Consider the following 223,448-nt stretch of genomic DNA (forward strand, 5'->3'; position numbering starts at 1 on the left):
AACAAGTAAAAAACCATTCTTTGTCCTCTGATCCAAGAGTCTTATGTTTTTTGTTATATCCATGAAACTCTGGGCAGGCTAACTTCTTTTTAGCTTACAAATACAATAAAACCACAGACCTTTGACAGTTCTTGACACAAGTCTTCTTTTATGAAGTTAGTGCCTTGAAATGGGAGCCATTGCTTTTAGTAATTGTTAATAGAGTTAAATAACAAAAATTCAACTAAGTAAATTTAAAAATCAGATTGGCTTCATTCAGTGAATCATGAATTGGGCAACATCCCAATTAGCAAGGGAAAGGAGCTCCACCAAGCTGTAGAAAAAGGAGGTTTTATTTTTTTTATTTATATTTATTATTTTTTTAAGATTTTATTTATTTATTTGACAGAGAGAGATCACAAGTAAGCAGAGAGGCAGGCAGAGAGAGAGAGGAGGAAGCAGGCTCCCTGCTGAGCAGAGAGCCTGATGAGGGACTCGATCCCAGGACCCTGAGATCATGACCTGAGCCGAAGGCAGCGGCTTAACCCACTGAGCCACCCAGGCGCCCAAAAGGGAGGTTTTAAAGACAGATGGAAAAAAGAAATTATTTGCAAAGAATGCCTTGTTTCAGGCAAAGTCGCCTTTCTGAGGGGAAGGGTAGGGGTTTATTGGGTGAATTATTTATTTCTCTAGTGCTAACCAGGTAATTTGGTGTTCACTTGTTAAAGGTTACATACATTCAAGGGGGTTGAAACCGTAGTTAGGTTAGGTATTACATTTTGGTTTACTGATGTGGAGTTAGCACAAGTGACTACATTTTGGGTGTTCTTTCTCTTTTTTAACAGTAGGAAGCATGGTATTGCATGCAACATGAAGCATGGTATAGAAAAAGCTTAATGTATACTAAGACATATTTTTCAGTGTCAAATTTTAACTTTCAGATATTCTTTAGCATGTCTCCATTCACCTAGTTTCATTTCTGTTTTTTAATTTTCATTAAAAGAACATTTCTACATTGTCCTGTTTGCTCCTTCTTTTTTTCAGATTGTGGCACCATTAGAACCTGGGTTGATCCAGAGACAGACAGATGGCTGAAAATGGCAGAAAAGAAAAAATAAAATGGACAACGACTATTATTATTAGCTCATCTCTTAAGGTAAAGAGGCATTTGGCCATTGATCTTTAATTTAAAAATTAAAAGCAATGTTTATAGCAGCAATGGCCACAGTTGCCAAACTATGCAAAGAACCAAGATGCCCTTCAACGGATGAATGGATAAGGAAGATGTGGTCCATATACACTATGGAGTATTATGCCTCCATCAGAAAGGATGAATACCCAACTTTTGTAGCAACATGGACGGGACTGGAAGAGATTATGCTGAGTGAAATAAGTCAAACAGAGAGAGTCAATTATCATATGGTTTCACTTATTTGTGGAGCATAACAAATAGCATGGAGGACAAGGGGTGTTAGAGAGGAGTAGGGAATTTGGGTAAATTGGAAGGGGAGGTGAACCATGAGAGACTATAGACTCTGAAAAACAGCCTGAGGGGTTTGAAGTGGCGGGGGGGTGGGAGGTTGGGGTACCAGGTGGTGGGTATTATAGAGGGCACGGCTTGCATGGAGCACTGGGTGTGGTGAAAAAAAATAATGAATAATGTTTTTCTGAAAATAAATAAATTGAAAAAAAAAAAAGCAATAGTACAATATTTTTAAAATATCCTTAGCTTGATTTCCAAAGTTCTGTGGATCCACAAGTACATAAACTAAATATATTTTAAAGATAAATTCTAAACTTTACTGCATCCATTTTCAACATCTTACTTCTCTAATTATTTGAAGGCTGGAAATTTTTTATGGTTCTTTTTTCTCTGTAAGTCTGTTCTAATAGAGATATTAAAGGATTCGAGAAACAATAAAACACACATTAATGTTTTGAAGAAATAAACCACAGAAACTGATCTGTGTACCTTAGTGGCATTAGGGGGAAGCTGTCTCCATACAGTTGGGTTGGGGAAGGGATAGGAAATTGGATGCCTGAAGGCAGTTGGTCAGTCCACAACCATTTTAGCTCCTCAGCCAATAGGATTTCTCCATTGCCTTAGTATTTATCTGTGGACACTAGTTCATGTCTAGAGGGAAGGGGAAATAAATGATTATTCCATAGTAAATATGAGAGAGGCAAGAATAAGACTAAAAATATTTTTTTAATCCATTCTATCCTCCCACTGCTACCTCAAGCAGCACTTTGCCCTATTGGCTTTCGCCATCTAGCTCCATAACACAAACCACTCTAAGACAGCCTTAAGTCTCATTGTTTTTTTTCTTGCTTCTTTTTGTTAGGTTTCTGGAATTCCTGTTTTTCTCTTAATCCTAAAGTTTTTGAGACTGATACTGAGAGACGGAGCCAGCAATCCACACTGATTTGCCAAGAACAATTACTTTATAATTCGTTTATTATGTTTAACCATCTTGCTTTGCAATTAAAATTTTCATACTGACATTCTTTTAAATTTTCTATCAGATTGAGTACCCTTTCCCATTTCTGTTTTTGTTTATATTTCCTTTCTTATGAGTAGATTTGGTAGACAGAAACTAATTTTACACAATATTAATAGGTGTTAAATCTGTAGAAGGAAGTATTGGATTATATTTGGAATGCTTGTGGAAGAAATTTTTATGTTTGTTTGTTTGTTTTTTACAGCACTACTCTTAAGAGCCTTTCATATGCCTAAATTCATGGTAAATCCTCAAAAGGAGACAAAATAATATTAGTGTTTCCCAATATTATTTGAATACAAGGAACATCTTTTAATATTTCATGGGACTAATATTCCATGAAACATGTTTTGGAAAATCTGGTCTTAGCTCCTGGTTATTTTGAAAAATTAACTCTTGAATTCAGCTGGTTTTTTTTTTTTTAGATTTTATTTATTTGATAGAGACACAGCGAGAGAGGGAACACAAGCAGGGGGAGTGGGAGAGGGAGAAGCAGGCTTCCTGCCAAGCAGGGAGACCATTGTGGGGCTCGATCCCAGGACCCTGGTATCATGAATTGAGCTGAAAGCAGATGTTTAACGACTGAGCCACTCAGGTGCCCTTGGCTGTTTTTTTTCTTGATTCAGTATCTCTATTTTTATCTTTATTATTTTCTTTTATTATTTTTGTCATAATTCTTTTAGTTGGCACCCCAGAGTATGATTTTTAAAAAATTTATTACTTAAAAAAAAAAAAGATTTATTTATTTATTTGACGGAGACCACAAGTAGGCAGAGAGGCAGGCAGAGAGAGAGGAGGACCAGGCTCTCTGCTGAGCAGAAAGCCTGACATGGGGCTCGATCCTAGGACCCTGAGATTATGACCTGAGCTGAAGATAGAGGCTTTTAACCCACTGAGCCACCCAGGCGCCCCCAAAAATTTATTACTGTTTTTAATTGAAGTATAGTTGACATACAGTATTAACATTAGTTTCCAGTTGTACAGCGTAATGATTTGACAAGCCTTTACATTACTATATACTCAACACAGGTGCAGTTACTGATAGAATATGATTGAAATTCATTAATATGGCATATTAATTCATTAATATTGGGCATGGGTCCTTAGGATATGCCAGCAGTTATTCCTAATATCATCTCCAAATTAGCTGACTTGTGTACACCTTATACACTTATAAGAATCATACTTTTGGATCTGAATGCCTCTGCCTTTACTCTTTCTGTCCATGGTCTTCTCACATTTGCCTTCTTCCTTCACTTGTCTGCTTAATAAACTCCTTTTCACTTTAAAGTTTCACTAATATTTTATGAAGCTTTCCTGACTCTTTGACATCTATTATATCCTTTTATACTTTGTAGGTTTTTTTTTTAAAGATTTTATTTATTTATTTGATAGAGAGCACAAGTAGGCAGAGAGGCAGGCAGAGAAAGGAAGGGAAGCAGGCTCCCTGCTGAGCAGACAGCCCCATGCGGGGCTCCATCCCAGGACCCTGGGACCATGACCTGAGCCGAAGGCAGAGGCCTTAACCCACTGAGCCACCCAGGTGCCCCTTTGTAGGGGTTTTTGCCAAATTCTCAATCTTGTCTTTCATCTCCTTGAACATAGTAAACATCACTATTTAAAGGCATGTATCTGATGTAACTTCACTATATGTAACAGTCCTTGTGAGCCTGTTTCTATTGCCTCTTTTCCCATAGTTCTCTTTCAATTAATTTTGTCTCTTGGTATGTCTGATTATTTTTGGTTGTGTATTGGAATTTGTATTTGAAAAATTGTAGAAATAATTTGAGGCCTAGAATAGTGTTCTGTTCCTCTAAGAAGTCTTAATTTTATAAGAGAATTAAATCCCCAAAGCCCTAAGGGTTGCCCCATAAAATACAGGACATTTAGTTACAACATTTGGGTTTTAGGTAAACAATGAAATTAGAGGAAGTGGGACGCCTGGGTGGCTCAGTTGGTTAAGCAGCTGCCTTCGGCTCAGGTCATGATCCCGGGGTCCTGGGATCGAGTCCCGCATTGGGCTCTTGCTCAGCAGGGAGCCTGCTTCTCCCTCTGCTCTGCCTGCCTCTTTGTCTGCCTGTGCTCGCTTGCTCTCTCTCCCTCTCTGACAAATAAATAAATGGAATCTTTAAAAAAAAAAAAGATATTAGAGGAAGTACCTCTCAAATATTGCATGGAAAATCCTTACACTAAAAAAAATGTTGTTTATCTGAAACTCAGATTCAACTGAGTTGTATTTTTATTTGCTAAATCTGGCAATCCAAGCCCTAAAGCAGCTATTGTGTGTAATAAATGAACTACAACTAGAATGGTACTAGTTATGTGAGAATTGAAAACAGTCACTCAAATAATTTTCTTTGTAGTTCATATGAGGAAACCTGATTGAGAAAGGTTACTCTAGGGATTGCTTCTGCAAGGTGGTTAGGAGCACTAGTAATACAGTATTACCTAAAGACAATTTCAGGGGTTGAAATGCTTTGAAGCTAGGCTGTAGTCCCTGTGAGAGCTGTTCTACTTTTGTCAGAAGCCGTGTTCAGCCTCTCATCTCCTTCTGTATTGGCAGATATCCTTAGGGAAAAGGTGGCCTAAATGCTGGTCTCATATCTCTGAATTTCTGTGTAGATTTTGACCTTAGAACTTTTCACTATACTGATAGCTCTCTGATGCATTCAAGCACATTTAAAAAATTGTCCAGCTTTTCTAGTTGCCTCAGCAGGTTTGGCCTAAATTACATAGTCTGCCATTGCTGGAATCAATGTATAATTTTAAAACAGCGGAAGAAAACTCATGGGAAGATCCATAGTTGTACTCTAGGTCAGGATCTGTTTGGCACAAAATACTCTCCTTAGGCTAGAAAGGAAGCATATATTTCATACATAATTCCAGCCTGTATACTTAAAATTCCAGCCTGTAATACACATGTTCTAAAGCAGAATATACAATTAATGTACCTAAGGGATTTTTTCTACTCTGAGAACAGCCAGCTTGAGTTATAACCAATCAGGAAACACTATTAACCACTTATATCTTAGTGGCTTGGAAAAAAATGATCTGAGTAATTACTTCAGATGGAATAGAATAGGAAATGAGATGATTTTTTTAAAAAGATTTTATTTGACAGAGAGCAAGACAGGGAGTACAAGCAGGGGGAGGGGCAGAGGGAGAGGGAGAAGCAGGCTCCCTGATGAATAGGGAGCCCAATGCAGAACTCGATCCCAGGACCCCAGGATCATGACTTGAGCCGAAGGCAGTCACTTAACCAACTGAGCCACCCAGGCACCCAGAAATGAGAAGATTTTTAAAATGGCATTTAAAATATAAGCCTTGTTGCTGTGTTTATACACGTTTTCTGTCTTGTCTAAGGCTTAGGGTGGCTCAGTCAGTTAGGCATCTCTTGGTTTCAGCTCAGGTCATGATCTCAGGGTTGTGAGATGGAGCCCATGTCAGATTCTGTGCTAAGCAGGCAGTCTGTTCGAGATTCTCTCCCTCTCCCTCTGGCCACCTCCCTCCCCACTCATGTGTTCTGTCTCTAAAATAAATAAATACATATTTTTAAAAAGTATAAAATTAGGGACACCTGGGTTGCTCAGTTAAGTGTCTGCCTTTGGCTCAGGTCATGATCCCATCCTGCTTCGGGCTCCTTGCTCAGTGGAGAGTTTGCTTCTCCCTCTGTTAGCCACACGCCCTGCTTGTGCTCTCTGACAAATAAAATCTAATAAAATCTTAAAATTAAAAAAAAGTATAAAAGTAACTGTAATGTACAGAAATGAATTGGTTGTGTCCTTGTGTTATTCTATATGTCTGGCACTTAACGGTATTGTGAACCATCTAAGAAACTCACCACCACCATGAAACAAGATGGGATAGGGAGGGAGAGAAACCATAACTGACTCTTAAACTCACGAAACAAACTGTGGGTTGCTGGGGGGAGGGGGGTTGGGAGAAGGGGGGTAGGGTTATGGACATTGGGGAGGGTATGTGCTTTTGGGTAAATTGGAAGGGGAGGTGTACCATGAGAGACTATGGACTCTGAAAAACAATCTGAGGGGTTTGAAGTGGCGGGGGGGTGGGAGGTTGGGGTACCAGGTGGTGGATATTATAGAGGGCACGGCTTGCATGGAGCACTGGGTGTGGTGAAAAAATAATGAATACTGTTTTTCTGAAAATAAATAAATTGGGAAAAAAAAAAAAGAAACTCACCACCACCCACCTTCCAATTTACATTAATGCACGTCAGAATCTGTCTCCAAGTTGTTTTTTAACGAAGTTTGCATTTACTCTCTTATAGTTCTTTAATATTGTCTTTGGATTCACACAGTTCATTTCCAGACACAGTGTTTCGGTAGAACCAAATTATTTTTGCTTCAATTGTTTTTTTCACCAGAGAGCAAATTTACTGTCTCCTTTGATGAGCAACTATTTAAGTGGTTATAAAAGAAGCTATTAAACTTAATTTTTTCATTAGCTTTAATATAAAATCATTCATTCTAAGCATGTCTTAAGTTTGTGGTTTCTAAAAAATATTTTTTTTTAGAGTTACGAAGTTGCAACTGCTCTAGAAAATCGAAGCCACAAGATTCGGTACTCAGATTCAGTGGAAAATGGATCAATTATCTTTTCTCTTTCTGGTACGGTATATTTGTTAACTATCTTGATTTAAGCCTCTTATAAAATATGTGAGTATAAATTCTAATAGCTGTAGTTCAATAACCAGGTAATAAACTTAAGATATTATTTTTTGTGGGAAGTAAATGTATAAAACTCCATTACTATTGCAAAGTAGTGCATGTGGCCAACCACAACATACATTCCTGTTTAGATTATAACTGGGGGCACCTGGGTGGCTCAGTCAGTTAAGCATCCAACTCTTGCTTTTGCTTCAGGTCATGATCTCAGGGTTGTGAGATCAAGCACTGCCTCAGGCTCTGTGCTAGGCATGGAGCCTACTTAAGACTCCCCCCTCCATTCCCTCTTTAAACAAATGGAAAACTAAAGCTGAACCTGTGGAATCTGGCAGAGGACAGTAAAAACAGCATACTTTGGAACTAAGATGCAAGTAGAACAAAGCCATCTCTCCAACAGTCAGTACGTAAAGTGTTACCAGTATTAACAAGGAAGCCAACATCACAACATTGGTCAAAAGCTATTTATAAAAATAATATAGGAGAATGTTTTTTCAGGATTTTGTACAAGAATTTGCTGAATATAATGGAAACAAATACTAACTAAAAAAAAAAAAAAAGAACCAAATATAGACAAATAGAAATTCCTCAAATCATAAAATCGTAAAATACAGGGCCATGGGTAAAATACAGGAAGGAATTAGATTAGGATGTGAGAAGGCTAGGGTGATGGGAAGGGAGCAGCACAGAGCACAGGTTTGTGGTAGGGAAATGACTAAAGTGATAAAAGAAGCGAAGTGAAGTATTTTACCAGGAGGGTTGCAGATAGAATGGTAACTTTAGCAGAGACTTTGGAAGACAGGCAGATTTCAAAACCTTCTAGAAATAGAACTAAAGGCTTAAAGTGATCCAACTTCAAACTCATCCTTCCTGGTTGAATAGAGAGCCCTCTAGGGAGAAGTGAAATGTTTTTGATTAACTCCTGTGTCCCTTGTCCACTTATATATACTATCTTACTTAATCCTCCCAATAAACCTATGAAAGAATTATTATTACATTCTTTTTCTTTTTTTTTTTTTAAGATTTTTATTTATTTATTTGACAGAGAGAGGGATCAAAAGTAGGCAGAGAGGCAAGGCAGAAAGAGGAGGAAGCAGGCTCCCCACGGAGCAGAGAGCCCGATGTGGGGTTTGATCCCAGGACCCCAGGATCATGACCTGAGCTGAAGGCAGAAGCTTTATCCCACTAAGCCACCCAGGCACCCCTATTACAGTCTTATAGATGGGAGAACATAGGTTCAGGAAGGTTTATATAAACTGCCCAGGTTCATTCAATTAGCATATAATAATATAATCACTGTACTCAGATTGCCTTCTCTTTTAAAGAGCTATAATTAGATCAAATTTTCCTTCAGGACTATTCTTATAGGCCTGATACTATTTCAGAAATCCTAGATTATGGGATGCCTGGGTGGCTCAGTTGGTTAAGCTTGGTTAAGTGTTTGCTTTCCGCTCAGGTCACAATCCCAGGGTCCTGGGATTGAATCTCAAATCGGGCTTCTTGGCTCAGCAGGGAGTCTGCTGCTCCTTGTCTTTCCACCTGCTTATACTCTGACAGATAAATAAAATCTTAAAAAAAAAAATCCTAGATTATCTGCTTACAGAGTGTTTTAATTTAATAATAATGTTCTTTACAAAGGTTTCTCTAAGAAATAGTTGAAGGCTCAAGATTTTGATTTCCAGTTTCTAAAAAAGTCATTATAACATACACAAAAAAACTTTTAACTAAAATTAGACATTACTTTCATTGTTAAGTGCCTTAATTTGAAAATTGTTACTGACCAAAGTTGTTTCCTCTAGAATGTCATACTTTTATATAAAGCATTTCAAAGAATTACCTAAATCATTTTGTAGTATAAGAATTTTGTTGTAACAAATTCTTTTCCTTACAGGTTTGGGTCCTGGACATTTAGAGCTACATTATAGCCACTTTCGTTGATTCTACAGAGTTTACAAAAAAATTTGCTTATTATAACAAAGTGATGTTTTATATTATGCTCACCTTCCCTAGGACTTGCATTTTTATTGATGGATGCTAAAGAATGCTTTATATCAGCTGAAGAAATATTCCTAGCCAAAATTGAGAAGTTTATTAATATTCACCAAAAGAGTTTTTTGGTTCTGTCTGCTGCCCTCCATGGGCCCGAGGAATGGAAACTGATGTTCAGGATTCAGCAGAGGTACGGAAGAATAGTACTATAGACTTTTCTTAAATCACATGTATTTACTTTAGTTCTTAATCCTTTTCAAGTAGGTGAGTTATTTTGCTAAAAGGTAAACACTATAATGTTAACTTGTCATATTTAATAAATTCAGGATTAATGGCTATTCTAGGAATCAGGGTGACAAGTTTGAGTTCATGCTGATTTCTGAGATTCTCCCTACAACACCAAAACAAAAGTGAACACTTTTTAGTCTCTTAAATTCTGGATATAAAGCCGTATCATATCCTCTGTGGAATAGGGCAGGGCATGACAGACAGTAAGGTTTCTGTCTCCTTTCTGCTTGACAGATGTCTGTGTAAGTTATATGATCTATTTAATTTATGAATTATTTTTCAGATTCCTGGGTAGTAACTTACGGATACTTCCAGTACACAACACAGTAAATGCTATTAATCTTATGTGCACTATGGCTAAGGTGAGTCACTAGGAAAATGATGCAAATATAGCACTCATAGATTTTAGGGTTTCTGACTTCAAAATGCACACCCTCTTGAGCAGAATTAACAGATATTATGCTTCTTTTCCCCTCTGAGAAGTTGCTTTTTCAGCATGCAGTGCAGCTCTTTGAAGCATGAACTCAGCCTTTCTTCTCAATTCACTTCCAGTAGCCACTCCAAGAATGACTAACGTTAGACCAAAAGAACATTTGGCATATATACACTGCATTGGCCGTACTGGTTTCTTAAATCTTCCTTCAAATTCTAAAATATAATTATTGATCAGGTTGTAGTCAAGAACTTTCAAAGTGCAAAATACTATTTTATAGAATGATCTTCACAAGTTGTCCACTTTCTTTCCATGCTTGTCCTCCCCTATGAAGTGTACCCTAGGCAGAGTTAGGTGATTTTTACTCTTATACTTGGAACAGATCTCCATATTAAAGCGGTTCTTAAAGTATTTTACTTTTGGCTTGTTTGGAATGCCTTAAAGACAAAGACCAAACATTTTTCTGTTACTCATAATTAACTCACATGTAGTATTTAAGCACAAAGAAGGTGATTAGATACTTGTTGAGTAAGTGAAAGTTTTTTATATGACCCTTATTATAAAATGATCCTAATATAAAAAATACTTACTTCTATAAATAATGTTGCATGTTTATGACTTCTTACAGACTGCCTCCAAACCATACACAGATAGCATTTACTACAGAATGATAACAACTGAGGCTTACATCATTGAGCAAAGTCCTGTTTGGAAAACACTTCAAAAGTTAAAACTGAGTAGCGATTCCTGTAACCCAAATTAGAATAGCAATTACAAAAGTTCTTTTGGAAGAATGTTAAAATAATTAGACCGGTTAAATTAAAATGTTCAAATATATATTTAAAGATTTTTTAATTTAAAAGAATAAAATATATGATTAAAAATGATTTTCAGTTTTGTTGAGTAATTCCTTTAATAATGTTTAGAAAAAATTGGCACATACACATATTATAAAACTCAGATGCAGTTTCTTGGTGATACAAGTTAAGTTGGAAGGAAAATATTTACTACAAAGTAAAAACACAGCATTTTCTAACTAGCCCCTTAGACTAAAGGAAAAGTCATGTACACTTTTTAACTTTTCCACAAGGGCTGCCAGTATTTCTAAAATTAATGTTTGCAGATGTGTTCATATTATAACTGCTGCTAGACAGGTGGTGATGGGACTGTGCTCGATAACACTTTTGAGATAGGGAAAAAAAGAGAAATTAAGAGAAGTAACCAGCTGGCCTAATTGAAAACCTCTCTGTACACTTTTGCAATGGTGTGATATTCCTATTTGACACCAGGAATTCTAAAGTATAAGAAGGCAACTAATTGGAACATAAAGTGTAAAATGTATTTATAAACTCACTACAACTATATGAAGGAAGGCAATACAACTATATTTTATGAGATAATAATAGAATATTATTAGTTTGTATTAGATTTTCAACTAAGTAGGATTCAAAATAACGTACGTGGGCATTATTTACCATGTAGATTATCTTTTTAAAACCAAAGACTACTACTGATCCATAATGTGTCATCACAGAAGCCAGTAAATGGGAAAAGCTACATTTATTTTTCTAGCAGTATTTTACAGAAAAGTCTTTATAAAGGTATTAAATAATCATAATGGAAAATAAAGTATTTTACTAGTTTTTATTTAGGAAATGGAGGTTTCACTTTATCCCAATATTTTCTTCAGGGGTAGACTTTGTTTTTATTTCAATGAGTTCTTCTACTCGAGCCAGAACACTTTCAATCAAATCAAATGTGAAAAGTGCTGAATGTAGGACCTGCAGTGCCAAAGGAAATTATTATATTAATGTTGCTGTTAGAGCAAAAAAACCAAAAGTCTTCAGCTGGATATAGCTTAGGAAAATTTCAGATCTACCTTAAGCTGCATTTCAGGAGGCATATTAGGGATCTCTTCTCCACCTACAGTTACAGAACAAAGATCTTTAGACTTTTGGACTTCTGTAAGAGAAGAAAAAAAAATCAGGTGTCACATTTAACCATTAAAAACAACTCCCAGATTTCAATAATGAATTTATAAGCTACTTTCATTATTATACCCATTACAGTAAAAAAAAATTTCTAGTAATGCCTTTAAGAAATACCCCATAGCTATACAGAAAAGAGCAAAAGATTATTATAGAATTGTTTGCTGATTTTTAAAAGTAATTCTGGATCTAAGATTCTTTTTTGTAATTTGCACAGATTTACTTGAGGGTGAGGATGGACAGAGCCATACCCAAGTTAGTGTAATATCCAAACAGAAATACTTGTAGTATAATTAGATTCTTAATCAGAATTTGATTTTAATCTGGTTTTAAACTAGAATATGCTTCACAATTTGGCTTAAATCTTTGTTAACCTAATTTCAGTGTTAACTGGCTTACAGATCTGCTAAAAATAATTTTAATTATAAATAACTTAGGTGTCATGTTTCCTTGTTTGTTAGAAAATAAACAAGTATGAGATGAAAAAGTTCTTTATTTTGAATATAACTGACAGTTCTAAAAGTTGACTAATTTCTAGACCTATCCAAAAATAAAAATGCACATTACCAACCTTGGCTATTTTCTTGGCTGTTTTTAATTTCTGCTTCATAATGTGCTTTTGACATATTAAGTCCTGTATGGAGGGGCTTTAAGAAATTATTCTCAATCTTTCCAAGTTCTGTCCATAATCCAGTCTATTCAGAAGAATTAATGAAAGAATTAGTTTTTGGCTCAACATTTCTTGATTGCCTACTATTATTAAACCCATGTTAAGAGTTAGAGAAACAAAAATAAAATCTGATCTTGCCTTTCAAGACAGTTTCCTGTTTAATACATTCATTACATCTGGTTATTTTATGTGAATACCAATAAGAACCAAAATGTACTTTGGACAGTGTACTCATTATTAATACACCATTTGGACAGCTCCTAATTTTGAGATCTGTAACTTATAAGTTTCATTCATGAGAAAATTATTTGAGAATAATCCATATGATGAGACATTTCTTTTCCTGTAAAAACCATCCCTATAATGACTACATTATATATTCCTTCAACTCATGAACTTTGAATTGATATCCTTGTCATAGATCTAGTTTTAGAGGATTTCTTTCCTTCCCTCTTGATGGAAACATTTTTCTTTCTCTCTTTTTTTTTTAAGAGTTAGAGAGGAGAAGGGAGTTGGGGGAAATTGGAAGGGGAGGTGAACCATGAGAGACTATGGACTCTGAAAAACAATCTGAGGGGTTTGAAGTGGTGGGGGTGTTAGGTTGGGGGAACCGGGTGGTGGGTATTAGAGAGGGCACAGATTGCATGAAGCACTGGGTGTGGTGCAAAAATAATGAATACTGTTATGCTGAAAATAAATTAAAAAAAAAAAAAAAGAATTTCCCTTTCTGTATTTTCATTGTTAGTGTATAAGAAAGCCACTGATTTCTGCACATTGACTTTGTATCCTGCCACGTTGCTGAATTGCTGTATGAGTTCTAGTAGTTTGGGGGTGGAGTCTTTTGGGTTTTCCATATAAAGAATCATTTCTTATACACTAACAATGAAAATACAGAAAGGGAAATTAGAGAATCGATTCCATTTACTATAGCACCAAGAACCATAAGATACCTGGGAATAAACCTAACTAAAGAGGTAAAGGATCTGTACTTGAGGAACTACAGAACACTCATGAAAGAAATTGAAGAAGACACAAATAGATGGAAGACCATTCCATGCTCTTGGATCGGAAGAATAAACATTGTTAAAATGTCTATACTGCCTAGAGCAATCTATACTTTTAATGCCATTCCAATCAAAATTCCACCGGCATTCTTCAAAGAGCTGGAGCAAATAATCCTAAAATTTGTATGGAATCAGAAGAGACCCCGAATCGCTAAGGAAATGTTGAAAACCAAAAATAAAGCTGGCGGCATCACCTTACCTGATTTCAAGCTTTATTACAAAGCTGTGATCACCAAGACAGCATGGTACTGGCATAAAAACAGACACATAGCCCAGTGGAACAGAGTAGAGAGCCCAGATATGGACCCTCAACTCTATGGTCAATTAATCTTTGACAAAACAGGAAAAATATACAGTGGAAAAAAGACAGTCTCTTCAATAAATGGTGCTGGGAAAACTGGACAGCTATATGTAGAAGAATGAAACTCGACCATTCTCTTACACCGTACACAAAGATCAACTCAAAATGGATAAAAGACCTCAAAGTGAGACAGGAATCCATCAGAATCCTAGAGGAGAACATAGGCAGTCATCTCTTTGATATCAGCCACAGCAACTTCTTTCAAGATACGTCTCCAAAGGCAAAGGAAACAAAAGCAAAAATAAACTTCTGGGACTTCATCAAAATCAAAAGCTTCTGCACAGCAAAGGAAACAGTCAAAAAAACAAAGAGGCAACCCACGGAATGGGAGAAGATATTTGCAAATGACAGTACAGACAAAAGGTTGATATCCAGGATCTATAATGAACTCCTCAAACTCAACCCACACGAAACAGACAAACACATCAAAAAATGGGCAGAAGATATGAACAGACACTTCTCCAATCAAGACATACAAATGGCTGAAAACAGACACATGAAAAAATGCTCATCATCATTAGCCCTCAGGGAGATTCAAATTAAAACCACATTGAGATATCACCTTACACCAGTTAGAATGGCCAAAATGAACAAAACAGGAAACAACATGTGTTGGAGAGGATGTGGAGAAAGGGGAACCCTCTTACACTGTTGGTGGGAATGCAAGTTGGTGCAGCCTCTTTGGAGAACAGTGTGGAGATTCCTCAAGAAATTAAAAATAGAGCTTCCCTATGACCCTGCAATTGCACTCCTGGGTATTTACCCCAAAGACACAGATGTCGTGAAAAGAAGGGCCATCTGTACCCCAATGTTTATAGCAGCAATGGCCACAGTTGCCAAACTATGCAAAGAACCAAGATGCCCTTCAACGGATGAATGGATAAGGAAGATGTGGTCCATATACACTATGGAGTATTATGCCTCCATCAGAAAGGATGAATACCCAACTTTTGTAGCAACATGGACGGGACTGGAAGAGATTATGCTGAGTGAAATAAGTCAAGCAGAGAGAGTCAATTATCATATGGTTTCACTTATTTGTGGAGCATAACAAATAGCATGGAGGACAAGGGGCGTTAGAGAGGAGTAGGGAATTTGGGTAAATTGGAAGGGGAGGTGAACCATGAGAGACTATGGACTCTGAAAAACAGCCTGAGGGGTTTGAAGTGGCGGGGGGGTGGGAGGTTGGGGTACCAGGTGGTGGGTATTATAGAGGGCACGGCTTGCATGGAGCACTGGGTGTGGTGAAAAAATAATGAATAATGTTTTTCTGAAAATAAATAAATTGGGAAAAAAAAAAAAAGGAAAAAAAGATTTTTTATTTATTTGACAGAGAGAGCACAAGTAGGGGGAGCTACAGGCAGAGGAGGGAGAAGCCCTGAGCAGGGAGCCCGATGCAGGGCTTGGTCCCAGGATCCTGGAATCTTGACCTGAGCCAAGACAGCTGCTTAACTGACTGAGCCACCTCAGCGCCCCTATTTTTTTTTTTTAAGATATTTTTTTATTTGAGAGAGAGAGAGAAAGCAAGAGAGATTACAGAGGGAGAAGGAGAATCAGACTCCCTGCTGAGCAGGGAGCTCAATGTGGGGCTTGATCCCAGGACCCTGACATCATGACCTGAGCCAAAGGCAGATGCTTAACTGACTGAGCCACCCAGGCACCCTGATGGAAATATTTCCAACACAAATTTGTTATGAACTTTCTGGTGATCAGTGTAGACAGAGATTTTACCTAAAACAGCTTAGGGTTATTCTGTCATCCATATTTTAAGCTTTGACTCCAAGAGTATTTCCTCCTATATACTTAAAGGAAGAGTGTCATAAAGTCTTAATTTTATTAGGAAGAAAGGAAAATGGGAGTGGAGGGGCTGGAGGTAGGGGAGAGAGAAAGGAGGAGAGAGAATTGGGGATAGAGAGAAGGAGGAGACAGAAGAGGAAAGAGAAAATTCAGTAGTAGTATTAAGTTACCAGGTACTCTTTACAAAGGAAAATATCTTAGGTAAAAAAAGGGAAACTTAGGAACCCAATTATCCTTAACTAGAAGTGGACCACTCGAAAACCTATTTTGTAATCAACTTTTAATTATTCAGTTTTAAATAGTTAATATTTTTTACCTTGTATACAAACATCTCATAAAATAGATTTTATTCATTATTATATAGAGGTTCTCAAACTTCACTGTGTTAGTTAAAAATGTAGATTTCTGTGCTTTACTTGGAGACTGAGTAGATTTAGGGCTAACCCCAGAAATTTGCATTTATATGCATAAAAGAACAAATACCCAGGTGATTCTCATTAGGAATATATGTGAAGTTACAGAAATCTAAAATGGCCACATCCAATGCCAATGAGAAACTGAATTTTTTTTCATGATATGAATTTATCTATTTAATTAACATATAATGTATTTTTTGCTTCAGGGGTACATGTCTGGAATCAGTCTTACACAATTCATAGCACTTACCATAGCACATACCCTCTATAATGTCCATAACCCAGCCACCCTATCCCTGCCCTCCACCCCCCAACAACCCTCAGTTTGTTTCCTGAGATAAGAGTCGCTAATGGTTTATCTCCCTCCCCAGTCCCATCTTGGAGAAAATGAATTTTTAATTAAAAATTTTTTAAATTCACATTTTAAATATTCAGATATGGCTACTAAATAAGTATTTTATTTATTTGAGAAAGAGAGAGCAAGCATGAGTGGGGGAGGGAGCCGAACTCAGGGTTCAATCCTAGGACTTTGAGATCATGACCTGAGCTAAAGACAGATGCTTAATTGACTGATCCACCCAGGTGCCCCTTGTTTTTGTTTTTTAAAGATTTTGTTTATTTTAGAGAAGAGAGGGAGAGAGAGTAGGCAAGTGGGGGAAGGAGCAGAGGGAGAGGGAGAGAGAATTTCAGTGAGACTCTGTGCTGAGCATGGAGCCCAGTGAGAGGTTTGATCTCATGACCCTTAGATTATGACCTGAGCCAAAACCAAGAGTTGGAGGCTTGACTGACTGAGGCACCCAGGCAACCTAAGAGCTTAGTTGTTTTTAATGACAATAATCTAATATATGGCCCATAGCCCTAAAACTTATAAGGCAATAAAATTGTGGCAAAATTAGGTTACAGAAAATCTGTTGTGCATTCTATTCAGCATAATTCTACAAATCTTCCATATGATGAACTGTAATAATTTTAGAAGCATGTAGGAGTGTAGAAGCTGTGGAAATAAATTTTCTCTTATAATAAGTTTACTAGATCTTTAAAAAATACTACAAAGAAAATCATTTTAAGATTTATATTCAGTGTCTAGAAAAAGTAACTTAAGAATCAAAAAAAGTAGTTATAAGGATAAAAATACAAATGTGAAGTTTTCACAAACGTTTGCTTTTAATTTTTCCCAAGTAGACGCACTTATGTAGTAATGAAAGTTTTTTCAGTTTTAAAGCTGACCTATATAATTCAAAATGCACCACTGAAGCCTGTCTCAAAAAAAGGAAGACTAGGGGCACCTGGGTGGCTCTGTGGGTTAAGCCTCTGCCCTTGCCTGGGATCAAGCCCCGCATCGGGTCTCTGCTCAGCCACACACCCCACCCGCCTGCCTCTCTGTCTACTTGTGATCTCTCTTACTCTGTCAAATAAATAAAATCTTAAAAAAAAAAAAAAAAAAAAAGGAAGACTAAATAATTTTAAAACCTAATGAAATTTGTTGCCAAAACAGACAGGAACCTCGCAAAGGATAGTTAATCATGATAATGAAGAAATAAAAGAAGGAAATGAATTAACACCCAATTTTCCTCCTCCTTTTTTGGAAAGGATTCTGATTTATGAAGTAATGCTACAGAACTTCTATTATTTCCATTATTAATATTGTAATAATAAGGAATGTGTATCACTGAAGTCATCTGGCTCTGCAAATATTATACAAAGCATATGTTTCAATAAATGAAAACCCAAAATATGGATGATACGGAATTATATATACATGTATATATATGCCAGATATTATAGTATTTTTCCTAAATGAAAAGCAAATCTACAAACATTACATAACTCAGTTTTTAAAAATTCCTGATACTTGTGGCCTTTATAATCTTCCGTGGCTTCCCTTGACCCTACTACTTTCAGTCAACATACTACAATATGGTTTAGGGCAAAAATGGGTAAGCAGGCAGATGGGAACGTATGTAAGTAGATAGGATAGAAGGTGAGTGATAAAATTATTATGGGCTATGTATTAGAATAAATTACTGTAATTCAAAACAATTAACATTTAAAGATACTTATCAAAATAAATAAATAAATAAATGAAGATACCAAACAGAACACTAGGTATAAAAACTAAGTTGGTTTTACCAGTACAGATGGAGGTTCAAGAACAGTTTTATGAAGCTGAAGTGTGGGAGAAGGTACCTATAACTTATGCAGATATAATAGGGTGAAGAGAAATAGGATGAAAAGGAAAATGACTTTTGAAAAGACTAAATCAGCTCACAGCCACCCAAAATAGCAGGAAAAGAAATGGATTATTATTCAATTATGAATCATTTTGTTTTGTACTTAAATGATCCTGTTCTTAATTTCCCTGTATACCTTCTGATTCCTTTTCAGCTTTTCATCTGACTAGTTCACCTCTCAGCATGCTTAACTGGTCAAAAATAGGTACTGGTAAAGGGTGCCTGGTTGTTGGCTTACTCGGTTGAGCATCTTTTTTTTTTTTTTTTTTTAGAATTTATTTATTTGAGAGAAAGAGAGTGAGTGAGAGAGTACTGTGGAGGAAGCAGAGGGAAAAGCAGATTCCCCACTGAGCTGGGAGCCCGATGCAGCGCTTGATCCCAGGACTCCAAGATCATGACCTGAGCTGAAGGCAAATGTTTAACTACCTGAGCCACCCAGGTGCCCTGAGCATCTGACTCTTGATTTCAGGTCATGATCTTAGGGTCCTGTGGCAGGCTCCCTCCTCAGCAAGGAATTGGCTGGAGATTCTCTCTTTCTCCTTTTGCCCCTCTTTGTGCTCCCACCCCCAGGCTCACACTCTCTCTCAAATCTTAAAACAAAAGTACTAGTAGGAGTCTTTGAATAAAACTACCCATAATTCAGCCTCACTAGGGTATTATTTTGTTTCTTCTTTAATCAAACTTTATAAAATTCAGAAACTGTCATTTTTTTTAATTAACCATAGCAAACAGATTTACCTTTCATGTATCTGTCTATATGACCTGTTAAAACTGCACTTGGGAGAAATGTTTCTGTGATGAACAAATAGGTTCTTAAGATGTCTCAAACATATCAGGTTGCCATCTTGCACTCATTTTTTCCCTAATCTCCTCAGTATAAGAATTCATACGGTAACTTGCATAGTAATACTTTGGAATATTTTATTCCCAAGAAATTTTTTTTTAAAGAGTTTATTTATTTGAGAGAAAGAGTGAGAGAGCACAAGCAGGGGAGAGTGGGAGAAGTAGGCTCCCTACACTCGGGGCTCAATCCCAGGACCCTGGGATCATCACCTGAGCTGAAGACAGATGCTCAACAGACTGAGCCATAGAGGCACCTCCCTAGGAAATTTTGTTAAACCATTAAATAAGAAAATGATCTTATAAACTGGTTATATCCTTTTCTTTACCATACAGCATTTGAGCCAAATATAAGTGAGGCATCTGTGGATATAAGAGGAGATATTCCACAATCCTAAACTGCTCTGCCTTCCCTCTCTGGGCAGAGTCCCATTTGCTGCCTCTGTAGCACACTGTGTTCCTTACCTAATAAATTAATCACTCTTAATCAAAAAGATTCTTTTTCTCTCTGTCAGGCAAATCAGATAATTTATAGGTACAGCCTTTCCAGATTACTAAAAAGGTAAACTCATACCTTACTCCAAGGACACCTTCCTAATGCCTCAGGGCCTCCACTGTTGTTGAATTTCACTTACCATCTTTTCTTTTTTTTTTTTTAACCAGAAGCTCCTTTAGGAGTCAGGATATACTTTGTGATTCAAAGGTTCTGGCCACTGCCTAAAGTCATAGCTATCTCTACCACTTACTAGGTATGTGCCCTTGTGCAAGTTAAAGATCCTTTCAATTCCTACATTATCTAAAAAATTAAAAAATAAAAAAGTAAGTTGAAAAGGACACAGCGTACCAATGTTTTGTATTTGATAAAGATTTGGATAACAGATCTATCCATTTTTGAAACTCAGAGATATACACTTAAAATCTATGCATTTCATGTAATCTCAGAAAAACTACAGACATATTTAACTGTTTACTGAAATATTTAGGGGAAAGTACGCTCTTAGTAGTTTACAAATAAGACACTGGTAAACAGAAGGTAGTAAGATGGATATATGATAAAAGTAGACTAAAATGTTAATGGTAGCAACTTGGAGGTGGATAAATCAGTGAGGGATCACTGTAAAATTATCTTCAACTTGGTTGTATGTTTAAAAAGCTTCACAATAAGATGCTGGGGAAGAATAAGCTCTAGTCAATAGTAGCAAATAACTTTTTGACTGAGGAGGGATAAACAGGAGGTCAGTTCACTGAATCTACTAAATTCAGTCAAAAGGGAAGGAAACTGCTACTTTTCTTATAAACTTTTCATTCCAAATCATGATTAAATTTTCTTTTAAAAAGCTCTTTGGCATCGGGTGCCTGGGTGGCTCAATGGGTTAAGCCTCTGCCTTCAGCTCAGGTCATATCTCAGGGTCCTAGGATCATGCCCCACATTGGCTCTCTGCTCAGCAGGGAGCCTGCTTCCCCCACCCCCTGCTCCCTACCGTCTGACTACTTGTGATCTCTCTCTCTGTGTGAAATAAATAAATAAAATCTTTAAGAAAAAAAAAAGCTCTTTGGCATCCTTATATAAAAGTCGGGGGCTCCTGGGTGCCTCAGTCTGTCAAGTGTCCCAACTTCTGATTCAGCTCAGGTCCACTTGACTTCAGGGTGGTAAGCTCAAGCCCCGTGGAAAAATACTTTAATTTTAAAAATTATTTTCTTAAAAAAAAAAAACAAAAAGCAGATTAACTACATATGTGATTCAGTTATAGTTAATAGAGATGACGCATTATGGGAGAGCAACTATTAGAATAGAAAATCGGTAGAAAGAAAGGAGAAGATAAAAAGCAAATCTAATTTTACTATATGACAAATCTCCCTCAAATAGTTTTGTCTTCACTGAATACCTCTAATGATGCACTATTAAGAAAAAAACAATAAACTTCCTACACATTATCCAGAAGGTGATATTAACAGATTTCAGTTTTAGTGCTGAAAATGCTTCAAATTAGTCATATCTGGTGAGGGGATATCAAGTTATCAGCTGATTTTATTTTAGACAGCTTACATGTAAATCATGACTTACTGGTGGAGGCAATTAAACAGACACCCAAACATCTGTACACTCCAAAAATTTAGTTAACTCTGGACCTGGAACATATCTATGTATATCTAACATATGCAACATATCTACATATCTAACATATCTAACATAACGTATAACATAACGTGTATTTAACATATCCAACATACCTACATTCAATGCTTGCAGCAAGATGGCAGAGGTTCAATAAGAAAAGGAAAGGGAAGCTGGGTGTGGGTGGTAAGGGCTCCTGGGAGTTCAGGTTTTAGAATAACTGCTGGTACTTCTCCTAGCCTTTGTAGCTGGGTAAGATATTAAATACTGGCTTGTGCACTTTGAATATACTGTTTCTTTTTAAAAAAAAAAAAAATCACTTACTTGATTATCTTTTTCATTATCTTTGATAACCAAGTATCTCAATAAATTTAATGACGCCATTATCCTGTTAATTAAAAATATACAATCTGTTACTTCCAGTACAGTTTTATATAATCAGCAATTCAATGAATAAAATAAGTTAAAACTTAGGGTAATTTACAATTGTGTTTGCCATTAGAAATTACTCCTCTTAAATCTTTTGGAGTAGTAATTATCACTCTTGTTCTCCAAGTTCACAAAATGCAATTGTGAAAATTGTTATCTTTCATACTTGAAGGAAACATCTCTTACTGCCTGAATTTTAAGAATCCTTTTATAAAAGCTTACAACCACTGCTCATCATCCATGCTAGTAGACTGAAAGTAAAATTAGTAAAAAGTAAGAAAGTAAAATTTACTTAAAATTAGATGTCCTAGAAAACAAAACAATAAAACCCAAACCAAGTGTTATACACATGAAATTCTTAGTTTTTTAGTCACCAATGCTATAGTTGCAAATCCCTATGACTTGTATATTATGCAGGGCACATCACAGGTATAAAATCATTCTGTTAATCATACTTTTGGAAAGAGGAATTTTTAATTTTGTTTTTACAGAGCATCTGATTACCTAAATATGAAAATCTTTATGTAGTTTTATGAAATAGCCATAGTTCATAAAATAACAGGAAAATACATTTTATTTGTTTAGGTTCGCTAAGCAGGGGTTTCACATTTTATTGTGAATTTACTATGTGAATCTTAGTAATGGTTACCTTACCTATCTGAGTTTTGGAGTAAATCTGTTTCAGCACCCTCTGGGAGAAAGAGTACCAAATCTAGAAGTGAAATCAGCTGTGGGCCTGTAAACCATTTGTTATGTGTTCTCTGAAAAAGCAAAATAAAAATTGGGAAGGGTTTTAAATAATAGTTGATTAACTCATGTTGTTCTTCTAATACCTTTATACTATAAAAAAAAATTACACATTTAAAAAATACTTTTTAACATTTCATTTCCATTCTTTCACACTTTTCTAGACCCTAGGACCAAGATGCCAGTTTGAAAGCACTGAAACACTCTTTCTGTTTTCACTATAGAATTACTATTCATAAACAGAGTAGACTTAAATTTTCAATAATACTTCAGAAGTATAGAGTGAAATGAAGTCATGGTCTCAGCTCAAAGAATTAATACTATTTCAATATACAGTTAACAAAATTTCAAAATCCAGGTTTTTAAAAAATAGAAATAGTGAAAAAATATGCCCTGATATAGAAAAAGTCCACAAGAAAAAGTCCACATTAATGTATCCTACAAATGAATCAATATAGCCTACAAAGTAAAAAAGATAATGAACACTTTAGCTATGCTCTTACCTTTAATGACACATCAATTTGATTTTTGATATTCTGAATAATGAAAGCCTCCACACCTGAATGATTGCTTGTATTCAATAAGCACCTTAAAAGCAAAATTTTAATACATTTGAATTTATCTTCAACTGCATTATACTTAAATGATGATGAAAATTTTAGAAATTCAAATGGGCCATGTGTTATTTCCAGAAATAAAACAATCAGTGAAGACAGCAAGGTGATCAACCAATTACCAAGCCACTTGTGGTTCTTGCCCTAACCAGCGAATTCTATTTTAACTGGAGATTTCCAACAAAAATTTCTATTAAACCAAATGTGAATCTTTTGGCATACAGTTGCAATGACTTGACACAGCAAAAATGGACACTAGTAGAATAGCCTAAAAACTCCCCAAATTACTCCCTGTGAAAGTAGATTAGTCTTGTTAAACTAACTTAATTACAATAAAAGGAAACTTAGTATGACTGGCTTAAGAAAGGGGGATCTCCTGGTAGGAATACAGGTAGATAAGAACAGGAAAGCTGGTATAAGACCTAAGTATCAAATTAAAATTTCATAAACCTGGTCTAAGTCTTATTAATAGAAGTGAAGATGGGATCAAGGGTGCTAATATTGGCCAATCCTTAAAAAAGAGTTCTTGGCACTTTGACGTTGCCCAAATCTATTTTTAACTCATTTTTATTTACTACCAGGTGTGTCAACAAACTAGGTCTGCAGGCCAAATTCAGCCTGGTGCCTGTTTTGTTTTATTGAAACACATCCATTCCCCTACTACAAAGACAAAGTTGAGTAGTTGTAACAGAGACTGTGTGATGCATAAAGTCTGCATTTGCTTTACACAAAGGTCTGCTGCTCTTTAACTCAGAAAGTTGCTAGAATCTTTTCCCCCTTAAATAGCACTATTAATAAACTCTATTAACTTACAGTAAATAGCCTATCAAAGTTATAACTCCAGAGCAATTAATTTCAACAGTGAATAATGGAGATTATGGATAAGAAAGTTCTAGCAGGAGCCTTATCAATCTCTTATGTAATCTCTCTTTAGTTTTTTAATTTTAGAATATTTCAATTAGTTAAAATGAAATACTATTTTTCATATAATATGTATATGATAATATATTTTCATATAATATGTATCCATAATATTTGACTAACCCTTCTTTACCTATAGGGATAAGAGAATTTATTATAATAAGGCTTCCAAATAGAGTCAACTTAAATGTAAAACATATTTAATTACTATAACCTGGAATAATTAAATAGCATTAATTCGGTGTTTAATCAGCTACACACTTGACAACCATTCTTGATACCTACCTAAATAATGTATATTTGCCTTGTGAATCCAACTTGTTAATATATAGTTGAAGCATAGCTAAACTCTTTTTTCTCTAAAATAAAACAAATAATACTGTTACATAAGGTGAAGATTATAGTTGACTCTTGAATACCAGGAGTTTGAAATGTGCAGGTCCACTTATAAGTGGATTTTTTCAACAGATACAGTATAGTACTGTAAATGTTTTTTCCTTGTGTGTTTTTTTTTCTTTTAATGCTCTTAACATTTTCTTTTCTCTAGCTTAATTTATTATATGCATATAGTATACAATACATCTAACAGAGAAACTGTATGTTAATCAACTATTTTGTTATCAGTAAGGCTTCTGGTCAATAGGAGGCTACTAGTAGTTAAATCTTTAGGGAGTCAAAAGTTTTATGTGACTTTTTGACTGTGCTGGAGGTTAGCATCCCTAATCCCTGTGCTCAAGAGTCAATTATAAATTATTCATTAAATTTGCTCACTGTAATTCATTATTATTTAGTCCCAAAACTTTTACATACCAATGTCTCAATGGGGCAAAGTGTCATTACTTTGACTAAGCCCTGGAAATAAAAAATAAAATTCAGAAGTTAATAGATTATACTGACAATAGGCAACTATAGTATCAATGGTGGATACTAAAATTTTGTAAGTGAAGATAGGATATTTAAAAATTAAGTAAATTTGGGGCACCTGGGTGGCTCAGTGGGTTAAAGCCTCTGCCTTCGGCTCCGATCATGATCCCAGGGTCCTGGGATTGAACCCCCCAATCAGGCTCTCTGCTTGGCAGGGAGCCTGCTTCCCTTCCTCTCTCTCCGCCTGCCTCTCTGCCTACTTGTGATCTCTGTCTGTCAAATAAATAAATAAATAAATCTTAAAAATAATAAAAATTATGTAAATTTTCCCCTGAGCCTCTTTATTCTTCTTCTTTTTTTTTTTTTTAAACAGTTTTATTTATTTGAAGGAAGAGAGAGAGGAACATGTCTTGAGGCAGAGGTTGGGGATGGGGACAGAGGGAGAGGGACAAGCAGACTCCACACTGAGCAGGAAGCCAGATGTGGGGATCCACCCCAGGAGCCTGAGTTCATGACCTGAGGTAAAAGCCAACTGAGCACCCAGATGCCCCTCCCTGAGCCTTTCATTCCACTGTTACATCAAAGGAAGCTAAGTTTGATCCATTTCATAATTAAAACTGAGTGGGGTGTTACAAAGTGTAAATTTAGAAGTCAACTGTAATTTACAATTCTGTCTAGATAGGCAAAAAATGAAATCAGACATGCAAAAATATAATCAATTCATTAAAAACAATCAGTGTTAATTTAGTAACAATAGCCACGTTTTTCTTTTTTCTTTTTTTTTTTCCCAATTTATTTATTTTCAGAAAAACAGTATTCATTATTTTTTCACCACACCCAGTGCTCCATTCAAGCTGTGCCCTCTATAATACCCACCACCTGGTACCCCAACCTCCCACCCCCCCGCCACTTCAAACCCCTCAGGCTGTTTTTCAGAGTCCATAGTCTCTCATGGTTCACCTCCCCTTCCAATTTACCCAAATTCCCTACTCCTCTCTAACGCCCCTTGTCCTCCATGCTATTGGTTATGCTCCACAAATGAGTGAAACCATATGATAATTAGTGGAAAAACACGTTTATACATCAACATCTTAAGACCCACTTGGCTATGATAACTAATAAGTAGTATGAAGTAAAATAAAATCACAGGAGGAAAAAGCAAAATGTCTTTCTAGTAACGAGTCCATGCATGCCTTGACGGAGTCCTTAAGACTTGAGTTACAAATAAAGGAACTTCATTTCTAAGGTTCCTATAGAAACACTACAGAAACAAAGTGTTAAAGAAGGAAATTATGTTTTTGCACTAGGTGTTATGCTATCAACTATGATAGCCATTAGCCACATATAGCTATTTAAGTTTAAAATAATTTAAATTAAATTAAAAATTCAGTTCCTTAATCAACTTTAGCCACATTTCAAGTGCTCAGTATGGCTAGTAGCTTCCATACTGTGTCAAAGCTAGAACACTTCCACCATCACACCAAGTTTTACTGGTAACGTGGCACCAGAGTTCGCAAAGGATATGAAGAAGAAAGTAGGGGAGGAGTCTGAAAAGACCTTTACTTAAATTTAGAAAAAGAAGGGGCTAAGACAAAATTAGAATACACATTTCACTTACCTGAGGTACAGTAAGAAAGCTCTTAATTTCTAAGTACTGGTGAAGTAGACTGTTGTCTTCTATTCTCAATAAACCATTCTCCAACAGATCCTACAGATTAAAATATATGCAGAGATACATATATAGCAAAATCAACAGCTATATTTATTGACAGTGGCTGTGTGTATATATTACAATGGATGCAAACAAATCTTACCACTCCTTTGGAGAAAACAGACTCTTCTGTTCTGGAAGAGAATATTAAAATTTATCAACATGGTTTTCTAAACTGTTTAAGAATGATTCCCCATTTTAGGAAAAATAAAGCAAAAATTGAAATTTAAAGACTTTAAAAATATGTATCATTAAGGAAAAATTCTGTTGAAGAACTTAGTCAAAATTCTTAATCCATGTTTGATTATCTTGTGACTTTGTTACTGACATCCGAATCTGACCACAATCTGCCCTCTCAGGGCTTCTTTCCTAGTGACCAACCAACAGATCTTCAACAACAAGTGCTAAGAAACCAATTATACATGATATACTATGTATTCCAGTTGATTAATCTGTAAAATCTTTTCAAATAAGAAGTAAATGCTTTCCATTTGTGATAGTATTTTTTTAAAGGTGTATAATCTTTAACTAAATATTTAAGCTGTATGGCAAAAAATATTATCTAAGGCCCAAGTTCTTATCCTAACCATGCAAGGAGTCAAAAGTGTTTTTGTTTAATGACTAAATAGTTTGGAAATCTTAAGAATATAGAACTTAAGATTCAAATCAATAGATATTCTGATTGTTTGATTATAACAGAGACTAAAAAGAATGTAAAATCATTAAGACATACATAATACAGTAAATTTACAGAGTTAATAACTACTTGTGCCAGGAGACCCTTGGAAATTCCTGCCTTGTAGGCCGAGGCTTTGGACATTTGCCATGTTACAAATCTTCCTTCACCTGGGAAGAGATGGGATTGATAAACTGTCACTAATGTTCCTATAGGATACTACTGAAGGTCCTGATTGATGACAAGAGTTAATTTAAACATGTTATAAGATAACACAAAGCGTATAGAGTTTTGCAATATCTATCTGGAAGAATTATACACATTTGTTACTTGGTAATTTTTTTAAAGAGAAAGACTTGCATTCTTATGCTTCAAATAAGAAAAGTTATTGGATATAATCACTGTCAGTAATTTAATAATCTTTAAATTATGAAAAGGTGGGGTCAAGACATCTCTTTCCTTTCAATGCAGTTCAGATTGTGTCCATGAAGCAAAATCATGGATGAATTTCTTTTACTGACCACCTCCTCTTAGATCGAGGAGGCTGCAGTGGGACAGAGGTGTTTTAACTTTATAGCTTTTGAAATAAGGGAAGAAACCACAGAAGCAGATGACTGGAAATTCCCTTAGAAGACAGTATTTTAATATTTAAAAGAGATTTTTTTGTTGTAAAACCTCTTTAACTCATTTGTCTCATATTTACATCACTGTTTTATAAAATAACCAATTAATTAGGGTCTGGCAAAGAGAAGGTAGTTTCCCCCACTCTTAATAAGAACTACTTTAATACTACTATTGAATTCTGAGATGCCGTCTAAATGATCTTACCTTTGCAAAAAGACTTCAATATGCCCCATATTAAATTGCAAAAGGTACGATGGGCTAAAATAGACAACATACATACATATTTGTATATATCACATACACATACATTTTTAGGAATTTTATATACACAAATACTGTTATGGGTTGAACTGTGCCCCCTCCAAAAACAACTGTTGGAATCCTAACCTCCAGAAAGAACCTCAGCATATAACCTTATTTGGAGATAGGGCCATCTTTTTTTTTTTTAATTGGGATGAGCAAGGACAGAACAAGAATTTCCCCACCCTGGAGATAAAGTGAGGTCATTACTGTGAGCCCTATTCTAGTACAACTCGTGTTCTTATATTAAAGGTAAATTTGGACAGAGACAGACACAGAGAGAATGCTCCATAAATATGAAGGCAGAATGGAGTGATAGATCTACAAGCCAAGGAACATCAAGAATTGCCAGCAAACCACCAGCAAACAGGGGAGAGGATGAAACAGACTCTCCCTCAGAGCCCTCTAAAGGAACCAGTCCTGCCCACATCCTAACCTTGGACTTCTTTCCTCCAGAACTATGGGACAGTAAATTTCTGTTATTTTAAAACTACCCAGTTTGTGGCAAACCAACATATGTACCTAAGTCATTCTGGTGGTAGTATGATTAAGAGTACAGGCTCTGGGGTCAGATAGAACTGTCTGGAAGGTAGCTATGCTCACCACTATATCACCACGACCTACTCAGAACTGTTTGAATCTACCTATCCCACTAATTAAGTAAGTATGTACTGACTTACATCCTAAATTGTCTAAGCCTGTTATTTTCATCTGGAAAATATGAATGCTCTATTTCATAGTACTGTAAAGATTAGATAATGCATACAAAGCTGTTTAGTACATGGTGAACATGGAAGTGGTAACCATTATTGCAGTATTTATACAGAAATACATCCCCAGGTATATTCACACATAAATATATAAATGCACACAGACACCTATGGCCTGCAAGAAGCACATTATCCTTATTATCATGGATATTAAAGTCCAAAAAGTATTACATTATAAAATTATATATTTAAAAAATAATTTTGATAAACTTTATAGGAAAAGGAAGATAAGGTTAAGATAATTACAGAAGAAAGATTCAACCTAAATTGGGTGATAAGAGACTTTTCATAAAGTGACATTTAAAGTTAGAGATGGTCTAAGCATATACAAAGGCCCTACAGCAGAAAGGTTCTATTTGAGTAAGAAACCAAAAAAAGGTCTGTGTCACTGGCGCATAGTAAACAAAAGAAAAAGCAGTAGAGGAGCGCCTGGGTGGCTCAGTGGGTTAAAGCCTCTGCCTTCGGCTCAGGTCATGATTCCAGGGTCCTGGGACCCAGCCCTGTATCAGGCTGTCTGCTCTGCAGGCAGCCTGCTTCCTCTTCTCTCTCTCTCTGCCTGCCTCTCTGCCTACTTGTGATCTCTGTCTGTCGAATAAATAAATAAAATCTTTAAAAAAAAAAAAAAAGAAAGAAAGAAAAAGAAAAAGCAGTAGAAAGTGAGTCAAGACAACCAAGCAGGGACTGGATTATGCATAAGCTTGTCTCATGTGAAGATTTTTAGACTTTAGAGCAACAAATAGCCACTGAAGTGTTTTCATTAAGAGACTACTCTGTGTTTTGAAAGAGCTGGATTAAAAGGGATTAAGGATATATAAATACTCAGGATTACGAGTAATCCAGTTAATAGATGATGGCAATTTAGACTACCCCGTGCATGCGTAACTAACCAGTTCCCTCCCTTATGGACCTGGGTGATCCCAACAGCTTCAAACCAAGCCCTTGGGTGTGTCTGGCTTCATACTTTCTGATTCTTGTCCCCATAATTATGTCTGTTTCAACCCTACTCCCCCCATCCCCCAAATACCTTTTCACTATTTGAGTACTACCAGCTTTAAAAGATGATAGGCCTGGGATGCCTGGGTGGCTCAGCTGGTTAAGCAGCTGCCTTCGGCTCAGGTCATGATCCCAGCGTCCTGGGATCGAGTCCCACATCGGGCTCCTTGCTTGGCAGGGAGCCTGCTCCTCCCTCTGACTCTGCCTGCCATTCTGTCTGCCTGTGCTCGCTCTCTCTCCCTCTCTCTCTCTCTCTGATGAATAAATAAAATCTTTTAAAAAATAAATAAATAAATAAAAGATGTTAGGCCATATTATTAATAAAAATAGCTTTTGTTTATACTTCATTTAAAATGTATTAGTACCTTAATAAACATACTGGAAATTAGATTAATGAGTTTGATACTCATTGATAATTTTAGAATTGCATGAATAAACCAAACATTAACTCCTACCTTAAGACCATTGGAAGCTGATCAATACTGATGCCCTGTACAAATACCAGATAGGCCAGAGAAGCCATAGAGTCTGCTAACTGTTTGTCTTCTTCTTCCTCAAATTCAAGATAGTCCCAAGTCCTCTTTTTCCTTCCATGATTAAAAATCATTCTGGGGAAAGGATGTCCAACTGCTGATAAAAAGCCCTGTAAAATAGATTTTTAAAAAATAAGCTATAGCAGGCAGGCTCTAGTATGTCCTTCCCATCCTCCCCAGCCACATACACATCATGTATAATCCCTTCCCCTTGAGTGTTAGTGGGACCTGCTGGACTTGCTTCTAACCAACAGAGTATGGCAAGATGTCACCACATGATGAGATTATGTTATGACAAAAAAAGGATTTTTGCAGATGTATTTAAGGTTCCAAATCACTTGATTTGGGGTAATTCAAAATGGTGGCTATCCTTGGTGGGCCTGACTTAAGCAGGCAGATGACTTTTAAAAAGGGACCAGGCCCTCCCTGAGAGTCAGAAACTCAACTCTGTAGGCATTAAAGAACTAAGCTGCATGTTATGAAAGGGCCTGCAGAGATTGCTGTGTGGCAAGAAACTACAGATAGCCTCTAGGAGCTGAAAGCGGTCGCTGACCAAATAGCCAACAAGCAAATGGGGACCTCAATCTATACCTTCAAGGAGATAAATTTGCCAACAACATGAGGGACCTGGGTGGAAAGATGAAAAAGTTTTAGAGATGGGTGGTGGTGACAGTTGCATGACAATTTGAATGTATTTAATGCCACTGAACTGTACCCTTAAATATGGTTAAAACAGTAAATTTTGTTATGTATATTTTATCATTTTTTTGAAGTGCTTCAGAGGTATTTGAGAGCAATCTAAAAATGTGAGACATACAAATAGCATGAAATGATAGTAAACTAACTATTCAAATGAATACTCTAAACAGTGCTCCACTGACCACTGTCTGATTAGACACAGAGTGGACAGGAGAACACTCATCAGTGGCACCAGAGACTTTGGAAAAAAGTGCTGCTATCTCAGGTCATAAGGGTTCTTGTGTCCTAAGAGAAAGATAAGCATGTGTAGATAGGACTACAGTTTTATCTTTTTTTTTAAAGGAGGGAAGAAGAGAGAAAAAGGGACACTCAGGAAACATAAGGCCATTCCTATTCCTCTTATGTTTGTTCTAACTAAAATACCCTAGAAAGCATCTGATCTTTAGAGTCCAATGGAATTGACCTGAATTTTGGCTTCACCACTTATTAGCTGTGAGATACGGACAAGTTACCTAATTCCTCTAAAGCCTCAGTCTCCTTATCTAGAAAATGACAGCATGTCTATATCAAATATTTATTGAGAAGGTCCACAAAAAGAGTAGAGATAAGGTTACAACAAACTACTGTATAGAGGTAAAAAGGGAATGACAAAAACAGTTACATCAGAATGAAGACTGACCTTCCACATATTCACTCATTTATTTTAATAAATACTTGAGTGTCAGGCACTGGGCCTGACACTGTGGGGAATTATAAAGCCACGTAAGACTTTTCCAGCCTTCAGGGAAGTAAAATCTGCTGATCCCAGATGGCTCCATTAGTCATTTCAGAACACAAAAAAGAACCGTGGGAAATCATCCTTAGTCACAAGAGACTGCTATTCAGCTACCAGAGGCTAAATATGTACTTGGTGTACTGATTTTCAAAGCCATGCATTCTTGTTATAGCTAGAAGACAAAAGTTTACCATACTTGGATTCCAAATGTCCCCTTAATCATGAAGCTCCATTTTTTCATTCTGCCAATACTAGATATGTATATATTTTTTTTCCCCAGAGTAGGGTTAGCCTTTTAAAAAATCATTATACATAACCAGATTCTTCAGTGCTGCTTTAGGGTATCTGGAGTCCACCTGTGTCCAAATTAGGGCCTCCACTCTCTACCGACACGCCGTCCAGAGTCTTGCTAATATCCAGATGTACCTGGGTACACTCTGTAATTTCTCATGGCAGCCTTGGCCCTTTTAGGCCTGTTCCTATGATGTCCTTGGACATTCAAGCACTTCTATATCAAAATAACTTCTGCCAAAGGAGGGATAGCTGAGGCTATCAAGCTCAAGCATGACACACTTATTTGAACTTCTCCAGCATAGAACAGAAGGCACCTCCTCACTTCATCCCCAACCCTCATTTCACCTCTACTTTTTTCTTAATTTCTAAAATTTTAATATACTTCAAATTAGTGTGCCAGGTTCATTTCAGCTCCTTCACTGCCAAAACTGAGGGCAGGGACTGCTTTTGTTTCTCTGCCTTTGTCTGTGATGACCAAGGTATACTAGGTATCTACTGCACTGAACTTTTAACTCCACATTATCCTTCTTTTTCTTGATCTTGATGGATCTGGCATCCTTCCACCTGGCCATGAGCAGGAAGTCCTTGGTTTCTTTGATTTTGGGAAGAATGGTTATGGTTACAGGGAAGCGTGTGGCTGGCACAGCAAGTGGCAAAAAAAAGAGCCACCTCTACTTCTCCTTTGCTTTGTGCTTCCTCACTTGTCTCTACTTCTAATGCTCCTTCTGCTGAGATCTTAAAACCTCTTCCCGGGCGCCTGGGTGGCTCAGTGGGTTAAGCCGCTGCCTTCGGCTCAGGTCATGATCTCAGGGTCCTGGGATCGAGTCCTGCATCAGGCTCTCTGATCAGCAGGGAGCCTGCTTCCTTCTCTCTCTCTGCCTGCCTCTCTGCCTACTTGTGATCTCTCTCTGTCAAATAAATAAATAAAATCTTTAAAAAAACAAAACAACACAAAAAACCTCTTCCCTACACCTTCAACCTTTCATAGGATACTTGCTCTTACTGGTGTAATTAAATATGACTTATTTCTGGTACATGCTGCTCATCCTCTAACACCTCTTATACAGCACAGTCAGGGAGGCAGCAGTGAGGAAGGCTGGTGTGGATAGAAGTTGGGTATTATCTTGGTCTCCTCTATTCTCAAGCAAAAGCACATTTTCCTTTCAGACAGGTACCACACTGCCTTTAGCTGTCCTCATCTCTGCCATATGCTGACTGCCCGGTCATTTCCCCCACATTCACTAAAGACTCTGGTATCTGCTCACAATCTTTTCTCTATCCAACTCCTGCTACCATATGGGAAAAAAATTGAATGTTCACATAGGAAACTCCTCTAACAGGCCAACCTCATGGCTCTTGATTTCTGTATTCCAGTGATCTTAATTTCTAACTCATTTCAGCACATAATCCCAGCATTTGCAGCTATTCCACATTAGATACATAAACCCCAACATCTCATTTTGTGACAACTTCTTATCCTGTCTCTCTTACCAGCCTGCTATTCTACCACTGAATTCTCTAGTTCTGGGATCCCTTCATCTAACCTACCTATTTGTCCCCTCCTAACTCCTTCTTTCCCTGTCCAACCAGCACATTATTGGTCATTTGAACTATTTATACTCTGTATTTCCTTTAGTTCCATCTATGCAATAAACGGCCAGCTTTGGGAAAATAGCTACAATACACCTCCTCTACTTCTACACCCAGCCACTTGAGTACAGCTGGCAAAACATCATACACAAATACAAAATGCTATAGCTAAAGTTGTGGTGTCCAACCACAGATGAGTGATCAGACTACTGACTAATGCTTTCATGGTCTTCTACCATCTCTCCTTCCTTTTTCTTCAGTATTTCAAACTCTTAAAAATTAGACTCTTAAGAGATCTCCTTCACCTAAAAATCTGACGCCACTGGGTTTGATTCCCTTCAACTTTAATATTCAATTCCTGCCACAAATTTCCCTGCATGCATATCCATTCTTACCTCCTCCAGATGTCCTTGATCCTGTGCTCTCTTGATCTGTGTGCTCTCGAGCCACATTATTTCAGTCACCCCGGAACACTTCTCTTTTCCTAATGGTTCCCACCCCTTCAGTCTATAAATAAATACACATACTCAAGACTCCCTATCTCCCTCATTACTTTCCTACCCCAGGCCCATGTCTTCCCACTACTCTTCTTTCTTATTCATCCTCTTTTGAAGAACACCTTATATTATCTGGCATCTTTTTTTTCATTGTCTATGTACTCCTTTAACCACTCCTCTATTTTTGTCCAATATTCTGCTTAAACTGCTCTTGCTAAGATTATCAATGCCATCTTCCTAAAACCAATGGATGCTTTTCAACTGTTACTTTACAGGCTACATTTAACATGACCAATTACTTTTTTCTTCCTGCAACTCTAATATCTGACTTTCTGTGATATTTGTCCCACCTCTGTGACCCTTCTTTCTTCTCTTTGGTGGGCTTAAGTGTCAGTATTCTGTAGGGTTCAGTCCTAAGACCTTTTCTTACACTTACCTACCTCTTTAGATTATCTCAGCATAATTTGATCATTCCAAACTTTCCCCTTAAAAACCTGCTCTCTGGGGATTAAATATATATAAAGAAATTACTGTTAATCTTGTTAGATGCCAAAATGGATTGTGGTTACATTTTTAGAATTTCTTACTAAAGAAGTATATTTGAAGACTTAGAGATGATAAGTCTAGAAATTACTCTAAAATACTATAGAAAAAAAAAAAGGAGAAAAGATAAAGTAAGATAGGCAAAATGTCAAAAATTGTTAAACCTGGGTAATGGGTACATGAGGTTACATTATATTATTCTTTCCACTTTTCTGTCTTTAAATTATCTTAATAAAAAATATTGTTAAAGCACAAAACACTCTGTTCTTTGCACCTTCATCAGCACAGTTACCCAAGCATACATCCACAAATCAGTTTTTTAACTAGTGTTCTAAATCCAATTAATGACCAAATTTTGCTGATTTTACCTACAATAAAATTTTTTATTTTGCCCTCTCCTCTTTTTTTTTAAGATTTTATTTATTTATTTGTCAGAGAGAGATCACAAGTAGGCAGAGAGGCAGGCAGAGAGAGAGGTGGGAGAGAGCCCGATGTGGGGTTCAATCCCAGGACTCTGGGATCATGACCTGAGCGGAAAGCAGAGGCTTTAACCCACTGAGCCACCCAGGTGCCCCTGCCCTCTCCTCTTTATCTCTACCACCATTTCCATAATCAGGATCCCATTATTTCTCACTTAACTCCCAAATCACACTTAAGGACCTCCCTATTTCTAATCTTATCTCAGTTAAATTTAACCTCCATTGATGTGATGAATCCAAAATAATCACATCATTCCCAGGCTTAAAATCCTGCAACAGTTACCAACTTTCATAGCTATCTTCTCAAAATAGAGTACATTTATTATATATGCTAATATTTATACTATATCCAGGGGATTATACTATAACACTGGCAACAATGAAGAGGCCCCAGTCTCTTATGTGCTCCTGGGAAAATCCCTCCCTTTTTCTCTCGCTAAATCACTCATAGACTCTTCTCTACTAATTTGACCATCAGTATTAACCCCTGTAACTATGTAACCCTATTTATATTAGTTACCAAATCATTTCTTATCCTCAGAATCTAGTTCCCCTAAATTTCTGGCATCTCCTGTTCTAAACCCTTCTCCTGCCTCTTCTCAGATCTCAGATACCCTTCAAAGTATGGCTTGTGAAACTCAGTTATTAGCAAAATCCATTCTTCGTGAAATGGTCTCTTACCTCTCTTGCTCTAAAATAATCTGACTCTTCTGAAAACAACTATTTTCTCTGCAAGCCTCCCAAAGGGTTGCTATTTTTTCACTCATATCCACTATGGCAAGCCTGGAAGTAAAAACCTGTTCTCCTTGCTGCTTCTAGACCATTCTCCCGCATCCTCTTTGAACCCCTCAGCTTTGAAACTCATTTCATGTGCCTATCCAACATCTACCCCAAGATCACTCCATTAATTGGGTTTTGGACATCATTCTTATAATTCTGTGTAACTTAAATGTACAACCAAAGATCTTCTAGTACCATGGAATCTCAGGTACTTCACTGTCTTGTCCAGTGATTTCAGCCTCCACCTGCTCCTCAGAACACTCACTTTATGGTCATACCCCAGACAATGTTATTAGTCACTGAACTTTTCCACAGTATTATTTCAAGCATCCTTTTCTTTAAGCTCCAATCTTTTCAGCTCATTCCTTTTAGTAACCCAGCTTCAACAACTTGTCAGTCACACTGGGAACTACAATCCAATGATCCCACCATCTTTTCCACTGTTTCTCACATTTAGTATCTCCTAACTCCCTTCCTTACTCAGCTTTAATTCCACTGTCCATCACAGTCACTTCCTTGGGTATATGTCTTTCCCCCTCTCCTGCTTTGTAGAACTCACAGTTCTAAAAACTCTGACCTAATTAAATCCAACTTTCTTCCTATGTTGCACCTACACTCCTACAGCTGAACATGGCTGAAGAAAACCCACAACCACAATGACTGCTCTAACGTGAAATACATGACTATCAATCTCAAGTACATATTTTCCATATTTCAGATTAGTTCCCTAATATAGAATCCAGCACACTTAAAAATACTCTTGAGGGGCGCCTGGGGGCTCAGTGGGTTAAGCCGCTGCCTTCGGCTCAGGTTGTGATCTCAGGGTCCTGGGATCGAGTCCCACATCGGGCTCTCTGCTCAGCAGGGAACCTGCTTCCTCCTCTCTCTCTCTGCCTGCCTCTCTGCCTACTTGTGATCTCTCTCTGTCAAATGAATAAATAAAATCTTTAAAAAAAAAAAAAAAGGATTAAAAAAAAAAATAAAAAAAATACTCTTGATTCATTAAGCCAAATTACTTTTAAAATAAAATTTACTTATTTCTGGAGTTATTTTGAAAATATTTATCATAAGCCTTACAAGTGGAGATACCCTTGGGCACAGAAATTCCACTTCTAGGAATTCAAGGAAATAACTAAAGAAATATGCAAAGATTTGGTTAAAAAAAATACTTACCACAGACTTAACAGTTAAAAAAGGAAGTTGGAATTATACTATAATACTGAAAAATTGGAGAAAACCTAGAGCTAGATGGCGTAAGTTAAACAAAAACGGAAAGACAATGGAAAAATATTCATAATATGCTAAAAGAAAGTACATTACAAAAAAATATGTATAATGTTATAGAATCCTTAAAAAATTATATTATGTATATATTTATTTTTGACTACAAAAGCAAAGTCTGGAAGGTGTTGATATCATTACCCAAATAATATTGCTGTTTATTTTCCATCCTTTTATCATTCTACAAAAAATACGTATCACATTAATATTGTATTAATTTACATGCCCACATGCAGTACATGAGAATATAGCAGGATAACATTTTAAATTATAGCAGATTTTATGGCAGATTAAATTAGCTGTACTTACTATTATTTCAGATGCAAAACATCTTAAAGGATCATTTCCAGCTTCTTTGGACTGCTCAAAGAACTGTGCTGTCAGCAAAGGGCATTTCAAGCTTTTGAAACAACTAAGGTATAAGAAATGGGTAACTGTGAATACAGCATTTCCCAAGTATAAAATATCTAGTTCTATAAACATATCGAAGTTAATTTTACATGAAAATTAACTCAACCACCTGTAAAACTGCGCATGTAATATCCTTCCTACTATGGGCACCTGGGTGGCATGGTCAATTAAGTGTCTGCCTTCGGCTTAGGTCATGATCCCAGGGTCCTGGGATTGAGTTCCATGTCTGGACTCTGCTCAGTGGGGAGCCTGCCTCTCCCTCTCCCTGCCACTCCCCCTGTGCTCTCTCTGTCAAATAAATAAATAAAATCTTAAAAATTAAAAAAAAAAAATCCTTCCTACTAGTATTGGGGAAAGAATGAGAACACCTTGCTAGACTCCATGTGTTAAGATTCACTTACACGTCTGGACTATACGGAGGGTTACTGAAGGTTTAAGGGCCGGTGCTATGCTATGATGTAGTTTTCATTAGTTCAAGAAAAAATCGGGATAATGTAATTTTTTTCATAAAGCTCTATTTGTTTTATTTAGAAAACCAAACTTTATTCTGTGATTAAGGCTTCTCAATTCTTTATTTTTACTTTCATGAAATAATGGGTTTTATAAATGGCAAAAAAAATTTTAATGTCTTCACCTGAAAAAATAGAAAGCTAACTATAGTTTTAGTCTCCAAAGTTTAAAAGATAAAATTACTAGTCTATAATTAGTAGTCTAAAACTAGTCTAATCCAATAATCTAGTCCAATACTGTCCAACAGAAATATAATACAAGCCCCACATATAACTTAAAATCTTTTAGTCACATTAAAAAAGAAACAAGGGAAAGTAATAACTTATCTTATTAACCCAATATATTTAAAATATTGTCTCAATGTGTCAGTATAAAAATTATTGGGGTATTTTATTATCTTTTTAATAGCAAGTCTTTAAAATCCAAGGAGCATTTTATACTTAGAGCACATCTTAATCTGAACCAGCTGTATGTCAGGTGCTTGACAGCCACACTGAAGCATGTTTAGTGTATAGTACCTCTGGAATGAATACTATTGGGTACTCTGTTACCATTTTTATGGTCAAGTTGGATGTTCAACTGTCTAGTGCTGCTTCTGCTGCTTTCAAAAGGAAAGTAAAAACACAATTCCCTCACAGAAAGACCAGATTCTCTGAGCTACACCTATTTCCACCCTTTAATTATCCACTTACTATGATGAATAAAAGTAAGTCATCGAGGAATATAAAGTAAATTAAACAAATGGATTTTGGTTTTTAATTTTTAAAACTGTAGAGCATGACATTTACTGAGGCACTGACCACCGTACCCTATAATCTTCTACAATTCAAAACCAGAAACTAGATTTATATGTCCATGGCAAATAAATGCAACAAAGAAACATAAAATAATTGATGGATTACTTAATTCCACTGTGAAATATTACCAAAAATATACTTACAATTTCAGTAATTCATCCTTTAACTTTTCATTTTCATTTTCCAGTGAGTTTTCTTTGTCATTAATGACTTCTTCCACAAAAGGTTTAGTGAACTCTATTAACGCTTTGCAACACTGACAAAGGCCATAGTCATCTGTTTGTATTTGTTCTTCTGAGTATGGAACAGGAAGGAGAGATAGCTGACTCCAGAGGGTGGACAATGCTAATCCCACTGAATATGCCTTGTTGTTATGAAGCTTCTGAATCACTAAAACAGAGACCAAATTATGACTTGAGGTAGCTTCATCAAGTATGCTACACATGGGACCACAAGTCCAGTAAATGTAGACTTCCGTGTAAAAAACATTGTAACAACTTTGAAATGAGGATGACATATCATAACTTAATTGGTAATGTTTTTATTCTTCCTTCTTAGTGGTGCATGAAATACTGGATCATCTTACAATCATGGCACCCTACAACAGATGCCACAAAATCTTGTTTTAAGTTTGTTTCTAACCATGGAAACACTTTGTTCCACATTTTTTGGTTATTTTAAGTATCAAAAAAGAGAAAGTGTCTTTAGAAAAACAATTATCATATGATCTCCCTGATAGGAGGAAGTTGAGATGCAGTGTGGGAGGTTTGCGGGGTAGGAAGAGAATAAATGAAACAAGATGGGATCGGGGAGGGAGACAAACCATAAAAGACTCTTAACCTCACAAAACAAACTGAGAATTGTCAGGAGGGGCTATATAGAGGGTGGTGGGGTTATGGACACTGGGGGAGGTATGCGCTTTGATGAGTGCTGTGAAGTGTGTAAACCTGGTGATTCACAGACCTGTACCCCTGGGGCTAATAATACATTATATGTTAATAAAAAAAATAAAAAATAAGAGAAAGTATGTTTATAAAATACAAAGTACTGTCAAAATGAAAGGTAGTATTACTATATTTTCCTTTCTAGGAGACTATTCAAGTGGTAAGAAGCTGCTTCATTCTCATTTAAGATTAATTTACTCTAACTTCTAGATTCTGGGTCCATCTACCAGACTCTGAGTTATATGTAAGTCATAAAAGGAAAAGGTAGTCTCTTCCCATGGATAAATATTGTCTGCTTTGGTTGCCAAGGTCCACTGCTTAGCAATAATGTTACTGCACTCAGTCATGGAGACTTTATTTCTACATTTGTTTCGTTCAGTAGTTCTTTTGCTCTTCCCAGCCCCAACTTCCCAGGGCAGAGGAAGAAGAATGCCTGAATACTGTTCTTAACCAAGATACAGGACCTATCACAATGCTAACAGACTGAGTAAAGCAGACATCACAAGAAGCAATTCTTTAAATATGTTTACAGGGAAAATTCTAGATATATGTTGTAGATGGGAAGGTTAGGCAGAAAGCTACAGATTATAACATAATGCCTGAAAAACAGCATGATATTCAACAAAATATATAATAGGTATCTGTGCCACGTATTGTTGTCTTCCTATAGGCAGCAGGACTCAAACTGGTACTGCTACTGCTAGTTTAAGCAGAGTACTCAATAATTAGTCATAAATTTTACTTTGGTATAATGCTGACATTTTGGAGTAATACCAAGAACTGAACACAGATAAAATAAGAAATCCTTAGATATCAAAATACGTATTACCTGTTTGTAATGGCTGAAGTAAAAGAAGAATAATTTGGGATATCTGTTTTCCAGAGGGCTCTTCAATCAGTTCAAGCAAACCCAACAATAATTCCTTTGGATTACATAACTATAAAAATATTCACAATTGAACCTGTTTAATACAAGTTGTATTTAAAGCCACATGATTACTATTTTTAAAAGACAGCATATACTGAGAAAATATAATTATTTTTGCTTAACAGTAAAAAACCTCACACAATTGTTTAAAAAAATACACTAACAAAACATAGAATCTGACTGTCAAATCACTGTAAAACTACAAAGCAGTAAGTCCTAAGTCTCTCAATAGACAACTATATTTGGGGCAAGCCTTCAACTCTTGGTTTTAGCTCTGGTCATGATCTCATGGCTGTGTGATCAAGTCCTTTATTGGGCTCTGTGCTCAGTGCAAAGTTTGCTTTAGATTCTCTCTCCCTCTCCCTCATTCTCTCTCAAATAAATAAATAAAATCTTAAAAAAAAAAAAAAAAAGACAAGGGCACCTGGGTGGTTCAGTCAGTTATGAGTCTGCTTTCATGTCAGGTCATGATCCCAGGGTCCTGGGATCAAGTCCGGCCTTGGGCTCCCTGCTTAGCAGAGAGTCTGCTTCTCCCTCTGCCTCTGCCCCCACCCCTTGCTTGTATGCTCTCTCTCTTTCAAATAACTAAGTAAGATCTTTTAAAAAATAGACAACTGTATTTTGGAGACTTAAATTCCTGACTAAAGGAAAAGTTAGAAAAATAGGGAGAAAGAAGAACTTGATTATCAGAACTGAGGTTTCTTCTAGCTTTGCCTGTCTACTCTGAAACCTACCTTGGTTCCCAGAACTTAGCAGATGGGACCTTTCTAGCTCACACTGCAAGGGTATTTAAGTGAGTACAGTCTCTTTTGTACTTTCTAAACAGATAAAACTTTGCAGTGCCTTCTGCCTAGCCAGAATTACCTCACTTGCCTTTTTAAAAAGTCCTCATAATTAATAACTACTATCTAGATGGAGTTTCCTCTTTCCAAGTATATATTTTTATTTGCATTGATCTCTAAGTAGCTTCTTAAAATGTTCTTTTCCTTAGAATTTATTCTCCTATACCATCATTTTTTTTTAAAGATTTTATTTATTTATTTGGCAGACAGAGATCACAAGTAGGCAGAGAGGCGGGCAGAGAGAAAGAGGAGGAAGCAGGCTCCCTGCTGAGCAGAGAGCCCGATGTGGGGCTTGATCCCAGGACCCTGAGATCATGACCTGAGCCAAAGGCAGAGGCTTTAACCCAATGAGCCACCCAGTTGCCCCAACCATCATTTTTTACATATAACTCTAGTAACCTTTTACCAAGAGTCTCTTAGGTTGCTGGTTATAACTGAATTTACTTCCTCTTCCTATATCCCCTGTGATCATTTGCATTCTACGTTTTTGATATTCTTTTAGAGAACATACCACACAGAAAAGAACCTACCACACACAAAAAACCCCTGATAGAACAGTGTGGCCTTAAACTAACTGCCTCTCTTAACCCTGAATTCCACATCTATACATTAAGCTATTATTAAAAATAGAACTTCTTAGGTATCTTCTTGGAGATTCTGAATCAGTGTGAAGCTATTATTAAAAATAGAACTTCTTAGGTATCTGCTTGGAGATTCTGAATCAGTGTGTCTGCGATGAAGTTAGATAATTCTTACACCCAGAAATTTGGAAAAATGGAAATGGACTTGCCCATCCAATCAATAAAATTGGATCTTTTCTCCAAAGAATTCTCTCCTATATTTTCATGAACTAAAAGCTTTGTCACCCAAAATGAGCATTTAACATTAAAGGGAATTACAAAATACTGCTGGCTATTGTGACAAAGAGAATGTAATTTTGTTAACTTACCTTTACCAATAAATCAAGCATCAGAAAATAGTATTTTCTCTTCTCATCGTCCTTATTCCACAAAAGACATCGAACAACAGGACCAACAAGATTCCAGCCCATATTCTTGATAATGACCTGTGAAAACATTTTCAAGGTAAAGAAAATACTGCCATCTATAGGACTCTTACAGTGAGCTTTCTTAACGTGAAGTAGCTTAGAATTTCCTCTGAAATAGCTAAGATGAGGCAAATGAAGCCTATGGCATTTCACCCTGACTTTTTAGGGTTAGCTAACAACTATCAACATTTTAAGATAGTTTTTAATACTCTCACTGAGGAAAGGTGAACGGGCATTTACTTTAAATCAGGTAAGTGTCTTTTTCACAATTTAAACAGTTCCTCTATTTCCAACAAGAGAGTTAATTTGTGAGCAAATACTTATTTTCATGGAAAATTTTGCTTTCCTGACTCATGAAGAAATCCATGCAATGATCATGAACATTTTAAAGTTCCTTGGAAAATTTGTACATACATTATGATTATGTAACTTATGTAAAAGAAGGGGATGCCACTTTTTCTCTCCTACATATAAGTTGCTTCTATTTTCAAAGATATTTCAGAATATTTACCAAACAAGTAAAAGTTTATCTTTTTAATTAGTGATTCATATTCATGATCAAAACCACTGTTATTGGAACTAGCAACAATATACTCCACTTTTCTGGCCTTTCTGTTTCAACTTTCCAGTATTTATCAAGAATATACTACTATATGTGAAGTACCTAAAATAGTCTAGTGCTTGGAATAAGGGAAGGTAAGATCTCCATCCTGATAGAGTTTACATTCTAGGTTCCCTCATAAAAACAAAAACAAAAAAACCACACATCTAAGAAGATGATAATTAGGTACAATAACCCCAGACCCATAAAATAATCAAGGCAGAGTATTAAGGTATAGCAGGAGAATTGTCACTTCCATCTAGGAAAGGCAGGAAAGGCTTCCCCGAAGAGGCAATGGCTAAGCTAAGGCTTGTTAGGGAAATCTGTCAGGCATAAATGGGTGGGAAATACGTTTAAAGCTCTGAAACAGCAATGTGTAAAGGTGTAAGACTTAACATGTTCTAGAGAACTAGCAACAGAATATGTTAGGGGACATGAACATATAGCTCACAAGAGGAAATACTGTTTATATTTTTGCTCATTTATCAGCTGGACATTTTAGCATCTGTCTTTACCAATCTGCATAAGCTTCCTACATGTTAATATTCCATTCTTGTATTTACAACAAATAATTTGGTTTTTTGGTTGTCCTTATTTTTTGTATAGCAAAATACACTTATTTTTCTTTGGTTCATTTCCTACTGGCTATTAGGTCTAAATGGATTTCCTCTTTTAGAGATGCATAAACATTCATTTACATTTAAGTATATATACACATTTCTTCTTATTCAGTATGATTAATGCTAAAAACATGAAGTTCAGGTCTGGATTTTGGCTCGGGTAGTGAGATGGAGCCTTGTGAGATGGAGCCCTGTGTCAGGCTCTGTGCTCAGTGGGGAGTCTGCTCGTCCCTCTGCCCCTTCCCCCCACCCTCCCCCACTCATATGCTTACACACGTGCTCTCTCTCAAGTAAATAAAATCTTTTAAAAAATGGCATAAAATGAAGACCTAAATTGATTTTTAAAAAATAAAAAATAAAAAATAGCAAAACAATTACCCTTTTTTATCCAATGAGAAAGACAGTTGAGCTGTTCTCTTTAAATATTTTTATGCTAGTTATTTCTGCCTGGCACAGTGTTCTTCCAGACAGCCCCATGGTTTATTTACAACCCTCCTTCCGTCAAATCTCTGCAATTGCACCTAGCATGGTACATCCCCCAACTATGCTTTATTTTTCTCTATAGTATTTATCACTTTCTAACACACTATATAATTTATCATGTAGCTACCTGTCTTCATTAGAATTTAAGATCCATATGGACAGTGATTTTTGTTTACTGCTCTATCTATTCCTGGCATCTAGACAACGGCCTGTTACAAAATAGGTGCTCCATACTCACAGGTTAAATGATGTCTATTATCTTAAAGTATAATAAACTATCCTTCCTCCAAAGATTTGATATTCTGTTCTGTTTTCTTCTATTTTTTGTGTGTGGCTAGACTTCTAATATTTAGGTCTTTAGATTTTATTTATTTATTGTCAGAAAGAGAGAGCACACTAGCAGTTGGAGGGGTAGGCAGAAGGAGAAGCAGGCTTCCTTTTCAGCAAGGAGCCTGATGTGGGACTCGATCCCAGGACCCTGGGATCACAACCTGAGCTGAAGGCAGATAATTAACTAACTGAGCCACCCAAGCATCCCTAATATTTAGGTCTTTAATCAGAAGCTTATATTACGAGCTTATTAATTTTTTGCCAAACTACTCTTATTCCACAATTATCTATTAAGACTATATTTGCTTTTTAAAACTTAACTAGCTCCTGTTAGACTCTACTTTTCCAACTAAGCACTTCTTTCCCTTTCCATTGGTGTACTTCTACCCTATAAGTGATTCTCTGAGAATAATTAACTATTTGAATAAGATTATATAACTATTTGAATAAGATTTGAGTAAGATTCAAATTAACAATTTAAATAAGACTTTGCATATCTGAAATGAAAAACAAATAATTTTGATAAAATATTTTACAAATATTTCAGCGGCAAGGTATCTAGTCATTATGTAAATAGTGAATAATTTTAAGGAAGGGGAATCAATACTATCCACAAACTACACCTTGTATAGCTTAATATTATCTACAGAGTAAGATTATCCCCAAATGACAGATGAGAATGCCAAAAGTTTAGAGATTACTGACATACCTCAATATCAACTAAAATGTGGCAGAACCAGGAACTGCATATTAACCTGCCCAGCTCCAAAGCCCCTGCGTTTCCCACTATACCTATGGTTTTCAATGGGGGCAATTTTGTTCCCTGTCAACCAGGGACATTTGGCAATCTGGAGACAATTTTGATTGTCATTACGGAGTTGTGGGAGGTGGGGAGTGGGGAGTTTTGCTACAAAATATCTTGAGTACTAATGTTGAGAAGCCCTGTTCTATAGGACAAACTATTCATATAGCCTTTTTTTTTTTTTTTAATTTACACAAAGCAGAGTAATAGTAAATCTTCATCGATTCTGACTGGCAAGAAAATGAAGCTGCAGTCAGTCTGAAACACTGTCTTATCAGTGTTAGAACCTCTGAATTTAGCAGACCACACATTATAAAAGTGATTTTCAAGCCAAGACAAACTCACTATGCTTAAAAATATCACAACCACCTAATTTTCTTTTTTTTGTTTCAAGTGTTTACTTAAATTCTACTTAACACAATCACCTAATTTTTTTAAAGGATTTATTTTTTTAGAGAGGGAGAGACAGTGAGTGAGGGAATGGGGGGGGTGGAGAGTAGAGGGAGAGGGAGAATCTCCAGCAGACGCCCAGCTGAGCACAAAGCCCTGACACAGGGCTCAGTCCCACAACCCAGAGATCATGGTCAGGAGTCAGATGCTTAAGTGACTAAGCCACCCAAGTGCCTCAATCACCTAATTTCTAATAATGATGCACAAATCTGCACTTTAATCTCCTGCTTCTTGACTGACCTCCAAACATTACTTTTCAACTGCCTGCCGCATCTTTAAATATTTCCAAAGTAAATTTACTTGCACTCCTTTAAGAAGGAGTTAGGTTACCCTTTTTCTGTTCAGGATATAATATATATCTTCCTGGGGGCTAGAAACCCAGTCATCACAATCAATTAGTCCCTTTTAACACCCTAAAACTTCCTTATAAGTGCTACACAGTGCCAACTGGAGAGTGGTTAAGAGCTCTGAAACCAGGCTGCAGAGGTCTGACCCTAGATGTTACATAAAAATTGAGTTACTTCTGGACTAGTCACTTATCTTTCAGTGACTGTTTCCTTATCTACAGAATGAATTTAACCGTACCTTATGGGATTCTGGGAAGCTAAATGAGTTAACAGATGTAAAGCATTTAGGACAGCATCTAGCACATGGTAAATGTTTAACAAATATTAGCCATTATTAAATTTATTATTACTAACTATAAATAAGGTACTCTGAAAGGTTACCCTTTGAGAACACAATTGGGAGACATCAAGGAGTTAAAGAAAATATTAAATAATCATAGCTGTATGATATCAGCAAGGCCATCTAGGTCTCCTCCTATTCTGATTCTACGTACCCAAATATTATCTTTTCCTTTTACTTAAGATTTTATGTATTTACTTGAGAGAGAGGAAGAAGCAAATTCCCTGCTGAGCAAGGAGCCCCAAGCAGGACTCAATCCCAGGACCCCAGGATCAAGGCCTGAGCAGAAGGCAGACGCTTAATTGATCAAGCCACCCAGGCACCTCTCCCCCAAATATTATGCTACTTATTTGGTTTTCCATATTCATTTGTCTGAAGGAAGAGAATGTGCTGATCACCAAAAATGGGTATCTAGGTTTCCTGATACTTATAGTACTAAATGTAAATTAATAATCTCAATGCCACTTTTGATCCCTAAACCAGCCATAATCCCTACTCCTTTAAAGCATTTTACTTACAGTTTAACTATCATTTATTCTGCCTTCTTATTGCTAGTTGTTTACATACTTATCTCTTCCACCAGACTATAAGTACCTTCAAGTAGGTGGATAGCCCTAATTCCTTTTTTGTTTTCTACTTTCTTACTGTAGAAATTTAATCCTTAAAAGTTTGATGAATAAATAAGTGGACAAATAATAGTATCATGTAGCTGTTATCTCTTAGTAAAGACTAAGACGTACTCATAAACATTGTACTTACCTTATTCTTTTCATTTTGAATAATTTCTAATAGCTGCTCTATATGCCCTTCATCTATGCATCTTTGGCCTGCTAACTGAAATAGGCCAAAATCTTCTTCTTTAAAGTCTTGTTCTTCTAGGATTTGCTGACAGAAACAGAATGAAGACAAACATGTTTTGGTGAATAAAAATTTAACAGCTACTTGACTTTATTCTCTCTCTGGAAAAAAGGAAATCTGTTTGAATTATAGTTAAGTTGCACATAAGCATATGTGTAAAAATTAGGATAAGCCTAAAAAGTACTTTAATGAATGATCTTGAGATCCAGTCTGCCAAAAAATCCTACAATAAGGATTAATATTAAAAATTTAAAAGGTTAGACAAGTAGGTCACTTGGAGAAATAATCCAATCTGCCTTCCAGCCCTCCTGCTATTTATTCACAGGTCAAACAAAGCAAGGATTAAAGAAGATAAGCAATTTGAGTGTCCCTAATTATAACTAAAAATAATCTGGTATTTAACTTTATGAAAAGAAAAAAAAATTACTTACACATCTCATTATTATGGACTGAAGCTCTTCTACAGCCATCCCTCCTTATTTTTCCTAGTTTTGATGCTGAAATATAAAAGTTAACTATCAGTGATACTAAAGTATTAATAAGTTATGTTTCATTCCGATGAATTACTATTAAATACAGTAAGAAAAAAATGTGAAGGTTTAATGCTGAAATATTTTTACAGAAAGCATCTTAGCCTAAAAAGTAAAAAATTTGAATCTTTTAAGTTTTCTAGGAGAACAGTTTTGAAAGACACTTGAAAAAAAAAATACTCTACGGTACATGCCCCACAGGAGCGCAGATATGGACTAAGTAAATGGCTTTAAAAACGCAAAGTATTTCTTTTCTGAAAAAATTTCCGAAAATAGTTCCTGAAGTCAATTCTAGTCATTAGGGAATCAAAAAAATTTTTTCAGTGTCCCACTTCACAAAAATTGGAACCAATAAAACATCCAGAGTGGGTGAAAGTTCAGATCAGATGCCTACCGCCCCAAGTGTGACCCGGACATTTTGCTGTTAAAGATGCAGTCCCCCAAATAATCCAGTTGGTGTAATCCCTGTATCGCACTGAGACCAAGCAACCAGCAGCCCTCAGGGGAGCACCGTTCCGTTCACGCAAGCCCAGCGGGAAAACCCAGCCCCAGGCCCGCAGCGGGGGTACGGGTCAGCCGGGTCCTCACGGCCGGGCGCTCCAGGGCGGCTAAAACTCCAGCGCGCGTGCGGAGTGCATCCAAGGGAAGCCATTTCTCCCGATTCCTGCTCGCCTAGGCATTCGGGCCCCATGACCTCGCGGGGCTTTGCAGGCCGTGGCGCCAGGTCCTCCGCGGCTCACAACTGGTTGTTATCCTGGACCTCCCGGACTCCCAGGGACGACCACTTACCCGACCGACCTCTAGCTGTTCTCTGCGCTCTCGTCCAGCTCCTCCGGCTGCGCAGGCCTCTCTCCGGGCCCCGCCCCGCCGGCCCCGCCCCGCGCTACGCGAGGGGAGGTGGAGCCTCAAAGGGAGAAGCCGGCGCCGGCCTAACCTCTGACGACGCTTCCCATGGCAGACTCCGCCGGGCACCGTTCTTCCCACCTCAAGGCCCGGGTGCCCCGCGCCTCCCGAAACGCCGCAGGTAGGAAAATGGGCCTCTTTCCACGTTTGCACCCTGAGAACTGAGCCCTACAAGGTTCCACACTAAGGCGGGGCACACCGGAAAGACCGCTCCAGTAGCGGAGGTCCCTAGGGCAGAGAAGGCCGAGAACGTCCCATCACCGTCCTGGGTCTTCTGGAAAAGACCTCCGGCCAAAGCCCCACCTCTTTGCAGTAGTGTTCCAAGATTTTCCCCGGAATGGGCTGTCTCTGAGGGAAAGGGAGTCGAGGTGCAGGAGTCTAGAGCTGGCTTGCCAGAGTGGGCAAGTGACCAGGACAGCTCACCTTGGAGATGTACTGCTGCTTTGGTCCCCGGTTCCTCTGAGGTTTCACTCCCAGCCTCGGTCTTTCCCTGTGAGCGACATTCGGGGGACAGAGACAGGTTGCCTCTAAAAGTATCCGTATCTCAGATTTTCAGGAGGACATAACTGTGCAGATGTGGTACGTGAGAAAATACAACACCCAAAAAGATACATTTTAACGAAGAGAAATTCGGAAATAACACAAGCAAACTGAATTTTCTGCCCATTTCATTTGTTTTACACGTAGGATTGGAAAGTAATGTGTGTGGGGAAAAGAAAAAAAGGTGGCAGTTTGAGTAGGAATCTGTCCTATAAACTAGTTTGTGTAGACTTGACCTACTATTTTATTATTATTGCAGGTGTTAAACAGACAAATGCCTTAAAACAAGAAGATGCTTCTAAAAGGTATGAGAACTACTTGGAAAACTGCATTAACATATATATCTGCTTGTCTCATGTTTAAAAACAATGGGTTATACCTTAGAAAAAATTATTATGGAAGAGAAGGGGAAGATCTGAGAAGCATTATAAATTCTCATACAGACTCATTGTATCTCTCCACTCGGGTTTTAAGAAAACTAAATCAAGACCCTATTAGATTGCTGGTGAAGGAAGGAGTATCTGTAGAAAGTAAACATTCTTGAATTAACCAGGTACTCCTTTTTCACTTCTTAGGTATGCTTGCCTCTCATTACTTTATGTGCCAGAGACCCCAAGAAGCTCTTACTTGTTTGTTTACATTGTGTCCATATTTTCAGCAAAAAGTCCTATTCTGTTTCTTGGCCTTTCCTAAAAAGGCTAGATTTATCTCCTGTAACAAAAAAGTTTCTAGAATAGGAGTAGTCTCTGAAAATGTTTAAAATAATATGTCTGTGGTTTATCCTTTTAAAAAAAAAAGATGTATTTATTTTAGAGAGAGGGTGAGCGCAAGTGTTGAGGGATTGGGGAGGGACAGAAGGAGAAAGAAAGAGAATCTCAAGCAGACTTTCCAATGAGCACAGAGCCTGATTCAGGTCTTGATCTCACACCCTGAGATCATGACCTGAGCTGTAATTAAGAGTCAGTGTTTAACCACCTGAGACCCCCAGGCACCTCTGTGATTTCTCCTTTATCAGGCAGATATTGGCTTTCATTTGCTCATTCTTTCAAAAATTATTTTCCAAATGTGAGATATGCCAGACCTATGTTAGGCCCTGAGGATATGGTTTTGAGCAGAATAAACACAGTTCCTTTCTAGTGGAACAGAGAAATACCAATTAAATTATCACAACTGAATACATAGTTACATACTATTATAAGTACTATAAAGGAAAAGACTATGATGTTATCAGGTGGAACTAAGAGGAGTTCAAATTAGCTGGGGATTATCAGGGAAAGACTTCTCCAAGGAAGTAATAAGCTGAGACCTGAAGGTTAAGTAGGCATTAACCAGAGAGTCCTGAGGAGAGACCTCCAGCCAGAGATGGCAGTGGGTATATAGACCCTGAGAGAAGAAAAAGCTCAATAAGTTCAAAGAAAGGAAGGATACTGGGGTAGTGTATGGCATTTTGAGCAAGGGAAGAAAGGAGCATAGGAAAAACTTAGACAGGATTCTATTCATGTAGTATCTGGTGGGCCGTGGTGATAAATTTAGATTTTCTAAGTGTAAATAGAAAAACTTTAAGAGAGTGATGGAATTTAAGTTAAAAAAATTTTTTTAAGATTTTATATATTTACTTGACACAGAGATCACAAGTAGGCAGAGAGGCCGGCAGAGAGAGCGGGGAAGCAGGCTCCCTGCTGAGCAAAGAACCGTATATGGAGCTCCATCCCAGGACCCTGAGATCATGACCTGACCAGAAGTTAGAGGCTTAACCCACTGAGCCACCCAGGCGCCCCATTTAAAAATTTAAGATGTTAGGAATGGTGGTCATCTACGAATGGAGAAATCGGATGTATTTGAGACCTGGTGGGTTTTTGGTTTTTTTTTTTTTGAAGATTTATTTATCAGAGAGAGAGAATGCACATGAGTGGAAGGTGCAGAAGGAGAGGGAGAGAGAATCGCAAGCTGATATCACCTGAGTGAGGAGTCTGAGGAGGGGCTCAATCCCATGACACTGACATCACGAACTGAGTGGAAACCAAGAGTCAGATACTTAACCGACTGTACCATCCAAGCGCCCCTTGCAATCTGTTTTAGAGAGTATTTCCCTGTGGAGCATCATGATTATACTAACTTGGTTTTATGGTACACTGCAAGAGTAAAGTTAATATTGATAATGATGGTAATTTGCAATGTTCCTCAATAGTGATCTGACCACAAACCCAAGGAGTCTTATTTTATTCTGAGCAGTCAGTGTGGGAAGTATAAATACACTGAGATATATTGTGAACAGATTATCCAGCATGATGAAACAATTAAAAATCCATGGGGGTAGGTAACCAAAAAGTTGTTGAAGGGAGTGATCCTTTATAAATCTATGCCAACTGAAGAATACTTCTACATTCAATCCAACCAAATACTAGTAAGCCAGAAATTAAGGAACTTTGCCAAAATATAAAATAATTCTACTGTTTTCACTAAGTTTTTTATTTAAAAATGTTATTAACATGCAATGGGTTTATTGTTACTATTTTACAATGCATTAATAAGTGCTTTAAATTTTTCTCATTTTTTTTAAGTTTTTTTTTTATTATTTATTTGACAGAGATCACAAGTAGGCAGAGGCAGAGAGAGAGGGGAGGAAGCAGGCTCCCCGCCGAGCAGAGAGCGCGATGCGGGGCTTGATCCCAGGATCCTGGGACCATGACCCGAGCCGAAGGCAGAGGCTTTAACCCACTGAGCCACCCAGGCGCCCCAAATTTTTTTCATTTTTTAAAAAAAGATTTTATTTATTTATTTGACAGAGATCACAAGTAGGCAGAGAGGCAGGCAGAGAGAGAGGGGGAACAGGCTCTCTGCTGAACAAAGAGCCTGATGTGGGGCTCGATCCCAGGACCCTGGATCATGATCGGAGCCGAAAGCAGAGGCTTTAACCCACTAAGCCATGCAAGCGCCGCTAAATTTTTCTCATTTTTAATCTAAGTATTACAAATATCAATACAGATAAGCAAAAGTTATAATTTTAAGAGTGTGAAGGAATACTGAGAGCAAAAAAATTGAGAACCACTGCTGTATACCATACTACCTGTCATCATTTAGGATAGAGGGCAAAAGCGAGATAGGGCTGTTCATGGGAAGCAGCTCTAGGCATCAGTTAACAGTGAGTGTGACTCTTACTTCAGGTTGATGTAGTTAATACTTTGAGCCAGCATTTCCTTAGTGCATGTTGTAGACTGATCCTAGTACCTGGCATAGCTTTTATTGGTGGGCAGCAATATGAGAAAAATAAAATAATGTTTTTCATAAAGCCAAATACATTCAAAATAAAGAACTGCTTTTTCATCTGTATTCATGTCTTTTATACTTCTTCGATGTAAGAATGGCCTTTATGAAATCGTAGGAGAACAGTTGTTAGTTGCAAATTTTTTCTTGTTTTAATGTCCCTACTTGGCAAAAGAAAGAGTTGGCAATCCAGTGTCATCCTTCTTTTTTGTAGAATATTATTAATACATATTATATTGTTTTTGTAGAATATTATTTTTCTAGGCAAGAAATTAGAGTCTAAAGTCTTGAGAGTCAATGAAAGTAGGGAGAAAAAAATGAATATAGATCCAGATATAGAGCCAAGTCGAAGCCCAAGAGACTGGCTGAGGTAGTTCTGGTAGGAAAGTAGAAACCAGTGCAGTATAGGACAAATAAGTTACCAAGATGGTAAGTATGTTTGGTCTTATGGCAAGGACTCTCAGCCCTTTTGCACATTAGGATTATCTGGAGCACTTTTAAGAAAACACCAGTAACTAGGCCCCATCCTCAGATATTTTGCTTGAGTTAGCCTGTACTAGGACCTAGGCATAATATCTTTAAAAGAAATCTCCTTAGATGATCCTAATGTGTAGCTAAGATTGAGAACCATTCTCCTAGAGCCATTGTCTGATCAGGTAGCCTCTGCTTTTATGTTCCATGATGTGTGGGGGCCAGCAAAGGCCTGGTCCTGTTGGTACCAGGGCAAGGACCAGCCCTTAAAGGAAGATTGTTTTCCTAAACTACATTGTCATGTCAATATCATTTTTTAATAAGACTTAATAACAAAAGTAAGTAAACACTTCTTTACAAATAGGACTCTATCTAGTCAATTGGGCTATCATTAACTTTTGAGACTTGAAACAAATACATTTTTACTTGTAAGAACAGCTGAAGTCATCTTTTTCCTCTCTAATCTTTCTGATTTCTAAGGATTTCAAAGGAAAAGTCCGTCTTTAGGTACACACAGGAGTGACTGAGGAGTATAAACACTAACTAGCAAAAAGATTTCACCTCATTTTCTTCCTTGTGCTGTAAGTCTTGGATATCAAATAATCCTATTATTGTGGCAGACTTCTATGTGTTAATACTTTGAAAAGTATTGGATCAAAAGTAACAATACAAATTTAAATAGCAAAATAGCACATTATGTTTGTGATGTGTTCTAAGAAAATTGGCTATGATAGGGCGCCTGGGTGGCTCAGTGGGTTGAGCCGCTGCCTTCGGCTCGGGTCATGATCTCAGGGTCCTGGGATCGAGTCCCGCATCGGGCTCTCTGCTCGGTGGGGAGCCTGCTTCCTCCTCTCTCTCTCTCTCTCTGCCTGCCTCTCTGCCTACGTGTGATCTCTCTCTGTCAAATAAATAAATAAAATCTTTAAAAAAAAAGAAAGAAAGAAAATTGGCTATGATAAAACATAAGTAGAATAACTTAAATTATTATTTTTTAATATTTTATTCATTCATTTGAGAGAGAGAGAAAGAAAGCAAGTGCGTGCGTAAGCAAAGGAAAAGGCAGAGGGAGAAGCAGATTCCCCCCTGAACTGGGAGCCGGATGCTCAGTCCTAGGACCTGGAGATCCTGACCTGAGCCAAACATAGATGTTTAACCATCTGAGCCATCCAGGTGACCCAAACATTTAAATTTTAAATAATTTTTTGTTTTTTAATTTTAGGAGAGCAGAACTAGAAGCAGCTGTGAGAAAGAAAATTGAATTTGAGAGAAAAGCTCTACATATCGTTGAGCAGCTTTTAGAAGAGGATATTACAGAAGAATTCCTAAGGGAATGCGTATGTGTTAATTTGGGAAATTATGACATTTGTAGTATTAGATCTTTAAATCTATGCAGTCTGACACTTCTTATATTATAAAAATCTTTGAATCTGTTCTCAGTCACTAGATGCAGGTAGCATGCTATATAATTCATGCATTTTAAAATAATCACCTATTATGCATTCCTTGTTGTATAATAACTTTAAAATACACTAATGAAAAATAACATACATATTTTACCCCTTAATAGTAGTTCTTTAAATAGGTCAGCTAATCTCACTTGATTTTCAGCACTTTGCACTAATTATCCTAATGTTATTTCCCATACTCTGAGTGTTGTCCTATTTTAGTAACAGAAAGTTGTTATTTTTTTAAATTTCTTAATTTTTTTTATAAATATATTAGCCCTAGGGGTACAGGTTTGTGAATCGTCAGGTTTACACACTTCACAGCACTCACCATAGTACATACCCTCCCCAATGTCCATAACCCCACCACCCTCTCCCTACCACCCTCCCCTGGTCATCCTCAGTTTGTTTTGTGACAGTAAGAGTCTCTTATGGTTTGTCTACCTCTTGATCCCATCTTGTTTCATTTATTCTTTTCCTACCCCCCCAACCCCCACGTTGCATTTCCACTTCCTTATATCAGGGAGATTATATGATAGTTGTCTTTCTCTGATTGACTTATTTCGCTAAGCATAATATCCTTTAGTTCCATCCATGTCATCGCAAATGGCAAGATTTCATTTCTTTTGATGGCTGCATAGTATTCCATTGTATATATATACCATATCTTCTTTATCCATTCATCTGTTGATGGACATCTAGGTTCTTTCCATAGTTTGGCTATTGTGGACATTGCTGCTATAAACATTCTGGTGCATGTGCCCCTTCGGAACACTCCATTTGTATCTTTAGAGTAAATACCCAGTAGTGTGATTGCTGGGTCATAGGGTAGCTCTATTTTCAACTTTTTGAGGAACCTCCGTGCTGTTTTTGGATACTAACCCTTTACCTGATATGTCGTTTGCAAATATCTTCTCCCATTCTGTCAGTTGTCTTTTGGTTTTGTTAACTGTTTCCTTTGCTGTGCAAAAGCTTTTGATCTTGATGAAGTCCCAATAGTTCATTTTTGCCTTTGCTTCCCTTGCCTTTGGCGATGTTCCTAGGAAGAAGTTGCTGCAGCTGAGGTCGAAGAGGTTGCTGCCTGTTTTCTCCTCAAGGATTTTGATAGATTCCTTTCTCACATTGAGGTCCTTCTTCCATTTTGCATCTATTTTTGTGTGTGGGGTGAGGAAATGGTCCAATTTAATTTTTCTGCATGTGGCTGTCCAGGTTTCCCAACACCATTTTTTTTTTTTTAAAGATTTTATTTATTTATTTGACAGAGAGAGATTACAAGTAGGCAGAGAGGCAGGCAGAGAGAGAGAGGAGGAAGCAGGCTCTCTGCTGAGCAGAGAGCCCGATGCGGGACTCGATCCCAGGACCCTGAGATCATGACCTGAGCCGAAGGCAGCGGCTTAACCCACTGAGCCACCCAGGCGCCCCCCAACACCATTTTTTGAAGAGGCTGTCTTTTTCCATTGAACGTTCTTTCCTGCTTTGTCGTAGATTAGTTGACCATAGAGTTGAGGGTCTATTTCTGGGCTCTCTGTTCTGTTCCATTGATTTATGTGTCTGTTTTTGTGCCAGTACCATACTATCTTGATGATGACAGCTTTGTAATAGAGCTTGAAGTCCGGAATTGTGATGCCACCAACTTTGGCTTTCTTTTTCAATATTCCTTTGGCTATTCGAGGTCTTTTCTGATTCCATATACATTTTAGGATTATTTGTTCCATTTCTTTGAAAAAAATGGATGGGATTTTGATAGGGATTGCATTAAATATGTAGATTGCTTTGGGAAGCATAGACATTTTCACAGTATTTGTTGTTCCAATCCATGAGCATGGATCGTTTTTCCATTTCTTTGTGTCTTCCTCAATTTCAGAAAGTTATTATTTGTTAATGTAGTTCTATTAGTGTTGATATTTTAAAAACCTGGAATATAGATAATTTTTTATTTAACACATAATGAGAATTATAATCTGCATTAAAAGTTTTTTTTCTTTTAATAGCTCTATTGCAATAAAATTTTGAATGAAAATTTCTGTTATATCCTCATAATCTTTAAGAGAAAAAAGAAAAGGAAAATTAAAACTCAGAGCTCCCATTGTAAAAATAATTATCAGTGTAGCTCAGAGATTTTCCTAAACAAGAGGAATATAAATAGGATTTTTTGGTATGATGTTATGTTAGTCACCATACAGTTCATCATTAGTTTTGGATGTACTATTCCATGATTTATTGTTTGCATTATAACACCCAGTGCTCCATGCAATCTTTGCCCTCTTAAAACCCATCACCAGGCTCACCCATTCCCCCACAAATAGGATAATATTTAAATCGATATAGGTAACTACATCAGGATCTGCATGCATGATGACACTAAAGACAAAGACAAACCAGAAATGCTTCATTTGAAAGAAATATCTTGTATTATTCTTAGTAAAAAGTATTTTAGCCTCTGGGAAAACAGAAAAACTTGTTCAAAATGATTTCACAGTTACGAAATAATTATGAGTTGAGATTTGAACATGAGGATATATCAAGGGGAAATGTTTGGTGTCTGCATATAACCACCTCATCAGTTTCCTGTACAGTTTTCCAGAAGCTGGAAGATTTTGTACAAAAACTTGACAGGAGACACAATGACACCTTTGATATACTTTGTTTTTTAAGATAGTTCTTTAAAAACACATAAATTTTATTTTATTCTACATGGTTTATTTTTTAAATAATACATTTTTTAAATAAACTTTTCAGTGGTTTGCTTTGGAATAGCAATCACTATAGCACGCCACTTCTTTGTCCTGCCTCAGAATTATTTCATGAGCTGTATATCTACAAAGATGTATAGTCTATTGCAGAAGTCTTTTCAGGTTGTTGTTGTTTTTTTTAATAGCTAACATTTTTGAGTGCTTACTATGTGTTAAATGCTTTTCTTTTTTTTTTTTTTTTTTAAAGATTTTATTTATTTATTTGACAGAGAGAAATCACAAGTAGATGGAGAGGCAGGCAGAGAGAGAGAGAGGGAAGCAGGCTCCCTGCTGAGCAGAGAGCCCGATGCGGGACTCCATCCCAGGACCCTGAGATCATGACCTGAGCCGAAGGCAGCGGCTTAACCCACTGAGCTACCCAGGCGCCCTGTTAAATGCTTTTCTAAGTGTATTTCTTTTCTTTTCTTTTCTTCTCTGATTCTAACATCATACTTGTGAGATAGATCTATTATCCCTGTGTTTTCAGACGAAATCAGTGAGGCTTAGAGAACTGATAAATGAACTTGTCCAATAATCTAGTGGGGCATTGCCCCTCTCATTTCATTATAGGGGAAGTTCATCACACCAGCTCACTACAGCGATGTCGTGGATGAACGTTCTATTATTAAACTCTGCGGTTATCCGTTATGTCAGAAGAAACTAGGAGTTGTAAGTAATGAATTTTTTTAAATAGAAGCTTAAATTTTTTATATTTAACAAATACTTTGTAGATAAGACAAGAAATGAAACTGAGGCCATGAACTAATGACATGAGTTAGCCAAAGATATGATATGTAGATGATTTAATCTAGTAATCTAGTAACATAAAGTTTATATTTATTACTTGAATTCTTCTTAAGCTATACTTTCTTTTTTTTTTTCTTTAGGTACCAAAACAGAAATATAAAATTTCTACCAAAACCAATAAAGTCTATGATATTACTGAAAGAAAGGTAAGTTTAAAGGCTATTCTCAGTGTGGCAGTTATTTTTTAATATACTAAATGGAATTCTAAAAAGAATTGTTTTTGAAAAGTTTGCCTTTTAGGAAGTAGCCACGTTAAAAGTTTATTTGAAAATATTTCATTCAAGGTGTTAGTAAAAATTGCTTGTACTTTAATTAATACTTGAACATTTAAAAATTAAAAAGGGACCTGGATGGCTCAGTCAGTTAAGCATCCGACTCTCGATTTCAGCTCAAGTCATGATCCTAAGGTAGTGGGATTAAGTCCTGCATCTGGCTCCCACACTAAGCGTGGAGTTGGCTTGGGATTCTCTCCCTCTCTGCACCCTCCCTTCCTGTTCATATTCTCTTACTGTCATTCTCTAAAAATAAAATAAAATTTAAATAAAATAAAAACTAGAAGTGCATAACAGCACAAATTCAGGCAAGTAAATCATGGAACAGAATAGAGAGCCAGATGCATACTTACCACGTGGGTGGACACTATGTGTGACAACAGAAATATTGTAGATCAGTGGAGAAAGTATGGATTTTTCAGTAAATAGTACTGGCACAAATAGTTATCCAAATGGAAAAACTGAAAATTAATCCCTGTTTTGGTAAGATTTAAATTTAAAAGATACGCTTTTCAAAGAGAATATAGGAAGGTATTTTTATAAACTTGGAGAGAGAATTTCTTAAATAAGATAGACAATTACAGACCATAGAGGAAAAATTGGTAAGTTTTTCTACATTAAAATTAAAAACACCTGTGGGGTGCCTGGGTGTCTCAATTGTTAAGCATCTGCCATTGGCTCGGGTCATGATCCCGAGGTCCTGGGATTGAGGCCCGCCGGTATCAGCTCCCTGTTCAACGGGAAGCCTGTCCTCCCTCTCCCACTCCCCCTGCTTGTGATCTCTCTCTCACTGCGTCTCTCTTTGTCAAATAAATAAAATCTTAAAAAAAAAAATTAAAAACATTTGCTTATCAGAAGTTTCCAACAAAGGGTGAAAAAATAAGCTATAAATCAGAAGGAGGTATCATTCCCACATATAACTGACCACCGATTCATAGCAGAAAACTTTGGAGAATTTTTTTTTTTTTGAAAGAGAATGAACAAGTCAGGGTGGGGGGGGCAGGCAATAGAAGAGGGAGAAAGAATCTCATGCTGAGCATGAAGTCATGACATGGGGCTCCATCGCACAATCCTGAGAACATTACCTGAGCCCAAATCGAGTGTCAGATGCTTAATTGACTGAGCAACCCAGGTACCCCTAGAAAATTTATAGAAGGAGCTTGATAATATATGAAAAGATGTTCAACCTTATCAGTAATCTGGGAAATAAATAAGAACACATTGATTTACATTCTCACAGCCCCCAAATTAGCAAAATATATTGTAAAAATCTGACAATATCAGACACTCTTTATACTACTGGTTAAATAAAATTGCATCCTTTTTGAGAAATTGGTATTATCTAGTAACGTGAAGTTCCCACATTTTTTATGGCCAAGCCTTTCTATTCTTTGGTATATATTTTAAGGAATTCCTTGCCCATTTGTACAACTGTGTATGTATATCAACGTTCCTAGTTGGATTAACAAAATATGCCACATAATTAGAATGGAATATTACTCATCCTTTTCTTTTTTTAAAGATTTTTTATTTATTTATTGTCAGAGAGAGAGCACAAGCAGGCAGAGTCGCAGCAGAGGCAGAGAGAGAAAGCTGGCTCCCTGCTGGACAAGGAGCCTGATGTGGGACTTGATCCCAGGACCCTGGGATCATGACCTGAGCCAAAGGCAGCAACTTAACCGACTGAGCCACCCTGGCGTCCCTATTCATCCTTTTAAAGGAAGGAAATTCTGACACATGCTACAACATGAATGTACTTTGAGACATTATGCTAAGTGAAATAAGCCTGCACAAAAGGACGAATATTAAATGATTCGACTTATATGAGATAGAGTGTCGAATTTATAGTTACAGAAGTAGGATGGTGATAGTTTGAAGAAGCAGAAATGGGGAGATGTTGTTTAATGGTACAGAGTTTCATTTTGTAAGATGAAACGTGTTCTAGAGATGGATGATAGTGATGGTTGTACTATAGTGAGAAGGTATTTAGTGCCACTGAACTATAACACTTAAAAATGATTAAGATGGTAAATTTTGTGTATTTTACCAGTTTTTTAATTTTAAAAATTCTTGAAAAAAGTTTATAAGCTCAACGTAGTGATAGCTGAAAAGTTAGAAACAACTCAACATTCTTAAACGATAAAGGTGATATACTTATACAATGGATTGTAATACCGAATACAAATATATAAGCTACATCTACATGAATCTGAAAAATATAACGTGGAACAAAAAACCCAGAAAACGTAGTATAGTTATATTTAGACAAAGTTTAGAATTAGGCAAAACTGAATGGTATCTTTTGTAGGTATGTGTATACAGATAGCAAAACTAAATGGAAGCAAGGGAATGAGGAACACAGAATTCATGATAGCGGTTACTTCTAGGGAATATGGAAAGTGACACTATCTGGGATAGACATATGCAGAGCTTCAAAAATACTATACATTATTTCTTACCTTGGCTGGTGGATTCATCGATTTTCATTATTTTCTTTGAACTATGTATTTATGATTTCTGTACATAACTTGTGTTGTACTATAAGAAAAAATAATTTGCTAATTTAAAAATGTTCCTTTCAGTGTTTTTGCAGCAATTTTTGTTATAAAGCATCTAAGTTTTTTGAAGCACAAATTCCAAAAACTCCAGTATGGGTTCGAGAAGAGGAAAGGTAATTTAAATCATTATATATACGTTTGTTGATATATTACTTTTTGAAATATGTAGAGAGTAGTTCTAGTTTTCTGTAGAATGTTACCATTGCACACATTTTAATTGTGGGGAAATGGTTGTATTTTAAGCATAGTTATTAAGGATTTTACAATTAAAATCAGAAAATTAATAAATATAGATATTGTTTCTTAGCTGTTCTGGCTTTAATCCCAAAACCTGAACTTTGCTTTCTGCTATGCCAGTTATTTTTATTAATCCTATTAATACAATAATCCTAGAGCAAGAATGTTAAAGTTTTCCAGTAGATACTAACTAGATCTCAGGATCCAACTGAACTGACTTTGTTGTTAGGAAACTGTATGTACTAAAAAACAAACAAAAAACCTGTGTACTAAAGTTACTAATTTACTCAGTCTTTATTAAAAATTAGTACAATATTTTATAAATTTAAAGAAATCCAATATAGGGGCCCCTGGGTGGCTCAGTGGGTTAAAGCCTCTGCCTTCGGCTCAGGTCATGATCCCAGGGTCCTGGGATCGAGCCCCGCATTGGACTCTCTGCTCAGCAGGGAGTCTGCTTCCTCCTGTCTCTCTCTCTCTCTCTGCTTCTCTGCTTACTTTTGATCTCTGTCAAATAAATAAATAAAATCTTAAAAAAAAAATCCAGTATAATTTTAAGCAAAAATGTATATGAACATAACTAGAGTTTTGCCTCTTGGGAAATGCTTAAACATTTACAATATTTTAGTTGCTGAATTTGAGAGAAAATTTATTATTGGGGGGCAAATGCCATAATACAGAAAAGGTAACAAAAATTGTTGCATAATTGAACCGTATTATCCAATTTCAAACAGGCTTAAATGAAATAATGTCCCAAATAATTTATGTTTCATAGAGAATATTGCAACACAAGGCATGTGGTAAAAGAATATCAATGCTATATAAGCTTAATGACATAAATGTAATGAGACCCAAGTTAATTAAAGGTCTTTGCCTTAAAAAAAGCTTATTAAAGTCTTATCTGCTGCGCAAGGTAATATGAAACCACTGTAGTTTAAACTAGAATCATTTGTGCTAAGGGACAGTCTCTTTGTTGGCTGACATCTTTGCTTGCAGATCCTGCTGTGTGGTTTAGAATAGGTCAAGGGATGCCTGGGTGGCTTAGTCGGTTAAGCATCTGACTCTTGATTTCGACTTAGTTCTTATCTTAGGATTGTGAGATTGAGCACTGAGCCAAGCTGTGTTGGGCTCTGCACTCAGCATGGAGTCTACTTAAGGTTCTCTCTCTTTCCCCCTCCCTCAGCGCCCCCCGCCCCCACCTTGTTCACTCTCTCTCTCTGAAAAAAAAAAGAGATTTTGTAAAATATACCACCATATAGCCTTTGTTAAGTGAATTACACACAATGAAGACTAAATTGTTCACTATTTCTCCACCAGCCTGACTTTTTTATTTGGAGGATAAAGGATTATGGCATTGTCCAAGGTGACTGGGAACCTAAGATCACCTTATTTACTATCACTTTTTTTTCTTTTTAAGATTTTATTTATTTATTTGAGAGAGAGAGCGTGAGAAGAGGAGGGTCAGAGGGAGAAGCAGACTCCCTGCCAAGCAGGGAGCCCAATGCAGGACTTGATCCCAGGACTCCAGGATCATGACCTGAGCCAAGAGCAGTCGATGAACCAACTGAGCCACCCAGGCGCCTACTTTTTTTTCTTTCTTAACATTTCTTTCAGCAGAGCTGCTCATCGCCTCCTTAGTCTTATGACAGCTACGTATTCTGTTCCTCAGCTATTAAAACCAACGTGTCCTTAAGTTATCCTTAATGTTTCCAGTGATATCTTTTCTACTTGTTAAATTTAGCCCATCCTCATATCTGCTTTAAAATCATTTACCAAACCAGCCTTTCTGTCATCTTTATATTCTTCAGATATAATTATTGGTACTTCCTTCAGCTAATTTAAAACAGTTCTTCCCTCTTTTTTCCTAAAATCTTATTCTGTGCTCAAAATGCCCACCTTTTCCCAGAATATGAAACTCTGTCACTTTATATTTGTGGTTCTTGAAATTCTACTTTATATCCCCTTCCCTACCTCACTAAAAAAGAAAGATGAAAATGGCCTTGGTTTCCTTAATCTAAACAAATCAACTTAGTTTATATTCAGTGTGTGTAGTACGTGCTTATTATATGACAATCTACCCACACCTGTACGAGCGCACACACACTTATGAAACCAAATCTGTGAATTTATGAGACTGACACACTGCCTACTACACTAAGGCACCTCATATCTGTGAATTTAAATGGAAATGTTAATGGGATGGTGTAACAAGTACACAAGTGAAAAAAATTGTGTTTATTCTAATGGGGACAAGTACTGGGGAACCTTCAAATGCTTTTGAACAAATTTGATCTGACATTGATGTACAAGTTGAATTGGGAAAGAAAAAATCATAATTAAAGAGCTGAAAAGGGGGCGCCTGGGTGGTTCAGTGGGTTAAGTCTCTGCCTTCAGCTGAGGTCATGGTCCTGGGGCAGGGTCCTGGGACCCAGCCTCTCTGCTCAGCAGGGAGCCTACTTCCCCCCTCTCTCTCTGCCTGCCTCTCTGCCTACTTGTGATCTCTCTCTATTAAATAAATAAAAATCTTAAAAAAAAAAAAAAGAGCTGAAAGGCCCTTAGAGACAGTTTAACCCAACATCTTTATCAAACGAGCTCAGAAAGATTAAACGTATTTATTTCTTAAGCTAATGATAGGGTCTGAACAATGCTAGGAATACACTGACTGGAAGTAACCTGTGAGTAATCTATAAATAGACAGTTGTCACAATGTACATAGTGTAACTGTAGCCCTTATTTATGTATGATACTTGTCAGTACATAGCCATATTAGTAGCTTTTATATCTGCATGCATAATTTATAAATTCTTATGGGCAAGCAGTATGTCAGTTTATTTCATGAATCCACTAGAGGTCACTGTGTCTTCAGAGAATGTTTGATATTTTTAAGTGTTCTAATGATAAGAATTCTAGAATTCAGTGTTCTTTTCAAAAGCCTTTCTAGCTGTTGCACATCTAAGCTCTATGGAAACGGGATTTTTAAAGAAAGTCTGTTCATAAACTGTATGGGGTATAATATTCAGATCCTTTCTTCTTTAAAGGGAAAAAAATTGTTCCTTTTAAATGGCAGCATTTATTTTTATTTTTATTAGCTGAAGCTGTCATCATAATAAATTACATCACCATCATAATTAAATCACAATGTAATTTTATTATTTATTATTTTATTAATAATAATTATCAAATAATAATAAATTTTAGATTTTTAAAAATTAAGAGCAAATTTTTAAATCCAAAGAATTGAATATTGCAATGACTTCCAAAATTTTTTACCGTGAGGATATTTTACAATGTGATCCAATGCATACATATAACTGAAACAAATTTTTATGAAATGACATTTATCCTTACAACACAAAAAGCCTCTGATATTTTCTACTCTGTTGCTTCTTTAAAATGCTGGTGGTAACCCACTTAATTGGTTGATTTTGATCCACAGTGGGTTTGTTTTTGTTTTTGTTTTTTTAAAGATTTTATTTATTTATTTGACAGACAGAGATCACAAGCAGGCAGAGACGCAGGCAGAGAGAGAGGAAGGGAAGCAGGCTCCCCACTTGAGCAGAGAGCCCGATGCGGGCCTCTTTCCCAGGACCATGACCCGAGCCAAAGGCAGAGGCTTTAACCCACTGAGCCACCCAGGCGCCCCCTGATCCACAGTTTTAAGAGTACTATTTTGTTATATCTAGTTTAGGTTTTTAGTTGTGTTACTGTTAGAAAGTCTGTTATCAACACTAAGCCTCAGTTTCCTCATTTGCAAAGTAGAAAGTAGCATTTAATCTCTTAGTTCCCTTTAATTCTAACCTTTTCCAGTTCTGAGTCAGTCACTGCCGCTGTAGTGAAAGTTTGTCAGATAGAAATATCTTACTTATAAAAGTGATGAAAATTAGAACTATCAGCATAAGACTAGGGAAAGTTATACTATCTTTAGGGAAGTCTGTTTCACTTAAGAATTTAGAATAAAAGTTACTGACTTAAATAATTTGAACTCCTCAGTCTGTAAAGATGAAGGTTGTTAAAGTATTGGATCAAAAATTTTCAATTATGAAGAAAAACAGGAGTATTTTATAGAGTGTCCAGAACAAATTTTGAAGTTGCTATCTTCAGGGACACTGCGATCTTGCACACTATTTGGAAATAGAATTTTGAATTTAACTCAGTATAGTTATATTGCTTATATTGTTTATATATTGCTTATATTGCTGTGAAAGCTAATATAAATTTCCTTAGCAGATACCAAATACTGAAATCTTTAGTGTCTCTTAACATCTCTAAGATATTATTTTATATTATAGAAAGCTCACTACCTCATTGGTAGATATGTATAGAAAGATTTAAGAAAGATTTAGACAAATTCATGAATTTTAGCTTCATATTTCTATTGAGGCTTTGGAGTCAGAAGGGGCCTTAGAGATTTTCTACTTTCTCATTTTTATTATTAAGGTATGAAAAAAATATCTGGAGTATAGCTTTAATGTCATGGAGAACAGCAGCGCTTCTCACAAAATGTCTCCTGATGCCGTGTCAGAGACAGAACATTGACCTAGATGGGCTGGGTCATGATGCAGTATGATACTTCTCATGTTGTGAGTTAGAAATTTTTCACCCACTTGGTGGCCAGAAACAGACCACATACACTTGTGTTCCTCTGAGACAGCATGCTCATTTAGTCATATAGTTACACTTAGAAATCCTGTTTTGTTTGACTGTAGGCTCTGACAGGTGTTAGAAGTTTCTTTGTAACCTAAAAAATCAGAAGTTAAAACTGAGAAGAAAGGACAAACATTGAGAATCAAATTATGGTTTAAAAGATAAAATTAGGGTGAATGGTTAATGCTGACAGAGCTAAAAGCGCCATCATGTGGCCCAGAGTAGGGGATTTTCACACATGCTTCTTGGCAATAAACAGAATAATCTCAGAGGTGCGGAAGCCAAAAACCTCTGCAGAACAACTTCTATAACCTCTTCCTGAACAGCCACTTCTGTTGCTTGGTATACAGAATAAAAACTTTCTGAAAGAGGTTTTAACATGTCTCAGATTATATTTGGAAAATTTCCACCACAGAGGGCAATTGTAGCCTGCTACTTCTGTTGGTTCATGTTTAATAAACATATTCTGACCGGCATGAACATATACATCTATATGCATACATTCACAGGTTTTTTGGCACAAGTCATTTCTAATTTTAGATTTCTTTTTGCTAGTTACAGTTAATCACCTAATTTATACTTCAGTGAAAATAATACAAAGTATTTATGAAGAACCAGTTTGAACGTACTCTTTAACAAGATTATTTTTGTTTCTTAAGTTCAGCTTATGTGAGTTAGATTGAGAATTATCTCTGGATAAACTTTGAAGGGAATGAAAGGTACATAGAGTAAAAAGAGAGATGATACTTTTAAGAAAAAGCTTTTGAATCTCATTCATCTAGGGATAAAATAAGAAAGCAACATGGTGCCTCATTCTTTCTAAAGCTCTGTAGCAAAACAAATTGAAGTTTTACACTGAACCTTTCTTTTAATACCTCATTAAACTCAAGTCTAATTTACTTTAGAGTCATGTATCATTCTCCATTTTATAGACTGGGAATCAGGGAGATGATTAAGGCTACTCATCGAGTATCTAGAAACTATGTTCCATATAGTTCCCTTTACCTGAAGTCAGAAAAAATGAAACAAAGGAGAGGAAAATAGTAGCTTGTGAAGTATATTGAGTTCCTATGAGAGAGGTTAAGCAAAGGTGTACCCTCACAACTTTGAGTCTTTTTTCTGAGTTCAGTTAGGGGTAGCATGTTGTAGAAAGAGCTTGGACTTTGAAAAACCCAAATTCGAATCCTAGATTTACTAGTTAATTAGTTAACCTCTCAAAGCTTCAGATTCCTCATTTTTAAAAATAAAGTCATAAGTTATGTGGGGATTAATGAAGTAATATAAAAACCAGTTAGCAGAAAATATGGGAAGATGAAAAAGCCCTGGGGATGGATGGTGGTGATAGCTGTACAATAGTATGTATGTACTTAATGCCACTGAACTGTAACTAAATGGTTTAAATGGCGAATTTTATGTAATGTGTATTATACCACAAAGAACCCTATCTACCTTATGGTAGGCACTTAGTATATTCTCATTTTCCCCTTGCCTTTAGAGATCTTCTTTTAATTCTTAGTGTTTTTCCTCAAAAGATGTCGTTGTATAGCTGGATATTTCTCATAAAACTATCTTAAATTATATTCATGATTTAGAATGTTTACATTTTGATTACCCCTTCATTCAGCCATTAGACCTGTTCTTATATGAGCTATTCTCCCTCCAAGATCTTGAAATAAGAGCTTCCCGTTTCTCACCACAGCCTCTATCTCATCTACAGCTATCACTCTTGAGTGTGCTTTGTGACCTCATTTTGACCTCCTGTCTCTACCTTAGCTCTGTTCCAGGTTGGCCAGACCCTCATTAAATTAGCTTTCTTGGGCACTGCGGTCAGCAGTTACAGTATTGTCCTTTCAAACAATCCCAGATTCTTTTTCCCTTAACCTTCTACCATGCCTGCTTTCCCAAGCTTCACTCGTTCTTTTTTTCTGTGCTTTATTGGATAAAGTTCTCACATGCTTAAATAAGCTGTCTCCTTTAGCACTTAAGTGCTTTAGATAAGCTGTCTCATTTAATTCAGTCTTTAGGAGATCCCTGGGAAATATTGTTACCCATTTCATGGGTGATGGAACTGAGGCTCACAGAGATTTCGTGACTCACTCAGGAACACTTGGCTCATATATACAGATTGGGAAGTTAAACCCAGATCTGTCTGGTACCAATGCCTGCTGTCTCTTCATTCCTCTGGCCCGATTCCAGTTTATTCTATGTAGTCTCACTTGTATGCTCCCATGGTTGTTTTGTTTGTTTCTTATTGGCTATCCGATACATTCAGAACTTCTCTTCTTAAACTTTGAACCCAATCCCCAACTCACAGTAGATAATTTGACCTACTGCTTACCTGAAAGGATTGAGTGCATTAGGCAGAATCTCCTTCAGCACTATTATCTTCTTACGCTCTCTCATTTCTCTGCCTCATTGCTAATACAGTACTTTCTCTGTTACTGATTCTTTTCTCACCGAGGCTTGCTTCACGATTTATTTGTTTTATTCCTCTTTCAAACTCTCCTTTCATACTGATTATTTTTCTTCTACTTTAAAAAGGGTGGTGGGAGAGATACTGAAAAATATCCATTAGATTTAGCATTTCTGTGGTAATTGGTGGTCTTAGCAAGAGGCTTATCAGTATAGTAATGCGTACAGATTCCAGGAGGCAGAAGGTCAATGACTGAATAGAAGATGTGGGATTGAAAACCAGTGCAGACCTTAAAGAAAGCTTAAAATGAAAAATGGAGGGGGGCTACATGATCGAAGGAAGGGTTTGCATTTTGTAAAGTTAGATTTAAGTATGAGAACACCCTAAAAGGGAAGAAAAAAAAAAAGAGAGGTTTATGGAGTAAAACATCAGATCCACAGATTAGCTTTTATAATACAAACTGTATCAAATCTTTATAGACCCAACTGAATCCAAGGCTTTTCATTTGCTCAACAAGAAATTTTTATTTCTTCTTTAATTTCTTATAGCAGCTCATGTGTATTTCATCATACTTGTCACATAGTCTCTTGAATTATATGATGCAAAATGTAGTTAAGAGCCCTGCTGTCTTGGTTTGATTCATGGCTTTACTATTACCGCTATGTGATTTTGCACTAATTGCTGATTCTTTTAGTACTCAAATCTTTTATCTGTAATGTGAGGATAGTAGTAGTAACTACTCATTCTTATGAGGATTAACTTTGTAAAGCTCTTAGAATAGCCATTTTCCTCCTACTAAATTGTAACATCCTTAAGAAGAGGAATCTATTCTTTTATAAATTTTTTTAAGATTTTATTTATTTATTTATTTGACAGACAGAGATCACAAGTAGGCAGAGAGGCAGGCAGAGAGAGGAGGAAGCAGGCTGAGCAGAGAGCCCGATGCGGGACTCGATCCCAGGACCCTGGGATCATGACCTGAGCTGAAGGCAGAGGCTTTAACCCACTGAGCCACCCAGGCATCCCTATTCTTTATATTACTTAGTATGCCCAGCGTAATTCAACATATAATAGTTCAGAATTTTATATTTGAAGGAATGATGGAATATACTCTGCTTTTGCAGGTTAGCTATTGAGTATAAGAATTCCAGTTGAGAATCACTAGCTACACATATTTTCTTCCCTGTAGTGATACTCAGATCCCAGTGTAGGACCAAATGCCAGACAGCTGCAAGGTACTGAACCTTGACAATTTTAGCCCAGAAGACTTGGGTGGGGATGTGGGATAGGAAAAATGAGAGAACTACAAGTGGAAGTGGGAGGGTGTAGTCAACAGGCAATAAAACTCTCTGTTGTGAAAGTTGGCATATTATTTTGGCCAAAAATGCTCTTAATGGGAGTTATAAATAATGCCTGGAGCAGTCAAAGCTAGTCACCATCCAAGTAGTGTCCTTTGCTTTGAGGAAGACCACACTGAGATAGCTTCTATGACTAGAGTTTTAGTGAGTGGGAAGAAGTAGGGTAAACAGGATAATTTGGATGATTGGGAAAGGTTAGCCTCAGTTGGCTAAGGGACTAAGGAAGAAACAAAAATAGATTACATTTTTACTCTCAGGCAGCTCACTGCCCATTACCTTGTTTTGCCCTTCCTTCTAAATTTTTCATTGTTGGTCTTGGGGAATTCCTGAACTGCAGGGGAATTCGCTAGAGCAGGGATGGTAAATACTGATTTCATCCCTTATGCCTTCTGATGGGAGGTACTGAGAAGGAATTTAATAGGAAAGAGTGCCTTGACCTAGTAGTGCCTCCCATAACATAAGGAGAAGATTGGTGAGAGAGCCCATTTCCTTTAGTGCCTCTGGTGCTTAAGGCTGACCAAAGAAGACTGGATTATCTAGATAATATTATGTGGTTGATGTTGTTAGGTTTAATTATATAGAAAAATACTTGCGACTCTGACATTTTTTGATTGGCAGCCTTTCAAGGTTCAAATGACCTCTGGTTCCATCTGTCCATTTAATTTGACTTTTTAAAATTGCAACCCTATTTTGTCCTTTAAATGGGATTAATATTCAATGCCTTATATTCTCTTTCATGTACACCTAGTTTATTACATTTACTTTTTTTTCTATTAATAGACTTTATTCTTTAGAGCAATTGTAGCTTCGTAGAAAAATGGAGAGGAAAGTACATATACCCCCTACCCCATTCGTGGGGTACATATACCTCCTCCATTACCAGCATCCCCCACCAAAATTGTACATTTGTTTCTAATAATGAGCCTATAGTGACAAATCATTGTCATCCAAAGCCCATGGTTTACATTAGGGTTCACCCAAAGCTTTGATATTCTGTGGCTGGGCAAATATATAATAACTTGTATCCAGCATTACAGTATCATACAGAGTAGTTTTATAGTCCTAGAAATCCTGTGTGCGCCACTTATTCATCTCCCACCCCCCTCATAACCCCTGATCTTTTTACTATCTCCAAAATTTTATCTTGCACAGAATGTGATATACTTGGAATTACATAGTATTCAGGCTGGCTTATTTCACTTACTAATATGGATTTAAGTTCTTCCATGTCTTTTCCTAGCTTAATGATGGCTCATTTCTTATTAGTGCTTAATAGTATTCTCTTCTCTAAACTTACTACAGTTTATTTAACCATTTACCTACTGAAGGACATCTTGGTTGCTTCTGCGTTTTGGCAGATATGGATAGAGCTGCAGTAAACATCCATGTGCAGGCTTTTGTATGGACATAAGTTTTCACCTCCTTTGTATAAATACTGAGGAGCGAGAGTTCTAGATTGTATGGTTAGAGTATGTTTAGTTTTGAAAGAAATCACCAAACTGTATTTCACAATGACCGTACCATTTTGCATTCCCACTGTCAATGAATGAGAATTCTCCTGCTCCAAGTGCTCACCACCATGTGATGTTGTCAGTGTTCTGGATTTTAGCTATTCTAATAAATGTGTAGTGGTATCTCATTATTGTTTTAATTTGTATTTTGGTGATGCTGTATGATGTGTACGGCATTTTTTCATGTGCTTATTTGCCATCCTTGTATCTTCTTTGGTGAGCTGTTAAAATCTTTGACTCATTTTTATTGAGTTGTTTTCTTATTCTTGAGTTTTAACAGTTATTTCATATTTGGGATAATAGTCTTTTGCAAATATTTTCTCCTAATCTATGGTTTTCTTTTTATTCTCAACAATGTCTTTCACAAAGCAGAAATTTTTGATTAAATGAAACCTGGCTTATCAATTTTTTCTTTCATGGATTGTGTTTTTGGTGTCCTATGTAAAAAATCATCTACATTTTCTCAGGTTATCTTGTAGAAGTTTTATAGTTTTGTGTTTTATATTTAGGTTTGTGATCCGTTTTGAGTTAGTTTTTGTGTCAGAAGGATGTCTGGTCTTTGTCTTAATTCACTTTTTTGTATATACCCACTTTTTCTAATACCATTTGTTGAAAAGATGGTCTTCTTCTTTGTATTGCTTTCACTTCTTTGTCAAAGATAATTGACTGTAATCATGTGGGTTTCTTTCTGGGTTGTCTGTTCTGTTCCAGTGATCTATTAGTCTTTTCTTTGGTAGTCCTCCACTACCACACTATCTTGATTACTGTAACTTTAAGTATGTCTTGAAGTCAGGTAATGTCAGTCTTCCAACTTTGCTCTTCCCCTTCAATACTGTTAGCTATTTAGGGTCTTTTGCCTCCCCTAAATCTTTAGACTCAATTTGGTGAGACCCCCAAAATAACTTGCTGGGATTTTGATTGGGATTGCACTGTATCTGTAGATCAAGTTGAGAAGAGCTGGCATCTTGACAATATTGAGTCTTTCTGTCAATGAACATGGACTATCACTCCTTTTTTTTTTCTTCTTTGTGTATTTACTTTTATTTAATCTGTTTTGTAATTTTTAGAAGGCACATATTCTGAGTCACTTCAGAAGTGTTTTACAGAGTTTTCCCATCTTCTTAGATTTACTATTTTATTTGTTCCTTTTTATGTTGGCTTTCTAAGAACTTTTTCTTCCCCTTTGTAAATATCCATGATATCCAGTCAAATATGATTTCTGGTATTACATAGCAAAATTGTTCCTAGAATTAAAGTAAATCACATTATATACATGGTTCATATCTGTACTGTAATACAACTGCTTTCTCAGAAATGAGAATAAAAATTGACTATAAAGAGGAAATAGAAGAGCATTATAGTACATAATCTCTGCCCTCAAGGAGCTTGTAGTTTAGTTAAGAAACCACACTAAAGGGCACCTGGGTGGCTCAGTGGGTTAAGCCGCTGCCTTCGGCTCAGGTCATGGTCTCAGGGTCCTGGGATCGAGTCCCGCATCGGGCTCTCTGCTTGGCAGGGAGCCTGCTTCCTCCTCTCTCTCTCTCTGCTTGCTTCTCTGCCTGCTTGGTCTCTCTCTGTCAAATAAATAAATAAATCTTTAAAAAAAAAAAAGAAAGAAACAACACTAAAGCATATGAAAATTAAGACATGTAGATAAGAATTCTAGTGTTAAGTCATAGAGGAATACCTGATTAGTAGGTATTAACTGAGTGGATAATACTGACTCTAGAATTTACAGAAGGAAGTGAGTTACTTTAGTCAGGTTATTCAGGGAAAATTTTACTGGGCTCATGGAAACTGAACTTACTCCTAAGATATGAATAAATTTTGGAAAAGAAAGAGATTAATCCAGATTTCTTACAGATGAGTTCCATAATACTTCGTCCTTCAAATTTTTCTTAAAAAAACTTAAAATGAACTATTTCCTTTTAGATATATTTTCTATCCAATGTAGTTATAACAAACACTCAAATGTTTGACATATCAGTTACTTTCAATTTTCTATTGCTGTGTTTTGTCACAGGCATCCTGATTTTCAGCTGCTACAGGAAGGACAAAGGTATGGTTGAATCAGTATTGCTTACCTTCTATGTATTCTTGTTAATAGAAACATTAAGAGTAAACCAGGTGATATGAGCTCTTAGACTTCCTGTGTTGATACATTATGTAAGTGCCCATTTTAGACTACACAAAGAAATATTTGCCTTGTACAGCTTTTTCTTTTGTGATAATAAGATGCTATGTTTGATCTGTATGATTTATTGTACAGCTGTTCCTACCAAGGCAGTCTAATTGAACCTGTTGAAATATGACACAAACAGAGCTTCCATCTGAGATACTGTGCTTCTTTGTCAAGTAGATTATACCAATTACATTTGTTGAAAGGTTTTTATAACCTTATTTTATAGGATTTTGAAACTTAATATATCATTTGTTATTTGGAAGAGTCTCTAAAGCATTAATAGAAATTCCAAGTTTTGATATTTTCTAAACTCTCTTTGTGGTGGTGTTTGCCCAACTATAACCATGTCTTAAAAGACATTTTTTTTAAAACTTTTATCAGGATAAATTTTCCTGGTTATTAGTAGCTACCTTAGCACATGGAATTGAGCACATGTGAGAGATAGTTATTGATAAATATTTTTAATTATGGCTTTAAAATAATATGGAAAAATATAATTACCTTAAATTTCTAAGAGAAAGTATAAAACCTGAAAGTCAAAGTGTTCTAATTTTTTTGAAATTATACTTCAGATGCAAGAGATAATCCCATGGCTATATATAGGCTAGCTTCTAACTAAAAAAGTGATATCTAATACTGAATAGACTTGTCATTTTTTCTTTATTCCCATCCACAACCTTATTTTCAACTCTGTTTTTCTTTTTCTTTTTTTTTATACTTTTACCTGGCACACTTCTTTTTTTTATTACTATTGCATTATTTTATTTCATCTTATTCTTTAACCATTTAAAAAAATTAATAGCACCTTTAGGGAGCAATTTTAGGTTTATAGAAAAATTGCCTGAAAAGTAGAAAGTTCCCATATACTCTTTTTTTCCCCATATATTCTTTTACCACCCAGTGCCCCCTCTTGACCCAAAATCCTTATCCTAATCTTTTAAAGTTTTGATATGTGCATTTCCTTGAAAGTACCTGCTTATCTATCATTGCATATCTCAAGTTTGTATAGAAAACTTGAGATATGCAATAAAAAATAGAAAACTATTTTTTATTGTTAGCCTTCTGTTGTAACTCTGAGTTTTCAAATATATCTTTCATCAGTAAATGTTAATTTGCTGACTTTATTTTCTGCTATGACTTTCTAGTGTTTTTTGTTCTATCTATGAAATTGTAGAACTATCAACCAAAATTGGAAAATGTTTAAATATGTCTTTTTAGCCTGTTATCTTTCATAATCTAAGCAGAGTTTCTGTAATACATTTTTTTGACAAAGCGAGAGTGAAGTTTTTAAAAGAAAACCTTTTTTTTCAAAAGGATATATGAGGGGCGCCTGGGTGGCTCAGTGGGTTAAAGCCTCTGCCTTCAGCTCAGGTCATGATCCCAGGGTCCTGGGATTGAGTCCCACATTGAGCTCTCTGCTCAACAGGGAGCCTGCTTCCCCCCACCTCCTGCCTGTCTCTCTGCCTACTTGTGATCTCTGTCAAATAAATGAATAAAATCTTAAAAAAGGATATATTAAATATTACAGAAATATAACAGGCAAAAATCAACATAATTCATTAGGATGGAATTATCAAAGCTTTTTTCTTTTTGCTGTACTCCTAACACTTTTTAAGTAATGGGGGAAAAGATGGAAAGATGATGGAATTATATCAAATAAGGTATAGAGAAATAATAGATTTATAGTAGTCTTTGGAAATGTGTATATATGTATGTGTATACATATATATGCCTATAAATAAGGCTTTGCCTAGGGAATACAAATTTTTACCTTGAAAGTTACAAAATATAAATGCTGTGGCACATTTTGCTTTTCCATTATAGTTAATGTTTTTTTTTTTCCTTCTACAGTGGCCATTCTGGAAAGGAAGTACAGTTATGCACTAAGACCATTAAAACATCAGATATTGACAATCCTGGCCATTCTGAGATGCATTATGAATCTAGTGCTTCTAGTTCTCATAGTGATAGTAGCAGTGATAATGAGCAAGACTTTGTTTCCACCATTCTACCAGCAAACAGACCAAATGCAACAGGTATAAGTCCACAGCTGCCCAAAAAAAGCATAATGAAAAAGAAAGCTGGTCAGAAAGCTAACTCCAAATGTGAAGACAAAGAAGAGACAGTAATAGCTGTCACTGAGCAGCTAGGCAATTGCAGATTAGATAGTCATGGGAAAGCTGCTGCTTGTGAACTTCCTTTACAGCAAGTAAGTACTCACATTTCTTCAAATAGTCCTTTGCAAGAAAAATTAGAAGCTACGGAAAATTCTGAAAATAAATACAGTAGTTCAAAAATAACTCTAGTAGGCATAAGTAAGAAAAGTGCTGAGCATTTTAAGAGAAAATTTGCCAAATCAAACCAAGTTTCTAGGTCACCCTCTAGGCCGGTGCAGATGTGTCCCGAAATTGCAAAGACAAACTTACTTAAAGTCCTGAAAGAGACTTTGACTGAATGGAAGACAGAAGAAACTTTGAGGTTTTTGTATGGCCAAAATTATGCTTCTTTGTGTCTGAAACTCTCTTCATCCCCTCTGGCTAAAGAAGAAGAATTTGATGAAGATGACATATGCTCTGACTCAGATAAACATTCTCCTGCCTTGCAGGAATCTCAGAACAGCTTGGATGAGTCTTTACCTTTTAGGGCCTCAGATACAGCCATTAAACCACTGCCAAGTTATGAGAACTTGAAGAAAGAAACTGAAACATTAAATCTGAGAATAAGGGAGTTTTATAGAGGACGATATGTTTTGAGTGAAGAAACCACCAAATCACAAGACTCTGAAGAGGTATGTCTTAACGATGATTTAAGTTTTCTGTGCTGCTAGCATATGGGACACTGACCATAACAAATCTTGAAACAGTAACATTAAAGAAATAATTGTTAAATTTTCAGGTTTGTTTAGTTTATCAGTTTTTTTGTTTAAAGTGCCATCTCCAGAGGCACCTGGGTGGCTCAGTTCCTTAAGAGTATGCCCTTGGCTCAGGTTGTGATTTCAGGGTCTTGGGATCAAGTCCCACATCCAGCTCCCTGCTTGGTGGAGAATCTGCTTGAGATTCTCTCTCTTCTTCTGCCTCCCCACCCCCACCACTTGTGTGCTCTTTCTCTCTCTCTCATAAATAAATATAAACTTTTTTTTTTAATGTCATCTCCAGTATTGGCATTACAATTTTCCAAATAAGTTGACATTTGCACCCAGGAAATTTCATAAATATGTAGTATTTTTCTCTAATATAGGAGTAGCCTAGAATTGTGGGATAAAGCTTTCTTTAAAACCTAGTTCTTTGTATAATATGTAAACTCTCTAGGGAGGCTTTTTTCCCCTCTACCAACAGATACTCTTTGTATTCTTATATTCTTTCAAATCTCTACATGGAGCATGTATCTTTGTATTTCATTTCCAATGGGTCTGTACATAGTGGAGTAGACTTACTAGTTGAATGGTAAAATATTTATCTGTATAGTATTTGGCCAGCATGCCCATTCACAACAATATCAATGAAAATAATATAGGAAAGGAGACGTATTGGGAAATAACAGATATAAGAGAAAATGGAAGGAACACATCAGACCTAGATTTTCATATCTGCTCTCTCATTTACTAGCTATATGAAAAATTGGTCTCTTAAATTTGAGTGTTCATCTGTAAATGGGACTATATATAAATAGCTTTCCTTTTTCAGTTGTTAAGAATTTAAAAGTAATGTTTGTAAAGCATTTATCACAGTGCCTCATATACAATTAGTACTCAGTAAATAATAATTATCTGTAGGGATTAAATGTATGTTGCTGAGATTAAGGGGGAGCGATTCTCTCAGTATTTCTCTTACCCATTTTTATGTTCATGTATAGCTTAAGAAATGAAGTTATTTGGCATGAAGAGGAGTGGGCAGTAACCTTGTTTTTCTGACAACTTTTGCTATTAAAGATTTCTGAGTAAATGTGGCTCTAAATTTAAGAACACATTTGGAGATTTAGAAAGAGTAGAAGTACAGTAATAATTTAGAAATTTTCTACTTCTGCAGAATGCTCCCTAGCCCAGTACTATTATTTTAAATCACTTCAATTGTATCATTATACAATATTTATAAGTTTTATAGTAAGCTTGGAGAAACCCTTTATCTCTGTCACTCAGCTGCGTAAAGCTACATTAATGTATCATTTATTTTATCATTTTTGTGCTATAAGCCTTAAACAGAAAAAATTACTTAAAAAAGAAAATTGACTATTCCTCTGTTGCATAATATTTTAAAACTTTTTCATTGAAGTATAATGCAAATAGTAAGTGTGCCATTTATTAATTATCACAAAGGAACACAGCCTTATAATCATTACTCAGGCCAAGAAATTTGAGTAAAACAAAAGCCCCACTATGTCTTCTCCTAATTATTACCTCTTTCCAAAATGAGTAACTATTATAATAACATGGATTCACTTTGCCAGTTTTGAACTGTAGTAAATTCACATAGTATATGTTCTTTGGTTTCCTGTTTATTTCATGCAATGTTAGTTCATGAGTCATTTTTTGTGTTGTTCCATGTGGCTATAGTTCATTCTTTTATTGCTGCATAGTATCTCATAGAAATAGGCCACAATTTATTCATGTTAATGAGCATTTAGGCTTTTCCAGTTTAGGGCTGTAGTGTTATGAACTTTCTTATTTATGTCTCTCTTCTAAGGTATGTGTATTTCTGTTGGGTGTGTATCTAGGACTTGAACTTTTGGGTCATAGTGTATGTGTATATGCAGCTATACTGGATGATGCCAGTTTTCCAAAATAGTTTTGCCAGTTTTTAGTCTAGTACAGCTGTATGAGAATTTCCATGATCCACATTCTTGATCGGTACTTGACATTGTTAATTCTCACCATTTCAGTGGTACTGTTTTTTTATTATAATACATTTCTCTAATGATTAATGAGTTGAGCAAGGTTTTATTTGCTTTTTGACCATTTGGAATGTCTTGTGTCTTTTCAAGTCTTTTTCCCATTTATCTGTTGGAATATCTAAGTATTTTTTCTTACCAATTTTGAAGAAATTCTTTATTCAGGATTCAAACCCATTTTTAGTTAATGTGTTTTGCAAATAACATCTTCTACTCTGAGACTTGCCTTTTCACTCTCATTAATGATATCTTGAGTCCAACTTATTCATTGTTCCCTTTAGTGACTTCTTTAGAAATCTTTGCTTAGCCCAGGTTACTTCATCTTCTAGATTGTTTTTCCTTTCATCCTAGAATTGATTTTTATTATGAGCAGTATGGGTCAGATTTCATTATTTTCCTTTGGAGAAATGTGTGCATATTAAAGTTTGAGAAACACTATTGATTGGGGAAAGGTGGAGAGAGGTGTTGCTCATTCTGTTAGTTACTAAGAGAAGTGGGAGAGGTAGGTCAAAAATCTTTCACCATTGGGGCACCTGGGTGACTCAGTGGGTTAAAGCCTCTGCCTTCAGCTCAGGTCATGATCCCAGGGTCCCGGGCTCAAGCCCCTCATGGGCTCTTTGCTCAGCAGGGAGCCTGCTTCCCTTTCTCTCTCTCTCTCTCTGCCTGCCTCTCTGCCTACTTGTGATCTCTGTCTGTCAAATAAATAAATAAATAAAATCTTAAAAAATCTTTCATCATAATTATGGATTAATTCTACTTTTGGTTTAATAAATTTTACTTTTAATATTTTGAGACCATGTTATATGGTATTTAAAAAAAGATTGTTATGTCTTCCTAGTAAATTGAACCTCTGTATTATGAGTGACCTTTCTCTACATTGGTTAAGTTTTTTTTTTTCTTACAGTCTGTTTTGCTAGCATTAGCATTCTTTTATTAGTATTTTCAGGACTGCCTTTTTTTACTTAGGCTGGTAATTGTTTTTATGTGGAGAAATTAGTTTGTTTACATTCAGTGTCATAATTGATATATTTGGGTTTGTGCCATCTCACTCATTGCTTTCTGCTTGTCTCATCTGTTCTATGTTCCTCTTTCTCTCCTTTCCTGATTTTGTTGAATTAAATAGTACTATTTCATTGTTTACCCTCTATTAGCTTGCTTTTTATACTTTATTTTACTAATCAGAAGTGGTTACTCTAAAGATTAAAATCTGAATTGACTGAATTATTATAAAAGTCCAATATAAGTTAATTTTTTTGCTTCCTAGATAGTACCTTAGAAACTGTAATTCTGTTTACCCTCTCTGGGCTTAGGTGTTCTTGTTGTCTTTTTTTATTCTCTCTATATTTTAAATCCTGTAAGATGATTTATAGTCCATATTCAGTTGAAGTTTTTCACTGACCTGAACCGAAGGCAGATGCTTAATGACTGAGCCACCCAGGTGCCCCTCAACGTAGGTATTTTAGTATATGTGCTGCCGAAGCGAGCACTCAACGTAGGTATTTTAAATAAAGTTGATAACATCATTTTCTGGATTCCCTGGGGGCTGTTTTCTATGGGATAATGTTTGAGATTTTGACTGTATAGTCCTATTTTCTTATTATTTATGGCAAACATTGTATGTTAAACATTACAGATAACTTGAGACCAAACTGATGTTATCTTCCTCGAAAACAGATTTCTCTTTGCTTTAGGCACATGATTTGTAGTTCTAAATCACTTCATTCAGTGAGGGATTAAGATTTGAAGCTGTACTTCAGTCCCTGAAAGAGCCAGTTTCCTATTCTTAGTTCTAGAGTTTGGTCCTTCTAAGTTGAGCTTGGAGGGAAGGGTTGCTAGTACCTCTTCCTTCTTGGCATTTCCCCAAGCTTTAATGCTTATTAGAAAAACAATGCTCAGGTTCTCAGTATCTGAATTGCTGCTTCTGGAATTAGTCACTGCCCTCTCTGGAATCACCTTCTCTAGAATCTCTGGCGTTAATTCTTGACTGCTTTGTTAGTCTCTGATGTTTTCAATCAAATGTGGGTATTTTCCCAGCTTTTTTTCAGTTCTCAGCAGGAGGAATGGTTAGAATTATTTTGTCTGCCATTTCTAGAAGTGGAATTCCCCATAATATATGTACGTGTATATGGTGTGTGTGTGTGTGTGTGTGTGTATATATATATATATATATATATAGTATTTGCTAATTTTATTTATTTTTTTGTATTTGCTAATTTTAAAAGCTTTGATCTCCAACATTTGTATAACATTTAGTAGTTTACAGAGTTCTTTTGTATACATTTTCTCGTTTAATAAAGAAGGTATTAGTATCCCTTGATACAGGTTAGAAAAAATTCTCAAAAGCAGGCATATGACTCAGTTCACATCAGCCCAATGACTGAGCCAATGCTCAAATTTAAATCTTCTAATAATTCTCAAGTCTAGTTTTTATTCTGCCATACCTCAGGTATGAATTTTTGTGCTTTAATGTTTATAGTTCTTATCAAAGAAGAATGTAAATTTATGACTTTGCTTTGTTTTGTTTAAAAATGTGATTTTAGCATGATCCCACCTTCCCACTGATAGATTCAAGTTCTCAGAACCAGATTAGAAAACGCATCGTACTTGAAAAGTTAAGTAAAGTGTAAGTATGTAATTGTCATTCTACTTTACAATATTTAAAATTAACTTGGTATTTGTGGGTTCATAATTTATATTAATTTTTATCCTTGAATTTTAAAGTTTGAAAAATAATTTGAAAAGTTACTTGAGAAGGTGAGATTTTTTAAGATATCCTGCCAAGGAAATATTGAAATTTTGTCTTGTGTAGAAGATACACAAGCACATAATGAAGAAGAAGGTTGAGATTATGGGAGTAGAAAACTAAACTGTGTCACTTCCACTTCATAATCCAGTGAAGTCAGGGAAAAAAATATCAAAGTTAAACCATTTAAATACTGATTTGTGGTATATGTGTCACATCAGTTTCACATGTGAATGAAACTTTATGAAGTTTTAACGGTCTGTTAACTCACTCTGCATACATATTTATAGAACCATTTCACACTCAGCAACTTAAGAGTTTTTGTTCAAGTCGACTTTGCACTTTAGTTTTAAACTTCCTGTGGTGGAAATTATTTTTCTTGTAATTAGCCCAGTCATAAATGACATTTAAAAATTGTAATCTTGGTTTGTCTTTCAAAAGAAGTTTGAAATCTTTTTTCCAGAGATGTGAGGGCCATCTTGAACTTTTTAATCTCTATTTTCTTTCTTTAGCAGAAAAAATGGAAAGGTGTTTTCACTCATTGTTTAAGGTCTGTATATGGATTAGGGGCACCTGGCTGGCTCTGTGGGTGGAGCGTGCAACTCTTGATCTCACTCAGGGTTGTGAGTTCGAGCCCCATGTTGAGTGTAAAGATTACTTTAAAACCTTTTTTTTTTTTAATTTTTTTTTCAATTTATTTATTTTCAGAAAAACAGTATTCATTAGATTACTTTAAAACCTTAAAAAAAAATAAGGCTGTGCTTATGAAGTAGTCTTAAATTTGTAGTAGTTCAATGGTAAGAAGAACATATTTTCTGGAAGCCTTCATATTTTGAGCAGCCTACTCCTCCAAGTTTTACATTTTAAGTAACTGTTTATTTATCGAGTTTCTTTTATGTTAGGCTCCTCCCAGATAATCTAAGTTTGTTATTAGTTTTGTCTTTTATATGGTCCTCATACTTAGACATTTGTTTGTCTAACAATTGGTTGGAAAACAGTAAAAGTCACTATATGTCTGATTCATAGGACAAGAAGATAACAATCCTTGATTGTGGTTACACAGGTTTTGAAAGTTAGGTTGGATTATTGATACTTGTATGTATTTATTATTTGACAGAGATCACAAACAGGCAGAGAGGCAGGCAGAGAGAGAGGAGGAAGCAGGCTCCCTGCTGAGCAGAGAGCCCGCTGTGGGGCTCGATCCCAGGACCCTGAGATCATAACCTGAGCTGAAGGCTGAGGCTTAACCCACTGAGCCACCCAGGGGCCCAAGAACTAAATTTAAGAAGAGGTAGTATAACTTGCAGAAACACACAAACACTAAAAACAAAGTAATTATTGACATAGAGGATTTTTTTGGTTATTAATGAAAGCATTTCAGTTTTTTCTCATTATAAAAGTAAGGCTTTTTAAAAATAATAATAATAAAAGTAAGACTTTTTTGGTTTCTGATTGGAGCAAAACAGTTGTAAATGACATTTTCTCTTAGATAATTGAAGAAAATGAAATATGTATTATGTATTAGATGATATTAAGAAATTGTTAATTTGGTTAGGTGTGATAATTTTATTGCAATTATGTAAGAAAATGCCCTTGTATTTAGAGATAGATAAATATTTAAGGGCCAAATGACTTGAAATCAGGGATTTACTTGGCAAAAAAAGTAAAGAAGGAAAGAAAAAAATGAAATAAATTTAGCAAAATATTAGGAAGTTGAATCTGGGAATAGATTTATGTGATTATTGCTATTTTCTCCGTTTTGAAATATATCTGAAACATAATTTTATAATAAGTTTTTTAAAAAAAGTAATGCATGCTTATTGCAGAAGATTTAGGCAGTACAAAATGGTTTAAAGAAGAAAGTAAAGATCATCTGTAATCCCACTGAGTAGTCACTACTATTAATATTTTGATATTTATCCCTGATGCATACATAATATATATGTGTGTGTGTGTGTGTATTCATTTCCTTTGGTTCTCTCTGTTATAGTATAAACCCTGGGAGGAATGAAGTATACTAAAACTCTGGGAGGAATGTTTGAAATATACTGTCTATCATGTATAGTGTCATTATATATAAGTTTTTATAAAAATGGGACAATACTACATATGCATTTTTCACTTAACACAACATGTATATCTGTCCGCGCTAAAAAATATAGATCCACGTTTTTGTTTTAAAGGTTTTATTATATTCCACTGTATGTTTATATCATAGTTTATTTTGATTTTTCACTACTAAAAATATTTTTTGCAATAAACATCTTTTTTATGTTTATCTGATTATTTCTTTAGGGTTAATTTTTTCAAGTAAAACTGTTGGGTCAAAGAATATCCATATTTACAATGTTAACATGTATTGGCAAATTGCTCTCTAGAAATATATCAGTTTCTACTCCCACTGTAAGGATTTCATAAGGAGAAATAGGTCATACTCCTAAATTCGACAGTTTAGGGGGTCCAGTTCCTCTGGCCTTGTGTTCTTTCCATTTAATCTAATTATTTGAAAGTAAAGGTAAGAAAAACAAGTATAAGAATATAGGTAGCAGCCAGGATAATATTATTCAGTGCCTCACACTGTACCATAGACTACATAGTGGAGTACGGGATTAATATGAAATGTGTCCTTATGAGTTCTCATCAGTCAGAAGCTAGTTTAACTGCTTCTACCTAAAGGCCATTATTACTTATGGAAAATCCAGACTTAGGCAAGACTCAAATAATATTTCTGTATAAATAAATTATATTATAAAGGAAATGTAATTTTTTCTTTTCAGAGTCCCTGGACTTTTGAGGCCTCTTCAGATCACATTAGGAGATATTTCTGCACAACTTAAAAATCTTATCCGAACTTTCAGGTCAGTGTTAATACTAAAATTTTCCTTCTCAGTTTTTTGACTTCTTGTGATTGCCTTGAAGAATCCATAGAAAGACTGTGTTCCTTAATAATGTATCATAGCCCCCAACTCAAGAAATGAATGGGTAAACCCAGGGCCAACTGCTCCATCCTAGGAAATCCCGAGGGGGCTGGACTAATCAAAAGCATAGCTCCTGGCTGGGTTTGCCCACACTTTTGTTGAACAAACTTGGATATACTTGTCCCAAGAGAAGGCAATAACTAAAGACACAAGAGTTTAAAAAAGACAAAGGGAAAGATTTATTTTGGGTGCCAGCAGCCAGGGGAGATGGCAGGTCTTAACAACCAGTCTCTCCACGCACAAGATGGACTCCTAGAGTTTTATGAGGAAAGATTTAGGAAGGTCCATGCAAGAAAGCAGCAGGGAGCATATGATCATGGATCAGGATCAGTATGTGGTCAGCCCATAATCGTGGGCAGAGAAGGACACATGTGGGATGTAATCGTCTAGGAATTCCTATCCTAGGTTTATTCCTAGGCATTTGCTATCATGGCTTTTCTGGTCTGGCAGTTTGGGTGTTCTGGAGCATTGCAAAACACCTTCATCAATGCCTCAAGAAAGTACAATAAGAAATAAGCACATTGGGTTTTAATTAAGACATGAGTTTTGTTAAGCCTATGTTAAGTCTTGTCTAGTTCTGATTTTAACTGTTGGGGTCTATAGTTGAGCAAGAGGGCTTTCTAACAAAAACGTGAAAAAAGTGACTTACCTTCAGTGTCTTAGATCTAAGAATAGTATTCTGTTTTCTTCTCCACTAAACATTATCTTTTATTAAATGCAGGATCTTCTTTGCTCAAACCTTGATATAGTTAGTTTTGGATTGTTTATTTATAGAGTAGCCTAAAATTAAGAAGGAAAATGGTGTCTCAGACACAAAGGTGGTTAGCCAGTAACATATTGAATCTTAGTGAATTAATAGAGATCAAATGACCAGCACTGTGCTGCTACACACTATAGGCAATGCAGAAGAAGCACTATGCCCACCCTCAAGGAAGAACTCTCCTGTTAGAAAATAAGTTGAGCACAGTGAACAGTACAAAAACAGTGGGTAGTTTAATATTGAATTGTGTGGAATGGATTTGAAGTGATAAGAAGTATAAAGAAAGGAAGAAACAGAGCAGTTGGGATTTTTCTAAAACCATCAAGGTGAAAATACCCAGGCTAAGGCTGTGTTCTGTACCAAGAAGCATAAGGATAGGCCTCTAAACACCCTATCAGTAGAGGTGCACCAAATACACATTTTGGCCAAATGCCAGTGTCCAGATATTAAAATCATTACTTGCCTATGGCTGAAACTAGATAGCACCAAAATTGAACAAACTTCTAAATTAGAAGAATCATTCCATCCAGTAAATAATCGTTAGGGTTTATTGTTATCAACAGTAGTAATAATATTTTAAAAGTTTAAAATTACACTACAGAAATTATTTCTTGGTATTGTTAACTGTTTGATTTCTCTTATAGTCACTGTACTATATACTATATACAGTCACTGTTAACAAAAATTCAATTCAGTAAAACCAAATAGCCATTCACTTTCAACCAACACCTTTAAAAACATCACTAACATTTTTGTATGCCATGAAGTGATTCAGGAAACTTTTTCAATAAGATATATACTAGAAGGATCTAGGATTCATAGTTTAGGCAAATCTCAAAAAACCTTATCTTAATCTTCTGAAAGGATCATTTGTACCACTTTATATTTAAATATTTAGCCTTTATAGACTCAAGACTTCAGGAGTTGTTTTAAGACATTCTTGTAGAGTCTTTTATTGTGAAGTTTGACTCAACAGAATGTGTTAAGGGTGCCTCAGTTTACTCTTAACAGTTTTGTCTTCACATTTTTATTATTTTTAAAGTATTTATTTATTTATTTATTTATTTGACACAGAGAGAGAGAGAGAACACTAATAGTCAGAGAGGTGGGGGTGGGAGGAAGCAGGCTCCCTGCTGAGCAGAGAGCCTGATGCAGGGCTCCATCCCAGGACCCTGAGACCATGACCTGAGCCAAAGGCAGAGGCTTAACCCACTGAGCCACCCAGGCACCCCAACATTTTTATTATTTTGATTAAAGATTGTATTAAGATTATTACATGTCTGTTTACATAATTTAGTACTTTTGCAGCTCAGGATATTTTGAAGTGATGTGATAAATTCATCATCGCAAGATTGTAAGAATTCCCCAATAGGCCATTTTCTTGAAGATTTATAACTTAAATGGCAGTGATTAAATAAAATTAAAATGTAACCCTTAAAGCTGTTAACAAAAATTCAATCAAGTCAGTTTTTAAAGAGCTAATTGACTTTATTCAGTGATTAATGAAATAAGCAGAATTTCATCTAACAAATGGAAGGATGTTCAGTAGGGTTGTACAAAATAGAAGGCATTTGTAGGCAGAAATGGGACAGGACAAGGAAGTTATTAGGAAGAAAAAATTAAGGGATTGTTTCTCTCAAGGTCACCTTCCCTTAGACGGAAAGGCAGAGGGTCTTATCATGCAGATTACCTCCTTACTGGTCATCAGAAAATTCCAGACTGCTGGGTTTAAAACTCCACTCCTGGGAGAGGCTAAAACTTCAGTTAGGTCCAGGTGTTAAGTCTTGGTCTTAGCATAAGGGACTCCATTTGGGGGCCTGTTGTTCCTTTTTAACCATAGTAATTTTCTTTAATGTGAATTCTGGTATATAGTAGATTTCCGCAAAGATCGAATTAGTATAAAATCTTATCTCTATTATTCTGTCCTAACAATATTTTAATTTATATAAGCATTTTTTTCCAGATACAGCATTCTCAAGAAAGTAATCTATTTAATGTATTTGCTATTTGTATTAACTGTTGATCTATTTTGCTTACTAATCAAAAATCTTTACTAATTATTTTACACATAAAATGAATGGTTTTCACAAGCATCATTGATTACTGCAACATTTTATTTTTCTGACTGACAAAAACATATAAGAACATTTTTACTTCATCTAGAATGTTTAGGTTTGAAAGTGAATGTCCAGGTAATAACAGTATATCTGAATGACATGATTGTTCTGATTACTGAGGTGGTTACTCTTATTAGATAGCATGGAAATGATGCAACAACAAGATCATTAATCACACACAAATATAAGAAACCTTAATTTTTTTTTATTTTTTTTAAAGATTTTATTTATTTATTTGACAGAGAGAGATCACAAGTAGGCAGAGAGGCAGACAGAGAGAGAGAAGGGGGAAAGCAGGCTCCCTGCTGAGCAGAGAGCCCGATGCGGGGCTCGATCCCAGGACCCTGAGATCATGACCTGAGCCGAAGGTAGAGGCTCAACCCACTGAGCCACCCAGGTGCCCCGATATTGGTTTTTTTTTTTTTTTTTAAGATTTTATTTATTTATTTGACAGAGAGAGATCACAAGTAGGCAGAGAGGCAGGCAGAGAGAGAGAGAGAGAGAGAGAGAGGAAAGCAGGCTCTCCACTCAGCGGAGAGCCTGATGCGGGACTCGATCCCAGGACCCTGGGATCGTGACCTGAGCCAAAGGCAGTGGCTTAACCCACTGAGCCACCCAGGCGCCCCCCGATATTGTTTTTTAAATCTTTACTCATTAGTACTTGCGGGTCAGAATCTATAGCTTTAATAAAAATTGCTTAAATTGGCTTTGCCACTTTTTAGGAAAATGTCAGTTATTTAGAGTATATAGAGTATCTCTGGTAAGATAACTCATGGGGTCTTCAGATTCTAGAAGGAACAACTTCAGAAGGTATGGGACTATTTGTGGGCTAGGACTTCTTCATGACATCTCTAAAAAAAAGTGCCATATTGATAACAGAGACCAATGTTGAGAGATCTTTTCAATCAATACTGGCAGTGGAAAAGAGTTGACATAAATAACCGTATCCTTCCCTTTGAAATGATAATCAATAATAGGAACTTGTAAAACAGTGATTCTCAAACCAGTTGTGCATCAGAATTACCTGGGGAGCTTTTAACAACTACAGATGCCTGGCTCCACCCCTAGAGATTGAGTTTCATTTGATTAAGGGTTGGGTTCAGACATCAGTTTTCTTTAAAAGCCCCCCAGGTGATTCTAATGTGCAGCCAGAGTTGAGAGCCTCTTAGAACTTACACACAAAGTAGCTTTTTCAGCTCTTAGAAGAATCTTTCCCCTGTGAATAGAGCTGTCCTTTCCACTGAATTGCATCACAGTCATTTATCCACAATGTTATTTTGATTTACCTGCCGTAGTGGTTCCATCAGAAGTTGCTTGGTAAAGATTTACTGTCATCAGTAAATATCAGTCAAGATATTTTTCTGAATCTGATTTTAATCAAAATTATTTTTTTTTAAGATTTTATCTATTTATTTGCCAGAGAGAGACACAGAGAGAGAGGGAACACAAGCAGGGGGAGCAGGAGAGGGAGAAGCAGGCCTCCTGCCGAGCAGGAAGCCTGATGTGGGCCTTCATCCTAGGACCCTTGGATCATGACCTGAGCTGAAGGCAGCCGCTTAACAACTGAACCGTCCAGGTGCCCTGAAATTGTATTTTGACACAAAAAGATCTTGTGTTTTCCTCAGTGCCTGAAACAGTGATATAGAGCAGGTACTTGATAAATTTTTTGGTGGATGAGTAAATGAACTCATGAAATCTTAAATTTGGCTTAACTTTGGGAGATTCATGTATAGCAGGAAGGAATTTCTTTAAAAAAAGAAAAGGAATATATTTTTAATTGTTTTTGCCATGTTTTACATGCTTATCCTTTGACCTTTTTTGGTCATGCGCTAGATTCTGTTTTAGTTGCTCCAGACAAAGCAGTGAACAAAACAGACAAAATTCCTTCTCTCATGAAACTATTCTAATAGAATGAATATGTAAATATTTAAGAACAATACATGTACTATCATTATGAGATGATGTGCCCTTTCCCCTTTCTCATTCCATTCTCTTCCTTTTCTCCCAGAAGCATGGAAAAGGATTGGTACTGAAGAGGGGGAGGTAGTTGGGATTTTTTTGTCTGTGACAGATAGGTTGGTCAGGGAAGACCTTATGAAGAAGATGCCATTTATAAAAAGAGCTAAAAATTAGTAAAGAAGCAAGCCATCTTGCTCTCTGTGAAAATATATTAGGTACAGCAGGCCTGGTGTATTCATAAAATATTAAGGATGTTAAGGAGGCTGGAGAAGTGAGCAGAGGCAAAGGTACACAGAAATATGGTCAGAGAAGTGGGGGGCTCATGTGGTGTAGATTATATAGGCCTTATAGCTGTGATCATTCATTCACTTTTACTCCAGGTGAGATGGAGAGCAATTGGTTGATTCTGAACAGAGGAATGATATGATCTGACATATATTTTTAATAACATCACTCTGCTAATTAAAGAATTACAATAGATGGGCAGAGGCAGGAAAACCATTTAGGATGCTGCCTTGGTAATCTAGGCAAGAAATGAAGTGGAACAAGGTAAAAGCATTGGAGGTAATAAGTAATCAAATTCTCTTTTGAAGATAGAACTGTCAGGATTTGATGACTGGTTGGGCACAGGACGTCAAGGGAGCCAAAGTTAACCACAAGATTTTTGGCCTAAGCAGCTGGATTCTGGAAGGATTACATAGCCATTTACTGAGGTTGACCTATCTGCAGGAGGACCTGGTTTTGGCGGAAGATGAGGAACTCAGTTTTGGCCATACTAAGTTCTGAGATGCCTATTACATAGTCAAGTGGAAAGGTCAGGGAGACCATTAGATATAGAAGTCCAAAATTCAAGGAAAGGGTCCAGGCTAGAGATCATAAATATAAGAGCTGTCATCACAAAGTTATCTAATATTTAAAGTTATGAGATTGGATAATAGCACCAAGGGAAGGAGCATATATAGAGGAAATGAGAGACCCAAGGGCAGAGGCCATGGAGTTATCCAAAATCAGAAGGTCTGAGAAAGAGTGCCAGTGAGAGGGAGGGAAATCAAGCAGGTGGAAAGCAGATAAAGAAAGTGTCCCAAGGAGAAAGGAAGTATCATTTGTGTCAAATATTGCTAATAGGTTAAGATAAGGACTGAGAAAGGTCCATTGAATTTGGCAACATGGATGTCTTTTGTACATTTAGTCCTCACAAGAACTCTACAAGGTGGGTAGTATGTTGTTCCTGTTTTATTGAATTTTTAAAAAGTTTCAGGGCTGTTAAATGTGTCCCAAGTACAGCCAAGTGACAGATCTGAGTATCAAACCCATGTGTCTGTCAGATTTTTTTTTTAAGATTTTATTTATTTATTTGACAGAGAGATCACAAGTAGGCAGAGAGGCAGGCAGAGAGAAAGGAGGAAGCAGGATCCCTGCCGAGCGGAGAGCCTGATGCAGGGCTCGATCCCAGAACCCTGAAATCATGACCCGAGCCGAAGGCAGAGGCCCAATTCACTGAGCCACCAAGGCGCCCCTCTGTCAGAATTTTTAACCACTATAGTGTACTTTATATCTTCTGGACTTTTTAAATTTTTGTAAAACATTTTAACTATGGGAAAAATTCAGATTAATATAATAAAGATACACATATTCTCTACTCAATTAATAGATATTAATATTTTGTAATATTTGATTCAGATGTATATTTTTTAAAGAAAATATTAAAGGTTAAGTCAGTCATTCAGAAAAAATTAATTGAATGCCTACCTTGTTCTGGGCATTTGGAATAAATAATTGATGAGAAAAGAGTTAAGAAGGCAGAGTAGTAGGGGGACCGCTATGCTTGCCTCATCCCTCAAACACAGCTAGATAAATATCAAATTTTTCTGAACACCCAAGAAATCAATCTGAAGTAAATAGGTGAAGAACATATAGATTCCTGCCACAGGCCAAAAAAACAAACAGATAGTAAGCAATAACTATATATGTTAGAAGGTGATAGAAGGGTGCCTGGGAGGGGCACAGTCAGTTGAATGTCAACTCTTAGTCTCAACTCAGGTCTGATCTCAGTGTTGTGGGATTGAGCCCTATGTTGGGCTCCAGCCATGCTTTGGTCTCTGAGCTCAGCCTGAAGTCTGCTTGTGTTCCCCTCCTCCACACACTCTTTCCGATGTAAATAAAATAAGTCTTAAAAAAAAAAAAAAAAGTGGGGGCACCTGGGTGGCTCAGTGGGTTAAAGCCTCTGCCTTCGGCTCAGGTCATGATCCCAGGGTTCTGGGATCGAGCCCTGCATCGGGCTCTCTGCTCCGCAGGGAACCTGCTTTCTCCCCTCCCTCTCTCTGCCTGCCTCTCTACCTACTTGTGATTTCTCTCTGTCAAATAAATAAAACTTAAAAAAAAAAGTGATAACTGGAATAGGAGAAAAAAATATGTAGCTGGATAAGAGAGTCAGGAGTCTGGGGATAGGAAGTGGAAGGAATTTTCACTTCTTTTTTTTAAGATTTATTTATTTGAGGGGTGCCTGGGTGGCTCAGTGGGTTAAAGCCTCTGCCTTCAGCTCAGGTCATGATCCCAGAGTCCTGGGATCTAGCCCCGTATCCTGCTTTCTGCTCAGCGGGGAGCCTGCTTCCCATTCTCTCTCTGCCTGCCTTTCTGCCTACTTGTGATCTCTGTCAAATAAATAAATAAAATCTTTTTTAAAAAAGATTTATTTATTTGAGAGAGAGAAAACCTGCATATGTGAGCAGAGGGAGAAGGAGAGACTCTCCATCCGACTCCCCACTGAGCATAGAGCCCTACAAGAGGGGTTGGTCTCACCACTCTGAGATCATGATCTGAGCCAAAATCAAGAGTTAGGTGCTTAACCAACTGAGCCACCCAGGTGCCCCTAGAAGTTTCACTTTTTAATGTGGTGGTCCAGATAGCCTTATTGTGAAGGTGGCAAGAAAACTAACCTGGGGAAGATAGTTTCAGACAATGGAATAACCAATGCAAAGTCCCTGACGTGAATTCCCCTTTGTTCTCTTTCCCAATCCATTCTCCTTTCCTCCTCCAGAAGCAACTGATACTGTGAATTTGATACATGTCTTTCTAGTCTTTGTTTTTATACTTCTACTTGTGTGTATCCATAAATAATACTGAGTATTGTCTGTTCTTGAGTTATATAATGTGATACCATACTTGCTGTCTTCCAAATTATGATGAACAAAATACGTAAGTCTAGTTCATTCATTATTTTGACTTTTCAACATTCCATAAAAATGCCACAATTTATGATTTTTTCCTATTACAAACACATTAACTACCTTTATACATATATCCATAAACATAAGTGAGAGTTTGTTTAGGGTTTTTATCTAGAAGTGAAATAGTTGAGCTGTTCATAAGCATTTCAGCTTTATTAGATATTGCCAAATTGTTGTTTGATTGCTCACATCAAGTAGGTTAAAAATGCTATTCATATTCTCACCAAACTTTGGTGTTATCATTATTTTATTTTTGCCAATGTGATGGAGTGAATTATTGCTTTTATATTAGTTTTCCAGATTACTAGTGAAATTTAACTCTTATTCAATGTTTGCTGGTGAAATTAAACTCTTATTCAAATATTTACTGACTGTTCAACTTTCCTCCTCCGTAAATTGCCTGCTTATATCCTTTGTCTATTTGTTTATTGGCTGGGTTTTTTTTAAAAGACTATGTTTTAAGAGCAGTTTTAAGTTCGTAGCAAAATTGAGAAAAAGGTCCAGAGATTCCCTGTAATACTCCTTGTCCCCACATATGCATAGCCTCCCCCATTTGCAACCTCCCAACCAGAGTTAATACATTTGCTGCAGCTGATGAAGCTACATCGACATCATTGTCACCCAGAGTCCACCATTTACATTAGAGTTCATTTTTGGTATTATATAATCTATAGGTTTGGATGACTGTATGACATGTACCTATCATTTTAGTATCATTCAGTATTTTCACTGCCCTAAAGCACCTCTGTGCGCCACCTATTTGCTACTTTTCCCCACCCCCATTCCACAACCCTTAGGAACCACTGATCTTTTTATCATCTCCATAGTTTTGCCTTTTCCCAAATGTCATATAGTTGAAATTAGATGGTATGTAGCCTTTTTAGACTGGCTTCTTTCACATAAGTAATATGTATATAAAGCACCTCCATTTGGGACCCGTGGGTGACTCAGTCTGTTAAATGTCTGCCTTCAGTGCAGGTCATGATCCCAAGGTTCTGGGATTGAGTCTCATGTCAGGCTCCTTCCTTGGCGGGGAGCCTGCTTCTCCCTTTGCCTGCCATTTCCCCTGCTTATGCACTTGCATTCTCTCTCTCTCTCTCTCTCTCTGACAAGTAAATAAAAATCTGTAAAAAAATAAAATAAAGCACTTCCACATCTTTTTGCAGCTTGAGAATGCAGATCTTTAGGGCTGAGTAATATTCCATTATTTGGATGTACCACAGCTTATTTTCTATTCACCTACTGAAGGACATTTTGGTTCCTTCTAAGTTTTGGAAGTTGTAAATAGAGTTGCCATAAACATCTGTGCATAGGTTTTTTATAGTCATAAGTTGTTGACTCCTTTGGGTAAACACCAAGGATCATGATTGCTGATCAGATGATGGAGTATTAGTTTGATAAGAAAGCGACAAACTCTTCCAAAGTTGGTGTACCGTTTTGCATTCCTGTCAGCAATGAATAAGAGTTCCTGTTGCTCCACATCCTTACTACAGAGCCAAACATTTGACCAATGTGATAATGATGTCAGTGTAAGTTTATCATTTGTAGCAAATGTATGACTCTTGTGGATGGATTTTGATTCAGCATTTGGTTTTGTCAATGTTCAAGATTCTGGCCGTTGCGATTGGTATATAGCAATATCTCAGTTTCATTTTTTATTGCAGTTCTCTTATGAGATACAAAGTGGAGCATCTTTTCATCTGCCTGTTTGCCATTTGTTTATCTTTGGTGAGATGTCTGTAAAGGTGTTTGGCCCTTTTTTTAATTGGGCTATTTGTTTGCCTATTATTAAATTTTAAGTGTTCTTTGTCTATTTTGGGTAACAGTCCTTTATCAGATATCATTGGCTGTCTTTTTTTTCTTACTGATTTATATCATTTTTTATTTAGAGCAGTTTTTCCAAATGGTTTTTGAGAAACTAAGTTGACTACAGTGTATTTTGTTATCAACTGCTAAGTGTTAGAATTAATTTAATTTTTTAAAAGTTTTTTTTTTAATTTAAATTCAGTTAATTAACATATAATGTAATATTGGTTTCAGAGGTAGAGGTCAGTGATTCATCAGTCTTATATAATAACCAGCACTCACTATAGCACATAACCTCCCCAATGTCTATCACCCAGTTACCCCATCCCTCCCTCCCCCGCACCTCCAGCAACCCTCAGTTTGTTTCCTGTAATTAAGAGTTTCTTATGGTTTGTCTCTCTCTTTGATTTCATCTTGTTTTATTTTTTCCTCTCTTCTGCTATGATCCTCTGTTCTGTTTCTTAAATTCCACATATGAATGATATCATATAATTTTCTTTCTCTGATTGAATTATTTTGCTTAGCATAATGCCCTGTAGTTCCATCCTCCACTGCAAATGGCAAGATTTCATTTTTTGATGACTGTAGTATTCCATTGTGTGTGTGTGTGTGTGTATATATACACACACCATGTCTTCTTTATTCATTCATCTGTCAGTGGACATCTGGGGTCTTACCATAGTTTGGCTATTGTGGACATTGCTGCTATAAACATTGCTGGTGCCCCTTCGTATCATAAAACTCTTTTTGTTAAAGACCAGTCTTGTAATTTATTGTCGACTCTTACTGTAAATTATGGATTATGACATCCCTTCGGTGCCTGCTGCCAACCTAGCACAAGGTAGGAAGGTGCAAAAGATGAATTAAAATTAGAAATTGCCTATTAGTTTGTTAATTTAAAAGAAAAAATTTATTGGGGGGAAATACAGAAGATAATGGTTACAGGGAACTATTGTGTATATTTTAATAAACCATGCAGTTTAGTTGCCCATATTGTTCCTATATTCCCATCATGTCTAACAGTAACATTCTTATAAATTGCTATAAATATATAGAAGTGGAGCTGGATCACTTTCTTTTAAGATGGTCATTATCAGGGGCACCTGGGTGGCTCAGTGGGTTAAGCCTCTGCCTTTAGCTCAGGTCCTGGAATCGAGGCTCTGCATTGGGCTCTCTGCTCAGCAGGGAGCTTCCCCCTCTCTCTCCACCTGACTCTCTGCCTAGTTGTGATCTCTGTCTGTCAAGTAAATAAATAAAATCTTTAAAAAAAAAATGATGGTCATTATCAGCTGCTGAAGATTAAGCCACAGTTCTACACTGCTGTCTCCTATCAAACATAAAAAGAAAGTAGTGCTCTTTAACACATAATGTCATAAATCTGATTTTATTTAAAAATAGATGGTTTGTGTATTTAAAGGTAACAATTCTTTGGTAAACTTTATCTTTCTATCTTACAGATTAACAAATAGAAATATTATACACAAACCTGCAGAGTGGACCTTAATTGCTGTGGTCTTGCTGTCATTGTAAGTACTCCTTCAGATTTCAATTCTAAATACTAAATAGGATTTTAATTCGGGGAAAAACCAAGTTATTCATTGATTTTATAAGCATATTTAGAAAATGTACCTCTATTTTGTGCCTTGCTTTCCTTTAGTATGTGATGAAATAACTTTCATGTAAAGCGATATGCCAATATTTTGATAAGCTTTAATTATTCTCTTTATCTTTTTTACCATCTTTTCTTCTGAGGGCCTTTTTCTTCACAAGTATTTTTTGTTATCTTTTGAAAGAGGAGATCATCTCCATGTGGAATATATATGGAATAGTCCTTTAATTTCATTTTTAACAATGCATTTTTGGGGGGGCACCTGGGTGGCTCAATGAGTTAAAGCCTCTGCCGTCGGCTCGGGTCATGATCTCAGGGTCCTGGGATCGAGCCTCGCATTGGGCTCTCTGCTCAGCCGGGAGCCTGCTTCCTCTTCTCTCTCTGCCTTCCTCTCTGCCTACTTGTGATTTCTCTTGGTCAAATAAATAAATAAAATCTTAAAAAAAAAAAAAAAACATTTTTTTAACATTGAATGGGTCTCATTATTTATAACTGTAGTTTTACCAACATATTTAATGCTATTTCATTTTTTAACATATTTTATTATTAATAGCTTTGGAAAGGTTTTAATATCCAAACTAATACACATCTTTAAAATCAGACAGGTGTAAAGGAACTAAAGTAGATACTACACAAGCATATATAAAACATTTAATACTCATTCACCTTTTAAGAAATCACTAGTGGTTTCTAAAGCTGTCTTTCAGTAGAGTTAAAGCCATCTAGTAAGTGTAGTGTTTTTCAGCTTGAATTGCAAGTCTTCTTTTGAGGACCATTCATTACTGCATTATTGTTGCTACTTGGTGCTTGTTAGGTCATTGAAGCCCATAGGACATTGAATACTTACTGGACACACAGGTCAAGATGTCTTATGAGCCAACCTCATAGCATCTCCAGCCCTGCTTTCTCTTTCTTTGATATTTCTTCAGTCTGACATGTTGCTCTGGCTTCACTGTCCCAAGGAAGGCTGTGCTGGGAGGCATTAGAGTAGGCTTCAGTGAGCCAGCATCTGTGTCACCCAGCCAGATACAACTCACATGATTCATTAAATCAGAACACAGAAAATAACTTTACTTGAATGCCCTGATATAAATTTTTTATCAACCATAAGAACAAATCTTTTGTCATTTCTACTATTCAGTGTTCCAGTTGAATTGGTTATTTGTGAAACAGATCTTAGTAATTTTTTAGAAAGTTCTTTCCATTTTATGAAATTTGTAAATATTTTGGTCACTAGCAGAAAAAAATATCAGTATCTCTGCTCACCCACCATATCCTATGCCTGCCAATAAACCCTCATAGATAACTGTTTAACTGTACTTCTGCAATTCATTATTGTAAAGAGGAAGTAACTTTTTTGGTTGACAAGTCACAGGCCTGTGCCAAGCAGTAATCTCAGAATCTTGCTTTCTAAGCCAGTAACTGGAACTATTATCTTAATGAGCAGCTGCTTATTGAGTATGCCATTAAAATTTCAAGTGATTATTCCACACAAAAATAAACTTCTAGTGTTTGATTTTAATAAAGGCCCCCATATGGCACAAAAAATTGAAAGCTTTGATAATCCTCTTAGGCACTTTTTGACTTCCTAACTTTGAATCTAGTATAGGGAACCTCTTAATTCAAGGGTCAATGACCCATAAAAATAGTAACTTTATTGAAGTTAAGAAACAGACTGCACACATCTTACTTGTATTGCATGTTGAACGTTATGTGGTCAGTCTTGAGGTAGCAGTAAACACTGACTAGTTCCTTTTGTCATTCACCTTGTATCCTTCTCTTTCATTATACATTAACCCATAGCTAGAACTGTCCATCTTTCTCTTGGTCTTTGGTCCTTTTGTTGCCTGCACAGCTAAAATCCTGTCCAGTTAGGGCTCCTCTGACTTCTTTTTTAAAATCCTTGGTCACTGTAGACACCAAATCAGCTGAAACTTTCTTGGTTTTTGCCTTTCAGATATTATTTTCTCAATAACTTTTGCCATTGACCCTCCCTGCAGGTTATTCCTGATCCCTTCCATTCTGCATTTGCACCTTCTATGTCTTCACGGACTGAATCCCCTTATTCTTTGGTCATCAACTTCTAAGACTTTTGTCTCCTGTCCCAGTATTATTTACTTCCTCTTTTCTCAGAAAGTTCCCTTTAGCTTTTCATATTTCTTCCCCCAAAGAATCTCTGGCTGAACTCGTAAGCGCCTTCATTCTCAGCTTTGTCCTTTTATTCTTTTAGAGTAAAATTACTTTACGAGATGGGGATAAAATTAAAATAGGTAAATACTAATCCTATTGACTAAAGTATAATTTTACTTCATATTTGTAGCCCTCTTTCTGCCCACTTAGAGTTCACAATTACTTTTTGGGAAAGACATTTTGTTGTTGTTGCAAGAAAAAGCAGGCTTGATGGCCAACATTGGATAAAGAATCTTAAGCGCAGTGAAAAATGTGGAGACCTTAGACGCCCAAAGAGACATGCACATAAAAGGAGAAAGGAAGTAAAATACTCACACATACTTGTAGAACAATAACCACCCTCCTCAGCCTTTTAATTTATTGCTGCTAAGATTGAACATAGGCATACATGGGATTATCTTTTTTTTAATAATTATTCTATGATTGGAAAACCTTTGCTCTCAAATTTCCAGTGGAATTTTTTTAGTCATTACTTGCAGTTGTTTCTGGAATTCATGTTAAAAGTAAACTTCTTTTAAATCTTTATAGCTAGGAAAAAGATTCTGAATGGCAGTTACAGTCACTGTAGATGAATATAAAGAGATAATGTGTTAAGTGTTGTATAACAGTGCTACTACTCTTTGTATATGAACATTACAGTGTTTTGTTATTATTAGCACTTGTTTAATGTATGAAAGCTGTATCAAAATTTCTCTGGAGAACTACTTAGAAAATATACATTTTCTTAGCATTTTTGCTATACTGGCACCAGGCTTAACTCTTGTTAGAGGGAAAAAAGATCAATATTTTGAGCAAAATGTGGCAGTCCAGAAGAATGAAAGAGGGCTGGTTCTTGAATTTTCACATCTGTATTAATAGTAAATCTGATGTTTCTGTGGCATATCATTTCCTCCTAATTTCCCTTGCAATTTCACAGATGTATTAACATTAGAAAAATTTAAACCACAATGTTTAATCTGTTAGTGTATACGGATGGTATACACTTCATCTTTGCACCCCCAATGAAATATACTTCTATATAAAAATATATCATGACCTATTCCCATTTCATTTTGATTTCTCCATATGACTTGAATGGCCTATATGACTACAACATTTTTGGATATTTATCCTTTGTACTCAGACCTTAAGTAGTTGTCAAGAGCACACAGAAAGACCTTTTAAATCAGAGCTTCAACAGTATACATTTATTTAACAGTGAAGGAATTAATTTCCCTTTAGTCCTTTCATATTTATTAAATAAATATTATAATTAGCAAAGATTCTGAAGTACTCCTTACATAGAACATCTGTAACACTGATAATTGACCCAGTATTTTTTGGTTTTGTTTTGTTCTAAAGGTTTTGTTTTTTGGTTTTGTTCTTGTTTTTGTTTTTGAGAGAGAGAGAGAGAGAGAACAAGTAGGGTGGAGGGATAAAGGTTGACGGGGAGAAAGAATCAGATGCCCTGCTGATCAGGGAGCCCAATTTGGGGCTTAATCCCATGACCCTGAGATTATGACCTGATCTGAAGGCAGACATTTAACAACTGAGCCACCCAGGTGCCCCCCTTTTTTTTTGCTTTTTAATAACTCATTAGAAATGCAGTGAAGTAGCCTGGTAATTGGTGTTATTGCTTAAGCACTTGCTTATAGTAATTTTTTTTACCTTAGTTGAACTTTATCAGACTTTACTCTTACATACTATATGTTGAAATAATAGAGTTGAATCTGATTTTCCCACAAATATTCTAGTATTAACCTCTTTCCATCATCTTGATGCATGGTTTTTTTATAAAGATGTATTTAAATATATAGACAGTCTGCTATAAATATTTTAGTGCCTGTATACTCTATTGTGTAAAGCTAGTTAATGTATTTATATAATTTTGATGTGTTTATGTACCAAATTAGCAAGCATAATAATTAATTACATTAAAGTACATTTTGTGATACCTCCTTATTTGTCTTTATATTCCTCATAATTCTCATCCTTCTCCAAATAGAGGAAAAGCAGAAACTGTAGAATCGCTTTTCATCATGGTCTCAGTGCTCAGGATAGTTTCTTTTGGAATATTTTGACTGGTATTCTAAGAAGATTTTATAGCCATAGGACACCCCCATCAGCGTGATCCCTTTTCTCCTTTTCCTCTTCCCTTTGTTCTTTGTCTTCCTGGTCTTCTTTGACCTCTCATATTTCAGCCTATGACACAAGAGGGGACTCTGTAGATGTTGACTGAGAGCTGAGAAAGTCTAGAGAAAGATCCAGACTAGCAGCCAAGGGGAAACCACATAGAGGGCTATGGAGAAGCAATTAACTATAGAGAAACAGATTAATTAAATTAAGGCCTAATTTACTTTATGTGTGGCCCACGTGCCAGAAATGGGAATCTGTTTCCCCACTGACTTTTCATATTTAAAATGGAACTTTTCCACCAAAACTAATCTTTGTAAATAGCCACTACTTTGTATTATGACAATCTGTGGTTAATTGTAGCATAGGAGTTGAATTTGTAGCATAGGAGTTGAATCTTTTAGTGGGTAGCCAGAGAATGGGGTAAGTGTTGTTTCATGGGAATGATTTGATTATCTAATAAAGGAGATGAATACTTTTTATTACTTAGAGAAGGTAGGGTGACTTGTGGTAGTCTAATATGGATACATGCTATTGCTAGTTTAATGCCTTTGATGTTCTCTAATGGAAAGCTTTCAAGATCATCTCCAAAAATGTCTACTTTCATTTTATTTATCTGAACTGTCTGTTTCCAGTGAACTGTGGCCCACTTCCTAGGCAGAGACCATGCAATAGTTTATTCCCCCTAAAAGCTTTCAGTATTCCCATCGTTTAGGGAGTAGCATGTTAAGTCCTGAGAAATGGTATTTAAACAAGCTCAACTTGACCATGATCACTAAACAAAAGCCTTCACTGGATATGGGCAGCCACTTTAGGTAACCATCATACAGATAGACACTTAGGGGAGTCACGTCCCTAGGGTACCAGGCATGAATAGAAAGATGTGACTAAGGCTTTTTGCCTCGGCAGATTGTTTTTTTAGCCCACATCACTAATTTCCTTACAAAGTTTGTGAGCATACCATGAAAAACGAAGAGATGATTCCTTAGAAATTTATTGGTTTTCAGAAGGATTCCAAGGCCTTCCTTCTAACATTTCCAGTTTGGTTCTGAGTAGTTGAGACCATAATGGCAGGTCATTGAACTAACTTTTTATTTTTCCTTATAATTACGGAATTTTTTATATTTAATTGAGTTTTTATTGAGATATAAATTCATTTAACATGAAATTCACCATTTTTTTTACTATGAAGTTAACTTTTTTTAATTACCATAGCTGTGAAGTATGAAGAAGTATTAACTTTTTTTAATTCACCATTTTAAAGTGAACCCTTCACTCATTTTTAGTATATTCACTATATTAAGTAATGGTCATCACTGTCTAATTCCAGAACATTACCATCACCCCAAAACGAAACCTCATATCTGTTAACTTAGTCCCAATTTCCTCTTCTTTCATCCCCTAAGCAACCACTAATCTACTTTCTGTATCTATGGATTTACCTGTTTTGAACATTTTATACAGATGGGATGATATAATATGTGGCCTTTTTTATGTCAGGCATCTTTCACTTAACATGTTTTCTAAGTTCATTAATGTAGCACATAAAAGTACTTCATTCCTTTTATGTCTTGAGTAATATTCCATTTTATAGATATACCACATTTTATTTATCCATTAATCAGCTGATGGACATTTAGGTTGTTTCTACTTTTTTTTTTTTTTTTTTTTAGATTTTTATTTATTTATTTGATAGAGAGAGATCACAAGTAGGCAGAGAGCCAGGCAGAGAGAGGGGGGGAAGCAGGCTCCCCGCCGAGCAGAGAGCCCGATGCGGGGCTGGGTCCTGAGATCATGACCTGAGCTGAAGGCAGAGGCTTAAACCTCTACTTTTTGACTATTGTGAACATTTGTGTACAAGTTTTGGTATGAACATATGTTTTGGTTCTCTTGTATATATACCTGCAAGTAGAGTTACCGTCATATGTTAGCTTCCTTGTTTAATCTTTTGAGGAACTGCTATCCTGTTTTCCAAGGTGGCTTCACCATTTTAAATTTCCACTGAGGGCTCCATAAATGTAACTGTAAAGGTCTTCTCTTCTTACCTCATACCCAGTAGTCATTTTAGAGGCTTATATTTGCAGTTTTTCTAAAACTTAAACATGCCTATTTTGAGTGATTTTAGATCTTCATGGACTTGTAATATCAATTTGTTATGTTTTAGGAATTTTTCCTTAATATGCAAAACAACTACTTAGGACCCCCCGCCCTTTCAGAAAGAGTGTGGTGTTGAATTATAAGACCATATAAATTGAACGTCTGAATCATAACACGTGTGGTTTTGTTTTGTTTTTTTGATTTCTCAGTATCCATAAAATTCCTTTTTGTTTTCTTGTGTAAATCTTGGATTTATCTTGCAGTGTCTACTATCACAGTACCATTGTCATTGTGAAGTTTAAGTATTTGTTTACTGAGGATTAAATAATAATTTAACTATTTCTAAGCTCCCTCCCCCGTACATTGCTGAGAGTTTATAAAAGAAAAATATATTTTTAAATTGAAGTAACTTTACTCTGGGAATCCAGATATTTTCTAAAGAAAAAATACTTGTTTAAATTTTAACCAAAGCCAGTGATTTTTTTTTTTAATTTATTATTTATTTGACAGAGAGAGATCACAAGCAGGCAGAGAGAGAGAGGAGGAAGCAGACTCCCTTGCTGAGCAGAAAGCCTGATGCGGGCTTGATCCCAGGACCCCAAGATCATGACCCGAGCTGAAGGCAGCGGCTTAACCACTGAGCCACCCAGGCGCCCCAAAGCCAGTGATTTTTTTTTCTCTTCAGAATTCCTCATATTTTTGACAATTTTATAATGTTAGTGTTTTTAACCACAAGTAGCTGAGAGTCCCCAGCTTCAGGCCACAATACATATTAAATTACCAGGAATCCTCAACAAAAAGATGTTCCCTCTTGCTTCTCATCCCCAGCAGGAATAGTGGCAGCACTGGTGACTTGCAGGTAGCAAGCACATGGCCCTTGCCAGTCACAGGCTTGACTTGAGGAGTCAGTTTCTGTATCTACCAATGACATTTTCACATCCTGATGGAGTTCACTGATCACTGAGAGGACAGGCCTGGGGAGACTAGGAAGCTAGAGTCTTAGAGGCATTGTTATCCCTAGCCTCAGGGTTCTGCACTGCAAGAATGAAGTAATGTTGCATATGGACACCACTGGTTGGTTCCATTTCAATGTTAGAGCTTTGAAAAAAAAAGTTGCAGCCACTCTTCTGAGAGAATTGTTACATAGCAACAATTATTTATTTATTTGACAGAGAGAAATCACAAGTAGATGGAGAGGCAGGCAGAGAGAGAGAGAGGGAAGCAGGCCCCCTGCTGAGCAGAGAGCCCGATGCGGGACTCGATCCCAGGACCCTGAGATCATGACCTGAGCCGAAGGCAGCAGCTTAACCCACTGAGCCACCCAGGCGCCCACATAGCAACAATTATGAAGAAAAGCTTTCCAACTCTCATCTACAAAGTTGCTCTTAGAGATCTATCACAAGCAGGATTTAGATATAAAGTTTAAAGTCACTACAGCCCAGCCCTTTAAACAAACCTATGTGTAATATATCACTACGAAGTGAGTTACAAAGAGCTTGTTTGCTTTGAATTAGAAATACCAATGGAAAGCATCCCTGCTTCCTTATTAATAGGTAATCCTAAAGCACTAAATACAAACATTATCAGGGCATAAACCATCTGGTATAAGAAAAACATTTTATTTTATTTGGCTAGCATAGTCTTTTATAATTAAAGTTTTAATCTCCATTTCCTAGATAATAGCTATGAAGTAGAAAGCCCATAATGACATATTTCTTCATGGTACATTCTTCTTTTCTTCTTTATTTTTCTTGGAAGTCCTTAATAGTTAAAACCTCACATGCCTCTTGATTTGGGGACTTTAGCTTTTGTCCAGGTTAAAGTAAGTACAATTTAAAGGCATGTCAGTAATTTTTATTAATCATTACAATACTTTTATGAAATATAATTCCCTTACCATACAGACTACCTTTAGCCATGGAAGGGCTTTTAAAACCCCAAATTCAGTCTCATTCTGGATTTTATCCTTTTTTTTTTTTTCTCCTTGCACAGGGAGTATAGCCTTGCACAAGTTTCTTAACCTCATTTTGCATGATTTTTCTTGTTGGCAAAATGAGGGATTAGGCTATATCCAGGTTAAGTCAATTTAGTAGTGTGAATTCAACTATGAGATGTTGTAAGTAAGCAGTTATTCAAATGCAATGTGTAAAAGGCTACTGAAAGAGACAATGAGGATGAGCATATTTAGCCTAGAAAACAGTTTAATTTTACTGAAAAAGAACCATGGTGACTCTGCCTAAGTATTATTACTTAATGATCTTAGTCATTGAGCTTGGCAAAGAAATTCTTTGAATGATACAGCTAGTCACTCTTTCTGTAAAAAGATTACAGAGTACTCGTTTAAGTCAAGGGGAGGAACATCCCTCAAGATTCCTTTAGTCTCTTTCTACTACAGACTGACATTATATTAGCTGACATTATATTGCTCTCCACATCAAAGCTGAGGATGCAGAGGAAACAATGGAGTGATTTAGTACCTCAGCATTATACTTAGGGTGGTGAAAAGCAAAATAAAATGTTGTATGTTGATTGTTTTTAATGTAAAAATATGGGGGGGGTTGAGGGGGTCTTTTTTAGATTTTGTTTGTTTATTTATTCGACAAAGAGAATGAGGACAAGCAGGGGGAGCAGCAGACTCTGGTGAGCAGGGAGCCCTAACGTGGGGCTCAGTCCCAGGACCCCAGGATCATGACTTACGCAGAAGGGAGGCACTTAACTGACTGAGCCGCCCAGGCACCTCAGAATGCCCTCATTCTTTCCTTTCTATTTCTCGAAACCCTTTCTATCCTTTGGGCCCATCACAAACCACACTTATGTGAAACCCTCTTTTTTTTTTTTTTTTTTTTTTTAATCTTTCTAGTTGAGGTATTTTGCTTCTTTGAAACTCTCAATAATCTGTGCTTCTTTTTTGCCATTTGATATATTTAACTTTTTACTGAGGTTACCTATGCACACATTCACCTCCTCCTTTCCTCAACATCCAGCAGGCTATAAAGTCTTTGAGTGCAGAGGCTTGGTTTAGTCTTTGTATCCCCCACAGTGCCTAAAATACAGCCTTACCAGTAGCAGCTACTTAATACACCTCTGTTGTCTATGCTTTAATTAAAATTTCTAAATATTTGGAACCTTTTCAATTAATGTGTAGATGCCAGCTTCTACAATGATATATAGTTACGATGTTACAATGAAGTGTGGGTCTCTTTTCCTTTTCTGGTGTATATAGGCTCTACTTATATTGATTTTAATGGAATGAGACACAGACAAAGACTAAACCAACTCTTTAGATAGAAGAAAAATCAGGGCGCCTGGGTGGCTCAGTGGGTTAAAGCCTCTGCCTTCGGCTCAGCTCATGATCCCAGGGTCCTGGGATCAAGTCCCGCATTGGGCTCTCTGCTTATCAGGGAGCCTACTTCCCTTCCTCTCTCTCTCTCTCTCTCTGCCTGCCTCTCTGCCTACTTGTGATCTCTGTCTGTCAAATAAATAAAATAAAATCTTTAAAAAAAAAAAAAAAGAAGAAGAAGAAAAATCAGAGCTATAAGTCAGGTATTTATCAGTCCTTTAGCTAACAATAGGATGAGACTATCTCAGAAAAGAAACTCAGGTTGCCATACCATATCTAGTTTGTTTGTTTGTCTGTCAGAGTAAGAGGGATGGCAACAGGCAGAGGGAGAAGTGGGCTCCCCTCTAAGCAAGGAGCCTGATGTGGGACTCAATCCCAGGATGCTGGGATCATGACTTGAGCCGAAGGCAGACACTTGACTGAGCTATCCAGGTGTCCCACCGTATGTAGTTTAAAGAAGATTTATCAAGGAACACTTGAGATCTGTTCCTCAGTAAATGAAAAAAAAAAAAAAAAGTGGGAAGTAAAAAAGGAAAATGTTATTTGAGAACCACTTAAAAAATTTTCTTAAATGTGAACTGAATAAAGAAGCTAAAATTCACATGAGCAGCTTTCTAGACATCCCAATTCACTGACAAGACTTATTCCTAAAATAAAATGTAAAAAGTGAGGAGGAAAAGGCCCACGAATTGTAGAGGATTCTGTAAGCACAGTTGTTATAAAACTTATTTTTACAGGGCACCTGGGTGGCTCAGTCAGTTAAGGGTCTGTCTTGGGCTCAGGTCATGATCCCCAGGGTTCTTGAACTGAGCCCCACATCATCAGGCTCCCTGCTCAGTGGGGAGTCTGCTTCTTCCTCTCTTTCTGTCCCTTCCCCCAACTTGAGGATGCTCTCTTGCTGCTCACTCTCTCTCAAATAAATAAAATCTTTAAAAAAAAAAAAAAAAAGATGAGGGCATTCTAGGAGGTACCTCTAACATGGAAAAAAAGCAAAAAGAAGGGATTTGGTGAAGAGAATAAAATAACTGGAAAGAATGGTTGGAAAGTTGGGTCTACCATAGAGATAGATCCTTTCATGGCAGAAAAATTTACTTCAGTGGACAGTGAAAGTCATTTTAGTTTTGAGCAGACTACTAATGTCATGAAACCTGTACTTTAGGAGATTAGTGTTGCAGAGAAGTGGAGTCACGTCTGATCCTGGCTTCTACCAGTCCTTCATCAGTCCTTCACAAGCTTCCAACTGCTCTTAAAGAAAAAACCTCTTCTTGTGGCCTACATGGCCCTGAGTAGTACAGCCCCTTCTTCTCTAGCCTCCTCTCACACCGCCCTACCTTGTTCTCTTTCCCAGAACACTGACCTCCTTTCAGCCCTTCTCATCACACCCTCACTGTAGGACACTGGTTGTTCCTTCTGTCCAGAATATTCTTCCTTCCTCTCTTCCTTTGTGAGTTCCCTGACTAGAATAGATATCTTTACAAATAGGCTTTGATAACACCGTGCACTTACCTTTCCTACACTTGTTTTCAGTTTTATACTTAATTGTATGATTACTTGATTAATATCTGCCTCTGTCATTCAACTTGAAGATTTTAGGGGCTGGTTCTTTGTCTGATTTTATTCACCCTTATATACCCACTATTTAGCATTGTGCCTAATTATAGATTTATAAAAAATAGCTGACAGTGATTGAGTGAATTAATGTATGAATGAGATTAATTAGGAAACCATCCTTTCTCACTCTGTGTTGACTCCTTCCCTCCTGCCTACAACTGCTTATTTGTCTTTGAAGTTTAAAAAATAAAACAGAAAAACCTATCCTTTGTCCTTAACTTCACAGACCTCCCTCAGACAATCCATCCATTTACTTAGCAAACTTCTTAAAGAACTAGTTTGCTGTCAGTGATTCCAGTGCTTTTCAGTACTCTCTTGCATTCTTATTCTTGCCCACATTTATGAAAATGATTTCTCAGACTCTCCAGGAGTGATAGGGTAGTTAACCAAAGAGCAATGAGGCAGTGAACTATAATGATTACGAAGAAAATTAAATGGGAGAGAGAGATGATAAGAGACATTACAACTCCAGAATCTACAAGATTTAGCAATGTGTGTTGGGGGATGGGGAATAACAAATGATTTCAGAATACAGGCACACTTCATTTGATTATGCTTTACATTGTGCTTTGCAGATAATTACGTTTCTTACACATTTAAGGTTTGTGGCATCCCTACATTGAGCAAGCCTCTCAGCACTATTTTTTTTTAAGATTTTATTTATTTATTTGACAGAGATCACAAGTAAGCAGAGAGGCAGGCAGAGAGGGAGGAAGGGAAGCAGGCTCCCCGCCAAGCAGAGGATCCTGGGATCATGACCTGAGCTGAAGGCAGAGGCTTTGACCCACTGAGCCACCCAGGCACCCCTCAGCACTATTTTCAAATAACATTTGCTCACTTTGTGTCTCTCTGTCACATTTGGTAATTTTTGCAGTAATTTGAATTTTATTATTATTAATCATCATCAGTGATCACAACTCACTGAAAGCTCAGGTGATAGCATTTTAAAATTATTTCTTAATTAAGGTGGTTTAGACATGGTGCTATTGTATATAATAGACTACAGTATAGTGTAAACAAACTTTTGTATGTACTAGGAAACCAAAAAATTCATTTGACTTTATTATGGTACTCATTTTACTGCAATGGTCTGGACTAAATCCACTATATCTCTGCAGTATGCCTATATTAAGACAGATGACTGGGAAAATACTGGTGCCTTTATGGAAATGGGTAGGAGGAACTAATTTTAAGAGATGGTACATTTGGTTTAATACCTGCTCTACAAGCACCAAGGCTCTTCCTGTTCAGGAATAGAAAAGGTTCAGGCAGATTATCCACTTGGGTGGTTCCTCACTAGGTATTAAAAATGTGGAATTGGACCTGAAGAATGGTAAGGAGTCTGCCCACATCCAGTGCCGAGTCAGACCAGCACCCCAACGTGGACCTTGAGTGCCATTGGGAAGACATTAGCCCCAGGGGCCATGATTCAGCTTGCTGGAAGGAAACTCAGGAACATCTGTAAGGAGAGGAAAAGGAAGGACCTGAGGAGAAACAGTAAAGGGGGTCATTGTAGATCCTTTGGAGCCAAGAACTAGAACTGACTTGCAAGACCTCTACCAGCTAGGAGTTTCATGAAGATACTCCTTTGCCAAGATCTTGGTGAATAATCTTTCACTGTGTATTTGTGTCTTGGACATTATTTTACTTGTTACCACAATCACGCTTGGCTGGATGATTTTTGTTGAATTTGCATGTTACATCAGCACGTTTCTGGAGTTCACTCCTTTAACTCTGAAGTGGAAAGAGAAGTAACCTATTGAGGAGAGCAAGGCACAACTGAGGACCCAGTCTTTGGATAAAGAACTGCAACTAAGAGAACCATGTGGAAGATATGTAGGTATCCCTGAGGAAGGATGCTGGTAGAAATAAGCAAAGATGATCCTGATAAAGTAATGTAGCTCTGAAGCGCACCTGACTAGCTTTATAGTTCCTGTGGTTGCTTTTGTATAAAGCAATTACAAATTATTTTGTCACATTTTACATAAAAAGTTAATGTACTTTTTTTAAAAAAATGATAAGGGGGACACCTGGCTGGCTCAGTCAAAAGAGCACGTGACTCTTGATCTTGGGTTTGAGCCCCACATTGAGCGGGAAGATTACTAAAAAAGTAAAATTTTTTTTTTAATGGTAAGGAAAATGAGAGACCTAGACTCGAGTGGGCACTGAAATGGTGAGATGGCAGAGGTAGAGGGTGTTAAATGCCAAGTCAGTATGAGATAGAACCTGTGGAATAGCTGCATCCATGCCAAGGATGCCTTAGCACTACAAGGAAAGCAGAAACAGGGAAAGTGGACATTTTTGAACATCGACTATGTGCACCACCTTGCTAGATTCTTTACATGCATTATTTAACTTGATCTTCACAATATAGTAAGGCCAGTAATGGTGTCCCACTTCCCAGAGGAAGAAACAGACTTTGTCCAAGACTTTGTCCAAGATTACACCTGGGACTCAGACTATCTAACTTCAAAATATGTTCACTTTATTTGGCACAGTATACTTCAGAAAGGTACGTATCCAACCAGAATGCTGCCAACGAATCCAAAGCAGTTATGAGGTTAAAGAAAGAAGTAGTAACTACCTTTCTGAGAACCCGGTATTTATCCTCTATTGAAAAAAGATGAGGTCTGAAAAAAGGCTGTGGCTTCAGCAATTAGGTGGTTGTAGGTGACCTTCAAGAAAGCAGTTTTTTAGGATGATAGGCATGGAGACCAAATTGCAAGGACTATTGCAATAGACAGTTGTGAAGATACTATACATAGCATATGTTGACCACTCCATATGGTTGGCAGAAGAGGAGAGGGAAGCAATTATAACCCGATATGACATGGTAAATCTTCAGAAGACTTCTCAAGATAGTGGAGGCTTAGGCTTCTTGGTGGCAGGGAGCAAGGAAATGTTAGGTAGAGTACTTGGGAGTACTAAAAAGATACAGGGTAACTGGCAGGATAAGGCCCATGAAGAAACTGGGAATGTCATCAAAGGTAAATTTGCCTATTAATTTTTCTTTTCTAACCCTTGTCACCCACCTCTCTTTCCCACTGTTTCCTCCACATGTTTCTCTCTCCTTGCCTTGAATGTATTATTTGCTAACATTTTGCCTTCTTTACTTAATTTCAAAAGTGAATGAACCAAGCCTTGTGTATTTCTCCTTCCAAAAATCCATGTTAGTATTATTGCTTTATTACTGACTCTGATTGATTCTTACCCTGCTCCACTGCAGGTCTTAAGAGAATTAAGTGTAAGACAGCATTTCTAAGCTTAACCTATATGCACCCACTATTTTTCATTCCAGTGACTAACTTTTTTTCATATTCATGATTTTTACCTTCCCTTCCTTCTCATTTTTCATGACCCACAAATCATTCCTAGGGCCATATGCATGTACTTCATACATACATACACACACACTTTTACATGAAAATAAGAGGCTACCCATTCTTCTAGAAATTGCAGTTGGACAATGCATAAACAGTACTAACTCAGGAAAGATGTCTACAGTAAGTGAGGTGAATTTGAAACTATTTCCTTACCAAAACATAATCTCCTTCAGCCAAGGGCATTGTCTAGATTACTTTTGTCTCCCTAGTGCCAAACACTCAGTCTGGCACTTAGTAAGTAAAATACTCAGTATTTATAGAATAAATTAGGGGCACCTGGGTGGCTTAGTTAAGCGTCTACCTTCAGTTCAGGTCATGATCCCAGGGTCCTAGGACCCAGCTCCCACATTGTGCTCCCTGCTCAGCAGGGAGCCTGCTTCTCCCTCTGCCTCTGCCCATTACCTGCACTCTTTCTTTCTCTCTCTCTGTTTCAAATAAATAAACAATTTTTAAAAATCGTTTCTTATAGAATAAATCAAGTGAATGGATAGGAACAACTTGGGTAAATTATTGTTGATGTTATGGACTTAAACATAGAATTGGTAGCACAGGTAAAATTGCTTTGCAAAGGAAAAAAAATCGTTGCTTACTATAATGAGTGAAAGGAAGGACAGTGACCTTGTGTCTCTGTAATGATTCATATTTTCCAGGGTGGGTATGGTCTGATAAGGGTGTGACTAGCCTAAAAAGGATCACTACTTTTAACCAAATCTGGCATTGCTTTTTTGCAAATAGATTGTTATAAAATCTTTAATAAAATTAATGAAAAACAGTTAAAGCTAGATGTAAATGCGAGATTGTTTTTTAACTCCTGTAATTATAAAATTAGTGACTATTTAAATTTTTTAAAAGTTTCTTTGATTTAAAAACTTGATTCCAAATACTGCTTTTCTTTTACCTTCCATGGACTTAATCTTTTATCTTCTGTGGACTGATAAAATAGAAGAATTGGTTAAAGAGCAATTAATTACCGAGTATATATGGTATTGTGCCAAATATTTTATTTATCTGGTGCATCACAGACAGTATTCTGGAGAATTCTTTAAATGTTTTACATGTTGGTATTTGTTCGTTGAATTGGAAGCATTTATCAAATATTAATGGGTCCTAATGGAAAATTTTACTCTAGAGGCAAACTCTTCCTTAACTAGTTTTATGGATGTATTTTATTAACTAGTCTTGCAAAGTTGAATAAAAGTTTTAAGGAGAAAAAATGATTCCCAGGGCGCCTGGGTGGCTCAGTGGGTTAAAGCCTCTGCCTTCGGCTCAGATCACGATCCCAGGGTGCTGGGATGGAGCCCCACATCATTGGGCTCTCTGCTCTGCAGGGAGCCTGCTTCTTCCCCTCCCCTCTCTCTGCCTGCCTGTCTGACTACTTGTGATCTCTCTCTGTCAAATAAATAAAAATAAAAATATTTTTTTAAAAAATTATTCCCATGTGTATTAAGCATTTGTTAAGTTCAAAATCCTAATTGCCTAGTGTGTTTTTCCTCTATTCAAACACTTCCGTTTAGATTGTTTATTATAGAGACTTAACACCTCTTCAGTATTCTTCCTGCCACTGACTTTTCTCATTCTTATGTTCTAGTTAACTGTAAAGTCACATAGTTCTTGGAGGCAAAATTCAAATGCTTCTGTTTTACTCCTTGTCTAAATATTTTTACATAGCTTTAGAGAAGATTTTAGGCCAAAGGGTAAAACAAGGCTTGATATTTTGTTATTGCTGTTTGTGTTGTTCCACTGTCCATTTTAAATGAGGAGTTTGAGAGTTGGCTTTCTGTCGTTTTAGTACAGCCAGAAAAGGTATACTCTTGCCTTAAAGGACGAGACATATTAAAATATACACAAGGCTTAATACTGAAAATTCCAGTGGAGCAAAAGTACTTGGGAAACTACTACAAACTGCTTTGTGAACACCTGCAGTTACTGGAAATGAAATCATGTTATAATAACTGAATTACCTGTACTATTTCAGAGTTCCATTTATTTACAGATTTTTCTTTCCATTGAGTTTTTCAGCCCCCACATTATGATATTGTTTGTCATATGGAGGTTTTTAATTACAGTGATTGGCCAACCAGCTACAATGCAAAAATGTTTCCTAAGAATAAAACAGTTACTGGGTTATAACTAGTATTCTTACAGTTTCATTGCAGGGAAAAATGTTCATCTGAAAACTGAGATATACACACCTTTCACATGTTCCTAGTTCCCAAAACTATAAAATTAAATGCCACTAATTCTCTGCAACTAAGGTTATACATTAAGATACATGGTTATGCAGTTGACCCTTGAATATCATGGGGGCTGGGACTCTGACCTCTGACCTCCCCCCTACAGTCAAAAATCCACATGTAACTTTTGACTCTCCCTAAACTTTACTAATAGCCTGCTGTTGACTGGAAGCCTCACCAATAACATAAACAGATGATTAAACACATCATTTGTATGTTATATGTATATACTGTATATATACTATATTATTAGAATAAAGTAAGTTATCAAGAAAATCATTTGGAACAAAAATATAGTACTGTACTATATATTTTTTTTTTAAAGTAGACCCATGTAGTTTAAACCCATGTTGTTCAGGGGTCAACTGTACATTAAAAGTAGAAGTAAAGGAATGCGTGGGTGGCTCAGTTGGTTAAGTGGCTCAGTTGGTTAAGGGTCCTGGGATCAAGTCCCACGTCAGTCTCCTTATTCAGCAGGGAACCTGCTTCTCCCTCTGCCTGCTGCTCCCCCTGCTTGTGCTCCCTCACACTTGCTCTCTCTGACAAATAACTTTTTTAAATCTTTAAAAATAAATAAATAAAAGGAATTAAGATACATATTCTTTCCTCAAGGGGGGGGAAAAATGCACATTTGGAAAAAAGAAAAAGTTCTTATATAGTTGGAAGGAATGTATAAACTCTTATATCTGAGATTAAGATGAGGAAGTAGAGTCAGCAAATGTAGAATTCTCTGTTGAGAAACTTAATCATAAGAGTAGGAAAGAGACTGAACAGTTTGTTTTGAAAAGACACTTAAGCATGTTAAAAGGGCCTGGAGTGGGGCACCTGGGTGGCTCAGTTGTTAAGCATCTGCCTTCGGCTCGGGTCATGATCCCAGGGTCCTGGGATCGAGCCCCGCATCGGGCTCTCTGCTCGGCGGGAAGCCTGCTTCTCCCTCTCCCTTCCCCTTGTTTGTGTTCCCTCTCTCACTGTCTCTCTCTCTCTCTCTCTGTCAATAAATAAAATCTTTAAAAAAAAAAAAAAAAGGGTCTGGAGAAGGAGCCAGTAAAGAAAAAATAATCTGAAATTGAGAATGAGGTGGAGGGGTAGATATATACAATGGAACAGGGTCCCAGGGGAGGCACAACAAAATGGGACCATGGTCACTGTCAGATGGAATAGCTTGAACAGGAGAGAACTATATCATCTGAGACTGAAAGAAAATAAGTGAAGAATAATGTGGCTATAAATTTGTAAGTAGAAGGGATAATTTTTTTTAAATTTTATTATATTAAAAGGTTTTATTTATTTGACAGAGCGAGAGAGCACATGCAGGGGGAGCGGTAGAGGGAGAGGGAGAAGCAGGCTCCCTGCCAGGGAACCCAACATATTTATTTGACAGAGATCACAAGTAGGCAGAGACCGGGTGGGGGGGGGGGGAGATAGGGAAGCAGACTCCCTGCCAAGCAGAGAGCCCAAAGTGGGGCTCCATCCCAGAACCCTGAGATCATGACCTGAGCCGAAGGCAGAGGCTTTAACCCACTGAGCCACCCAGGCGCCACAAGGGAGAGATTTTTAAATCATGCCTGACAACTTCAGTTTTCCTGAAGTAGGGTATGAGTTGTATTCTAAGAGTAAAGAGATGGTGGTTGGGTAGAGAGTGAAAATATTGATAACAGAGTAGTCATTAAAAGGATCTGGACAAGGCTTTATTCCAGGGCCAGAGAATATTGACAAGTGACCCTGGGTGCCCCAGAAGAGGCCAAAGATCATGGATTTGTAATGGTGGTGATCTCCCCTCCACCCAGGGCTCTTCAGCCATCCTGCTATATCCCTGTGGAGAAAGCTGGTTGTAACATTGATCTCAGCTTGTAGTCGTCGTGAATAAGAAAGCAAAGACAAGGAAGCAAGAGATCCAGAGGAGAGCTGGTAAGAGATTAGTTCAAGAAATCAGCACAAATATAACTGGTAAAGGATCATGGATTTATCTTAGGAAGGAAATTAGTCATCCCAATCAAACATTTCTTGTGTCTCTCTTCCCAAAGTTGTACCTTCAGCTCTGATATTTCTCTTAGGTTGCAGACAAAACTTTATTTTTTCTTGGACATCTCCATTTGGGTATTGCTCAAGCAATTCAAAGTCTCATATCTGAGGTTGAGTTCATCTTTGAAAAGTCCTCTATTTCTTTTGGTGCCATCTCCCTCTTCCTAATTACCCAGAGTTTAAAGCCGACTTGTCCTTAATGCTTCTCTTGTCTTTATCCCCCCTATCAAGTCAATGCTGAGTCCTGCCTTTGTAACTTCCCTTACCCAGTGGTCTGTCTCCTTTCCCAGTGCTGCTAACCTACATTAGGCTTTCAGGACTTGCCTAGACTGCAGCTGTCAGAGCCTTCCCAAACAGTTCTCCTTGCCAGGTGTCTCTTCCTTCAACTAGTCCATCCTTCCTCCAGCTTTAACAATAATCTCACTAAAGCTTAATCCTGATTAGGCCAGAAACCTCGTGATGCCCCACTTCCTACTATGTCATGTTGCTTGAAATGGAAGGCTCTCTTAAAGTGGTCCCAACCTGCATCTCCAACTTGGTCTCTTGTTTTCTTACATTGTGTCCACTGTTTACCTCTACAGACATCTTGGTTAGCACTCTGAACTGTGTTTAAAATGCGAGTTGCAGGGCACCTTGGTGGCTCAGTTGGTTAAGCAACTGCCTTTGGCTCCAGTCATGATCCTGGAGTCCCAGAATGGAGTCCCAGGACCGAGTCCCGTGTCAGGCTCCCTGCTCAGCAGAGAGTCTGCTTCTCCCTCTGACCTTCCCCTCTCTTGTGCTTTCTCTTGTTCTCTCTCAAATAAATAAATAACATCTTTAAAAAAAAAAATGCCAATTACCTTTTCATATCTGTCTGTCCTAGCCTGGAGGGCCCAGTTCAAATGTCACTGCCTCCTTAGAAGTGTTCCTTAGCCTCTCAGGTAGAAACAATTACTTCCTTGAATAAATTCCTATAGATGAGACTATTCTTTGAGACTCTGCTACCTTCAGTTTTCTTACCTAGCTGTTTATGCAAAGATTTCATTTCCTTTGCTATTTGGTTTCTTTGAAATGTGTAGGTAACAGGTATAACATGTAGGTAACAGGTATAACATATAATCAGAATTACTCAAATTTATTCTGTTGAGAAATTTACAGTACAACACTCATTGTACATTGGAATCACATAGGAAGTTTTTAAAAAATATCAATTCCTGACTCAGAGATTTTAATTCATTGGTCTGGTGGACATATGTAGTCTTTAAGTTCCACAAGTGATTGTAATTTGTACAGACAGAATTGAGAACCACTATCCTTAATTCCAGAGCAATTACTAGTGTACCAGAGCTTTGCTAAATCAGTTGGCTTAGTTATGTCTGCTAGGATTTGCTTGTTTTAAGACAGTTCTTAGCTTTCTTCTAAAGTCTTCATTGGTTAATGGTGTTGGAAGGTACTTTTTGGCTGTCATAGAGAAAAGATTGATTATGAACAACAGACTTGTCAGTTTTCATTAGCACATTTTATTTTGCAGTCATAGATTTCAGAAATTATTTGAAGAACATATACAAGTGGGCCTTTGAAATTGTAAGGTATACTCAGTTCTTAAATGAATCAGACATGTGAACTTGTGTGGTATAAGTGGTTAGAAGTGTGGACTAGTGGGAGTACTTCTGGGTTATTTGCTCATCTCTTACTGACTGTGTGACCTTAAGAAAGTCACATCAGTCACAAAGCCAAACCTTGGAGTTCACACTTACGGCAACTTCACAGAAAGGTTAAAGACCAACAAATTAGTCTCATAAAGGAAAAAAAAAATCTTTTGACAAACTTGGAAATCACTGAAGCTTCATATGTTTGACTCAGTGGTTGAGATCCTGCCACAAAGGGAACAGCTGGGAAAACAACTGGCATTTCTTCAAGGGAAACAAATTCATTTACTCCAATTTAGAAAGCCACCCACCACCCCTATTAAAGTATCTGAATTCCTTGTCAGTTGTAAAACCGTGTTTACCTTCTACATAAAAACAGCATCAACAGCAGCTTACGAAAGTGCCACGAGCTAGTTACCTGTGCACATGAGCCAGTCCATGTTAATAGGTGGAAAAAGAAAAACTCTTCCTCAGAGTGGCTTTTTTGGTTCTTTCCCTGTAGGTAACAGGTATAACACATAATCAGAACTACTGCTCAGGTGTATTTTGTTACTTCAGGGATGAAGCCAGGGGCCACAGATTACACAAATGTTTTTAGAGAATCACTGACAGAGTTGAATATTCTTCATTCTCCCCAGTAAAAAACAGGCAAGGTGGAAAAAGAGTTACGTTGAACATGAAATCCTCATTACTTATGTGCTAAGGAGCGCTGAAGTAGATAAAATTCCTTTTCAAAGCTTATAATAGAAAAAATTTTTTTAAATCAGAGATATGCATTTTGCAAAATGTCTTGGGTTTGTGTGAACCCTCAAATTTCTGAAAATAGATGACATTTTGACCCATTGTGTTACATACTGGTCTCTTTTGTTTCAGTTTTGAGTGTGTGTATGTACAGACAGAGGTATTCTGATTGAATCCTTTATCATTTAGCATTTGTTCTTGTAGAGAAGAAGGAGAAATCCCAACTCATTTTTAGAAGATAAAATATGGGTGAAGTAACAATTGTTACTGCAGGAAGGAAGGAGTAATGAGACTTCATTGGTAAGCAAGATGCCTTTGTGATAAAGGTGTCCATTTTTAGCACTGTTCTTAGCCACTGTGACCCTGGATAAATCCCTTACCCTGTCCAAAGCCTCAGATACGTCAGCTGTCAGAAGGAAACTTGGTGGATAGATTGAAACTAAATCCCGCTTAAGGAAATTAAGTGGTGGAATAGCCTTATAAAAGAAGACTATGGAGGTAAACCTCAGCTTTTAGAGTCTGCACTTAGCCAGGCCATTATTAGGAAAAATACTTCATCTGTCCTAGAAGACTTTTTTCGTTTTGTTTTCTTCGAAGCCCCCCAAGTGTCAGGTATTGTAGTATCTGTTCTAACTGCTAAAGTGACAAGCCTAGTGCTGGTGCATGCTGCTTACCTTCTCCTTCCCAGCACTAGCTTCTGAAGGATGAGTGAGTGTTTAAGAATTTCTTTAAAGCCCAGCATTATCTTTTAGCAGTCTCTGCATGTTCATCACCTTTATGCACGGTAATCAGCAGAACAGGTTTCCCTACTGCAACAGAACTCTGTGTGAACCCAGTAATTTCTCAAATCTGATAGGTACAGAAAAGTATGTGGCTTTTCACTTCCTGTCCCTTCCTCCAACCCCAAACCAAAGAGAAGCATGCTTTCTGGTGACATTTATTCACATAGATGTTCTCACAGCTCTTCTCTTGAGGCTGTGTTGACTTTGAGAGTATCAGTCAGTGTCATTTTACAACAGCCTACCATTTTTTATTCTGTGAGTTTGGAAATCAACAATAAAGACTCAGGAAACTCTAAGAGTTGTTGCTTTTCTTCTAGTTTTGAGGGTAAAGTTGAAGGATATCTAGGCTATATCATTTCAGGCAAGTGCCTACGTGATCTTCACACATATCACCCAGATTATTCAGGAAAGGATAACTTGGACTGGACTGATTTCTGGTGTTCCAGAAGCCACAGTATGTATTCTCCAGGAGGAATGAGTGCAATGAGCAAAGCAGTAGGGACCACAATAGGGAAGGCCATATAAAAATCTGGCTTCCTGACTGACTATGATCACACTACAGGATGTGTCATCCACTTGCTCGCTACACCACGGCTCTCTTTCTATAGCTTTCACAGTTGATGGGGTACACACCGCACACACACTTACAGGTGACTCCGCAGACGTAAGTGTTTGTACAGCTCTGAAACCTTGGATATAATATGGGGGTTTTTTAACTGCCACTTTTTAATTGGAAATCTCTCCTTGTTTCAGCTGTCAAACTGTGAAAGTCCTCTCACTACTGTGCATAATTCCTGTTAACCAGATGTTTGATAGCTCAGTCAAAACAAATGGAAGGTACTTGTCCTAACCTGACTGGCATTCTCTCCTTCTGAGGTGAAGCATGTGTGGAGCAGTCTGCTAAATAATAGTCTTATCAATAAGATGCAGTTTGGCACTTGGCTTTTTGCTTTTGTTGTCATACCATTTACCATATGGCAAAGAACCAGTTATATAAGGCTGCCTGCCTTTTCAGAGTAGAGATTTGACTTGGCGGAGTTTTAATGAGAAGTTTCCTTTCTTATGTGTGATTTCTACATTGCAAGGAATTAGGTCGTTTTTTTTCTAATTATAATCTCCAGCATACAGGTTGTGGGAAGCCATATTTGTAGTGTCACCTCCAGAGGTTTTTATTCTTACTTAAAAGCACTTGAAAGAAATAATTGAAACATAAAAGTCTTTTGTTTTTACTCATGGCCAATCACATTTTCTGTTCATTATTTTAAAGGTATTTCCTACATAAAACACATGAATACCAACTGGAGTGTATTACTGTTTATTCAAGTAGAAGTAGTTTTCGGAGCTTTATTTTTTGTTTATTGTGGCTTTCTTTAGTATTCAGTATTAACAAGTTTCAGGACTAAAATAGAGGCTTGAATCCCTTTCAGTATGTAATAGAATGGGAATTCCTTAATGAAAAAGTTAAAGTGTACAGATAAGGAGTTAAGAAGAAAGGAGGAGTCTCGGAGTCAGTTAAACAAAAAAAGGGGGGAGGAGGGTGTTTGATAAGATCCTGAGATAGTACATCAGAGACAGCAGAGACATGAAAGATTTTATTTTGTGGTATCTTTCTGTGAGGTGGGAAGTATGTTATTGTTTTGAAGTAATTAATTAGGACAATATAGATATTCGGGAGGCAGTACATTTTAGGAAAAGGAGAACCTAGAAGGGGGTTTAGGAAAGAATACCAGTCTGAATAAGGAACAGTCAGATGGCATTTATGAGGAAAGATTAAAGGACTTGAAATTAACTGAAAACTGTTTTCAAGAATATGAAGGAAAAATTTTAAAAGCCTGCCCCACAAAAAGTTCCATGATGGAGAAAATAAAACTCTGAAAGAGACGTTTAGTTTATATAGGAGGAACAATGGCTAGAATTTCAAGTTTGTTATCCATTGCAACATGCTATACACAGAAGTGTAGAATCCCCCTCCTTCAAGATCATTGAGGTAGTTATTTGCAGTCTTGTGTAAAGGGACCAAATCACTACACTAAGGATCGAGTCTGTTTTCTTAGATCATATAAATCTTTTCTTTGTATTTATGTTTTTATTGAAGTTTCGTTGACATACAATGTTAAGTTAGTTTCCGTTGTACAACATAGTGATTCAGCAGCTCTATACATTGCTATCCTCACCACAATTGTAGCTCCCATCTGTTAACCACACTACGCCTATTACAACACCGTGAACTATATTCCCTGTGTTGTACCTTTTATCCCTATGGCTGACCTATTGTATCCCACTTGCCCTCACCCCTCCCCTCTCGCAACCGCCAGTTTGTTCTCTGTCTTTATGGCTCTGTTTCTGCTTTTTTGAGTCTTTGGGTTTTGTTTTGTTTTTTTAAAGATTTATTTATTTATTTGATGCAGAGAGAGCAAGCAAGCACAAACAGGGGGAGTGGCAGACAGAGGGACTGGGAGAAGCAGGCTCCCCACAGAGCAGGGAGCCAGATGCAGGGCTCTATCTCAGGACCCTGGGATCATGACCTAAGTCGCAGGCAGATGCTTAACCAGCTGAGCCACCCAGGCACCCCTGTTTTGTGTTTTTGATTCCCAAATGTAAGTGAAATTACACAGTACTTATTTTTCTCTTTTTCTTCTCAGTTCAGTGTCTTCTAGATCCATCCATTTTGTTGCAGATGTCAAACTCTCATTTTTTTATGGCCGAGGAATAATCCATGGTGCATGTGTGTATATAAACACATACCCAATTTTATTATCTGTTAGTGGACCCTTGGGTTGCTTCCCTATCTTACCTTAGCTATTATAAATAATGGTGTGGTAAACATACAAGAACATACCTCTTTTTGAAATAGTGTTTTTGTTTTCTTTGGGTAAATACCCAGTAGTGGAATTACTGGATTATATGGAATTTCTATTTTTTGTTTTTTAAGAACCTCCATACTGTTTTCCCCAGTGGCTGTAACCAATTTACATTGCACCAAATAGTTCATGAGGGTTCCTTTTTCTCCACATCCTCACCAGTGCTTGTTATTTTTGTCTTTTTGATTCTAGCTAATCTGACAAGTGTAAGGTAGTATCTTTTTGTAGTTTAGATTCGTATTTCCTTGATGATTGTGATGTTGAGCATCTTTTCATCTGCCTGTTGGCCATCTGTAGTTCTTCTTCATAAGGATTTGTCTTTAGGTCCTCTGCCCATATGTAAATCAGATTGTCTGTTTTGTTTTTGGTGTTGAGTTGTATAAGTTCTTCATATGTTTTGAATGTTAACCCTTTATCAGTATAACATAATAATATAACCTTTGCATAATATAATATAATATAATATAACCTTTGCAAATATCTTCTCCCATTCAGTAGATTGCCTTTTAGATTTTTGCATCCATGTTCATCAGACATACTGGCCTGTACATTTCTTTTTATTTAGTGTCTTTGTCTAGTTTCGGTAGTAGGGTAAAGCTGGCTTCATAGAATGAATTTGGAAGTTTTCTTTCTTCCTGTTTTTTGGAATCATTTGAAATGAGCACTTACTAACTCTTATTTAAATGTTTGTAGAATTCACCTGTAAAGCTATCTAGTCCTGGACTTTTGTTACTGAGAGATTTCTGATTACTCCATTTAGTTTTGTTACTAGTAATTAGTGTGTTCACATTTTGAATTTCTTCCACTTTTTTGGAAGATTGTATATTTCTAGAAAATTATCCATTTCTTCAAGGTTGTCTCATTTATTGGCATATAATTTTTCATACCAGCTTCTTAAAATCCTTTGTATTTCCATGTTGCCTATTTTTCTCATTCATTCCTGATTTTACTTATTTGAGTCTTCTTTTTTCTTTTGATGAATCTGGCTGGAGGATTATCAATTTTATTTATTTCTTCATAGATGCATGTCTTAGTTTCCATTGATTATTTTTTCCTTTTTTTTTTTTTTAAGTCTCAATTTCATTTAATCCTGCTCTGGTCTTTATTTATTGTCTCCTTCCTTCTACTAATTTTGGGCTTCATTTAGTTTTCTTTTCCTAATTCTTTTAGGGCTAAGGTTTGATTGTTTGAGATTTTTCTTGTGTCTTGGTAGCCCTGTATCACTGTAAACTTCCCTCTTAGAACTGCTTTTGTTGCATTCCAAAGAATTTGGACTATTGTGTTTTCATTTCCATTCATCTCCCTGTATTTTTTTTTAAGATTTTTTTTTCCCAATTTATTTATTTTCAGAAAAACAGTATTCATTATTTTTTCACCACACCCAGTGCTCCATGCAAGCCGTGCCCTCTATAATACCCACCACCTGGTACCCCAACCTCCCACCCCCCCCACCACTTCAAACCCCTCAGATTGTGTTTCAGAGTCCATAGTCTCTCATGGTTCACCTCCCCTTCCAATTTACCCAAAAAGCACATACCCTCCCCAATGTTCATCTCCCTGTATTTTTTAATTTCCTCTTTGATTTCTTGGTTGACCTGTTTGTTGTTTAGGAGCCTGTTGTTTATCCTCCCTATGTTTGTGGTCTTTCCAGACTTTTTTTTCTGGTATTTGAGTCCTGGTTTCATAGGATTGTGGTTGGAAAAGATGCTTGATATAACTGAAATCTTTAATTAAACTTATTGAGATTCACTTTATGGCTTAACATGTGATCTGTTCTGGAGTGTGTTCTGTGTGCACTTGGAAAGAATGTATATTCTGCTGCTTTGGAATGAAATATTCTAGGTATATCTCTTAAGTCCATCTGGTCTAATGTATCATTCCAAGCCACTGTTTCCTTACTGATTTTCTGTCTGGATGATCTATCCATTGATGTAAGTGTGATGTTAAAGTCCTCTGCTGTTTTTGTATTACTGTTATTTTCTCCCTTTATGTCTGTTAATATTTGCTTTATTTAGGTGTTCCTGTGTTGGGTGCATAGACATCTCCAATTGTTATATCCTTTAGTTGGATTGATCCCTTTACCACCATGTAATCCCCTTTGTCTCTTACTACAGTCTTTGTCTTAAAGTCTCTTTTGGGGACGCCTGGGTGGCGCAGTTGGTTGGACGACTGCCTTCGGCTCAGGGCGTGATCCTGGAGTCCCGGGATCGAGTCCCACATCAGGCTCCCAGCTCCATGGGGAGTCTGCTTCGCTCTCTGACCTTCTCCTCGCTCATGCTCTCTCTCACTGTCTCTCTCAAATAAATAAATAAAATCTTTAAAAAAAAAAAATAAAGTCTCTTTTGTGGGACGCCTGGGTGGCTCAGTTGGTTGGACAACTGCCTTCAGCTCAGGTCATGATCCCGGAGTCCTGGGATCGAGTCCCACATCAGGCTCCCAGCTCCACGGGGAGTCTGCTTCTCCCTCTGACCTTCTCCTCGCTCAAAAAAAAAAAAAAAAAAGTCTCTTTTGTATAGGTATTCCTCTCTTGGCTTTTTTTTTTTTTTTTTTTTTTGCACTTTCATTTGCATGGTTATAAGTTTTTCCATCCCTTTCAGTCTGTTTGTGTCTTTTGATCAGAGAGAGGTGTCTCCTGTAGGCAGCATAATAGATGGGGTTTTTTAATCCAATCAGTCACCCTGTATCTTTTGATTGGAGCATTAGAACATATACATTTAAAGTTAGATAGGTATGGACTTACTGCCATTTTGTTAATTGTTTTCTGGTGGTTTTTATAGTTCTTCTCTGTCCATTCCTTTCAATCTCTTCCCTTGTGATTGATGGCTTTCTTTAGTTTCAGGCTTGGATTCCTTTAAATTTCTGTGTATCTTTTAAAGGATTTGGGTTTGTGGTTACCGTGAGGTTCATATATAACATCCTAATTATATAGTGATTTGTATTAACTTGATGGTTGCTTAAGTTCTGAAAGCACTGTATTTTTCCTGTTCATGTTTTATGTATATGTCATATTTTACATCTTTTTTATTTTCTGAGTCCCTTAAATATAATTGATTTTACTTTTTAAAAAAAATTATAATTCCAGTATAGTTAATATGCATTGTTTTATCAGTTTCAGGTATATAATAATAGCAATTCAACAATTCCATACATTACTCAATGCTCATCACAGTAAATGTACTCTTAATCTCCCTCATCTATTTTACCCACGTCCCCTCTGGTAACCCTCTCTTTGTTCTTAATAGTTAAGATTCTATTTTTTGGGGTTGTCTCTTTTTTCCTCCCCTTTGTTCATTTGTTTTCTTTATTAAATACTATGTATGAGTGAAATCATATGGTAGTTGTCTTTCTCTGACTGGCTCACTTTGCTTGGCACTAACCTCTAGATCCATCCATGTTGATGTAAATGGCAAGATTTCATTCTTACGGGTGAGTAATATTCTACTGTGTGTGTGTACTACATTTTCTTTATCCATTCATCTATAGATGGACACTTGGGATGCTTCCATATCTTGGTTATTGTAAATAATGCTGCAGTAAACATAAGGGTGTATGTATCCCTTCAAATTAGTGTTTTCATAATCTTTGGGTAAGTACTAGTAGTGCAATTACTGGACCATAGGGTAGTTCTATTTTTAAGTTTTTGAGGAACCTCCATACTGTTTTCCACAGTGGCTACACCAGTTTGCATTCCCACTAAGAGCACACAAGGGATCCTTTTTCTTCACATCTTCATCAGAACTTGTTTTTTGAGTTTTTTATTTTAGCCATCTGCCAAGTGTGAGATGATATCTCATTGTGGTTATTTGCATTTCCCTGATCAGTGATGTTGAGCATCTTTTCATAGGTCTGTTGGCCATCTAAGTGTCTTTTTTAGAGAAATGTCTGCTGATTTTATTACTTTTGTCTTCTAATACTCATACTAGCTTCTTCAGTGATTGACCTATTAACTTTATGTTTACTTATGAGGTTTTTTCTTTTCATAATTTCCTAATTATGACTTGTCTTTTTTTGCTTAGAGAAGTCTTTTTAACATTTCTTGTAAGGCTGGTTTAGTGGTGGTAAACTCTTTTTAACTTTTGTCTGGGAGACTCTATAATTCTGAATACCCTTGCTAGTTGGAATATTATTGGTTATAGGTTTTTCCTTTCAGCCCTTTGACTATATCCTACCACTTCCTTCTGGCTTGCAAAAATTCTACTGAAAAATCAGCTCATAGCTTCATGGGGTTTTCCTTACACGTAACTAGATGCTTTTCTGTTGCTACTTTTAAGATACTTTATCTTTACTCTGACATTTTAATTATCAAGTGGCTCGGTGTACATATCCTTGGGTTCATCTTGTTGGGGCCTCTCTGTGCCTCCTGGACCTAGATGTCTGTCTCTTTCCCCAAGTTAGGGAAATTTTTAGCTATTATTTCTTCAAATTTTCTGCCCTCTTCCTTTTTCTGGGACCTCTATCAAGTGAATGTTAATACACTTGATGTTGTCCTACGGATCTCTTAACCTATGCTCATTTTTAAAAATCCTTTCAGGATTTTGCTCTTCAGCTTAGACCCTTTTCATTACCCTGTTTTCTACATTGCTGATCCTTTCTTCTGTATCTTCTCATCTACTGTTGATTCCCTGTAGTATATTTTTCATTTCAGTTACTTTATTCTTCAACTGGTTGGTTCTTTATACTTTTTTATCTTTGTTGAAGTTCTGAGTTTATCCACTCAAGTCCAGTAAGCATCTTTATGACTATTACTTTGAGTTTTTTATCATGTAGATTGCTAGGCTCTCTTCATTTTTCTGAAATTTTGCTTTCTTCTTTTGAAGCCTATTCCTCTATCTCATTCTGTTTAATTTTTGGTGTTTATGTAAATTACACAGAATAGCTATTTCTCTTAGACTTGAGGTAATGACCATGTGTAGGAATATGTACAGTGTAGACTGTTCCTGTGACTTTAGCTGGCTGGTTGAATCCGTAACAGGTGTACGCTGGGAGTCCTGGTGTGTCCTAGCCATGAAGCATCCTGGTGGGATGGCTGGAGCCAAAGTGGGCAGCAGGCGGTGGAAGTGGGGCATCCTGGCAAAGTGGAAAGAGCTGAAGCATAACCAGGTGGTCCTTGGGTACTGCATGCAGGTAGAACAGAACAGCTGGAACCAAAGTGGCTTTGGGCTAGGAGTCACAGGGTGCTCCGTGTAGAGTGCACCTTGATGGGACAGCAGGAGCTGAAGCAGGTGTGGGCCCCGGGATCCCAAGACACTCCATGCAGGGAGTACCCTGATAGGATGGCTAGAGCTAAGACAGATGCCATCCAGGAGGGCTCAGGGCTCCCCGCACTTGGGGCGCCCTGGCAGGTCAGTTGCTGCTGAAGCAGGTTTGGGTTGGGAGGCCCTGGGCCACTCGGTACAGTTGGTACACTGGTGAGTCATCTAGAGCTGAAGTGAAACAGGTACGGGCCTAGGATGCCACATGATGATTAGGCTTGTGTTACTTGGCAAGACAGGTGGAGCTATTGTGGGTGCTGTCTAGGGGTGGTTCATTGTGCACTGCACTGGGGCTACCTTAGGGAGACCGCTAGAGCTCTAGCAGGGGTGGGTTGGAGGGCCACCTGTAGGGGCAGCTGGTTTTGGTGGAGTAGGGGGCTTGGCTTACCAGGGAGGTGGCTAGGGTACCCAGACCCTGCTTTTATCTTCTATGAAGGGGAGGAGGGGAACCATGGCCCTCACCAGCATCTTAGATACTAGTGTGTGCAAGCAGCTCCCTGGCCTTTTGGAAGATGTCCTAGGGCTCATTCCATTATCTCCAGTTGTTCTTTAATCTACAGCCTTTTTTCCTGTGCAGCAGGGCAGCTGGGGCTAGTGTGGTCTAAGGCACTGAGGCTCACTGAAGCAACAGCCAGCTTGGATACCTGTACCCTGCTCCTGTCTGCTGTCAGGGTGGACAGGAAATAGAAACAGTGATGCTGGCCAGTACCTGGGACCTAGGGAGAGTGTTTGAGCAGCTCCCTGCCGTTTTTCAGGTGCCCTGTAGCTGGTTCCTTTAGATTTTAGATGCCCTTTAAAGTGCATCTTTTTCTTCTGTGCCACAAGGGCTGAGCTGTACTTCTGGTCCCTTGGTACTTATTATCTTCCCCACTGCACTTGGCAAGATTGGGGGGGGGGCGGTGGTGGATTCCTGTTAACTGTGTCTCCATCTCTCCAACCTTTCTCTGCATGGTCCCTCGATTCCTGTTCAGTCAGTCCTCAGTTCTACAAGGGGAATTGCTCACCATGTAGGTGTAGATTCACTGTGTTGTGGAGGAGGTGAGCTGAGGGTCTTTGTAAGTCAATGTGTTCCCTCCTTCTTTATAAACGAAACTTTTAGGTGTCTATGAACACATAATGAAGTTATAATAGAATAATTTTAGCCTTATAAGTTTGCTAGAGAAGTATCACTGTTCCTAAAATACTTTATAACCCTGGCACTTGATAGAATGATTCTTAAAAGCTGTTTCTTAATCCTCTCATTTTCTATTCTCATTTGGACACATAGGTTGAGAAATCTAGTTATAACTATTTACTTATAATTTGAGGGCTAAATTTTAAAACATACTAAAGGCACTTTAAGAGGTAACTGAGATTTTGTTTTCATAAAAGAACCAAATACTAGTCTCTTTGAAAGTCAGCGGGCGCCTGTGTGGCTCAGTGGGTTAAAGCCTCTGCCTTTAGCTCGAGTCATGGTCCCGAGGTCCTGGGATCGAGCCCCAGGTTGGGCTCTCTGCTCAGCAGGGAGCCTGCTTCCCTCTCTCTCTGCTTGCCCCTCTGCCTACTTGTGATTTCTGTCAAGTAAATAAATAAAATCTAAAAAAAAAAGTCAGAAATTGTTTTGGATGTGCCACGGACTTCTTGGTTTTATTTTAGCTTTAGTTATCCAGTCCCCAGTAACTTTGGTCTTATTGCGGGGAAAGAGCGACTATATTTGTGTGAGAAATGCCAGAGTTGACTTCTGGGTTCCACCTTCACTATAGGAAGATGCCTCAGGAAAAGCTGGCCACAAATGCCTAAGTTTGCCCAGATTGGGCTTGGCATTGGAAAGCTTGTGTTATCCTCTTGCCTAATGACCTTTGGAGAATACCTGCAGATAAAGCCCATTAAAATGTCAAAACCTGGTATTGCATTCTCCAACTGTAAAAAAATACAAGAGAGGTGGGGAAGCAATACACTACAGTGGATTTCCCATGTAGAACTCTGGATTTCACTGGGCTGTTGGAGTCACCTAGTCTCCAGTTCTTGCTAAGATACCTTGAGGGATAGAGAACTTACCACCTCCTCCAAGTCCCAGCTATCTTTAGACAATGTGACAAATATTTCCTTTTACTTCTGCTTTCTATATAAGATAGCTCAGCAAGAAAGCAATTTCTGAAAAAGTAACATCTCCTCTTCCACACTTACTACCGTAGAGTTGCTCTACTCTGATTCCTTGAGTCAGAGGTTTATTTTATTTATATTTGATGTGCCTGGTGGCAGTGACCAGTGTTAAAAAAAGTGCCTGGAGGACCTTCGTGGTAAGTATTATTTGAGGACAAAAGAATTTTCTCCCCAAAAGCTTTCCAGAAATATAACCTGCAAAGGCTCTGTGAAGCATGCTCTCTGGAGATTATACATAACCTATACTACTTATTATATTATACAGTCTATGGAAAGTAATGGTCTTAATCTTTGATTAGTAAGCATGACTTTTAAAAAGTGAATAATGACATTTCATTGAAAATTACTTTTGAGAATATTATATGCAATCAATTGTGAGGGTATTTACTGGAAGTGACTTGGGAAAGAAGCTGAGTGTTCTTTAGAAGATTGTATTAAGTGTCTTATAAGATGTAATTCACCTATTTAGTGTTTTAGAAATAAAAATGTTAAACAGGATTACCTTTTAGATGAAACCTTATCATGTATTTTTTTTTATTCAGGTGATATAAACATTCTCTCTGGTTTTAAAGTAGTTCTCACTGTTAAGCTTCTTTCCACAGCTTCTTTTTCCGAAGTAGAAAGACTTCATTTTCATTTCTGAGAACTTGGTAGCTTTTCCTGACATAATGAAGAACATGTTATAGATTCGGGCTTTTAGGTTCCTTTCCAACTTAAGAATATGTTTGATCTTTCATTCTTTTCCTGAGATTTCTTCTCTGCCTTTATTATTAAACCCTTCTGTCTCTGGGAATTTTGCTAAATCAGAAAGACTTCATCTCTCTGCTGTGACAAAAATCCCCTCTGCTGTGTAAAACACAGGAGCCTCTTAGTCCTCCTTATTTCATGGATATGCATTTAATATTTTTGGTCTTTTCAGACTGACCCCAATTCTTGGCATTCAGAAGCATTCTCAGGAGAATGTCGTGTTTACACAGTTTATAGAGACTTTGCTTGAAGAATTACATTTAAAGAATGAAGACCTTGAAAACTTAACCAACATATTTAAAACCAGCTGTTAACCACGGAGTGGTGAGTTGGATTGTGTTTTATTTTTTCATTTGTTGCCTGTTTGGAATCTTTTTTCATATTCAGAATTTTAAAAACAAAGTATAGATTTCAAGATGTCCTCAGTTTGCTAAAGAAGAGCTTACTATCCCTTAGTCCTCAGTTGCCCTATCACTGTGTGTCCTCTCTTGTTACTCTCTGCCCCTCTCTTCTGCCAGCCTCACACTCGAACCTAGACCATGCTTCATGTGCCATCTTACTGGCTGAAGTAAATTGCTCTTTCCTGGGAAGAAACCTCACTACTGCAGCCATCCACTGAGAACATCCTTACCCAGTTCCCTCTTTGAGGAAACCATCCCCAACTCATTCACTACTTCAGTCATCTCCTGAGCAGATAACTAGGTGAATGTCTAATTCCCACTGTTGAATCCTAACGCTGTTCCCCGGCACACAGCCCTCCCCTCATCTCCCAGCTTCTTGCCTCTTCCACAACTACCAGAGTGTCCCCTTCCTCAGCCTGCCTTCGGCATACCTCTCTCTCCCTTTCCTCCACTTACTTCTCACTTCGCGCTCTCAGGTGCTCAGATAGTTACTGATTTAATGTTATGATTGAAGACATTCAGCTGGAACTACAAGTGAAACCTTCCCAGGAACATTTTCTTTTTTTAAACTTTCAATTTCTCAAGTTATACAAACTTGTTATAAAAACTGAACAATACAGAAGTGCATAGGTAATTTAGAAAAGGAGAATCCACTTCTTACTCTGCCTCCAATCCTGTCTACTTTACAGAAACACATTTGATATATATCATTTTATGTTTTGTAAAAACAGAACCAAAACACTCTTCAAGCACATTTTTAAATATATGAGAAGGATTTTTCACGGAAGAATTTTGGCAGGGAAAAAAGAACAGCATCCCTTTATTGAACATGCTCAAAAATTGAATGTGAGGGGACGCCTGGGTGGCGCAGTTGGTTGGACGACTGCCTTCGGCTCAGGGCGTGATCCTGGAGTCCCGGGATCGAGTCCCACATCAGGCTCCCAGCTCCATGGGGAGTCTGCTTCGCTCTCTGACCTTCTCCTCGCTCATGCTCTCTCTCACTGTCTCTCTCAAATAAATAAATAAAATCTTTAAAAAAAAAAAAAAAATTCTATTAAAAAAAAAAAAAAATTGAATGTGAGGAGTCAGCACTGTCCTTGCCTCTCTATTTATACTCACTGACTTTTTCATATGACCCTGTTCGCCAAAGGACCTTGTAAAACAAAAGCTTTTGCTTAGGGAATGGGCTTAGACTGGCCTGTGTAGCCATCAACTTAGAGGCCCTTCTAAGAATATAGTGGAGTTGGAGTTTGTTTTATTGAGCTTCAGATACAGAAAATTGATCTAAAAAAAAAAAAATGCCTTAACCAGAGGTCCTTCCAGATCTGCTTTAATAGTACCAAGTAAGAATCTTTTTAATTAACATATTTAAAAACTTATATGTAAACTGATGTTGAAAGTCCTCAAAAGTACTTTCACACCAGTAGATGTTTTAAGTGGACTTAACATTTCCTCTGTGATCACTTTTTACTTACCACAAATAAACAATGTAAATCATCAAAGGTAAGCCTTTGCCAAACCTTCGTCAATATTATAAGAGATTCTTAATAATTGAGCCCTCGTACATAATTTTCCCTATGAGAAAAAGAGATAGCTGAGAGTAGGTAGATCAGTTTTTTTTCTCTTTACATGATTTTTATAAATCATAAGTCCACTTGTATATAAAGACTAATGTCTAAAATACTTGCTACTAGTAATTTAATACTGAAAAGTTTGTTAACGTTTTTAGTTGCAAATTTTAAAAATCCAGCTTTTCTTATGATTGAATGATAGTCATCTTTTGCTGCTTAACAGTTTACTCCAAAGACTTTTTTTTAAAAAAATCTCACATTTTCTTTGAGTCAGGAATCTGGACGCAGTTTAGCTCTGGGCTTCGGGCTCACAGTCTCATGAGTCTGCAGTGAAGCTATCTGATAGGGCTACAATGTCGTCTGAAGGCCAAACTAGAGGAAGATCCCCTTCTAAGGTCACTCTTGTCATTGTTGGCAGGACTTACCTGCTCACAGGCTGGTGCCCTCAGGGCCTCAGTGTCTCACTGGCTGTCATCCAGGGACCTCTACATAGTATACCCCATACTTGTCATGTGCCTTACCCTCATAGTGAGCAAGATGGAAGCCACACCTTTTTGTAACCAATCTCAGAAGTGACATCCCATCACTTTTTTCATGACAAGTTAGAAATTAATCACTAGGTCCATCCCACATTCATAATGGCATGAATACTAGAGATAATCATTGGTGGCCAAGTGGCAAAATTGTTCAGGAGTTCCCAGCTTCGTATGTCGTATATTCCAATGTCTTGGTAAGAGTCTTGAACTTCACATTAATTGAGGGCACGCCTGAACCAGCGCATGTGCCCATGAGATTGCTATAAACTAACCCAATCATCCTAACTAGGGATGGGGGGAGAGGGGAGGATTTTCTTTCTTTTTTTTTTTTCTTTTTTTTTTTTTTTAGATTTTATTTTTTGACAGAGAGAGATCACATGTAGGTAGAGAGGCAGGCAGAGAGAGAGGAAAGGAAGCAGGCTCCCTACTGAGCAGAGAGCCTGACTCGGGGCTTGATCTCAGGACCCTGGGATCGTGACCCGAGCTGAAGGCAGAGGCTTTAACCCACTGAGCCACCCAGGTGCCCCAAGGAGAGGATTTTCTTACTGACCTAGACCCATCATAGCCTTCCCTCAAGCTGAATGTGAGTTGGGTCTATTCCATATAAACCACTATTGCTACATAATGAGGAAAAAATGCAGTGTGTACTGGGAAGACAACAACAGTGTTCCCAAAAGCTAGTAAAATATTTTAGATGTTTTATTCAAACTGTCTTTTTCGCTTCACAGGTATAATCCATGAAGACCAAATAGAAGATGAACTTCTATTCATCATTTCTGGAATTCTAGCCATAGTAATGTTCTGGTGGTAACGGATAACTAGCTTTGTTCCAAGAAAGACCTTTACCTCCTTAGATTTCAGCCCCCTGGTTCCCAGTCCCTAACTGTACAGTGGCTTCCTCTAGATAGAGGAGAACCACTTTTCCAACAAAGATAACCAAGTCCTTGCATCCCTAGCTGAGAGACATAGTATTTCTATTTAATTGAAAAATGAAAAATGAAGTCTTAAGTTGAAACTTCAATAAATATTGGCCTTATTTTTTTCCTGGATGATTGCAGCCATTATATTGGTTGGCGAAACAATTGAGAACATTCCTATTTTGACATCACAATCTAAACTGTAGATTCTAAACAGTAAAAAGTTCAATAAATGCAATCTAAGATGAAGCTCTTTGAAAGTCTAATCATTATTCTTTTAAAGAAACTGATATAAAATAGTCCTGAACAATGTGGTTAATCTTACAAGTCTAAAACAGGAATATTCCACAATTTTCTGGACTCAAAAAAAAAGGAAACTGTAGTTTGTTTTCAGAGTTTACACAGCTATTTCAAAATGTCTGTCATCATGCAAGCTACAAGGCCTCCAGAGCAGTTAAGGTAAGGGGGAGGGGGACTCAGACAATTTGGGAAGCTTTACTGGAGAGCCAAGAAATGAAATAAGAATCAGATCTACACTCTTGGACACTTGAGGAAGTGATAGCTGCTAGAAGTCTAACCATGGAAAGGGTCCAGAAAGCAGCCTGGTGGAATAGGGAGCTTAATAGATGAGAATCTACAAGTTCAGTAAGTCACAGACTACAATAGACAGAAATCAGTTGTTTTTGTATATTAGCAATGAAAAATTCAAAAAGCAAGAAAATTCCATTCAAAATAGCACCAGAAACGATTTAGTACTTAGTAAATTTAACAAAAGAAGTATAAGATTTGTGGGGCTCCTGGGTGGCATAGTCAATTAAGCATCTAAATCTTGATTTCAGCTCACATCCTGATCTCAGTGTCTTGAGATATGAGCCATGGGTCAGCTCACACGGAGTATGGCATCTGCTTGAGATTTGCTGTCCCTCTTCATCTGTCCCTCTGGCTCCTGCTCTCTCTCAAATATTTTAAGGTGGGGGGGGCACCTGGGTGGCTTAGTCCAGGTAAGTGTCTGACTCGGTTTCTGCTCAGGTCATGGTCTCAGGGTTGAGAGATCAAGCCCCATGTTGGGCTCAGCACTCAGCGTGCAGTCTGCTTGAAGATCTCTTTCCCTCTCCTTCTGCCTTCCTGCTTGTGTGCTCACTCTAAAATAAAAAATCCTTAAAAATAAATAAAAGCGTAAAACTTAAAGAGTGAGAGGCGCCTGGGTGGCTCAGTTGGTTAAGCGTCTGCCTTCAGCTTGGATCCTGATCCCAGGGTTCTGGGATCAGGCCCCATTTCAGGCTCTCTGCTCAGCAGAAAGTCTGTTTCTCCATCTCTGTCTCTCTGCCTCTCCTCTGCTCATACTCTCTCTCAAATAAATAAAAATAAACATCTTTTTAAAAGTTGTATAATGAGGGGCGCCTCGGTGGCTCAGGGGGTTAAGGCCTCTGTCTTCGGCTCAGGTCATGATCCCAGGGTCCTGGGATCGAGCCCCACATCGGGCTCTCTGCTCTGTAGGGAGCCTGCTTCCTCCTCTCTCTCTGCCTGCCTCTCTGCCTACTTGTGATCTCTGTCTGTCAAATACATAAAATCTTAAAAAGAAAAGGAATAGTGTTAAAAAAATAAATAAAAATTGTATAATGAATACTATGAAACAGAAACATTAAAGAAGGTGTAGAGATATTCCATGTTTATGAATTAGAAGTTTCGATTGTTAAGATGATAGTCCCCACATTGCTAATAGATCACTGCAATCCCTTTCAAAATTCCAATAGGCTTTTTTGAAATATTTCAAGCTGATCCTAAAATTTCTAGGGAAACACAAAGGATTTCCAAAATATCCAAGACAATTCTGAAAAACACTTCCTGATCTCAAAACTTACTACAAAGCTACAGTAATCAATACAGTTTGATACTTATAGGCATAAAGATCAGTACAGCAGAGGTTCAGCTGGGAAGATGGCCAAATAGGAGGATGTTAAGCAATTCTTGCCCCACGGATACAAGTGGGTAACACATCAGTATAAACCCAAAAGATGACCTGAAGCCTGGCAAGATAAACCCTACAACTAAATAAATGGTAGACAAGAGGCCACATAGAAGGCCACATTTTTTTTTTTTTTGGAATAGATTTATTAGAGAATGTCCCGCCCAGGACAGAGAACGAGGTAAGGATTATAAGTTATTACCTCCATGGGTCCTGGCAGAGCGAGACCTTTACATTTCAATTATGGGCTTCAGGCCTTTAAACCAGCTGTATCTGGGGCATTTTTCTTTCTGTGACAAATACCATAAGTAGCCTGCTATTGGCTTCCGTTGCCTCTGACCCCAATAAATAGAGGCTGGGATACGCAGGGATATTGATGCCCCACACCCACCCCGGCCCTCACTAACCCACACAGTCCTGCGTCTCATACCTGAAAGAGGCTGTCATTTGCTGTTACGGGAGTTCTAAATTGCGGACTAACAGAGGGAAGCTTGGCCTCAGCCTTTCAGCACTGCCTTCCTCCCTGGCATTGTGGCAAGGACAGGGTCTGACAGTTCCCTGTTTGTTGGGGGAGAGGCTGTGTTTATGAAAGTACTTTGCACCCTGTAGAATGGGGGCAGCTCATTCAGGGGCATCCGTGGCTGGGTCTTACCCAGGCCCCCCAAAGTCTCCTTTGCACCATTCTACCATGGTAGAATGGTAGAAAGGGTCATGAGGCCCGATGGTAGAAAGGGTCACGATGTGGTCTGGGAGCAAAGCGGACCAGGGCCATCCCCAGTGGGAAGGGAGCCTGTAGCACAAAGGACAGAAAACCAACTTTCACACTGGGGAGCCCATAAATGGGGAGGATGAATCCCCATAATACTTGCCTTTGAAAGTGAGAGGAGGCTAATTTCTTGAGTTCCTACAACCCAGTGGGACTTAAAAGGCTGGAATTTTAAAATCAGTGGCCTCAATTCCAGGAGAGCCTGGAGGGTATTAGGAAGCAGAGTTCCCGTGCCTAAAGAATCTGAACAGATGCAGCACAGAACCAGTAGTTTGAAAAACACCAGGGGTAGATGGGAAGAGAAGGATTTGTTCATCTCAGAACATGGCCTGGAGAGAGGGATCACAGGAAGACCCATCCAGAAACAAAGGAGCTGACAGGTTCGATATCCCTCCATCCCCCACTGCCCCCCACATAAACAGTGGATGCCTGCACCAATATTTATCACCTAACTTGGCTTACACAAAGCCCCACCCCTACACTTCTGTGAATCCACCCTTCCCAGTCACCATCACCTTAGTCCAGTCACTGTGGGCCCCCTCTCCGAGAAGACTAGTGGAAACCTTGCCAACTTGCCAACACCACATCTGACTGGCACATTGTGCAGAAATTCCAATCTGGGAGCAGATCATTTCACTAGCAGATGACCACACACCTTGCTAAATGCTGCCCACAATAGGCAAACACAGCCTCTGCAGACAACTGGACTGAAGAAAAAAAAAAAAAAGAGCACAGAAGAGCACACACAACACCCATAGGAGACATTCCCTGAAGCACCAGGCCCCGGAGAACAACACTGCACCAAAAGACCTCTTCTATATGAGGCAATTATAGTTAAGAGCAAGAGAAGTAGCTGACTTTCCTAACACAAAGAAATAGACACAGGAAGTCAGACAAAACAAGGAGACAGAGGAATAGCTCTTAAATGAAAAAAATAGGAACAAACCACAGCATGAGATCAAAGCAAAATATAAGTGATAGGCCTGATAAAAAATTTAAAGTATGATCATAAAGATACACATTAGACCTTAGACAAGAATGGAAGACATCAGTGAGACCCTTAACACAGATAAAAAGGAGCTAATGAGAGATGAACAACACAATAAATGAAATTTAAAATACACTTGATGCAACATATAGCAGGCTAGATAAAGCAGAGGAAATAAAAATAACGACTTGAAGACAGTAATAGAAAGTAACCACGCTGAACAAAAGCAAGGACAGAAAATTGTGCAGATTGAGAATAGGCTTAGAGAATTCAATGACTCCATTAGTGTAATAACATTTGCATTTTAGGGATTGCAGAAGAAAGGGTGGCAGAAAATTTATTTAAATAATAGCTGAAAAATTCCCTACACATCCAGGAGGCACAGAAATCTCCCCATACCCTACTAAATTCAACCCAAGGAATTCCACATCAGACATGTAGTAATTAAAATGGCAAAAAGTAGCAATAAGGAAAAAAAATTACAGCTCTTTCAGCAGAAACTTTTCAGGCCAGAAGGGGTAGCAGGATATATTCAAGATGCTGAAAGGGAAAAACCTAGAGCCAAAAATATTCTATCTAGCAAGGATGTTGTTCAGAATATAAGGAGAGATAAGAGTTTCTCAAACAAAAAAGGAGTTCATGACCACTACTAAACCAGCTCTATAAGAAATATTAATGGGGACTCTGAGTGGAAAGGGAAAACCTTAGGTTGAGAGCATGAAATGTAGGAAATGCAAAAGCAGTAAAAATATGCATTTCTGTTAAAAAAAAAAAAAAAAAGTCTGTCAAGGCTGGTGACTGGGTGGCTCAGTCAGTAAGCGTCTGCCTTCAGCTCAGGTCATGATCCCAGGATCAAGCCCCACATTGGGCTCCCTGCTCAACACGAACTCTGCTTCTCCCTCTTCCACTTCCCCTGCTTGTGTTCCCTCTCTTGGTGTGTCTCTCTCTGTCAAATAAATAAATAAAATCTGTGTGTGGGGGGGAATCAGTCAAGGGATTCATACACACACAAAAAAGATGTAAAATTGGGGCACCTGGGTGGCTCAGTGGGTTAAGCCGCTGCCTTCGGCTCAGGTCATGATCTCAGGGTCCTGGGATCGAGTCCCGCATCGGGCTCTCTGCTCAGCAGGGAGCCTGCTTCCCTCTCTCTCTCTCTGCCTGCCTCTCAGTCTACTTGTGATTTCTCTCTGTCAAATAAATAAATAAAATCTTTAAAAAAAAAAAGATGTAAAATATGATACCATATAACTGAAATTTGTAGGGGGAAAAGAGTAAAGAGTAAAGAATGTTTGAACTTAAGTGACCATCAACTGCTATATGCAGAAGATACCTAATGTTATCAAGTAAAAAATAAAATAAAAAATAAAAAAAAAGTAACCAATATCAAAGAATAAAAAGAAAGGAAATCAAGTACATCACTGAAGAAAGCCAATAAACCATGAAAGCAAGGATCAGAGAAAATCTAAAGAAACAACAAATAAGCAACAAATTGGCAATAATTCCTTACCAATAATTACTTTGAACATAGTGACTAAACACTCCAAAAGGTACAGGGTGATAGAGTAGATTAAGGAAAAAAGAAAAAAAAAGATCCATCTTTCTGCTGCCTATAAGAGACTTGTTTCAGAGTGAAAGACACCTGCATACTAAAGGTAAGGGGATGGAGATACATTTATCAAGCTAATGGATGTCAAAAGAATACTGGAGTAGCAATACTTAAATCAGACAAAATAGGCTTTAAAATGAAGACTGTAGCAAGAGTTACAAGAAGGACACTATATACCAAGAAAAGGGATAATCCAACAAAAGGATACAATAATTGTACATATTTATGCACCCAAAATGGGAGCACCAAAATAAATAACAGGTATAACAAACATGAAGTAATTGATAGCAATATAATAACAATAAGGGACTTTAATACCTCACTCACACTAATGGACAGAACATCCAAACAGCAAGTCAATAAGGAAACAATGACTTTGCCACACTGGACCAAATAGATTTTACAGACATATTCAGAATATGCCATCCTAGAAGAACAGAATACACATTCTTTTCAAGTGCATATGGGATGTTCTCAAGACTAGATCACATTGTTAGGCTGCAAAATAAGTCTCAACAACAACAATAAGAACAAAATAAAAAATAAAAGTCATATTGTGCATCTTTCCTACCACAATAGGATGGAAATCCATCACAAGAAAAAAATCTGGGAGAGAATACAAATACATGGAGGTTAAATAACATGCTACTAAACAGTGAATGGGTCAACCAAGAAGTCAATGAGAAAATCAAAAATTACATGGAAACAAATGAAAATGAAAACACAATAGTCCAAAATTTCTGGGATGGAGCAAAAGTGGTTCTAAGAGGGAAGTTTACAGAAATACATGCCTACCTCAAGAAGCAAGAAAAATCTCAAGCTACCTAACCTTAAACCTAAAGGAGCCAGAAAGAAACAACAAATGTAACCCCAAATAAGTAGAAGGAAGAAAATAATGAAGATTAGAGCAGAAATAAAATAGAAACTTAAAAAAAAAAAAATAGAGGGCACCTGGGTGCCTCAGTGTGTTAAGCCTCTGCCTTCGGCTCAGGTCATGATCTCAGGGTCTTGGGATCGAGCCCTGCATCAGGCTCTCTGCTCTGCAGGGAGCCTGCTTCCTCTCTCTCTCTCTCTCTCTCTCTGCCTGCCTCTTTGCCTACTTGTGATCTCTCTGTCAAATAAACAAATAAAATCTGTTTAAAACAACAACAACAACAAAACAATAGAGCAGATCAATGAAACAGATGATTGGTTCTTTGAAAAGATCAACAAAATGGGTAACTTCAGCCAAACTCATTAAAAAAAGGGTGGGGACCCAAGTAAACAAAATCACTAGTAAAAGTGGAGAAATAACCAACACCACAGAAATACAAACAATCATAACAGAATATTAAGAAAATCTAAATGCCAACAAAATGGACAACTTAGAAGAAATGGATAAATTCCTAGAAACCTATTTATGTTACCAAAACTAAAGCAGGAAGAAATAGAAAATTTGAACAAATGGACAGTAATTAAATTAAATCAGATAATCAAAACACTTCCAAAAACCAAAAGTCCAGGATCAGACAGCCTCATAGGTGACTTCTACCAAACATTTAAAGAATTAATACATATCACTTTCAAACTCTTCCAAAAAATACTAGAGGAAGGAAAACTTCCAAATTCAGTCTATGAGGCCAAAACCAGATAAAGACACAACTAAATAAATAAATAAATAAATAGGCCAGTATCACTCATGAATGTAGATGCAAAAATCCTCAACAAAATATTGGCAAACCCAATCCAACAGTACATTTAAAAAAAAGAAATCATTCACCACAGTCAAGTGAGACTTACTACAGGATGCAAGGCTGACTCAATATGTGCAAAACAATCAATGTGATAAATCAATAAGGATAAAAACCATATGATCATTTCAGTAGATGCAGGAAGAGCAACTGACAAACTACAATTCATTCATGATGGAAACTCTGCACAGCAGGTCTAGAGGGAACATACCTCAACATAATGGAGGCCATATGTGAAAAACCCACAGCCAACATCATACTCGTGAAAAACAGAGCTTTTCCCTAAAATCAGGAATAAGACATGGATGTCCACTGTTACTTTTTTTTTTTTTTAAGATTTATTTTAGAAAGCATGCATGAATGAACACCCAACAGGGCGGCAGGAGGAGAGGGAGAAAACTTTAGCAGAGCCCACACTGAGCACAGAGCTTGATGTGGGGCTCAATCCCACGATCCTGAGATCACCACCTTAGCTGAAACTAAGAGTCTGACCCCTAACTGACATGGCACTTAGGTGTTCTTCTCATTACTTTTATTCAATGTAGTACTGGAAGTCCTAGCCACAGCAACTCAATAACATAAATAAAAGGCATCCAAATTTGTAAGGAAGAAGTAAAAGTTTTACTCTGTAGATGACACAATAGTATATATAGAAAATCCTAAAGACTCCACCAAAAAACTACTAAAATGGAGATGTGAATTCAGTAAAGCGCAGGATACAAAAATTAATGTACAGAAATCTGTTGCATTCTTTAATAATGAAACAGCAGAAAGAAATTAAGAAAACAATCCCATTTACAATTATACCAATAATTATAAACTATCAAAGAATAAACTTAATCAAAGAGGTAAAAGACCTGTATTTGGAAAACTATAAAACATTTGTGATATTGAAGATGAAACAAAGAGGGGTGCCTGGGCGGCTCAGCCAGTTAAGCATCTGTCATGGTCTCAGGTCATGATCCTAGGGTCCTGGGATTGAGCCCCAAATTGGACTTCCTGCTCAGTGGGGAGTTTGCTTCCCCCTCTGCCTCTGCTTCCACCCCTGCTCATGATCATACATTCTCTGTCAAATAAATAAAATCTTAAAAAAAAAAAAAAAAAGGATGACACAAATGTAAAGACTATTCCATGCTAATGAATTGGAAGAACAAATATTGTTAAATGTCTATAGTACTGGGGCGCCTGGGTGGCTCAGTGGGTTAGGCCTCTGCCTTCGGCTCATGTCATGGTCTCAGGTTCCTGGGATTGAGCCCCGCATCTGGCTCTCTGTTCGGTGGGGAGCCTGCTTCCTCTTCTCTCTCTGCCTGCCTCTCTGCCTGCTTGTGATGTCTGTCAAACAAATAAAATCTTAAAAAAAAAAATGTCTATAGTACCCAAAGCAATCTATATATTTCATACAATCTCTATCAAAACACTAATAGCATTTTTCACAGAACTAAAACAAACAATTCTAAAATTTATAGTGAACCACAAAAGACCTTGAACAGCCAAAGCAATCTTGAAAAATAAAAAACTAGGGCAACTGGGTGGCTCAGCTGGTTAAGCATCTGACTCTTGATTTTGGTTCAGGTCATGATCTCAGGGTCATGAGATTGAGGCCTGTGTCTCACTCTGTGGTCAGTGGGCAGTCTACTTGAGATTCTCCCTCTCTTCCTGCTCCTCTTTGACCTCTCTCCAATAAAAAAAAACTTTATCTTGTGTGTGTGTGTGTGTGTGTGTGTGTGTATTATGTTAGTCACCATATATCATTAGTTTTTCATTAAGGAGGGCACTGGGGGTTATAGGTAAAAAAAAAAAAAAAAAACAAAAAAAAAAACCTTTGAAAAAATTGGAGGTATCACAATTCCAGATTTTGCTATATTGCAAAGTGGTACTAATTTAAACAGTATGGTACTGGCACAAAAATGGACACATAGATCAATGGGATGGAACAGAAAACTCAGAAATAGACCCACAATTCTATGGCCAATTAATCTTCCACCAAGGAGAAATAAATGTGCAGTGAGAAAAAGATAGTCTCTTCAACAAATGATGCTGAGAGAACTGGACAGCCACATGCTAAAGATGGAAACTGGACCACTTCTTACACCATGCACAAAAGTAAACTTATAAATGGATTAAAGACTTAAATGTGAGACCTGAAACCATAAAAATCCTAGATGAGAGGATAGGCAGTAATGTCTCTGACTATATAGGTCTCCGGAGGCAAGGGAAATAAAAACAAGAACTATTGGGATGACATCAACATGAAGTTTCTGGCGGTGAAGGAAACAATCAAGAAAACTAAATGGCAACTACTGAAGATGAGACGATACCTGTGAATGACATATGCAGAATAGTTTTAGTACCCAAAATATATAAAGAACTGATACAACTCAATACCCACAGAACAAATAATCCAAGTAAAAAATGAGTAGAACATATGAACTGATATTTCTCCAAAGACATCCAGATGGCCAAAAGACACATGAAAAGATGCTCAGCAGCACTCATCATAAGCAACATACAAATCAAAACCACGATGAGGTATCACCCCACATCTGTCAAAATGATAAACATCAAAAACACAAGAAACAACAAGTGTTGGCAAGGGTGTGGAGAAAAATGAACTCTCCTGCACTGTTGGTAGGAATGCAAACTGGTGCAGACACTATGGAAAACAGTATGGATGTTCCTCAAAAAATTATATATAGGACTACCCTATGATCCAGTAATTGCACTACTGGGTATTTATCCAGTAGTAACAGTAATTCAAAGGAATATACAGCATTATTTACAATAGCCAAACTATAGAACCTGCCTATGTGTCCATCAATAGATGAATGGATAAAGAAGATGTGGCATTTATATACAATGGAATATATTTTTCAGCCATAAAAAAAGAATGGAACCTTGCCATTTGCAAGGACATGGACAGGGCTAGACAGTACAATGCTAAGTGAGTAAGTCAGAGAAAGACAAATGCCATATGATTTCACTCATATGTGGAATTTAAGAAACAAAACAAAAAAGCACAGGAAAGAGAGAAACCAAGAAACAGAGTTTTAAAAAAAGATTTTATTTATTTATTTGACAGATAGAGATCACAAGTAGGCAGAGAGGCAGGTGGGGGTGGTGGGGAAGCAGGCTAAATAAATTCAGGCTAAATAAATTCAAAGTGGATAAGAAACCTAAATGTCAGAGCTGGAAGTATATAACTTTGAGAGCAAACAGAAGAAAACTTACGTGAAATTGGTTTACAATGAGAGTTCTTACATGTGATGACAAACATTCAATCCATAAATTATGGATTATACTTTTGAAACTTTCTGAATTAAAATTGACTTAAAATTTTCTGACTGAAACAGACTTAAAACTTTGTCAGACTTAATCAAATAGAAGAGGAAGGAAAACTTTCAAACTCATTCTATGAGGTCAGCATTAATACTGAAAATAAAACTACAGGCCAATATCTACAATAAATATAACACACAAAAACCCTCAACAAAATATTAGCAAGCCAAATTCAACAATACATTTAAGAAGTTGTTCACAACAATCAAGTAAGATTTATTCCAGGGATACAAATGTGGATCAATATTTGCAAATCAATGTGATATATATATCACATTAGTAAGACAAAGGATAAAAACCATATAATCATCGTACATCTATTCATGAGTAAAACTCTCAACAAAATGAGTTTAGAGGAACATACCTAAACATAATAAAGTCCATGTATGAAAAACCCACAGCCAACCTCACACTCAATGGTGACAAACAGCTTTTCCTCTGAGGTCAGGAACAAGACAAGGATGTCCATTTTCTCACCACTTTTATTCAACACAATCCCAACAACAGCAATCAGACAACATAAATAAATAAAAGGAATCAAAATTGGTAAGGAAGAAGTAAAACTGTCACTACTTACACAAGACATGATACTATATCTAGAAAACCCTAAAGACTCCACCAAAAAACCTAGCAGAACTGATAAATGAATTCAGTCAAGTTGCAGTACAAAATTTACAGAAATCTGTTGCATTTCTTTACACTAATAATGAAATAGCAGAAAAAGAAATAAAGTTAACAATCCTATTTACAATTATACCAAAAAGAATAAAATACCTATAGGTCTTTAAATTCCTCCTTAGTTAAGGAGGTGAAAGACCTGTATTCTGAAAGGAATTGCATTCCATGCTCATGGTTTGGAAGAATTAATACCGTTAACATGTCCATATGACCCTAAGCAATCTACAGATTCAATGTAATCCCCACAAAAATACCAATAGCAGGGGCACCTGGGTGGCTCAGTTGGTTAAGCAACTGCCTTCGGCTCGGGTCATGGTCCCAGGGTCCTGGGATCAAGTCCCATATTGGGCTCCCAGCTCCATGGGGAGTCTGCTTCACCCTCTGACCTCCCCTCTCATGCTCTCTCTCAGTTTGTCTCTCTCTCTCTCTCAAAATAAATAAATAAATATCTTAAAAAAAAGAAAGAAAGAAAAAATACCAATAGCATTTTTCGCAGAACTAGAACAAATAATCTTAAAATTTGTATTGAATCACAAAGACCTCAAAATGGCTAATGAAAGCTTGAGAAAGAAGAACAAAGCTGGAGATATCATAATTGCAGAATAAGCATACATTATAAAGGTACAGTAATCAGAAGAGTGTATAGTACTGGAACAAAAATAAATAGATCAATGGAACAGAATAGCCCCAAAATAAACCCATGCTTATATGACTAACTAATCTACAACAAAAGAGGCAAGATTACACAATGGAGAAAAGACAATCTTTTCAATTAATGGTGCTGGGAAAACTGGACAGCTACATGCAGAGGAGTGAAACTGGGCCACTTTCTCACCCATACACAAATTAATCTCAAAATGGATTAAAGATGTAAATGTGAGCCCTGAAACCATAAAAATCCTAGAAGAAAACAGAGGCAGTAACCTCTCTGACATCAGCCTTAGCAAATTTGTCTAGCTATGTCACTTCAGGCAATGGAAACAAAAGCAAAAATAAACTATTGAGACTACCCCAAAATAAAAAGCTTTTGCACAGCAAAGCTTTTACCTTAACAAAATGAAAAGGCAACCTACTGAATGGGAGAGGCTATTTGCAAAAGATAGATCTGATAAGGGGTTAATATCCAAAATATATTAAGAACTTATACAACTCAGCACCAAACAAATTCCAATTAAAAATAGGCAAAGGAAATGCACACCAAGAAAACAAATAATCCAATTTAAAAATGCACAGAAGGCATAGGCAGACATTTCTCCAAAGACAAACAGATGGCCAACAGACACATGAAAAGATGCTCAACAGCACTCATCATCAGCAACACGCAAATCAAAACCACAATGAGGTACTACCTTGTACCTGTCAGACTGGCTAAAATAAAAAACAAAAGAAATGAGTGTTGGCGAGGATGTTGAGAAAAAAGAACTCTCTTGCATGGCTGGTGGGAATACAAACCGGTGCAGCCACAGTAAAAAAACATATAGAGAGGTCCTTCAAAAAAGGAAAAATAAAACGGCCATATGATTCAGTAATTGCACTGCTGGGTATTTACCCAAGGAATATAAAAACACTAAGTCCCTATGTTTACTGCAGCATTATTTACAATAGCCAAACTGTGGAAGCAACCCAAGTGTCCATCCACAGATGAACGGATAAAAAGGAGGTGGTGTTTGTGTATACTGTGTGTGTATATATAAATATGTACACACACAATGGAGTATTACTTAGCCATAAAAAAGATGGACCTAGCAAGTATAATGCTAAGTTAAATAAGTCAGAGAAAGACAAATTCCATATGATCTCACTCACATGTAGAACTCAAGAAACATGAAGAAAAAAAGAGACAAAGCAAAAAAATAGACTCTTAACTCTACAGAACAAACAGGGTTACCAAAGGGGAAGTGGGTAGGGGGTGGGTAAAATTAGTGAAAGGAATTAAGTACAAGTACACTTATAATGAACATGGAATTATGTGCAGAATTGTTGTATCACTGTGTTGTACACCTGAAACTAATATAACACTATGCTAATTATACTAGAATCAAAATATTTTTTAATAGTAGGCAGAGGGCTGGCTGTCTGGTACAGTAAGTTAAGTGTCCAACTCTTGCTTTCAGGTCAGGTCATGATCCCAGGGTCCTGAGAGGGAGCCCCACGTCAGACTCCACACTCAGCACAGAGTCTGATGGAGATGCTGTCCCTCACTTGCTCTCTAATAAATCAATCTTTAAAAAAATAAAATAAAAAATGGGCAGAGGGCCTGAATAGACATTTTTTCAAAGACAACAGATGGCCAACAGACACATGAAAAAATGCTCAATAGTACTAATCATCAAGGAAATGCACATCAAAACCATAATGACATATCACCACAAACTAGTACAGATGGCTAAAATAAAAAAGACAAGAATAACAAGTATTAACAAGGATATGAAGAAGATAGCCCTTGTGCTTTGCCGGAAGAAGTGTTAAATCGACACAGCCACTGGGGAAAACACTATGGAGCTTCCTCAAAAAATTAAAAATGAAATACCCCATGATCCAGTAAACCCATTATTGGGTATTACCCAAAGAAAACAAAAATACAAAATCAAAAGGATATATGTACCTCTATGTTTATTGCAGCATTCTTTTCTTTTTAAAGATTTTTTTAATTTATTTGACAGAGAGAGGCACAGTGAGACAGGGAACACAAGCAGGGGGAGTGGGAGAGGGAGAAGCAGGCTTCCTGCTGAGCAGGGAGCCCGATGTGGGGCATGAACCCAGGATCCCGAGATCATGACCTGAACCAAAGGCAGACGCCCAGGCACCCCTATTGCAACATTATTTACAATAGCCAAGATATGGCACAACCCAGTTCCGATGATGAACCCAAGCTCAACAACAGATGGAACAAAGAGGTGATGTGTGTACACACACACACACACACACACACACACACACACACACACAATGGATTATTACTATGTCATAAAAAAAGAATGAAATCTTGCCATTTGTGACAAGGATGGACCTAGAGGGTATTACTCTAAGTGAAATAAGTTCAAGAAATACGATATGATTTCACTTATGTGTGGAATCTAAAAAACAAACAAAAAAGACTCTTCAATACAGTGATCAAACTGGTAGTTGCCAGAGGGGATAAGTGTAGAGAGTTTGCCCAAACTGATGAAGGGGATTAAGAGGCAACAACTTCCAGTTATTAAAAAAAAATGTCATGGAGATGAAAAAACAACATAGAGAAAATAGTAATATTTTAATAATGCTGTATGGTGACAGATGTGACCATAATTAAGATGAATACTGATTAATGTATAAAATTGTTGAATTAATGTTATACAACTGAAACTATTAACAGTGCATGTTGGTTAAATGTCAATGAAAAAAAAAAGACAAGAAATAACAAGGGTCGGCAAGGATGGGAGAAAAGAGAACCTTCGAGCACTGTTGGTGGAAATGTAAATTGGTGTAGACGCTATGGAAAACAGTAACGGAGGTTCCTCAAAAAATTGAGGTAGGGGCGCCTGGGTGGCTCAGGGGGTTAAGCCGCTGCCTTCGGCTCGGGTGGTGGTCTCGGGGTCCTGGGATTGAGTCCCGCGTTGGGCTCTCTGCTCAGCAGGGAGCTTCCTCCTCTCTCTCTGCCTGCCTCTCTGCCTACCTGTGATCTCTGTCAAATAAATTAAAAAAAAAAAATTTTGAGGTAGAGGGACGCCTGGGGTGCTCAGTGAGTTAAGTGTCTGCCTTCGGCTTAGGTCGTGATCTCGGGTCCTTGGATCAAGCCCCACGTAGGGCTCCCTGGTCAGCAGCGAGTCTGCTTCTCCCTCTGCCCCTCCCCCCACTAGTGCACACACCCTCTCTCTCAATTGATAAAATCTTTTTAAAAATTTAAGTAGAATTACCATATGACCCAGTAAATTCTGCTTCTGGATATTTATCCAAAGGAAACAAAAGCACTAATTCTAAAAGATATCTGTACCCCCATGTTCACTGCAGAACTATTTACAATAGCCAAGACATGGGAGCAACTTAAGTGTCCATTGACTAATTAATGGATAAAGAAAATGTGGCACATATACACAGGAGAATATTACATATCCATAAAAAAGGATAAAAATAGGGAAAGGAAAAACACCACCTTCACCAAGTGATGAAGGTTCCCGTCTGTCCCTGATGCTGTCATGTGTGTGTCATATGCCCCCTGATATATGTGATGAGAAGGTACTTCACCTCTGTGGTATTCTTCCCCAAAACCATAACCTGGGGCTAATTATGTAAAATCAGACAAATTCAGTTTGGGCACACTTCCTCAGGAATGTGACCAGTACCCCTCAAGGCTCAAAGTCATGAAATACAAGGAAAGACTGAAAATTTGTCACAGACCAGGCAACACATGCCCATTAAATCCAGTATAGTATCCTGGTATGGATGAGAACAGAAAAGAGGACATTAATAGAAAAACTGGTCTGGAGTTTAGGTAATACGAGTAAGCCATTACAGTTTCTGAGTTTTAACAGATGCACCAATGAAATGCAAAATGTAAATAATGGGAGAAGGTGGGTAAGGGGTATGTGGGAATTCTGTACTTTTCTGCAACTTTCTGTAAATCTAATTATTTCAAAATTTAAAAGTTCATTTAAAAAACAAAACAAAACAAAACAAAATTGGCTGGCCATAAGAAGGGATGCAAAGATAATAGAAGCATTGCCCTCAGAATCTTCTGCCTTCCTACAGGAAGGAGCCATGACCAGGTTAAACATCTTGAAGGAACATGCACCCTGGTTTGCCTGGGGCAGTCCCTAGTTTATACCCATTATCTCAGAATCATGCTTAATTACAAGCACCCCCTTTTACTTCTAAAAGTACTGATTTGGACAATAAATTTTATGGTCGCACTACCTAAAAGCACAGAGTATGCTGCGGTGGTCAGAGATAAGAAGGAACACTTGTGGTGCCAGGGAAGGATAGGATGAGGGTTAAGAAGTGGAAACAAGGGGATAGGAAAAAGGAGGTCTGGCCCAGACAGGGGCAGCCTCAAGACGAATGGCCCAGAGGCAAGTACCTCCCAACGTGTATTCTTTTTAAGACAAGGAAATGTGAAGTTGGAGAAAACAGAAAAGCAGCAAACATGATTAAGAAGATGGAGTCATGGGCTCCTGGGTGGCTCAGTGGGTTAAAGCCTCTGCCTTCAGCTCAGGTCATGATCCCAGGGTCCCAAGTCAGGATCAGCCCCTGCATTGGGCTCTCTGCTCATCAGGGAACCTGCTTCCTCCTCTCTCTGCCTGCCTCTCTGCATACTTGTGATCTCTGTCAGTCAAATAAATAAAATCTTAAAAAAAAAAAAAGATGGGGTCAAATAGAGTTGGGAACACATTAAAAGGACTAGCACTCTGCTGGGGCAGTATGTGTTTTCAGGAAGATGGGAGGGAAAGGGACTATACCACCCTACAAATGAAAAACCTACAAAAATCAACTTTCTTGAGAAAGATCCTTTTCCCTGGGGCCCTTGCTTCTTCTTCCCTAACTTTTCCTATACTTTCTCTGGACCCTTGATATATATACGGAGCTCCAGCTCACCCAGGCTAACTCTCAAGGTTTTGCAAGATATCTCTAGACACGGATATTGCCATTCATTCAATCTCTACAAGATTCAAGCAGCTGCTGCCCCAGCCTTGGGTGTCTGACCCAAACTGCGGTTCAGTCATACGCTCTGCTGACTCAGAGCCTGCTCGCCTCCTCCCCAGAACACTAGTCCTTGACCTCCCACGTGGCCTTCTTTGCTATTGAAGTAAAGGGTCACCCTCAATAAAGCATAACCCTCAAGCCTTCTTGTGAACTCCAAATTTCAGAGAACGGGAAGAAATGTTTGACAAAAACCCTGCTGCTCTTTCAGGGAAGGAGGCTGCATTCTAAATAGTTTTACTTCGAAAAGTAAACTGTGATTCAGTTTCACTTTCTATTTAAATACTTCAGGAACTAATTCATATGCTATTATTTTCAGAGAATGTGGACTTTATGTATTTTTTAAATCTTGTCCTTTGAATCATTTCATTCCCATGTGATTCTCAAACACTTAAAAATCCCCCAAAATACCACCAAGCTTGATATACTTCATGGAGTCTCTCTACGGGGTTATCTAGCATCTTCTGCTTGGAGTCAAGTCCAAAAACCAGCTGATCTGCTTACTTTTGAAGATTTATCTAGACCAAAGTAAGCGATACCATTCTAAAATCTGCGTATCTTTGGGGCGCCTGGATGGCTCAATGGGTTAGGCCACTGCCTTCGGCTCAGGTCATGATCTCAGGGTCCTGGGACCGAGTCCCGCATCCGGCTCTCTGCTCAGCAGGGAGACTGCTTCCCTCTCTCTCTCTCTGCCTGCCTCTCCATCTACTTGTGATTTCTCTCTGTCAAATAAAGAAATAAAATCTTAAAATAAAATAAAATCAAATCTGAGTATCTTTAATAGCTGCACACTACATGCCCTGGTAGAAAAACAAGAGTAAGAATGTCTAGAAGCCCATCTCTCCCGGGCTGTGGGTACAGTGGGGAGCAGTGGACTTTTCCTCTGCAACGTGCCCAGGAGGCCTGGGCAACTGGGCCTGGCTTCTGCTGCCCAACATGGAGGCTGAGAGGTGTGGGGCAGTGGTGGCTGAGGATGCACTCAAGGCCACAGATAAAATTCTCCGATGAAATTTGTTCTTCCTCCATGAAACCTGCTTTCTCTGGGAATTCGTATCTTCCAAATTAAAGCAGCAGAATAGGGACTTTCATAAAACCTGCACCATCCAGCCCTCTAGTCTCTAAATTTTCAAAATTCCTTAAATTTCCTTTTGCGTGTCCTTCCCTCAGCAAAAGTGTTCATGTTTTAGAAAACTGACTGCCAATAAGGTAACAGGGAGTTAGAATTAGACCAAACACGATTCTATGAGAGCAGCGACCCCAAGCCATTCCCTCTACAGGAGTAGGCCTTACTTCTGGGGCCAGTGAAGAGAAGCCCACTCCAAGGTGTTAGTCTTCAGGTGGCTTCCCAGCACGTCTGCAGTCATAACCAAAGCAAAGGAGAATATTGCATGACTTCAGAAGAAAGCTGGCCACTTTGCAACATCTTCAGGAAATTCTGCACTCCCCTAGGGCTTGCAAAACTCCCTATGTCTTGCAGCCCAAAGGCAAGATCTCAGTCACCTAGCTCTAGTTTGCATAACTAAAGAAAGTGGAAGCGGGTTGTTTTCTGAGTGACCCTTGGCCCAACCAAGCTCTCATAATAAGCTCACAGAAATAAGAAAGCAATAAAATGAACTACTGCATCAGTGAGAACTTGTACTGCTCACAGGAGGAGGAAAAGCCAGGCCCCTGGGTGTGTTCATCTGACCCCTTAATCTGTGGGTCCCATGGCTAAAGCAGCGTCCACTGAAGGTACTCTGAGATTATTCTTTTGAAGATGACATACGTGCTACTTAATGTAATTTCATGTCATAATCCATAAGACTTTTCAGAGAAACAATTTACTAAAATTTTCTATAATACCTTTTATCTTCCTTTTTGATTGGAAAACCGTAGCCTGTGATCTGTTTTTTACCTTCTTTACCTCTTTCTGGTCCTTCTTCCCCTGTACTATTAACACATTATCCAACTCTGGGGAAAAAATTAAAACACACACACACACAGAGGTTCAGAGCCATATCCATACGACCACACAGTGGGGAGAAAGTCCACCTTCAAAGCAAGCAGAGCAGCTCTACTCTTCCACATGGGGCATCCAGACAGATTTCCTTTGTACAAACAGTCTCACTACTGGCAGAAAATTTTTGAAAATCACTGAGTTACTCTAAATCCCCTCACTTTAAGGAAGCACAAATCAAGACACAGATAGGTTTACTTGGCAGGAGGTTACTTTTAGCAGAGCAATCGCTAGAAACCAGACCTCAAGCTCCTAGTCCGTGGCAGCAAAAAAGCCCAATTAGTTTAGGAGGGACAGAAGAAGCGCCACACGGGCCTCTTTCAATCAAAAGCCACCTGGGATTAGGGCAGCCACCCTGTCTGCGGAGCTAAACTAAGAGCCCTCCCCACCACCCCCACTTCCGTTGCAGAACAAGGGTCACGGCCACGGGAGGGCTGAACCTGTGGACTGGGTTCTGGTTTGAGTCAGAGCACAATTTGGTTTTTAAGCCCAGAATTTTTTTGCTTGGATACTCCAGCCTTGGTTAAAAGTTGAGAGACCTAGCAGCCCTTGGCTTTTCAGAGTTTGAGAAAGCAACTCAGTTGCACTAGAACAGAGAAGGAATATTTACTAAGTGGGAGAGGAAGCTGCTGCTGAAGACCTTTCTAAGCCACTTCTGTAAGGTTCGCTTCAATAAAACCAGTAAACATACCTATCACAACTTTGTTCTCTCTGTGAGTAAAACCTTGAGCGTTCGTGTGTGTGTGTGTGTGTGTGTGTGTGTGTGTGTGTGTGTGTGTGTAAAGTGACACAGCAAGCAAGCTAGCTTGCTCATTTTAGCAAGACCGAGGGTATCTACAGAAGTGAGGTTCTGGGTCATTTTGAGGGTGGGAGTAATAAATTTAGCATTAATATGAAGGTCTGTGGCAGTTTCTGGATTCCTTTTTTTAGAAATATATATATGAAATTTCACAGTCTTCATCTTGTGCAGCTCCAGGCCCTGGGAAGCAGGCTAGCTGGGGGTTAAGTAAAGTGGTGGGGGAGGAACCCAGGCCAGGAGGGGCAGCCCGAGTTTTTTAGCATCTAGGCAGCATGGGGTTTTTTAGTCTCCCCTAAATTTGTCCCCTTCCCGCCCCCCACAGCCTGTATTCTGGGGAGTGTCCTAACATCTGCCTGGGGCTTCAGAACCATGCACACTCAGGCGTTCACTCAAAAAAATTTATGGAGTACTCACCTCAGGCCAGGCCTTCCCATCTGGGACCACTCACTAAGTGCCCTCCAGGGTGCTCTGTGCCCTTTCGCAAAGAGGCATGGAGGACCAGATCCCACAGACTCCTGCACTCCCCACAGTAGCTTACGGTCAGCCTGCACTTATAAAGCACTCAGTAAACCCATACGCACATCAGGCAAAATGAGAATAGGATGGAATTTGTGGCCAGACTGACCCAAATGAAATCCTAACATTGGGGCAACTGGCAGTAACTAGCTACTTGATCCTGAGCAGGTGGTTAAACTTCTCTGAGCCTCAGCTTCTTTAGATGAAAATGGAGGATAAGAAAAAATATTCCTCAGACACCTGGGTGGCTCAGTCAGTTAAGCATCTGCCTTCAGCTTGGGTCATGATCCCAGGGTCCTGGGGTCAATTTCTGCATTGGGCTTCCTGCTCAGTGAGGTGCCTGCTTTCCCCTGCTTGTGCTCTCTCTCCTTGTCTTGCTCTCTCTGACAAATAACACCTTAGCAAAAAAAAAAAAAGAAAATATATTCCTTACAGGGTTATTTGTAAGGGACATAAAGAGATACTAGGTAAATACACAGGGACTACCAATATTAGGTTAAAAACTTTTTAAAGATTCAGCACATTTTTATTTTAATATATTTAATATATTATTTATTTTAATATATTTCAAAGTAATGCCTGCACATAATTACAACAGTAACACCTGTACAGGACACTATTCCAAATATTTTACATAGATTACATACATATTCCAAATATTTTACATAGAATATTCCCAATATTTTACCCTAAGAACAACCTTCGAAGGTAAGTACAATTACCTGGTGTTCAACGAATGATTTAACTGGCGCACAGAGAAGTTGAACAACTTGCTTAAGGTCACACAACTAGCAAATGGGCATGACCTGGCTTCAAATCATGTCCATATTCACACATTTCAATAATTCAAAAATTTCTGTAAGACTTGTTTTAAAAAGCAGACACTCTCTGCATTTCCTTCCCTGGCATTCCCACTCTCTATATAACCAATGCTTATAGAAGATAAGGATTTAAGGTTCTTTCACCATTACTGGAAACCACAGTGAGCATCCCACTCACACACCACCCTTACCCTCTTCCATCCTTTCAGTATCAATTTTTAGTTGAATGTAATGTTTACATCATTATCACTTCTAACACTATTATAGGCTCTGCAGGGTTCCATCATTCTCTTTCCTCCCTATACAGCTACTACCTAGAGTTAAGACTCCTCTTATTAGTTTGCTTAGCTTCATTGCATCTTCCATGAATTCATCACCAAACTCTCCATATTAATCTCCTCTCCATTTATTCACACACATCAGAAGTCCTTCGATCCCCTGAACACACCTCTCCCAGAGCCTTACTGCTCTAGCCTACACTGGACACTCCTAGGCCTCCTGCACAGCCATATCTCAGAAGCTTCTTTCATCATCCCTAGAATTACTTTTACTTCTTCCTTGGGCCAGTTCACCTGGGTCCTTTACATTTTTATGAAGTGGAATTTCTCAACATTTTCTTTCAAGTTTGTGTCTTTTAGATCCTATTTAAGAAATCTTTTACTCCTGTGAAATAGCGAAATTTTTCTGAAAATTTTTCTAGAAGTTTTATACTTTTAGCTTTTATGTTTCAGGCTGGGATCTATTTTTAGTTGCTTTTTGTGTATGGTGTGAAGTGAGGGTTGAGCTTCTTTATCTCAATATAGATATCCACTTGTTCCAGCATCATTTCATTAAGAAAAATTGTCTTTTTCCCCATTGAAATACCTTGTTCTCTTTGTCAAAAATCAATGGACTACTTATGTGTGATTCTTTATCTAAACTCTCTACTGAGACACTTGGGTGGCTCAGTTGGTTAAGCGTCTGTCTTCAGTTCAGGTCATGATCTCAGGGTCCTGGGATTGAGCCCCACGTCAGGCAAGGAACCTGCTACTGTCTGAGCCAGCTGCTCCCCTGGTTGTGCTCTCTTTCTCTCTGACAAATAAATAAAATCTTTGAAGGAAAAAAAAACACAACTCTCTATCATTTTCTATTAGTCAATACATCTGTATTTATGCCAGGAACAGAATGTCTTGATAACTAAATGTTATAATGAATCTTCAAATTAAGTAGTATAAGACTTGCTATCAACTTTGTTCTTTTCAAACCTGTTTTGGCCATTTAAATTTTTTGCATTACCCTATACATTTTAGAATCCGTTTGATTGTGATTACACCGAATCTACAGATCAATTTGTAGAAACTGTCTTTTTTTTTTTTTTTTTTTTTTAAGAGAGAGAGAGAAAGAGAGTCCTAAGCAGGCTCCATGCCCAGTGCAGAGTCCTACATGGGGCTTAATCTCACAACCCTGAGATCATGACCTGAGCCAAACAGAAGAGATGGATGCTTAACAGACTGAGCCACACAGGTGCCCCTGGACAAACGGACATCTTAACAACATTAAGTCTTCCATCCACAAACATGGCATCTCTCTTTATTCATGTAGGTCTCCTCTAACACAGCAATACTTAGTAGTTTTTTGTTTTTTTTTTTTAAGATTTTATTTATTTATTACACAGAGAAAGACAGAGCAAGAGAGGAAACACAAGCAGGGGGAGTGGGAGAGGGAGAGGCAGGCTTCCCGCTAAGCAGGGAGCCTGATTCGGGGCTCGATCCCAGGACCCTGGGATCAGGACCTGAACTGAAGGCAGACACTTAACCAACTGAGCCACCCAGGCATCCCAATGTTTAGTAAGTTTTTAGTGTAAAAATTTCAAACAAATCTTGTAAAATGTCCCTGACTATTTCATGTGTTTTCTGTTTGTTTCTTTAAAAAGAGACTCTATTTTTATAGAGCAGTTTTAGGTTTATAACAAAATCGATGTACAGAGTTTCCATGTAATTTTGCCCCTCCCCTTCCAAGACACACACACACACAATCTCTCCCAGCTAGAGTGCTTTTTATGCTACTGTAAGTGGTATTTTTATTTTTTAGCTTTTGAAACAGTTTAAGCTTTTGAGGTTATTTATTTATTTAAGTAATCTCAGCACCCAACAAGGGGCTCTAACTCATGAGTCCAAAGTCAAGAATCACATGCTCTTCCAACTGAGTCAGCCAGGTGCCCCTCTAAATGGTATTTTTCAAATCCCATTTCAAAATTGTTCATTGTGAGTATACAGGGGGAAAAATTAAACATTAATCTTGTATCCTATGAACCTGCTGACCTACTTATTAGTGCCAGTAGTTTTTCTGTAGAATCCTTGGGATTTTCTACATACTCTATCATGTCATCTGCAAATAAGTATTATTTTACTCCTTCTTTGTCAATCTGTATGTCTCACTTTACAGCCCTGGCTAGACCCTTCAGAAGGATATTAAATATAAGTGATGAAAGCTAACATCCTTAGGTCTTCGAGGGAAATAGTCAGTCTTTCACCATGAAGTACAGCCTCATTTGTAGGTTTTCACAGAGGCTCTCCACCAGGTTGATGAAGTTCCCAGGTATTCATAGTTTACTGAGAGGTTTGTGTCTTTTTTTTTTTTTTTTTTTTTTAGTATATGTGCTGCTGAAGCAAGCACAGGTTTGTGTCTTTTTAAATCACGAGTAACTTTTTTTAAAGATGTATTTATTTACTTGAAAGAGACAGTGGGAAGAGGCAGAGTAAAAGGGAGAGAAATCCTCAAGCAGACTTCTCTCTGAGCTTGGAGCCCGACAGGGGCTCAATCCCAGGACCCTGAGAGTGTAACCTGAGTCGAAATCAAGAGTTGGGTGCTCAACCAACTGAGCCACCCAGTCACCTTGCCAAAGGCTTCTATGCATCTATAGAGATGATATTTTTTTCTCTTCATTTCTGCTAATGTTGTAAGTTAGACTTGATGGTATTTAAATATTAAATTAACCTTGAACTCCTGGGATAAGCTCCACTGAATCATGATGTATTTTCCCTTCAGTACTCATTTTGCTAGTTGCTTGCTAAGGTTTTTACCTATGATCATGAGGGATATTAGTTTGTAATTTTTTTCTTGTAATGTCTCTCTCTGGTCTTAAAATCAAAGTAATATTGGCCTCATAAAATGAGCTGGAAAGTGTACTACCCAATTTTACCTTCTGAAAGTTCTGTGTGGCTGAAGGATTGGTTTTACTTCTTCCTTAAATGTTTGATATAATTCACCAGTGACACCATCAGGGCCTGGGAGTTTTTTTGGTGGAAAAATTTCTTTTTCTTTTTTTTAAAGATTTTATTTTATTTATTTGACAGAGATCACAAGTAGGCAGAGAGGTAGGCAGAGAGATAGGGGGAAGCAGGCTCCCCGCTGAGCAGAGAGCCCTATGCGGGGCTTGATCCCAGGACCCTGGGATCATGACCTAAGCAGAAGGGAGAGGCTTTAACCCCTGAGCCACCCAGGTGCCCCATGTGGAAAAATTTCTTAATATGAATTTAATTACTTTCACTGATATACTGATATTCAGGAATATTTCTCCCTGAGTCAGCATTGGAAATTTGTGTTTTCCAGGAATTGTTCCATTTCATCTAAGTTTTCAAATTTACTTGCATAGTTATTCATATCCTTTCATTATCCCTCTAATTAATGTAGGATTTTAGTAATGTTTTCTCTTTTCTAAGATCCTGACTAATTTGTGTTTTTCTTGATCATTCTATTTTAGATGTTGTCAATTTTATTGATTTTTTTAATCAAATTTTTTGTTTCACTGATTTTCTTTTTTCTATTTTTTGGTTGTTTTCTGATCTTTATTATTTCCTCTCTTCAACTTCCTTTGCGTTCAAATCCTCCTCCGCCCTTAGCTTCTTCTTCCCTTTTTTTTTTTTTAAGATTTTATTTATTTATTTGACAGAGAGAGATCCCAAGTAGGCAGAGAGGCAGGCAGAGAGAGAGGAGGAAGCAGGCTCCCTGCTGAGCAGAGTGCCCCTAGCTTCTTAAGGCGGAGTCTAGATCACAGGTTTGAGACCTAGTAAAGATACAAATTTTTTATATAAGTTTTCTTCTAAGGACTGCCTTAGCTGCATCCCATGAATTTTAAAAACTTTCTTCTTGGGGCGCCTGGGTGGTTCAGTGGGTTAAAGCCTCTGCCTTCGGCTCAGGTCATGATCCCAGGGTTCTGGGATCGAGCCCCGCATCAGGCTCTCTGCTCAGCGGGGAGCCTGCTTCCTCCTCTCTCTCTCTGCCTGCCTCTCCGCCTACTTGTAGATCTCTGTCTGTCAAATAAATAAATAAAATCTTTAAAAAAAAAAAAAAACTTTCTTCTTCATTCAAAATATTTAGAAATTTCCTTTGGTGATTTCTAACTTTACATTATTTTTTTTTTAAAGATTTTATTTATTTATTTGACAGAGAGAGATCACAAGTAGGCAGAGAGGCAGGCAGAGAGAGAGGAAGGGAAGCAGGCCCCCTGCTGAGCAGGAAGCCCTATGCGGGACTCGATCCCAGGACCCTGAGATCATGACCTGAGCCGAAGGCAGCGGCTCAACCCACTGAGCCACCCAGGCGCCCTAACTTTACATTATTGAGAAGCATGCTGTTTTTTCCAAATATCTGTTATTAATTTTTAATTTAATTCTATTCTTACCAGAGGGCATACTCAGTATGATTTCAGTTGTTTTACATTTATTGAGTCTTTCTTTATGGCTCATCATATGGCCTAATTTGGTGAATGTTTCATATGCACTTGAAAGAAATGTGTATTCTGCTATTGTTAGGTAAAGTATTCTATAAGTGTCAGTTCGGTCAAGTCTGCTGATATTGTTTACTATCTTCTATCTCTACAAATTTTCTGTTTGTTCTATCAGTTTTTGAAAGAAGAGTATTGGGGCGCCTGGGTGGCTCAGTGGGTTAAAGCCTCTGCCTTCGGCTCAGGTCATGATCCCGGAGTCCTGGGATCGAGCCCCGCGTCAGGCTCTCTGCTCCGCGGGGAGCCTGCTTCCCCTCCTTCTCTCTCTGCCTACTTGTGATCTCTGTCTGTCAAAATAAATAAATAAAAAATCTAAAAAAAAAAAGAAGAGTATTGAAATCTCTAAATCCAAGGTTTCTTCCTCAGTTTTTGCTGCATGTATTTTGAAGCTGTTATTGGGTGTACACACATTTAGAACACACATTGGTCCTCCTGACCAACTGTACTCTCAATTATTATGAAATGAAAATTTCATGTGACATTTCTTGTTCTAAGGAATACTTTGATATTAATATAGCCACTCTAGCTTTCTTATGATTGGTGCTTGCATGGTATATACGTTTCCATCCTTTCGCTTTTAATCTATGTGTGAATTTGTATTTAGCTGGAGCACCTGGGTGGTGCAGTCATTTGGGCATCAGACTTGGTTTCAGCTCAGTTATGATGTCAGCGTCATGGGATCAAGCTCTGTGTTCGACTCTGCACTCAGTGCCAAGTCTGCTTAGGACTCTTTCTCTCTTTCCCTCTGTTCTTCCCCCACCTTACACATGCCCTCTCTCTCTCTCTCAAATAAATGAATCTTAAAAAAATAAAAATTATAAATTAAATGGGTTTCCTCTGAACAGCGCACAGTTTGAACTTGCTTTTTCTGTCCAGTTAGTCCAACCATTTCTGCCTTATAACTGGACTTTTTAGACCCTTTATAATTAATTATTAATTATATGATGATTAATGATGATAATTATTAATTATATGATGATTAATTAATTATATGATTAAAGATGATTTGGCTTAATTCTACCGTCTTTATGTTTGTTCTTTTGGGCCTATCTGCTCATTGTTCTTTTTTTCCTTTTTTGTTGCCTTCTTTTGTGTGATTATTTTTAGTACTCCATTTAATCTACAATATTGGTTTATTAGCTATACCTCGTTGAGTTTTGTTTTTAGTAATTGTTCTAGAATTTTAAACATGCATATTTTACTTATTACACTACACCTTTAAATAATACTATATCACCTCTGGTATAATATAAAAACCTCATAACAAAAATATGTTATCATTTCACTTCTCCTATCCTTTGTGCTACTATTGTCACACATTTCATGTCTATAGATGGTCTGAATCCTACCATGCATGTAATTTTGGCTTTAAGCCATCAATTATATCTTAAATACATTTTAAAATGAGGGAGAGGAGTTTTATATTTACCCACATACATGCCATTTCAAGCACTCTTCATTCCTTTGTGTAAATCTATATTCCCATCTGATATTTTTCTTCTGCCTTCATGAATAGCTAACATTTTTCACACTGCAAGTTTACTGACAACAAATTCTTTCAGCTTTTGTTTGTATGAAAAGCTTTTTTTTTTTTTTTTGGCCTTCACTTTTGAAGAAGTTTCACTTATTTCCAAGTTGTTTCATTTTTTTTCTTTTGCTACTTTAAAGATGCCATTCCACTGTTGGTTTGGCTAGCTTTAGACCTGAAGTCTGTAGTCTTAATTTTGTTTTTCTGTACACAGTTTTATTTCTATCTCTATATCATTAGTTTTTAATGACTTGATTATGATATAGTTTGATGTGAATTTTTGTGTGTGTGGGTTTATTCTGTTGAGCTTCTTGTATCTTTTTCTTGGCATTTTCATCTAATTTAGAAAAAAATTTCAATTTTTTTCTTACTATTATTTATCTTAGTAATGAGAAAGACTTAAGATTTCTGGAGAACTTTCTGTGTAACTCTCTCTCATCTGGAATTCTTCCTCACAACTTTCAGCTGCCTCAGTTTCCTTAAACTCCAATCTCTCTCCTTAACTAAGTGAGACCACCATGCTCTCCTTGGGATTCCCCTCTCAGCTCCATGGTCTGGAATGTGCTTCCAGGTAGAAACCCAAGTGATAATAGAGCTCAGGAATCACAATCTGTTCTACTTCTAGTCCAATATCAGAAAACATGTATTTCATGCTTTTACACAGTTTCTGGTTATTTCTGTGGCAGGATAAAAGTGGCTCTTATTACCCCATCATGGATTAAAACAGAGTCCATTTATGCTTTTCTAAAAATCCATTTTCTGACAATTTTTGGAAGGTAGTAGAGAGTAAACGTGTGTTAAATCCAACATGCTTAGCTGGAAAGTCACCTCAATTTTAAAATCTATAAACAAAACATAATAGTTTTTAAATTAATAAGTACTCCAAACAGTGAGAGATAGTTGTTTTCAACTTTTCACCAAGGTGTCTGTAGTCAGCTCGGTGAATGAATTATAAATCAAGTTCCACATCTAGTTGTCTTCTTTACCTACTTACAGTAGGATCTTCTGATAAACTAATTGTACCAGAAGCTTGTTCTGCTTTTTCTCCAAGCCCAACACTTAATTATTAACTTTGCTTAGGCTGGTTATTCAAGCATCTCCACATTAATATGACCTGTGTGTAATTTTGCTCTAAGAAGTACAATTTTAAACAATATCTTTATACTTTGGGTCTCTTCTTCACATTTAGTGACAAGACTAATCAGTTTCCTACACTCACTCTAGAAAATATCACTTGATTTACCACAGAGGTAATCACCCTTTGTTTGAAAACCATGTTAAAATTTGCTGGCTTTGTGTCACTAGTGTCAGAAGAAACAATGCCCTTGGGGACTGTTATAATGCAATAAAGTCCAATTTTCAAACATTCAGTAATATATTTCCTATTTGAACATCTCTGTTCTATGTATTATGCTAAATCAACAGTTTTATAGATCATTTTGTCCTAGCTCATACAGATTCATGCTGTATATTCATTCATACTGAAACTGTATTCAATATTTACACATACAGAATTCTGTATGTGGCTATTAATAATATTTTCTTCATCCTCAATGACACCTTTTAATTATTTTTGATTTGTGAGATTTAATACAACACAAAAGTAACAAAAATGTAAATTTTTACAACTAAAAATCTCAATGATATAAAACACATTACACAAAATTATCTGTAATTGACCACTGAAATTAGCTATGATGAACTTACCAATATAGTCCTTGCAGTGAATGGTATAAAACAATTATTAAGAAGGTAATAGAATTTCTATGGAAGTCTTAATTAATCTTACATTTAAAATTAGCCAAGTGTATGTGAACAAAATTGTTTCATAAATTTTTCCTCTAAAATCATCAAACCACTTGCAAACTCCCTGATAAACCACCAGAGTTTCACAGACCATCTCTGTGAAATCCTGTTTCAAAGATACAAATTTGTATTTTTAATCAGTGGTAGTAATTACTGATTTTCAATGATTTGATATATGGAAGACATTTAATACCCATCTGATAAATTATTAAGCAACAGTTTGGGGATTCATACTTTTTTTTTTTTTTTTTAGATTTTGTGTATTTGCTTGACACAGAGAGAGAGATGACAAGTTGGCAGGCAGAGAGAGAGAGGGAAACAGGTTCCCTGCTGAGCAGACCGCCTGATGCAGGACTTGAGCCCAGGACACTGAGATCATGACCTGAGCCGAAGGCAGAGGCTTAACCCACTGAGCACTGCCCTGGGGTTCATACATGTTAAGCACTATTCCAAACTCTGAGGATAGAGCAGTGAACCAGACAGATATTGTTTCTATTCTAGAGGTACTTCCTATCTAGGGAAAAGAAGGAAATAGTACAAAGAAAGCAGGTAAGTTCAGAAAATGTTGATGATATGAAAGAAATAGTGTGATGAGATAAAGTGTGACTTAAAAGAGTTACTTTGGATGGGGTGTTCAAGCTCACTGAAGTTACTGTTGAACAGCATGCTGCGTGATGAGGAGGAGGCAGGCATCGAGAAGCTGAGACCATTCTAGGCAGAAAGCCCAGCAAGTGGAAAACTCTGAGGCAGTGGTAATGGTTTGGCCTTTTGGGGGATCAGAGAGAAAACTGAGGTGCCTGAAGCAGATTGAACAAGAGGAATATGGGATAAGAAGAGGTTGGGAAGGCACCCATGAACCAGAGTAACAGAGCCCTGTCGGCTGTTGTGAGTTTGGGAAACTACTGGAAGACTAAAAACAGGTGAGAGATAGGAGCTAATTTACATCTATAAAAGATCACTAAATGTTCCATGGAGTACAGAGGAGTCGGAGAGAGGCAGAGTGAAAACAAGGAGACCAGTTACAAGGGCATTTAATAATCCAAGCAAGATGGGGCGTCTGGGTGACTCAGTCAGTTAAATGATGGCCTTCGGCTCAGACCATGATCCCAGGGTCCTGGGATCTAGCACCATGTCAGGCTCCCTACTCAGTAGGGGAGTCTGCTTCTCCTCCTTGCCCTGCTCATGCTCTCTCTCTTGCTCACTCTCTTTCAAATAAATAAAATCTTACAAAAAGAATCCAAGAAAGAGGTCACTGCAGTGGAAGCAGTACAGATGCAGAGAAGTAGATGGAGTTGGGAAGTATTTTTCATATAGAACAAGTAAGACTTGTCAACGTATTGAATGAATTAATGCATAAGAAAATTAATGAATAGTCACTAAAATGGGGAGACTTGAGAAAAAGTTTAGCATGTGCTACAGAAGCTAAGGAAAGCTTTCTGGGAGAGGCAGAATGAGAACTGGGTTTGAGAGATGAGCTAGCTATGGCTAAGAAGTACAGCAGTAGGGATTCAATTACAAACAAAATCAGTGAGATGGGAATGAACTTCAGTGTGTCTGGGGACTCATGAGGGACAGCCTACTAGCGGAACGTTGATGAATGAGCAGTACGGTGGGGTAGAGCGGCATGGAAAGAGCTGGATCATGGAAGATCTGGAAAGTCTAGAAGGATGAGCACTGTGTCTATCCCTATCCAATCCCCAGAACAGCTGGCGCTTGAACTTCCTACCAAGGAGAATGGCATTGAGCTCTTTGTCCTAGTTCCATGCCTGAACCCAGGCACCCATCTTAATGCCTTCTGAGAGAGGCCTCAAATGTTCACTGGTCTGCCCAACATCAAGGTTACGTGCAGGGCAGTGAGCTGGGAGATGGAAAAAGTCTCTGCTACATTTCCCATCCTTAGAGGATAGGGCAACACTTAACATCTATAAATGCTTCCGATAACAAATAAACTACCCATTAAATTCTGAGCTAGAGACATAAGTCTGTCTCTGACAAAATGGTGGGTCTTTCCCAGGGAGCATTCTCAGGATTGCCTTGGAGACCACCCATACCCAGAGCTCTGCCTCCTCCTTCTCTCAGCAGTCTGGCTCCCTAGACTTTGCTGTCTCTACCACAGAAAAATTGTACCTCACAACTCCATAATAAGACCCCTGTTACACCTGGAGAGGAGGCCTGGATTTCAAAATTCCAGACTCTCTAAGAGACCCCCATTGGGGTGGGCAAGTTTAGATTCACTGACCCTGCTCCCTCTTTGACTGCACCAGAGACTTTCTTGCCACATGTGAGCTCTGTAGAGGCAAGGATGCTGCCTGTGTCACACACACTTTTCCCCAGAAGCTGACACAGGGTGTTTAGACCAAAAAAAAGAATGAATGATTGACTATGAAATGTATGTTAAGTGATAGGACATAAAAACTACTCAATACCTAAACAGTACCCCCCTTTAAATCTGCCTACCTCCTCCATGGAAACAATAGCTGCCTTTTACTTGGTGGTGTATAATGTATAACAAAGGTGCTAGGCACATTTCCCACATTACTTCACTTAATATTCACAACAGCCACCCTTTATGTGCATTTCTACCCACATTTTACTGATGGAGGAACTGAAAGGCAAACAAGCTAAGGTCACATACTAGCAAGAGGCAAAGCCAGGTCTCCTACTTGCCCTACAGCTAGTAGAGGTCATCTCCTCACTCACAAAATGAGGTGCTTTCCAGTAGTCCTACAGCAGTTCTGTGGGTGAAAGCACTGGAGTCTCCCACCTGCCACTCTGGAGGGCAATTCAGCAACCCTTTAGTTTGCCCTCCCACCTCAGCAGGAAGCCGTTTATCAGATTAACAACCCACCTGCTCCCACAGCAGAGAGCAGGGCTCTGAGGAAACAGAACTGGGCTTGGTTGGGCTCTCTGTGGGGGCCAAGGACCCAGGGACATCTTGGGCCTTACAGCTGGGAAGACACTTTGTGCTTTTGCCCTCCCCAGGAGGAGACTAGAATGTATTCTTTGACCTCACTGTCGGCATGAAGTAATGGGAAGAACAGGATTTGGAGCCAAACAGATGTGGGTTTGAGTCCTGATAAGCTTTTATGATCTTGGTCAAGCCACTTAGACTCTCCATGTCTCAGTTCTTTCAGCTGACAAATGGCTTAATGCCCTCATGGAATTATCTTGGGCATTAAATGAGATGGCATATTTAAGGAGCCCACACCACAGTTGGCACCCAACAGTGCTCTCAAGCAAGAGCTTTCCTTTCCTCTCTCAACTGGATAGGGCAATCATTATTGGGTCTACCTGTCAGATGAGCAAACTGAGGTGCCAAGAGATTGAATATAACCTACAGCTAGCAGAGGTCATTTCCTAACTCACAAAATGAGGGTCTTTCCACTAACCTTTTTTCTTCTTTTTTTTCCTGGCTTTTCAAAAGCAAAAACAGGTCATTCTCCCCCAAATTGGCTATTTTGCATTGAATATGTAACCCTCTGAGCCCTTGTTCTCTTCTCTTTGCTTCCTTTCTCTATATCCTTAACTCACCAGTCTCTGGAACACACAAATCAGACTGCTCATCATAAAGTAATAGAGTCACAAGCAGAAAGAGAGGTAAATACAATTCTCTCCACAAGCAAGACAAGCCCTCTCTGTTGGTGCAAAATCATGACTCATTCGAAATCTTTTATGATGTCCAGATGCTGAGCACATCTAAATTGCTTCAGATTGCTTCTACAGTGTATGTTAGTGGTGGGGAGGGGAACAACCAACATCTATATATATTTATACATTTACCAGGAAATGTGTTTATATTGTTTTCCAATCAGGATTAACCACAAGCCAGAAGTTCCACACCTAATGAATAAGCTAAACTCAGCCCACTGTCAACAGTGAATAGTCCTTCTCAAACATAAAAGATTTTAAATCAAAATAGATGTTAGAAGAGCATGATTCTCAGGATTGCTGGGTAGCCAGAGCTATCTCTAGCAGCTGGCAGGGTGAGTGATGGGTGTTTCTGGGCTCAAACTTTATCCTGGAAACCTTAGAAGTTAGGAAAGGGAGGCTTCCAAGGAAGGAAGAGATCTCTTTTTGGCCTGCAACTGCTCCACATTTAGGTCATTGGAAATTCCTGGTGCAATCTCTGACCATCCAGAACTCATCCCTAAGTTGGCCCACAGCCAGCAGTCCAAGTCACTCTGGAGCCACAACTTGGGTCTTCCCCAAGGCCACCTGACCCTAGAGATCTGTGTAGACTCACTATGCCTTGATGTTACATCTTGTAGACTTAGCTCACTGTCCAAAATGTAAAACTTCTCATTTTTTCCTCACATTCTCAACCCCATACTGTCCCGTGTCTCTTCTCCTAAACACCAATTGCTCCTGTTTCCTGCAAAGTTTCCCTCTATGCCCACTGGAATCCTTTATTCCATGACAAATCAATCCCGTTCATCCTTCACATTATCACAGAAGGCTCTCTTCTCTTCTTGGACTTCCCTGAGACCTAGCTATCCCCTGATCACAAGCCTCTCCTACAGCCATCCTGAGGGATGACTTCGTGTTTGCCCATGTCTACGTACCCACCTGGTTCATCAGATAAAGCCACAAGGTGGGATCAGTGTCCTCACACTCCTATGTGTTTCAAGACTATTACTCTCCCCTAGTGTAACTCCTTTGGGGCTCACACTATCTAACTACACCAGCTTCCTTGCATGTTTCTGTCTCCCTACTCCTGCCTGCCATCCTCCTGGAGCAGTTCAGTTTGCCGGGAGAGAACCCTCCAATGCCATACATTATGTTCCTTACATTGAATGACCCTGATCACCCTTCCACATCCATCACCCACTGCCACAGCCACATTTTTCCTCGTTACTGCCAAATACATCGTTTTCCTTTTTTTTTTAATTATTGGTTTATTCATTATGTAGTGATTCTTTTTTTTTTTTTTTAAGAGGAAGGGAGAGGGAAAGAGAGAATTTCAAGCAGGCCTCACACCCAGTGCAGAGCCCAACATGGGGCTCGATCTCACAACCCTGAGATCATGATCTGAGCTGAAAGCAGGAGTAGAATGTTTAACTGACTTGCCCCCCAGGTGCCCCACAAATATGCCATTTTCTGACATGGCCCCCCAGCCATCTAGCTGTCCATTTGTTTTTCAGCCTCTCTGAGATCACTAATGCCTTGATCCTTCCTCTTTCTACCAGTCCTTTATCCCCCAGTTTTCTTTTATTTCCGACAAAACTTGCACTATTCTCTCACCCACGCCCTCATGCCTGGCACTCGTGTTCGGCTGCTGCCCCCCAGTCTTCTGCACCAGGTTCCATTCAACTTCTCCTTCTTCTTTCTGCACTAGCAGCTGAGAGCTACAAAAGAAAACACATGACCCGCTACCCCACAAACATACCTACATCAGAGACTGTTGGTTGCCGATCCCAATATGTCTGTTAACACCATTTTAGAATCCTGATTTGGAATAAAAATCCTTATAATCTTTAGAATTTTGATCTTGAATAAAAGCATTTCCCAGCATCCCCTGGAGCTAGACATGATCACATAATTCAGTTCTGGTCCATAAGGTAAGTAGAGTTATTGTGTAGCAGCTTCTGGGAAATTTCCTTATGATACACTTACGATGTACCCTTTGTCTCTCCCCCTTCTTCTATGCTCCTACTGGAACATGGATGTGATGCCAGGGGTGCATCTTAGACCATAATGATGAAGGCTACATCTGAAGGATAGCAGGATATAAAACTAGAAGTAGTCTGGGTTTCTGAGAATTATAGAGCCTGAATTGCCTATAATAGACTTCTTTGTGTAAGAGGGAAATGAACATTATCCTATGTACTCCACTATTTTTTAGGTTTCTATTACTCATAGCTGCTCACAGTGGAACAGACTCCTGCTGACACAATGCCCTGAACACACAACCAATTCTTCTTGCACTTGGTTTGCTTCCTTTCCTAATACCCTCAGACTCCAGGAAACTCAGCCCCGCCCTCACTGACCCTAACACATTCAACTCCCACCCATTCTGTTATTTTACCATGTAACCTTACATCCTTTGGTAAGGTGGCTAAATATATGATAAACATTAAAAAATATAATAATACCGGCAAGTATTAGCAAAGGAAATGAGTTAATCTACTGGAATATATACAACAAGATCTTGAAAATGGAAAGTTATGCTGTGTTCTTAGGGAAGAAAACCTACTAGCTTAAAAAATCAGCTTCCTCAAATTAATATGTATATAGAATTTGTTCTTATTAGAATCTAAATAATAGGGCACCTGGGTGGCTCAGTGGGCTAAGCCGCCACCTTCGGCTCGGGTCATGATCTCAGGGTCCTGGGATCGAGCCCCGCATCGGGCTCTCTGCTCAGTGGGGAGCCTGCTTTCTCCTCTCTCTCTGCCTGCCCCTCTGCCTGCTTGTGATCTCTCTCTGTCAAATAAATAAATAAAATCTTAAAAAAAAAAAGGAAAAGAAAAGAAAAAAAGAATCTAAATAATACTTTTAATGAAATCTCATAAAATTATCTTCAAACTCATATGAAAAATGACTCTAAATAAAGAAGAAAGTCATAAAAAGAAAAGTTAGAGTCTTCCTTTACAGAACATATAAAGTCAAACAGAAATGGAAAATTGGTAAAACAAAATAGAAAATCCGTGACAGTCATATTTATGAATTAAGAAAGTAAAATGGACTCTAATCTTATATATTACACACAAAAAATCCAAATGGATAAAACTATCAGAGAGCAAAACTGAAAAAAAATTGCAAGAAAAATTTGGAGACTTTACTATAAACTGAGGATAGGGGAGAACTTCTGAACAAAGACTGGAAAGTTGGAGCTCCAAAAAAGAGGAAAGACCCTCAGACCCGTGTCTCACTCCACATTTTACCATGCCTTTCACAAGAGACCTCTTCCAGCACCCTACATGGATAAAGATTCTTACTTGGGAAAACTCTGGGCTTCTAAGAAACTGCCATATAAGAACCCAATTCACCTTGCTCAGCAATAGGAACCCTGGAGTCAGCTAAGCTCAACTCCCACAAACCTTCATGAGGGAGGAGGTTTATGTTTTTGATCCTGAGATACCAAAGGATGACCTGGATTTCTGCTTCAGCAGCCTTGTACAATTACCACACAAGGACGTTCGAGAACAAAAGTGAGATACACAGCAGACCACCCAGGATACCCATGAAATCATCAAGACCCAATACCCTAAAATGTTTTTACCCTTTACTCTGCTTCCTTCCATCACTTCCTAGGCTAACATCAGACACTGGATCAACCCCAAGAAGGAGACTGTCCACAGCATCCAGGGATCCATAGTGTCCCCTCACATTGCGGCCACCAATAAAGGCTATTCCTGAATGATGCTAGTTTCTTCTCTCTACCTAGTGTTGACAGCCCCTGCACTCATTAATCATAGTGGAACATTCTGCTGCCTACCTTGATTAAATAGATTTGTGACAGATGAAAAAAAAAAGGTGAAAGATATATTTGACTATAAACTTTACAACTTTTGTACCACAAAGGCCACAGAGAAAAGATGTGGAAAAATATTTGTAATACGAATTTTAAAAGTTAATTTTTGTTAAGAAGTAGGTGAATATGATCCAATGACTACATTAAAATGATTCCAAAGATCATGCGTGTATATGTATATGTGCCTATTTATGCAAAGATTTTGTTGGGACTCCAAAGGGTTCTCCATGAATAGCACCCCTCTTTCTTGTCCAAGATCCTGAAAAAGTTGAAAGAGTAAAGAGTAAATATGGGAGCGAAAATATTCTATTTTTATTGATAGAGGCTAAGTTCCCTAGCCTGTATTCCCACTGGATTGTCAAAGCTTTAAGCCTCTCCTCTATCACATTCTAGGTTGCTCACAGCCAGGCTGCATATCTACATCCTTTTTCATTTCATCTCTAGAAAAGAAGGTGGCTCTTCTGGTAAATCTTAAGGCCTCTATCTTCTCCTTGGTTCACTGTTTCTGAATATACTCTTATATACCTAAACTGATCATAGTTAATAAATAGAATGAGACATGATGATTGGCTTAAACAATCAGACCCTTGCCTGAAGCTGGAGGAAAGGGTGTCAGTAATACTAACTAGGAGGTTAACTATGGGGGAGGAATGCATTTCCCAAATGGGAAGTCCAAGAACTTCCTGCCAGAAAAGAGGGAAAATGGAAGTACAGAGTTAACCAGCAAATGTCCCCTGCCCTGCCTTGGAGCGTAAGGTCCCCAGCCTTGGAGAATCAGGCAACAGGCAAGCTGAGACCTGATGAATGAAAAGGAATTGGCAGGAGAAAGGAGAAGTGAAAGGCTTTTCAGGTAGAGCAAATAGGATGTATAACATTCTGGGGATAAGAGACACAGAACACAGGCAGGAACTGCTAGTATTTGAGTGTGCCTAAAGCACAAACCTGGCATCCCTGCTCTCAAAGACAAATTCATACCTAGGTTGTATCCGTAAACATTTGTGGACGAAAGGACTAGTATCCCATGAGTCAGCCTTACGCCTGGATACAACTCCTTACTCCAACAGTCCCTCAGCATCCCCCTCCTGCTCTGCAGTGCCCTCCTCAATCTCAAGGAACCCACAACTGCCAAAAAGCACCCAAAGCTTAGACATAAAGCCTCCAGAGATGACTTTGCCCCATAAATGTACTTTGGATACCAGATCCTGAAATGACACAGCAACTAGAGCTGATGGAGGGCTGGGGAGGGCCGACGAGAAGGCTAAAAGAAGTCACAGCTACCTGAGGGAAATCTGGAAAAAGCTGGCTGAGTGAGACTTCTTGCTGGTCTCCTTCAGAAGCCTGGGAACCTAACTCCCTCCAGCGTAAACTCTGGCCTTAGCACCCTTTTCAAAGCATATGGAAGTGAAAAGGCCCACAGTGTCTGAAGATTTAGATTTTGGGTTTGTCACACCCACCTAGGTGTTTGTCACACCCCCCTAGAAGCTGAAGGTCTTTAGGCATCTCTGTTCAGAAGCTTCAGGACACAGACTTTTTCCAAGTACCCATGAAGGGTCTAGGGAAATGGCCAATGTTAACTATACCATACCCACCTGATCACAAACATGCATAGTGTGTAAGAGCTTAGACTTTGAACACAGAACTGGATTTGAACCTTGGTTCTGCTACTCACTGTGTGACCTTGGGCAAGGCACTTTATATCCTGATCCTTAATTTTCTTATTTGTAAAAAGGGAATGGTAGTGTTGAGAAGATAAGATATAGTAACATATATAAGGTGTTAGATGTGAATATTCTTTGTAAATTTTAGCTCCTTTACTTCCCTTGATGCCACCAGTCTCCTTTACCTAACCTTGGATCCTTTCTCTTGTTCTTCAGACCCTATCTTGTCTCCTATTATTGCTGTGAAAGGACTGTCAGGAAGCTTCATAGTCCTGTCTTCTTGGAATAACTGCCTCCCAACCCAAGGCACTTAAACTTCAGGAGACTCAGGCAGTGAACAGAATTCAGTCATGTGAATTGAACACTGTGCCTGGTTTTGTGCCAAGTATGGGGGATACCATGGAGAATGAGACATGGACTCTTCCTCAAGAAGCTCTGCTCCAGTGGGAGAAAGCAGTACAGAAGAACTTATAATAATACAGCACATTAACATAGAGTAAAAGGAGGCATGCCTACTGAGTCTGGGGGCATCAGGGAGGAAATGACAGATGAGTTAAGTCTTCAAAGGATTAGGAGGTGCCAGCTGAAGGAAGGAAGGTGAGGAAAGAACCAAGGGGAAAGCATTAACAAACTAAGGAAAGGACACAGAACCTGGAATGTGCAAAGAAATAGGCAGTTCTGGGCTTCCTTTAGTGGCATACAGACTATAAGATAATAATAAAGTGGCATACAGCATATGGGATATGCCCAGTTGTGTCTGGATAAGCATAGAAAAGAGTCTGATAGGAAGTACACTACACTGTTTACCTAGGTTGAGGTTAAAAATATAGGAGATGGGAGTCTTTTGGATTTTACTTTATTTTTTAAAGATTTTTTTTATTTCTCTTACTTGAGAAAGAGTGAGAGAGAGAATGAGCACAAGCTGGGGGGATGGGCAGAGGGAAAGGGAAAAGCAGACTCCCAGCTGAGCAGGGAGCCCAATGTGGGACTCGATCCCAGGACCCTGGGATCAAGACCTGAGCTGAAGGAGATGCTTAACTGCCTGAGCCACCAAGACACCCCCCAGGTTTTACTTTATATCCCAATACATTGTTTCAAATTGTTACATGTATGTATTAATTTTATAATTAAAAATGTACATTTTTGAAAATGTAAAACAGTTAATTTTGGCTACCATGCATGAAACTACTTAGAGTAGGGCAAGTCAGAAGCAGAAAGACCAGTTATAAGGCTACTGCAGGTGGTGAAGTTCTAAACCAGAAAAGTCACTATGGAGATGAGGAGAAGGAAAAGTCAAGGGTGTCAAGACTACAGAATTGTGTAGGTGGTGGTAACTTTACTGAGACAGAGACCATGAGGGAAAATAGACATTCAGAGGTCATGGAACTGAGGACTAAAAAGTAAGCTTGACATGCCCAAGAAGATCTCGGGGTTTCCTGGGAGGTGTCACTCTGAATGATCCTAGGTGGGAGGGATAGGCTATGGAGTCTTCATCCTGCTTATGGCTGTATCTGAGCCAAGATTTTCCCTTTACTTTCTAGTCTCAATGACACAGGACCCAAATCTTGGCACATCTGGAGCTCCAGAGAGTCTCCTCAAATGGAAAGGGCCAGTACAAGCAAACTCCTGGGCATCCTGGGAAAGGTACTCATCCTGGTGCAACCCTTATTCTCTCTTTGACCCCGAGCAAGCTACACTCCTCAGTGGACCTCAGTTTTTCCATTAGTAATTTAGAGGGCAGAAGAAATCTTTTTTTTAAAAAGATTTTATTTATTTATTTGACAGAGAGAGATCACAAGTAGGCAGAGAGGCAGGCAGAGAGAGAGGAAGGGAAGCAGGCCCCCTGCTGAGCAGAGAGCCCTATCCAGGACCTGATCCCAGGACCCTGAGATCATGACCAGAGCCGAAGGCAGTGGCTTAACCCACTGAGCCACCCAGGCACCCAGAAGGAATCATTTTTAAAGCCCCCTTTCAACTCCCATAGTCCATGATCCGATAAACCACATGAAGAGACAGACTCCTACCTAGCTTTTTCTGAGCAGGGGACATTTAAAAATTCTGATTTTCTGATGTAAAAAGCTTGCTCAGAGATCACGGGCTCTGTGTTAATTAGCCATGGGTAAGAAAGCATAAGGCTTGCCTGAATGACTCCCTCACTCTGCATCCACATACAGGACCTAGAGTGAGCTAGATTTCAAACACAAAGAAGAAAGGGTATCACACTGAATAGCTGTTTGACTTCAGAGAAAGCCCTATTCTTTAAGCCCTTCTTTGGTGCTACTATACAAACCCAGCTTCAAATCCCCACTTATGAGCTGTGTGACCTCAGGCAGGTTATCTAGCCCTTCTGTGTATTGGTTTTCTCTGATATTATATAGGGATAATAATAGTACCTACTTCATAAAATTGAGATGATGATTAAATGAGTTAATATTTATAAAACACATAGAACAGCACCTGGCACATAAGAAACATAACACACATGATTGTTAAATAAAATAATAATAATACATACAGTCACAATTCCTGCCCTCTAGGAGCTTAGAGCCTAGAAAAAGTTCACCGTAGCCCAGCACAAGGAGAGAAGCATGAACGTGACAGTGTAGAGGAGAGTCACTCTACTTAGCCAGGTCAGAGGGCAAAGGAGCAAAAGAGAGTGGGAGTGAAGGTTGTTACGAAGATTCCCAAAAGAAATGAATCTTGAAAGAGAAGTGAAGCTTCATCAGGTGAGGAAAGGAAGAAGGAATTTCCAAGCACAGAGCACCAAATGATCAAAGGCATAGAAAATGCAAGTAGTTCAGAATGTTTGAAGCATAAAGTACATGTAGGGATGGGGAGAGGAGGAAGCAGTCAGGGAAGAATGGGGAGATATGAGATGGAGAGGCCAGCAGACCCCAATTCAAGTCAGATCTGTGCTGAAATCTGTGTAGCATTGGCATGAACTCAACAGATGAAAATCTGAGATAAGTTGAGAATAAGGAAAAGATCATGCAGAACAAAAGGAACCAGGAAAGAGCCTGAAAATGTGTTACCAGAGAGGTAAAAAAACTCAAGTAAAATAGAAGGAAAAAACATTTTAAAAGGGAAAAGATAGAAAATGGCCGCTGTTGCAAAGAGATTAGGCAGGATAGGGTCAGAGAAGACTTGCGATTAGTAATTGATGTTGACCTTGACCTCTGACAGAGCCGCTTCCGTGATGGCAGAAAAGCCAGGATTGCTTAGAATTTAGTAACCTGGAGTTAAAAGCTGAAGTGACGACAGTCAGCTACTTTTATCAAAATGTTTATATTTTACGATAAAATATGTATCTAAATATTAAAAATATGCATTCAGGAACTTCTCTGCAGAAATTTGTACTAAAGAAATAATCAGGACTATGTGTAAAGATTTATTTACAAAGATTATATTCTTATGTTAATTACAGCAAATAATGGAAATAATCATGTTATATGTTTCAAAATGGCTACCTAAATAAAAGTGTATCCACCAGTGAAAAATTTTTTAGGTCTTATTTTAGAGAGAGAGAGAGCAGGGGGAAAGAGCAAAGGGAGAGGGAGATGGGAATCTTTAGCAGACTCTGCACTAAGAGCTGAGCCCAACGCGGGGCTCCATCTCATGACTCTGAGATCATGACCTGAGCCAAAACCGAAAGTCTGATGTTTAACTGGTGCTCCCATACAATGGAAATTTTAATGCAATGATTAGAAAAATACTGACACAGGAAAAGTGTCAAGTTACAAAAGAGAACATCCAGAATGTCCTTTAAGTAGATCTCAAAACCTAAGAAATAAGATTAGAAGGATATAAACCAAAATGTTAACATTGGTGGTTACCTCTAGAAGTGTGATTATGGGTGTCCGAGACATGTTTGAATTTTTGTACTTCCCAATTTTTTCCTACTATATTATTTTTGTAATGAGAAAAAAAATTAAGAACTTGCCAGTAATGAAAAAAGAACACGATTAACCAAGAGAAATATGGCCGCTTTTTTCTAGGTTGAGGAAGACTTGAGTTTGTTTACGTGTGAAGGGAAAGGAAGAGGAAAGATTGAAGTAGGAGAGAGGTAGTAAATGAAAGAGCCAGGCTCTCAGAGATAAAGGGGATCCTGGAGAAGATGTGAAGCTGGCAGAGAACCAAAAGGCAGTGGGAAAGAGCCCTGATCACGGATGCATGATCACCTGCCACTCAGTGTGCAGAACAGGGAGATTAAAAGGATGGAGGAGGGTGGAAAAGGTTTACGACAGCTGCTGTAGGGAATTAGGAAGTCAATTAGCAGTAAGTGAAGGGACTGTAGAGAGGCTCCAAGGGAGGGCCCACCTGCCTGAGAGGAGCAGGACTTGATCCCACTGCCAGTTAATACATTAGCTGCAGCCAAAGAGAAAATGTACAGTCTGGATCTAACCAATGAATGTCCAAATAATATCCAGGAAATATGACCCTGAATAACTGCAACACTAAGGACTATATTAATGTCTTAACTAACTTAAACCCTGTTTTTCTAATTGGTCTCAGGCAGTTGTACATCTTCACTGTAATCATTATTTTAAGAGACAAATAAAGGAAGTGGGAAAAGGTAGTAAAATGAAGAAATATTTAGGGAAATGACACTTTATCAGTCAAAATGGTGACCGTTGAGGGAAATTGGAAGGGGAGGTGAACCATGAGAGACTATGGACTCTGAAAAACAACCTGAGGGTTTTGAAGGGGTGGGGGATGGGAGGTTGGGGGAACCAGGTGGTGGGTACTGGGGAGGGCACAGATTGCATGGAGCACTGGGTGTGGTGCAAAAACAGTGAATTCTGTTATGCTGAAAAGAAATTTAAAAAATAATTAAAAAATACCGAGAATAAGTTATCTGTGTAGAAATATGAGAAAATTTGACAATTTGTTGTACATTCAAATAAAAATAAATATATTTAAATGAAAAAAAAAGATGAGTGTTAAAACATCAGTAATATATTAGTGCACGATATATAGCCAGTTGTTTCCAGGGCTGCTGGTGTTGCTCATTCCCTGGACGAGTGTCTATAGAAGACTTTCTAGTGTCTGACAATAAACAGTCTCTTTCTTTCATCCTTGCAGGTAGATAACTAGAAAGTATTCCTGTTTCATAAATAAAAGGTATCAGACTTTCCTATCTGACCAGTATAAATCAATATAATTTACCTAGAAGGGGAAGTATCAGGAAATTCAAGATTGTTAGAACAAAGTAGAATCCTCATTTAATATGGTTTGTGATTACTGGAATAACTTCCTGGACTGAGGGAAAGCAGCTACCATCTGTTAAGCATCTACTATGTGCATGTTCTTTGCTAGGCCCTTTATTTTCACTGCTCTCATTTAATCCTCCCAATAGTTCTGCAAGGCAGATATAACTTTCTTCATTTTACCGACGACAAGAGATGCTCAGACATGGCAAAACAGTGAAAATGATAGCACTGACTTCATAAGACTATTTTGAGTATTAAATGAGATAATAAATGTGAAGCATTTAAGATAGAGCAGTACAGAGTACTCTCCCCATAAACATTAGCCACAATAATGACTACCCGCCATAATAATATGCCAGGGTTTATGCTATTGTTTGGCAAAATAAGGTGGGTCTTCTTATCACTATTTCCAACTCACAACAAATGAAATAGGTTTAGCCAAGGTTACAGCAAGATCACTATAGTCAATATTTCAACTATCACTTTCACTAGGCTCTGCTAGACTACCATGCTTCTGCACTAGATTCAGGTTCATTTTATCTTCCTTTTGTTCCCAGTCAAATGACTTTACAATCCCTGGAGCACAAATCAGTGAGAGTGAGGACAAGCCAGAGAAGCAGCTTGGGCTCCGACAGGAATAAGCCTGGAATCAAAAAAGCTCTAAAACATAAAAACCCAGAGAAGTGAAAATATTTTCAACAAATGGTGTGGCAAAACTAGATATCCACATGCAAAAGGTTGAAATTGGGCTCTTACCTTACACCATATACATAAATTCACTCAAAATGGATCAAAGACCTAAATATGAAACATAAAATTAAAAACTCGTAGAAGAAAATATAAGGAAAAGCTCCTTGACAGTGGATTTGGCAATGATTTCTTGGCTATGACACCAAAAGCACAAACAACAACTGTGCATCAAAGGACACTGCAATAGAAGGAAAAGGCACATGTCTCTAAAAAATGGAAGAAAATATTTTCAAATCACTTACCTGATAAGGGATGGATATAGGGACTAATAAGGGAACTATAAAACCTCTTACAACTCAACAACAAAAATAATCCAGTCAAAAAGTGGGCAAAGGACTTGAATAGCTATTTCTCCAAAGAACATAAACAATGTCCAAGAGGCCCATGAAAAGGTGTTCAACACCACTAATCACTAGTGTAATGCAAATCAAAACCACAATGACATACCACTTCACACCCTTTAGGATAAAGATTATTGGTAAATAACAAATGTTGTCAAGGATGTACAGAAATCAGAACCTTTGTGTACTGCAAATAGGAATTTAAAGTGGTGCTGCTCTACTGGGGTATTTACCCTGAAGATACAAATGTACTGATCTGAAGGGGCACCTGCACCCAACTGTTTATAGCAGCAATGTCCACAATAGCCAAACTATGGAAAGAACCTAGATGTCCATCAACAGATGAATGGATAAAGAAGATGTAGTATATACATACAATGGAATACTATGCAACCATCAAAAGAAATGAAATTTTGCCATTTGCAATGATGTGGATGGAACTAGAGGGAATTATGCTGAGCGAAATAAGTCAATCAGAGAAAGACAATTATCATATGATCTCTCTACTGTGAGGAATTTGAGAGGCAGGGCAGGATTTCGGTGGAGGGAAGGAAAAAATAAAACAAGATGGGATCAGGAGGGAGACAAACAATAAGAAACTCTTAATCTCATAAAAGAAACTGAGGGTTGCTGGGGGGAAGGGAGGTATGGAGAGGGTGGTTGGGTTAATGACATTGGGGAGGGTATGTGATATGGTGAGTGCTGTGAAATGTGTAAGCCTGATGATTCACAGACCTGTACCCCCGGTGCAAATAATACATTATATGTTAATTTTTTTTTTTTTTGGTAAGTATATCTTTAATATAATTGAAACATTTTAAGTATACTATTTGTCTAGCTATTACATTTTGACTCAATTTTGAACATTTATCTTACAGAAAATAATGTACATTAATGAAATTTATATGTTAATTTTTAAAATACATTATATGTTAATAAAAAATGGTGCTGCTATGGAAAATAGTATGGTAGTTCTCAAGGAATTAAGCACAGAATTAGCATATAAACCAGCAATTCCACTTCTGGGAATAGATGCAAAAGAACTGAAATCAGGAATGAATATTTCTACATCATGTTCATAACCATTATTCACCATAGTCAAAAGGTAGAAATTACCCAAATTTCCATCAATGAACAAATAAACAAAATGTGAAATGAACTTACAGTGGACTATTATTCAGCCCTAAAACAAGGAAATTCTTATACACGCTACCATGTGGATGAACCTTAAAAATATAGCGCTAAGTAAAATAAGCCAAGAACAAAAGTATTAACATTGTACGGTTGCACTTACAGGAAGTAACTAGAGTAGCGAAATCCAGAGATAGAAAGTAGAATAGTGGTTACCAGGAGCTGGAGGAGAGAATAATGGGGGAGTTATTGTTGACTGAAACTGAATTCAGTTTGGGATGATGAAAAATTTCTGGAGATGGATAGTCATAATAGGGGCACAATAATGTGAATGTACTAAAATGCCACTGAATTGTACACTTAAATATGTTTAAAATAATATATTTTATATTTTATATATTTTATCACAAAAATCTACTAAAAAAGTACTGCATGTAGGAAAAAAGATGGGAAAGAAGTCAATTTAAAGGTTCACAGTGGTTATCTTTTGGGTGCAGAATTATAGTTTCTTTGTTTCCTCCTTTACATTTTATTATTTTCCATGTTTTCTTCAATAACATTTGAAATGAGAAAAGAGTGTTTCTTCCTTTCTTTTTTTTTTTAAGATTCCATTTATTTATTTAAGAGAGAGTGAGTGAGAGACAGAGCACAAGCCAGAGAGAAGAGGCAGAGGGAGAAGTAGACTCCCTACTGAGCTGGGAGCCCAAGTTGGGGCTCAACCCCCAGACCCTGGGACCATGATCTGAGGCGAAGGCAGATGCCCAACTTTCTGAGCCACACAGGTGCCCCATGTTTATTTCTGTGAACTGTTGTATTGCCACTGGGATAACAATGGAGATGGTATGCCACCAAGCACCAATTTTTAAAATATTAGTGATGATTTTCTTCAGAGCAAATGATGCAGTTTATCTTAATATTATACACTGAAAACAGTTAAAAGGTACTCCATTAACCTAAACAGGGAGGTAAACTGAGGCAAGGTCAAATTACGAGAAATTCAAGTTTATTTGGGAATTGCAGAGAGAACTGCAATTTGGGAAACATGCTGTGTCAAGCTACAGGTGAGTCATTTGAGGATCTGGGGCAGGCTGTACTTATGAGTAAGGAGTGCAAGGAGGGGGAAGGCCTGCCAGGGAGATTCTTGGTGGATGTTCATTGGTCAGGAGATATGCCTCAATCTTCTGTAAATCAGGCATTTACAAGAAATCAGTCTCTCACTTAAATTCCATTCTTCTGGGGAGCATGCATGAGAGTCTCCATTTCATATCCTCCAGTTCAATTTTAGATTGAAATCCTCTCACAACTTCATTAATTTATTATTTTATTTAGCCACTTCCTTATTTGTGCGTATCTAAGTTGCCTATGATTTTTGCGCAATTACAAAAATGAAATAAAATCACTTGAATATTTATCCTGGTAAGCTCTCATTACTCTTTTTGAAGGAAAAATACCTAAAAGTGAAATTGCTGGATCGTGTCACACACTTTTAATTTATGCTACTTAATCATACTTTCTAACCTATGCAGGCCAACCTAAATCTTTCTTAGAATAAGGTACAAACACATAGGATGGGGATTTTACTCTCAATAGACTCAAAACTGAAAGAGGGAATTTTGTGTGTGTGTTTTTTTTTTTTTTCAGGAAGCCCACATAACTGGGAGTGGGTCAGGAATGTTTGGTGGAGACGAAATAGATTGTGAGATTTTACTCTATGTTCTTCGCTCACTTTTTTACCTCCTTATTTAGACAACAGAAAACCATTTTGGATAACTGTCTATGGCTCATTCCAATGAACAGAAGGAAAACATTCCAACAGAAGAGTTTGCCCAGCAACAGAACTAGATCTCCTGAGGTAACTTTCCCTCCCTTGAAATTGTTCAAGCTCAGCTGAAATGGTGCACAAGAGAAGCCATACATTGTGCTAGTTAAAAAAAACAAAAACAAAAACAAAAAAACCACAGACCCTGGAGTCAGGATGCTTGGATTTGAATCCTGCTTCTGATACTTAGATGGTAGATCTAAATTAATTAGTCCTCTGTGCCTCAATTTCCTCATTAGTAAAATAACAATAATAACAGTACCTACCTTATAGATTGTTATGCATCACTTCTTCTCTCCAGTTTTAAAAATATCTTTCAAAAGAAACACAGAGGAAGTTAGCTTTCTAAGATTATATGCCTTGCAGCAGTTTTTTTTAAAAAATCCCCATAGAAGTTAAATCCAAGATGAGGCTCAGAGAGGGAAGAAGACCTAAGGGTAAGACACTGATCAAGAATTTTGGCTTCCAATCTCCCAGCACTAGGAATAGCATCATAACAAGGAAACTAATAAAACACAGGAATCACAGAGAATATTATGAGAGAATTCAAAGTACTTTTAGGAAATTCTCTGGAGGGAAGTAGAAAGGCATGACTCATACTCCACCAAGGTGAAGTGAAAAGAAAACCGGATGGCAATCAGGCACTGGGGTTTTAGTTCTAAATCTGACACTGTGCCGCCCTGGCCAACTGACTTCACCTGTTTGAGCCTCATTCTCCTCAAAACTAAATCATCTCTTTGCATTTTACTTTCATCAGCTCTCAAGATCTTTGACTCGAGCAATCACTACTCAAGTTGAAGACATGTTACAGTCTAGGCCCTCACACTAAGACAAATGAGAGTCTGTAGAATGCAAAACCCCTCCATCAAGAAGGCAAATCAAGAGAAGTCTAGAGGGCTGGCATGTGGATTTGGGTGTTCATTGAGGACTCTGTTCTCTGGGGAACAATTTGGTTTAGCTGCCGTTTTCAAAGTCCTAAGAACCACAGACTGCCAGAACTGGAAAGTACCCAGTCTCACCCTCTCATTCTGCAATTAAGAAGAGGCTCAGAAAAGCTAAGTTCACTGGTCAAGGTCATCCAGCAGGACATGAGAGCCAGGACTAAACATCAACCATTTTGATAGATCAGAGTTTTTCCCACTACCCTAGCTGTCTGGAAATGTGGGAACTCGGGGCCTAGCACACAGCAAGTGATCAATTACATTTGGATTTTACTCGAACAGCATCCTGGACACAAGCAGGGCTGAGGGCTAGGGTAGTGAGGGAGACACGAGTGCCGGGTGCAAAATTAAACAAGAGGGGGTCAAAAAACCTCAGTATTCAAAACAGTATTTTAATGAACTATTTAGAAATAAAAAGTTGAGGGGCGCCTGGGTGGCTCAGTTGGTTAAGCGGCTGCCTTCAGCTCAGGTCATGACCCCAAGGTCCTGAGATCGAGCCCCGAGTCAGCCTTCCTGCTCATCAGGAAGCCTGCTTCTCCCTCTGCCTGCCGCTCCCTCTACTTGTGCTCACTCTCAATCTCTCTCTGTCAAATAAAAAAATAATAAATAAATAAATTGAACAAAATACAAATTAAAAACTGTAAAATAAAGACAGTCTGAACCTGCATTTATACAACCATGCCTCATTCATCTTCTCTAATTCTGGCCCTGGTTCCAGTAAAATTTTGTTTACAAAAAAAAGTTTGACAAGCCACAGCCATAGCTTTCAGATTTGATTCTTTAAAATACTGCATTAAAATATGATTTATCTTGGGGCATCTGGATGGCTCAGTTGTTAAGCATCTACTTTCGGCTCAGGTCATGATCTCAGGGTCCTGAGATCCAGCCCGGGATCAGGCTCCCTGCTCAGCGAGAAGCCTGCTTCTCCCTCTCCCACCCCCCCTGCCTGTGTTCCCTCTCTTGCTATCTCTCTCTCTCTCTCTCTAATAAATAATATCTGTAATAAATAAATATCTATAATAAATAAATAATAATCTCTCTCTCAAATAAATACTTAAAATAAAATTTTGTCTTGATTTCTGAGCCTTTTGATGCCCCCCTTAAATTTTATGCCCAAGGCTAGTGCCTCACTTTTTTCACCTTACTTCTGCCTGGGCAAGAAAAGGAATGTCAGGTGCATCTCACCAAGGCATCTGCACCTAAAATCTGTGGCTTCCTAACCTTGGGTCCATGGTTTCCCCCATGAAAGCCTGCAGATGGGTTCTGGGGATCCATGAATCTCCTCCGGTTATAGGCGAAATACTGTGTTCACATATCTTTTCCTGGGAAAACCAACGGGTCTTTAATTTTTAGTCTCAAAAAGACTCCAAAAAAGTAAAAAACTTGCCATAGAACGAGGCAAAAACCAACCCACCTGCCATTTTCCTGTGTCTTCATCACTCTCTATTAAAAGTGCAAAGGACATAAGACATAAGCCCTGTAGTAGTTTATTCATCTTAGCTCAAAAGACTTGGGCCAATGTTAAGAGTCTCTTGGGGCACCAGGGTGGCTCGGTCAGTTAAGCATCTGCTCAGGTCATGATCTTGGGGTGCTGGAATGGAGCCTCTAGGGGGCTACCTGCTCAGCGGGGAGTCTGCATCACCCTCTCCCTCTGCCGCTCCCCCTTCATGCTTGGGCACTCTCTCTCGCTCTAATTTAAAAAATAAATAAAAAGAGTCTCTTAACGATGCAATTTAAGTAATAGGTACAGGCTTCAGGTGGACATCTCCCGCCCCACCCCCAAATAACACGTCTAGGAGACTTCCTTAACCCCTCCCTTGTCTTTCTCATCTACAACCAATACCTTTCGACAAGTCAGTCATGAACTGTGGGAAAGACAACACCTGCTAAAAATGAAAGGATCTGGTGGAAGAAAGCAGCTCAGCAATCCCACAACCTGACTTTTTACCAAGGGTTCACCTTGAAGACCCATCAGGCCTCAGAAAGGCTCAGACACCAAGTGCTCAAGACCGGAAGTGCAGAGGCGGTACCCGCGCAAGGGCTCACGGGAAGGGGGCAGGTCACGTCACCCAAGCGCCAGGCGGGCCCTGATTGAAGGTTGATAAGTGGCTCCTTGTTTCGCGCTACCACTGTTGCTGCAATCAAAGTGGCAAATATTTACCTTGGAATCTGACTGACTGAAAATATTTGGTTGGAACCAGATGCGTCGCGTGTCTGTCCCTGAAATGTTAGCTAAAGGAGTGATTTAGGAAAATAAAATGGTGGGTGGGGTACCTGCCTGGCTAAACTATTTACTTTCCTCTGCCTCCCGCTCAGCGTGTGGAGCTTCTAACAATCCTGTAGGGAATGTGAACAGCTGGGAAGCAGGCCAGACTGGGAGAGAGAGAGAGTGACGGGGTCTGTTTTGCATTGGGCGTATAGTTTTATATAAATCAGAGATGTGGACATAGACATCTTCCTTAAAGGTTTTGGAAATGTTCTCAAAACAGTTTGACCAGGAGAAGTAAACTGTGAAGTGGTTTTGTTACAGCTTTCGTTCTAGAGTGCATCTAAAATAAGGGTACTAGTTTCTTGGGAATCGACAAATCCTTTCAGGAATGCTGCTGCTTTCTGAGCTGCTTGTCTGTCCTGGTGTGTGGGCGAGACAATTCACAGAGCTTAAGATTGAGCAAGATGCTTACTATGCGCCTGGCACTGTGGTCAGCATTATTGGCCCGCTGTCTAGCAATTCTCACAACCACAGCAAACCCGGGATGAGTTATCATTAGCTAGCTCTATTTTCTAAGAATCATCTTCAGAAACACGAAATAACTTGATTTCGAGACCTCAGGACTCATGACTGGGGAAGCTGGCATTGGAACCCAGACAGTCTGACAATCCACTCTTTGCCTCCCTTTGAGAGTGCTGGTGATAGTGAGGTGCATCTCTGGTCTGTGATTCTACAGATGAGGGGAATGAGATTCTTGGTGCCGACTGGGGAGGTTTTACGTGTCTGTGGCTAAAGGTGACCTCTTAGGTTGATCCTCTTTGCTATTTCATTCAGTACTAGGAAATGCTGCTTGTGAGGAAAGCAGAACTAAAAATAAATGTAACTAAAATAAGCTTCTACTTAAAAAAAACTTTTTTAAAATGAAAGAGTCAATATTCTATCTCTTTTTCAAATGTAAAGAGAATACAAAATACATGAAGTTGTGGACTCAAGTGATAGAAATTTTGTTTCCCAAGGGCAGAAACAATCAGAGGAGGCAAATTGAGCTTTTGACACCCATTACAGATTATCCTGTTTGCTCCAACCTTCCTTAACTTACTCTTTAACAAGAATGTTAAACACACGACATTTTAAAAGAGGTTACATTAATCAAATAGTTACTTTGAGAACGACCGATGGTTTTTAATCTGATTCTATTAACAGAAGCCATTTATCAAAATATAATTTTCAGCTTTCCAGTCACTTAGCCTAGAAACCTTCCAATTATTTTAGTCCCTGTGTCACCTTTGCTAGTCACAACCTCCTCAAAACTTTCAGGGGTTCCCCTCTGCATTGAGATGGCCACGTATCTCTAGCCTGGCATTCTAGGCACTCCTTGATCTGTCCCACTGTAACTGGAAGCTCAGTCATGGGAGCCAAGAGAGCTCAAAGTCTAATTCCATCCCCACTACTGAATAACTGAAGGGATTTCCCTTTTCTGTAGGCCTTAGTGTCTTTATCTGTAAAATGAGTGTTGGGATAAATGATTCGCTGGTCCTTCACTGATTCTTTGCATCTGCCCCTTAAGACTTCTTTCCTGTGCATTCCCTTCATGTACCATGTGCTTTAGCCCTCACTATACCAAGGACCCAGCACATGCCCTGCAGAGTCCTACCTCTGCCTTTCTGCCTTTATCTGGAATGTCCCTCCTCCTTCTCCAGATGACCAAATCCTTTACTCAAAGACTCAATTATAATGCCAACTCCCTCATGAAGCTTCCTTGATTTCCTTCTTGGGAAGTCAATTATTCAGTCTAGGAATTACTTTAACCTGGTATCTGACTGTTGGGGACCAGCACAAGAAGTCCCAGGGGAGGCAGAGAGAGAGAGAATGGTGGGGAATTAAGAAAAACAAGAGTCAGAAAGCTGGTATCGGGAGGTGATGTGATGGGCTGATGACCCAGTGGAGCCCCAACATGCATGAGATACTTTATTTTATAGTTCAATAACAAGAATGTTTATCAAGGAGCTTGAGGTCAGAGGACCACAAGTCCCATGTGACAGCCTTGCTTAAAAACAAAAGAGTTTACTCAAGCATATTTACAGAGGAGCTCAAGGACCGTGTCAGCTTGACCCAGAGTGCTTATGTAAGCCAAACAAATTAGTGAGTGACCTGCAGGGATTGCGGGAGCTAGCCCTCAGCAAAACTCCCTTCACTACAAGGACCATGTCAGCTTGCAGTCAGCTCCCCACATCTGACCCTGCTTTTGAGCACAGAACTGTATTTGGATTATTCATATATCTTAAGGGTCCAGGTTATCTTTGTACCCTCCCCATTGCCAGGCAAAAAGAAGGCATTTTAAGAGCTGCAGGTAATAAATGGAAATGAAATGTTAGCTGGCATTAACTACCAGCAGGTAGAAAATACCTGTCAAACGTGAGCTATTGTTTTTAATACCAATGATGATAATTATAGATGTTTATTGAATGAGTGGAATGGATGAAATAAATTTCAAGCCAAAAAAAACAATGAAAATATGCCAAACTTTGTTAGCCTGGGTCTCAAGACAAAGTAAAAGGACAGACACTCCTTAGTAACATCAAGGAAACTGAGGCAATATTCGGGGTCAACTTTTCTAGCCGTATGCAAGTAGACATGTTTAAACTTTAAAAAGCCACAGGAACCTTAAATTTTTGAACAAGCCATCTATTTTGAACAAGCTGTCTATATCAGATTTTAATCTTAGCACTTTGAAATTCTCAGTTGCAATAAATAGCCTCACATATTGAGTACTTTTTAAAAATTTAAACTCTAAAATAGAAAAAAAAACATGACTTCTTTGTCAATTTAACCAAAAATAACACATAAATAAATTTCAAATGTTGTGGTCAAATATTACTGTGAGCTACCTCACGTATTTTAATATGCAAATGCTTACAGGTACATGTCCTGCTGAGAACAGAACAGTACAAATGAATGAAGGCATTGAGCAGCTGTTACATACTGTGGAATATCTGCAGGTAGAGAAAGGAAATGTCTGTCTGGAGGAAAAAGCCTTTGACGTGAATGCAGCTTGGTACCAAAGCCTCACCGTGGCTAATGAGAGGGTACAACATCAAGCCCAGGGGGTCAGGGAATGGAGAAATGTTTCTCCTCAGATTCCATCCCAACTTCCCCCAATCCCAAATAATCATTGTTAACATTTTGGCACATGTTCCTCCTTTTTTTTGCCTGCATGTGCTAACTTTATTATTGTTACTATTGATTTTTTCCAGAATAGGATCGTAGTTTACATGCTGCTCAGAGACTTGCTTTGCAAAAAGTCAGATACCTACCATTATGATATAAGGGTGTGCCGGCAACTTTGCTGATGGGTGGTTACTGATAGTCCACAGTTTTAAACAATGCTCTGGTGAACAACGCTGTACACATATCCTTTTGCTATGACACTGCTTTCCAACAGAGCAGACCCAATCTTTAGGAGCTTCAGAGGAGGAACTGTAGTTCAGCAGTTTTTTATTGATAAAAGCAGTTTTGGATCCTCCAAGCAGTTTCAAGGCAGATTAGATAAAAACCACCATTGGGACCAGAAGGACTCACACCACACCCAAATTCAAAGGAACTTCCCAGGAGGCTCCCTGCTCTCCTCCCTCAGCAGCTATCACACCTACCAGGTTTATCTTTGGAAGCTCAGTCAGTTATTTTCCATACCGGAGTTACAAGTAGGCCTGGAGGACATTGTATCACGATGTGTGTAAAATGCATGAAGCGTAGGCATTCGCATCTATGAATTAGAATGATGATGGGGAGATTCAAGGAGTTTAATATTCAAGACAGTCAGCTGAGGTGGGGGTGGTATTTGAAAACTCTTTATGTAACCCGGGGAAAGGAGAGTGGGTCTGTTGGGCCGCCTACATACTAATAGCCCAACTCCAGTGTGTTGATGCAGACCTCTGAGCCTCCTTTTAGGAGCTCTGGAATTTTTTCCAGCCTGGCTAGAAAAGTTGTCTTTAACATGTCTCCTCTGAGTGTAGGCTTTGCTTTGACCCTGCTCAGTGGCCTCCAAGTTTGTCAGGCTCTAGTATGAGCGAAAAGAGCCACTGCTTCCTACCTGGTGGGACCCGAATTTATTGTGAGTGCAAGATGGCCACTCACCTTGATAAACCATTTCTTTTTAAGATTTTACTTATTTATTAGAGAGAGAGAGAGTACATACACCTGAGTGAGGGGGCAGGACAGAGAGAGAGGGAGAAGCAGACTCCCCGTTGAGTTGGGAGCCTGACCCGGGGCCTGATCCCATGACCCTGAGACCATGACCTGAGCAGAAGGCAGATGCTTACCTGACTGAGCCACCCAGGCACCCCCGCAAAAACCATTTCCGAACCTGTTTGGAGATTTTCTCTTTCTTTCAGTTAATGAGGATTTGAAAGTATAGAACCATCCAATTTGAACCGCTCAATAAACCAATCAACAAAATAAAATAAAATTGAAACAATACAGAGAAGATTAGCATGGTTCCTGTGCAAGAATGACACACAAAATAGAAAAAACAGTCATAGTAATAATAAGTGATTACACTAATATATATAAAATGATAACATGCAAGATGCTGTTCTGAATCTTCTAGATGTTATTATTATTACTTTTTAAAAAACATTTATTTAATTGAGGGAGAGAGAGAGATAGTGAGAGAGAGCAGGAGCAGGGAAGAGAAGGAAAAGTAGGCTCACCCGCTGAGCAGGGAGCCAGACACAGAGCTTAATCCAAGCACCCTGGGATCATGACCTGAGCTGAGGGCAGATGCTTAATTGTCTGAGACCCCCAGTACCCCAGCTATTACTGTTACTTTCTTTTCTCTTTCTTGTTTTGCCTTCTCTTGAATTGATTTTTTTTTTCTTTTTCTAATTCCATTTCTCTCTAACTGGTTGGAAAGTACATGTGCTTGTATTTATTATTTCAGGAATTAAACTAGCTAGTTTAGCATACTCATCTAACAAAATCTGAAGTTCATATCTTTACCTTACTCCTACATGATCAAGAACCTTGGATTATCTTAATGCTAGTAGATAAGCCCAGTATTTTAATTCTAGTCTATTTTCCCTTAAAAAATTAAGAGTATGGGGCGCCTGGGTGGCTCAGTGGGTTGGGGCCTCTGCCTTCGGCTCAGGTCATGATCTCAGGGTCCTGGGATCGAGGCCCGCATCAGGCTCTCTGCTCAGTGGGGAGCCTGCTTCCTCCTCTCTCTGCCTCCCTCTCTGCCTACTTGTGATCTCTCTCTCTCTCTCTGTCAAATAAATAAATAAATAAAATTTAAAAAAAAATTAAGAGTATGTTTTTACATTATGTTATTCCATAGTCAGTGTTTGCTGAGATATGCCCTCATACTTACTAAAATGTTTTTGTTCCATGTGTTTTTTTGTTTTGTTTTGTTTTGTTTTGTTTTACATCTCAGGCTTCTCATTTTTTTTTCTGCGAAAGTATATATCCTTTATTTCATTTAGTGATTGACTTTGAGTGATGCATGTTTGACTACTTTAAGATCTCTCCGTTTCTCTCTCTGTCTCTCACAGATTCATTTGTATTCTGCTGTTTCACTACGATGTGTCTGGGAGATAATTTTTTCTTACATATGTTGCTAGAGATTCACTGAATTTTCTGGATCTAAGAAACACTGGCTCTTTAACATTCTCATTTTTTTAAAAAAGATTTTTGTTTATTTGAGACTGAGTGAGAGAGAGCACAAGCAGGGAGAGCAAAAGAGGAAGGGGAAGCAAGCTCCTCACTGAGCAGGGAGCCCATGTGGGGCTCCATCCGAGGACCCTGGAATCATGACCTGAGCCAAAGACAGATGCTTAACTGACTGAGCCACCTAGGTGCCCCTGCATTCTCATTCTTATATCCTTCTGGAATTCTGTTGGACCTTCATACTCTAGTCTTATTTTTCTCTCACTCTACTACATGTGGATAGGTACTTTAGATTCAGTTCTCTAATTCTTTCTTCAGCTGTGTCTGGTTTCTTTTTAATGCACTGAGGTATTTTTGTACAACTTTACTGAGGCATAATCAACATACAATACTCAGTACATATTCAAAGTGTACACTTTGATAAATTCTGACACATGCATACACTGATGAAACCATCACTACAACCAATATAATAAATAAATCCTTTACCCTTCAAAGTTTCTTATGGCTTTTTTTTTTTTCTTTTTAAGATTTTATTTTTAAAGTAATCTCTATGCCCAACATGGGGCTCACACTCATAACTCCTTGGTGGCACACTCACCAACTGGGCCAACCAGGTGTCCTTCCTCATGTCTTTTTTTTTTTCAGATTTTATTTATTTATTTGACACAGAGAGAGAGCAAGCACACAAGCAGTGGGAGGGGCAGAGGAAGAGGGAGAAGCAGGCTCCCAGCAAAGCAGGGGAAACCTGATATGGGGCTCCATCCCAGGACCCCTGGGCATGACTTGAGTCGAAGGCAGTGGCTTAACCAATTGAGCCACCCAGGCATCCCCCTCATGTCTTTTTGTACTGCTTTTCTCCAGCTCTTCTCTATCACTGCCCTTCACCAAATAAGCACTTGCTATCACTATAAATCAGCTTGAATTTTATAGAAATATCTATCTATCTATATATATATAGAGAGAGAGAGAGAGAGAAAGAGAATGATACAGCATGCCTCCTTTTTTTTTCTGGTCTGATTTCCTTCACTCAACAAAATTATTATGATGTTCATCCATAAACATTATTAGATCTATATATAGTTTATTTATTTTTATTGCTGAGTAGTGCTCCATTGTATGGATACACCATAGTCTTCTCATCTTTTGACTTGTCATTGGACATTTCCAGTTCTTAGCTATTACAAATAAAGTTGCCACAAACATTCGGGTACATCTTGTTATGGACATGTGCTTCCATTTTTCTCAGGTAAGTATTTAGGAACTGAATATCAGAATTATATAAATTTAACTATAATAAATAAATAAATGTTTTACCTATTTTTAAATTGGGTTATCTCCTTATTATTGAATTATAATACTTCTCTGCATATTCTAGATAAAAGAATTTTGTCAGATACATATTTTGCAAATATCTTCTCCCAGTCTGTAGCTTATCTTTTCATTTTTAAAATTGTGTTCTTTGAAGAGCCAAAGCTTTTAATTTTTATGGACTCCCATTTACTGATGTTCTTTATTATAGTCATGATGTTTTTTGTTTTTTGTTTTTGTTTTAAAGATTTTATTTATTTATTTGTCAGAGAGAGAATGGGAGCCACAAGCAGGGAGAGCAGGCAGAGCAGGCAGAGGGAGAAACAGGCTCTGAGCAGGGAGCCTGATGTGGGACTCAATCGCAGGACCTGGGATCATAACCTGAGCTGAAGGCAGATACTTAACCAACTGAGCCCCCCAGGTGCCCCATCATTGCTGTAGTTTTTTTTTTTTTTAAGATTTTATTTATTTATTTGACAGACAGATCACAAGTAGGCAGAGAGGCAGGCAGAGAGAGAGAGGAAGGGAAGCAGGCTCCCTGATGAGCCGAGAGCCCAATGCAGGACTTGATCCCGGGACTCTGGGATCATGACCTGAGCTGAAAGCAGTGGCTTTAACCCACTGAGCCACCCAGGCGCCCCATTTGCTGTAGTTTTTAAATAAGTTTTAAGATCCAGTGGTTTATGTATCACAACTTTATTTTTGGTTTTTTGGTTTTGTTTGTCTTATTTTCAAAGTTAAGTTATTCTAGGTCCTTTTCATTTCTATATATTTCAGAATCCACAGGTCAATTTATCAAGAAACAAAGTCTGTTGGGATTTTGATTGGGATGTGTTGAATCTATAAGTCACTTTGGGGAGGATTGGTATTTTAATTATCTCTAGTCTTCTATTCCATGAACTTCATATATTATCTCTCTATCTTTTTAGGTCTTCTTTAATTTTTTTCACCAATGTCTTATAGTCATCATTATATAGTTATTGTACATCTTTTGTCAAATTTATTCCTATTTCATATTTTTATTCTGTTGTAAGTGGTATTGCTTTTGTAATTTTTTTAAAAGATTTTATTTCTTTATTTATTTGACAGAGAGAGAAATCACAAGGAGGCAGAAAGGCAAGCAGAGAGAGGGGAAGCAGGCTCCCTGCTGAACAGAGAGCCCGATGAGGGACTCAATCCCAGGATCCCGAGATCATGACCTGAGCCGAAGGCAGAGGCTTAACCCCCTGAGCCACTCAGATACACCTCTTTTGTAATTTTTATTTCTAATTCTTCACTACTTACATAATTGATCCTTAAACAACACAGGTTTGAAATGTATGTCCACTTATGCATGATTTTTTACAGGTACTGTAACTGTGTTTTCTCTCCCTTACGAATTTCTTAATAACATTTTCCTTTCTCTGGCTGACTCTATTGTAAGAATCCAGTACATACTACATATAACATACAAAATATATGCTTATCAACTGTTTATTGTTACTGGTAATGCTTCTGGTCAACAATAGGCTATTAGTAATTTAGTTTTGGGAGAGTCAAAAGTTATATGCAAATTTTTTACTATGTGAGGTGTCGGTAGGTGCCCCTAACCCCTGTGTTGTTCAAGGGTCAACTGTATATAGAAATAAAATCGATTTTTGCTCTATGATCAAGTATCCTAAAAATGTACTCAACTCACATAATTCTTCTAAATTCTTTTGTAGAGTCCATAAGATTATCCACAAAGATAATCAGGATGTTGGCAAATATAGTTTTTTCTTCCTTCCTAATTCATTTACCTTTAATTACTTAATTCTTTTTCTTGACTCATGCACTGACTAGAAACTCCAGTACAGTGTTGCATAGAAGTGTTGAGACCAAACACGCTTGTCTTTTTCCTCATCTTAGAGGGGAAGAATTCAGTTTTTTTTTTAAGATTTTGTTTATTTATTTGATAGTCAGAGATCACAAGAAGCCAGAGAGGCAGGCAAAGAGAGAGAGTGGGGAAGCAGGCTCCCTGCTGAGTAGAGAGCCCGATGCGGGTCTCGATTCCAGGACCTGAGATCATGACCTGAGCTGAAGGCAGAGGCTTCAGCTGAGCCACCCCAGCACCCCAGAATTCAGTTTTTTACCACTAAGCATGATATTAGCTGTATGTTTTTTATAGATGTCCTTTATTAGGTCAAGAAAAGTTTCTTCTATTACTAGTTTGCTAAAAGGTTTTATGAGGAATAGATGTTGAATTTTATCAAAATGCTTTTTCTGCACCTACTGAAATAAGCAACTGGTTTTCTGGTTTTTTAGCCTGTCAATATGGTGAATTATATTAACTTTAATAGCAATCTTTTTTCAACATAAATTTATGTATTTTAAATCAAGAGTCAGATGCTTGACCGAATGACCCATCTATGTGCCCCTGTTATTCTTTTTATGTATTGTTGGATTTGATTGAGTAAAACTGTTACAAATTCTTACATCTGTGTTCATGAGGAATATTGGTCATTGGAATATACTTCAATATTGGTCATGGAATATATTCCAATATTGGAATACTAGTTTTCTTATAATGTCTTTCTTTGGTTTGGGTATCAGGATAATACAGTCTTCATAGAATCTTATGAGAAGTAGTCCCTCCTATTCACTTGTCTGAAAGAGTTTTTATAAAATCTGTATTATTTCTTCCATAAATTTTTGTCGAATTTACCAGTCATGAGCACCGTTTTCTTTCAGAAAGGCCTAAGATCAATTTATTAAGTAGATAGAGAGCTAATTCAAGTCATCTATTTCTTGAGTGAGTTTTGGCAGTTTGTGTCTTTCAAGGAATTTGTCCACTTTTAAGTTGTTGAATTTATTGACACAAATTATTCATAATTTCCTTATTATCATTTAGTATCTATAGATTCTGTAGTTATACCACCTCTCTCAATCTTTTATCTTTATTATGTTGTTACCCGACATAGAATACATCATTAGTTTTTGATGTAGTGTTCAACAGTTCATCAGTTGTGTCTAACACCCAGTGCTCATCATAACACGTGCCCTCCTTAATACCCATCATCTGGCTACCCTTCTCCCCCCAACCCCTCCCTTCTGTTACCCTCAGTTTGTTTCCTGGAGTCCAGAGTCTCTCATGGTTTGTCTCCCTGTCTGATTTCTTCCCCTTCAGTTTTCTCTCCCTTCCCCTATGGTCCTCTGTGCTATTCCTAATGTTCCACATATGAGTAAAACCGTATGATAATTGTCTCATTCTTGATGTGGCAATTTGTCTTCTTTTATCCCTGATTAGTGTGGTTAGAAGTTTATTTTTTCTGTTTTCCATTTCATTGGCTTATGCTCTTATCATTATTATGGCCTTTATTCTGTTCACTTCAGGTATAATTTGTACCTTTTCTAGTTTCTTAAGGTGGAAGCAGAGGGTATTGACTTAAAAAAATTTCTTCTTTTCTAATATAGGTGCTATAAATTTCCTTCTCAACACTATTTTGCTGAATTCCACATATTTTGATATGCTGTATTTTCACAATCAGTTTAAAATACTTTCTAACTGCCCTTTTAGTTTTTCTGATTTGTATGATACTTAGAAGTGTATTATTTAGTTTCTAGATATTTGGATATTTCAAGATACCTTGGCGTGCCTGGGTGGCTCAGTCATTAAGCATCTGCCTTCAGTTCAGGTCATGATCCCAGAGTCCTGGGATTGAGCCCTGCATTGGGGTCCCTACTTGGCAGGAAGCGTGCTTCCTCCTCTCCAATCCCCCCACCCCCCACCCCCCACTTGTGTTCCCTCTCTCGCTGTCTGTCAAATAAATGAATAAAGTCTTGCTGCGCCTGAGTGGCTCAGTGGGTTAAAGCCTCCGACTTCAGCTCAGGTCATGATCCCAGGATCCTGGGATCAAGCCCTGCATTGGGCTCTCTGCTCGGCAGGGAGCCTGCTTCCTCCTCTCTCTCTCTCTGCCTGCCTCTCTGCCTACTTATGATCTCTATCTGTCAAATAAATAAAATCTTAAAAAAAAATGAATAAAATCTTTTAAAAAAATCTTTCAGTTATTGATTTCTAATTTAATTCCGTTATGATCAGAGATAAACTTTGTGTTATTTGAATCACTGTAAGTATATTGGTACTTTTTCTATATCTCAGAATAAGGACAGTTTTGGCAAATATCTTTTTTTACTTTAACAAGAATATATATTCTGTGTGTACTTTAAAAGATTGTGTATGCTGCTGTTGTTGGATGGAATGTTCTCTATAGGCCACTTGAATCAAGTTTTTTGATACTGTTGCTTATGTCTATTCTACCAATTATAGAGAAAGTAATGTTGAAATCTTTGACTGTAATTGTGAATTGATCTATTTTGCTTACAGTTTTGTCACTTTTGCTTCATGTATTTTAAAGCTCTGTTTTTAGTTGCATAATATTTGTGATTGTGTCATTTTCTTGAGAAACTGTCTCCTTTATCTCTATGAAATTCTCTTTTTATTTTTAGTAAAATTTTTGCTCTGAAATCTGTTTTTTCTGACATTAAAGCAGGCACTCCAGCTTTCTTTTAATTAGTGTTATCACGGTATATCTCCTTCCATTCTTTTACTTTTAACCTATTTGGTTCTATATCTAAAATCTTTTTTTTTTTTAGGGACACCTGGGTGGCTCAGTGGGTTAAAGCCTCTGCCTTCGGCTCAGGTCATGATCCCAGGATCCTGGGATCAAGCCCCGCATCGGGCTCTCTGCTCAGCGGGGAGCCTGCTTCCTCCTCTCTCTGCCTGCCTCTCTGCCTACTTGTGATCTCTGTCAAATAAATAAAATCTTTAAACAAATAAAAATAAAATCTTTTTAAAAATTCAGTATATAATTAGAACTTGCTTTTTCTATCCACTCAGATAATCTCTGACTTTTAAAAAGATTTTATTTATTTATTTATTTGTTTGAGAGAGATTGGGAGAAAGAGAGCAGAAGCATGGGGAGTGGCAGAGGGAGAGAGGGAAGGACAAGCAGACTCCCTGCTAACATGGAGCCCAATGAATGTATTCATCCTAGCACCCTGAGATCATGACCTGAGAGGAAGTCAGACATGTAAGTGACTGAGACAGCCAAGTACCCTGAGATCTCTGACTTCTAATTGGGATCTTTGTTTTTTGTTTTTTTTCTGTTTTCTGTTTTCTTTTTTTTAGAAAGAGAGCACAAATGGAGGGGGAAGGGCAAAGGAAGAAAGAGAGAGAGGATCTTAATTAAGCAGGCTGGAGCCTGATGCAGAGCTTGATCTCATGACCCTGAGATCATGATCTGAGCCAAAATCAGGAGTCAGACACTCAACCAACTGAGCCACCCAGGCTTCCCCTAATTGGGTTCTTTGGAAACGTGCTATTAATACAGTAGCCACTAGCCACTTATCTCTATTAAAATTAATTAAAATTTAAAAATCAGTTCCTCAGGCACACTAGCCAAATTTCAATAGCCATATGTGGCTAGTAGCTGGTGTATTGGACAACACTGGTTTAAATCATTCACCTTTACATCTAATGGAATTACTGATATGGTTATGTTGGAGTCTCACATCTTACTATTTATATTCTACTTATCCTATCTTTTCTTTGTTCTTTTTTTATTTCTAGAAGTTCTATTTGCTTTCAGATCTGCTTGGCCACTCTTTATTGTCATTATTCTCTTCAAAATTTCACATAGTCATTTAATGTCCTTAAATATATTAAACATAGATATTTCAATATTTTGTGTCAGTTCCAACATCTGAAATGTTTGTGTGTCTCTATTTGCTGGAATTTGTTTCTGATGGTTCTCATTCATGGTGTCTTATTTCCATTGTATATTTTGTGATTTCTTTTTTAAGGCTGTCCATTTTCATTGGAATCAACCAGTAGGAATTCTTTTGAGATCTGAACTAAAGTTAAATTCTTCCTGAGAAATCTGCATTTGTTTCTATCAGTTTCCTGGGGTGCTACCAAAGTAGAACTACAATTAGATTAAAATTTTAACTTAAAATCCCCCCATTTAAATTAAATGAATCCTGACAAAAGCACATGAATCCTGACAAAAGCACATGTGAGAACCAACTGGCTTTATGAATTCTCAAGGGGGAATTCTGTCCCTTCCACCAGCACCAAGGTCAATATAGGCATTTCTTCATTATCTCCTGTGCAGTGTGATTTCTTATTCAACCTTGCACTGAGGGTGTGATAAGGTAGCTTTCCTATCAGATTCTCCACCTCTGTCTGCCTCCTGTAACTCCTGGCTCCATGCTCTGCTTCATACAGCTGTCAAGGAGGAAAGTCTGGTGATAGCTGGCCTTGGCACTTGTTTCCTGACCATATTTCCTACTTTCATTACTGGTTTTGAAATCAACAAATTCTTTACTTTGGATGTATTTACAATTATTAAAAAATATTTTTATGCAGAATTTTAGTTGCTTCAAACAGGAGGGGTTGTTCAGGATATTTAATCCACGATACTACCACAAGAAATGGAAATTTCCAGCTCTATTATTTTTCAAATTGAATGCTAGGTAATAAATTTCAGAGCCAATTGTTAACCCTAATAGCATAATAACTATCACATGTTGAATGCCTGCTGTGGTGCAGGCAGTTTGCACATAAAATCTCTGATCTTCACAATAATCCTACAAGCAGGTATTATTCTTTCCATTGAACAGATAAAGCAATGAGGATTGAATTATCCAGTCAGCAAAGGAATTTGTCAGCAAAGGAATTTGAATTCTGCTATTTGCAGTCAAACCTGATCTCCCTTTGACTCTGCAGAATCTTTTCTCTTAATATTGAAAATACATGGTGGCTTTTATATTTAACAGTAGGCAGTGGAAGCAGTTTGAGCAGAGAAGAGATTTTGAAGGATACTATTTTCCCAATATGTAGGCTCCTGTCATTTCACCCCATATCCCTGAAACACTTCATCAGATTCCAAATGCTATGCAGTGAAATGGCCATGCAGAAACTTGCTTCATAACATTAGAAGCCAGAACACTCAGATCTCCCCATTCCCTTTCTATTTCCAAAGCTCCAAGTGGTCTTTATTTGTGTGAGACACAAAACCAGTTCTTTCATCTGAATTCTGTTTTAGACCCTAATATACCTAATGGGACTTTCTCCTAACTGCAGCCTATAGATGTCATTTTTCTTCATTTGGGGGTTGGTGGCTTTTGTCCTTAGCAGCTGTGGCCTTCGACTTTATCTGAGTTTGCAATCAGGAAGCTGTGATACTTCCTGAGACTGCTCAGGGTACAATTTACACAATACAAACTGAGTTCACTTTCTTCACTTTGGAGTTGCTCTGGGGTCCTGAAAGGGTTGACTGTACTTTGTCCAGTTTTCTTTCTACAGGTTGAATCCAGCAGTTGGTGAGAACCAACTTCTGTGGTTTACAACCACTTTTATTTCCTGAGCAACACAAGTAGAGAATTTGGAAAGAAGGCAATGATTAGGATTGGAGTCTAGAAAACCGTTAAGAAGGAGGAAGTTTATCAACTCAGTGGGAGTAAATCTCCAAACCACCTTCAGAATGCTAACACGCACACACTGTTTCTCATTGCCCTGACCAATCAGCAGGTTGTTGAAGAAAACCAACCCAATACCAGAGGCAGAGAGAAGTTGGAGAAGAATCATCATTTTTAGATATGCAGATTCCTTGGCCAAAGAGAGCCAGGAATGCCATTGATTGGTGCCGCTTATTATATACAAGCTTTTTCATTTGTGAAATGCTCCCAAAACTTGACCACCATTCTGTTTTTAAAGTTGTTTCCTTGATAGCTACACTTTGAAACTCTGTGATGACTTAACCTGTTTTTATATGTATTAATATAATATTTATACCACTTTTAAATACTGTTAAAATTTTTGATTAATTATTCCAATGACTAAAAAGAAAGTATAATTATGCAACATGATAGAAGTACTAAGTATCATGGTAATGGCAATAATAGTACAACATAAAAATGTATCAAATTAACATGTTGTGCGCTTCAAATTTATACAAGGTCATATGTCAAATATATTTAAATGTTAAACATATCTTTTAAAGCTTATTACTGGGGCGCCTGGATGGCTCAGTGGGTTAAAGCCTTTGCCTCCGGTTCAGGTCATGATCCCAGGGTCCTGGGATCGAGCCCCACATCAAGTTCCCTGCTGAGCAGAGAGCCTGCTTCCCCCTCTCTCTGTCTCTGCCTGCCTCTCTGCCCACTTGTGATCTCTGTCAAATAAATAAATAAAATCTTTAAAAAAATAAAATAAAATAAAAGCTTATTACTGAGTTTGGGTGCTAAGAGTCATTTCTGGGCCTTCCTCCTGAGGGTTCTGTCTTTGTTCATTTTGACGAGAAGACGGGGTAGGAAAGGGGCAAAGGCACAAGTCAGAGTCTCTGTGAAAAGATTTGGTGAAGAGAAATTGGTGAGCACAGGAGTGGCCTGAAATTAGGGATCATGTCTGAATTAGAGAGGTTCAGCTTTGCTGGTCTCCACAAACAATGATGATCCAGAGCTCAATGTCCACCACTCACTGCCTGACCTCCAGAAAATAACATGGTGTTTTTGATAGCTATAGTGTCTTTCCTCTGAAATCCAAAATATTGCTTCCCTAAACCCCACAAAGTCCCTGTGAAGTGAATGAGTAGTATTGGTATGACCATTCCCACAGAAGACAGGGGTAGGGGCAGATATGTAGGCATGAGACTACTGATTCTCATTAGGCTGAACTGTCTCCTCACACATCACAGCCACAGAAGACTAGACTTCAAGTGTTGCCTCCAACACTTAGTACCTGTGTGACCTTGGACAACTATCTTTCTGGGTTTCTTTTCTCATCTATAATACAGGCATAATGACACTTACCTAACAGGACTTTTGAATTGGGAAAATACAGGCAAAAACTTGACACATTATTATCACTTAAGAGATGTATGTCTTTTACTTTTTCCCCCACGGTTCACAGAGCCTAAATTGTCATTGCGAGTCTTCTATACTTGGAATGGAACAAACGTATCCGAGTGTCCCCGAGGCTGGCACATATGCAGACAAACCACACTCCATTGAAGACGTGCTAAACGAAGTATTTAAGAAAGTGACCACATGGGGGAATAAAAGAGACATTTATAATGGCAACCAAAACAGAAAAACCCACAAGGACACAATGAAAACTGAAACCACAATAATCTCTAAATAGAGAAGTAATAATTGAAGCCTATATTTAAGTGTACGGGAAGCAAGGGTTTGGGGAGGGGGGTGCCTGCCATGGAGATCATGCTTATTTTTTCCAAGTTTGTGGAGAGAACTAGAGCTGATTTTTTTTTTTAAGTCACAAAATGTTTCAGCTCTTTCTAGTCTTACCTTAAGTGTATATAAATAAAAGAAGAAATAAAGCATGATGCTGAAGGAAATGGACTAGGGGTAGAAATATACAGGTAGAGTCAATGGTATTGATTAAATTCTAGTTTTTTAGCTTTGGCTGGGATCATAGTTGTTCAATTTAATTATTACACCCACAACTTATAATTTCATTACATAGGTTCTTCTTTATGTAACAAATGTTACATGGTAAAAATTTTAAAGTGAATTGGAGATGGCTTAGTGAGTTCCACAACAATTAAAAAGAATAATCAATATCTAAAAGGAGATTTTATCTGCAATCAAAATGATACATGTAGTCCCCTTCCCAAATGCTGCCAGAAACATATTTGCTTTTCTGATTTTAGAATCAGTAAGTTAGTGTACAAAGAGAGTGTAGCTTTACCTCTGGGCATCAGTAAGGCCCTGGATCAGGTGTCTCATACAATTGTACTTATTCAGGGACACAGAGAAGCCTGGGTCTCCAACAGGTTGATGGAAATAACTCAGGTGATGGAATCAAAGGGCACCAAGCAGGGCAATAGTCTCAGGCTGGGGAAGATGTCTAAACTGCAGGCCTCAGAAATGAGTGGCTAATTTTTATATATCCTTGTGAATTGTTTGAAAGAAGAAATACACTTCTCTTAATTGAATATTTGTGATTTAGTAATTCAGATTATCAGGATTTCCAGAATAAAAATTTGTCACGACCTAATTGAGAAATAAAACCAATCAATGACATGAGCTGGCCCCAGAGAAAGGTGCAAATCATCTGAGATCAGCCTTGAGAGCCAGATTGCCTGGTTCTGTCTCTAAACAGCCTGATCAATATAGTACTTCACAGGAATATTGTTAGAATTAAATGAGAAAATGTATGCATGCCGAGAACTTAGCGCAGATTTTGTAGAGAGTAATTTTTTTTTTTGAGAGAGAGGGGACGCATGCATGTGTGTGCATATATGTGCCTATGCCAGGGGGAGGGCAGAGGGAGAGGGGGAGAGAGAGAATTTTAAGCAGGCTCCATGTCCAGTGTGGGGCTCGATCGCATGACCCTGAGATCATGACCTGAAATGAAACTAAGAGTCGGTTGCCTAACTGACTGAGTCACCCAGCCAAACCTCAGACTAATTCTTAATAAGTGGTGGTTACTAATATTAGAACATAACACTAATGATAAAAATGTTAATGATAATAAGGCTATTTATTGAGGCTCTTCTCTGTACCAGACTCTTGACATATACAATGTGATATTTTTGCTCCTTTTTCCTTTTTGCTCTAGATTAATCTTATACATGTGTTTAATTTGTAAGGTGGGTGGTGAGTAAAGGAAACCAGATTTTTCAAAGAGATAATGATCACAGTGAAACTGAAAGCATAAGCTAAGGAGAGATCAATCACACCATTTTCTCAGGGACCAAAAGAGCTTTTGGATATCCACAATGTATTTGATACACAAATAAGGAGTAAAGCTAATTCCTATATACCATGATACTAAAAAAAGACAGCTACACTCTTGAGTTACAAGACAGCTGCTTATACTCTGAAATCGGCCATCATCCTGTGTAGGTACAGCTTGGCACATGCTCTACTATGATAACGTGGAGAAAGTGCCACTCAACTGAATACTGACAGCAGATGCTCTGTGGCCTGGAGAAACAGTACTTGCACTCTTAATTGTAACCTTTCTGGGCCCCCACACTTCAGTTAAACCATGAGGGATAGTCCATTACTAGCCTCTTGCTCATTATTCTGAAATTCTTAGTGTCGATAGTAGACTCAGGCAAGATTAAAACACTACTCAGTAGGTAAACATTTGATTGTATTACTAACATACTCCCCCCCAAGAAATTCTATTGCCCTGAACTTAGACTAAAACTTCAACAAGGTTTACAATTTTTTCATTCAAAAAATATTTGCTATATGCTAGGCACATTTACAGGCACTGAGGATGCAGTAGTAAGTAAATCAAACATGATCGCTGACTTTGTAGAGTCTAAAATCCAACAGGGAGTCAGGCAATAAACAAGAAAACAAACAAATTGCAAGTCATCAGAAAATGCAGAAAAGAAGAAAAGCTGTGAACATAATTACCTTGACATAGCTCAGCCTTTTGTGAAACCCTCTTCTAGACTGTCTGGGACTAGGTGTGTATAGTCTTGATCCTCTGGTACTCTAGAATTCTAGGGAAGAAGCCCAAGTGGTCATTGCTTTTCAAAGAAGAAGAGGAAGTTTCAGGGCCACATTAATATTTGCACAAACACATGGTAAAATTGGGCTGGCCCCATGATCCAGGTAAGGCTACACCCTGGGAGAGGTGGTCACCTTGATCTCTGGGAACTTCAGGAAGTGAATAAACTTCTTGGTGAATAAAATCCTTGGGGACAACCCCGATCACTGTTCTTCACTATTGGACTGTCCAAGATCTTCTCCAAGCTTCATGTTTTCAGGGCCCAGCCAAGGGTTTTGATAGAATTACAGAACATAGATGGTCAGAGGTGGAAAGTCCCTTAGAGAGCACTTAGTCCATCCTCCTCACTGTACAGAGAAGGAAACAGGCTCAGAGAGGGGATAAGCCCAAGGTCAGAAGCTAGTTAGGACCCTGGTCCTGACTGGCAAGATGCTCACCAGTCCCCATATTCTCTTCCTTGGCACAAAGGAAGATTACATTTTCCAGCCTTCTTTGGAGATAAATTGGAATCATTTGTTGGTATTCTGGCCAATGGGATGCAAACAGGAGTGACCTATCCCATTGTCCAGTCTGTCTTTATAAAGTCCCCTTAGGATTTTCTAAATATTCTCTAGCTTCATCATCAGCCAGCTAAATGCAGATAATCCAGCAGAGGATCCCAAGAAATCCTTAGAAGATGGCAGCACCATTTGACCACAGATAGCGGTAGAGGTCTCTCAAACACCCGTGAAAGCACCAATCTGAGAACACCCAAACCAACAAATAAGCTATTGTGTAAGCCACTGATTTTTGGAGCAGTTGTAGCAACTAGTGCTCCTTACTCTGACATACACATACACTGGAAGTTTATAGACTGTGATGGTTTGTTTCATTTGTCAATTTAATTGGCTCACAGGGTGCCCAGACATTTGGTCAAACATTGTTCTGGATTGTCTGTGAGAGTTTTCTGGATAAGATTAACATTTGAATCAATTGACTGAGTAAAGCAGATTTTCATTCTTAATACACAAAGGTTTCCCCCAGTTAGTTGAAGACCAAACCAATTGAATAGAACCAGAAGACTCCAACGGAACTTTGCCTGCCTAACTGATGAGCTGGGACATTGGTCTTCTTCTGCCTTGGACTAGAATGTACATCATCACCTCTCCTGGCTCTAAGGTCTTTGAAATCAGACTGGAACTACAGCAAGGGCTCTCCTTCCTGGTTCTCCACTTGCTGACTGCCAGTCTTAAGACTTTTCAGCATCTATAATCCCATGAGATAATTTCTCATAATAAGTAAATCTCTCAATCTCTCCCTCTCTCACAGAGAGAGGGAGACAGAGATGGATCTCATTGGTTCCAATTCTCTAGAGAACCCTGATTTATATAGAGCCTGTACAGCAGACATCTTGACTCCTGATTCAATGGTGTTTTTCACAAAACTATACTGTTTCTCCAGGCTAAAAGAGACAAGATTCCTCAGGAAACTTCATACTCAATTCCCATACTTGGAACCTCCCCATCTTGAACCAAGAGTGACCAGTGAAAAATAAATCTCCATGTGGATGCCAGCAGATCCTTAGGGATATACAAAGTGTAAGTTCATGGGTGCCCTGGGATCAGCTACACCTCCAACACAAGTGATCGGACTGAAAGGTGTCTTCCAGTCTACTGTCCACTATTTCATGTGCCTGTAAGGGCACATGTGCCCAGCAGTCTGTCAGCTAGAAAATTCTATTTTATTTTTTTTTCCAGAGAGAGAGAGCAGGGGGCTGGGGCAAAGGGAGAAAGAGAGAGAGAATCTCGGGCTCATGCTGGGCATGGAACCTGATGCCAGGCTCGATCCCAGGGCTCCAAGATCATGACCTAAGCTGAAATCAAGAGTCCAGGGGCACCTGGATGGCTCAGTGGGTTATACCTCTCCCTTCGGTTCAGGTCATGATCTCAGGGTCCTGGGATCAAGCCCTGCATCAGGCTCTCTGCTCAGCAGGGAGCCTGCCTCCCACCCCTCTCTCTGCCTGCCTTTCTGCCTACTTTTGATCTATCTCTCTCTCTCTCTGTCAAATAAATAAATAAATAAAATCTTAAAAGAAAAAAAAAAAGAGTTGGGTTCTTCACCGACTGAGCCACCCAGGTACTCCTAGAGAACTCTATCTTGATCAGTACTTCTACATACCAATGATGACCTAAGGCTTGATTTGTGAATCAAGTAAAAATTCAGTAAAGTTTTAGTGTAGTATGACTTTGGTCTAATCTGATTTTACCCATACATTGTACAATCAGAACCACAGTCCATTAACACAAACTTTTAAGCGTCCACTGACTAGAATTGCTTACTTCTGTCCTCTCTGAATCACAGATGAAGAGACAGATTTCCAGACGGAATAGCTAGTCACAAAGCTTCCATCCTTGGTCAGCCAGCAACATGGAACAATCTGGATCTCTTTTTCATAGCTCCCTGATATTAACTCTCTAAGGAGTAAAAGGACTTAGCTGGACACTCCTGAACTGTGCCTCTGTAGTTGTTAGTGTAGATTAAACCCTTAGAAAAAAAGGAAGGACTTAAAATGAGAGAAACTTCGGATTGGAAAAATTTTAGAGTTCACTTGATTCTATCTTTAGTTTAAAATTTTTATTCTATGGGTTTTTAAATTTCATTTCATTTATATATTTTATATTTTCTTTTTTTAATTTAAATTCAATTAATTAATATATAATGTTATTTTATATAGTACCTAGACATGATACAACCAATGACCATGCAAAGATAAATGAGAAAGATGGTATGCAAAAGTATGATACTGTCGTGGGATTCCCTTGGCTGAGTTAAGAACTTGCTGCTCTTGCTTATTGGAGTCCCATGAATAATTTTAGTAAAAGGAAAGAGGAAGTTGAATTTGTGTGAAATCTCTGGGAATGTATGTCCAAGAGATGAAATACCGACAGGTCTTCCAAAAGGTAATGAAAGATTGGTTTCTGACTCTTCCAAAAAGTCATAGGAGAGATCCTGTTAGCCTTCCTTATCCTAAAAACCACTAAGGAATTGAAGGTGCAGCAAAATCTTATAGAGGCTAGCCATTCAGTTCTATTTCTCAGAAAGTGCAACCTAGAAGTTGTCTAATTCATGTAAAAGACAGAATTGAAACTATGCTTCCTATTTCACCAAAAATAAAAAAAATTCTCAATGAAGTTCATAAAACTAACATCAAGAAGCAAATCTAACTTCCTGCTTTCGTTTGTCCTCTACAGTTACCATAAATTCAGGCTTAAAAAATTGAAAACTAGGTTTTTTCCTTGAATACCAGAAAATGAACAGGCAGAGTAAAGCAGTATCTCATTCTTTTGCACAAAGTAATCGAGTGCTTTTCTCCTCTAAATGTGTGTGTGATCAAAAGGACACATACACACACATACTAGTGTGCACACACGTGAAATCAAACAGCTGCAGAAACCAAGTTTTTTTACTGGAAAAAACTACTGGAAATTTTATTTTATTTTTTTAAGATTTTATTTATTTACTTGAGAGAGAGAGAGAATGAGAGAGAGAGCATGAGAAGGGGGAGGGTCAGAGGGAGAAGCAGAGTCCCCACTGAGCAGGGAGCCCCACAAGGCTGGGCTGGATCCCAAGACTCAAAGATCATGACCAGAGCCAAAGGCAGTTGCTTAACCAACTGAGCCACCCAGGTGCCAATGATTGGAAATTTTAAATGCACTTCTAAGTACTCCTTCTGTCAAGTTAAGAAATCTTATTAGATAAAATGTGAAAATAAGGGGCGCCTGGGTGGCTCAGTGGGTTAAGCCGCTGCCTTCGGCTCAGGTCATGATCTCAGGGTCCTGGGATCGAGTCCCGCATCGGGCTCTCTGCTCAGCAGGGAGCCTGCTTCCTCCTCTCTCTCTCTGCCTGCCTCTCTGCCTACTTGTAATCTCTCTCTGTCAAATAAATAAATAAAATCTTTTAAAAAAATGTGAAAATAAATGACAAGGAAAATATGCTGTAAAAACTGTTAAAATAGAGAATTTTGACAAAATTGACAAAAAAAGGAAAAGATAATGGCACCAAAAAAATATTACTATGAAGTACTGAACATAATTTTAGGTATAGAAGAGATTTTTTTGAAATCAGGGAATACTCTGATTTTTTATACTATTTCAAACTGTTAGCGTGTTTGGGTTGACAGTCACCATCTGCCTTCAGCGCAGGTCTTGATCTCAGATGTTAGGATTAAGCCCCACATCGGGGGGGGTCCCTGCTCAGTGGGGAGTCTGCTTCTCAGTCTCCCTCTCTCCCTCTCTCTCTCAAATAAATAAAATCTTTAAAATTTTTTTAAATAATAAAAAATAAAGCATATACTATTTCATACTGTTTTCATATTGATTTTTAAATATAGTGGCAATTAACTTCTTAAAGGAAACAGAACATTCCCTGAAAGATGTCATCTATTATAGCTGATTTGAGAAGAAAGCAAAAGTCTAAATAGAACTATTATAATGAAAGCTTAAAATATACACTCCCCTTTCCTCTTACACACACACACACACACACACAGGCCTGAATGAGCTCTATCAAACATTCGGGGAACATATAATCTCAATCTTTCACAAATTGTTCCAGAAAACAGAAAAAGAGGAAATGCTGTCCTACTCATTTTGAAATGAGTTAAACCTTGATATCAAAACGACTTATGAGTAGTATAAGAAAGAAACGTTAAAAGCATAAATGCAACAATCCCAAATAAAGTTCCACAAACCAAATCAGTAACATAGATTTTCAAAATAACCCAGTTGAGGTTTATTCCGCCCCCCAGCAATATAAGGATAATTTAACATTAGAAAATCTATAAATGTCATTCACCACACTGACAAAGTAAAGAATAAAAGCCATCATATTTAGAAATTAACACACTTTTCTCAACAGATGCCCCAAAATCATATAATAAAATTAAATATGCACACAAGCAGAAGTTCTTACCAAATAGAAATAGAAATTCTTAACCTGATTTTTAAAAAATATTTTATTTATTTATTTGATGGAGAGAGATGATAAGTAGACAAAGAGGCAGGTGGGGTGGGGGGGAAGCAGGCTCCCTGCTGAGCGGAGACTGCCCCCCACCCCATGCGGGGCTTGATCCCAGGACCCTGTGATCATGGAGCCAAAAGTAAAGGCTTAACCCACTGAGCCACCCCAGGCGCCCCCTTAACCTGATTTTTAAAAAGTCATCTACCAAAACCTACCCAAAGTATCAAATGAAATTATGAAAAATTAAAAGCATTTCCCTGGAAGAATAAGACAAGGATGCCTCTTATTCTGTCTTTGTTCAATACAACCTTGTCTTGTGCAGCAAGTCAAGGAGAGTATGTTAAAAAGACCAACAAGGGGCACCTGGGTGGCTTAGTCATTAGGCGTCTACCTTTGTCTCATGTCATGATCCCAGGGTCCTGGGATCAAGCCCCTGCATCAAGCTCCCTGCTCCACAGGAAGACTGCTTCTCCTTCTCCCACTGCTCCAGCTTATGTTCCTGCTCTTGCTCTTTCTCTCTCTGTCAAATAAATAAAGTAAAATAGCCAAACAAAGTTATAATCATTTGCATATTTTATGACTATCTTACATAGAAAATCTGAAATATCCACAACAAGCTAAAAAGAAGTTTTGGCAAAGTTACAAGACACAAAATCAGTATACAAAAAAATAATAATAATAATAATTTTGTTCCCATATACCAGCAGCAGATAGTTAGAAAATGAAATTTAAAACAGAACAAAACAAAACAAAAAAACCCCCCAAAACTACAGGGCACCTGGGTGGCTCAGTTGGGTAAAGCCTCTGTTTTCAGCTCAGGTCATGATCTCAGGGTCCTGGAATCGAGCCCTACATTGGGCTCTCTGCTCAGCAGGGAGCCTGCTTCCCTTCCTCTCTCTTTCTGCTGCCTCTCTGCCTACTTGTGATCTCTGTCTGTTAAATAAATAAATAAAATCTTATATAAAAATAAATAAAAAATAAAAATAAAACTACAATAGCAATGAACAAATTTAAAAAATTATGCCCAAAATTAGTAAATGTTATTAAAAGATGTAAGACCTAAATAAATGAGCAATATATCTTATTTATGGATAAAAAGGATTAATATCAAAATGATTTCCATTCCCCCCAATTAAATAATAAATTAAGTACAAATGAAAAATCCAACAGAGTTTTTCACAAGCAAGAGCCAAGATATTCCTGAAAAGAACAAAATAGGTCAGAGAGAAACCTTCCTTACTAGCTACTGAGTTTATTATAGGTTTAATTAAAATGTTGTGAAAAAAAAAAAAAAAGACATGATGACTTTGGCATACAGATGGACAAATGACCAATGGAGCAGATTAGGAAGCCCAGAGATAAAACCATACAGAAATAGAAACCTGACATATGACAGAGTTGGCTTTACAATTAGTGGGAAAAGGATATATCTGTAATAAACAATTTTAGAGTAATTGGTTATCTATGTGGGAAAATCTTTTAAAATTAGATTCTATTCATACCTGTATAAGTAGATTAAAAAGCTGATGAAACTGGGTGGTTCATTCAGTTGAGTGTTCAAATCTTGGTTTCAACTCAGGTCATGGTCTCAGGGTTGTAGGATCCAGCCCTGCATTTTGATATCCGCTTGTGATTCTCTCCCTCTCCCCTTTCCACTCTCACACAGATGTGTGACCATGCACACACACACACACTCTCTCTCTAATATAAATAAATAAATAAAATTTATTTTATTTTATTTATTTATTTATTTATAAATAAATAAATAAAATATTTAATAAAAACCTAATGCTATAAGCCAACATTTTAAAGTTTTTAGAAGAAAATTATAGGGAATGAGCTTATGAACATCAATCTGGGAAGAGTTTTTTATTTAGGATATAAAAAGCATAAACCACAACCAGAAGACTGATGTATTTGACTACAATAACACACACACACACAAAAACAAGTCTTTCCTTCAACCAAAACAAAAAGGCAAGCTACAGATGGGGAGATGTGAGCAACACATTTAAACTTGCAGAACAGTGAGTGCTTAGAACACATTTTAAAATATAAATTGATATGGGACGCCTGGGTGGCTCAGGTCATGATCTCAGGGTCATGGGATAAAATCTCGAGTTGGGCTCTGTGTTCAGGAGGGAGTCTGCTTCCCCCGCCTGCCACTGCTCTTCCCTTGACCATGCTCTGTCTTTCTCTCAAATAAATAAGTAAAATCTTTAAAAAATAAAATAAAATATAAATTGATGTAAAGCACACAACCCAACTGAAAATGGATAAAGAACATGAACAGGCATTTCACAGGAAAGGAAAGCTATAAGGCCAATAAACTTATGAAAGGATACTCAACCCCACTAGAAATCAGGAAATGCAAATTACAATAACATTTCACTTCCATCTGATTGGCAAACATTTTTAAAGTCTGACAATACCAAATGTTGGTAAGGTGCAGAGAAATAGGAATTTTCCTACATTATTGGTCAGAATGTAAATTGGTACAACCACTTTGGAAAGCAATTTGATAATATCCATCATTTCCACTCCCAGGAATATACCCTAAAGAATCTTGCTCACAGGAGATATGTGAAAGATTGCTTACCTCAGAATTTTGTGTAATAGGAAAATTGGAAATAACCAAAACTCTCCCAACTGGAGCATACAAAAGTAATCGCCAAGTATTCATACAATGGAATTCTTTATGCAGCAGTTAGATAAATGAACAAAACTGCATGTACCAAATGGACAAATCTCAAAAAGTGTTGAGTGGGAAAAAAAGGTAAGGTAAGAGAAGAATACATACACTATGATACAATTTATGCTAAATAGTATTATATGTAGTTTACGGTAATATGTGTAAGTAAAGGTATAAAAATAGTCATGGCGATGATATGTACCTATTTCAGTATAGTGGACGCCTCTGACAAGAGAAGAAAAGGAAAAGGGTTAGGAAGGAACATATTCCACCAAGATATTCAAACATGTCTGTAATATTTTGTTTAAAAAATAAACCCTGGGGGTGCCTGGGTGACTCAGTGGGTTAAGCCTCTGCCTTCGGCTCGGGTCATGATCTCAGGGTCCTGGAATCGAGCCCCGCATTGGGCTCTCTGCTCAGCAGGAAGACTGCCTCCCCCTCTTTCTCTGCCTGCCTCTATGCCTACCTGGGACCTCTCTCTCTGTCAAAACAACAACAACAACAACAACAACCAAACTTAAAATAAAAAAATTTAAAAAAATAAAAAATAAATCCTAAAGTAAACATGGTAGAATTATGTTTATTATATTACTTATTTCTCATATGTTTGAAATGTTTTATTTAAAAAGTGAGTAACTTCAAAGTAAAATCAGGAAATACATTATCTTAATGATTGATAAAATCCTAATAAAAATACATTTCAATAAAATGTAATCATTAGAACTATCAAAATTCTCATTGTAAAATACAGACATTTCAGTTTTAAGAATATGTCCATATTATAAATAAATATGAGTTATCTAGACATAAACTGAAAATTACCCTCATCACGGGGTTTAAAACATAAAATCTAAATATACACACACATGGGTAAAGATTGAAAAGCAGCACTAAAAATAAAATAAACATAAACTTTTAAGCTAGAAGGGTTTGGGGTGAAATTTCTTTAATTTTTTAATTTTTAAAATCTGACTTCGTAAAGGAAATGTTACTAAAATAAGTGTATTATGTACTTTCTGAAAAGTTTTTTCCATAGAAATAATATAGCTGCAGAGATTTAAATGACAGTTCTCCAGAAACGTAGAGTACAAAGTAGTCAGGTCCTTTCAGACCTTCTTCTAAATTCTCTTCTTTCTGTTAAATTATCAGGTTTAACAAGCAGGAACACAACAAAATGATGTGGGTCAAATCACTATCGCCACCCAATTTTTCAAGGGCAACGGCACTCAAGAATTTACCTGGGAGGTGATACTTTGCTATGCCTTTAATTAAGGTGGGCCTTTTAAAACTCAATTGTTCCATTCGTGTCTCAAATCAATCAGATGAAATTCACCTTTTACGTGGCCTGAATCCTGATAGCTCAGCACACTTGATAGGTAATTTAATCATCTCTGGTGTAGATGAACGCAAACTCAAATTAGCTAGTGAAAGAGCTGGTCTTCTCTGAGATAGCTGTGCTTTTCCACTTTTATGCAAGAGCTGAGCTTCACCAACTGGCTAGCTGGAGGTGTTATTAAAAATTTAGTGAAAGAAACAAAGGTGTGCTCTGGTGTCTCTTGTTACCCTTTCTACTGTTACTCCGGCAGACAAAAGGCATAGAGCCTGCCTCATGAATAATGTGACACGGAATATTCACGATCTATTTTTAATGGAGTCAGGTAATAACATTAAAAGAGATATTTGCAATCTTCAAATTTCACACGGTAACAGTCACAGTAATTTGTTTTGATTCTGAACTGAGGATATCAGGATGTGGTTTTTTTTCCCCTAAAAAGGCACACTGTTAACATCAAAATTACAACTTCTCATTATAGCATAAACAAGGATTATGAAAATGACCCAGAAGTTCTATGTCGTAAGAGAAGGATAGGACAGATAACTAGATTTCAATCAGTCTACTTACCTCTCAATGCAAGTTCTCTACTTTTCAAACCAGGTCGGAAATAATCAACTAGTGTGCACAGTGAATTCTGTGGGAAGGATGTTTTGTGATCTTTATTCATTGGGAATTTTGTTTCCCAGGACACTAGGAAGAGGTTCATGGATGCTGTACTGGTTCACCCATCGGTTCTGGAAAATTATCTTAAACTGCATTATAAACAAATTTAAATTTTGAATGACAGTAAACTGACATGGAAAGACATGGTGTTGAAAACCAGGTGACCACAACCAAGGACTGAGATTTGGTGAGAATGGAGAAAAGCAGTGTCGAAGCCCCCTTACCCACCAGCTCAAGCGAGTCCTATGTTCAATTGGTTTCCTAAAGTCTCAAGCAATTTCTCTTCCGATTGTGCTCTAGAAAGCAGACGTGGGTAAAGACTTGACTGTCAAGATGAAGCAGGATTTTATTTTCTTTGCTTATTTACCTACTATCTCAGCAAATGCCTACTGATCTCCTATTGTGTGCCAGGCACTGTTCTGGGAGCTAAAGATTCAGCAGTGACCCAATAAATAAACCTCCCAGGACACAGTGCTCACTGCTGTGTCCCCACCACCTATAACAGTGCCAGGCATACGTTAGGTACCTAGTCAATATGTGTGAAGTTGATTTGAACTGAAATGGACAGTCTACTCAACGGTCACCATTGAACCATGCATAGCTTGGCTGGGAGACGTTAGAATGAGCACAGGTAGTCGGCATCTAGGTCAGGACCTTATTCCTTTATTCTGGTTTCATTCTCATAAAGGACTGATTCATGCAAGAAACTCCCACAGGTGGGATAGAGCCAGAAATAACCCAAATTCCAATTTTACTGCCCCTGATGGATCTTTAGATTGAGACTTGCCTTAGGTGAGGCAACTAACCAGTATCACATACTTTCTCTCCCTTCCAGTCTCGACAGAATCAAATAGTCAGGGTTGGATTGGAATGACAGAACTGTATCCACATTTTATGGTCAAGGAAATTGGAAGCAGGGAGGCCAAAGAAGGTGCCTAAGTCATACAACATATTGGTGACAGAGCTTTGACTAACACTCAAATTCTGGACCTAAGACCTGTGATTTCTTTATTTATCTGGAGCCGTCAGGCCTGTAAAAAAAACAAAAACAAAAAAACCCCAAATCCACCCACCAACCAACCAACAAACAAAAGCAGCCCTAACTCCTCAGAAGCACCTGTGTTCATGTGGACCCACTAGCGACTTTATAAGGTAGGAGCTTAGTTTTGTATACCTTGTTTTTCTGTTAAGAAAGAAAGGATCTTAGAGGTATAGAAAGAGAAAGCTAATGAGCAATTGGATTTTACTCTCTTCTGGATATTGGCTGGTCTGCTTTGCTTTTAATACCCCACTGTGGTTTCTTTCAGTGCCAACTCCTGCCACAGACTAAAACAAAGGTCTTTCCCAAATTCCCTGCCTAAAGGAAAAGCAATAGGTCAGAGTCTTAATACTTTATTAACTTAAAACGTCATTCTAATAAATACGTATTAACAAACATAATGCACTCCAGAAGATCTAAAAACATTTACAGACCTCATCAAAGTAAAAATACCACTTTTTTTCTTTACAGTACACATGAAGGGTCACTCCACATGCCTGCTAGCTTAGACATCTTAAAAATATCAGCTTAACAGTAAAAAACTGAATATACACACGGATCTTGGAAGTATCTCTTCAGCTATTTTGTTGTTGTTTATGTTTGATAAAATCCAAACATGTCAGAAAAGAAGAGTCAAGATTTTGTTTGGTCTTCTCTGAATTCCTTAGGAGGGAAAAAACAGGTTCAGTCACTTGGGGGTTCAACTGTTAGCTTCTGAGGGCAGGGGCACAGCCGTAACTTTAATCTCTGGCTCCCCAATGCCTAGCACAGGCCTGGGACCTGGTGGTCAGCAAACACCTGCTGGGTGAGCGGATGGGATCTTGTCCAGAGGTGGTGGTCTGTCCTTCCGCCTCCAGTGATGGAGCCTTCACAAGCCTCCTGCAGAGAGGACTCTCCTCTCCTCTCACCACCAAGTCCACGTTTCTTCTGCTCCCGCCTGCTGCAGGCTGCCCAGGGTACTTTGTAATTTCAAAAGTATGAAGCTCCTTCCCCACATCATTTCCGGAACCAGTCTTCGAGTAGGAGAATTGATTCCTCCAAGATTGATAGGCAGCACCCAGTAGAAAGGGGTTAACAGACTCCCCAGAAAGAAAAAAAAAAAAAAAACACTCATTTTTCATTCTAGATAAAAGCATTAGCACGTGTCCACCTTGTAAATGATGACTTCTCCTCCTCCACACAAGTATCTGAGGTGGGGCAAGAGGAGGGAAAAAACTCGAAGGACTTTCCTGTCTGTGGAGCAGGGCTGGGAATGGGAAGAACTTCAGGGCCCGAAATTTTAGCTGATCCCCTCTTAACTTCGAGGCCCGAGGTGTCCAGGAGCCTATTCAACATGTCCAAAGCCCAGTCAGTCATTTGGTTCCCCCTCTGGGCTGAACTTTGAAAAGGTAACTTATCCCTTCTTGCAGTTCCCGGAAGTGAGGTGAAGGGGCTCACCCTGCTGGGAGCTCTGGACTGGACTGGAGGGCCTGGGAAGTCAGACGTGGACGGTGGCAAGAGGGGAGGCTGCCCTCCGTAGTGTTGTGTAACTGCTGCTTGCAGCCAGCCAGGGCCCTCATTTGAGCCCATGCTGGGTTTCCCGGTGCCGCCTGAGGTCCACCTTCCTCTGGAAGCCCTTCCCACACAGGTCACAGCCAAAGGGCTTGAAGCCTGTGTGCTTACGGCTGTGGGTGATGAGGTTGGAGCTCTGGCTGAACGCCTTCCCACACACCTGGCATTTGTGGGGCTTTTCACCTGTGAGGAATGGAGGGGGGCGGAGTGTGAGTTTATGATGAAGCTGCAGGGGACTCACTGTGGCCCACATGCTCTTGGCAGCAGCTGGCTGCATCACAGTGTGAGGCCTTCAAGTGACTTGGAGGGTGACGTGTTGCAACCAAGTCCTGGGAAGTCACGGGTGCACCAGGTGAAAGGGAGACTTTCTGAGTGTGGGCTCCCAGCAAAAGGCCTCAAACCGTTTCCTGCTAAACGGAAACAGCAAAGGCCACGTGCCCAGACTCACAGCTGAATCCACCCTGGCAAGACACCCCTGACTTTAGAAGCAGAGAGCACCCGCAGCAGATGTTCAATGTGGGGGTGGGGGCCATGTGACTCTGCTCTAATTCAGAGGAAGTTTTCAAATCTGTGTTTCCAAGTGGGTGTTGGTTTGTATGGACCAGTGAGCCTGCACTCTTTCTTGCCCTTGAAGGACAATAGAATGTATCTGAAGCATAGACATGTTTCAAAGTCATATTTTTAAAAATCCACATTTGGGTCACAAAGAATTTCTTAAATAGTGGATCCTTTCCAACTTGGTTTTATTTTCTTTTTATAAGGATTCTTTATATCCTAGCAAGTCTTCACCATAAATTAATAACTAACAAAGAGAAAAAGTTTCGGGGGCGCCTGGGTGATTTGGTTGGTTGAGCCTCCAACTCTTGGTTTCAGTTCGGGTCATGATCTCAGGATCATGAGATCAAGTCCCCTGTCTGGCTCTGTCCTCAGCACAGAGTCTGCTTGAGTCTTCTTCTTCCTACCCTCCCTCCACCCTCTGTCTCTTTCTCTCCCAAATAAATAAATAAAAATCTTTAAAAAAAAAAAAAAAAAAGGAAAAGGAAAAGTTTTGCCTTTCACCCCAGTTCATGTGCTGTTTAATATTTGGGTAAATAGCATGAATTTCCAAAGAGCCTCAGCATGGCATTACTGTCAGGGTTTGGTCTTAGAAAAGTGCACAAAATAGATGAGGCTTGTTTTGTTTCGTTTTCTTTTTTTAATTTATTTAAGATGAGGTTTGTTTTTGAGGAAACTTCTGTCCCCCTTGCTATGCCCCTTTCTGTCTTCATGCTTCTCATTTCTTTGATAAGGAAGCACCCATCAAAACTTAGCTTATCCCTTTAGGATCAAACAAATCTGAGAAACAAATTCTAGCTATGAGGTAAATGCTTGATAAAGACTTAAAGTTTCATTGAGTCATGATCCTAGTTGCGTTTTGGTAAGGGTCTTGAATACTTTTACTTAAAAGGAGTGAGTTACAAGGAAATTTCAAGTAAGGGGTCATGATTAAAGTAGGATATTTTTCTGGGTTTTCTAAAGGGATATCTACACTGCCCAAACATATTTATGAGCATCAAATGTAAGTGTTTGGAACACACTGAAATTTGTTTTGAATCGGTATTCATATTCCGGAATAAAATAAAATTCTGGGTCTCTTGTACTTCTCTTATTTACTATTAAAGAGACTGCTCCTGGCATAAAAACTCCCACTGAAATACAATCAAAATGTTAGAGAAAGATCCCAGAATTGGAATACAGAGCGTTCCATGGCCCTAATATTTACTCTCAGTCTGATCTTTAGTAAATCATTTCATCATCATGGTTTAATCACCCTAAGGCTACTTACTGGGGTGGAAGTGAAGATCAAAAGAAGGGATGGGGTGCCTAGGTGGCTCAGTGAGTTAAGTGTCTCACTCAGGTCATGATCACAGGGTCCTGGGATCAAGCCACATGTTTGGCTCAGCAGGGAGTTGGCTTGTCCCCCTCCCAAACCCACTATGCCCTTTGTCTCTCTCTCAAATAAATGACTAAAATCTTAAAAAGGGGAGGGATAGATTTTTTTAAAAGAAGGAATAGGTTTCAAAGCAGTTTGTAAATTATAAAGTATTATAATAGGTAAAGAATTACCATTATTATGGCATGAACTTACTGATATTTTGAAAAAGGCAGTTAGTGAACAGAAGCTTTCTACATCTACCAACCCTAATGACTCTGAAAATAGAAAACAGTAAGTCATCAAGATAATAGATATTAGAGGTCAGAAAGACTTGAATTTAAGTCCTGGCCCTGCCGCTTGCTGTCAGGGGCAGGGCCCTGGACAGTTTACCTGACCCTGAAAGTGCCTCACTTTCCTCAACTCTAGAATGGGGATAAGGAATAGTCTCTACCTCCCAGAGTTCTTGTGAGCATAAAATGAGATAATACATTTAAAAAATGCTTAGCAGACAGCTTAGTAATATTTACCCTTGTTTTTTCCTCCTCAATCAGAGAAAGCTCTTAGACTGCAAGAAATTCAGCCAAGAGACCACACATAATGCCTTCTGCTCCCCTAAAAGGCTGGGAGGGAGCCCTAGGGAAAGACCTCACTTTCTGGAGCTTAGTATTTCACCCAGAGCAGGCAGCAGTTGGAGCAGCAGCTAAACTAGAGGAAGCAGCTAAACTAGAGGGAAATAGTCTTTGCAAAGATGGAGAACCTGAGGTTGACCAGCTGAGTGGTTCTTCAAATGCAGCCCCACACCAAGTCCCCTCTGGGGAGAACCTTGTATGTAAATGAATCTAAGAGAATCTGCCCCCTTGTTTTCTTGAACACATTGCAGTGATTAACTCCATCTAGAAGGCCTCATCTACCACTCACTCTGTAGCCAGAATATCACAGCAAAGGTGAATTATATTGGCGTCAGGGGGAAGAACAATGCTCTTCCATGCCAGCCTTCAACAGGTGTTTTCAGACAAGCTAAGGGCCTTCAGCTTACCAGTGTGGATGAAGGTGTGTTTTTTCATGTCTGACTTCTGGTGGAACCTCTTGCCACAGTACTGACAAGGGTAGGGTCGGGTGTCTGAGTGGATGAGCAAGTGTGTGGACAACGTAGATGACCTCTTGAAGCTCTTGCCACAGATCTTACAGTCAAAGCTGCGTTCCTGTGGGTAGAAAGACGTGGCATTCCTATTGTAGTCATGAAGGCTGCCATCTTCTTCACCACTACATCAACCACAAAATCCCCCAAACCAGGGCTCTCCCTTCCTTCAGGCTCCCCTTTCACTCAGCCTGCCCCATCTTCCCTCTCCCCAGATTTATTTCCAGCCTTTGCCCTCCCCACCCCAGCCTCTTCCCCTTTAACACTTTTTCTACCCAAACACTTTTCACCCACAACTCTCCACACCCCACAGCAAAAAAGTATCCCCACCCTGCTTTTTTGACACCCATTTACAAACACTTCTCCACCCTCCTCAACAGGGGGTTTAGATTTCAGTCACTTGAGACCACCACCCCCTCCAGCTCCTGTTGAAATGGAAAAATAGTACTCTTTTTAGTAAATAAATCTCTCTAAGTAAGCATTTGCTTGTCATAGTTACTTGTGTACTTAATTATCTACCTTCTGTCACTCAATTAAACTAAAAAATTCCGGAGTGGCACCCTGTCAGGGACCTGGTGTGTTATAGGGTTCTCAAGAGCCTAGCAGCTGGAAGTTGCACAACAAATACTAATAAAGGAATGAATGAAGTAATAGCAGGACAGATATGCTACTGGACGCTCTAAATGAGCAAACATGCCTTCTTTTCAGTTGGGAGGGGTCAATAAAGATTAAGTGACAGCCATTTAGTGGAAAGACTCGAGACAAAAAAATAAATAAATAAAATAATCCAGAGCTGGGGCGCCTGAATGGCTCAGTGGGTTAAGCCTCTGCCTTTGGCTCAGGTGATGATCTCCGGGTCCTAGGATCGAGTCCTGCATAGGGCTCTCTGCTAGGAGGGGAGCCTGCTTCCTCCTCTCTCTCTCTGCCTGCCTCTCTGCCTACTTGTGATCTCTCTCTCTCTGTCAAATAAATAAAAAAGATCTTAAACACACACACACACACACAAAACCCGGAGCTAATAAATCTGATATATCCGCAGCAAGAAAGCTTAGAAACCCTCCTCAAACCCAGAGTAGTGGTCGGGATCACCCTCTGGAGGCTTAACAATGATGTAACACCAAACTCCAGGGCTGCCTCGAAGGCGGATCCGGCCACCTTTCCTTACACACCTACCGCTACCTCTGGGCAAAGGGACATGATGGAGGAGACTGGGGGCGGTCCGGGGAAACCCAAGGGAAAAGCTGCCAGGAGGGTGGCCGGTGCTGCACAGACACGCAGAACACTCCCGAATGCGAAAACCTGAACAGGGTCGCGCGCGGCCATGCGCGCCGCGCTTACCTGCGAGTGCACGGCTTTATGCTGCTCCAGGCTCACCGCGTGCCCGAAGGTCTTGCCGCACATCTCGCATGCAAAGGGTCTCGTGCCGCTGTGGGACCTGCGCACGTGCACCTCGAGCCCGTGCGGCGTGGAGAACACCTGAGGCGGGTGGGGCCGGGGAGAAGGCCGCTGAGAGGGGCCACGGGGCGCGGGCCGGGGGCGCGGGCGCGGGGCCGACAAAGCCAGGCGCGCGAGAGCCTCACCTTGCTGCACTTGATGCACTTGTAGGAGCCGCCGCCCAGCAGCAGGCGGGTGCACAGCAGTTCCGACTCCACCTTGACGCCAGCGCCCTTGTCCGCGTGCAGCCCGTGGCCGCGCTCCGAGTACAGCCCTCCAGCCGCCGCCGTCGGCCGCTCGTACAGCCCTGCCGCCGCGGGCCCGAAGTCGCCGTACAGCCCCAGGCCCGCGCCGCCCGCAGCGCCGCTTCCTGCGCTGCCTGCCCCAGGCGCCCCGGCCCCCGCACCGCCCGCAGCCCGCTCGGGGCCGTAGAGCGCCGCCGGGTGGCCTGGCTCCGGGGCGCGCTCGCAGAAGAGGCCCAGGCCGGCGCCGCGCTCTAGGGCGGCGCACGGCCGGTAGCTGTGGACCAAGTGCCGCAGGTCAGAACCCGCCAGACCGCTCCAGGAGTACGGCTTGAAGGGCAGGGGGAAGGGCTGGGCTTCGTCCAGCGACGGGCACGCCGACTTCTCCGAGGCTGTGGAGGCACAAGGGGGCGTCGGGTTAGTCTTCAGACGGCGGGGCGGAGGCCGCTCCGTGGCGTCTGCCAGTCGCCGGGCACTGGCGGAGTACTCAGTGCGCCCGGCGCCGCGCTAGGTGCCATAACGCCCCCAGGATAAAACGCGCACCAGGTCTCTGTGGCCTCGAGGATCACTGGAGGCGGCAGGGTGGCAAACGGATAATTAAAATGACCTCGGTCGAGGAGATGGGTAAATTCGGCGCCAGGGGAGCGGAAGTGTTAGGAGGGTCTTTTCTGGAGGGACCCGAGCACTTCGCGGTCCCGCAGAGAAAAGCGCGCCAAGCTGTCTGTGCTACAGAAATGTTCTGAGCTGAGCTAAGCGGGAGAAGGTGGCCACCGTTAGCGTCTGGACAGTGCTTCTACGCAGAGGATTCAGCGTCCAGCACCAACACTCTCCCGGGCCCTACAGGTTCCCACTCCGTCTTTTACTTTCCGGGATAGATAAGAAGGGAAGGAGAGGACCAATAAAATACGGCCTGGCCTAGCGAAGACATCTGTTTGAAAAACAAAAAAACACAAAACGGGAAGGTGTTAACATTCCTAACAGTTATTAAATAGCCATTGCAGGTAGCAAAGGGGCAGAGGGAAGAGGGTTTGGAGCTTGAACTGCCTGCCAAATACTCCTATTCTCATTATTATCATAGTTATATGGGGGGACCCCAAATTTCTCAGAGAATAATAACAATTTACAATTATGGTTTAGCCACCACCTACCGGGGACCTAGCTTTCCCATATTCGTGGCCTTCTGCACGCCCTGCCCAACGTGAATTTTTATAAAACCAAATACCCAAGCTCTGCTTTCTGCATTTTGCATACGGATTTACAAATCTGTTTCCACCACACACTCCAGGCTAGCGGTTAGTGTGACAGGCTGCACCCCAGGTTTCTGTCGGAGAGATTCTGGTGGCATCCAGTCTTGCAGGCCTTGACCTAAACAGCCAACTAGAATCCTCCAGTCGGAGGCTCCAGACACACTCCCTGGAGTTATGGCTTTAGCCAAGTCAATGCACTGAGTGTGGGTTGGGGTTGGGGCTGTCTTTTAAAACTAGTAAATGCAATCTGGAAATAACAGGCACTTGGCAGAATCTGTCTGGTTTGGGTTCTCTTTCCCTGGCCAGAACCCAAGACTTGCTCCCACCCAACGTTTGCTCAAACCTCAGCTGCTGTCTAGAAATGAAGTCAATGGCCTGGTCCCCAAGGCTGGGCCAACCCGGCAGAACGAAAACTGAAACAGGCCCCCAATCCGCACGTAGGAAGACTCAGAGAAGGGCAGAGATTTTCGTCCCGACCCTTCCTTCCCGCTTGGCGCCCAGCTCCACCAGGCCCGATGCTACGGGAGCCAGAAGAAGTTTTAAAGACTGCCCAGTCCTCCATTTGAGACTCAGGGATCTGGGTTTTGGGATTCCAGCTCTTTTTAAACAGTCAACTGATGAGAATACGAAACGTCGAGGTTGCTGTCGGTCAAGACGACTTATTTTCTCTCCCCAACAATCTCCGTCGAACGAATGTTAGGAAAGAACAACCCTGGTTCAGCCGCCTCGGACCCAAGCAGCAAATAGTCCCAGAGAAGCCAGATGCCTGCCCCACAGGCCCTTCACCCCATGAACAAGCTCTCTCCGCCACCCATTTAACATTTCTCCACCCACAGCCGCCACAGTTTATTCTCTGCTGCCCCGGCCCCAGAGCTCCCAACAGGTTCCTACCTGGAGACACAGAAGGCGATGGAGGCCTCCAGAAATCCTCAAACTCTGAGCTTCGGTCGCAGACGCTGCCCTCACAGCTGCCGGGAGATACGGAGGATCTCTCTGGGGCCTCAGTCAGCTGTGACTCGGGGGACAGGCGACCCCGGGGCTCCGTCTTCGCCCCGCCTGCGCTCGAGGTGCTGCCTGCGGAGAAGAGGGAAGATAGGAGCTCAGGCTGGGCCTGATTGGGCCCGGTGGTTCTCAAGTGGCGCCCCCCAGACCGTGGCACCCCAGCGTTCTCCTCTTTTCCCAGACCTGGCGGGATCAAAGAGGCCCTGGCACCTCAGCAACAATCCCGGAAGGCACGCGGACGGTAGGAATCGAAAAGGCAGCAAATGGGGTGTCAGGGTCTCCCTGGCGGGTTCCTGGGTGATGGTGTGGCGGGACTCAGAATCTATATCCCTGGGAGCCCCGTCCGGCTCTCACACTCCGTACCTGCTCCGCCTGGCGCCAGGACATTCTCCAGGCGGAGGGAATAGTCGGGTCCCGGGGAGCGCGGCTGGTGGTAACTGTGAGCCTTCTTGCTCTTGACGAGGAACGAACGCGGCATGGTGGTCGGGCGCGCTCTCCACTCCGCTCCCTGAAGCGGCAGTCAGCCCACTGTTACCCTGAGTGCTTGCTCAGCCCCAGCTCTCCGCAGACCTGCGAGAGGAGAAGAACCGGATGGAAACGCGGGTCCGCACGCCCCGGCGCCCGGGACTGGGCAGCCGGGTGGAGAGAGAGCTCCGGCCGGGAGGAGGGAGGAAGGCCCCCAGGAGGAGGGGCTTGGCCCCGCTGCGCCGCGCTCACCAGGTGGCACTCGGACAGGTGGCGCGAGCCCGCCGCCGCCGCCACAGCTGAGCGGTAAAACCCGTCCCGGGGCCCGGGCTCAGGCCTCTTCCTTCTGCCCTGCCTACACCCCTTTGGCCCCTCCCCTTCCCTAGCAAAACTCGGTCTCACAATCAAAGTCACCGGAGAGCTGATGTCCCCAACTGTCCAGTTACCCTAAACTCGATCACTCACTGCCTGCCTGGCCCTGTTTTCGGCCTGGGGAGGAGGGCAGGGACGCGCTGATCAATTTAGGGCTGGGAGATGTGTTCCTGGTGGAGGACCGGGAGGGGGCTAGGAGCCAAGCCCTCCAAGATCCCGCTAGAAACTGGAGGGGGGTGGGATGGAAGGAGCGCACTAGGCCGACTGAGGAGCAGGGTTGGGTGACAAAAGCAGAGGGGCTGAGGGCAGCAGAGGCAGGAGAAAGAAGCCAGGAGAGAAAAGGAACAGGAAGGTGGTGGGAGGGGGTATGACAGAGAACCTACCCCGGCCCCCGGTGGAGCTCGCATCCCGGTGATCTCCCTCCCTCCTTGCTCGTGCCTTACTCAAGGAAAATGTTGGTTTGGAGGCGCAAGTGCGGCGGAGGCAGACAAAGTCTGGGGCAAGACATTCTAGACCATGGAGACCTAACCTCGGAAAACCAAGTCTTAGGAAAAAGCACTTTTCGTTCTGCTCACCGAAAACCTTCTCTGGGGGAAGTCGAGCCCGATTCGCGCACGCCGGCTCTGAACCGCGCGCGGTCTGGAGTCCGAGGAGAACCCACAGTTTAGCGGACCGGGAGAGCGCAGGGTGCTCCGCGGCGGCCAGAGTGCGGGGGTCCAGGCGGGGGCCTGAAAGGGAGCTAGCAGCGGCGCCGCTCTCATTAACCCCTAATCAGTTCACCTAATCCCGGGGTCGAAACTTGAGCCCGGCGGTTAGGCGGGGCAGCGCCTCCAGCTCAGCGCGGGGCTGCTGGGGGCGGAACCAGACCGGCTCCTAGGTCTGGGGAAAACGAATTTGCCTTCCTCTCGATGGAGGCCGGGTTCACATGGGAGAGCAGGCTCCTCGGGCACAGCGGCTGTCCATGGTCTTGTCTAGTTCAGAAACAAGGGTGCTGGGGTCGCTGCAAGACCCCTCGTTCTTGGCCTTCGCGAGGCTTAGGCTGCCAGATAAGGAGCAGCGCGGCTCTCAGGGCAGGATGCAGGACCTAAGTCTGCCCGTTGGCGCTCCGAGTTCAAAACGAGTTCTCAGGGACTGGTTCCTTAGAGGGCATTCCACGTCCCACTGTGGTGGGGTGCCACCTGTCCCCGTTTGAGTCCGCCCCTAAGGTCGAGGCTTGGAAGTGCTGGGGCTGCCCCAGGACGCCGTTCTGCCACCACAGTTTCCCCTGGGCCTCTGCGTGAGCTGCCACTTCGGCCGTATAATTAGACACCACAAATGCAAAAACGAATTCCTTAGACAGTCGTGAAACTCAGAGGTAAAGGAAAACGGGGTGAAACCGTCTCGAGGGCCCTGCTGAGGTGTGGGTCTGCGTCGGCGCGAAGTCGGGCGGAGCGGGGGGTGGGGGGCAGAGGAGGAACTGTCCCCTCGGGCGCTGAGCCTGTGCTGCCTGGGACCGCGCAGGATCAGGCGGGCACAGAGGCGTCCTCTCCACCCAGGCCGAGCCCCGCGCCCCTCTCTCCTGCAGGCTGGCCCGACCCGATCCTGGGAGAGCGGAATGGATTGGGGGTGGTAGGGACGAGGGCTGAGCTCGTGGGAAGGCTACCTCGCGCAGCAGCTGGCGGCGGGAGGGCGGGGCGGCCCCGGGGCGCACGCGGGCCGAGGCTTCTCTTCACCGTCTGGGCCCGGGAAGGCGGGAGTGGAGGCGCCGAGGGACAGCCTCCCGAGCCCAGCTGCCACCGCCTCCCCACCAGATGTTTCCTTCCCGGATGAATCCTGCTCCCCTGCGTCCAAATCCCTGGCGGATAGGGTTCTCGGGGCTCCCGCACAGTGGCCAGCTGCGGGGGGCAGGGAACCAGGCGGCGCCCTCTGGTCGCCCCCGCAGTGGCGGTGCCCGGTTTTTCCCCCGCTGCCGCCCCCAGCAGGGGGGCAGGCGCAGAACAAGCGCAGCGGACCTACCTGCGGGGTCAGGGCGCGGGCACTGCGCTCCGAGAGTTTTCAAACTGAGTTGCTTTCGGGAGAGACTGCGC

At 38.7% G+C, this 223,448-nt stretch overlaps 4 protein-coding genes and 2 pseudogenes across 8 annotated transcripts in view; 4 read left to right on the top strand and 2 right to left on the bottom strand.

The window, feature by feature from the left end:
• Positions 1 to 1,066: 1,066 nt before the first annotated feature.
• Positions 1,067 to 10,635, top strand: C2H1orf146 (chromosome 2 C1orf146 homolog). Its single transcript, XM_044236449.1, has 5 exons — positions 1,067 to 1,135; positions 7,015 to 7,108; positions 9,173 to 9,341; positions 9,723 to 9,801; positions 10,501 to 10,635. Exons 1-5 carry the CDS (start codon positions 1,067 to 1,069, stop codon positions 10,633 to 10,635), a joined length of 546 nt encoding a protein of 181 aa, XP_044092384.1.
• Positions 10,636 to 11,497: 862 nt separating this feature from the next.
• On the bottom strand, positions 11,498 to 49,185 carry GLMN (glomulin, FKBP associated protein). Of its 2 annotated transcripts, XM_044238682.1 has the most exons (19): positions 49,106 to 49,185; positions 48,218 to 48,283; positions 47,688 to 47,813; positions 42,857 to 42,973; positions 40,967 to 41,075; positions 39,337 to 39,583; positions 37,785 to 37,887; positions 30,460 to 30,647; positions 28,146 to 28,199; positions 26,745 to 26,775; positions 26,549 to 26,638; positions 24,877 to 24,918; positions 24,352 to 24,425; positions 23,035 to 23,119; positions 22,439 to 22,545; positions 21,680 to 21,743; positions 12,432 to 12,555; positions 11,752 to 11,834; positions 11,498 to 11,653 (listed from the first exon to the last, which is right to left on the bottom strand). In XM_044238682.1, the coding sequence occupies exons 2-19, from the start codon at positions 48,254 to 48,256 to the stop codon at positions 11,537 to 11,539; spliced, it is 1,800 nt and encodes a 599-aa protein (XP_044094617.1). In that variant the 5' UTR covers positions 48,257 to 48,283; positions 49,106 to 49,185; the 3' UTR covers positions 11,498 to 11,536. The 2 variants fall into 2 exon arrangements, with proteins under 2 accessions (XP_044094617.1, XP_044094618.1); XM_044238683.1 differs by lacking the exons at positions 11,498 to 11,653; positions 11,752 to 11,834; positions 21,680 to 21,743 and having other exon boundaries at positions 12,438 to 12,555.
• Positions 49,186 to 49,221: 36 nt separating this feature from the next.
• Positions 49,222 to 132,549, top strand: RPAP2 (RNA polymerase II associated protein 2). 3 transcript variants are annotated; one of them, XM_044238679.1, is made up of 13 exons: positions 49,222 to 49,340; positions 50,019 to 50,064; positions 54,714 to 54,828; positions 58,242 to 58,340; positions 58,559 to 58,624; positions 61,333 to 61,421; positions 73,492 to 73,527; positions 75,502 to 76,438; positions 81,075 to 81,157; positions 84,055 to 84,135; positions 95,582 to 95,650; positions 129,048 to 129,199; positions 132,112 to 132,549. In XM_044238679.1, exons 1-12 carry the CDS (start codon positions 49,268 to 49,270, stop codon positions 129,187 to 129,189), a joined length of 1,836 nt encoding a protein of 611 aa, XP_044094614.1. In that variant the 5' UTR covers positions 49,222 to 49,267; the 3' UTR covers positions 129,190 to 129,199; positions 132,112 to 132,549. The 3 variants fall into 3 exon arrangements, with proteins under 3 accessions (XP_044094614.1, XP_044094616.1, XP_044094615.1); XM_044238681.1 differs by lacking the exon at positions 58,242 to 58,340; XM_044238680.1 differs by lacking the exons at positions 129,048 to 129,199; positions 132,112 to 132,549 and adding an exon at positions 114,488 to 114,665.
• A 35,610-nt stretch (positions 132,550 to 168,159) lies between these two features.
• Positions 168,160 to 168,633, top strand: LOC122898764 (annotated as a pseudogene).
• Positions 168,634 to 187,267: 18,634 nt separating this feature from the next.
• On the top strand, positions 187,268 to 187,349 carry LOC122901554 (annotated as a pseudogene).
• Positions 187,350 to 212,353: 25,004 nt separating this feature from the next.
• The window catches only part of GFI1 (growth factor independent 1 transcriptional repressor), a 12,058-nt gene continuing 963 nt past the window's right edge, over positions 212,354 to 223,448 (bottom strand). The window contains exons 1-7 of one of the 2 annotated variants that reach the window (XM_044236450.1): positions 223,378 to 223,407; positions 220,909 to 221,115; positions 220,435 to 220,617; positions 218,201 to 218,688; positions 217,959 to 218,096; positions 216,519 to 216,684; positions 212,354 to 213,750 (exon numbers count right to left, since the gene is read on the bottom strand). In XM_044236450.1, coding sequence (XP_044092385.1) covers positions 213,572 to 213,750; positions 216,519 to 216,684; positions 217,959 to 218,096; positions 218,201 to 218,688; positions 220,435 to 220,617; positions 220,909 to 221,023 — 1,269 coding nt within the window. In that variant the 5' untranslated portion in view covers positions 221,024 to 221,115; positions 223,378 to 223,407 and the 3' untranslated portion in view covers positions 212,354 to 213,571. Of the gene's footprint in view, positions 213,751 to 216,518; positions 216,685 to 217,958; positions 218,097 to 218,200; positions 218,689 to 220,434; positions 220,618 to 220,908; positions 221,116 to 223,377; positions 223,408 to 223,448 lie in introns of those variants that run through there. The other variant, XM_044236451.1, reaches the window with a different exon arrangement.

Source organism: Neovison vison, chromosome 2, assembly GCF_020171115.1.
Source record: "Neovison vison isolate M4711 chromosome 2, ASM_NN_V1, whole genome shotgun sequence".
Taxonomy (NCBI): Eukaryota; Metazoa; Chordata; class Mammalia; order Carnivora; family Mustelidae; genus Neogale; species Neogale vison.

Bases quoted from the DNA above. Each gene is read 5' to 3' on its own strand.
- C2H1orf146 (XM_044236449.1), top strand. From the start codon at position 1,067: ATGGCTGAAAATGGCAGAAAAGAAAAAATAAAATGGACAACGACTATT. The intron at 1,136-7,014 runs GTAAAGAGGCAT...ATTTTTTTTTAG, and splicing joins TTATTAGCTCATCTCTTAAG to AGTTACGAAGTTGCAACTGC. The intron at 7,109-9,172 runs GTACGGTATATT...CACCTTCCCTAG, and splicing joins AATTATCTTTTCTCTTTCTG to GACTTGCATTTTTATTGATG.
- GLMN (XM_044238682.1), bottom strand. From the start codon at position 48,256: ATGGCTGTAGAAGAGCTTCAGTCCATAATAATGAGATGT. The intron at 26,639-26,744 runs GTAAGATTTGTT...TTTAATCTGTAG, and splicing joins CTGTTTTCTCCAAAGGAGTG to GATCTGTTGGAGAATGGTTT. The intron at 21,744-22,438 runs GTAAGGTAACCA...TTTAATTAACAG, and splicing joins TTACTCCAAAACTCAGATAG to GATAATGGCGTCATTAAATT.
- RPAP2 (XM_044238679.1), top strand. From the start codon at position 49,268: ATGGCAGACTCCGCCGGGCACCGTTCTTCCCACCTCAAGGCCCGGGTG. The intron at 58,341-58,558 runs GTAAGTAATGAA...TTTTTTCTTTAG, and splicing joins GTCAGAAGAAACTAGGAGTT to GTACCAAAACAGAAATATAA. The intron at 95,651-129,047 runs GTAAGTACTCCT...TGGTCTTTTCAG, and splicing joins GCTGTGGTCTTGCTGTCATT to ACTGACCCCAATTCTTGGCA.